The sequence below is a fragment of the Trichosurus vulpecula genome, chromosome 8 (assembly GCF_011100635.1).
Source record: "Trichosurus vulpecula isolate mTriVul1 chromosome 8, mTriVul1.pri, whole genome shotgun sequence".
NCBI lineage: Eukaryota > Metazoa > Chordata > Mammalia > Diprotodontia > Phalangeridae > Trichosurus > Trichosurus vulpecula.
The window spans coordinates 251,171,092-251,459,449 of record NC_050580.1 but is presented as its reverse complement, the minus strand read 5'-3'; the positions used below and the strand labels follow the sequence as shown (position 1 = coordinate 251,459,449).

Genomic DNA, 288,358 nt, shown 5'->3' with positions numbered 1-288,358 from the left:
ATGCAAATTGCAAGTAATGGTCCTTCATCAGATCACATGTGCCATCTAAATGGTTTCCAAGCACCCTGACAGACAGCAATCAGGAGGTTATAAAGCCTATAATCATCTCTATTTTAATCAGGCATTTTAGTTCTGGATAAAAATGCAACCCAGAATGGTTAGATCAGAAAACCCCTTTAATGTCTCCCTGCCTTGGGTAATTAACCTGGCAAGGTTACTGCCCCTGTCTCCCAGGCTGGAAAGCAAGAGTGTGGAGGTGCCCAAAGAGCTCCTCTCTTCTCTCTCTCCAAGCGATGAATTTCCAAAAGTGTCCATTACACATTGGCCACTGTCCTGTGTACTCTCCTCCCCTCAAGAAAGGCTATAGGCTGACTCACAGAGCGCTGTGGTCATTTTAATTTATCTTCAGCCCCAATGAGTAGGCATTTGGGTCAATCAGGAAAGAGATAGCTTGGGGAAGAACAAATACGCATTTATTAAATGCCTTCTGTTTTCAAGGCCTTTTGCCTGGTGTTAAGGATAAGGATTAGGACTGGTATAGAGAATTTCCACTTGAGGAAACTCTATGCAGGTACCTTGTTCCCTAAAACTAACAGTCTTAGAAAATTGCTCGAGAAGTTAAGTGACTTGTCCAGGCTGACAATCAATATGTGTCAGAAAGAGGATCTGAATCCAGATCTTCTAGGCCTAGAAGCCAGCCCTTTATCTGCTCTGCCAAACTACTTCTCAAAGTCCATTCTTCTGGCTAAATCATGAATCCCTATCTCATAGGAGTTTTCTGAAATAACTACACCCCAAAATAATGAAGGAGCAACAAGGTGGCCTAGCTAATAGAGCACCAGGCCTGAAGTCAGGAAGATTCATCTTCCTGAATTCAAATCTGGCCTCAGACACTTACTACTTGTGTGACCCTGGGCAAGTCACCTAACTCCATTTGCCGTAGTTTCCTCACCTGTAAAATGAGCTGGAGAAGGAAATGGAAAACCACTCCAATATCTCTGCCAAGAAAACCCCAAACGGAACCATGGCTCAACAACAAAAGGGTAACTAGTCTAGGGAAGGGGGTCCTGGTGGAGCTAGCAGTCTCTAGAGGCAGGAACTAAACACAAATCTTCTTGGCTTCAAGACTGGTCCTTTATCTACGATGCCACTCTGCCTCTCTTGAAAAAACATATGGAAAAATGCTTATCAAATGCCTACTATTTGCAAGGCCTTTGGCCTGGGGCTGAGCACAGGGACTACACCTGTGATTTTATTGGCATAGAGAGCTCCCAGAGAAGGAGCTCCTTTTTCTAATGTACTAATTTACTAGGGCACCTTCCCTGAACCTTAGAGAGTTGATAGGACTTGCTCAGTGTCACACAACCAGTATGGCATCAGAGGAAGGGCTTGAGCAGAGATCTTCTTGACTTCAAGGCGCCATAGTGTTTTGAGGATATGAAGATTAAGAAGTGATGGAGTCCCTCTTCTCAAGACTCTGGCCTTCTGGGGAGATATGACATAGACACAGACAATGTGAGATAGGGAGACAAAGGAGAGATCTAGGTACCTGAGGATAATTTGAGGAGAGAGGAAATGCTTTAGGTGGAGGATACCAAAGCATGAACAAGGGAAAAAGGGATGGAGCCACCTGATTTCCAGCCCATTCAACTTTTTAGGAGATGACTGCTTCCCTCTACTAAGTTCATTCAATGATCATTTAATAAGCACCTACTGAATGCAGCATCCTATTTTAGGTACTGCGAGACAGAGCTTTAGACGTTCTTAATCTATTTTTTGTGTCGTGGACCCCTTTGGCAATCTGATAATTGATAGATTTGGCAGTCTGATAAAGCATAGACATGCATGCACACACCTATGTGCGTGCACATGCACACTCTTCTCAAAATAATGTTTTTAAATGCATAAACTAAAACAGTATTACAAAGGATATATGAATTATATTGTAATACAGTTATCAAAACATTTTTTTAAAACTCACAGCCACAGGTTAAGGACTCCTGATTTAGATTAAAAAAAGGTTCTTGCCTTCCTGTAGCTTCCAGTCTAGTGCAGGGTTTAGGCACAAACACAGACAACCATAGAAGCATAGTGGAAAGGGTACAGGCGTTGGACTCAGATTGTCATTGCTACATCATGTCCAACTTTTTCTCATCCCACTTTTGGGGCTTTTCTTGGCAAAGACACTGGAGTGCTTTGCCATTTCCTCCTTCAGTTCATTTTACAGATGAGGAAACTGAGGCAAGCAGGGTTGAGTGACATGCCCAGGGTCACACAGCTAGTAAGCATCTGAGGCAGGATTTGATCTCATGAAGATGAATTGTCCTGATTCCAAGCACAGCGATCTCTACGTTTGTACCGCTTAGCTGTTCTGTTGGATTCAGAAGCCCGGTATTAAATTCCAGCCACTGTTACTTACTATCTATGTGATGTTGGACAGGTAGTTTTCCCTTTCTGAGCTTCATTTTCTCCCCGTTCCACAGGAACATCCATCTGCCTTACAGGGATGCTAAGACTATGCCTTCCAGGAGCAGGGCACTACTCAGGTGCAATTACTTTATGAACCACCAGGGGGTGTTCCAAGATCAAGTTGATTCAGCTTTGCCTCAGGCAGGAGGATTGTACAAATTCATGGGGAGATTTCCATTCCCTTTTTGTAATTTTGATATTAAAGAGAATGACTGATATTCCTTCTCTGCCAATGGTCTCAGAGCACGTCTGTCCCTATGGAAGAAATTAAAGTGAGACCTCAGATATAGAGGGACAAGTGCCAACCACTGGGAAGGAGGGATTTTAGACCTTTCCCGTCGTGTGCAAACTTCCAAACATTTAAGGATAGACTTCCTCGAAGCCCTCCCTTCCCCCGATTCTTTTCAGTGCTTTGGCCCAGGTGCCGTATTGCGTCATTCAATATAAGATTTTTAAATGCAAAGGCTCTCACAACATTTCAAACTTCCATAATGTTTCTCTTCCCAACTTCCCAAGACCAACAATGATTACTCATTTACATTACAGATTAGGTTACCTTTAGGACCAGAATAAAAATCGAAAGAGAAAACATTGCAATTCCAGAGCAGTGCTTCACCACCTAGCTAAAGACCTGAAATCTCCCCTCCCTAGCAGTTTCAGCTGTTGCCTTTAAAAACTTCCCTTTAAAATTAAGATCACAAAGATGGAAAATAGCATCCCCATGTGGTGGTGATGGTGGTGGGGAATGATCTCTGTCTGCTGACTCCCGTAGAGATAGCCACTGGTACCTTTCCAATTAGATGCATCCTAGATTCCAATAGTCATCGTAGGGTCTCTCTAATCTCCTTAGGCTTGAAGCCCCCATGTTGTTCACACACCACATTGTTCTGTACCTTTCTATCTTAGGATTATTGCTTTTGAGCTGGAATGTACCTTGGAGGTCATCTAGTCAAATCTCATTTTATATGTAACTGGGCTCACTTTGCAATCTCATTGTCTCTGTTTTCTGAAACTCCTCTTTTGGGCTTCTTCTGGAGATTCTCTAGTTTAAGTGGTCCCACTAGCAGCTCCAACGCTGCCAGCTATGACCCATAGATGCCGAGGGTGTGTGTATGTGGTAGGACAATTCAGGAAAGTCTCTACTCAATGAGTAGAGATACAATTGGTAAGGTAGGTCAGTGTGAGATTGGGGGGAGGCTTTGAATGCCAGGATAAGGCGTTTCAATTTATTTGATAGAGATCCAAGAGCCACTGAATGGGTGTTGAACAAAGGAAAACTATGATCAGATTGACATAGCCAGACTTTGAGATGGAATGCTACCTCCACAGTTGGGGAGATAAATTCCCAAGCATGGCTCCATGAACTCCAGGGAATTGTGTTCCAAAGGGAACATTATAAGCTCCTCTCACCTGGGAAGGAATGTGAAAATTTGGAACACGGATTTGAATGGAGAGAGAGAGTGACCACTATATAATTACAGTGGACTAGAACTGATATTTAAGGAGAAAAGGGTACTCATGGTGATTAAAATTGGGGTGCTAATGCAGCTAGAACTCTTTTCCACCCTCGATTTGCTTTTGTGCCTCTTTAAACTCAATAAATAAGTGCAAGTGGTTGTAATAGACTGAAGTTGAGATCAGGGATAGGTCAGTGAAGGTTTAACTGTCCTATCCCTTCTCTTATACCTGCTATTAGCAGGCATTTACTAAACAATTTCTCTATTTCTTTAAGCTATTTCTAACTCTTGGTTTTGTTCCATGTAAAACTACAATGTTATTCAGTTGCTTTTCAATTGTGTCTGATTCTTTGTGACCCCATTTGGGGTTTTCTTGGCAAAGATCCAGGAATGGTTTGTCATTTCCTTCTCCAGCTCATTTGACAGATAAAGAAACTGAGGCAAACAGGGTTAAGTGACTTGCCCAGGGTCACATAGCTAGTAAGTGTCTAAGGTCAGATATGAACTCAGGAAGATGACTCTTCCTGACTGCAGGCCTGGCACTCTATCCACTGTGTCACCCAGCTGTCCCGAACTACCACCATTCATAGTTGTCCAGTGATTCATGCTTTTTAATTAATAAGTTACAGAGGGATTATAATGGAGGAAGCCAATGAATAGCTTGGAATACACAGAACTAAACAGAATAGAAGTTGGAACCTCATTCTAAAATAGTTAGGGTTTTATTCTGGCTTTGAGGGCTATGAGTGATAATTGTGAGAAGCTTTTATGGTTTTGGTTATTTTTTTAAATAACTCTTAGAAATTCTTAAATAGCAGGGATAGATAACATGTGACTTGAGACCATTTCCCCCTCAACTATTGAATTACGAGTAAGCAAGAAGTAAATTACGTAGAGTAGCAGATTCTTTAGTGAAGCTTTCAGCCTTCTGAGTGAGGGTCAGAGTAGAGGCATACAACAAGGGAAAGTCATATTCCCTGTGCTGCTCAGCAGGAGGGGAAAGCTATGGTTTGGGAGGAGTGGCTAAATCCCAAATTTCAAAGGTGGGTGCTGCTTCCTTACTTATACGGACAAATTTACCACTCAGTATCACCAGCTGTTTCATAATAACCGTAATAATCATAATTCATGATAAAGCTTCCCCAACCCCAACATTCTAAATTGGGCCCTACTGAACAGCAGACATGTCCTGATTTAACCACACGATCTAGCTTTAACCACACCACAGGCTCCCAGACTCAATATAGCCACTTCTCCTATCTAGCAACTGCTCCCCGCCAATATCCTAACTTCTTCATATACGTCTCACTAGAACAAGTGTGTCCGTGAACTTGTATTTCTCATAGAAACAGTAGGTGTGTCCATGGGGCACTGTCTCTAGCTAGCTCCTGCCCCCAGGCCCATTCCTCATGTTCCCCACAGAAACGTCAGGTGTGTCCAGGCACTCAACCACAACCATATCCATCTAATCTCAGACAGGACCACGATAGTTAGCCAATCAGAAAGCAGCGCCACCGGGATGCCTGAGCAGGATGTGGACCCCAAAACAACAGAAGCAGGCACCTACACAGTAATAGAAAAAGCTGTCCTTTAGGTGAACTTATGACATAGAGAAGCTTATTATAACATCATTATCATACATACATACCCCGCCAAATGGGTTTTTCTGTACGTATCGTGGGTAATCACATGCACAGTTCCACTGGAGAGTCTCCCCTATAACCTAATCCCTTAACAAACCCTTCCTGCCCCTTTAATATTCATAATTTCTGTTGTGTAACTGCATCTTTGCCCTATGAAAGTCCACCTTGCTTTCTCTGAATTTGCCGGTTCCTCTTGGAACTTAGCCCATTTCATGAGAGGCGTCAATCTCAATAAGTGCCTATACTTGCATTACAGGTGGTCTGATTCTGAATACTTTGAGACAATTCTGCCACAACACATCATGAAACTGCTATCGTATGAAGGGTGGATTGGAGGATCAACCAGCAAGTGTTTATTAAGCAGCTGCTACATGCCAGGCTCTCTAGGTGCTAGGGATACACGTACAATGAACTGAATAATCCCAGTGTGCAAGTAGCTTTTATTTTAGTGGGGGAGACGTGTTTACATACACACATACATATAGAAATATATATGTATGGATATACATGCACTCAGATGTACATATACATGCACATACATATGTATGTATATACGTAAGGAAAATAAATACGGTTGGTTGTTGTCCTTCGTTCTCGAAGAGGACCAAAATGACATCACTATGCTAGTGTCTGGTTTCAGTGTATCTGATTGTGGCTGATCAGACCAATATAAGCTCAGCATACTCTACTGCAGGTCAGGTACAAATAGTCTATGTGAACATTTGGGGTGGATACTCCAAACTTGCATATCCTGCGTTTCCTTTGAGCTGTTTCAATTCTGCTTTGTTCATACAGCACAGTACCTTCTCTGATGAAGGCACACCATGCTGAGTGGTCCTGTGCCAATGTCTCCCATGTCACACAATCAATTCCAAAGTTCTCGAGAGAGACCTTGAGAGTGTCCTTGTATCGCTTCTTCTTCTTCTTCTTCTTCTTCTTCTTCTTCTTCTTCTTCTTCTTCTTCTTCTTCTTCTTCTTCTTCTTCTTCTTCTTCTTCTTCTTCTTCTTCCTCTTCCTCTTCCTCTTCTTCCTCTTCTTCTCCTCCTTCTCCTTCTCCTTCTCCTTTTTCTTCAGATGCTTAGGCAGCTTTTTTCCCTTTTTCTTTTTTAATTTTTTAATTAAGATTTTTTATTTTTAGTTTACAACACTCAGTTCCACATGCTTTTGAGCTCCAGATTTTCTCCACCCCCCCCCCCCCAAAACGGCATGGAATGCAATATATCTTCTACGTATAACTTCGCATTGAGCTTATTTACACAATAGTCAAGTTGTAAAGAAGAATTATGACCAATTGTATCGCTTCTTCTGACCCTCATGTGAACGCTTGCCCCATATGAGTTCTCCATACAATAGTCTTTTCTGGCAAGCATAGGTTTTTCATTTGAACAATGTGGCCAGCCCATCATTGTGCTCTCTGAAGCAGAGTTTGAATGCTTGGCAAGTTGTTAACTACAAAGTAGTTTAGGAGGGAAGATATGATCGTTTGGTGTGGTCAGAAGAAATCAGAAAAAGTGTCATGTAGAAGGTAGTGCTTAAATTGTGTCTTGAAGAAAGAGGGGGAGTTTGTGAGGTAGAGGTGGAGAGGGACGGCATTCCAGGAATAGTGCAAAAGTATGGAGATAGGAAAAAAGAGAAGATCAGTCTGGGAGGATCTCAAAGTGTGGGATTAGGAGTAAGGTACAATGAGGCAAGCAAGACAGGTCAGGGCAAGGTTGTAAAAGGCTCATTTTATAAGTAGTTTATATTTTATCCTGAGGCAATAGGAAGCCATGGAATTTATTGAGTAGGGAGCAATATGGTCAAATTTATACTTAAGGAAAATCCCTTTGGCAGGAGTGTAGATGGTGGACTGAACTAGGAAGAGATTGGAGGGAGGGAGAGCAAGGGTATTACAATAATCTAGGTGAGAGGTGATGGAGGCCTGATGGGAGGGGTTACTTGTAGGCATAAAAAGAAATGGCCCCTTTGGAGAGATGTTGCGGAGGTAGAAATGGGAAGTTTAGAAGAGGGAGGGATTGGGGAAAGATAACGAGTTGTGTTTTGGATATATCGACTTTAAGGTATCTCTGGGACATCTAGTCTGAAATGTACAATAGGCAAGTGGTCGTGCGTCACTGAAGCTGAATATATACACGCGTGCAGATGTGCATGTATCTGTGTGTTTATTTTAAGGACTATTTTATAGAGAATTCACACAAGGAAGGTGCTCATATGGTGGTCAGACGAAGTCATACAAGGACACTCTCAAGGTCTCTCTGAAGAACTTAGAAGCTGATTGTGTGACATGGGAGACACTGGCACAGCAAGCCCTGGAAGGCACAGGGAGGATCACCAGGCATGGCACGCCCGTATCAAAGAAGGGGCTGTGCTCTATGTGCAAAGCACAACTGCGGTAGCTCGAAAGAAACACGAGGTGTGCACATTTAGAGACATCTCCACTTCAAATGTTCATACAGGCTATTTGTCCCAAACCTGCCATGGAGCCTTCTGAGCTCATATTGGTCTGATCAGCCACAGTTGGACACACTGTACCAAATACTAAAATAGTGATGTCATGTGGTCCTCTTTAAGAATGAAGGATAACAACCAATGTGTATACACACACACACACACATCTCTAGCACCTATTTATATGTATATGCATATATACACATGTGTATCTATCTATGTGGCAGATAGGAGGCCCAGTGAATAGAGCACTGGACTTGGAATCAGGGAGACTCATCTTCATGAGTTCAATACTGGCCTTAGGCATTTACTAGCTGTGAGACCCTGGGCAAGTCACTTATTCTTGTTTGCTTCAATTCCTAATCTGTAACATGAGCTGGAGAAGGAAATGGCAAACCAATCCAGTATCTTTATCAAGAAAACTTCAGGGGCAGCTAGGGATCTCAGTGAGTAGAGCACCCTGGAGTCAGGAGGATCTGAGTTCAAATCCAACCTCAGACACTTGACACACTTACTAGCTGTGTGACCTTGGGCAAGTCACTTAACCCCAATTGCCCTGCCTTCCCCCCTGCAAAAACAAAGAAAGAAAACTTCAAATGGGCTATTGAAGAGTCAGACATGACTAAAATAACTCAACAACAACAAATATCTATGTCTCTCTGTGTCTCTCTGTCATCTTTGAGTGATTAGATCATTGAATCCATGGAAGCTGATAAGGTCTCCGAGAGAGTATAGTAGTAGAAGAGAAGGCCCAGGACAGTGGGGTACACTCACAGAGGGTATGATATGGATGATGAACTAGCAAAACAGGTCGAAAAAGCACAGTTACTCAGGTTGGACAAAAACTGGGAGCGTGCTCAAGGGAGTATCATGAGAATCCATAGAAGAGCAAGTATCCAGGAAGAGAGGGCAGTCCACAATGTTAAATGTAGAGGGTAGGTTGAGAAAGATGAGGACTGAAAAATATACCATCAGGTTTGGCATTTAAGGGATCATTGGTCACTACGTGGAGGATAAGGAAGAGTGATGAAAACTATTAGAAATTAAAGTAGAATGGCATCAGAAAGTGAAACGTTTCTCCCATCTCTTGCTGGAGAGGCCATAGGATCCCATGCTCATAGATCTTGTTGGAAATACTTGATTATAAATGTGGTCAACATGTTGCTTTGTTTTGCTTAACTATTTTATTGAAAGAGAGAGTTCTATTTTGGAGGTGGGCTGAGTCATTGGAAAGTGACAGCAACGTGAAAAAAATAAGAATATCCATAACACATTTAAAAATAATAAAAGAAAACCTGTTAGAAACAGTCCAGGCCCAATGAGAGGCAGTGTTGGGGTGGAGACAGTACGACCAGAGAACAGGGAAGAGAAATGAGCGATTTCACTAAGGTAGAATAGGCAGGTCTTGGAAATGACTTGAATATGAGGGAAATGTCAGTAGTTAACAGCTAGGTGAGGAACATCAGAGGATGGGGGGAGACAGAGGAGGAACAAACTTGTGGGGAAAGGTAGAGAGCTTGGTTTTACACGTGCTGAGTTCGAGACACTGTGGTTGTAGCAGAAAAGGTACTAGGGGGACTGAGGTTCAAATCCTATCTCTGACACGAATAATGTGACCACAGGCCAATTACTTAACATTTCTGAGCCACAGTGTCCTTATCTAAAAGCCAGGGATGATAGTTGTACCACCTAACTAACAGGATTCTTACAGGGGAAGTCATTGTAAACATTAACGTGTCCCCATATCAGTTTATTATTGTAGATAGAAATGTCCTGAAGCCAGTTGGAGGTGAGGGTCTGGAGTTTGGGAGAAGGGTCAGATCTAGAGGTTTAGATTAAGGAGTCCTTTGCATAGAGCTGACAGCTGAAACCACAGGAGAGAGTGGAATTGTGAAGGGAGAAAAAAATGAAGAGGCTGAGGACAGAACCTGGGAGGGATGCCCACCTTCATGGTTTGGGAAGAACTTAGAGAGGTAGAAGATAAACTCTGAGAATGTGGTGTCTTCTAATCCAAAGGAAGAACCAGTATACAGGCCAAGAGGTAATCAAAAGAAGGGAACAAGGGGCAGATAGGTGGCACGGTGAGTAGAGCACCGGCCCTGGAGTCAGGAGGACCTGAGTTCAAATGCAGCCTCAGATACTTGACACACTTACTAGCTATGTGACCAATTGCCTTGGCTTCCCCCCTTCAAAAACAAAACAAAAAAGCAAAAGAAGGGAACAAGCATTTATTAAGTACCTACTCTGTGCCAGACACGGTAGTAAGCACTTTACAAATATTATCTCATGCTATCCTTACCACAACACTGTGAGGTGGGTATTATCATTATCCCCGAGGGGAAAGAAAGGCTAGGTGACTTACCCAGAGTCATACAACTAAGAATTGACTGAGGTTGGATTTGAACTCAGCTCTTTCTGACTCAAAGCCCGGAAATTTAACCAATGGACCACCTAGCTACCTGTGTCAACAGTGTCAAATCAACCATTTCAAATGCTCCAGGTAGGTTAAGGAGGATGAGAAACAAGAAAAGATCATTATATTTGGTGACCAATGAGAGTGTAGATTCAGTAGGATTGTGGAAGCAGAAGCTAGATGTCATCCTTGGGTATTTATGTTGTGGATCTGAAAACTGCCTGTTTATATCCTTTGACCATTTATCAATTGGGGAATGTAAGTCATATATACCTTGATAAGATTTACTTGCATGTGGTCTTTGTTTGCCTTTTGGTTTCAAATACTGAAATTCTTTTGTTTCTGTGACTTAATGCAAAGAGCACACGGGCATCTTTCAACAAGAACATCCGTAGAGAAATGCAAATCAAAACAACTCTGAGATATCACATCACACATATCAGATTGGCTAACATGACAAAACAGGAAAATGATAAATGTTGGAGAAGATGTAGGAAAATTGGAACACTAATGCATTGTTGGTGGAGTTGTGAACTGATGTAACCATTCTGGAGAGTAATTTGGAACTATGCTCAAAGGGCTATAAAAATGTGCATACCTTTTGACCCAGCAATATCACTTCTAAGGCTATATCCTAAAGAGATCACACAAGTGGGAAAAGGACCCATATGTACAGAAATATTTATAGCAGCTTTTTTGTGGTGGCAAGGAATTGGAAACTGAGGGGATTCCCATCATTTGGGAAATGGATGAACAAGCTGTGGTATATGAATGTAATGGAATACTATTGTGTTATAAGAAGTGATGAACAGGCAGACTTCAGAAAAACCTGGAAAGACTTATATGAACTGATGCTGAGTGAAGTGAGCAGAACTAGGAGAACACTGTACGCAGTAACAGCCACGTTGTGCGATGACTAACTTTAATAGATTTATCTCTTCTTAGCAATGCAAAGATCTAAGACAACTCCAAAAGACACATGATGGAAAATGTTGTCCACATCCAGAAAAAGAAGTATGGAGTCTGAATGCAGATCAAAGCATATTGTTTGCGCTCTCTCTCTCTCTCTCTCTCTGTGCTTCTGCTTTCTGGTGGTTTCTCCTATTGGTTCTAATTCTTCTTTACAACATGACTAATGTGAAAATAGGTTTAATATGAATGTATACATAGAGCCTATTTCAAATTACATGCCATCTTGGGGTGGGGGGAGGGGAAAGAGGGGGAGAAAATTTGGAACTTAAAACCTTATGGAAGTGAATGTTGAAAACTAAAAATAAATTTAATAAAAAAAGATATATATGTCTTAGGTGGCCTAAGGAGATATCATAGATATATATTTTTTTACATTGAGAATGCAGTTAGGTTTGATCAATAGCCTCAGTGCAAAAATACAGAGCCCAAGATAAACATTTTCCTCGAGTTGCTTGTTTGCATCAATACATACCCCACTAAAACCCATTAAATCAAAGATAGCCAGTAGTAAATATGAATGTCTATGAGTCAATCACTTTTATTTACTGTGATAGAGTGAGGAAAAAAGGGGAGAAAGGAGCTAAAAATCTATGCAAATCGTTTTCAGAACATTTAGATTAGAATCTCTTCCTTGACAAATATGTCATTGTGCTGATTATGCCATCATAAGAATATTGTACGGCCTCCTGTAATGAGTTTTATGATCACCCAAAGCAGTGTGGCCTAACATTCCATATAGATTCGTTGGAGTATTTGTGTATGGTCAATAGTTGGGAAGCAAGAGCAAAGTTACTAGATCCTGGCAATTTTCAAGGGTTGTAGGTTAGTAGGTCACAATTTCAGGATGATCTTGGGGAGAAATTCTCTAAGACAGTGGTTATTAAATTCCCAAAGTAAAGCTCATGAAGTCAAAGCTGAGTGTAGAGGCAAGTAAAGGGGTGAGGCAAATAGAACAAGATGACAGGGAAAGGCCAAGAGGCCATGGGAATGGCAAAAATTGATTTAGTACTTTTCAACTTTTTTATTATATTGTTATGCAAATTTACTCCATAAATTAAAAATAAATTTTAAAATAGATTTAGTATAAGTGAGAGGTTGGAAGGCTAGGATAGGATCAGAGTAGAACATTGAAACTTAGGTTCTTAGAGGTGGTGTATTTTCGTGAGATAGTGGTCATTCCGGTGTGGTGTTGAAGTGGGTGGTCAAAAAAGTCATTGACATTGAGAAATCCTATGTTTAGGATGTTAGATCTAACTAGAGTGTCTGGGGATAACTGGAGAAGATGAGGAATCATGTGATAAGATAATTGAAAAAGCTGGAAAAGTGACGTGTTGTGTGGTAGATAGGACAAGGATGGGGAGAGAGTTGGTTTAAATGCATCCTATATCCTGGTTATTAACGTGAGTCATTTTAGAATCAGCATTCTATGACCAGCCACATCATTGACTCCTTAATGCAAAGGACAAAATCAATACAACATTAGAAGAAAGGATAGTGATGAGATGAAGACATTGTGTGTGATTACAGCACCACCAACTTGACCTATGCAAATAAACTTCTGAGTTTGAAAAATGAGAAATTGAATACAGTAAAAATATTGACTCTATTACCATTTATTGGAAGATGTTAACTAATGCAAAACAGTCATTACACCGAGGACAACAAAAGTACCCAGAAGCTGCTGTCAGCCGGCAAAACACTGGATTTTTTTCCTCCTGCCGAGCAGGGCAACACGGCAGCCAGAGGTAACAACAATTCAGAGTACAGGTTTATTTCCAAAACATTACAGAGAAGGAGAGAACATTACAGGCAGTAGACTTCTAATAAAGGCATCGACATGAAGGGTTTCAGTTAAACAAAGCTCACGTTCATGCAATCTGAAGAACATAAGAAATTGCTATATTTTTTAAAAATCGAGAAATGAAAGAGAGGAATGAAGGAGTAATTCTCGACAAAACAACAGAAAACTTCACAATTGGCCTAGATCCTCTTAGGCACTTCTTCCCAGCTGGTGCTGAGGAGGAAAATAGATGGCCCCTGCCTCTTGGCTCATAGCAGTCCATATTCTGAGTCAGGGCCAAGAGGAAAGGGTAGAATTCATGATTTCCTTGTTTACTATTCATTCTGGCACGCATTTCTCATTAGGATTGTATAGAGGGGAAAATCCCAAGAAGATGTTTCCAGCTGGATTTGCCAGCCACCCTACTCCAGGCCAAAGCTCTGAATGTCTGTTAAAAGCCCTCCTTCAAGGGAGAGCGGTAGAGCCGAGTGAAGTTCAGGAGAAACTGTATGTGAAGGAAAAGGGGAGCTTCCCCTGACATCTTTAGTAGAGAGACTGAAGAAGTAAGTGAATATAAGGAAACCCCTAATGCCAAGAAGAGTTACTAAAGGTTTGTAATACAAGGAAAATTAGGAACCCCTGAGTAACCCCTAGCTACTGACGAGCCCCCTAGAATCCAGTGACTCCTTCCTGGAATGTCAATAGATAGGACCATCCCACTGAGAGATAACCTGGCAGATCCTGTCTAGCAGATATCCCTGAGACTCCTTGGTTCCTTCCTGGAATGTCAATAGATAGGACCATCCCACTGAGAGATAACCTGGCAGATCCTGTCTAGCAGATATCCCTGAGACTCCTTGGTTCCTTCCTGGAATGTCAATAGATAGGACCATCCCACTGAGAGATAACTTGACAGACCCTGGGAGATATCCCTGGGACTCTGTGACTCCACCAAGGAATGTAAATGAGATTATCCCACTAGTACAATAACCTGACTGAATCTTTTGATCAGCCAGGACCTTTGTTCCTCTTCCCCCCCACTCTGTACCCCCATATCCTATATAAGCCAAGCCATCACCCCAACACATTTGCCATTGATTTGTGGTGCCGTACCCCGATGGCCGCCGGCTAATAAATTCTCCACTTAAAACTTATACTCTGTGGTGTGTCTCGCTCGCTTCTGGTACAACATTTTGGAGCCCCAGCGAGATGAGGCGGTGTTTCGTGTTACCGCCCTGGAGACACACACAGAATTCCGGACCTCAACAGGGAGTCTCTTCCCCCGATCCACCTTCTCTCACTTCAGAGGGCCGGCTCCTGGGGATTTCTTTTCCTAGGACTCTGATGTGGAGTGATGGTCTCGGAGAATGGGCTCTTTGCTGACCTGTCCCTTTTTGGCCTACGGAGAATTCTGGTTTGTAGACCTCTAGAGGTAAGGTTTTTCTGGTTTGGGGCTAGCCATTTGGATCTGATACCATGCTAAACCCTGACGAGGCTGTGGTACAGAGCTAGGAAGCTGGGATGCCACCCTTCCTATTGGGGTGTGGGAAGATTGGGGGTCGTATCCTTGAGGAGGAAATCTTTCCCCTGAGAGAACTTGTTTAGCCTTCAATCAGCTCATGCCATTTGGTTTTCTGTTTTGTGTTTTGGGTTGTGGGGAGGTTGGAGGTCATTATCCCTCCTCCAAGGGAATTTGTTTAGCCTTCTATCAACCCATGCTGTTTGTCTCTGTTTTGTGTTGAAGTGTGAGAGAGATTGGGGGTCGTATCCTTGAGGAGGAAATCTTTCCTCTGAGAGGACTTGTTTAGCCTTCGATTTCACCCACCCTGTGTGGTTCTCTGTTTTGTGTTGAGGTGTGAGAAAGATTGGGGGTCGTATCTTTGAGGAGGAAATCTTTCCTCTGAGGGGACCTGTTTAGCCTTCAATTCGATCCACACCATGAATTTGTTGTGTTTTGAGTTCGTCTCTGTTCGCGTGTCTGTGTCAATTGTGAAATGTCTATGTTTTGTTAAAAAATCTGAAACATAGGCAGCCAGAGATATCAGGCTGCCACTAGGGAAACAGACTCCCTTCCTTGTGGCTCCTGTTTGGCCAGCGTGGAACTACGGGGAATGGGTTAAAATTTGGCAAATTCTGGGTTTTAAATTGTTAAAAAGTTTGGAAATTGGTTAGTTGAATTTTGGGAAGAAAGAACTCCTGAAATTGTAAATCCATTCCAGGAGCTCACTCTTGCTGAAAACATCTCCTCCCAATGAATGCCTTCTGGCTAAAACCTCCGTTAAAGTCTTCAGTGGGACTGATGAGGGTTTGGGGTGAGAGGTGCTCGACCCCCCAAAGTACCCACACGCCGGGTCCTGCCGAAAGAATTCGACTCAAGCTTTCTCAGCCAAGGGAAGGGATAAAGTTTATTAAGAGTTAGCCAAATAAGCCTGCCCCGAGAGATCCCACCCCTTGCGACGCCTGTAAGGAAAAAGGGCCAGACCCATCTGAGCTAGATTGGTTCTGACCCACCTCATGGAGGCAAGATGGAGATTATATACACAAAGGTTGTGGGAGGGATTGAGGGGCGGTCTGGGGTGACCAGAAGAGGGGTCTAGGGAGGGACTTAAGGACGAGGTCAGACTCCAGGGTGGGGGAAATAGCTGAAGGCTATATGGAAATGACAGACCATGAAGGGCTAGGGTAACAGAGCTAGGGTATAGATATTTTGATCAGGATTAAGGATGGGAAACAGGATTAAGGGTGGGAAACAGCTGGACAATTGAGGACTGGGCAAGGTAGGCATTTGGGCTTAATGGTTATAGCCTCAGGCCAAGGCCAGGTCAAGTGGCAAGATTCAAGGAGAGTTCAAGGGTTCAAGGAGTTCCCAGAGACTGTGCCCTCATCAGGACTCTTGAATTTGTCTCAGTCCCTGATTCCCTTAGATTCAAGTACAAAAGAGGTTTTTGGGAGTGAGCAAGGGGTGAAGTTTACCTGAATTACAATCATTGAGATCCTTTCACTAGGGCTGCAGTAAAGGTTAGAGCAGTTAAATCAAACTCCTCTCCTCCCAGATCGGATTAGAAGAGAATGCAGGAGAACTGTAGGGAAAACTTAAATTGCCCTCCCCACCGGGCAAAAGGAGGAGAGGGACAGAAATTCACAGACTGACAGTCAGTCCTGTGCCCCTGGGTACCTTTGTAGCCCATCCTTGTGGTAAAGTTTAAAGGTAAAATTTGTGAAAGAGAGAGAGAGAAAACCTGTATAAGGAATTTAGGAGGGTTGTAGAATAGCAGCTTGAGATTACCTGTCTAGTCAGGAGTCCATGTGCTCCTCTTGGCTGCCATGTGCTGCTCCTGGTCTCACCCTTCCCCCACCCTCCACATTGAAAGGTTATCAGAGCTGAAGCTAAAAGGAAACTTGTAAAGAAATAGGGTTGGTCAGTTAGTGCTTGGAAGGGTAGGCTCCTTGCCCTCAAGGGGCTGCCAGGCCCCACCTAGGGAGGAGCCCTTTAGAAAACTAAAAGGGATTTTTTCCTGCTCTTATCTTCCTTGGGAGTCCGAAAAAATCCTTTTTAGGCATTTTTGTATAAGATGAAGCTTGGAAAAAGTGGGTGCAAAATTAAGTTTCTCTTTCTTTCATAAGTTCATTCATGGCCAGGCAAAAGTTCCTATACCTGGGCCAGAGGTAGTGGTGCTGAAGAATATACAGCTAAGTAAAGTGTATTTGAGATGTTAATGTATTAATATATGTGATACATGTATTTATATATTAATACATTAATATATAATACCGGAAGTAATAAGACCAACAGTTCCTATATTGTATCTGGAGATGCAATAGATGTCATCTGAAATTTATTGTTTCTGTATTTCTAAACTTGCATTGTGTTCCCAAAAATTCTCTTAGATTGTGAAATTTGAGAAGACCATTGTGTGGTAAGAAATGATATTATAGCAATTTTAATCTGATTTTGATATATGTGAATTGGGTTTTTTTTAAAGGGATGTGATAAAATTTGGAACTGTTATATGCGGTTATAACAAGTAAATAATTAGTAATACTGATATTTAACCATAAGAACAGACTTTCTGTGAAAAAATGTTTTCGATTATGAGAATATATCTGGTGATTTAAAGTTATAGTTTCAAATAATGATATGAAAGATTCTCTGTGCAAGGAGATTTGGAAATGTGTTCACCTAAATTGATAAAAGGGTTGTTTCAAGTTTTAAAATGCATAATTATGTTTAGGGCACTGGTACATTTCTAAATTGTGTAATTTGACAAACAGATGTATCAGCAATATTGAAAAATGTGGTAATCTTTTACAATGCAGAGAGTATTGGGCCTTAGAAATTAAAATGTTACCACTAGTGGTTATGAATCAGATTTGATTTGCTTATCCAACTCAGTTATGATCACTAGATTGGTAATTAATTGGAATCTGTTTCAAGTTTTAAGTACATGATAATTGCTTGTGGTGTACTTATTTCTAAATTTGTTATTATATACAAATTGGTTAACATCGCATTACCTGTGCTGTTAGAGAATAATTTCTCTTATAATCTGGATGTTGTTAGATTGAGAATCGTAGTTAATTAAGAAATTGAGGTTATTAACTGAAACAAGAACTTTTGAAACCATCTAGTCATGAATTCTTATCAATCTTGTGTGGTTTTCTGTGTAGAGGAATTCTTATGGAAAAAAGCTTTTTTAAGTCCGGTAAACCTTATTATTGTGATAAGGCTAATTAATTGAGTATGTAATTTATAGAAATTAAGTGTCCTCCCATTATAACACTTTTTGATTAAGGAACTTTGTAATGTCTAGGAATTCTGTGCAATATTTGAGAATGAGGACATTTGGCACCAACTTAGTTAATGAATTCCAGCATTTAAAGGTTATTTTGCTTTAAGAAGGGAAAATACTTTTGGAAAATATTTTTGTACCTGTAAGCCAATTTGGTTGCAGTTCAAACCTATTGTGAGTTCTCGGAGTTTCTGGGTGAGAACCTTATTAGAATTATTAGAATTAATGCTTATCTATGGAAGCCTTGAGAGGGAGGTTGAAGGCCCATTTGATGTCTTATTCAAGTTTTTTTTGAGTAAGGAGGTTCCAAACGACAGTCTGAATTCCTTACTCCTCCCCGCCCTTAGTTTAGATAAGAAGAAAAGAATTTCACCTTAGCCCACCTGTCGGAAGGGAAGGAAAGGGGAGGGGCAGCAATAAGAGGACGGTAGGGGCCTAGAAGCCTCCAACCTGCCTTCTTTTTTTTAAAAAACTGATAAGATTAGACTAAGACTTGAGATGGGTTTGGCCTGGTAGTTTAATTAGTGAAGTCTGCCATCTGATGGAGAAGAACCCACCCTCAGGGGCAGATGAGATGGCAGATCTTTTTAATAAGTGTTCCCTTCTTTTAGAATGAGTTATCATGAAAAACAAATCCCCTTTTTTTGTGTCTTTGTGGTTTAAGAAGCTGGAATGGGATTCCAGTATACACAGTTATGACAATGAAAGTACTAACTTATGAGTTGTTTTGTCTTATGGTTGAAATGTAAAGAAGACTTAGTACTAGGTTTGAAAGATTTGGAAAGGTGAATTAAGATTGAGGGAAAATAGGAAAGGCAGATAAGAAAGTTTGGGGACAAATGGGAGTTAGCTAAGCCTCTCTTGTCCCGAGAATGATAGTTTCAGATGGTCAGAGTAAGTTGGAGATGAGTGTGAGGAAGTATTTAGAAGATGGAAAAGTTATGTAGCTTGATTTGATAATTATTAGCTCAGTAAAATTTGGGCAGTCTTATCTGAAGGATATTTATTTGCTATTTAAGATTTTTTGGGACTACAATTTAATATTGTCTTAAGCTCTGATTGCAGGACTAGGTCACATGAAGCCAGTAATGGCACGCCAGGCATTACAAGCTGAGAATTTTTTAGGTGGGTCTGCCTGGGAGTAGTCGTGAAGACGACCTTGGACACACCCTAGGTAGGATCTTCCTGACTTTATTTCCCAACTCTGCTATTTCCTTTCTGAAAAGGAAAGTCCCCACCTGGTTACACCTAAGTCCTGCTTTCAGCACCTGGTGACTATAAGATTGGCCATCAGATATGACTCATGCCTGGAATCAAACAGAGCTAAGGAAGTTCTTTCCTTCTGTTAAGTTATATGACATAGTCCCTCATTTCTTTCATAGCAAATTTAAATTATCAAGAAGTTTTGTAAGCACTATCCTAAATCTGTTAGGTAATAGATAGATGAATACTGAAATATCTCTGAGTTATTATAATAGGATACAGGTATGAATAGCTTACAATTTTAACTTAGGTTCATGACCAATAAGACACTGAAATAATATAGGGATAACATCCTCCGAAAGGGGAAAATGATTAGGCAAAGCAAATAAGGCAAAGATGTAATGTGATAAATGTCTAATAAAAGGAAGGGATAGTGAATTTTGAAAAAAAGGCAATTGATTGATTCCCCTAAGAATTATGTACAGATGTGTATGATTGGCTCTAAAAATTTATCAATTCTGGAAATTTGAGCTGTTAAGTGTGTTTTGGTAATAAGATCTTAAATTTGGATGCTAATACAAGAAAATTGTATAAGATAATGGCACAAGTGAAAATATATCCCCTTTGTAAAGTATCTGTAAGTTATAGTAAGTTAAAATTGTCTGAGAATTTCTAGATCTGAACCAGAGAGGCAGAACTTAGCCCTGCGTGGCTGGGACCTTAATCATCAAATTACATGTGTTCTGGGAACCCCATGTGAGGAGTGGACATCTGGGACTATAGGAGCCTCGCCCTGCGGTTCCAAGAGCCTGAGAGGGACAGCACCGGACGCGGACGGCTTTCTCAAGGGATCCGGAACCAGAACCTGAGCAAAGACCTGTTTTTTTCCCCTTCTGCGTCTTGTGTTCCCAAGACTGTTTTCCTGAATTTTTATTATGTTCCCTCTGCTTATTTACAATTAGTTTACAATTTCTGCCCATCCCTGGGGATGTCCAAATACAGAAAAGGGAAAACCTGACTCCACCTAGATAGGGATTTTAAAACTTTACCCTGTGGAAAATAGAGTTGTTTTTTTTTTTTCCATACCCTTTTTGGTCTTTAGGCGAAACTTTCAGTTTGCCTTTGACCAAAAAGGGGGAAATGTGGGATGTTGTATACCATTTTTTTTAAATTTCTGGAGTGCAGTACCTGGAGTGCAGTACCTGAGGAGGCTCCTTGGACTCTCCTTGAGTCTTCCAACTAGGTCTGGCCTTCCCCTGGGGCCAACGACCTAGCTTTCCTTTTATTGTCACCCCTGCTTAGCGTTTTGGTTGGCCTCCTAATTTTATTGCTATGCCCCATCAGGTCGTTCCTTTTTCAAGGATTTGAAACCCCCCATGAAGAAAAAAAGTGGGGAATGTAATACAGGGAAAATTAGGAACCTCTGAGTAACCCCTAGCTACTGACGAGCCCCCTAGGATCCGGTGACTCCTTCCTGGAATGTCAATAGATAGGACCATCCCACTGAGAGATAACCTGGCAGATCCTGTCTAGCAGATATCCCTGAGACTCCTTGGTTCCTTCCTGGAATGTCAATAGATAGGACCATCCCACTGAGAGATAACCTGGCAGATCCTGTCTAGCAGATATCCCTGAGACTCCTTGGTTCCTTCCTGGAATGTCAATAGATAGGACCATCCCACTGAGAGATAACCTGGCAGATCCTGTCTAGCAGATATCCCTGAGACTCCTTGGTTCCTTCCTGGAATGTCAATAGATAGGACCATCCCACTGAGAGATAACCTGGAAGATCCTGTCTAGCAGATATCCCTGAGACTCCTTGGTTCCTTCCTGGAATGTCAATAGATAGGACCATCCCACTGAGAGATAACCTGGCAGATCCTGTCTAGCAGATATCCCTGAGACTCCTTGGTTCCTTCCTGGAATGTCAATAGATAGGACCATCCCACTGAGAGATAACTTGACAGACCCTGGGAGATATCCCTGGGACTCTGTGACTCCACCAAGGAATGTAAATGAGATTATCCCACTAGTACAATAACCTGACTGAATCTTTTGATCAGCCAGGACCTTTGTTCCTCTTCCCCCCCACTCTGTACCCCCATATCCTATATAAGCCAAGCCATCACCCCAACACATTTGCCATTGATTTGTGGTGCCGTACCCCGATGGCCGCTGGCTAATAAATTCTCCACTTAAAACTTATACTCTGTGGTGTGTCTTGCTTGCTTCTGGTACAACAGGTTAAAAGAACTGAAGGCCAAAACTCCAAAAGAAAATAATTTGGCAATGAATAATTACATATAGAAGAACAGAAAAGTTGGTTGACCACAAGGACTCGAAAGATTAATGGAAGGCTACTAAAAGAAATGAAAGAAGACATTTAGGAAGAGATAAGTCAAATTAGAGTTCCTGAGGAAAAATTAAGAAGGGAACCCGGAAAATCTTGTGAGAATAGTAGACAGGCCGAAAAGTAGAATGGAAGTAAAAATTGCAAACTTCAACAATACAAGGCATACACCAACAAAAATGGCAATACAAATAACTAACGTTTATGTAGTGCCTTAGGACAAAGTCAAAACTAGGAAAACAATTGAAAAACATTGGAGATAGCTTCTCTCAAAAATAACTGGCATGGAAAATATTTTAAGATGTATTAGCTTCCCCAAAAAGCTTGGCAAAAGAAAAAATAAAACCTAAACATGATCTTCCAAAAAAGAAATTATAGAAGAAAATTACCCCAGACTATTGGAACCAGAAGACAAATTGAAGATAGAAAGTATATGAAAGTAACTCTAAATTTAATATGCCCAGAAATGTGCCTGCCAAACCCCAGATATTCTATAACAAAGAAAAATCTTACCAAGGAAAGTAATTCAGAATTTCAAAGAGTTATGAAGCAAATATAAGAAAGGAAAGAAAAGGGGTAGCTAGGTGGTGCAGTGAGTAAAGCACCAGCCCTGGAGTCAGGAAGACCTGAGTTCAAATGCAGCCTCAGACACTTGACACACTTACTAGCTGTGTGACCTTGGGCAAGTCACTTAACCCCAACTGCCTTGCCTTCCCCCCCAAAATAAACTATAAGATAAAAAAAAGAAAGGAAAGAAAAGAGCGGAGCATAATATAACAGAAGGCAAATAAAAAAGGACTACACCCAAGAATAAGTTATCCTATAAAGCTGAATTTAATCCTATAGGGGAAAAAAGCCCTTTAATAGAATCTATGACTGGAAGTAGATGGAGATATTTTAAAAGGACATTCCTTTCCTTTTCTCAATCTAAGACCAAATTAAAATATTTCCTTCGGTTTATATAGTCTCTTTCATGAGAAAAACTTCAAAGGCTCCACTTTCTTTGAGTCCTATACTGGAAAAGTACAGAAGCCAACTTGGCAAAGGACCTGGGCAGATTAAAGCTCACACATTGAACTGAGAGCAGCCAATGCAAAATTATTGGCCAAGATACCAAGATACGGATCTTTGAATAGACCTGCTATTGATGCTGGCCTGATTGTCCCACTTCAAGTGTCTTTGTCTAGGGCACAGCTGCCTCCATTGAGTAGGTGGGGCAGTGAGTGGGAGCCATTCACATCTGTTGGAGCATCCATTCGTTAAGCAAACATTTATTAACACTAGGGATTTGTTTAAAAAGCTGCCGAGTTGCTTAGTTCATTTGTAGTCATTATTCTTGTCCAGTCGTTCAGTCGTGTTTGACTCTCCATGACCCCATGGACCATAGCACCCCAGGCCTTTCTCTCCTGCACCATTTCCCAAAATCTGTCCAAGTTCATGTTCATTTCTTCCACGATGCTCTCTAGCCACCTCATCCTCCACCATCTCCTTCTCCTTTAGTCTTCAATCTTTCCCAACGTCAAAGTCTTTTCCAATGAATCCTGTCTTCTCATTTTGTGTACAAAGCATTTAAGCTTCAGCATTTGACCTTCCAATGAATAGTCTGAATTAATTTCTCTAAGTACTGACTGATTTAATCTCCTTGCTGTCGAAGGGACTCTCAAGTCTTCTCTAGGACCACAATTCAAAAGTGTTGATTCTGTAGCCCTCGACTTTCCTTAGTCCAACTCTCACAGCCATGCAGTGCTCCTGGAAAAGCTATACCTTTGCCTATACAGACCTTTGTGAACAATGTCTCTGCTTTTTAGTTTGCTCTCCAGATTTGCCATAGCTTTCCCTGCAAGGAGTAAGCATCTTTTAATTTCAAGGCTGTAATTGCCATCTACAATGATATTGGAGCCCAAGAATATAAAATCGAACACTGCTTCCATTTCTTCTCCCTCTATTTGCCAGGAAATATTGGGATCAGTTACCATGATCTTAGTTTTCTTAATGTTAAGCTTCAAGCCAGCTTTTACACCCTTATCTTTCATCTTCATCTTGAGGCTTCTTAATTCTTCACTTTCTGCCGTTTGAGGGATATCATCTGCATATCTGAAAGTGCCGATATTTCTCCTGGCAGCTTTAATATTGGACTTTGAATCATCCAGCCTTGCATTTCACATGATGTACTCTGCATATAAGTTAAATAAACACGGTGACAATAAATAGCCTTGTCATACTCCTTTCCCAATCTTAAACCAATCAGTTCCACGTTCTGTTTCTACTGTTGTTTCTTGGCTCACATATAGGTTCCTCAGGAGATAATGAGATGATCTGCTACGGCCATGTCTTTGAAAATGTGCCTCATTTTGTTGTGATGCACACAGTAGAGGGCTTTAGGGTCGTCAATGAAAGAGAAGTAGATGTTTTCCTGGTACTCCTTTGCTTTTTCCATAATCCAGCAAATGTTGGCGATTTGGTCTCTAGCTCCTCTGTGTTTTCAAAAGCCAGCCTTCATTTCTGGTAATTTTCAGTTCTTATATTGCTGAAGGCTAGCTTGCAGTGTGTATCTTAAGCACAATCTGCTGGTATGTGAAATAAACACAATTGTTCAATAATTTGAACATTCTTTGGAATTGCCCTTCTTTAGGATTAGGATTTAAACTAATTTTTTCCGATCCAATGGCCACCATTGAGTTTCCCAAACTTTCTGGCATGTTGAGTGCAGCACTTTAACAGCATCATCTTTTAAGATTTTAAATAGATCAACTGGAATTCCATCACCTCCTCTAGATGGTTTTCTTGGGCTGGAAATTCGTTTTACTCTGTCATTTTGTGGGTTCTGCTGCTCTAGAATTTGTTTAGAGTCATTTTTACAGGTATTTGGAGGGGTTTGAGGGAAAGCTTCAGCAAGTCCCGCTTTTACTCTGCCATCTTGGCTCCACCCATTGTATGCTTCTTCTGTATATATTTGTCCCCCTCTTCTTAATATCTTCTTCTTCTGTTTAGTCTCTACCATTTTTGTGTGAAATATTCTCTTGATATCTCTAATTTTCTTGAAGACATCTCATCTTTCCCATTCCATAGTTTTCTTCTATTTCTTTGTATTGCTTATTTAGGAAAACCTTATTTCTCTTTACTATTCTCTGGAATTCTTCATTCAGTTAGGGGGAATATCTTTCCCTTTGCCCTTTACTTTTGTCTTTTCTACTTTTCTCAGATATTTGTAAAGCCCCATCAGTCATTTTACTTTCTTGCTCTTCCTTTTCTTTGGGAAATTTTTTGTTGCCGCCTCCCATACAATATTGCAAACCTCTGGCTGTAGTTCTTCAGCTATTCAGCCTACCAGATCTAAGCCCTTAAATCTATATATCATATCCACTTTATATTCATAAGGGAAGTTATTTAGGTCATACCTATATGGTTTATTTAATATTTTTTTAGGTTTCAGCATTGATTTCGACAAGATTTTGAGTTAAAAATTTTCTCCCCATTTCTACCCTCCCCCCCCCACTCCAAGATGGCATATATTCTGATTGCCCTGTTCCCCAGTCAGCCCTCCCTTCTGTCACCTCCCTCCCCCTCCCTCCCATCCCTTTTTCTCTTACTTTCTTGTAGGGCAAGACAGATTTCTATGCTCCATTGCCTCCATATATTATTTCTCAGTTGCATGCAAAACAACTTTTTTTAAGCATCTGCTTTTAAAACTTTGAGTTCCAAATTCTCTCCCCTCTTCCCTTCCCACCCACCCACCCTCCCTAAGAAGGCAAGGAATTCAACATAGGCCACACATGTATCATTATGCAAAACACTCCCATAAATAGTCATGTTGTGAAAGACTATATTTCCCTCCATCCTATCCTGTCTCCCTTTATTCAATTTTCTCCCTTGACCCTATCCCTTTTCAAAAGTATATGCTTTTGATTACTCCTTCCCCCATCCACCCTCCCTTCTATCATCTCCCCTTTTTTATCCCTTTCCCCCTACTTTCATGTGGGGTAAGATATCCAATTGAGCGTGCATGTTATTCCCTCCTCAAGTCAAATCTGATGAGAGCAAGATTCACTCGTTCCCCCTCACCTGCCCCCTCTTCCCCTCCAGTGAACTGCTTTTTCTTGCCACTTTTATGTGAGATAATTTACCCCATTCTATCTCTCCCTTTTTCCCTCTCTCAATATATTCCTCTCTTATGCCTTAATTTAATTTTTTTTTTTTTTACATATTATCCCTTCATATTCAATTCACCCTGTGCCCTCTGTCTATATATATGTATATTCCCTTCCACTACCCTAATACTGAGAAAGGTCTCATGAATTACACACATCATCTTTCCATGTAGGAATGTAAACAAAACAGTTCAACTTTAGTAAGTCCCTTATGATTTCTCTTTCTTGTTTACCTTTTCATGCTTCTCTTGATTCTTGTATTTGAAAGTCAAATTTTCTATTCAGCTCTGGTCTTTTCACTGAGAAAGCTTGAAAGTCCTCTATTTTATTGAAAATCCATATTTTGCCTTGGAACATGATACTCAGTTTTGCTGGGTAGGTGAGTCTTGTTTTTAATCCTAGCTCCTTTGACCTCCAGAATATCATATTCCAAGCCCTTCAATCCCTTAATGTGGAAGCTGCTAGATCTTGTGTTATCCTGATTGTGTTTCCACAATACTCAAATTATTTCTTTCTGGCTGCTTGAAGTATTTTCTCCTTGACCTGGAAACTCTGGAATTTGGCGACAATATTCCTAGGAGTTTTCTTTTGGGGATGTTTTTCAAGAAGCAATTGGTGGTTTCTTTTGATTTCTATTTTACCCTCTGGTTGTAGAATATCAGGGCAGTTTCCCTTGATAATTTCTTGAAAGATGATTTCTAGGCTGTTTTTTTGATCATGGCTTTCAGGTAGTCCAATAATTTTTAAATTATCTCTCATGGATCTATTCTCCAGGTCAGTGGTTTTTCCAGTGAGATATTCCACATTGTCTTCCATTTTTCATTCCTTTGTTTCTGTTTTATAATATCTTGATTTCTCATAAAGTCACTAGCTTCCATTAGCTCCATTCTAATTTTTAAGGTGGTATTTTCTTTAGTGGTCTTTTGGACCTCCTTTTCCATTGGGCTAATTCTACCCATTCTTCTCATTGGCTTTTTGGAGCTCTTTTGCCATTTGGGTTAGTCTATTCTTTAAGGTGTTATTTTCTTCAGTATCTTTTTGGGTCTCCTTTAGCAAGTCATTGACTTGTTTTTCATGGTTTTCTTGTATCACTCTCATTTCTCTTCCCAATTTTTCCTCTACTTCAATAACGTGCTTTTCCAAATCCTTTTTGAGCTCTTCCATGGCTTGAGACCAGTTCATGTTTTTTTGGAGGCTTTTGATGTAGGCTCTTTGACTTTGTTGACTTCTTCTGGCTGTATGTTTTGATCTTCTTTGTCACCAAAACAGGATTCCAAAGTCTGATTCTGAATCTGAGTGCATTTTTGCTGCCTGTTCATGTTCCCAGCCAACTACCTGACCCTTGAGTTTTTTGTCAGGGCATGACTACTTGTAGAGTAGAGAGTACTTTGTCCCAAGCTTTAGGGGCTGTGCTGCTGTTTTCAGAGCTACTTCTACACAGCAAGCTCTGCCACATCAGTGCTCCTCCTCCCCCAAGAACTGCCAATCAGGTCTGCGACCCAGATCCAAGCAGGCTCTGCACTCCTGCTGTGATCCGCCGCTTAATTCCTCCCACCTGGTGGGCCTGGGGCCGGAAGGAACCACAGCTAGAGCTCCAGAGCTGCACCACTTCTGCACCCCCAGGACGGGGGTCAACCATGCACTCCTTTCACTCCGATCCCGCAGTTTTTCCACTAACCTTCTCTGTTGTCTTTGGCGTTTGTGGGTTGAGAAGTCTAGCAACTGCCACAGCTCAATGATTCAGGGCCCTACTGCCTGTTCCCCCTGGCTTCTGGTCTGGTTGGTCTGGGCGTGGCCCACACTGGACTGTGCTCTGCTCCGCTCCCAGCTCCATGTGATAGACCCTTCCCAGCGACCATCTAGGCTTTCCTGGGTGGGAGCCCTGCTTCCCTCTGCTATTTTGTGGGTTCTGAAGCTCTAGGATTTGTTCAGAGCCATTTTTTACAGGTGTTTGGAGGGACCTGGGGGAGAGCTTAAGCAAGTCCCTGCTTTCCAGCCACCATCTTGGCTCCATCCCCCAGCACTGCTTTTCTTACTGACTTTTATTGACTATAAGGGCTCTTCTAAGGAATTCTTGCCAACAGTAGTGTATGTATTGATCACCTAAATTAAATTTACCAATTCCCATCCATTTAAGTTCACTGACACCCAAGAAGTCAATGTTTAAACCTTCCATCTCAGTTTACCTTGGTTTATAGATCTTACATCCCCAGGTTGCTACACAATATTGATCTTCACAGCATAGGACTTTCCCTTCTTCACCAGACATACCAACAGGTAGGCTTCCTTTTGGCATTGGCACAGCTGCTTTGTTCTGTTCTCTGCTCTTCCCCTGTAACATGTTGGACACTTTCTGATCTGAGGGACTCATATTCCAATGTCATATCTTTTATCATTTTCATAGAGTCTGCGGAATTTTCTTAGCAAAGACACTTGAGTGATTTACAGTTTCCTTCTCTCGTGGATCACTTTTTATCTGATCTCTTCACTATGACCTGTCCATCTTGGGTAACCCCGAAAAGCATAGCTCATAGTTTCATTGGGCTACACAGGCCCCTCTGCCATGATAAAGCAGTAGTCTAAGAGGGATTTTCTAATTTATTGATTTATTTTTAACATTCTTTGTTTTTAAAATTTTGAGCCAAATTTTCTCCCTCCCTTTAGCCCTTCCCTCACCCACTGAGAAGACAGGGAATATGATATAAATTATACACATGAAATCATGCAACACATAAATTTCTATATTAGCCATGTCACAAAAAAGCAAGAAAAATAAAGAAAGTGAGGAGTTGTATTTCAATTTGCACTCAGAGTTCACCAGTTCTCTCTTTGGAGATAGACAATATTTTTCATCATGAGTCCTTTGGGATTGTTCCATAACTTTTCAAAGGCTACTTACCTCACTCCCAGCGCCCCCCCCCCCACTTTTATAATGTTGTTTTCCCTTACCTCTGCCTCTTGGAACCCCTAACTCCCTATAGAGCTCAGATCAAGTGCCAACTCGCGCCAGAAAACTTTTCTGATCCCCTGGGTTGTCAGTGTCACCCTCCAATTACATTGAATTCATTTTTTATACATCAAATATCTATTTATTTGTGTACCTGTTCAATCCCTCCACCCCAATAGACCATCAGCTGTTTGAGAGTAGGGGCCATTTCATCTTTGTCTTCGAATCTCTCAGCACATCATAAATACTTGCTGATTTGAATTGAATTGCCTAGGAAGTAAGTGGTTAGGGTAGGATTTGAACTCAATTTTTTCTGAATCCAAATGTGATGCCCTTTCCCCTCTATACAAATGACATCATCACTTATATTTTTGAAGACATTCTCTTCTTACAAGTCTTCTCAATCAATCAACAAATGTTTATTAAGCATCTACTATGTGCCCATCACCATACCAGGAATAAAAAGGCAAAAATAAAAGTCACTGCCTTGGGGAGCTTACATTCTATTGGAGTAAACAGCTTAATCATATATAGTATGAGGGCACACAAAACCTATACAGTAAAGGTTCAGGGATCAGGAGAGACCTTTCATAGGAGGTGGCCCTTGAACTGAGCTCAAGGTTAGGGGTTCTAAGAGGCAGGGACAGCAAACTAAAAAAGCAGAGACATCAATTTGCTGACGGAGGTCTCTATAGGCAAAGTTATGGTTTTTCCAGTTGCCATATGAGAGTTGGATTGTAACGGAAGCTGATCACCGCAGAATTGACACTTTTGAATCATGGTGCTGGAGAAGACCTTTGAGTTCCTTGGACAGCAAGGAGATCAAATCAGTCAATACTCAAAGAAATTAATTCAGACTATTCGTTGCAATGTCAAATACTGAAGCCGAAGCTTAAATACTTGTCCATATAACAAGGAAGGGATTCATTGGAAAAGACCCTGATGTTGGGAAAGGTCAAAGGCGAAAGGACAAGGGGATGGCAGAGGATGAGATGACTAGAGAACATCATGGAAATGATGAATCTGAACTTGGACAGACTCTGAGAGATAGTGGAGGATAGAAGGACCTGGGTGCTATGGGGTCACAAAGAGTGAAACATGAGTGCACAGCAATAAAAAATTGCATAGGAAAGCCATGGAAGAAGGAAATAGAATATTGTGTACCAGGAACAGGAAACAGGCTAATTTGGCTGTAAATGCAGGAGATGAGTAAATATGCAGATGAACAAATGCAAAGTATATACAAAGCATTTTTTTCCCAATAAGGAGAACACTAAAAAACAAAGAGATCCAGAAAGGCCTCAGGTAGGAAGTGGCCCCTGAACTGAGCCTTGAAGAAAGCTAGGGATCCTAAGAAGTGGCAATAAGGAAGGAGGGCATGTCAAGCATAGGGGCTTCTCTGCCCAGAGACAGAGGTGGGAGTGAGCTCTTTAAGGGCAGGGATTCTCTTTGGCCTCTTTTTGTATCCTCAGCCCGTAGCATAGTGCCTAGTACATAGATAGTGCCAATGAATGAATGAATGGACAACAACTGAATAAATATCATTGAATAATGAATGACTGAGATGGGACATCATATACATGATACAGAGAGTGGGTCAGCTTATTTGCATCTTGGAGTGCATAAGAGGGAGAAATGTGAAATAAATCTGTAAAAGCAGGCTGAAGCCAGACTTCGAAGGGCATTAATTCAATTCAACCTAATTCAATAAACATTTATCAAGCACCTACTATGTGCCAGGCACTGTGCGAAGCACTGGGGATACAAATAAGAAGGAGAAAGACAGTCCCTGCTGTCGAGGAGCTTACAGTCTAATGAGGAAGACAATGTGTAAAAGGAAACTGGAAAGAGGGAGTTGGGGAGCCGAGAGTACCTGGCTTGGTATCTGGAAGTCCAACTTCTGTTTTCTATAAAGGAAGGCCTTGGGAGGCGTAACACTTTACAAACCAGACAGAGGAATTTATATTTCATCTTCGAGGCCATAGGGTACCAATGAAGTTCCTTGAGCAGGAGAATGCCTATGCTCTAAGAATACCATTTTAACAGCTGTTTGGAAGCTGGTTTAGAGTAAGAAGAGACTAGAAGAAGCAAGACTCATCAGGAAACTATTACAAAGTGGTCTAGGCTGCATGGATAGCAATGCATCAATAAGGGTGGTGGGCATGTGAGTGAAAAGTAGAGGTGAGAAAGATATTGTGGAAATAGGATGAACAAAACTTCATAACCTATTGGTTACTGGGGTATCCATCTGAATTAGATTGTCTCTCTCCTTGGTGTCTCTGTCTCTTTTTTCCCCCTCCTTCTCTGTTTCAGTCTCTATCTCTCTGACCTTTATTTGTCTGTCTGTCACTCAAACTCAGGAGAGAGATAAGGGCTGGATCACACGCATAAAGAAAATAATCAGATTCATCTGAGCTTATGAGACCGCCAAGATATTTCATAAAGAAAAGCAAAGAGTGCTCAGGAAAGAGTCCTTGGGTACATATATATTTAGGAGGTAGGACGTTTATGACGATCCCACAAAGGAGAATGAGGAACAGCCAGAGAGGTAGAAGTATCAGGAAAGAGCAGTGTCACAAAATCAGAGGAAGAAGAGAATATCCAGGAGGAGGAAATGGCCAACAGTCTGAAAAGCTCTCAAGAAATCAATCATTTTTGTTTATTTGTTTTTTCAAATAATTGGAGGGCTTCTAGTGGCCCAAACTGTGTCAGGGTCCCAAGGTCTCTGACTGCAAGGGTCCTACAACCTTTGACACAGGCACAACTGAGAGACTGGTTGACACGGTCAGAAGATGTTTAAAGTATACTACCATGGAAAACTGAGTGTGCTGAGTTGTGTTGCAAGCTGCCTGAAGTCTTTTTGCACAGAGAACACTAGAGGGCTGGGTGAGTATGACTTTGTCACAAGACTTGCCTAGGAATGCACCTAGGAAGGAAGGAAATAAGCATTTATTAAGCACCTTCTGTACCAGGCACCATTCTAAGTGCTTTACAAATATTATGTCCTTCATTCCTCACAACAATCCTAGGAGGTAGGCACTATCATCCCTGTTTTACAGATGAAGAAACTGAGACAAACAGGTGTTAAGTGACATATCTGGGGTCACACAACTAATAAACATCTGAGGCCAAATTTGAACTCAGGTCTTACTGACTCTAGGCCCAGTACTCTATCCACTGTACCACCAGCTATCTCACATACAGCATTGGGGAACACAGGCAGAAAGGGAAATTGATTTAAAAAACCAACCTTCTGGATCCACATTTCTCAGATATAAGTGGGTCTCATCTGGTTCTTTATTTTCTTTCCTGCCAGTCCTCATAGATCTCTATTGCTATAGAATGATGGGCCTGGCTAAAACCAGCCTAGAGGGTCAGACTGTCCTTACTTTCATATGCTGCCTACGTGTATCCTCAGCTTGGGAGAGATTGTTGCTCTCATTAGAGAAGTAGGCAACAGATGAGACCTTCCTGCCCAGCAACTACTGGCTTCGCTGTCTGTGTGAACATGACCTAATGCAGACATATAAGAACAACTCCAGAAGATGTGGGTTGGTATCCTTACTTTGCCTGTGATGTGAATAGATTTTATTATTTTGTTGTGTTAAAGATTGTGGTTACAGGGTACGGATAAAAATTGTTGCAATATATAATCTTATATGTATTGTTCATCATCTATTCTGTTTTTTTCTTTTAATCGCCTACTTTAGTCTTGAGAAAGTTGTGAGATTGGTGGAAAGAACCCAAAGATGCTTTCAGTGAGCTTAAAAAAAGAAGAGAAGACAGAGCAATACTTTTATTCAATTATAAAAAGCAGTTATTTTATTCACCTGTGTCATAGGGATATGCTGATAAATGTTTAACAACTGGCTCTCTGGAAAAATGTATGTACAACACAATTTTAAGTTTAATCTGTTAATAATATTTCTCCATCACTTTATATTTAGACTAGACAGCCAACAGAATAGTAAATTAAGCCCTTATCTGTGGCATTTGCCTCTTTCTGAGGTTTAAATGCTCATGTTGAAAATTTAACAATTGGCTTTCACATATTTCTCACGTGAGCTGGCTCTAACATGCCCCTTTGTCCACAGAACATTAAAGACAAAAGAATAAACAGCAAGATAGTGATTTCTCCCATTTCCATCTGAACTCCATAAAAAGATGATGAGAATCAGTTGAATGATTTAGAAAATAATAAAATTAAGTCAATGTAGATGGATGACATCAAGTTATATGATCTCACCCAAAGCACATTAAATAGTTTCTTCATCTTATGAAATCTTTCTGTAAGGATATGATTTGGCAAGTATAAAATTCTAATGTATGCCAAGGAAAGATAAAGACTGGGGGCTTCAAGTTTGAATTCAGTTATCAAATTAAAACATTGGATGAAGGAGAAGGGGAAGGGAATAAACATTTATATAGCACCTACCAGGTGCTGCTGTGTAGTATGCTTTACAAATATTATCTCATTTAATCCTCACAACAATCCTGCAAGGTGAGTGCTGGTTTTAATCCCCATTTTACAGTTGAGGAAACTGAGGCAAATAGATGGTAAGTGTCTTGCTCAGGTCACACAGCTAATAAGTGTATGAAGCTGAATTTGAATTTGGGTCTTCCTTATTTGAATTGTTTCTTTCTGGCCACTTGTATTTTTTCCTCGACCTGATAGTTCTGAAATTGGGTGTAATGTTCCTTGGAATTTTTATTTTGGGATCTCTTTCCTGAGATGATTGGTGGATTCTCTCAATGCCTATTTTGCCCTCTGGTTCCAGGACATCAGGGCAGGTTTCCCCGATAATTCTTGAAAGATGCTGTCCAGGTCCTCCCTTTGATTATGGCTTTCAGGTAGTCCAATGATTCTGATATTGTCTCTCCTGGATCTATTTTCCCATGTTTTTCCCATGAGGTATTTTACATTTTCTTCCATTTTTTTTCATTCCTTTGAACCTGTTTGACTGATTCTTGATGTTTCATAGAGTCATTAGCTTCCATTTGCCCAATTCTAGCTTCTAAGGAGTTGTTTTCCGCAATTAGTTTTTGTATTTTATTTTCCATTTGACCAATTGTACTCTCTGAGGAGTTGTTTTCTTCAGTGGATTTTTATATCTCCTTTTCCATTTGGCCAATTCTACTTTTTAAGCAGTTGTTTTCTTTTTCCAAGCTGTTGACTCTTTTTTCAAAATTTTCTTGCAAAATTTTCTCATTTCTTTTCCCAGTTTTTCTTCTTCCTCTCTTATATGATTTTTAAGTTCCTTTCTGGGCTCTTCCATGTGTTCTTTCTAGACTTGAGACTACTTCCCATTTTTCTTTGGGGTTTTCCCCATAGGTTTTATGAGAAAGGGGACACAGGAGCCGTTGGAGGAGAGGGAGCAAGGGCTTTTCTAGCAGGTTCTAGCAGGTTCACTCTTGATCCTGGCAGATGGGAAGACAGGAATGCAGACATGATAAGGGGTTAAATAAGCTTACTTTATTCCATTCTTCTCAGTGAGGTTGCTGATAATGGGAGCACCAACTCCTACAGCATCCCCTAATTCCTCTGCTCACAGGGGCAGGTGAGAATATGGTAGGAGCTGCAACTCCTACAGGTCCCCTAAGTCTTGATGGGGCCAGTTGAGACATATTAACAAATCCCCCCAAGCCTTGGTGGGGGCTGGTTAAGGTGCACACAAGCACCTTCCCCTTGTGCATTCCTATTCCCTACTTACTGACAAGTGCCCACTTGATTTATAGGGTAACAGAGAAAGAAGGCAGTTTGCCAGGAATAGCCTCACAAGTTTACATTAACTTTAGCAATATCATGGTAACTTAGCACAGCGCAAGCGCAGTAGATGTTTACCAGCTCAACTGAAATGTTTACATGATCTTAAGATTATAATATGATGTGCGAGTGTGGTAGAGATGTTTACAACCTAGGAACTTGAGGTTGTAATGGCTAAGGCTCCTGGGAACTAGTATCTTAAAAAAGAATAACAAAAATCCACCTCATACACCCTAAAATCTACCTTACAAACACTAAAATGCACCTTATATACAGGCGTTCTGACGTTTTTGTCCTCTTCTGAGTTTGTGTCTTAATCTCCCCTGTCACCATAGTAACTTTCTATGGTCAGATTCTTTTTTGTTGTTTTTTGCTCATCTGTTTTGGCCTTTTTCCTTTCTTTTAAATTTGAGTTCTGCTCCTCAGGAGGAAGGGATGTTGTCTCAGGCTTCTTGTGCCGGGGGCTACAGGCACTTGCTGTTTACCTGGTGCTATACTGATGTCGCCCTGAGGCCCACAGGGGGCCCTTGTGTGTGGTGCTTCACTAAGGGGGTGTGGTGGGGGACGCTGGAGGCGGTAGGGGCCTGGAAGCTTACCTAGTGCTGAGCTGTGGTCCTAAAGGTGGTGCTGAGGCCGGTGGGGTGATTCTGCGTTTCCTTAGGGCTATGCTGAAACACATAGAGGTCTGGCTGTTGGTGGTTTCCTGTTTGTCCAGGGCTATGCTGAAGCACTGCAGGGCCCCCAACTGGCTGGCTGCTTTTTTGCTTGGGCACCAGTAGGATTTGCCTGTTTGCCTGGGGCTATCCTGAGGCAAGTGATGGTTCTCAGTGCTGGACTCTGTCATTCCCTTGGCTGTGCTGAGGCTTGTGGGGGTCCTGGTTTTGCCTGCTCCACTTCCCTGGGGCTCAGGATCTACCGCTGGTTTTCTGAGGTGGGATTTGCTGCTGGATTGCTAGGATGCTTCCTGTCCTGGAATGTGCTCTCCTTTTGCTTGAGTGAGACAGATCTTTTCTGCTGATCTTCCAAGTTTCTTGGGCACAAAGATTATTTCACCCCATCTTTTTGCTGGTTCTGCTGTTCCAGGATTTGTTTTGGGGTGCTATTTTATGGTTGTTTGGAGGTAAATGTGGGAGAGTAATAGCAATTTACTGCCTCCCCCGCTATCTTGGCTCCCAGAAATCTGGTGAATATCTACATTTATTTCTATTTGTTTCACCCAGTGTTCAAGTACTTCAAGACTTTTTTGTATTGTTTTTTGGAAGAGGGGAGGCAGGGCAACTGGGATTAAGTGACTTGCCCAAGGTCACACAGCTAGTAAGTGTGCCAAGACTTTTTTGAATGCTGACGTTATAATCCAGTGTGCTATTTGCCTTGTGCCATGTGTAATTTGGATAATCATGCCATCTATTGTCTTTATCCAAGTTATTGGTGAAAATGTTAAATTGTACAAGGGTGAGCGTTTATCCTTGGCTTCCCATCCCATCAGTCATCCACTCCAGACATATTCTTGACACTTGACCCCTTTCTGAAACCCATTAGACCTTGAGAGATGATGTACTGAGGGATTTAATTCTTTCAACTTTGAAATTCCTGCGTTGGGGTTCTAAGCTGTCCTAGTATATTCAAGTTTGCTTTCTTGCATTATAACCTCCACATCAGATTGTTACTTATGCTTTATTCATTTAAGCAGGGATGTCTAAGACAATGGGTCTAGCTTCTTTTTTGGATTTTGTCTCTTTTGAATGTAACACACCACCCTTTAGGCTCACTCCCCCAATTTACATTGGTACTGGCAGTAGTCTTCAGAGGGGCAGCTGCTATTACTTTCAGGATTATAGGGCGTAACCTGCATACTAAAAATAGTAGTTACAAAGCATTTTCCTCCAAACTAAGGACACACTTTCCAACAAATGTACACAGAGATCATGATGGTGGAGAGAGGGGAGGGGGAGAAGAGCGGGCATAAGCTTAAAATACATGGTAATGAGGCATACATTTAGGGAACACATATGGCCAAAGCAACTCTTAACTCTAATAATGGAGGGCCTCAATGTTCTTTCTCTCTCTCTGGAGGGCATCCTCAAAGGGATGTGTTGTTGGACATGGATGAAATGCTCTGGTGAGCAATTAGACTTCTCAAACAGGTCACTTGACTGGTCAAAACAGGTCAAACTGACTCCTCATTGGATTTGTCTGCAGCTGGGATGGAGTGAGAATGTTACTTGACCATTGGATTTCTGCTGGACTGAGATTGGCACCCTGCCCCTGGTGGGTTAGGTTATGTTGTTCACTGAGGTGGTGGGCTCTTATCAAGGACCCTATCTTTGCTGGATGGGTTATTCTGCTAGTCTCCCTGGGCTTTCTCATATGTGTGTGTATGTATGTATACATACATGTATATATGTACACACATACATACATACATTATGGAGGGAATTTTGATTTTTATAATAATCAATATTATATGTGTAACAAATATACTAATAGATTAGATTTTGCAGAATTGCCTTTCCCAGCTTGAGTCAGACTAACTATGCAGCTTGAATTGATCGATCAAACCTTGACAAGGCTCACAATCGCCGTCATTCTTCTGCCTGCATACCTGAAGTGAAGTGAATGAAACATATAGAACCTGTTCCCGTCACAGAACTCTGGTTCTGTACTTTAGGGGAGGTGGTCACAACCCCCAAAGTCTTGACTCCAGAATTGTTGTATTGTGAGACTTCTGGGTTTCTCGTGGGAAAGCACTAAATGACTGTTTATAATCCACCTTCCCCCCTCCTTCCCTAGTTGTGATTTAAGTATCTAGCCTGTGCTTTTACTTCAGCTAAGAGAACATTCCTCACTCTGAAACTGATTAATTAAACTACTTGGTTACTGGCACTCCCATCTCTAGATCTGCTTTGTGTGGCTCCCGGCATTCTCAGGTTAGAGGCTGACTCTAAAATCCTGTTAGTATTAACACACACACACACACACACACACACACACACACACACACACACACACACACATCTCTGTAGCTATTCACCATTTTAAGCTATTGGCCTGGCTTGGTGGCAGTGCATTTTCTTCAGTTGGAGGTGTTATAGTGCTCCTTTCAGATGGAATATTACTTTGCTTTCAGTAAATGGAACAACTCTGCTTAGGATTGACAGGAGCCTTCTTTGATTCCCTCAGATCATCCACTCTATTTGTCAGCTCTAGGCAGGATATGGGAGAAGTCTAAATTCTTCCTTCTGATAACCTCTCCTGCTTCCAGGACAGATTTCTCAAGCCATTTCTCTTTGATTTATGGTGATCATTCCCAATTCAGCCAGTTACACTTTCCTGAATGCTGCCAGGGCCTTATGAAGATGAGTGACTATGGTTAAAGGTGTGACTGTAGCCTGTACCCTGGAGGAAAGTCCATTGGCTTTGCTGACCTCTTCGTATGCAGTTAATACAGTTAAACTATTCAAGCCTTTAACCTTTTCTAAGTTAAGGAATGTTTATCTTACATTGGACAGCTTCCCCCCTTTACTTTTTATTCTGACCTTTCAGCACCAGGGCATACAATTACATGAACCACTGCTTGTCTTTTTTTTTCCTGAATTGTGGTTACACCCTAAGACATCTAACTTGATGGATAGACACAGGCAGTACATTTCTCTTTCCACCTTTTGTTTTACCATAAAGCCCTTTTGATTGAGTTTTCAAGGCTCCAGGGAGATGCTTTCTCACCATTAGGTGCATTCTGTCCTTGGATAGGAGCATATCATTCCTATGTTTTAAGTAATAGTTCCAAAGTCCAAATGCCATTCTAAAATACCACCTTCTCAGCCAACTGTTCACTTCCCAAATCTGACTTTCTTTTCAGAGTCTCTTACTGTCAATGGCCAGTAGTGATGAAAACACTACCCATTCTCCTAATGTGTTCCAGTTCCTTTTCCAAGACTTCATCCTCTTCAGCAATATTCTCTATGGTTTTTCCGCCTCCATCATTTGTGCCCACATGAATTCCTAGAGGCGAGTCCTAGTCAATCTATTTGACAAGTCTTAGAAGGTTCTCCGTCATGCCCCAGGAAAACCAAACACCTTTCTGTTGTGGCTATTGAGGTGACAAAGTTACCTCAGTAGCCCTTGTCAGTGAATCACCAACCACCACTATTTGCCTCTTTTTCCTCAGACCCTTTGGGGATGATTTCTCAATTTACAGCTTCTATGGGTCCACCTCATGGTTCTTTTAGTTTCTGCTTCAAGGTGTCTAGCTCTCTCTTCTTCAAGAAGATACACACACATCCATATACACACACCCATACATATCTATACGCACATATGTATATGTGTATGAGTGTGCGCGAGTATATACACATATCTGCAAATCTTGGAGACTCAGTTTCTTCATTTTAAAATGGAAGGGACATTAGAGGCCATCCCACAATTTATATAAGAGGAAAATGGGGCAGTGGCTAAGGCCTAGGGTCATACAGCTGATAACCAACCATCTCTGAGGCAGGGTTCAAATTTGGGTTCTCCTGACTCCCGGTTCATATCCCTTTCTTATCCACTGCCATACCTAATCATACCTCCCTCACGAGGGTGGGGCGAGAGCACTATAAAGATGCGAGGTAGAATTATGTTTTATTATGTTATAGATCATCTGCTGAATGCAAGATATTGAACAATAAAAATATAAATCTAGACCTAAAGAGGCCTATCATCGTTGAAATCTTCCAAGACTAGATTGCAGCGGATTTGGGCCTTGAAGATTGTAGAGTGGTGTGGTCTTTCAGAAATCCTTTAAGATAAATTAGAAAGTCCTATTTCCTCTTCCTCATTAAATGTGCCTTTCTCTTTAACGGCTCACCCGAAGCACAATTTCTGTTGGTTATTTTGGGTCTGTATGATTCAGTTTGATCAGGAATGGCCCTGACAAGCATAATAGCACCTTTTTTCTACAAGCAGCCTTGATGTTTCTGGGCAGAAATGTGACTGTTACTATTACTGAATGACATTGGCATGGCCTGGCATCACAGGAAGTGCCTCCTACCTTACTGGTACTCAGACAAGTAGCCGTATGGCCCCATGACAGAAATATGCTGGTGGAGTCCTGATGACTTATTGCCCTCTGTGAAGACTGGGGCATGCCAGGGAGCTTGTCCAGTTGGAGTCTAATCCTGCTCATGAAAAGGGGACAATAGACATCCAGTTCCTTCTCTGAATTTCTTTCTCTTAAAATTTAAATCTCTTTTTCTCTGACAATTTCAATCCCTTCTGGATTATGGTGGTTGGTGGCAGGTAACAGAAGACAACCTGGGTCTGAGGTTTGAAGGGTGCAGACAGTAAGTTCATGGAAGGAGACCCCATTTCAGGCTGGGGTAATTAGGGAAGGGTTTTCCAGAGACAAGGCAGTCTAGAGGGGTGCTGAGGCGTGCACACCTAGAGGTGGTCCAGATCAAGAGTCAGACTGCAGATTCAATTCAACATATTGTTTATTAATTTTCAGGCTATACCCTGGGTGTACAAAGACAAAAACAAAATGGTCCCTACCCTCAAGGTAGAGAGGAGCAGGGTAGGGGGCTGACAGACATTATTCATTCAACCAACACTTTTAGGTGCTTGCTATGTGAGGAAGGGTGGGGGGCAGGAAAAACAAAGATTAAATCAGAGTCCCTGCCCACAGAGAGCTTACAACCTAGGAGGGTTTTACATGAGACACAGACAAACTGCTATAACTGTAGTACAAACCTATACCTTGTAAATGTATAAGAGGTAAAGTGCTGTGTGAGGTCTGGGGCAGGGAAAGGACCATTACCAACCCTGGGGGTGGGAGGCAGGGGCCTGGGAAGGCTTCAGAGAGGAATTGGCATTTGAATTAGGCTCAAAGGATAGGTGGATGGTTAGGATTTCAGAAGGCCAGGGCAAGGTCAGGAAAGGCATTCTGGGCATTCCTGAATTTCCTGGCTATCTGATACACTGTTATAAATGATGCATGAAGTCATGGTTTTTGACACTTAGTCCTTGGAAGTCGAAATGCCTCTGTTTTGGGATGAGTCTGGGTGCAATAATGAGGCTCCAACGGCAGCCCCTCCAATTCTGACCCAATTTTGGGGACTGTGACCAGGCCCAGACCATCGGGTCCCAGCCGAGGTTCAGTGATGCTCACCGATTCATGACATCCCTGAGTTGTTAGAATTATGGAGACCATTTCTGAAATGAGACTAGAAGGTTGACTTGGATTTTGAAGAAACCAATATTTGAACCTCTCCTTCAGTACTTGCTAACTATATGACCACGGCTATGTCGCATAACTTCTCTGGGCCTCAGTTTCCTCATATATAAAACTGAAATACTCAAACAGACTCATGATCTCATAGATAGGGGCCTTCCTTCCTGTGATGCACATTGTAGTTCATTCGTGTCTATAAACTTTATGTGGCTATTTTTGATATTCTCCCATAAGTTAACTATAAGGGGTCCACCCAACATGCTGGGGGGGCAGTGCTTCTTGCTTCTTCTTCAAAGTGGAAGAACATCAGGAGAGCACACAAGCAGCTCTGTGCAAACCATTCATAAAATGGGAATCACAATACTTCTAGTACCTGCTTCATGGGGCTTGTTCTAAGGATTAAATGAGATAATTTACATAAAACACTATATACATATTAGCTATTATTATTATCTATATATAGAAGGACAATGAAGTAGCATTATATATTAAGAAGATATACTAGTGCGAGAAAATCCAGAAACAAGAGGGATAAGGATGACTGAAAGTAGAAAAAGAATTAATACTCTTCTGGGACATTCTATAGACCACCTGGACAGAGGGAGGAAATAGATAAGGAATTTAAGTAAATAGTTCATAAATACAACACAAAGCTGTGGAAGACTTCAACCATCTGTACATCTGCCAAAGCAGAGGAACTGACGAACTCTTGACTTGGCTCAGTGATAAATCCATTCTGTAAAAGGTGGAGAAATTGATGAGGGGAGCACCTGTTCTGGTTCTGATTCTGACAAATAAGGAAGAGTTGATTGCTGATGGGAACCTTAGGAGGAAGTGACCACTTCAGCTTTGAACTTGTGATAGAGGAGAAGAAATCCAGGCATAATCTGACATATGCTCTAGCTCTGGGGACAATAGATTTCAGAGACCAGAAGAAATACAGGTTGGCTCCCATGTCCTAAAGTTCTCCAGGAAAAACTGGCCTAAGGGATGTGGGAATCTCTGAAGAGTGCGATTCCAACTACACAAACACAGATGACTGAAGAAGAAAAAGGGGGAGAGGTCTCAAGAGAAACAATGTGGATATACCATGAGATCATCCCGTTAACTTAGATTTTTAAAAGGCATATGGATGATGGAAGCAGGTAATTAAGATTATGGAAATGGGGCACAATCCTGTAAGAATAGCATCGATAGTGCCACATGGTGAGTTGAGATTTAAATTATATGGAGGACAAATGGAAGACCAAAAAAAGGATCGAGCCACGTCTCAGAGTGGATGGGATGATAACAGTGGCCAAGAAAATGAAGTGCCACTTAACTGTTCTGCGATTCTGACATACTGTGGTTTTATGGTCCTTCCAGCTCTAACATTTTATGATCTATGATTAGATAAAAAGGCACCTATTGTGGAATGTTTGGCTGAATCCCAAACATCTCGTCCTTGGGAGAGGTAGGGATTGCTATGTGTTTTGTCATTTTATACCCAGGGCCTAACACAATGTCTAGTTTAATAAATGCTTTTTTGGGGAGGGGAATTGAGGAATGCAAAAATTTCACTATGAATAACGCTACTTAATAAACTACATGCTATAATATTATGAACAAGTGGCAAATCTCCCACTTGCTTAATTATTAAAAAAAGTATTTGTAACACACATTCTTCTAAAAAAATATGCCCCACTCAGGAATGTTTATGCCATGTTTCCAACAGATGGCTATACTTCCTGTTCAATTATCTATGACACTCAAAGAAGATACGAAAGACCATAGTTCTACACCAAGATTTAAGTCAAGTATGAGGCTTATTGCCTTGGTGTCAGTTCTTCCAGGGGATGTTGTTCACAGTAGCCCCCAAATCACTGCTGTCTCTGGACTGTCTGTCTTTTGTCAAACTATTAGTTGTGTCGCTTATCAAACGTGATTTTGGAAAGGGAAGATGGACGTCAGCAGTTCAAAGGGGAGGTAGTCAAGTAGGCAATTAAATGACAGCATTATGAGAGAAGTGACAACTAATTTAAAAAATGACTTGACTTTTCTAGAGTGCTCTGAGGTTTGCAAAGTTGGTCTTTACAACAACCCTTGTGAGGAAGCACTATATATATGCCATTTTGCAGATGAAGAAACTGAGGCTCAGAGAGATGAAGAGACTTTTCTGTAGACAAAGAAATAGTATCAGAGATTTGAATGCTGCTTTTCCAGAATTTGACTTCAGTACTTTTTTTCCCCCACTACCACAAGCTGATTAGGTGGCACTGAACCCTGGGGATAAGTAGAGAAAAGCCTGGATGATTTGATCTAGGTCAGGGGTGGGGAACCTGTGGCCTCAAGGCCACATGTGGCTCTCTAGGTCCTCAAGGGCAGCCCTTTGATTCAATCCAAACTTCACAGAACAAATCTCCTTAATAAAAGGATTTGTTCTGTAAAACTTGGACTCAGTCAAAAGGCTGCACCCGAGGACCTAGAAGGCCACATGGTTCTTCACCCACGGTCTAGGTGGTTATAGGACTGACCAAAGCATAAGCACTGCCTTGCAAATGTTTCTTCCAATTTTGTTCTATCCTCCAAACAGGTGCAAAAGTCATTTTCCCAAAGTACAAGCCTAGTCATGTGACTCCCCTAATCAATAAATGCCAATGGCTCTCTATTACCAAACGTAAACTCTGTTTGGTTTTTAAAGTCCTTCAAAATCTGCTCCAAGTGACCTTTCCAGGTTTATTATATTTTACTTCCCACCCCACACTCCAGAGTCTAACCTTTTTACTGTTCCCTACACTAGACTCTCCGTCTCTCATCTCAGGACCTTTATACTGGCTGAGCCCCATGCCAAGGATGCATGCCCACTCATCTCTGCCTGTCTATTTATTTGGCATACACTCATATCTATAGATATTGCCTTGTCTGATAGAAGGCAAATTTCTTGAGGGTAGAGTTTGATTCATTTTTGGATTCTACTTCCCCAGAGTACCTGGCATATAAAAGGTGTTTAGTGGATTTCTAATCATTAGTTAATTGATTGCAGAAACCTTCACTAGAGTCACTATGAAAGACGCACACTTTAGGCAGAATTCTTTTAAATAATGCCCTAGGAACAAATGTAAGATTTCTGTTCTGAGAATATCAGTTTGATCCAATTCTCTTCGACAAACATTAGTCTCCCCTTTTGTGTTTTTGGTATCTGTAACTCATTCCTAGGGCAGGTGCCCCATCGGTGCCCAGCTATCACCTTAAGAGAGACACATCAGAGGCTGGAATAATAGTTTAATCCCCTTGTTCTTTGATTGTTTCGCATGTAGTCGCCTTGTCTGCCCAAAGAAGCTGTAAGCTATTGAGGACAAAGATCGTATCTTGTAATGCATTTAAAAAATAAATCACCTTCTATCCGATTTAATTTGTCTTACTCCCCACCCTCGAACGATATGCAGACATACGTGCCAAGTATGGATTAGACACCCAATGAATACTTGCTGACTGATGAATTGAGAAATATCTGTGCTTCTGTTGAGAGGCACCGACTTGGTGAGGAGGGAGAAGTAGGCACAAGACTTCTTTCCTGCTATAAGGAAATGGAGGCTTCCTTTAAGGCAAGGGTGAAAGAGACAGCCTAGGACATAGTCGGGCACTTTGAAGAGGAAGGTAGGAGCCCAGGCAGGCTGCTGGCTGAAAATAGCAGAACAAGGCCCTGAGCCAGCCTGGTGGAGTGGAGACAGACTTGCCCTGGGAAAGTGGTGTTAAAGCGGCCTTCAGCTAAGCTGTGTGACCTTGGACAGGTCATTCCTCTCTGGGTCAGTGAAGTGGATATGGAACCTTTAAGGCTTCTTCTAGTGCTGGTATTCTGGGTTCAAATGCGCTCCCGCTTGTCTAGCTGATTGTAGAAACCTTCATTAGAATCACAGTAAATGACGCACACTTTAGAACTTTAAGCAGAATTCTCTTTAAACAATGCCCTGGGAACCTAAGCGAGGCTTCTGTTCTAAGAATATCAGCTTCATTCATTTCTCGTCAACAAATGTTGGTCTCCCCTTCTGTGTTTTTGGTATCTATATAAGCTGCCCCCCAGGGCAGTTGTCCTACTGTGACAATCTGGTGATTGTTCAGTTATTTCAGTTGCGTCCAACTCTGTGACCCCATTTGGGGTTTTCTTGGCAAATGTACTGGAGTGACTTGTCATTTCCTTCCTCAGTTCATCCTACAGATGAGGAAACTGAAGCAAACAATAAAGTATTCATTTTTAAAAACAAGTGACTTGCCCAGGGTCACACAGCTGGTAAGTATCTGAAGCCAGATTTGCACTCACATCTTCTTGATCCCCAGCCTGGTGTTCTATTCACTGGGCCACCTAGCTGCCTTGTGACAACCTGTCTTTACATATTTTTTAAAAAAAGATTTTATTTTCCATGAAAGTTTTCTCTTTTGTCTTCTTTTCCACATTTCCCTTTTGTGCTTCCATTTTGGTGGGTACGCAAGGCAGTGCACCGACTGACCTTATGTGTTGAAAAGGGAGGTTGTCAAGAGCCAACGTGGCTTTGGTGGATAAGGTGATGGCCGCGGAGTCAGGAAGACCTGAGTTCAAGTCCTTGTCTCTGACGCTGGCTGCATGACCTTTGGCATGTCCATTAAGCTTGGCGCCCCAAGGCTAGTAATTGTAGAGCTGGCTCACTGGGAGCTCTCTAGTTCATACCAATGAAATGATAGATCTGGTCCAAAGAACAAATATCCAAAAAAAGGAAAATGAAGGTTGTCCCTGACTTTAGTTACTTGTTCTTGCCTCCATGGAAAAGGTTCACACCCTATGATGATGCATAGAGATTTGTTGTGGGAGCAGGTGTGCCTTAACCTGTTCTTTCACAGTTGATTGGGTTGGACATGCACACATTCATTCATACCCTCCACTAATGACCAATGAAATGTATTTGTGAAAGCTGCTTGATCTAGGGGCAACTAGGTGGCACAGTAGATAGACCACCAGCCCTGGATTCAGTAGGATCTGGGTTCAAATCCAGCCTCAGACACTTATTAGCTGTATGACCCTGGGCAAGTCACTTAATCCCAATTGCCTCCAAAAGAAAAAAAAGAGAAATGAAAAGAAAGTGGCTTGGTCTGCATTAGGAACATAGACTGAGGTCAAAGAACCAAAGAAAAGCTATGTGATTCAGATCACTGGGTAAACTTCCCCATGACCAGGCGCTGGCAAATGACCACTAAAAGGCAGGTTGGGAGAGAGGCAGCATGGCAAAATGACGATGCTGGCCCCAGAGTCACGAAGACCTGGGTTTGAGTCCTGCTTCCAACACATACTGGCTGTGCCACACTGGGCAAGTCTCTCATCTGTCAGTGCCTCCAGTAAATCTTGAAGCCTAGGAAGTTGCTGAGAAGATACTGACCTGCATTAGTAGAGAGTGTCGTCATTTGGTGCTTTCTTTACCAATGGAATCATGGGTCTGTCCTCCCTTCCCCCCCCAAAAACATTTTATTTTTAAAAGAAGCAGTGTGAGCATTTCTAAGTGTGGCTTGGTGGTTCTATTAAGAAAATGGCATTGTGTGATTTCTCTCTTTCAGAGCCAGGGCTAATAACAGATCTTCCTATGAGAGATCCTAATGGTCCAGGTGTTTCTCATCCAAGCAGCTGTGAAAGGGACACACCTAAATTACTACAAACCAACCTTCCTTCTTTCTCTTTCATTCCTCCCTTCCCTTTCTTTTTCTTTCCTCCTTTCCTCCCTCCCTCTTTCTTCATTTTCTCTTTCCTTCCTTCCTTCCCTTTGTTTTCTTTTTCTTTTCTTCCACCCATTTTCCTTCCCTCCCTCCCTCCCTGTGTTCTTTCCTTCCTTCCTTCCTTCCTCCCTTCTTTTCTTCCCTTTCTTTATGTCTTCTTTTTGTTTTCTTCCATTTTCCTTCCCTCTCTTTCTCCCTTCCTTTCTTCTTTCCTCCTTTCCTCCCTTCCTTCCCTTTCTTCTTCCTTTCTCCTTTTTTCCTTCCCTTTCTTTTTTCTTTCCTTCCTTGCTTCCTCCCTTCCTTTTTTTCTTTCTCCTTCCTTCCTCTCCTTTAGTTAGCCTTGCAAACCCTATTGGGAAATGAGGTGCTTTTAATAGTAAAAAAAGGAAAAATTGAAGAAAGAAGTTGCTTGGAATTTCTTCTCATTGCTGGCAAGGCTGAGAAACAGCTCAGAGATGATGCATAGAAACTAGAGCATGAAAAGGACAAAAAATGCCCTGGCCTCATTTCCTTATCCACCCTAGAGGGGTCCTTCTGCAATTACCTAGACATAATGTTGGTTGGCTTTTAAAGGCATCAGGCGAATTTCACCTCAATTTGTTTATCTGCCTACAATGAATCTCCTCTCTGGCTCTCTGTCTTTCTCTCTCTCTGTCACGCTCCACGCTCTTCTTAATGCAGATCTTCTCTCTGGGTCCCTGACAAGTTCTCAGCTAATTTTATTGAATGAAATGGATTTATTCAGCATGAATTCTAATCAAGACTCAAACTTTGTAATAGAAGGAAAGGAGCTGTGTGAGAATCACGAAGGAGCCAGTCAAGCAAAGGCAGAGGAGTGTTTTTCTCATTTCAAGTCAAAAGCCTGAAATGGAATCTGACTGCTCGGTCAATTCTCACTCAGTCGGCTCCAACCCTAAAGGAGAAAACACCACTAAAAACACCAAAACCCATGTATACAAAATAAATCCTTTTTTCTTGGACTTAGAAATGCTGCTCTGTCAGCTTCTAGCTCTAAGAGGCAACAACTACTTTTAAAAAAGAGCATGAGTGATATAGTTCAGAGAAGACTGGGGAGGGAGGGAAGAAGAGATGGAGATTAACCAGTGATCTAATAAAGAAAGGTGTAGAATGAGGGGATAATTTGACATTTGTTAACAGGTCAGCAACTCTTAAGTTGCAAAGCAAGAATCAAGATGCTTCTTCCATTTGAAGGATACCAAACAGCAAGAAATTGAGCCTTAAAACATACAACCTTCCCTTCGGCCTCCTCTTCCCCAGCTGAACCAGACCATTCTGTATGACATTTAACACCCCGCAGGGGAGCTGACCTGGAGTCAGACTGGTAATCTTATTTCTCTTGCTTATTACTACTGTCTAAGCTTGGCCTCTCTGAGCTAGTGTTTCCTTACCTATTTTTTTTAAAGTGGGGACAATAATCCTCATCCTGCACATTTCCAAGGCCTACCCATTTATGAGAATCAAATGGGGTACTATGAATGGAAACTCACTTTGCAAAGTGTAAAGCATGATACAAATAATAAGGCAATTTTAAGGCATTAGTTGACCCAGAAGAAGAGAGTTTAATCTTCTCTGTGATGTTTCTGTGATTAGTTTTTAGAGCTGGTCTCAGATTTAAAGAATATACATATGTATATATGTATATATATGCATATACATATGTATATATACATATATATGGAGGAGGAAGGACAACAGAAATATAACGTTATTTCATTCAACACAGGTCCCTTGGAAGGCAGCTGTTTGGGGGAACAAAGTTCTGCCAAGGGCCAAGTCCATAGATGATGCCAAACTACAACCAATGTTACAGAGCTGTTCCCAAGGCCTCTAAGGGCAGACAGTCCTGCTCTGTTTGTTTGGTCTCTTTGATGAGAACTCCTTCTGTCCTTTGCTCTCTACCCGGCTTCCAGTGTTCAGAACTTTTCTCTATCTGTCCCCACTTGTTTCTGCCAGCCTGTTGTTCATAATTGCCAGAGCGCCCACCCCTCCTGAAAATCCCTTGTGTCTGGTTGACACGTTGGCCTGTCGAGGACACCCATTGGCTGTCTCCGACAGCTGCTTCTGTAGTATGGCTAATGAGACCTTGTTGGAGGCTAAGAAGTCTTTCATGGAGATCATCTCTCCAGAGAGGCGACGCCCATCTGTTTCACTCTCGATCACGCCATCCGTCTCGATGGAGATTTCTTGCCCACTCCGCACATTGCTGGGAGTCACCACATTTCTCCGTAAGAGTAAGGCTTTTCTTTGGCATTGGCAATAGTGGCATTCCATTTTCTTCAAAATCCAGTTGACTGACTGCTTGATGAGGATGGAGATCACATTGAACAAGGAATAAATGCAGCAGACACCCATGAGGATGAAGACAAAGTTGCCAAAGCGGTAGAGCTCTTGACTCTCATATTGGGCGTTTTGGCTACTGACAAGGTCACCAAAGCCAATGGTGCTGAAGGCCACGAAGCAGAAATAAAGAGAATCAAAGTAGCTCCAGCCTTCAATGGGCGTGTACATGGCAGAGGCACAGCAGGAGATGATGAGGGAGGCCATGCACAGGATCAGCATGACATAATACACCGAGGGCTTCCATCCTGCCATGTTGTCTGCCTCTGAGGTCCCAGAGCCTTTTTGGTTATCAGATTGCAGTGCCCCCTTCTTTCTGAGCTGCCTCTCATGACATGACTTCATGATGCAGGCGATGACTGTAATCAGACGTTCTAAGAAGAGGTTGAAAAACAAGATGGTGCCTGCACATCCGATGAGACCGTAAAATATCAGAAAAACTTTGCCTCCCACAGTTGCTGGTGTTGTCATGCCAAAACCTGGAGGAGACAAAAATGAGAGGAATAAATGCAAGAAGGCCTTGACATTTATGGGATCAAGGTCTTAGTTTTGATGGACTGACAAAAGAGCAGAAGGAAAAGTACTTTAAAAAATGACTCCAGTTCTTTCGACAGAGAAATTCCCATTGTCTTACTAAATGAGGCAAAATAATATGACAGAAATAACAACTGATATTGGCCCCCTCAGATTTGCAAAGTATCTTGCAGATATTATCTCATCTAGTCTTCACAACAGCTCTGTGAGATGTGTCATCACTAATTATTATAGTATCCCCAATTTACAGATGAGGAAAGTGAGGCTCGGAGGGGTTAAATAATGTATCTGTAATTATACACGAAGTGTCACACCCTCCAAGACTTGAGGACTCACTTAGTGAAGGCATCTTGTCAACTTCTGACTCTAACTTGAGCCTGTTCTCTACTATATATAACACTATCTCTAATGTGTAGTGGAAAGAACATGAAACCTGGAACCAGGAAAACTGGGTTCTAGGTCTGGTGTCACCTACTTGTATGAGCTTGAGCAATTTACTTCCCATTAGAATGTAAGCTCCATGAAAGGAGGGATTGTTTCATTCTTTTCTTCCACTCCCCCTGCCCTTCTATCTCCTACCCCCCTTCCTAGCACAGTGTCAGGAATAAAGAAGGCAATTAGTAAATCATTGATTGATCGAGTCTTGGTTTCCTCAATCTGTGATCTCCAGGGTTGGACAAGATAATATCTTATGTACCTTCTGGCTGTAATATTAATGGGAGTCCACAAGACAATAAGGTTGTTTCTAGATAGCAAGTCTGCTGCTTTTTTCTTAATACTCATATAACTTCCCTCCTCCATCCCCAGGTCAAGTCCAAGACCATCAGTGCTTGGGTGATGCTGGGGAAAACCCATCCATATTATCATCTCTACAGTTAGCATACCACACTTGCCCAAACCAATGCCTTAATCCAAAGGTACCAGATGTCAGCTTCTGTCTTTGGGTCCCCTGATCAACAAGGAAACCAAACGCCAGTGACACAGGTGATTCTGCAATCTGAACAAGTGGGTTGCTCCAGGAGGAGCCGAAGAACTACCTTCAGTAGACACCTGGACAAGTATAATGAATTATTAATCAATTTTCTAACTCAATTAAGTTCTCTTTCCCTAGGAATACAAACAGCACTCTACAGAATAATACAGACACACACACACACATGCACACGCATACACACACACACACACAAACATACACTTACTCATAGCTGCATTTGGTAAAGGAAATGAATAGGATGTAATTAAGAGGTGGAAGTAGATGGCTTAACCAAATTGAACAGTTCGGGAATGTCCAGGCAAGACCACCACATTGAGTGATTGGATGTGACGAGGAGAGTGGAAAGAGGATGCAGGGAAGAACTGGGAAAGAACACATGTTTATTTTGCAGCCACAACCTCCAAAAGGCGGGTGTATTATCATGGCCATTTTTTCTTAGCCCAGTGACCTTCACTGTTGATTATTCACAGATATAATGCTTACCGTTGTCCCTTAAATTCTCCTACCATAGGTCAGGTTGGACTGAGATACACAAAGTGGAAGAGACGAGAATGAATGCATGAATGGACAGATGGATGGATGGATGAAAATACACTTATTAAGTGCTTATTGTATGCCAATCACTATGCTAAGGGCTTGGAATATAAATGGAAAAACAAGACAGTCCTTGCTCCCATGGAGTTCACATTCTAGTGGTAGGAGACAACATCCATGGGAGAGTTTGGTAGCAGGATGGATGGAAGGGCTTGTCCTAAGGGCATAGCTCCAGAATGGACGGCAAGGTCCAGAAATCCTTAAGGGCACACTGAGAAGCGCCAAAGTGATTTTGGTCAATGGAATGGAGGCAAACTATCTTCCCACTGGAAGAACTCAGAAGTTATGAGATGGTCATTCACCTCCATGTGATAGTCACCTCCTTGAGTAAGCTCAACGGGGGAAAGACATCCTTAATGTGTTGTCATGGATTGTCATTGCCTATGTGTGTTTCTGTATTATTCTTTCACTACATTGTAAACTCCACAAGGGCAGGGAATATTTTTGTTGTCACGTAGTCATTTCAGGTGTGATCCCATTTGGGATTTTCTTAGCAAAGATACTGGGATGGCTTGCCATTGCCTTCTCCAGTGTGTCCCCATTTCACAGATGAGGAAACTGGGTCACACAGCTAGTAAATTCCTGAGGCTGGATTTGAACTCAGGTCTTCCTGAGTCCAGGCCTGGCACTCTCTTCACCATGCCACCTAGCAGGGAACATGGCTTACTCTTATTATTGAACAATTATCATGTGTGAGGCATTGTGAGGGGTTCAAATAGGAGCTTCTCATCTGATAGGGGAGATTTAGCATTATTAATTAAAATTATTATTATAAACTAATAGTAAAATTAATTTGGAGACAGAATTTCAAATGACCTTTGAATGCAATCTCCTCCAGGAAATCATTCTGATTTTTCCCTAGACACTAGTCAGAAATTTCCTCATGAATTTTATGGAGCATTTTGTACCTTTCATGCAAGTATCTTGTATTATTTCATATTCATATTTTTGTATACATATTATATGTATGCTACATATATATCACTACGTGGAAAGGTCCATAATGGCAGGGAATGTACCTTATCTAAAATTTTATCTCTCCCCACACTAAACATAGTGCTTTGTGCACAGTGAGTATTTAATGAATGCCTTTCAAACGAAGAAAATTTTGACAGCTGTTTTATTCATTCATAGATTGGTGATAGATGGAAGAAAGTTAAAAACCACCTAATCTGATGTCTTCATCTTACAGATGATAAAACTGAAGCCTGAAGATTTGTCCAATGTCTTACTCATTAAGATATGCTCAAATTAGAACCCAGGTCTCCTGACTCCTTCCAATCCGGAGCTCTTTCCACTACACTGTAAATCAGCAAAAATTAAATAAGCACCTACTATGTTCCAGGTACAGGATGCTGTGGATTCAGATTTGAAAGTACATTATCCTTGCCCTCACAGAGCTTCTGCTAAAGAGATACAACATATTCAAAGATAAGTTAAATGCAGAATATATACAAACTAAAAATACACCAATGGTGAGTGGGTGGGGAGCAAACCTCGTGCCAGAGTGATTTCATTCTATCCCATCTTCTCCAGCCAATGCTCCCTCTCTTATCCTCGCCCTACTTATCTTCAATCCCTCCCTGTCTATTGACCGCTTCCCAATTGCCCACAAATATACCCATATCTCCCCCACCCTCAAACAGCCATTACTTGATTTGTCTATCTTGTCTAGATATCATCCTCTATCTTTTTTCCCTTTTGTGGCTACCTTCCTTGGGAAGGCTGTCCACAATAGATGCCTCTACTTCCTTTTCTCTCATTCTTTTTCTAATTCTCTGCTCTCTGGTTTCCAACCTCACCATTCAACTGAAACTGCTCTCTCCAAAATTTCAAATGATCTCTTAATTGCCAATATATCGCCAATCTTGGCCTTTTCTCAATCATCACCATTTTTGACCTCTCCGCATCCTCTGACAATGTCAACCATTTTCTTCCTGATACTCTCTTATCTTGGGTTTTTTGGACAATGCTTGCATCTGATTCTCCTCCTACCTATACGACTGCTCCTTCTCTGTCTCCTTTGCTAGATCTTCATCCACATTACACCTACTAACCAGGGGTGTCCCCCAAGGCTTTGTCCTGGGTCCTCTTTTATTTTTCATTTACAATATTTCACACGTTGATCTCATCACCTTTCATGGTTTCAATGATCATCTCTATGCAGATGATCCTCAGATCTACTTATCCAATCCTAGCCTCTCTCCTGAACCTTAGTCTAGCATCTCCAACTGCATTTTTCTAATTTAAAACTGGATATCCTGAAGACATTTTCAACTCAACAGGTCCACAACTGAACTCATAAAACCTACCCCCAGCTCTTTCCTCTTCCAAACTTTCCAACTACTGTTGAGGGTACCACCATCCACCCAGTCCCTCCAATCTTGAAACCTAGGTGTCATCCTTGACTCTTCACTCTCTCCCTCCATATCAATCACTTGTTAAATCCTGTTGTTTCTTACCTTTGTAACATCTCTCCTAAGTACCTTCCCCTTCCCTCTTCTGATATTGCCACCACCCCAAGGCTGGCCTTTATCACGTTATGCTCAGACTACTGCAAGAGCCTCCTGGTTGGTCTCCCTGCCCCAAGTCTCTCTTCACTCCAGTCCTTCTTCCACTCAACTGTCAAAATGATTTTCAGAAAGCATTAAGTCTGACCATGTCATATACACTCTCATTTAATAAACTCCAATGACTCCTAATTACTCTAGGATCAAATATAAAATCCTTTGTTTGGCTTAAAAGCCCTTCATAACCCAGCCCCTTCCTACTTTACCCAGTTTTCTTACAAATTATTCCCCTTCATATACTCTGCGATCTGGTGACACTGGCCTTCTTGCTCTTCCTTATATAAGATACTCCATCTCCCAACTTTAAGCATTTTCATTGACTGTCCCCCGGGCCTGGAGCACTCTCTTTTCTCATCTCTACCTCCTACTTCTCTGGCTTCATTTAAGTCTTAATTAAAGTTCCCTATTCTGTAAGACGCCTTTCACGGTTCTTCTTAATCTTTGTCCCCTCCTTCTGAAACTACCCCCAATTTATCCTGAATATACTTGCCTGCTGTTTGGCTTGGCACCCTGGTGGACAGTTTTGGTTTTTCTGAGTAAGTTATTATTCTAAACATTTGATAAAAATTACACAACTTACCACAGCAACCCTGAAGAGCCATGGTACAGATGGTTGTGTTGTGGGAGAAAATGTTACTTAGAAAACAAAATAGAAAAGGGAGTTTTAATTACTTTGGGGAAAAGTCCCCTTAAGTATGGCACAATGGTAAAAGCACTGAATTTGGAACCAGAGGACATTGATGCAAATTCCAGCTCTGCCATTTGTGCCCTAGGTGACCTTAGCCAAGTCACCTAACTTCTCTGGGCCTCAGCTGCACCTGCAAAATGAGAGGTTATACCAGAGGATCTCTAAGCTCCCTTCTGGCTCTAAATCTATGATCCTACGAGCGAGTTCAGAGGACACACATGACTGGGGTGCTCTGCTTGTGCTCAGGGAGGAGGAGAAGGTGGGGTGGAGGAGAAACTATGGCTTTGGTCAAGTTAGGAACATCAGATAAGCTTTTCCCAAACTATTCTTGGGGAGCTCTGATATTTTCCATGTGGGAAATGGGGTACTACATAGGGGTGCATGTGTGTGTGTGTATGTGTGTGTGTCTGTGTGTGTGCTTGTAAATATTTCACAACTGGCTCTCCAAAAAATATATATATGTAGGACACACTTCTGCATTAGTAACATTTTCTCCATTGCTTTTTTAATTCTAGATAAACAACAAAACAACAAATCAAACCCTGATTTTTAGCATTCGCTGATTTCCGAGGTGGAAATGCTCACCCTAAAAATGTAACAATTGATTCTCTTGAGCAGGCGTGAGCTGGCTCCAGCACACCCTTGTTCTTCAGCAAGGGAAAGAGTCAATGACTTGCAAGACAGGAGGCCTAGGTTCTGGTCCTAGCTCGTCTGCTAACTAGCTGGGTAAACTAAGGCAAGTCCCCTAACTTCCAAGTTTCCCTATCTACAAAATGGGGAGGGGCCTGGACAAGATCATCTCCCAGCTCAACAATTCTATGAGAGAAATAAGAAGGGTCTACTGCCACTTTTCCAAAAGAGCAGAGGCAGAGGGGAGTTTGGGTTTCAGGTCTAATAATAAGAGGAAGAGACATCTCAGTTTTAGAAGTCATGTCTTTTTTTTCCTGTTCTCTATGCTTCTTTAGGTTTGATCATACAATCTCTCATTTCAAACAAAGTTAACTTCCCCCATTCTAACGCTTCAAAGATCATAGGAAGCTCATGAGTATCATCATTTCTCTTAGTTCTAAATGCCTTCTGTGAATGAAGGAGTTGAAGAACCCATTAGCTTCTTGTGAATTCATCTTGCCTCTTCTTGCCTGGGTCCTGTTTCCTGTCATCTTATCCTTTGTCCTGCTCCATCCTCTTACCTCCATTTCCACTTGGAGAAATCCTACCATCCCTCAAGGGATGGTCAAATGCCACTTTTTCCATGAAGCATTCCATCAAGCACCCCTCCCCTAATCAACTTTCCTCTTAGATTATGGAGTATTATGTTTCTTGTGTATCTAATTAATTAGCTATGTACGTTTCATTTCCCCATGCTAGCCTACGAGTACCTAAAGCCAGGAAATATTTACTTAGAATTTCAGAATAAGTTGGAAGATACCTCAGAGCTTGTCTAATCCAACCCAGTCTTGGCCAAGGATCCTCTGCAACAATCTAAAGACATCCAGACTCTGCTTGGAGACTTCCAGTGAAGGGACAATTCATTAACTTTCAAGGCTGTCCATTCCACTTTTGGATGGCTTTAATTCTTAAGGAGGAACAGTTAGGTCGCACAGTGGATAAAGTGCCAAGCCTGGGGTCGGGAAGACCTGAGTTCAAATCTGGCCTCAGACACTTACTAGCTCTGAGACCCTGGCCAAGTCACTTCATCCTGTTTGCCTCAATTTCCTTATCTGTAAAATGAGCTAGAGAAGGAAATCGCAAACCACTCTAGTATCTTTGCTAAGAAAACTCCAAATGGGGTCATGGAGAGTCAGACGTGACTGAAATGACTGAACAGCAACAAATTCTCAGGGAAGGTTTTCTTTACATCGGTCCTAAATCCATCTATTCTAATTATGTCCTCTGGAGCAAAGCAGAACAAATTGAATCTCTTTTCTACATTATAATTCTTGAAATACTTGGTGCTAGGTATACATACTGTATTCCCACTTTCTCCTTTTTTCCTCCCTCTGCTTCTAGGCATGCCCATTTGCTTCAACTGATTCTTGTACAGCATGATCTTTGGTCTTCTTACCATTCTGGACACACTGTTCGGGATGTGATCTGGCTATTCTATGTCTTTGTTAAAATAAGGCACTCAGAACTGAACACATTTCTCCAGCTGTGGAATGATTAGGACAGAGTATAGTAGAATAATTATCTTCCTTGCTGTAGACACTGTGCTTCACTGGGATGGCACTAACGTTCTAGGCTTCCATCATACTGTTGACTCACATAGAGCTCGTAGTCCACTAAAACCCCTAGACCTTTTCCACAGGAACTGATATCCAGTCATACATCTCCCAACCTATATTTGGGAAGTTGCTTTCTTGAAATCAATAGTTGAGTTTTACTCCTTTATCCTTGTTAAGTTTCATTTCATTTCGTTTGACCCACTGTTCTAGCTTTTTGACAACATTTTGTATTTTGACTCTGCTGTCCCATATGTTAGTTATTCCACCCAGCTTTGTGTCATGTAAAAATTTGACAATCCTGCCTTTTATGACATCGTATGAGCCACTGCTAAAAATATTGAATGCAACAGAGACAATGACAGATTCCTGGAGCACTCCACAAGAGAATTTCAAAGCTGGTGCCAAGCCATTAATGATTACCCTTTGGTCATTCAATCAAGTCTCAATCTATTTAACAACACTATCATCTAGCCCAAATCTCTTCACCTTGTTGAGAAGGCTTTCATGAAAGACTCTGTTAAATACTTTGTAGAAGTGTAACACTCTATCTCCAAGATTCTCCTAATATACCAGTTTAGTAACCCTGTCCAAATAGGAAATAGAGAAGCTTGGAGACAGAGTATTGCACTTCTACAAAGATTTAACATGACTTGTTCTTGATGAAGTCTTAGCTCCTTTCTTCCTTTTATAAGTGTTTACCCAACATCCCTTTAATAACTTGTTCTATAATTCTGCCAAGGATTAAAGCCAAACTCAGCTCATGGTTCATAGAATCAGCCTTATCTTTTTGTAAAGTCTAGACAACATTGGCCTTTTTCGAGTCCAGTAGCATCTCTATTATTCTCCATTATTATCTCTCCATTGATTTCCAATAGTAGCTCAGCAATTGTAACTATTATTTCTTTGAGGACCCAAGGGTCTCATTCTTTGGGCCTGGGCCTTGGATTTCTTGGAAGGCAGCTAGATGCTGTCTCCAGTTTCTCCTCCCTGCTAAACATCCTGCCCCACCCCTGCCCCATCATCAGACCAAAGATAATTCTCTTTGGAAGAATAAACAGAAACAAAACAAAAGATGAAAATTTCAAACCTTCTCACCATCATTCAATATTATCCCCTCTACTCCAAGCAGGAGTCTTGTCCGTTCTTTGATTCTCCTCTTTTTCCCTGCACGACTAAAGAAATCCCTTTTTGTTGTACCTAGCATTCATTACTGACTACAATTCATTCTTATCTTTAGTGCTCTTATGTGACCAAACTACTTTTTTGTGTTTACCTTCAGATACATGTCTTTGCTTCTATCTTCTAAATATGTGTTTTAAAAATATGAGTTGGTATTGCTCCATAAGAATGATGAGCAGATTTCAGAAAAACCTGGAAAGACTTACATGAACTGATGGTGAGTGAAATGAGCAGAACCAGGAGAATGTTGTACACAGTGACAGCAACATTGTGTGATGATCAACTATGATAGAATTAGCTCTTCTCAGCAATCCAAGATAATCCCAAAAGACTCATGATGGAAAATGCTACCCACATCCAGAGAAAGAACTATGGAGTCTGAATGCAGATCGAAGTGTAGTATTTTCACTTTTTTTGATTTCTGTGGCTTTTCCCTTTTGTTCTGTTTCTTCTTTCATGACAGAACTAACAAGGAAATATGTTTAACATAATTGCACATATATAACTTATATCAGATTGCTTGCTGTCTTGGGGAGAGGGAGAAAAATTTGGAACTCAAAATCTCATAAAAAATGAATGTTGAAAACTATCTCTATATGTAATTAGAAAAAATAAAATACAATTTACAAAAAAATAAAAATATGAATTGGTGATGGTGATGGGGTGATGGGACCTGGACCCCTAAAAGGAAAAGACCACCTCTTTGAAAGCAGCCCAGTCCCTGAATTTTCCCACCCAAGGCAACTGGCCCACCCCAGCCCACCTAGATCACTTAATTAGCTTACTTGACATCCTTTTACTAAGCCCACCCCAGGTTACTTGCATATACTGATCACTCCTTAATCCCATCTAGATCATCTAATTATCCCACTTGACAGTAATTTTACTGTTGTACCTGGCTCATCCCAGACTATTTACCACTCCTTAATCCTATCCAGATCCTTTCATGGTCCCTTTTTGTATACAAGCATCAGTCTTACCTCCATTAAGTTGCAGGTTCACTAGGAACTCTGCTCACTTCTACTGGTGTTACAATAAACTTTGTCATTTGACTGGCAGAAGGTTTGAGTAGTGAATTCACTTCAGGCAGATACCACCCTGTACCCTGACATTTCGGGGTTCCTAGCGACCCCAAACCATATCACTGGTAGGTACTTTTGGTGTAGCTTTGATTTGGTCCAACCATTTTGTAAAACAGTCTGGAAGTTTGTGAGAAAAGCAATTAAATGGTTCATATATTTTGATCCAGAGATTCTACTTCTGGCATATACTCCAAGGAAGTTAAAGACAGAAAAAAGGCCTCACATATAGGAAAATATTTACAGCAGTACTTTTTCTTTGTGGTAAGAAAGAACTGGAATCAAAGAGGTGCTCATTGTTTGGAAAATGGCTTAACCAATTGTCATCCATGAATGTAATAAAGTATTATTGGGCCATAAGAAAAGATGTCTATGAGGGATTCAGAAAAATATGGGAAGGTTTGTATAAATTGTCATACAGTGAAATAAAAACCATGAAAAATAGACACAACATAAACCAAAGAGAAAATAAAACAAAGTCGCATGCTGCATTACAATGACCAATCTTGATCACAATTAAATGGGGAAATATTCCAATTTTCTTCTGCTGGAGAGGGAAGTGACTATGGGTGTGGACTAATGCATGTACTGTCAGAAATTGTCCCTGTTTCATCTAGTTTTGCCTAATTGCTTTTCCTTGTTATAAGAGAAGGTTCCCTGATTTCAGGATGAGTTCCCTGCATACCCACATTGACTTCTTTGGGCAGTTCCCCCTTTCCTTCCTCATCCAAGTTACTTCTTCTTGTGTCTTAACAGTTTCATGTGTGAGACCTTCTTATCCGTCTTGAGTAGACTCCCTCTATAAAGTACTAGACCATTTAATCAGTCAATTGATCAACCAGTATTTATTGTCTCCTTTGTGGGTAAGAGCACTGGGCCTGTGGTCAGAAAGACCTGAGTTCAAATCCAGCCTCAGACACTTACTAGCTATGTAACCTTGGACAAGTCACTCAACCTCTGATTCCCTCAGTTTCCTCAACTGTAAAATGGGGATAATAACAGGGTTCACAGGGTTTTTGTGAGGAGCAAATGAGATAATATTTGTAAAGTACTTAACACAGGGCCTGGGACATAGTAGATGCTATATGAATGCTTGTTTCCTTCCTCTTCCTTTTCCCAAGCACCATAAAAGGGTGCTGTAACAACAATGCTGCTTGCCGCTACTGTGGCTGCTGTAAGGCCAATAACACCAGCACGTAGGAGGACTGCTGGCACAGGTTCTTTGATCTGCTTTCCTAAGGAAAGCAATGTTAAGAGATTAACAATCTTACTTTAATTAAACATACATCTATCATTCACTTAGTTCAGGGGAAAAAGTCAGCACCTTGAACTTCAGAGCAAATGCAAACAGAAATTACAAACAGAGACAATATGAACAGATCAACAGACAGGTTTCTGTCTGACCATAGCATACATAGTCACCAGAGAGAGAAGCACCAACATCTGGGTTTTCAAAGCCAGGGGTGGGGGGGCTTTTAATGGCTACCCAGAGTCTCATCTGGCCAAACGCCAAGACTACTCTTCCAATGACTGAAACTCCCAAAACAAAATGCCAACCTCAGATCATATATACACTTCTCAGGGCCCTTAGCAAAAGGGTATGAGACCTGGGGCTTTCTTGTTTCTTAAGCAGGTCATCAAAGACTCAAAGGCACTTGATTACCTCAGTGCTGAGAAGCATTCCAGAGCAAAAGACGACAAAAAGTCCCACTTTATTTGCCATTACATTTGAAAGGCAAAACTCATCAAAGGCACTTGATTGCCTTAGTACTGAGAAGCACTCTCAAAGAAAAAACAAAGGCAAAAAGCCCCACTTTACCTGCCTGATTCAAACAAAAGCAAGACTCATTAAAGGCACTTGATTGCCTTAGCATTCCAAAAGAAAAAACAGTGAAAAAGTCCCAACCTGCTTAATATTACAGGAGCTAGGTATACAAAGGGGAAAAAATAGTTCCTGCCTTCAGGAGTTTACATTCAATGAAGGGGAAACAACTTGTACAAATATAAGTAAATATAAGATAGAAGGGGCCAGCACTAGCGATTGGCGGATTATGAACCTAAGGAAATACAGGTCATGAGTGAGTCAAACCCAAGTTCAGGAGTTTTAAAAATTGAGTGCCCTTTCCATTGCAACAATTGTTACAATTTGCCACCAAAGGAGGGCACTGGTAGAGAGATCACAATGCTGAGGCAGACAACTGGTCAAAACTACTCGAGCTCTAAGCTTCAGCCCCTGGGATGTGCAGACCAGTACTAAAATTTTGTGGCTTGATTCCAGAAGATTCATGCACTCTACTCCAAAGAGCCACTTTGGGGCTGGGGGAATGACTCTCTTACTAACAGTGGGAACAGAGGTGGCCTAGATCAGGCCCCTTCCTTTTGCTTCTCCTCTGACTCATTGGAGCCCTTTTCCCCACCATCCTACTTTCTCCTTTCCACACCACCCAGCAAGACTTTACTCCTATATGAAATTTGTACTCCCCAAATTTAGTTTATATATCAGACTGTGTCTGTCTTTCCTCTCTTCTATCAAGAATGTAATGATCACTTGCCCCCAGAATTCCTTTGCCTTAATGATAACTTGAACCTTCAAGAGTTCAAGAAGAAAATGAATGAGAATGGAAAAGGGGCAAAGATAATGGGAGTAGATAGCTACAAAGCAAGAAGAAAAGGACTATCTTAGGGGGCAATATGTGACATATTAGGAAATCTTTTCAAATGTTGATAATTTAATCTCATCTCCTACCCTTCCTTCCTCCACATTTTAATGATTTTGCTCCAGAAAGTATAGAAAGAGGAATTTAGATTTTGGACACCTGAATTTGAAATCTAGATCTAACTCTTATTAGCTGTTTAACATTGTCAATCAAGTCACTCTAGTCTTTTGAGCCTCAAGTTCCTCATCTGCGAAATGGGATATTAATACTTGTTCTACCTACCCCACTGTATTATGAGTTAGGGTGACTACAGCTAATTAGTACTTCTCCATAATAGTGGCAAAGAAGTAGAGATTGAAGGTCTGGAATGGAATTTTAAGATCATCTAGTTTAACCCCTTCCTTTACTACTCTGAGTTGTGCTCCTCCTCTTGCTCCCCTCTTCCCCCACAGCCAGACTTATTTATAGACTTCTCCTTTTGGGTTGGGCATCAGATGCCATGTGTACTATAGGGAGCAGCCCTTTCTTCAGAGAACCAAACTGATCATGACTTCCTCCTGCCTTGTTCTTGTTCAGTTGTTCAGTAGTGTCTGACTCTTGGTGACCCCATAACACACCAATAATGTCCATGGGGTTTTCTTAGCTAATATACTGGAGTGGTTTGCCATTTGCTTCTCTAGTGGATTGAGGCAAACAGAGGTGAAGTGCCTTGCCCAGGGTCACAAAGCTAGTAAATGTCTGAGGTTGGAATTGAACTCAGGATTTCCTGGATCCCAGCACTCTATCCCTTGAGCAATCTAGCTGCCTTCCTGGCTATTCCATGACTAATTATAGAACACAATGTTCAAGTCTGAAATAGTTTTCAGATCAATTCTGTCTACAATAGAATTCCATGTGACAAAAAGAATGGTTAAAGAGTGGGGAGAACTAATTCAATTTCTAAAACTTAATAGTTTAGATGGAATGATTTTCCATAAATCTATTCTTAAGAATCAGAGTTGAATTTTGTTTTGGGGATTTTGTAATAATTCCCAAGACAGGCAACACCGTATGTTGCAAAACAAAGGGTGGGAATGTTTGATGTACAGAAATAAAAGGGAAGAACCAGAGAAAAGAGAAGTGCTATGGAAGTTCAGAGGAAAAACAAAGGACCAAACTGCTGACAGAAAAAGAGAAGAGAGGAAAAACACAAGACATTCAGTTGTCAAGATCCTCACAATGTCTTCTGAATCCATCCTTTCTTTTTTATTCACACCATCACGGCTGTAACAAGGTATGTGATAACTGTGAGTTTGCGTGTGACCGTCTCTAGGAGTCAGGACCATGGACAGGGGCGACTGTCAAACAACCGGCACCCCCACCCTACACTGCTCAGTCACACTTTTTCCTTTACCTCCAACATACACACAAGCGCATACACACAGAGAGCTGTAGCTGTGGTCAGTTAGGGCCACTAAAATCCACCACTCTAGCACAAACATGTCCTTGGCTTTCATTAGAAAGGGTTAATGCTTAAAGGGGCATCTAATTGGTACAGTGAGCCTGAAGTCAGGAAGACGCCTCTTCCTGAGTTCAAATCTAGCCTCAAATATTTATTAGTTGTGTGACCCTGAACAAGGCACTTAAACCTGTTTGCCTCAGTTTCTCATCTGTAAAATGAGGTAGGGAAAGAAATGGCAAACCACTCCAGGATCTCTGCCAAGAAAACCCCAAATGGAGTCAAAAAGAGTCAGACGCTACTGAAAAACAACCGACCGACGACGGTGTTTAAAGGCTCCTAAGATTAGAACGGCGTACGAGTTCAAGGGCAGGGAACCCTTTGTGCCTGTATTGTTTAAGACGGTAGTTCCCCCGTTTCTTCCCCCGCACTTTTCAAACTCCACGCAAATCTTGTTTCTGAAAACACCCGCATCTATCCTCATTACCAGCCTGACCCCTCCTGCCGCTGTGCAAACTGCTAAAGAGGAAGCTGTGTGACGATGTCAGAGTACTAGACTTTTGTGGCGCGCCTTCCGGTGGAAAGTTTGACCGCAGCGAGGGCGGGGGGGCGGGGGGGGGGGGCGATTTTCAGATTGCCGGTCGGGAGTCAAGCCGCAGATAGACTCTAACGTGAGTGAAAGGAGCCTTCTGGACTCCGAGCTGCCGCGCCTGTTTTTAAGATGAGGCTGTTTCCTTCTGTCCCATGCTGCGGCCGGGAGCCGACATGTTTATAACCACGTGTTCACTTCCTAGATTTCAGTGATCCAGCCTCCCTCAGCCGTAGTCAGGGAGAAACCGTGACTGACCTTACGGGGATTTTTCTGGACTCAGTCGGGTTGGACCCGGGTCGTGAGTAGAACGTGCGGTTTATGCTAGATGTGACTAATAATGCATTTAGTAATACAATTGTGCATTTATATTCTGAGTGAATGCGAGCGGAGCAAAAGGAGAACGTGACCCAGTAGGAAAAGGCACGAGCCACGGATCGTACGAGTCATACTCCTAGGTGAAATAAGGAGGTGAGAAGAATAGGGATAGGATCATGCTGGGGCCAAATGCCGGCCGATGACGATTCTTGTTCATGATTCTGACTGCGCAGGCGCGCTGCTGCACTCCTTATGACGTTACTCTAATCTTTTCTTGGATGACGTAATAGCCTTTTAACCGGTCTCCTTGCCTACAGCCTCGCCAGAAAAAGTCTCTAGTCCATCCTTGTTGCAGGTCCGACACGGCCGCATAACTCCTCAAATATTTTCAGTAGTTCCTTTTTTTCTTTCTTTTTTATTTTTTGAGGGGGGGGGGCAAGGCAGGGCAATCGGGGTTAAGGGACTCGCCCAAGGTTACACAGCTAGTACGTGTGTCAAGCGTCCGAGGCTGGATTTGAACGCAGGTCCTCCTGATTCCAGGGCCGGTGCTCTACTCGCTGCACCACCCAGCTGCCCCTCAGTAGTTCCAAAGCGCTTTTAGGGCAAAATGAACGCTCCTTAGCCCGGCACCCAAAGCCCCCAACAGTCTAGCTACAAATTACCTTCCCAGATTTACTTAACACTACTCCTCTTTGTACGGTTTGCGTTTTAGACTTTGTTCCGCTCCCCTCTTTATGCTATCGTGTTCAGACTGAAGCACGCTGGGTCATGGACTGCTATTTCTTGATCTTTCTAGCCTTCGCACGCTTCATAGGTCACCTCCAGTACCTGAAACGGCCTTCTTCCACGCTTCCGCTCGGTGAAATCCTCTTTTTCCTTCAAGACCCGGCACGAGGGCCGCCTCTTCAACGAAACCCTTCCCTGATCCCCCCCGGCTAAAACTTACTCTCCGACCTCTCCTACAAACCTACCGCATTCTCAGTCACGTGGTAGTTCTGTGCATCCATCCTACTACGCTCCTTGAGGGTAAGAGGTTAGGCCAGTTTTCATTTCTGTTTTGCCAACACTGAGACAGCGCCAGGAATAAACCAAGCGACCAACAGTAATTTATTAAATACGCACTACGTGTAAGGCACTGTGCTAAGGGCCAGGGATACAAAGAAACGGTCTTTGCCCTCAAGGAGTTTACATTCTAATAAAGGAGGCAACGGATCTAAATCAGAACATTCAAGATAAATATTGAGCGGGAGGAATGTAAACTTAGAGAGGACGGCGTCAAATCTGGAAGAACCATAAAAGGCCTGAGGAAGAAGATGGTTCCCGAGCTGAGTCTTAAAGGAAGCCGGGGCACATTAGGTACTTAATACACTTGTTGAACAGCGCAGACGGCGTAAACAATGAAGCTAGTTCTTTCCACATGAAAAATTTATGCATAAAAATCAGTGTTCACACAAAAAGAAATATCTTCCAAGCTCAAAGGAAGCCTAAAGGGTAAAAAAAAGCAGCCAATTCGTGGACTTTTGCGGAACATGGGAAGATTAGAACCCCATTTATTACTGGGACATTTTCTACTCTTATGAAAAGAGAAATGCTCTTTGTATATTAAGATGACAGTATTATCCTCCCATTAGTGGATACAATGCCCACAGCTGATTTTCCAGGAGCGGCGGTGGGCTACATTAGCGCATTCTTGGGTAGTGTGATGAAAAGAGCAGTAATTTAGGTCTCTTGTCCCAGCCCTGAGGCTAAATTGACCCTACGAGGAATCTGACCTGTGACTCTGACCTTGACCATTATTTCCAGCCTGGACACTGATAGGGACAATACACACAGAGTGAGTAAGGAGTTGAATTATGTGACCTAAAGGTGTTATGAAGGAAAAAAAAAAGCTCTGCAGGAGGCCAAGATCATTTACTTTGGAAGTCTCTCAGAAGGATCAATTCATCACCCCTCTGGATCCAGCAGCCACAGACTGGATGGCAAGGGGAGGTCGAAAAGGCAGGATTTCCATGGCAACAACCATTTCTACCTCCAAGATCACAGGAATGTAGTTGGTATCATGGCAAAGTAAGAAGAGTGCTGAATTTGGAGTCATGAAGCCTGAATTCAAACCCCAGCTCTTCCACTTACTACCTGTGTGACCCTGCTCAAGTCTACTGATCTCTGTACTTCAGTTTCCACGTTTGTAAAATCAGAGACTTGAACTAGATTACCTCTAAAGTTCCCTTTCAGCTCTAAATCTACGCTCCTACGGGAGGCAGCATGACGTATCACCAGATGTGAAATGAAGAGAATCTGGAATAATTTCTACAATAAAGATAACATCACTCTGGCCGTTGCAATGAGGACTAATGATGAGGCATGCTACCCACCTCCTGACAGAGAGGTGATGAAATTCAAGATAGAGAATGAGACGTGTATGTTTGGACATGGCCAGTGCAGGAATTGGTTTTTCTTTACTATGCATATTTGTTACATAAGTTTTCTTTTTCTTTTCTTTTTTTCCAATTTGGACTGGAGTGGAAGGGGGCTGAGACGGGAAGAAAATAAATGTTTGTTATTTTAAAACATATTTTTTTAAAGGTAAAAGGTTGCATGTACCAAAAGATGAGAACCTGGGTTCAAATCCTGCTTTTGATACTATGGGCACACACGTTACATAAGCTCTGTAAACCTCAGTTTCTTTATCTGTAAAATGGGGATAACAACGCCAGTACTCTCTACCTCATAGAGGCGTTGTGAGGATCCAATGAAATAATGTAGGTATAGTCCTCTACAAGTCCATATAACTGTGAACTTATATAAATATTATTAGTTACAGACTCTCTAGCCTTCTAAGTTTGCTGAGGCTATGGTTCTGAGTAAAAACAGTTTATTTGTGGAGTATGCAGCTAGACAGCTTTAAGAACATGTACCAGAAAGAGCCAATATACCCCTGTCTTTTCACCAAGTTTAATTTTGCCTGGAAGCTCCTGGACCAGCACACAAGCGTTCTTCGGGCCATGGTCCAGAGAATGAATATTAGAGGAGAAAGAGACCTTAGTGGGGACCATCCAGTCCAATCCTTTCATTTTGCAGATGAGGAGCCTGAGTCAGAAAGAATATCTGACTTGTCCAAGATCACAAAGCTCGTGAATGGCCTGAGTGGCAGAGTTGGGACCTGAACCCAGGACTTCCGATTCCAAGCGCTCCTGCTACTTGAACATGCTGCCTCTGTTGTAGTCAGATACTTCAGGCTGACTTCACGTAGTGAAATGACTCCTTCAGTAAAATGCTTGCTCACACGCTGTGGGATGGGAGGGTGCAGAAGAAGGAAGAAGGGAGGTAGAAGATGGAGGGGAACGTATGCTTTACCCTAAACAAGTCAATGGTAAACAATGAGGGAAAATAACTCCTACAAGTCTCTCAGGAAGAAGAGAGGCTAAAGGAGAATGTGTGGGAGGACAAAGGGAAAGACTGAAATAGGCAGAAATAAACGGGCAAATGTCATTTCACCGGTGGGAGGGTATCCTTTGGGGAAAACCACTTCTATGCAGAGAGAGATGTATTCTGTGATGGGAAATGAGGAATCTTACAGTTGGCAGAATCTGTAGGGATTTAGTGCTTAGAGAGATCGCTGCCCCTGAAAGAGGATTGTGCCTCCATGGACAACATCATGTCTCAGAAGAAGGGGGAGGAAATGGTATCCACAAGAGCAGGAGAACACGGACCCACAAAAGAGATTTTCTGACAATGTGAAAGAGAATGAACATGGGAAGGGAAAGGGGAAGAAATAGAATGTTTGATTAGGGACTCTGAGAAATTTCTGCCATTGGATAGTATTGCCATTCTCACTACTTTCCACAACAATTGAGATTTACAAGGCAATAACAGAAATGGTTCAGAAGAGGAAATTAAAACTGGTATTTTAGAAGCTTTAAGTACATGAGGAACACAAAGAGACTCAAGAAGGAATGAATAAGTATAAAAACCATGAATCAAAGAATAAAAGTTTAGAACAGTCAGAAACGGAAGAGGACTGATCGAGACAATGATGTAATGAAATTCTTTTTAGAACAAGGCACAGAATTTTTTTAAAGAACCTGAAACAAATAAAAGAAGCTGAAGGAAAAGAAAGGAAAGGGGAATGGTTTAACTGAGAGAAAAAAGGAGAAGAATTAAATTACTAAATAAAAGGAACAAAGAAAAGGAATAAGTAAGTCAAATAAAACCCAAAAACTAGGGGAAGGGGCAATAAGAAGAGGTTAGGGGGAGAAGGTTGAAAGTTTGGGGAAGACAGCCTAAGGGAATATAGTTGTCTTAAGGTAGATTTGTTATTACGCAATCATATCTGATTCTTTCTGACCCCATTTAAGGTCTTCTTGGCAGAGATACTGGAATGGATTGCCATGTCCTTCTCCAGCTCAGGAACTAAGGCAAACAGGGTAAAGTAACTTTCCCAGGGTCACAAGTTAGCATCTGAGGCTGCCTTTGAACTCAGAAAGAGGAGTCTTCTGGACACCAGGCCCGGAGAGCTATCCACTGCACCATCTAGCTGCCCTAAGGTAGACTAAACAGAAATAAATGAAGGGACAGAATATTGTCTTAAAAGAGGAAGAGAGAAAAAAGTCCTAATTCAGGAAAAAAAATAGAGACAAATGAAAAAAATGTAAACCTAACTCATAACTTCACATGTGAATGGATTAAACAGGCCAAAAAAGTGAAAAAGAATGGCAGATTGAATAAAAATATAAAACTGTTGCAATCTGTTATTTACAAGAAACACACTTAAAGAGCAAAGGCATGCAGAGAATAAAAATGAGAGGCTGGAACAAAATTTGTTATGCATCAAGTGAATCCAAAAAAGAAAGAGTTGCAATCATGCTATCAGACAAAGCAAAAAAAAAAAATCACAATATAAATAGAGCTAAACAAAGAAATTATATTACACTGAAAGGAGTGATAGAAGATAACTTGATATCAATATTAAACTTATAATCACCAAAGCCATAATATTTAAATTCATGAAGGAAAAATTAACTGAATTACAAGAAGATATAATAACAAAATAAGAGTAGAGAACTTTAATGTCCCTCTCTCCGATTTGCACGTATCTTACATAAAAATAAAATAAAAGAGATAACATAGAATTGAAACAAATGCTCAAGAACCTTGAGCTAAAAGCTTTATGATGTCTTTTAAATGGGACCACCAAAAATATACATAATTCTCAGCACCACTTGGATCTTTTACAATAATTGACCATATATTAGGAACAGAGGTATTGCAGGTAAGTGTAAAAAGACAGAAATAGTAAGTGCATCTTTTGTAGACTATACTCCAATAAAAATAGAAACCAGTCCACAGAGTAGAAATAAAAAATGCAGATCCAAAGAGAAACTTAATAATGAGATTCTAAATAATAAGTGGGTCAAAGAACAAATCATAGAAACTATTAATAATTATGTGAAAGATAATGATAATAACAAAACAACATACCAAAATTTTTGGAATTCAGAAATTAAATCTCCCAAACAGTCCTCAGGGGGAAAATGATAGTTTTAAAAAATACATTAATAGAAAAGTAAAAGAGAGGATTATTACACATTTACAAAATTGAGAAAGACATTAAATAAAAAGACCCAAAATTAGTATAAAAGAGAAGATTTTGAAAATTAGAAGAGAAAAAGATAAATTAGAGATTAAAAGACCTATGGAAATGTTAAACAAAACCCAAAGCTGCTAACTTGAAAAGACTAATAAAATTGATAAACTGTCAGTCAATCTGATTAAAAAGAAGAGAGCAGAAATTGACAAAGTAGCAAGTGAATTAGGTAACATAAAAAAAGAAGAAATAAAAAGGATTATCAGAATCTCCTATGCACAGTTATATGATAACAAAATTGAGAATACAAAATAGATTACTTTCAAAAATATGAAATACCCAAACTAACAGAGGACCAATTAATTATTTCAGTCTCAGAAAAAGAAATAGAACTAATTATAAAGAAACAATCAAAGGTGAGGGGGAAGGGTCATAGCCTGTATGGATTCACAAGAGGATCTTTCAAGTTTCTAGTTTTTGGCTTTTTTTTGGTAAATAGTAATTTTTTCCCCAATTACATGTAAAGATATTTTTTATATATATTTTTAATATATTTTATATATTATTTATTTTTTATAAGCCTTTGATTACAAATTTTTTTATCCCTTCTCCCCTCCGATCCCCCCTCCCTAATATGGCAAGCAATTTGATATAGGTTATACATGTGCAATCACATAAACATATTTCCACATTAGTTATATTGTGAAAGAAGAAACAGAACAAAAGGGAAAAGCCACAAAAAATAAAAAAAGGAAAAATACTATGCTTTGATCTGCACAGTACTTTCTTGAGTCTTTTGGAATTATCTTGGATCATTGTATTGTTGAGAAGAGCCAAGTCTTTCACAGCTGATCATTGCAAAATGTTGCTGTTAACTGTGTACAATGTTCTCCTGGTTTTGTTCACTTCACTCAGCATCAGTTCATGTAATTCTTTCCAGATTTTTATGAAATCTGCCTACTCATCATTTCTTATACCACAACAATATTCCATTATATTCATATACCACAACTTATTCAGTCATTCCCTAATGGGCATTCCCTTAATTTCCAGTTTTTGCCACCACAATGAGAGCTGCTACAAATATTTTTGTACATGTAGGTCCTTTTCCCTTTTTATGATCTCTTTGTGGTACAGACCTAGTAGTGGTATTGCTGGATCAAAGGGTATGCACAGTTTGATTGCCCTTTGGGCATAGTTCCAAATTGCAATCCAGAATGGTTGGATTAGCTCACAACTCCACCAACAACTCATTAATGCCCCAATTTTTCCACATCTTCTCCAAATTTATTGTTTTCCTTTTCTGTCATATTAGCCAATCTGATAGGTGTGAGGTGGCACCTCAGCGTTGTTTTAATTTGTATTTCTCTAATCAATAGTGATTTAGAGCATTTTTATATGACTATAGATAACTTTAACTTCTTCATCTGAAAACTGCTTGTTCATATTCTTTGATCATTTATCAAATGGAGAATGACTTGGATTCTTATAAATTTGACTCAGTTCTCTATACATTTGAGAAATGAGGCCTTTATCAGAAACCCCTGCTGTAAAAATTGTTTCCCAGCTTTCTTCTTTCCTTCTAATCTTGCTTGCATTGCATAAAACCTTTTTAATTTAATTATCCATTTTGCATTTCATAATGTCCCCTGTCTCTTGTTTGGTCATAACTTCTTCCCTTCTGTATAGATCTGACAGGTATACTGTTCCTTGCTCTCCTACTTTGCTTATGATATCACCCTTCATGTCTAAATCATGTGCCCATTTTGACCTTATCTTGTTATATGGTGTGAGATGTTGTTCTATGCCTACTTTCTGCCATACTATTTTGCAGTTTTTGTTAAATAGTAAGTTCTTATCCCAAAAGCTAGAGTCTTTGGGTTTATCAAATAGGAGTTTACTATAATCATTTACTACTGTGTCTTATGTAGCTAATCTATTCCACTGATCCATCACTCTATTTCTTAGCCAGTATCAAACAGTGGTGATGATTGCTGCTTTATAATATTGGATCTTTCAAGCTTTTAAAGAGCAATTCATAACTATAATATTATGTAAATTATTATAAAAATTAAGAAAGAAGTCACACTATCAGACTCTTTTATAAAGACAATTATAGTCCAAATACTTAAATCAGAGAAAGATAAACCAAAACCAAACAAAATCAATACCACCATATAATATCGATTCAAATGATAGCAATCCAATATTATGACCAAGTTGGATTGATACAAGGGATTTGAGTATGGTTAAATATCTGAGAAAAAATACAACATAACTAATCATGTTAAAAACAAAGCATCCAAAACTAAATGAACATCTCAATAAATGCAAAAAAGGCCATTGACAAATACAAACCTTATTTATGCTAATAACAAAAACAAAAGGCTCCCCCCCCAATGCAGAGATATACAGGGACCTTTTTTAATATCATGAAAAGTGTCTCTCTAAAACCAAAAGCAAAAATCATATGTAGTAATAGTCACTTTCTTAGCAAATACAAGAGTAAAACAAAAAATACCACCTCTTCTACCATTTTTTGATATAGTTCTATAAATACTAGCCATTTCAGTAAGAAAAGAGAAAGAAATTAAAGGTGTAAAGACAGGCAAAGAGGAGAGAAAATTATCCCTACTTGCTGATTATATGATGGTTCATTTAGAAAATCCTAGAGAATTAACAATGATATTAATCTAGACAATAGCTTCAGCATAACTTCATGCTACAAAACAAATTCAGAAAAATTAAAACACATTTCTGCTTAATAATAACAAAATCCAAGAGGAAATCATAGAAAAGGAAATTCCATTAAAAATTACTATAAAATGCATAAAATATTTGGGACTTAATCTACTGAAACATACAATATACTTTTATAGATTCAATTATAAATTCTTCCTTAAAGAAATAAAAAATAACTTACATAGGTGGAGGAATGTTCAGTGCTCATGGCTAGGCCATGCCAATATAATAAAAATGACCAAACTACTAAAGTTAATTTACAGCTTTAATGCTATGTCCATCAAACTATCAAAGCAATTCTTTAAAAAAAACTTAATAAAATACAAAATTCACTTGGAGAAATAAAAAATCCAGTAATGGATGGAAAATAGCAATTAAAGACCTCAAATTATTTTATAAAATAGTATGATGACGAAAGTCACCAAAACCCTTCGATATTGGTTAAAACAGAGATGATATCAATGGAACAGACTACACAAAGGAAAATCAGAAATAATGGAATTTAATAGCTCGGTGTTTGATAAATCTAAATACATAAATTAGTTAGAAAAGTATTCCTTATTTTATAAGGACTGCTGGAAAAACTAGAAAGATATATAGCAGAAATCAGGCTTAGAGCAAAATCTTACCCATCTTATTCCACAACAAATTCTAAATAGACATATGACCTGAATATTAAAGATCACACCATAAAAAATTGGAAGAGAAATAGATCATATACCTCTCAAAGCCATGGGTGGATGTATTCTTAACGAAACAAGGGCTAGAGGAAATTGCAAAAGATAGTGTAAATCATTTTGTTTACATAAAACTGAAAGGCTTCTGCCCAAACAAAAATTGGGTGTTCTCCCCACCTCCCCATTTCCCACCAAGTCAAAAACTGAGGTCCTCTGTTCTTTTTTTAGGTGGTTTCATCAGATGGACATAGCATTAAAGTTGTAAACACCTTCTCTGTGGAGACAATGCCTGGATTTATATATCCAGCACTAGACTTCCTCCTGAGCTATGGTGACAGAACTTGTTTCTGAAGAAGAGATGAGAAAATTCACCTCCATCTCTTTGTTACAGAAGTTGGGGATAAGGAGAGGGTGCCCTGTCATAATCATTTAATATCAATTTAGTAACTTCAATAAGGGCCCGAGCCTGAACTGATCAACCAGAAGAAGAGCCTGGACCTAACAGCCTCTTTGTTCTCTGAGTTTACTCAGAGGTAAATACCTCTTCTTATGTCAACAAGCCCAGCTGAGGCTGACTTAAGAACATTCTTTCCTCCATCTATGGCCATTAAGGATGAGATCCTTAACCCGAGACACTATCTTGAATGATGTGACTTTTTCTAATCTTTTTTTTTTAGTTGCAATCAATTTATTAAAAGAGATGATTGGTTAGGCATCTGCAATGGTGACTTCAACTTCTACACCTGGTTCAATGCTGATAGATGTGATCTGTTTAACAATTTCAGAACGACTGTGCAAATCAATAAGGCGTTTGTGGATTCTCATCTGGAACCGATCCCAAGTCTTTGAACCTTCACCACAAGGAGTTTTTCTAGTTGTGATCCGAAGTGTCTTGGTGGGCATTCGAACAGGTCCCTTCATTTTCAAGTTCTTTTCTTTGGCTCCTCTAATTAGGTCAGCACACACTTTCTCGAGTGATTTCACATTGCGGCTGGTGAGGGTGATACGGATCCGGTGAATGGCCACTTCGGGCTCCACAAGGGTCTTGCCGGTGTCTTTGAATGCCATGACAGTGGAGCGGCTTCCTGACTGACTTATTCCTCGGTGAGAGCGAACAGCAGTGAGTCAGGAGGAGGAGAGGCAGGGACTGCTGACTCCACGCGGCTGCAGCCTGCGATACCTTCACCAAATAGCTTCTAGTCTTAATATTTTATGGACATATATTATGTTATGGCATGTTAATGGTAAATTAAACACAGAGATGCTGGGTTGTAATTTCAGTCGACACTTTGTCAATTCTCTTATCTTATTGTATTTACAACCTATTCAGTCAAGAAAAATTCTTTTGTTGTAATATGGTTAAACATACATGGAGATCATAAATTCAAGTAACACCAACATGCTGAGTTGGGACTGTTCTAAAGTGTAATTAAGCCTTCTCACTCTTTTGTTCAGATAGTCAGAACTTATGCTCTGACTCCTTGTATGTACAAGTCCTCTAGCTTCACTAGCTTTAAGGGAATAAACAATATGAATTTGCATATCACCATTTGCTTCCTTTAACCAAACTTTGAGGTCTACACCTGTCATCACAGAGTATACAATCATACTGATATTCTGTTAGAGGCAAGTTATATGTTAATTTTCTGAACTGCTTTTTTAAATCTCTTTATTTTGTAATCTTTGTCCTTAGAGATAATTCTCTGGGCAAGGAAAAGAGGGAGTGATGTATTTGGAAAGAAAGGTGTTATAAAAACAAAATATATAAATTAAAATGTTTAAGAGCCAACTGTTGCATTAGTGATTTTGATTTTTAATTTACACTTCTGTCAAGATCCACTTTGTATTTAAAAAAATGAAGTAGCCAAGTAGCCAAGTGAATAGAGTGCTAGACCTGTAAACAGGAAGACTTCAAATCTGGCCTCAGTCACTTAGTAGCTGGGTTACCCTGGGCAAGTAACTTAACCCTGTTTGTCTCAGTTTCCTTTTGTAAAAATGAGCTGGAGAAGGAAATAACAAACCACTCCACCACCTTTGCCAAGAAAACTCCAAATGGAGTCAAGAAGAGTATGACAAGACTGAAACCACTGAATACATATTACTCTGATGATACAATCACTGCTCCCATGTACATTTTTGTAGAGAGTGGCAGCCATTCTGCTTATATCCACCAAGATTCTCTCCGTTACTCCTTGGAAGTGCCTTAACTTCAATTCCATAGAGGTTTTGGTATTCTATGACATACAGCAAATCAATATCCCCCAAAGAATAGTGAAGTTTTTAAACATGGACCTTTGTTTCAGGGAGGTTTTAAGTCACTAAACAAGTTGTACAGTGTCGAAAAGGCAATCCAGCCCAGTCTACCGCCTGTTCAACTCTGGGTCAAGTTCGTTATCTATCTTCAGTATTTGTTCAAGAATAGGTACTGTAGGGTGTTTTATTCTTTGTTCATCCAACTACACATCGTAAACTGGACAATAGGTCTTCTCCATCTGCTTGTTTTCACGTCTGTGGATAATTAGTTGAATTCTTTTGGGTGACTATGGATCTTGTTGGTGAGGGTCTGTGATTGTTCAGAGACTTAATGGAATCAGCACTCTACAGGCTGGGCTTCTTAAACTCTCCCTACTTGGACCCCTTTGCACAGTTCTGGCCCTGTTTGTTGGTGTTGTATGACCTGAGGGCAGGCGCAGTGCACAGTGTGCACGTTTTGTGTTCAGAACCAAGGCTGTAGCGAAGTTGCCTGATGCAACATGGGCAAGCACTGCCAGAAATACCTCAGATTCATTATGCATTTGATTTTGGTTATTGCATGTTCAAAAACCTTTTGCTGTTGCCAAATTTTTCACGACTCCATCTGGAGTCATGACCTACAGTTTAGGAAGTGCTGCTCTAGGGAACACCTCTTTGATCTGGACCTGATTTGAACATCCTCCACAACCATGGCCAGGACATCTAGCCAGCACACATCTTCTTCCTTTATATTTGATATCAGGAAGTCTTTGCACATCTGTACCATCTGTTGATACATCTTCCAAGGATTCTTGTGTGACTGTGACATGTATAGTAGTCACCTTTGTGAACATGGGCTCTGGAGTGCCTGTACTAACTCATTAAATATGCTAGAGCTTCCTTTTTCCACAGGGAACCAGACAGTGGTGCAGTACTACAACGAGACAGACAATCAGGAGGACTTCTGAAGCTCGGAGCTGTTTGATGTACCGGTGACCTTTTGCCAGTAAACTTGAATAAACTTTACCTGAATTCAGAGATGTCTGCCACTACTCGGAGAGAGCAGCAAACGTCCTGCTTTCTGATTTAGCCAAAGAGCTGCAGACAATTTGGCTCTGGGCATGGCAACCTGCCTGGTGAAAAGGCAATCTTTGCTTAAGGGATTTTCCCAAGCCCTAGGTGCACCCCAGCCATAGAGAAGCCCTAAGGTTCAGGGAAATTCAAATACGGCTAATATAGGGAAGTTTGGGTTTATGAGCTAAATTCTGAACTGAGGTAGAAATCATGGAGGGCAAATCCCATGTTCACCCAATAAAGACGGCATACCTTGGTGACTCTGTCAGAGATAAAATTAGGCTAGGTGGACTAATCTAATCCCACATGACAAATCTTACATTCTTACATATGCCTATTAACAACTTACATTTACACAGCTTGCTCCCCGATAGTTTGCAAAGTGCCCTCTTCTCAATAACTCAATTGGGTTACCCAGTAAACATGTGGAGAGCACAACTACCCACTTTAGAGGAAGAAATAGTCTATGAGATAGGCCTGTGCTCAGTGGCCAGCCATAGGCGTTTAAGGTAAGATCCAAAACCAATTCTCCTGACTGCAAGTCTATAAACTACACTTCACTCCCTTGTGAGTTTTTGTGTGTGTGTTTAAGGAAAAAAATAATTCTCCTAATGAAGCCCTCTTCAGCTTTCTCCTATGTGTTGTCTTTCCCCCTTAGAATGTAAGCTTCTTGAGGACAGGGACTGCCTTTCTCTCTGCTTGTATTTATATTCTCAGCCCTTGGTGCAGTGCCTGTTCGGTACACAGTCAGTCCTTAATTAATGCTTGCTGGTTTGTATTTGAAAGAGCAAAGGCTATCGATTAACACAATTAGCAGTTTGTACAGAAAAACCCAGACACAAAATACGATCAAGGGAAAGAACATTAAGAAGACAGAGCCGAGTTAACTCCCCTTAATCATTTCCAGCCGGACTCATCAGCAAGGCTGTTAGAACAAAGAAGCCTCTCATCCTTAAAGCAATATCTCAAATCCCCATATTCACTTGTTTCCTCCTCAAGGTAAAGCTAGCACTGCTAAGTTGAGAACAAGAGATTTTTCTGTCTTTGCCAATTTCATGAGAATGGACATATTGAGGGGATTGGAAGTTCTTGTTGTTCAGTCATTTCAGTCATGTCCAACCTTTCATGACCTTATTTGTTTTTTTTGTGGGTTTTTTTTGGGGGGGCAAAGATACTAGAGTGGTTTGCGGTTTCCTTCTTTAGATCATTTTATAGATGAGGAACTGAGACAGAGTTAAGTGACTTGCCCAAGGTCACACAGCTAGTAAATGTCTGAGGCCAGATTTGAACTTAGGAAGATGAGTCTTTCTGACTCCAGGTCCTCTGAATTTGAAGTTTTACACCCCCACCCCCATCCCCAGTGACATTTAAGCAAGGAACCAAAAACTCATTCCCTAGTCCCCCAAATAGGGAGCTAAACTGAACTGGTTTAGCTTATTTCCATTTTGGGAACCTTTGGTCGGTCAATTGTTCCATCAACAGGAAGTTTTTAGGGCCTTGGTGTCCTGTAAATGCATGTGAGTGCTAATGGGGGAGGAGTAGTTTAATTAGTTATAACCAGAATTCTTAATTTTCAATTTTAGTGTCCCCCCACCCCCATCATCCACCCACACAGGCCCCAAAAAAATCAATTTCCAAATCTCCAATTAATTTACTTTTTTTCCAGCTTGGGGGGTTGGAAACAGTCCATAAATGAAGACAAAGAAGAGTTCAGAGTTTAGGCTACCACTGTTGCCCATTCGCCATGCCTGTGTGTACCAAAAGCAAATGTCTTCATAGCATTTTGCCATTCCCTGACCTAGTTCAGTACATGCTTTCTTGTCTTCTGCAGGAAGGCCTCACTGCCCGCTGATAAACCCCTGGGTCACACACGGGCCCAACTCCAGGACTAGTCATCTTCCGATCAGCCCAGGCTGGGAACCACACTGAGCAAACCTTTCCCCCAACATTGTGTTAAGTGTTTGGATTCCCTGCTCCCAGAGTCATAGACTCTCAGATGGAGGAAACCTCAGAGGTATGTCAGTGTAACACTGATCTGAAGCATGAATTCCCATTGCCACCTTCTCTTGGAAAATCCTGAGTGAGAAAGAACCCCCTACCTGCTGAGCTTCTCCTCCCCCCTCTGGCCCCTGTTCCTTTTCTGAATGGCTCTTCTTGGTAGGAAATCCCAGTTGAAATCTGCTTCCCTGTAATTTCTGTCTGTGTTCTGACATGTGGCCCGAGTTCTGCCCTCTGTAGTCATGGAGACTACATCTATTCCCTGTTTTACCTGACAAGCTTTTAGGTATTTGAAGAGAGGCAGAGAGCCACATTTCCCCCAGAGTACATATCCTCAGCCCCTTCAGTGGATGTTCTGATTTCTAGTCTGCTCACCAACCTGCTTTTCCTCCTCAAGAAGCATTACAGCTTGCTATTGCCTCTCCCAAAATATGACATTTAGAATTAAGCACAATATTGCACACGTGGTCTGAATGGAGTAGAATCCAGAAGAATGATCATATCCCCAAGCCCTTCCATCTAGATCCTAGACTTATGTTTACGCAGTGCAACATTGGCTTACCCTGAGCTTATAGTCCCCTAAAACCTCCAGATCTTTTTCATAAGAACCATTCTTGTGATATATCCAGGTTAGTTTTGGTCCTGGAATTTCAGGTCCTGTTTGTTTCGGACTTTCCAGTATCCTGGGGTAGATCCCACCCTGAAACTTATATTGACCATTGGACTGTCATCTCCTAAGGGTGGGTTCAACAGCAACTGTGAATCTAACTCACAGTCAAAATAAATCTCTTAACTTGGAATGGTGGGGTCCCTGGCCACTGTCTTCCTCCTGCTATCACCTTCAGGGACAACAGCTTCCCATAAATCAAGAGGACGTCAATAGAGCAAATGCCTGACCTAGGGCTCGAGAGGTGGGGTACAATCAGAGAGCAGCCAGGCAAGTGCTGGATTTGGAATCGAGAATCTGGGTTCTAGTTCTAGCTCTTCTTTACTATCTGACCTCAGGTAAGATACTTACCCTCTGTAGGCCAGTTTTCTTACCAATGTATCAGGGCAGGGCTAGACTAAATATCCTCCGAGGGCCCATCTACTTCTTAATCTATGATCCCTTGTTAGGGTAGAACTCTAAGCAATGTTTGCCTTGGGTGCCAGAACCTAAGTTTTGTGGAGGGGAATTCATTCTGTTGGTAATAGAGGAAATAGGCAAGGAGAAGGAAGACAAAGGGAGGGGTTTTCCAAACCTCTTCTGTCTCCAGACTCTTAGTCAACCTTGTAGTCCTAAGGAAAGGATGGAGATGAGAATACGGATATAGAAAGGCAGGGGTCCAGAAAATGAGCCATAGAGGCAGAAGAGGAGCGACATAGTAAGCGCTGGGGTACCTTTAGGGGCACTGAATCTCCTCCAGGACCACGCAGAAGGCATAGTCTGTGTGGTGTGCTTGTGGCCATAAGTAATATTAGGGGATGAGGGTGGGATAGAGAGAAGGGGTGGATCCTAAAATTTAATGCCAAGAGTTACCATCAAAGCCGACATTCAAGGCCCGCAATGATGCCTTTCAGAGAGTACAAATGATGGGAGAGGGGAAGAGTTTGGGGAAATGAGGTTTAGAGCTCCCATTCCCTTGTTAGGCATTGCCCTAAAGCTGAAGGATGTGCAAAAGCAGCGGATGTCGGGAAGTTGGAGCCTTTGAGGTAAATATTGAAACCTCTGAGGTAGATGGCACGGTAGGGGAGGGCAAATCTCATGTTCCTTGTCCCCTGGTAACCCTATCAGGGACATAGTTAGAGTGAGAGGACCTTTGGTATGCATAACCTAGGAAAACTATTCTCATGTTCTGACATCTATACAGTAATAATAATTTACACATTTCTATTTACACAGCACCGTTTCTTAGAGTTTGCAAAGCAATTTCCTCATAACAACCCTGTCATGTAAGGAACGCAATTCATATAATCCCTATTTTACAGAGGAGAAAACAGGCTCTGGAAGGGTAAGTGACCCATGACCACACAGCCAGTGAGACTCTGAGATAAGATTCAAACCCAGGGCTCCTGTTTTGAAAGTCTAAGTCCATCTTCTACATTTGCTGGTGTGCGTGTGTGTGTGTGTGTGTGTGTGTGTGTGTGTGTGCATGTGTATATGTGTGTATGTGTATATGTGTGCATATGTGTGTATGTATATGTAAGTATGTGTGTGTATGTGTGTGCATGTGTATATGTGTGTATGTGTATATGTGTGCATATGTGTATGTGTATGTAAGTATGTGTGTGTGTGTGTGTGTGCGCGAGCGCGTGTACTAGAGTGATTATATGAGGCTTCCAAATGCCTCTTAGTGGCATTTAAAGCCCTTTACAACCAGGCTCCAAACTACCTTTCCAGACTTACTACTCATAACTTCCTTTAAACTCTCTATAATCCAGAGAACTTTGTCTTCTCACTGTTCATCACACATGACCCTCCATCTCCCAGATCTACAGGCTGTCCTGATAATTAGAACACTCTTCCTCTTCACCACTGAGTCTTGGAATCTCTGATTTCCTTCGAGACTTGCTAAACATCACATTCTGCACGAAGCCTTTCCTCGTAGCGCTTCCCCTCCCAAAATCCCCTTGTATTGATTTTGTACATACATATGTAGATATGTATGCATATATGGAGGTAGGCACATGTGCATGTATGTATGTGTACATATTGTCTCCCTCAGTAGAACATAACCTCCCTCAGGGCAGGAATATTTCACTTTTTCTTTATTTTCTAGGCGCTCAATAAATGCTTGTTGATTGTTTTGCTAATGTATCTGTCCTCTCTAGGCAGACGGTGAATGGCAGCATGGGACACTGAGTGTATTGGCCCATTGTTCCACATCTAGCACTAATTTATTAGCTGTGTAATTATTCTGAGCAAGCCACTTAGCCTCTCTGACTAAGTAAGGCTCCTCGTTTACGAAATCAAGAGGTTAGATTCAGGGAACTCTCCGTATTTCTAGTTTCAAACCTCTTGAGTTAGGATGAAGCCACCAAGACTCACAGACACCTTAAGTAAATCACCTTGTCAGACCACTTTCCTTCTGTGTGTCTGAGAAAGACCCAAGCCTCTGAGCAGGAACAGAGAGAAGCAATGGCAATCCTGTCCAGGCATAGACTCAGCCTCCTCATTCAGGGAAGGGATCTAGGCCTTGGCTTAGGGCCAAAATGCAAGGCAAGACCATGAAAGAGAGTGGGGTGCTGCAGAGAGGCTGGGACTTACCTTGAATATCTTCTGATCCTTCTCCTACCACATTCTCTACTATCTCTTATCTCCAGGGAGTGAGGGGGAAGGGAAGAAAGAACTATGGATGGTGTATATCAATTAATGGTTTTTTTTTAATTAAAAACAATCAGAAAGTCACCAAATAAGAAAACAGACTGGAAAAAGAGGGCTGTGTATAAGCTATGAATTTTTTATAATGAGGAACTTACTTTTTGAAAAAGCTTATAATCTATTCCATGTTATTTTCAAGGCTGTCTACTGTATCTTGCCTAATTATTCTCAAGTCTAGAGAAGACCCTTATCTTCACATTACATTACTCCTGAGACATATTTCTTCTCATGTACTCCCTGTGGAGAAAGAGCTCTGGAGAAGCTAGTCAAGGAAGTATAGATAATAATAGCTAACATTTTTATAATGATTTAATTCATGTATTAAAGAATTTATAGCTGAACTCAGACCTCCTCACCTCAAGAAACACTGTCTTCAAAACCATGGGCAGTAAATCATCCCACTTATTATCATATATGTTTTAAAGATGATGAAAGGTGTAAATCTGAGGGGTCAAGTGCCTCTTTTCCCACAATGCCCTCTGGTTCTCTCTTCTTTCTTTAAGCCTCCTTTCTTCTAGATGGAGACCAGGCTGTTCTTCCAGTACAAGCTGAGACCGAATGGCCCCCCAGAACAGCAACAGGGAATACACCATGGAACTACTGGGCTGGGAGATGGGACGGGGGCAGGGGGGCTGGGGACACAGTCTTAGTAAAGTCCCAGATTCTGAAGGGGCCTTAGAGAGAATCCACTTTAACTTTCCATCCAATGCAGGAATACCCTCTACCCTATGCTAAAGAAACTGTCATCTAGCCTCTGCTCGAATACCTTCGGTGAAGAGGAGCTCATTATTTCACCGGTCATTCTAGTCCATTTTAAGGCAAATCTTAAGTTAGCTCTTTTTTATATTGAGTTGAAAACTGCCTCTCTATAATTTCAACCCACTGATTCAGCTTCAAAAACTAAGTCCTCCCGAGTGACACAGAACAAATGCGGTCCCTCTTTAAATACTTAAAGACAGCGATCACGTCCCCTCACATCAAACACACATCTATTCCTTTTCTGCTCCAGGTTAAACACGTCCAGTTCCTCCAACTGGTCTCCATAGGACAAAGTTTTGAGTGTGACCCCGGATAAGTAATTTAACCTCTCTCACCTTTTTCCTCGTCTATAAAATGGGGATAATGAGATTATTATGAGGATCAAATGGGATATCACATGGAAAGTGCTCTGCCACTGTAAAAATGCGAGGTATCATTCTCTCTAGGACACAGTTTCCTTAACAATTAAATAGGGATGGGGCAGCTGCTGGCACAGTGAGTAGAGCACCGGCCCTGCAGACAGGAGGACCTGAGTTCAAATCCGGCCTCAGACGCTTGACACACTTACTAGCTGTGTGACCTTGTTGCTCTGCCTTCCCCCCTCCAAAAAAATGAAAAGAAAAAATAGGGATGGAGGATAGATTAGATGGCCTCTACTGTCTCTTCTGGCTCTCAATCCTGTACAGACAGAGACCTTGCCTTGGGTCCTTAAGCCTGCCTGGTAAGGGAACTCATTCTGATGGAAAACGGCAGAAAAAAGACCCTTTCCCCCTCAAAGCCACCATGGCATCCCCAAGATAGAAGAACAAAGGTTAGAGTCCATTTGGGTTTGAGGCCACGGCTCCTCCTCCACACACACACACACACACACACACACACACACACACACGCACACACGCACACACACACACCCTATTGTTTCAGAGGAACTACCCTCAGAAGAGGACAGAATAGAGGCAGATGTGATGAAGGTCAGGCCACCTTCAGGAGGCACCAGACCTCCTCCTGGGCTATGTAGAAGGCACAGTCTACGCAGTGTGGCTGAGGTCATAAGCCATAGTAGGGGACCAGAAGTGGTATTTGGATAACGCGACAAAGTGAGGGCCACAAGGTTTAACTTCATGAGTCATTCAGCATTGCTAGTAATCGAGGGCCACAGCGTCACCTCTCAGACAGTACAAGGCTTTGATATGGGTGGGGAGGAGTTTGGGGGAGTGAGTGAGGCACTACCCTAAAGTTCAGGGATGTGAAAAGCAGCTGTTGTAGGGAAGTTGGGGGCTAGGAGGTGAAAGCTGAATCCTGTGAGGTTGGCATCATGGAGGACAAATCCCATGTCCCTTTGTGGCCCCGTGAGAGACAGAATCAGGGTAAGAGGACCCTTGTTCTAACCCAAAAGAGCGTATCTTAGCTTCTCACCATTGTGCACTAATAAAAGCATATTTCAACAGCGCAGTTTCTTATGGTTTGCCAAACAGTTTCATCACAGCACCTCTATCAAATATGGTCAGTTCTGCTACGTTGGGACATACACATTTCCCCTAAAGCATTGAGCTATGCAAAATCAGGTAATAAAAACCACAGGGCTTATGGGGAAGGTGGGGTTAGGGGCAAAGTACTCAAAAACTTTCTCAGTGACACATAAAAAATAGATAAAAACATACAACTTACTAAAAATGGTAGCACAATTTTACATATGTTAAAGGATTAAGAAGTACATAAATATGAGAATATATAGTGGCAGTATCTACGGCCCCTGGCTGCTGCTTGGTCTGTGCCCCAGGGCTGGCAAGGTCTTCAGCAAGTTGGGCAACCTAGAGTTGGAGGCCCTGTCCGAAGGTGAGTGTGGGGGTTCAGACCAAATTTCCACAGCTCACAGCTCCTGGTGCACCAACAGATATACAAGAAATGTGGCCCTTTATTTGAAAAAAAGCCCTGACGTTTGCTTGCGGATGTGGTCATTGGAAGGGGTGCTGCTTGTGAATTGTGAAATGGTACTGCTTTCTTCATCTTCTCTGATTCTCAATGAAGAAATCGGGCACAAGCAAACCCAAATTCACCTTACTCTCAAAATGTTTCCTAATAATGTTAGGTGCATTGGAACAAATTAGCAATTTCAAAGCAAATATTATAGCAGAACTGAATGTAGGCAGCAATTTATATAATCCCCATAAACTCCCATTCCCAGCTGAGGAAACTAGGTTTTAGGAGGATGAGTAGCCTGCCTATGCATGACCACACGGCTCGTGTCTGAGGGAAGGTTCAAACACAGGGCTCCTGAAGGTCCATCCTCTATATCTTGTGTGTGGAGTGTGTGTGTGTGTGTGTGAGTGTGTGTGTGTGTGTGTGTGTGTGAGTGTGCATGTTTGTGTGCGTGTGTCTCAGTGGTTATGTGAAGCTTCTAAAAGTAATAGTCAAAAAGCATTTATTAAACACTTACTATGAGCTAGGCGCTGTGCCTTTAGCACTGGAGATACAAATATGAAAAAAGAGAGTCCCTGCCTTTGAGAAGCTTACAACTGAATGGGGGAAAACAACACCCAGAAGGAAATAGGATAGGGGTGCGGTTGAAGGTACCCAACAGAGGGGTAGAATTTGGAGGAGAAGATGGTGGAAAAGTCAGAGACGTCCCAGACTGGAGCAGCCAGTGAGAAATGTCTGAATTCAGTTCCCTCTTTTAATAGAGACTTTAAGGTTCATGGCTATAGTCTCCAGAGGGGAAGACTGGAGTAGTGGAGAGATGGAGTACCAAGGCTGATGACATCTTGCAGGATGGTGATGGGACCTTACAGGATAATTTCCCAATAATTCCAAATGCTTCTTTGTGGCATTTAACCTTTACCACCTGACTCCAAACTACCTTTATAGATTCATTTTTTGGTTTTGTTTTCATGTTTTAGAGGCAATTGGGGTTAAATGATTTGCCCAGGGTTACACAGCTAGTAAGTCTAGATTTGAAGTCAGATGCTACTGACTGCAGACTAAATGCTCTATCCACCACACCACCAAGCTGCCCCTCCTCCCAGATTTATTACTCAAAACTCCCCTTTAAACTCTGTACTCCAGAGGAACTGGCCTTCATGCTATTCACCACACATGACTCTCCATCTCCCACCTCCATGCCTTTGCCTGAGCTGTCCCCATAACTAGAATGCTCTTCTTCCTCATCACTTATTTTTAGAATCCCTGATTTCCTTCAAGACTCATTAAGGTCCACATTTGACAGGAAGCCTTTCCTCACAGTGCTTTCTGTCCCAAAATTACCTTGTGTCTATTTTGTATATATATATATATATATATGCATGTATGTATGCGTACATATCATCCCCCTCAATAGAACAAAACCTCCTTGAAGGCAGGGATTATCTCGCTTTTGTCTCTGTTTCCTCCAATCCTGGCACATAGTAGGCTTTCAATAAATGCTTCTTGATAGATTTGCTAATGTAGCTATACTTTCTAGGCAGACAGTGAGTCACAGCCTGAACACTAAACTTGGGTTCATGAAGACCCATGTTTGCATCCTACATCAGGAACTTATTTATTAGCTGTGTAATTATTCTGAATGTTACTTAACCTTTCTGACTCAGGCTCTTGATCTATAAAATGAGCCTGGACTCTGGGAGCTATCCCTCTGATTATTTGGAAATGCCAGCCTTATACAGTAAGAGCAATATTGTTTGAAGAACAAATGTGAATGACTTAAGTTATTCTGAGTATTAGGAAAACTCAAATTAACTAGAAAGGCCCCATGAAGGAAGAGGCTGTCCACCTCTGAGTATTAGAAATACTCAAATTAACTAGAAAGGTCCCATGAAGGATGAGGCTGTTCACATCTGAGTATTAGAAATACTCAGATCAACTAGAAAGGCCCCATGAGGGATGAGGCTGTCCACCTCTGAGTATAATAAGTACTTAAATTAACTACAAAGGACTCATGAAGGAACATGTTATCCATCTCCAAATAGAAGAATGCGTAGGATTGTTATACATATGTATGTGTTTCTATATATACACACGTGTATGTATATGTATATCTAATATACATGCATGTATACACATATATGTTAAATGGTGGCCTTCTCCAGTGTAGGGTTGGGAGGGAGGTAGCCAGACAATTTGGAACTTAAAATTTAAGCAAAAAATACAACGAATTGAATTTTTAAAATTCCAGCCACCTGAAGTAGGAACAAGGAAAGGAAGAGTTATAGATGGTGGATGGGAACTAAAGGATCATTTTAAACATTCTTTAAAAATTAGAAAGTAACCAAATAAGATGAGCATGTCCAAATGGGAAAGCTGGCAGGAGAGGTCTGTGACACTGGGGATGGGGCTGGTGTAAAGCGTGCCAGCGGCACAAGCTGTGGGCCTTGGAGGCTATCATGATTTCAGAAGTGACAGTGGCTTCAGGAGTTCTCAACCCAGAGACTCCAGTCAATTGATCAGAGAGAGGTTACAGGGGACTCTTTGCTGGGCCTGGGTCGGCAATTCTGTTGGCCATAAGCCGTTCTGGGTCACCGTTTCAGTTTGGAGAGGAGCGTCTGTGGTCTCAGTTCCAAGGCAAAGAGGAACACTGGCATTTGTGGCTGCAGGGAAGCAGGGGGCCTTTCCTGGGTAAATTAGAGTGTAGATCAAGAAAGCTATGACCATATGTCTCCCCAAGTCATACCAGCCGGGGAAGCACTGAAAACTTGCAGACCCCCAGAGGTAGCTCTGAAAACAGCAACATGAAAAAGCCTGAAACTCCATTTTAATAAACAGTACCACAGACAATGAAGTATTATAAAACATTTTTACAGCAAGTTTCTCTGATAAAGTCCCCATTTCTCAAATACATAGGAAACTGAGTCAAAATTTAAAAAAATAAAAGCCATTCCCTAATTGATAAATGGTCAAAGGATATGAAGAGTCAGTTGTCAAAAGAAGAAATCAAAGCTATCTATAGTCATATGAAAAACGCTCCAAATCACTATTGATTAGAAAATACACAATGAAACAATTCTGAGACAATACCTCACACCTAGCAGAAATGACAAACGCTGGAAGGGATTGGGGAAGATAGGTACACTAATGCAGTGCTGGTAGAGCTGTGAACTGGTCCATCCATTCTGGAGAACAATTTGGAACTATGCCCAAAGGGTTATAAAACTATACCCTGTAACCAAGCAAAACCATTAGTAGGTCTGTACCCCACCCCAAAAAAATCAAAGAAAAAGGAAAAGGACCGCTATGTGTGAGAATATTTATAGCAGCTCTTTTTTGTGATGGCCAAGAACTGGAAATTGAGGGGATGCCCACCAGTTGGGGAATGGCTGAATAAACTGCAGCATATGATCATGATAGAGTACTATCATTCTATAAGAAATAAGGAGATGGGGGGGGGGGGGCTTCAGTCAAAACATGGCAAGGTCTATATGAACTGGTGTAAAGAAGAAATGGGAGATTATCATGCACAGTAACAGCAAGGTTCTAATGATGTCAACTGTGAAAGACGTGGTTACTCCGATCAATACAGTGATTCCAGGCAATTCCAAAACTGCTCTCCACCTCCAGATTATGAATTGGAGTGCAAGCTGAAGTGTAATTTTCGCATTTTCTCTCTTTTTTGCCTTTTTTGTGATACAGCTAACATGAAAATGGTTTACATAATTTCATATGCATAAATGATATCGCTTTGCTTGTCTTCTGAATGGGTGGGGGAACCTGGGAGGTAGGGAGAGAATTTGGAACTTAATTTAAAAAGAAAAGATTGTTAAAAATAAATGATAAATTACAAAATAAAACTCTAAGATTTAGGAAATTCTTTGTATTGAGTTGAAAGCATCCTCCTTATAACTTCAAGCCATTGATCCTACTTCAAAAACTAAGTCCTCCAGAGTGACCCAGAACAAATCTAGTCCCTTGTCCACTTGGCAGCCCTTCCATTACTCAAAGATAGCTATCATGTCCCTTGTATAAAAACATACACCTATTCCTTCCCTTCTCCAGGTTAAATATCCCCAGTTCTTTCAGTTAGTTTGTACATGACAAAATATTGAATCTCCTCGCCATCTTGGACATCCTCTTCTGGTCTCTTCCTTTTGTTCTGTTCCCCCCACTTAGGATTTGAGCTCCTTGAGTGATGGAACTACCTTATTTGTCTATTTGCACACTCAGCCCTTGGTATAGCACTTCACAAACAGTAAGTGCTTAATAAAAGCATTTTCTTCATTAATTAAGTGGCTAATTATTGCTTCATTTATTGTCTGTTTCTGTCCTCGTGACATACTCCAAATATTAGAAGGGAAGAATACCATGGGAAGAGAACCAAGTGATCTTAAGCTTAGAGACAAAGCTACTGGGTGAAGGACAGGCAGACAGGAGAAGGTGTTCCCATTGGGTAGCTATTGGTTACAGTAGCAAAACCTCCATGTCAGCATTCCATTCCTGACCCATGTCTTTGTCATCTACCCCGGTAAGCAGTCTCCTTTTGGGAGTGGGGTGAGGAGGAGGGGTTAGCACTAAAATATTTAACCCCAGCTCTGTGCCTTTTCTCAGGTTGGGATTCTCTGGTACATGAGGACTTGGGTCTGTCACAGCCCAGGCCAAAGCAAAGCAGCCTTGGTTCACAAATATGCCTACCTCAATGGCCAACCTGTTCACCCATATGGGGGCAAGAGCCAGAAGGCAGAAGTTGAGAGAATGGCACACTGGGACATAGAGAGGCTGCTTCAGAAGAGAAGGGGGAGATTTTCAGTAGCGCATGCACGAAGTCATGAAGTACTATCATGAGGGTGATGGTAAGTGGATGGGGTAAGGGCAGGAGTACAGGAGCCCAGGGAAGTTGGGGCCCTCTGACTAGGAAAGGGTTCAGGGGCCATGTGTGGGTTCTTGCCCAAGGGAGGCAGTCCCTAACAGAGAGATAAGAGAAGGGAAGAAAAGAGGACACATAGCGAGACGCTTAAAAGGAGAAAGGAGAAAGGCAATGACCAGCCACTGCCCTCAAAGGGGTGAGAACAAATCCAGGGAGGGGCAGAGCCATAGCTAACTCATAGACCCACCTCCTTCCTCTACCAGACTCCTTCCTATTTCCTCTTTTCTGCTATCCCACCCAGCACAATGCTCCCAATGAAATAAGAAGTCCATTTATCAGCTAAGGTAAGTCTCCTCCATTCCCCACCATAAAATTGAGCTTCTTATATGAGGCATTGTGGCCTGGTATACTCCTGATCTTAGGACCTTAGAGACCATCTAACCCAGCAACAGGAAGGAAGTGACTTGTTTGAAATCATGGTATAGCGGGAAGAGCAGACCTCAGGCATGTTGAATAACCACTTTGGGCATCTGTCTCCTCACCTGTACAATGAAAGGACTGAACCAGATGTTCTCTAATAGCACTTCTAGCTCTAAATCTTTGGTCTAATGATCTCATATGGCTCAATTAGTGGCCAGTCCAGGCCTGGAGCCAAGGTCTGTGGACACCCAGTCCCGGGCTCTCTCCACTATGCCACACTCTCAACATCAGACGGCATGGGTCAGGCTGGCTCTCATGATAGAAGCCACAAAGTGAGGGAACTTGTTGGAATGCAGAGTTCTGGATCTGGTTCCTAGGGCCTAGGATAGAATGTGGCCTCCACTACTCACTAGCTTAAGAAGTTCAGGAGAATTGGTTTTTTCATGTGTAAATGAGCAAGTTGGGATAAATAATGCAAAGGTCATTTCCTACTCTAACTTCAACAATTCTTCCACTCCCTTGCTCTTTGCCATCTACTCCTACATGGATGGCATGAGATTCAGACTGACATGAGGAAATAACCGCAGCAGAACTAACTACTCTCTCTTTGAAAGTTGCTTCCTGAATGGTTCATTTTGCCTTAATCGCCTAAAGGAAAAGATTGGGAGTTTTGTTTTAGGGAACAACTCTTATCTCTAACTGGGGCACCTGGATGTATCCCAGAACTAAGAATAAATAGCTACAGTCATCAAATCAATTAGTTTTAGTGTGTTTTGCTCTATACCAGAAAGCTCTTCATACTGGGTTGGGGGGTGGGAGGGTATTCCAGGGCCCCATAACTTTTGTGGACATTTTGACTGTGAACTTTGCTCGGATGGTGTGACCAAGGGATTCTGGAGTTATGGATATAATGATTAAGTACCAGTCTGGATCCGCCTGGATCCTGCAGGTGACCTGATCAAGCAAAGGTGGAAGACAGACCCAGGTGCTGTGGGTAGGGCCAAGGCTCATCTCAAGGAAGCTGGGCAGATACCTGAAGTTCTGCAATGTTTACAAGGATGTATTTTATCTCCTTGAGCACCATGGCTGGATCGAGGAATGGATTCCATCTTAGGAACTGGGGACACACAGAAACTCATCTAGTAGAGGAGCCAAAGAAGGCTCATGTTTTCAAGTCTCCATTGGCCTCAGGGTATTTCCTCTCCATCCCATTGCCAAAATGACTCAAAGATGTGAACTCAGATTGCTTATGAGTCCTCCTTAGTTCTATTTGAAGTGATTTCAAACCCTCCCAGTCCTTGAGGCGGGGTCTGTAACAACAATGTTGCTAGCAGTTGCTGTAGGAGTGTAAGCCCAACAACCCCAGCACACAGAAGGGCTGCCAGCACAGGTTCTTTGATCTGCTTTTCTAAGGAAAGCAACTGTAAGGGGTTAACCATCTCACTTTAATCACGCAGACATATATCATTCACTTAGTTCAGGAGGAAAAGACAGCACCCTGAACTTCGGAGCAAGTACAAACAAATTACAAACAAACATTATATAAACAGAGCAAATAAACAAGAATCAACAGGCAGGCCTTTTATCTGTCTTACCAAACCACATTAGTTACTAGAGCAGGACTAATGGGTCTGGGTTAGCAAAGCCGGGGGGCAGTTAAAATGGCTTGCCTAGAGTCTCAACATTCCTGTGAGTGAGCCCCAAAGGCAAAACACCAGCCTCTGAGTTTATAAACCCTGTTCAGAGTCAAAGGTCATCATAACATGTGACTCAAACCCACATGACCTAAAAACTTCTGGTGTCACAAACATGGCACTCAAGCCCATGTAAACTAGGCTTTCCCTTGAGGTGAGCAGGTCATCAAAGACTCCTGATTCAATCAAAGAAACAAAGGCAGGACTCATCAAGGACACTTGATTAAATGAATGCTCCAAAAGAGAAAACAGTAAAAAAGTCCCACCTTAATTACTGATACAGGGTCACTCTCAGTTAGGCATTGTGAGAGATAAGGGAAAGGTGGTGGCCCAGAGAGACAGGACGAGGTAGTGAACAGAGAACAAAATTTCCATAAAAAGGCTCAATTCTCCCTATCTAACTATATATAGTTTTCTTCATCAAATCTCAGCTTTTCAACAGAAACCTATTTACCTCATTCCTGACCACGAGGTATCTCTAGCTTCTCATGGCAACACACTTATTCCCATGCAGGCAATCAGTTTCCTCATTGTCCTATACCCTGAAACAGTCATTCCTATCTCTGCTCCTAAAGGCAAACAGGTAACCCAGTGGAGAGAGCACTGGCCCTGGGGTCAGGAAGACCCTTGTTTAAATGTGGTCTCACACAGCAATTAGCTGTTGTAGTAGAAGAAATAACTTATCATCTGTTTGCTTCATTTTTTGTTCAGCTCAAAAATGCGGATAATAATAGCACGAACTCCCAGAGCCGGTGTAAAGATAAAATTTTATAATACTTGTAAAGCTTTTAATACATAGTAGATTCTTAACAAATATTTGTTTCTTTACCTCTTTGATTAGTGTTTTTCTCACTCTGAACTTCTACTTGCCTACAGTCTTCTCATCTTTCACAACCTGTTTCAAATCTCACCTTAACTCTTTTCTGAAGTCTCCTTTCACTTTCGTGGTCAGGACCGCCTGACTTAGAAATACATTCTTCTGAATGTTTCCCAAGGATGAGGATAGGGATTAGATCTGTAACTTCCTCTGCACTGTCCAGAACATGTCTAAGAGTGTTTGTTCCAGTAGGGGCTCAATAAATGCTGCAGATGAATTGATAGTAACATTTAGAAGTGGGGGGGGGAGGTGTCTTGGTGAAGAGAAGGGAAAGTTGGGGAATCATCTCATTAGAGAGATCTAATTTAATAGGGAACTATACAGGTCTTAGGATGAAATGAAAAAGGAGAATTGTGAGATGAAATAGTATTAAGAAAGAAGGAGGAAGGGAGAAGTTGGTAGTAAATGGATGGGACGTTGGAGCTGAACTTGAGGAGGTGAGACCTGCTATGGAGAACAGTGAAGAGTCACTGGAAATAGAAAAAGGAAAACAGAAGAATCTTTGAATAGATGAATCACTTGGGTGAGAAGCCAGGAGAGTTCCATGTTTCAATAGATGACAGAGATTGAGAGAGACTTAGGGGTGTAGCTCCATGACACCCCTGGCCAGGATGAGAATTTTTATTTATATATTTATTTTAAAAATTTTTTAATTTAGTATATTTGGTTTCAGCGTTGATTTTCACAAGAGTTTGAATTACAAATTTTCTCCCCATTTCTACCCTCCCCCCCACTCCAAGATGGCATATATTCTGGTTGCCCAGTTCCCCAGTCAACTCTCCCTTCTGTCACCCTACTCCCCTCCCATCTGCTTTTCCCTTCCTTTCTTGTAGGGCAAGATAAATTTTTACGCCCCATTGCCTGTGTATCTTATTTTCTAGTTGCATGCAAAAACTTTTTTTTTGTTTTTGAACATCTGTTTTTAAAGCTTTGAGTTCCAAATTCTCTCCCCTCTTCCCTTCCCACCCACCCTCCCTAAGAAGTCAAGCAATTCAACATAGGCCACATGCATATCATTATGTATAACCCTTCCACAATACTCACGTTGTGAAAGACTAACTATATTTTGCTCCTTCTCAACCTATCCCCCTTTACCCAATTTTCTCCCATGACCCTGTCCCTTTTCGAAAGTGTTTGTTTTTGATTACTTCTACCCCCATCTGCCCTCCCCTCAATCATCCCCCCTTTTTTTATCTTCTTCCTCCTTCTTTCCTGTGGGGTAAGATACCCAAATGAGTATGTATGTTATTCCCTCCTCAGGTAAACTCTGATGACAGCAAGATTCACTCATTCCCCCTTCACCTGCCTTCTCTTCTCTTCCTACAGAACTGCTTTTTCTTGCCACTTTTATGCAAGATAATCCACCCCATTCTATCTCTCCCTTTCTCCCTCTCTCAATATATTCCTCTCTCATCCCTTAATTTGATTTTATTTCTTTTAGATATCTTCCCTTCATCTTCAACTCACCCTGTGTCCACTCTCTCTCCCTCTCTCTCTCTCTCTCTCTCTCTCTGTGTATATATATATATATATATATATATATATATATATACACACACACACACACATCTACACACACATACATATATACATACATATACACACACATATACACACATATACATAAACATATATATACGTATATATATGTATATATATATATGCATATTCCCTTCAGCTACCCTAATACTGAGGTCTCATGAATCATACACATCATCTTTCCATGTAGGAATGTAAACAAAACAGTTCACCTTTAGTAAGTCCCTTGCAATTTCTTTTTCTTCTTCTTTTTCTTGATTACCTTTTCATGTTTCTCTTGATTCTTGTGTTTGAAAGTCAAATTTTCTATTCAGCTCTGGTCTTTTCACTGAGAAAGCTTGAAAGTCCTCTATTTTGAATTAGGGGGGCGGAGCCAAGATGGCGTCTGGAAAGCAGGGAATAGTGTGAGCTCCCTGCTGAGTCCCTCCAAAAACCTATAAAAAATAGCTCTGAACCAATTCTAGAACTGCAGAACCCACAAAACAGCAGAGGGAAGCAGGGCTCCAGCCCAGGACAGCCTGGATGGTCTCTGGGTGTGGTGTATCCCAAATAGCTGGGAGCTGGGAGCTGAGAGCTGGGAGCGGAGCCCAGCATGAGCAGCTCAGACCAACTAGACCAGGAGCCGGTCGGAGCGGGCCCTAGCACCCTGAATCAGTGAGCTGCAGCAGTTACCAGACTTCTCAACCCACAAACACCAAAGACAACAGAGAAGGTTAGTGGGAAAAGCTGCTGGAGTGGAAGGAGTTCAAGGTTCAGCCACCGCCCCGAGGGCAGTGGAGGTGGGGCAGCTGCAGCTACTGTTGCTTCCAGCCCCAGGCCCACGTGGTGGGAGGAATTAAGTGGCGGATCAGAGCAGGAGTGCACAGCCTGCTGAAGATCTAAGCCCAGTCCTGGTTGGGGGTTCTTGGGGAAGGAGGAGTGCTGGTGTGGCAGAGCTGGCACATCCCCTCCAAACGTGGAACATACTACTCTTTAGTCTACAAGCAGTCATACCCCGCTGAAAAACTCAAGGGCCAAGTAAGTTGGTTGGGAATATGGCCAGGCAGCAAAAACATACCCAGATTCAGTCTCAGACTTTGGATTCTTTCTTTGGTGACAAAGAAGACCAAAACATACAGCCTAAGGAAGTCAACAAAGTGCAAGAGCCTACACCAAAAGCCTCCAAGAAAAACATGAACTGGTCCCAGGCCATGGAAGAGCTCAAAAAGGATTTGGAAAAGCAAGTTAGAGAAGTAGAGGAAAAATTGGGAAGAGAAATGAGAAGGATGCAAGAAAACCATGAAAAACAAGTCAATGACTTGCTAAAGGAGACCCAAAAAAATACTGAAAAATTGAAGAAAACAACACCTTAAAAAATAGACTAACTCAAATGGCAAAAGAGCTCCAAAAAGCCAATGAGGAGAAGAATGCCTTGAAAGGCAGAATTAGCCAAATGGAAAAAGAGGTCCAATGGACCACTGAAGAAAATACTACCTTAAAAACTAGACTGGAAGCTAGTGACTTGATGAGAAATCAAGATATTATAAAACAGAACCAAAGGAATGAAAAAATGGAAGACAATGTGAAATATCTCATTGGAAAAACCACTGACCTGGAAAATAGATCCAGGAGAGATAATTTAAAAATTATTGGACTACCTGAAAGCCATGATCAAAAAAGAGCCTAGATATCATCTTTCAAGAAATTATCAAGGAGAATTGCCCTGATATTCTAGAGCCAGAGGGCAAAATAGAAATTGAAAGAATCCACAGATCGCCTCCTCAAATAGATCCCAAAAAGAAATCTCCTAGGAATATTGTCACCAAATTCCTGAGCTCCCAGATCAAGGAGAAAATACTGCAAGCAGCCAGAAAGAAACAATTTGAGTATTGTGGAAACATAATCAGAATAACTCAAGATCTGGCAGCTTCTACATTAAGAGATCAAAGGGCTTGGAATACAATATTCTGGAGGTCAATGGAGCTAGGATTAAAACCTAGAATCACCTAATCAGCAAAACTGAGTATCATGCTCCAAGGCAAAATATGGATTTTCAATAAAATAGAGGACTTTCAAGCTTTCTCAGTGAAAAGACCAGAGCTGAATAGAAAATTTGACTTTCAAACGCAAGAATCAAGAGAAGCATGAAAAGGTAAACAAGAAAGAGAAATCATAAGGGACTTACTAAAATTGAACTGTTTTGTTTACATTCCTACATGCAAAGATGATGTGTGTGATTCATGAGACCTCAATATCATAGTAGCTGAAAGGAATATGCATATATATGTTTATGTGTATATATATATATGCGTATATATATATATGCATATATATATATATAAGTGAATGTGCATGTATGTATATATGTATGGAGAGAGAGAGAGAGAGAGAGAGAGAGAGAGAGAGAGAGAGAGAGAGAGGACACAGGGTGGGTTGAAGATGAAGGGAAGATGTCTAAAAGAAATAAAATCAAATTAAGGGATGAGAGAGGAATATATTGAGAGAGGGAAATAGGGAGAGATGGAATGGGGTGGATTATCTCGCATAGAGGTGGCAGGAGGAAGCAGTTCTGTGGGAGGAGGGGAGAGGGCAGGTGAGGGAAGAATGAGTGAATCTTGCTCTCATCAAATTTGGCCTGAGGGGGGAATACCATACATACTCAGTTGGGTGTCTTGCCCCACGGGAAGGAGGAGGGAAGAAGATAGAAAAAGGGGAGGGATGATGGAGGGGACGGCAGATGGGGGTGGAGGTAATCAAATACAAGCACTTTGGAAGGGGGACAGGGTCAAGGGAGAAGATTCAATGAAGGGGGATGGGTTGGGAAGGAGCAAAGTGTAGTTGGTCTTTCACAGCATGAGTATTGTGGAAGGGTTACACATAATGATACACATGTGGCCTGTGTTGAATTGCTTGACTTCTTGGGGAGGATGGGTGGGAAGGGAGGAGGGGAGAGAATTTGGAGCTCGGGGTTTTGGAGGCAGATGTTCAAAAACAAAAAAAAAGTTTTTGCATGCAACTAGAAAATAAGATACACAGGCAATGGGGCGTGGAAATTTGTCTTGCCCTGCAGGAAAGGAAGGGAAAAGGGGATGGCAGGGGAGTGGGGTGACAGAGGGGAGGGCTGAGTGGGGAACGGGGCAACCAGAATGTGCGTCATCTTGGAGTGGGGGGGAGGGTAGAGATGGGGAGAAAATTTGTGGTTCAAACTCTTGTGAAAATCAATGCTGAAAACTAAATGTGTTAAATAAATTTTTAAAAAGTCCTCTATTTTATTGAAAATCCATATTTTGCCTTGGAGCATGATACTCAGTTTTGCTGGTTAGGTGATTCTAGGTTTTAATCCTAGCTCCATTGACCTCCAGAATATTGTATTCCAAGCCCTTCGATCTCTTAATGTAGAAGCTGCCAGATCTTGGGTTATTCTGATTATGTTTCCACAATACTCAAATTGTTTCTTTCTGGCTGCTTGCAGTATTTTCTCCTTGATCTGGGAGCTCAGGAACTTGGTGACAATATTCCTAGGAGATTTCTTTCTGGGATCTATTTGAGGAGGCGATCTGTGGATTCTTTCAATTTCTATTTTGCCCTCTGGCTCTAGAATATCAGGGCAATTCTCCTTGATAATTTCTTGAAAGATGATATCTAGGCTCTTTTTTGATCATGGCTTTCAGGTAGTCCAATAATTTTTAAATTATCTCTCCTGGATCTATTTTCCAGGTCAGTGGTTTTTCCAATGAGATATTTCACATTGTCTTCCATTTTTTCATTCCTTTGGTTCTGTTTTATAATATCTTGATTTCTCATCAAGTCACTAGCTTCCAGTCTAGTTTTTAAGGTAGTATTTTCTTCAGTGGTCCATTGGACCTCTTTTTCCATTTGGCTAATTCTGCCTTTCAAGGCATTCTTCTCCTCATTGGCTTTTTGGAGCTCTTTTGCCATTTGAGTTAGTCTATTTTTTAAGGTGTTGTTTTCTTCAATTTTTCAGTATTTTTTTGGGTCTCCTTTAGCAAGTCATTGACTTGTTTTTCATGGTTTTCTTGCATCCTTCTCATTTCTCTTCCCAATTTTTCCTCTACTTCTCTAACTTGCTTTTCCAAATCCTTTTTGAGCTCTTCCATGGCCTGGGACCAGTTCATGTTTTTCTTGGAGGCTTTTGGTGTAGGCTCTTGCACTTTGTTGACTTCCTTAGGCTGTATGTTTTGGTCTTCTTTGTCACCAAAGAAAGAATCCAAGTCTGAGACTGAATCTGGGTATGTTTTTGCTGCCTGGCCATATTCCCAACCAACTTACTTGGCCCTTGAGTTTTTCAGCGGGGTATGACTGCTTGTAGACTAAAGAGTAGTATGTTCCACGTTTGGAGGGGATGTGCCAGCTCTGCCACACCAGCACTCCTCCTTCCCCAAGAACCCCCAACCAGGACTGGGCTTAGATCTTCAGCAGGCTGTGCACTCCTGCTCTGATCCGCCACTTAATTCCTCCCACCACGTGGGCCTGGGGCTGGAAGCAACTGTAGCTGTAGTTCTGTAGCTGCCCCACCTCCGCTGCCCTCGGGGCAGTGGCCAAACTGCAAACTCTTTCTTTCACTCTGTCCTCTGCCTCTTTTCCCACTAACCTTCTCTGTTGTCTTTGGTGTTTGTGGGTTGAGAAGTCTGGTAACTGCTGCAGCTCACTGATTCAGGGCGCTAGGGCACGCTCCGCCGAGCTCCTGGTCTGGTTGGTACGTGCTGTCCATGCTGGGCTCTGCTCTGCTCCACTCCGCTCCCAGCTCCCAGCTCCGTTTGGGATAGACCTGACCCAGAGACCATCCAGGCTGTCCTGGGCTAGAGCCTTGCTTCCCTCCACTATTTAGTGGGTTCTGCAGTTCTTCTCTGTTGTCTTTGGTGTTTGTGCGTTGAGAAGTCTGGCAACTGCCACAGCTCACTGATTCAAGGCGCTAGGGCCTGCTCTGCTCGGCTCCTGGTCTGGTTGATCTGCGCAGCCCACGTTGGGCTCTGCTCTGCTCTGCTCTGCTCCACTCCCAGCTCCGTGCATGAAAGACCTCACCCAGCAACCATCCAGGCTGTCCTGGGCTGGATCCCTGCTTCCCTCTGCTATTTTGTGGGTTCTGAAGTTCTAGAATTGGTTAAGAGCCATTTTTATAGGTTTTTGGAGGGACTTGGTGGGGAGCTCACACTGGTCCCTGCTTTCCAGCTGCCATCTTGGCTCTGCCCCCAAGAATTTTTTTTTTTTATTATAAATCTTTTTTTAATTAGATTTTTTAGTTTTAGTTTACAACACTCAATTCTACATGTTCTTGAGTTTCAAATTTTCTTCCCTTCCCTCCCATCCCCCCTTCCCCCAGACAGTACCCAGTCTGATATAGATTCTATGTATACCTTTGCATTAAACTTATTTACACAATAGTCAAGTTGTAAAGAAGAACCATGACCAGTGGAATGAATCACGAGAGAGAAGAAACAAAACCAAAAAAGAAAAGAAAAAAAAAGAGAGTAAATAGTGTGCCTCAGTCTGCATTCAGACTCCATAGTTCTTTCTCTGGATGTAGCTAGCTTTTTCCATCATGAGTCCTTTGGAGCTGTCTTTGAGCCTTGTATTGCTGAGGAGAGCTAAGTCTATCAAGTTAGTCATCACAGAATCAGTATGTCTGTGGTTGTGTACAATGTTTTCCTGCTTCTGCTCCTCTCACTCAGCATCATATCATGTAGGTCTTTCCAGGTTATTATGAAGTCCTTATCTTCCCCATTTCTTATAGCACAATAGTATTCCATGACAGTCATATACCACAACTTGTTCAGCCATTCCCCAATTGATGGGTGCCCCCTTGATTTCCAATTCTTTCCCACCACAAAAAGAGCTGCTATAAATATTTTTGTACATATGGGTCCCTTTCCCACTTGTGTGATCTCTTTGGGATATAGCCCTAGGAGTGGTATTGCTAGATCAAAGGGTATGCACATTTTTATAGCCCTTTGGGCGTAGTTTCAAATTGCTCTCCAAAATGGCTGGATCTGTTCACAACTCTACCAACAATGTATTAATGCTCCAATTTTCCCACATCCTCTCCAGCATTTATCATTTTCCCGTTTTGTCATGTTAGCCAATCTGACAGGAGAGATGTGGTACCTAAGAGTTGTTTTGATTTGCATTTCTCTAATAAATAGTGACTTAGAGCATTTTTTCACATGCCTATAGATATCTTTAATTTCTTCCTTTGAAAACTGCCTGTTCATATCCTTTGGCCATTTCTCAATTGGGGAATGGTTTTTATTCCTATAAATTGGGCTCAGTTCCCTGTATATTTTAGAGATGAGGTCTTTATCGGAGACACTGGTTTTAAAGATTTTCTCCCCATTTTCTGCTTCCCTCCTAATCCTTGTTGCATTGGCTTTGTTTATACAAAAACTTTTCAATTTGACATAATCAAAATTATCCATTTTGCATTTTGTAACGCTCTCTGTCTCTTGTTGGGTCATGAATTCTTTTCTTTTCCATAAATCTGATAGGTAAACTATTCCTTGCTCTCCCAAATTGCTTATAATATCAGCCTTTATTCCTAAATCATGAACCCATTTTAACTTTATTTTGGTATATAGCGTAAGATATTGGTCTATGCCCAGTTTATGTCCTACCATTTTCCAATTTTCCCAGCAGTTTTTGTGGAATAGTGAATGCTTAGCCCAGAAACTAGACTCTTTGGGTTTATCAAAGAGTAGGTTGCTATAGTCATTGACTACTGCATCTTGTGTACCTAACCTATTCCACTGATCAACCACTCTGTTTCTTAGCCAAGTAGTTTTGATGACTGCTGCTTTATAGTACAGTTTAATATCTGGTATGGCTAGGCCTCCTTCCCTAGCATTTCTTTTCATTAATTTCCTTGATATTCTGGATCTTTTGTTCTTCCAGATGAATTTTGTTATTATTTTATCCAGCTCTGTAAAATAATTTTTTCGTAGTTCTATGGGTATGGTGCTGAATAAAGAAATTAATTTAGGTAAAATTGTCATTTTTGTTATATTAGCTCAGCCTAAGCAAGAGCAAACAGTTATGGAACACTTTCCTGAATTTGCGCGTCGTTCTTGCGCAGCGGCCGTGCCGATCTTCTTTGTAGCGTTCCAACTTTAACACATGTGCTGCTGAAGGAAGCATCAGGGTGAGAATCTGAGAAGCTGTGAAGATCTTTGTCACTATCACCACAATTACCATACTGTTAACTGTCAGTCAGTGCCCAACAAAGGGGATTACATAATCCTAGATTCTACTCTGTCAGAGTTTACCAGAGAGACAAACAACATTAAGCTGATTAAGGAAATGTCAATATAAAATAAAGGTCATAGAGCATTTGGGGGGTGGTGGTGTGCAGATTTCATTGTTTAGCGTAGTTCCAACAGGAAATTCCTGGTAGCAATACAATTGATCTTGTACCTTCTGGTATCCTAGACTTGTCTGGGTATTAAGTGTTAAATGACTTGCCTAAGGCGTGTTGCAGAAGGATGTTACCCTGTCTTCCTAATTCTAATTTCAAATTTCTGTCCATTGAGTCCCACAGATACTCAGAGAACACATACCTAAAAAATAAACATGTTGGTGCTAACCAAAGAGTGGGACAAAGATTTAGGTATCAGTAGAGGTTAGCATCAGACAGCTGAGGGCCATCTAGGAAATTCCTAGTGGAGACACAGTAGGGCTGGGCAGTTCATTCATTCTGATCAAAGGGTGAGAATAATTCAAGAGCATTAGAGATGAGAAGACAGAGGGAAGAGGTAATTTAGGTACTTGGGAACCTAGGAAGGCAGCTACATGGGAGGGGAAGATAGGATGCTGGGGACTTTGAGCGACATACCCAAGTACTGCAGAAGGTGTACAGTAGGGCACTGACAGTGACAGGGAATACTTAACTCCTGCTCTGTCCCAACCCAAGAGCAGATGGATGGGGCTGAGGTAGAGGAAAAGGCAAGTAGAGGGTCCACACTCCACACACCTGCCTCCAGCTCTCCTGAAATTCTCTCTCTTATTGGAGGTTTATGTGAAGGTACTCAATTCCTCAATATTTCTCCCACTGACAATTTTCCCAATTCCTCAGTTAGCTTTCATTTGGGGGCAGCAAAGTGGTGCAGTGTATAAAGTATAGGATTTGAGACAAGAAAAACTTTGGTTAGAAAAATTTCAGGAAGTTGAATCTTCCTGATTCCAAGCCCAGTGCTTGGGCCACCTAGCTGCCCTGTTCTGCCCTAGGTTGTCAAATTCAGGACTAGGGGCATGCAAAACAGGCTACTTACTGTCTAAGGCTCAAGAGGCCAGGAAACACAGTGAAGGGACATTTGCTATGTGGTTTTATAGAGAGGTAGGTACAAATTTTTATGCCAAAAAATTCCATCCTCCATGGCATGAACGTCTTTATTGTGTGATATGTCCCATTGCATGTGTTGCTGTGAGAGTTCAGTCTTCCTTTGTATTGAAAACCATTTTTTGAGTGAATAAATGTCCAAGCACACTAGGAGAAGCTTTCTGATGTTATTTCCTCTTGTTCCTTCTCTTACCCACATACTGGCTGCTATTCAGTTACCTTTACTGGGTCATCATCTATGTCCTACCCTTAATCCATGGATATCGTCCCTCCTGAAGCTCAGTCTTGGATCTTTTTCTCTTTTCTCTCTAGGTAAGTGCCTCTTAACCTGGAGTCTGTGGACCCCCAAGGAATTTGGGGTAGATTTCAGGAATTGCATGAACTTGGGTGGGAAAAAATTACATTTTAATTTTCATTAACCTCTAACTGAAATTTATCATTTTCTTCAATTAGGAAGGTAAGCAACACACCTTATTATAAAGAGGGGAGTCATAGACTTCACCAGACATGGACCCTTGATACAACAGATGGTGAATTTCTGCTCAAGGGCATCTCACCTCCCAAGGTTGTAACTTCCATATCTATGCAGATGACTCTCCCATTTGCTACTGAGCTCCAGTCTCACACCACCAATTGCCTGTTTGACATTTCCAATTTGAAGTTCTATAGGATGCCCTTCCAGGCAGCCAAACCACTAGTTGGCATGTGATTCAAGGAGGGCAAGGCCAAAAGGAAAGACTCTGAGTGCACAAAAATATTTGTAGCGATTTTTGCCTGAGCAATGAACTGCAAACTCAAAAACTAGAGAACAGAATGGAAGAAATTAGATTTGAACCAACACCATATACCTTTCATATACAAAGATAAGCTCCAAATGGATATGTGACCTAGATGGAAAAGGTCACATCATATGCAAAATAGGGAAAAATGGAAAATTTACCTATTAGATCTATGGATAGGAGAGAAGTCTGTGACCAAAAAAGGAATTGAAAAGATTGCAGAAGATAAAATGGCCATTTTAATTACATAAAATAGAAAAGGTTTAGTACAAACAAGTTTAACCGAGGTAATCTCAGAAAAGAAACAACTTGGGAAAAAACTTTGCAGAAAATTTCTCTGACAAAGGTCTCATTTCCAAGATATATAAGGAAGTGGTTCATATTTAAAAGCAAAGAAGGCCATTTCCCAAATGATAAATGACCTAAGGATATGGACAGACAACTCTCAAGGGAAGAAACTGAGCTATCTATAGTCATGTGAAAAAAGTGCTGCAAATCACCATTAGGGAAATTCAAAGTAAAGCTCAAACTCACTGGAGTGACAAAGATGGGGACAAGAGAAAACAATAAATGTTGGAGGGGCCATGAGAAAAGAAGCACATTGATGCATTGTTGGTGAACATGTGAATGGGTACGACAATTCTGGAAAGCAATTTGGTATTTTACACCAAAAATTAACAAATAGTACATAACCTCTGACCCAAATATTTGAGTATCTGACTGCCAGGCCTATGACCAAAAGAGATCAAAGAAAGAGGAAAGTGTCCTATATGTAAAAAAAAGTGTGTGTATATATATATGTATGTGTGTATACATAATTATATAATATGTAATACTATATTATGTACACACACATACATACAACCATATATGTAGGTGTGTATATACATATGTGTATATATACATATATATACATATACACACATATATTTACATATGTGTGTATATATGTACACACACACATATATATACATACTCTCTCTCTTTCTCTTTCTCTCTCTCTCCAAAATCTCAGCTCTTTTTGTGGTGGCCAAAAACTAGAAACTAAAAGGATGTCCCTTAATTGAGGAATGGCTGAATAAATTGTGGTAGGTAAATCTGATTAAGTTCTGTTGTCCTGTAAGAAATGAGGAAACAGATATTTTGAAAAGATATGGAAAAATTTATATGAACTGACATAGAGTGAAGTAAGCAGAGCCAAAAGAACAATGAATATATCATTATAATTGAAATGATAAAAATTATACAATGACGACAGACTATAAAAACAAACAATGTTAAAAGCTCTAAAGACTATGATTCACATCATCATCATTATCATTCCAGAGGACTGGTGATTAAAGATACTGTCCATGACACAGTGGTGATGAATTTAGTGTACAGAATTTATCTATCTACACACACATATGTATGTATATGTGCATGTATATGTATATCCCATCTTGTACCCTATACAGTATCCATAAATATGGATATCTAGATATAGAGTATATGCAATCATGCTTTTAGCTATGAGCCTTTTCTCAATCCATTTGCATCACCTAGAGGGCACTGGCTTTGCCTTGGACACAAGGAAGAAGTGTTTCCTATTGTTTAAACACCCATTTCAGGCCATGGTCCCTGTTTCTTTGGTAAGGCAGGACATCTTGCTTGCAAAGGTGTAACTGCTAAAGGCCCTAATCCCAGCCTAGGTCAGTATTCATGGATCTAAAGGGGAAGAAAGAGTTCCCTATTGCAGAGGCATGGGGTTGATACCCTTAGATCTTGCCTTAGAGTTCTGAATCAGAGCCCATCAGGATATTGGGGAAGTTGCCATGAGTCCTAATCCCAGCTCTGGTTAGCAATTTATGGATCAAGTAGGACAGAACGGACCTTCCCATTGAACCACGAAGCTCCCCAAGAAGGCCAAAGACAGAAGGAAGGGTCTGAGATATACAGAAATATTCAAAGCAACACTTTATGTAGTAGCAAAGATCTGTAAACAAGGTACATGCCTATTAGATTGCTAATAAAATTATAGTACGTGAATATTATGGAAATAAATAATTCAGATCTAGATTTCCCGAACTACAAGTCTATTCCCTACATACCACTGAATCGTGTGTGGGAATGCAAGTGTGTGTGTGTGTGTGTGTGTGTGTGTGTGTGTGTGTGTATGCACGCGCGCGCGTGTGTGTGCGTGTGCGGGTGCATGTGCGCGTGCGTGCGTGTATAAAATCATCATGTGACAATTTGAAGGAGCATCTGAGTGTGAATTTTACCCTACTGTGTCACCCAAGCAAAGTACCGCAGTTTGATTCCCCAGTCCTCCAAACAAGGAGCCATACGGTTTAGCTTTTATCCAGTTTGGACACTTTTAGTCAGACAGCAAATTAATTAAGAAGAAGAATTTTTAGGACCTTGGACTCTTGTGAGGACCTGTGAGTTTTCATGGGATAAGAGGCATGTGGGCCTTCATGACCGGGACACTGGAATTCCAGCGTTAGCCCCCAGGGATTCAACCACACAGGCCACAAAGAATCGATTTCCAAATCTTCTAAATAGGAAGAAGCCAGTTAGTTTAGCTTCTTTCTACCTTGGGGTCAGTCGATTTTCACCAAGAAAACGTTTTTAGGCCTTGAGGCCTGATGTTATGTCCTTTGAGTCAAATACATTTGTTTGTTTTTTGAGAAGTGGTCCACCTCTCTTGATGGAAGTGCAGACCACTCATAGGCCGACCAAACTGCGGGCTGGGATGGAAGCTTCACTCTGTTCTGTTTCTAGGCCAGAGCTGTTCCCCCCTCCTTAGCCAGGCTGGTGTCCACACCATATCACCTTCAGGGGGCTCACCATATTAGCGCCAGACTTTTATCGTTGTACAGTTGTATCCAACTCTTCACGACTCTATTTAGGGTTTTCTTAGCAAAGATACTGGAGTGGTTCACCATTTCTTTCTCCAGCTCATTTTACGGATGAGGAAACTGAGGCAAACAAGGATAAGTGACTTGCCCAGGGTAACAGAGTAAGAGTCTGAGACCAGATTTGAACCCAGGAAGATGAGTCTGCCTGGTTCCTAATCTAATGCTCTATCTAGCTGCCTTAACTCTTCTTAATCATTTGCAGTCTGGGCCAAGGCTAGGCTGTTAGAACAAGGAAGCCTCTTAAGCTTAAAATAACATTCCAGCTTCTTGAAGTCACTGGTTGCTTCCTCAAGGTAAAGCTAATATTCCTCAGTTAAGAATGATGATTACCAATATTACAAAAGTGGTCATGTGAGGGGCTTGAGAGTTAGTCACTTATAACTGGACCACATGAGTTTGAGTCTTAACACCTTGTGGCATCCAAGCAAGGCACCAGGAATCACCTCCCCAGTTATCCAAATAGGGAGCCATGTGGTTTAGCCTATTCCTATTTGGGGTACCTTTGGTTAGTCAGTCCATCAAACTGAAAAGTTTTAGGGCCTTGAATGAATAGAAGTTTTCATTGGGGAGTTAAAGTTTAGTCAGTAATAATCAGAACCCTTAATTTTTATCTATCCACAAAGGCTACAAAGAATTGATTTCAAAATCTTCCAAATAGGAAAGAGCCAATTAATTTAGCTCCCTTGGGGGAGTCAGAAAGTTGATGACCAAGAGGAATTAAAGGGTTCTGGCCACTGCTGCTCCCCATTCCCTGCACCTACACTCACCAAAAATACTCAAAATACAAATTTCTATACTGCACTTACCCCTACCCTGACACAACTTAGCACATATTTTCTTGTCATTTTAGGTTGGAACACACTGATAAACTCCTAGTTTAAACCTGGGCCTAGCTCTTAAGACTAGTCATCTTCCAACCAGTACCCCGCCCTGGCTATGGCCACACCTATGCAACTGCCCCAAAACACTATAGCAAATGTGTTTGGATGCTCTGCTCCCAGAATCACAGGTTCTCAGAGATTGAGGAAACCTCAGAAGTCTTCTAGTCTATCCCAGATCTGAAGTATGAATTCACTTTATAGCCTCTTCTTGGAAGGCCTTTAATAGGAAGAGAACTCATTGTCACTGAGGCAGTTCATTCAATTTCTGCAGAGCTCTCTTTGGTAGGAAGTTCCATCTGAAATGTGCTCCCCATTATGTCTGAGTCCTCTGGTCCTGTATCTGCCTTCTGTAGCCACAGAGAACACATCTATTCTCTATTCTGTGTGAAAACACTTTAGGTATTTGAAGACAGTCAGTGTACCCTACCTGAATCTAATCTTCAGAGAAAGTATCTTCTGTTCCTTCAATTGATCTTTCTGGTTTCTAAACTGCTCACCATCCTGGTTCCCCTCCTCTAGAAGTGTTCCAGTTTGCCACTGCCCCTCTTAAAATGTGTCTTTAGAACCGAAAACAGTATTCCACTTGTGGTCTGAATAGGTCAGAATGCAGAAGAATGATCACACCCTAAGCTCCTTCCTCTAGATCCCATATTTTTGTTCATGAAGCACAATGTTACATTAGGTTTGCTTTCGTTTGATTTGGTTATTGCAACCAGCTTCATTGGCTCACCCTGAGTTTGCTGTCCACTAAAACCCCAAGGTCTTTTTCATAACTGCTCTTGACACATATCCTGTTGGTGCTATTTCTGGAACTTCAGGTTTGTTTTGTTTTGTTTCTGGTATTCAGGGGGTGGAGTCCACCTTGAAACTCTCATTGGCCATTGGACTGGGTCATCTCCTGAGGAGGGTTCTGTAGCATTTAATACAGCAGAGAAGAGAGCTGCCACAACATCCATCAGATCTCATCTGAATCAGACCAGATTTCTGAACTGAAATACACCTCTGAATTTGGAATGATGGGACCCCTGGCCACTCTCTTCTTCCTGCTGTTGTTTTCAGGGACCACAGTTCTTGGACATGGGCATCATAAACCAAGAAAACGTGAGTAGAGCAAATGGGAAAGACATGTCCGGTTTGGGAGGTGAGAGGTGGGGCGAGATCAGAGTGTAGAGAGGAAATGATTAGATTCAGAGTCAGAGAATCTTGGTTCTAATCCTAGTTCAACTAATTAGCTGTGTAACCTTGGGTAAGTGATTTAACCTCTATGGACCAATTTGGGAAAATGGCGACAGGTAGGGAGATTGGACAAGACGGTCTCTAAGATACCTTTTAGCTCGAAATCTAGGACCCTATAAGGAAAGGGATCTCAGAGGCAGAATGGGTCTCCCCTCCACATTTGCCTTGGTTACCAGTAGAAAAACTCAGTGTGCTAGGACAAACAATTTGGGAAGTAGACAAAGAGAAGGAAGATCTAGAGAGCAAGAAGAGATGGAACTGAAAGGAGAAAAGAAGTGGCGAGATTCTCAAAAGTCACCATGGCATTCCCAAAATACTGGATCATAGATCAGCATCTGTCAGGCTTAGAGGTCACTGCTACCCCACCACCCAGTAGGAAAGGGCAAATGCCACACACACACTCACTCACACACACACACACACACACACACACACACACACAGAGTCAATAGGGGCACAAGCTTCATTTTTCCTGAGGAATTGACTTCCTATCTCTAGATTCTCTATCATCCTTTTGATCTTAAGGAAGGAAATAGATGTGAGAATACAGATCTAGAAAAGGACTGACGCTTGCTGTTGAGGCAGAACGAGTGACGTGGAGATTCCTGAGGCACCTTCAGGGGGCACTGCATCTCCTCCAGGGCTATGCAGAAGGCACAGTCTGTGTGATGCGGCTGTAGCCATAAGTGATGTTGGTGGGCAGGGAGTAGAGTTGGGAAAGAGGAAAGGAGTGTGGACCCTAAGATTTAATGCCAGGAGCCACCTAGGAGTTCTAGCATTCAATGTTCCGACTCTCAGAAATTACAAAGATATGATGGGGGAGGAACGTCTAGAGTTCCGACTTCCATCTCTGTCAGGCACTGCTGTGAAGCTCAGATAATGTGGGGAACCTGGGACCTGTGAAGCAAATGATGAACCATCTGAGGTGGAAATCAGGGAGGGGAGGAAAAAGCCCATGCTCCTTGTGCCTTGGTAACCCTGTCAGAAACATAATCGGAGTATGGGGCTCAGATTCAGGAAAGCAATTCCTGTGTTCTTATCTTTGTACATTAATAACACTTTACATTTACACTACATAACTCGTTAGAGTTTGTAAGACATTTGCTCACAGCATCCTGAAGGAGGCAGCACAAATCATATAATTCTTGCTTCCCAGAGGAGGAGATTGAGGTCTGGAGAATTACCCAAGAATTGCCCAAGGTTACCCAGATATTGGTTAGCAAAGCGAGGATTCAAACCCAGGACTCTTTGTGTCATAGCATGCTATCCTCAAAACCCTGGGCAGTAAGTTATCCCAATATTACCATCTACAGCTTTACAGGTGAGGAAGCTGAAGCTTCAAGAGGTTAAGTAGCTCCTTTCTCACAATGCCCCCTACTTCTCTTTTTTTTCTTCAAGCCTCCTTTCTTCTAGATGGAGGCTAGGCTGCTCCTCTGGTAGGAGCAGAGGCGGCCCAGTCCCTCAGACCAGCAACAGGGAAGAGACATCATGGTCTGGGAGGTGGGCCAGGGCCCCTAGGGATATGAGCTTCACAGAGTCCCAGATTCTTCATGAGAAGATTGAGGGGCTTCAGAGAGGATCTAGTGAAACCTTATAGTCAGCACAGAAATGCCCTCTACCACATGCCATAAAATGGTCATTCAATCTCTGCTTGAATACTTTAGGAGCTCAATACTTTGGAGGGTGGTGCAGTCCATTTTAAGATAAATCAAAGATGTAGCATGTTTTTTATATTGAGTTAAAACTGCCTTCAATCCGCTGATCCTCCTTCAAAAACTAAGTCCTCCAGAGTGACACAGAACAAATATAGTCCTTCTTCTATCTGATGGTCCTTCCCATTCTTGAGAGCTATCATGTGTCCTCAAACCAAAACACACATCAATGCCTTCCTTTCTCCAGGTAAAACATCCCTGGTTCCTTCAACTGGTCTGCATATGACAAAGCTTTCTTGTCATCCCTGACATCTTCTGTTGAACAATCCTATTTACTGTCTATTGTCCCCACTTAGGGTGGGAGATCCCTGAGATCTGGGGCTCACTTCTTTCTCTGTTTCTATTCTCAGAGCTTAGTATAGCACTTGGTAAATATTAAATATTAAGTATTTAACAAAAGCATTTTTATTCACTAGTTCATTCATTCTTTATTAGTTTCCAGATGGAAATCCTTGGCATCCTCCAAATGTAACAAAGGAAGAATACCTTGGGACTGGGATCACTTGGTGTCAAAGCTAGTGGCTGAGAGACAGAAAGGGGTAGAGCTGGGAGAAGTATTTTCAACGGGTAGTTATTGGTCCCGGTAACCAAAGTCCACGTGTTAGTACCTCATTTCTAACCCTTTCTCTGTTACCCCCAATAAGCAGACTATGTTTGGGAGATTAGCATTAAAATGTCTCTATGCCTTTTCTCAGAGTGTGATTCTCTGGTGTACCAGGACGTAGTTCGGTCAGAACCCACGCCCTTATTCACAAACACAGCCTCCTTCAATGGAAAACTCATCTACCAATATGATAGTGACAGCGAGAGGGCAGTGCCTGAACCAGGATGGGACAATGTGGAAAACTGGACCCAGACGAGCCAGATTCAGAAACAAAGAGGAGATTTTGCAGTGGAGAACCTGCAAGAGATCATGAACGTCAAGCAAGATACCAGTGGTGAGTGGATAAGTATATAGGGCAGGGACCCAGTGGCCCAATGCTTAGGAAAGGGTTCAGAGACCCCCTTGTAATCTTCTGCCTAACAGAGGCTGTCCCTACTTGGCAGAGGGAAGAAGGAGACAAAAAAGGGAGGAGAGAGAAAGGAGGAGCAATGGCTGGCCATAGCCCTCAAGGTGGGGAGAAGGAATCCAAAGAGAGGCAGAGTTAGAACCGTCTCCCCAAACGCAACTCTGTCCTCTGCCTGCCTTCTTTCTGTTTCCCTTTTCCTGCTATTCAACCCAACCCAATGATCTCAGTGAAAGAGGAAGTGGGGATGGATCAATTCTTGCTTCTCAGTCATCAGCTTAGGTAAGTTCTCCCCTCTCCTTACTGCACTGGCCACTTGAGCCTCTTACACGAGGCACCACACTATTGCCTGAAATGTTCCCAACCTAGGACTGATAGAATGTTAAAACTGAAAAGTGCCTTAGGAATCATCTAATCCACACATTTTATAGAGAGGGAAGTGATCACGATCTTGGTACATTGGGAAGAATGATGAGTCAGGAGCCTAGATGATGTTTGATAATCCATGTGTCTCTAAACCTTTGATCCACTCATCTCACACAGATTGATCAGTGGCAAAGCCAGGCCTGGCCTCATGATGTCCAGTCACCCAGGCTAGTGCTCCTTCCACTCAAGCACACTCACTGTTATTCCCCATTGTCTATAGCAGGCAAGCACACACCAAGCCAAGTTAGCTCTTATAACGGTTAGTCACAGGTTGTAGCAACTTGTTGGAGTGGAAAGAGCTCTGGATTTGAGCCTGAGAACTGAGGGTAGAATCTTGGCTCTGTTATTTGCTGTCCTAAAAAGCTCAGGAAAATCACTATACCCCTCTGGGCCTCAGTTTCCTCATCTGCAAATGAGCAGGGTGGGATAGGTAATGGTAAGGTCATAACTCCAACAATTCGCCACTCAACTGTTCTTTTCTCTTTACTTCTATAACAGGGACATGGATGGAATGAGATTTAAAACGATGCAAGGAATTAGCCTAAAAAGAACTTTCTTTGTAAACTTGCTTCCTCTCTCGTTCTTCATGCTTAGCTGCCTTGAGGAAAGGAATGGGGTGTTTGTTTTAAGAAAACACCCTTTTCATTGACTAGGATGTCTGGATATATCTCAGGACTATTATTATTTAGAAACACATTTTGCCATACTCCAGGTAGCTCACCATACTTGGGGCTTGGGTATTTCAGGTTCACATGTCTTGAGTGGAAGCTACGGCTGTAGACTTTGCCAGAATGATGACACTGAGGGATTCTGGAGTTACGATTATGATGGTAAACCATTCATTGAGTTCGACAAAGAAAAACCAGCCTGGATACCAAAGGATCCTGAAGCTGTCATTATCAAACAGAAATGGGAGGAAGACCCAGGTGCTGTGTATCGAGCCAAGAGCTATCTGGAAGAGACCTGTATTGAGGAACTCAAAAAATATCGGGATTATAAGAAGGCTAATTAGGATAAGCCAGGTAATCTGTCTATAACTTGTTGTCATACTCATTATGGCTAGGTCAATTTAGGGACTGGGGACACTTAGAAACATTACCATTAGAAAGTCTTAAGATATTTGCCTGTATTGCCCCCAGAATATTTCCTCTCCCTCCCATTTTCACTAAGCAGGGGACAGTGGGACTTGAAAATATGAATTCAGAAATCTCTTTAGCTCTATTGGAATTGAAGTTAAAGCCCTAGCCACTGAGGTGAGGCCCCTATCTACTGAGCATTGTGAAAGATACAGGGAAAGATGGGGACTCAGACAGGATGGTGTGGGAAACAGAAAACAAGCCTTCCATAATAAGACACAACCCTCCCTATATCTCTCCATTCATCAAATCTCAGCTTGTCCACAAGAACCTCTCAACCATGCTCCTGAGCATCATACTCTGCTCTGGGCAATCAAGTTTCTTCAATGACGCTGTCACCAAAACAAAGTTATTCCTGTCTCTTTGCCCAGAAGTGGTCAACTCAAAAGAGTTCTGGGCTTGGAGTCAGGAAAACTTGAGACTGAATCAAGTCTCATTCGGGCAGCTAGGTGGCACAGTGGATAGAGTACCGGGCGTGGAGTCAGGATGTCCTGAGTTCAAATGTGGTCTCATATACTTACTAGCTCTGTGACCTTGGGCGAGGCACTTAACCCTATTTATCTCAGTTATCTCATCTGTAAAAAATGAGCTGGTTTTCTTTGCCAAGAAAGCCCCAAATGGGGTCACAAAGAGTCCAACACAGTTGAAATAACTGAATAACAACTTGTTGAAAACAATCAGACAGGCTACCATACAAGTCCTGATTTGGGATGAAATAAGAAAAGAGAAATGATAAATGAGATGGAAGAATATTGGGAAAGAAGGAGTCTGGAGGAAGTTAGTGGTAGGTGGGACATTGTAGCTGAAGCTGAGAAGCTCTGACCTGCTAGGAGAGCAATGACGAGTCATTGTTGGCTTCTCAGATGAAGGGGGAAAGGAAGAGAAAGAATAGAAGAATAACATAGGTAAATGAATCACTTGGGTAAATAGCATGTTTCAACAGGTGGCCAAGATTGAGGGGGACTCAGGAATGGAGCTCCGTCTTATTCCCAACCAAGAAGAGAATGAGAAGCTGTGAAGGTCTTCATCACCATCACCATCACCATCACCACTACCACTATACTTAACAGTGACCTGTCATTGGGTTTCCAGCAAAGAGAATTCTCTGTAAGAGCTTACTATGCGAGAAAAACAACATTAAGCTGAACAACTAAACGTCTCATAAATAAAAGTTACACAGCATTTATCCCTCTCTCTCTCTCTCCCTCCCTCTGTGTGTGTGTGTGTGTGTGTGTGTGCGCGCGCGCACGCGTGTGTGCACGCACGTGCAGATCTCTGGTTTCAATGGTATAAAGTAGTCTGGCAATGGAATTTGTTGTAACAATGCAACTGGTTCTGCCATTTCTGACATTCTAGCCCTGGTATCAAGTGTTAAGTAACTTGCCCAGGGTCACACAACCCATTCCCAGCTCTAGGCCTAGCCATCCTCAGTCAACACTCAGCTCATGGAAAGGTCCACACTGACCCTACCTTCCCAACAGCACTGTAACAAGAATATCAGGATGTCTTTCCCCACCGAGTCACAAATTCACAGACATGAAGGACGCCTCAGAGAACGTTTAGCCTAACCTCCACCTGAAGCAGCCTTGTTTCGGAAGGCCTTTAGTAGAGAAAGAACTCATTGTCTGCTGAGCCCCTCACCCTCACCCCCCCAACCAGTACATTTCTGGATGTCCCTCCTTGCCTGATGTGGGATGCAAACATAGGCTTTTCTGAATCCAAGTTCAGTGTTCAAGTTGCGACTCACCGTCTGCCTACAGACGACAGCTACATTAGCAAATCTATCAACAAGCATTTGCTGAAAGCCCACTATGTGCCGTGATTGGAAGAAACAAACAGAGACAAAAGTGAGATACCCTTGCCCTAAAGGAGGTTTTGTTCTATTGAGGGTGAAAATATTTACACATACATACATGCATACATATATACAAAACAGATACAAGGTAATTTTGGGAGGGAAAGCACTATGAGGGAAGGCTTTGTGTAGAATCTAGGGCTTGATGAGTCTTGAAGGAAACCAGGGATTCTAAGAAGCAATGATGAGGAGAGAGAGCATTCTGGTTATGGGCACAGCTCAGGCAAAGGCATGGAGGTGGTAGATGGAGAGTCATGCGTGATGAATGGTAAGAAGGCCAGTTTCTCTGGAAAGTAGAGTTTAAGGGGAGTTTTGAGTAATAAAGCTGGGAAGAAGGGCAGGTAGGTGGTGCGGTGGATAGAGCACCAGCCCTGGAGTCAGGAGGACCTGAGTTCAAATCCAGACTCAGATACTTATTGGCTATGTAACCCTGGGCAAGTCACTGAACCCCAATTGCCTCCAAAAACAATTTACAACAACAACAAAACCAACCGCCAAAATCAAGCCAAACAAAAAAAATAAATCTAGAAATGTAGTTTGGAGCCAGGTGGTAAAGGTTAAATGCCACAAAGAAGCATTTCGAATTATTGGGAAATTACCCTGCAAGATCCCATTATCATCCTGCAAGATGTCATCAGCCTGGGGTGCTCCATCTCTCCACTACTGCAGTCTGCCCCTCTAACTGGAGAGTGAAGCCATGAACCTCAAAGCCTCCATTAAAGGAGGGAGGTGAGTTCAGACATTTTTCACCTGGCCACTCCAGTCTGGGATGTCTCTGACTTCTCCTCCAAATTCTATCCCTCTGGTGGGTACTTCCAACCCCACCCCTTTTCTGTTTCCTTTTGGGTGTTGTTTTCTCCCATTCAATTGGAAGCTTATTGACGGCGGGGACTCTTTTTTCATATTTGTATGCCCAGTGTCTGGTTTATAGTAAGTGTTTAATAAATGTTTATTGACTATTATTTACTATTTAGAAGCCTCACATAACCACTGACATACTCACACACACACACACACACACACACACACACACACACACAGCAATAAAGAAATATGCATTTTGAGTGTGTAATTGTGAAATGGTAGTTTTCTGCATTTTCACTGGTTCTTAATGAAGAAATCAGGTATAAGCCAACCAACTGATGGGCACCCCTTTGATTTCCAATTTGTAGCCACCACCCAGAGAGCTATTAAAAATATTGTTGTCCTTGTGGGTACGTTCCCCTTTTCATGATCTCTTTGGCATACGCACTTTGGCATATGCACAATTTCAAGCCCTTTGGGCATAGTTCCAAATTGCTCTCCAGAATGGTTGAATCAGTTCACAACTCCAGGAACAGTGCATTGGGGTCACAGTTTTCCCATATCCCCTCCAACATCCAACATTTTCCTTTTTAATCATATTAGCTACTCTGATAGGTGTGAGGTGGTACCTCAGAGTTGTTTTAACTTGCATTTCTCTGATCAATAGTGATTTAGAACATTTTTTCATGTGACTACAGATAGCTTTGATTTCTTCGTCTGAAAGTTGCCTGTTCATATCCTTTGACCATTTATCAATTGGGGAATGACCTGTATTTTTATAAGTTTGACTCAGTCTCCATATATTTGATAGATACTTTTTGCAAAATTTCCTCCCAGTTTTCTGCTTTCCTCATAATTTTGGTTGCATTGGTTTTGTTTGTGCAAAACTTTTTAATTTTATATAATCAAAATTATTTAACCTTTTGTAATGGTCTCTATATCTTCTTTGGTCCTAAATTCTTCCCTTATCCATAGATCTGACAAATAAACTATTCCATGCTTTCCTAATTTGCTTATGGCATTACCATTGATATGTAAGTAATGTACCCATTTTTGACCTTATCTTGGTATATAGTGTGAGATGTTGGTCTATACCTAATTTTTAATATATTTTTATTTATATATATTTATATTTATTTATACAAATTTTACATTTATATATATTTTAAATATACCTAATTTTCCAGTTTTTCCAGCAGTTTTTGTTAAATACTGAGTTTTTGTTCCAAAAGCTTAGATCTTTGTGTTTTTCATATACTAGATTACTATGGTCATTTACTATAATGTAGTTCGTACCTCATCTATCCCACTGATCCACCACTCTTCTTCCTAGCCAGTACCAGATTTTTAAATTACCCCTTTATAAATATAGTCTGGGATCTGGTATGGCTAGACCACCCTCTTTCATATTTTTTTCATTGATTTCCTTGATATTCTTGAGCTTTTGTTCTTCCAGATGAATTTTATTATCATTTTTTCTAGCTCAATAAAATAATTTTTTGATAGTTTGATTGGTGTGGCACTGAATAAATAGATTAATTTAGGTGGATTTGTCATTTTTATTACATTGGCTGAACCTATCCGTGAGCAATTAATATTTTCCCAGTTGTTTAGATCTGACTTTATTTGCATGGAAAGTGTTTTATAATTGTGTTCATATAGTTCCTGGGTTCATTTTGGCATGTAGACTCCCAAGTAGTCTATGTTGTCTGCAGTTATTTTAAATGGAATTTTTCTTTCTATCTCTTGCTGCTGCACTTTATTAGTAATATATTGAAATGATGATGATTTATGTGGGCTTATTTTATATACTTTTTTGCTAAGTTGTTTTGCTAAACTTTGCTAAAGTTGTTAATAATTTCAATTAGTTTTTTAGTTGATTCTCTAGGATTTTCTAAATATAAGGTCATATCATCTGCATACAGTGATAGGTTTGTTTTCTCATTGTCTATTGTAATTAATTTAATTTCTTTTTTTCTCTTATTGCTATAGCTAACATTTCTAGTACAATATGAAATAATAGAGATGATAAAGGGAATCCTTGCTTCACCCCTGATTATGTTGGGAAGGTTTCTAGCTTATTCCCATTACAGATAATGTTTCCTGATGGTTTTAGATAAATGTTGCTTATCATTTTAAGATAAGTTCCATTTATTACTATGCTCCCTAGTATTTTTTAAAATCAGAATGGATGCTGTATTTTGTCAAAAGCTTTTTATGCATCTATTGAGATAATCTTATGATTTCTGTTGGTTTTGTTATTGATATATTTAGATGCCATACCATTTGGTGTATATATATTTAGTATTGATATGACTTCATTGTCTATGATACCTTTCTGAAGCAAGATATAGTTTCCTTCTTCATCTCTTTTAATTTTGCTTTTGCTTTGTCTGATTGCTATCCCTGCTTTCTTTGCTTCAGATGAAGCATACTAGATTCTGCTCCAGCCCTTTACCTTTACCCTGGGCCTATCTCTCTGCTTCAGATTTGTTTCTTGTAAACAGCATATTGTGGGATTCTGGTTATTAATCAATTCTGCTATCCACTTCCATTTTATGGGTGAGTTCATCTTATTCACATTTATAGTTATGATAACTGACTGTGTATTTCTATTTTTCACATGTGTATCTTCCCCTTACCCCACCCCTTTCCCTCTTCACAAGTGTTTTACTTCTGATAACCTCCTTTCACAATATACCCTCCTTTCATTGGTCCCCATTCCCCCTTCTTTTATCCCTATCCCTTTTTACTTAATTATAGGGTAAGACAGACTTCTATATCCAACTGAGTGTATATGTTATTCCCTCTTTGAGCCAATTTTGATGACAGTAAAATTTAAGCTTTGCCCACCCCACCCCCATCTTCCCCTCCATTATAATAGTTCTTTCATACCTCTTTTATGAGGGATAATTCATCCCATTCAATCCCCCTCTTCTTCCAGTGAAATTTTCTTTCTCATCCTTTTATTTTGTTTTTTGGGGGGTGTCATCCAATCAAAGTTACCTTATATCTACACCCTCTGTCTACATATACTCCTTCTAACTGCTCTTATAGTGATAAAGTTTTTAAGAGTTACAAATGTTATCTTGCCATATACAGTTAAACCTTACTGAATTTTTTATGTTCTCTCTTTCTTTCTCTCTACCTTTTTATGTTTCCCTTGAGTCTTGTATTTGGAGGTCAGATTTTTTATTCAACTCTGGTCTTTTAATTAGAAATGCTTGAAAGTTCTCTATTTTGTTAAATGTCAATTTCCCCCCTAAAAGATTATATTCAATTTTACTGGGTAGGTGATTTTTGGTTGTAATCCTAACTCCTTTGCCTTTCAGTATATCATATTCTAAGTCCTCCAGTTCTTTAATGTGGAAGCTGCCAAATCCTGTGTAATCCTGACTATAGTTCCATGATATTTGAATCGTTTCTTTTTGGCTATTTGCCATACTTTCTCCTTGATCCATGAGCTCTGGAGTTTGGCTATGATATTCTTGGGAGTTTACATTTTGGGATCCCTTTCAGGTGGTGATTGGTGAATTCTTTTAATTTCTATTTTGCCCTCTGTTCTAATATATCATGACAGTTTTCTTTTATAATTTCTTGAAAGATGTTGTCCAGGCCTTTTTTATCATGGCTTTCAGGTAGTCCAATAATTCTTATATTATCTCTCCAGAATCTATTTTCTAGGTCAGTTGTTTTTCCAATGAGAGATTTCATATCTTCTGAGATTTTTTTTTTACTTTTTAAATTTTACCATATCTTGGTTTCTCATAGTGTCATTAATTTCCACTTGTTCAATTCTAATTTTTAAGGAATTATTTCCTTCGGTGAATTTTTGTACTTCCTTTTCTATTTGGCCAATTCTATTTTTAGGGAGTTATTTTGCTTGGTAAATTTTTATATATCTTTTCCCATGCTATTGACTCTTTTTCCATGATTCCTTTGCATTACTCTCATTTCTTTTCCCAATTTTTCTTCTACTTCTCTAATTTCCTTTTTAAAATCCTTTTTAAGCTCTTCCAGTAATTTTTTTTGGGCCTGAAACCAAATTATATTTTTTTGGATGTTTCACATTACATCAGTAAGGCAAGATTCATGACCTGGAGGATGACCATGAAAATGCCTGTATGGTTCAGAATCACAAAATATGAAAAACTGTCTAGGTAGAAGGCAGAGGAAGTATAATATTTATTTAGGTACCAAAGAATCAAATCCCAGAACCAGTAATTCCAATTCGATATAGCAGTAATTGCATTCCAGAAATAGTAAGCCCTCATCAATCTAGCAACAAGTAGATTAAAACACAGTATTACAGCAAAGAGCCAAGTCATCCTGTAACCTTCCTCCCCCACCCACTCATGAATCCTAACTGTTTGCTTGCCTGTGTCCTCTCCCCGCTCAGTCCTCTGGTCTGCAGCTCTCTGGTCTCCACTGCCCCCTCAGCACTCTCTTCTGCAGCTCTGTGGACTCAGAGTTCTTACTCCTTCTCCTTGGGCTGAATTCTGAAGTCTGGCTTCTCTTCTGACTTCTGAATTCTCATTCTCAATAGCTACTTTTGGGTATATATGTTCTTTTTAGGGCCCAGGGCTTCATGCCCAATAGGCAAAAGGGTGTGGGAAAGATCGTTAATCACTGATTGGCATCATAAAGGTATGGGCCTGCCTCTCTTAACTGGCCCCACCTGAGGCCTATTGAATGGGTGGGAAAGATCTCCAATCACATTATCACCACACATGTAGCCATTTTGACACCATTGTCCTCTTCTGAGTTTATGCTTTGATCTTCCCTATCGCTTTGTAGCTTTATGTAGTCAAACTTTGGTTATTTTTTGCTATTTTTTTCTGCCTTTTTTGTGACTTGGTATTTTTATGTGAGAGTTGGGCTCTGGTCCTGCGCCGTCCCAGTCTTTTTGTGCTGGGGTTCTGGTCTTACTATTGGCTTTCACTGGGCTTCAGGGCTTAGCTGCTTGCTTTTTCTGGAAGGTAGGTTTCCCTACGCTTGTACTAAGTGGGGTGGGAACTTCCCACTGGCCTTTTCTGGGTGTGCTTTTCAGCTGCTGGCCTGCTCCAGAGGTGGGGCCTTGCCGCTGGATTGCTATGGAAACAGGGCCTCTGTGCTGGTAGGCCCCAGGGTTGGGGTCTTGCTGTTGACCAGTCCCAGTGTGGAGTTTTACAACTGGTCAGCAGTGGGGTCAAGTCCTTGCTGGTGGTTGCTGGGATGAAGCCTTGCTGCACCACACAGACTGCTTACTTGTCTAGGGGCCTGTTGGTTTACAGGAGGGCAGGTCCTTGATGGTGGATTGCCCCAGGCTTGGAAGCTTGCTGCAGGCCCTCTGCTCTGAGGCTGGCTGCTGCTGCTGCCTCTCTTGGGCTTTTCTCCCTTTCCACCACAGTGAGACTGACCTTTCCTGCCATGCTGGTAGGCTGATTCCTTGCTCCTAGATCAATTCTGAGGCGTTTTCTAGTTGCTTGGGATGGAATTTTGGAGGGCTTCAGAGGGTTCTTTCCTCACTCTACTGTCTTGGCACGGGAAGTCCAAAGAGCAATTCCCAAATTGATCCAAGTATATCAACAGGCCAGAAACCTGTGCTACCTAAAGCCACGTGCCTAATCACTACTAATCAGAAAAATGCAAATTAAAGCAATTCTGAGATTCTACCTCATACTCATCAGTGGCAAAGATGACAAAAAAATTGCCAAAGACTTTGGCAAAGATGACAAAAAAAGAAATGATAAATTTTGGAGGGGTTATGAGAAAAAAATTCATATTGATGCACTGCTGGTGAACAAGTGAGTGGATAGAACTGTTCTGGAAGGCAATTTGGAATCATAAACATAAAATTAATAAACAATGTGTTTGTCTCAGCTGTGCCACTGATAAATCCATGCCCAAAAGAGATCAAAGAAAGAGGAAAATGTCCTACACATACAAAAATCTTATAGCATCTCTTTTTGTGGCAGTAACCTCAAAGCCTGCAAAGTAAGGGGATGTCCATTAATTGAGGAATGGCCAAATAAGTTGTGGCATATAAATGTGACAGGATACTATTGTGATATCAAAATTAGGAAATTGAAATTTCTAAAAAAATAGCTATTTCAAAAAGAAAGACTTGTATGAATTGATGCGATGTGAAGTAAGCCAGACCAGAAGACCAAAGAATACTATGACATTGATATTATAAAAATGAATAGTAAATCCTTATTTTAAAGGCTAATGCAGTCAGCTATTGATTATTTATGGGGAAGATACTGAAGACCATAGTACTCAACCCTTTTTATCCCTGAGATGAGAACTAGTTAGTGACCCATTAGATTTGCATCAGGGATGGAAGGGTTACTTTGAGATGAATGTGGCCAGAGAACATAATGACAGCGACTGTGGCGACTTTATATTGCAATAGCGTAAGTACCTGGCCCTGTCTCAGCCCTTCAGCTTCACACAGCAAGACGTGCCCGAACTTCACTGGCAGATCTACAAAGGACTGTATCGCTGCAGTTCACTGTGTGAGACTTGGACCCTACGTGAAGCCTAGAGAACATCTTTCCCGTCTCTGACTTGCAAAAATCTGTTCCTTTTTCTCCCGGGATCCTGTGACTTCCTCATTTACCTGTTTGTTTTTCATATTTAAATGTTTTCCTTGGCTTCTGTTTACTGGCAGAGACTCACCCATGCCAAGAATGTCAAAGACAGAAAGAAAGATCTAATATACATAGCATTATTCAAACTTCCCATAGTTCCCATCACTTTAAGTCATAGTAAAAACCTCCAAATGAAGTAGGTACTCATCAAATTGGTGATAATTACTTGGTGCTATGACGATTATGCGCCGAGTCAACGTGATGTAAACAATTTAGATGCAAATCTCTTGAGTACAAGTCTATCCGAGAAATATCATTGTCATCTCTGTGTGGGCATGTGAGTGAGCATGCGTGTGTGTGTGTGTGTGTGTGCGTGTGTGTGTGCGCGCGTGTGTGTGTGTGTCTGTGTGTGTGCGTGTGTGTGCGCGCGCGCGCGCATGCATGTGTGAAAGTGGCTATGTATCCCTCATCTCACTCACTTTGAAACATGCTTTCTTATGACCTGTGTGGTGCCCGTGGGCCTGGATCTAGGACTGGCAGAAAGTCCTTTATTACGGCCGCTCTGTCCATGCCTTCTCCGCAGCACTGCAGCAAATGCACTTAGATGTTTTTCCTGCAGAGTCACAGGCGCTCTCAGAGGACACCCCAGATATCTTCTAGTCTATCCGAAGCATGAATTCTTTCCATAACTTCCTTTTTTGTTATTGTTTAATTGTTTCAGTGGTGTCTGGCATTTCATGACTCCATTTGGGTTTTTTTGGGCAAAGATACTGGAGTGGTTCGTCATTTCCTTCTCCGGCTCATTTTACAGATGAGGAAACTGAGGCAAACAGGGTTAAGTGACTCGTCCAAGGTCACACAGTTAATATGTGTCTGAGGCCAGATTTGAACTCAGAAGATGAGTCTTCCTGACTTCAGGCCTAGCACCCTATCTACTGCTCTTCCTAGCTGCCTGTAGCTTCCTCTTAGAAGGCCTTTCTAGAGAGAGTGCTCTCTGCTTACAGCTCTCCTTGGTAGGATGCCCCATTTGAAATATCTCCCTATTATTTCTCCTTGACTTCTAACCTCTAGGCCTATTTCTGCCCTCTGTAACCACAGAGAATAAGTCTATTCCCTCTTTCGTATGACAACCTTTAAGGTATTAGAATAGAATCACTACGTCCTTCCTGTATCTTATCCTCCAAAGGAAATATGCTCTGTGCCTTCAGCTGATGTTCCTGGTTTCTGGTCTGCCCACCCTCCTCATTCCAGCTCATCAATGCCCCTTCTAAAATGTGGTATTTAGAACTGGACACAATATCCCCCATGGTCCCTATGGCAGAATCTTCTCCTTCTGTCTAGACATTCTATCTAGGGTGACACAGCCTAATTAGGTTTTTTGAGGACAACTGCATTTGCTCACACAGAGCATGTAGTCCACTGAAATCCCCAGTTCTTTTTGGTATGAACTACTCTTGGGATGCAGCCTGTTTTTTGTTTGTCGGTCTATTTTCAGTATCTATTTGTTTCATTTCCAATACCCAGGGGGTGAATTCCATCCTGAAACTCTCAGTGACTGTTGAACTGTCTTTTCCTGAACTGAGTCCAACAGCCTAGAATACAACACAAGAGAAAACCTGAATCAAATCTGTGCTGGATCCGACCCTGACTCTGTAAGTAATATCTGCCTTCTATGCCTTCGTTGAGCGGGTGGTTTTGGGGAGGTCACCTTGTTCTGCCCTGGGACATCAGAGAGGAAATATATAAGGAGCAGGAAATCTAGGGAGCAAGAGGTGATGGAAGTGAAAGAAGAAAGGAAAAGAAGGACCTGTTTCCCATAAGCCACTTCGGCCTCCTCAAGATACCATGCCACAGGTCTGAGTCTCTTAGGGCCTCAGGTCTTTCCTCCTTCATCCCCTGGAGAAAGTACAAATAGCAGGTGGTGGCTGCTGTTCACCCTTCAGAGAGAACAATGACACCATGGGGTGATGACTTGCTTGTGCTTGGATCATTTATTTTTCCTAAAAATTATTTTTATTTTGTGTGAATTGGATTCCTTATTTTAAAATATTTATTTACACATTTATTTTTAATGCATGAACTGGATTTAAGTGAGGCACAAACAACAGGTTACTTAGTCAGCCAGAGAGACCAACAGACAGACAAAGATACACACTCACATAAGGCCAAAGGGATGCCTGCTCCATCGTTCCTGAAGAATCACCTTCCAGGAGCACCAAGGAAGAGTTCAAAGATAAGAATTAAGCGGTAGACAAGTACTGTTACTCGGGACCAGAGACACTAGAGGTAGGCTAGGAATGACCCAATGAGGACTGGAGGACCTTCGGTGGTCACTGGGTCTCCTCCAGGGCTCTGTAAAAGGCACAGTGTATGCAGGGGGACTAGCCATATGCTACCTTGAGACCAGAGAGTTTGGGAGAGAGGAAAGGTGTGGGCCTTAGTATCTAATGTCAAGAGTCACCTTGTTGTTTCAGCTTTTTATGTCCAGAGTACCTCTTCTGCAACAGTAAAGAGCTGTGATGGAGTGGATGTCTGGGGCTCATCTCCACTCACCCCCGGGGGAAAAACCCCCAAACAGTCTCTGCCTTCAAAGAGTTTTCAGACTAGGCTCCACTAATAACATTGACTCAACACCCTCTCAGACTAGCAACAGGGAAAATACCTTGGAGCTATTAGCCTGAGAGGCAGGACAGGCAACCATAGGCACACAAATTTAATAGAAGCCCGGAGGTGAAAGCAGCTTCAGAGAGAATCTAGTCCAGGGGTGGAGAACCTGCAGCCTCGAGGCCACATGTGGCCCTCTAGGTCCTCAAACACAGCAATACCCTCTGCTGCAAGACAAACAGTCATCCACACTCTGCTTGTCCAATAAAGGAGCATTCACTTTCTCAGGAGGCATCCCAGCACATTTCCAAAGAACTCAAGAGTTAGGGAACTCTTCTTTCTTTTCCATGTGAAAGCTGCTTTCCCATAACCTCACCCACTAGTTGTACTTCAGGAAGGACGTAGAGCAAATCTGGTCACTCTTTCACAGGACAGCCTTTTGAATATTTAAAAATAGCTATCATATCCCTATTCCCCTCCCCTCCCCACTCCACCCTCATTCCTTCTCTTCTCAAGGTTTCCTTCAAATCATCTTCATGTCACAAAGCTCTGAGTATCCTAATATCCTGGTTAACCTCCTCTGGAACCAATCCAGCTTGTCATTGACCTTCCTAAAATCCCCAACATACTCCAAATGTGATTAGGGGAGAAAAGAATGGGAATGAGGTCACCAGAGGGGCCAAAGCTGGTGGATGAAGGACAGACTAGACCAGAGGTGGGGAACCTGCACCCTCAAGGCCACATGTGGTCCTCTAGGTCCTCAAGTGCGGCCCTTTGACTCCAAACTTCACAGAAAAAATCTCCTTAATGAAAGGATTTGTTGTGTAAAACTTGGACTCAGTCAAAAGGCCGCACCCAAGGATCTAGAAGGTTACATGTGGCCTCAAGGCCACAGGTTCCCCACTCCTGGAATAGACAAGTTAGAAGCTGAAGAAAGGATGCCATGGGTCCTGGTGACCAAAGCCCAGATTTCAGTCAGTCCCTCATTCCTGACCCCACCCCTTCCATCCCTCAGTGAACAAGTTCCCTATTTGGAGTATTAGCGGTAATCTGTCTCACTCCAGTTCTCTCAATATTTCTTGGGAGGGCTTGGAAAGGCTTATCTGTACTAGCTAAGTACCTATCTGTATTGCATGTTCCTACTCACCATATGGTGAGTTATACAGCCTATAGATTTTAGATCAAGGGAGGGATGCCACCTCAGAGGCTGGGAACATTTGAAAACATTTCCGGTAGAATAGCTACGGAGGCTATCAAAATGAAACTCTAGTCATATTTTCAAGCCTCCACTAGCCACCAGCTATTTCCTCCCTGCTCCATTTCCAATATCCAGGGAACCAAGGTGCTTGAAAACAGGATATGGATCACTTCTGAGCTCTCCTTAGCTCTGTTGGAAGTAACTGAAAAATCTCAGCCCATAAAATGGGAAGCTAGAGGAAGGGTTAAGTGCCAGGGCTGGGGATTTAATTATTGGGGCTTATTGGTGATGTGGAAACAGCAAACAGTACCCTAGCAGTTAAAAAGAATATTAAGGGTTGCTTTTACAATTCTTTGTGAGGCTCCTTCTTGGGGGGGAGAAGGGGGGGCCCCGTCCATAGCTCATCCTGTAACTTGAGAGAGTCCTAATATCCTTTTCCCCTTATCTTAAAATACCATAAAGCTTCTCCTTAACTTGTACCAAAAGAATTGGTTTTGTCTCCTTTATCCTGTGTCCCCCCCTGTCCTCCTTATCTCGTCCTGAAAACCCTAAAACCCTAAAAATCTTATCCTGGACCATAAAGAATTCCTTTCATGTCTTTCATCTCGTGTCATAAAATTTTTTCTATCCTTCCCTTAATCTTTAACCACCACAAAAATCCTAAAATCTATACGCTTTATAGCTCCCTGTCAGGATTTTGCTACATGAGCCTAGTTCCCCTAAATATTAGGCCCTCAATTAGATTTTTGCTAAAAGATCCACGTGCTTTTCATGTTAATAAAGCTCTCTATGGCTAGAGAGAACGTCTGAGTGAATTCTTTCACCTGAACTCTGCTCTCTCGACCTCTGCATTAGGAGTATAATGAAAGCTCATATATCTGGCTGTTGCCTGTCTAGGTTTCCTGCTTATCCATGCTGTCCTTGGATGGGCAAAATATGCCCAAGGGAGCCTCTCCAAGCTTTGGTTCCTGTCAACACAAAGGAACTAATCACTTAGGGATTGTCTACCTGCTGGAGAGGACACAGCCAGATGTTCCCCTACTGCAGGGAATTTCTCTGGTTTCTCTCTCACACAGAATTACCCAGATGGTTATGGTATATAGTTAGAGCACAGTTGTTCTGGAATGATCCAACTAAGATATCGCGATTAGAACCAGAGAACCATTTGATATGAAAACTGGAAAGGATGGTAGAAATTATCTATTCCAACCATCTTGTTTTACAAATAAGAAAGCTGAAGGGTGGTGAGGTTATCCATTTCAGGGAGTCTAGGCAGCTAATTCTCCTACCAGTCTTACATCTGAACCCTTGGAGGCAGAAGCCTCAGCTCAGAGAGGTAGAGCAAGGGAGAGTCATTTCAGGGAGAGTTCCTGGTCCCTTCAGCAATAAAGTTATGTCAAGTAATCAAACAAGCTTTTATTACATTTCTGCTATGCATCAGTCTCTGTACTAGACCTAGGAGACATCAAGACAAAAACCAAACAATCCCTTGCACAAATGAGCTTACATTCTAAGAGGGGGATATAAAATGTACACACAGAGGTATACTTATATGTACAGAAAATATACATATAAAGTAGTTAGATACAAGGTAACCTTGGAGCATAAGACATTTTGCAGCTGGGGGGACCAGGAAGGGCATCATGTAGAAGGTGATACCTGGGGGACACCTTGAAATAAACCAGGGATTCCTAGAGATACTGATGAGGAGGGAGGGCATTCCAGGCATGAAGGACAGCCTACACAAGGCAAAAAGACAAAAGATGGGATGTGTGTTGTTGTCGTTCGTCCTTGGTTCTCGAAAAGGACCAATGACATCAGCATGATGTCATGAGGAACAGCAAAAAGGTCAATATGACTGGACTACAAAGTACATAGAGGAGAGTAATTTGCATAAGGCTGGAAAGGAAGGAAGGAGCCAGGTAGTGAAGAGCTTATGGAGGCATTTATATTTAATCTGAAGGGGAACAGGGAGCCAAAAGGGTTTTATGATTTTTGAGATTGCTTCCCACTGAACAGTAATTACATCTTTACTCTCAGGATTGGTGGATCTCTTCCTCTAGGAATCTGTGTGCCTGGTGTCGTTGTAGAAAATCAAGGTAGATCAAGGGAACGTCCCAGAAAAGTCCCTGGGTTTTGTCTCTGTTTGCAATTTAACTTGTGGGAGTGGATCAACACCACAGCCAGAGGACTCTTTCCTGGAAGACTCCTATTGCACACTGGGTGAGATACAAGAAAAACATGTGTCATCATGTGATTAGAGAATAGAGTACAAGCTTCAAAGTCAGGAAGATGGAAGTTCAGGTTCCACCCTGACTGACTGGCTGTGTCACTCTGGGAAAGTCCCGGAATGCTTCAGTGCCTTAGGCAAATCTCTAAAACTATAATTTGCAAAAGAGTTGCTCATCTATATCTAAAAAAGGTGTTTCCACACTGCGGATTTCCTATGCTAATGAAATCACTGGTTTGGACCGAAAATAAAAGAACCACTTAACCATTTGAATTAACTGGATTCCATTAGTTTATTATCATCCCTCTCTTTCATCCTCTCTACAGGATGGGTTACCATGTTCTGTTGCTTTTCTTCCAAATTGATATCTTGGGTACACAGCTTCTTCTCTGTACTAACCATTCAAGATCCAAGAGCAATGGATATCTGAAAGTTACAGGGAGGCAGAATTTTGGTTCAATGTAAGGAAAAATCATCCTAAAACAGTCGAGTCATTTTTCAGTCATGTCTGACTGATCTCATTTAGGGTTTTCTTGGCAAAGATACTGAGTGGTTTGGCATTTCCTTCTCCAGCTCATTTTATAAATTAGGAAACTGAGGCAAACAGGGTTAAATGACTTGCTCGGGATAGCACAGCTAGTGTCTGAGGCCAGTTTTGAACTTAGGAAGTTGAGTCTTGACTTCAGGCTAGACACTTTATCAGCTGTGCCACCTAGCTGGCCCATCCTAACAATTAGAGATGTTCAAAAATGCAGCTGGTTGCCTCAAGATATAGAGAGCTCTTCATCACTGCAATAGAGGCTACAGGATAACATGTCAGTGATGAGAGAGAAGGTACTAGTTTAAGGTACTAGTTGGACCACATCATCTCTTAAGTCTTTCTAACCTTAAGGGTCTAGGTTGGCATGGCTACACACCTAAAGTATTATACAATTGTCCCTTCCACATCTTGGGGGCTAAAAGCATGGCCCCCCTGCAATCTGGAAAATCCACATGAATTTTTGGCCCTCCCTCTGTACCAGAGAAGAAGTCTGAATTATTATGATATTAAAAGATAAACTATGTTGACAATATACAACACTCTACATATGTTTTATGCATTTCTGAGTTTCTAAATTTTTTCTGTGTCATCTGCTGGCCTTTGAATGGCATCTGTGGCTTGCACAAAACTCCCATTTAATTGCTCATGCTGACCCATGATATATTGAAACCTCAATGGGAAAAGTCGTGATGTGGAAGACATAACTGTAATTGCCTTCCAGAAAAGCTTCATTCTCTCTTCCTTCCAGATTTATCCTGCACGTCATTACCAAAATCATGGTATTAGAACACCACTTTCGCCATACTTGTTCAAGAACTTACAAAGAGCCTTTCATCATCTTCAATTCCGACTCCTCTGCTTGGCCTTGAAGACTTTCTGCAATATGACTCAATTCTCCCTATCAACTGCTTTTCTCTCCATTCGTAAAATCTTATTCCTGATGACTAATCCTCAAACTCTACACTCACTCGTCAGAAAGGTATCTTCAAGGTCCCATCTTCACAACATAGTCACTCCTGCTCTACGTCTTTGTCTATGTTGTTTCTCTCAGCTGGAATGACTTCTCTCCGTTCTTTGACTTTTCTAAAAAGCCTCCCTCTCTTTCAGGACCCATTTCAAATCCCAGCTGATCTAGGAATACAACTAGTCACATTGAACTCTCCCTTTTCTGAGGTTCTTTTTCATTTTTAAGGTCAGCACCACATAATTTAGCAATAGAGTCTTCTGATTGCTTCCCGATTGTGAGTGAGCACATCTTTCACTTCTCCTGCATTCATTGTAACACCCAGAAGAGTGCTGGCCCTAGTGGGAGAATCAATAAATACTTGCAGATTCATTGATAATAAACTTTAGAAGGACAGAAGAAAGGTGGCGTGGTACAGGAAAGAAGGTACAGATGGAGAATAATCTCTGTTGGGTTGTCTTCAGTGAAACAATGAATCAATTTGGCTATTGTAGAGGCTAGTGTAGAAAAGAGAAAGAATTTTGAGATGGGGCAACACTGGGAGGCAGTTAGTTGGCTGTGGTACGTTGATGGGGAAGCTGAGAAACTAGAATCTCATATGGTGATCAGGGAAGAAGTGCTGGTAGATGTCATGGATGGAATGGTAGACCTGAGGAGAGAGAGCAGTAGAACTTTAGAAGTAAAGGAATCACTAGAGTGGGCAGCCTTGAGAGTTCCATGTTTTCTCAGGCAATGCTCTTTTCTCTGACATAATGATCTCTTTCCTCTGCTCCTTACCTACCTTTAAATATCAATCCTCTTAATTCCAGTGCTTTCCCTCTTTTAATTATTTCTTATTTATCCTATATTAGTTTACTTTATATATATATACATATTGTCTCTCCCATTAGGTCATAAGCTCCCTGAGGGTGGCGACTATCTTTTACTCCTCATTGTATCCCCAGTGTTTAGCATAGTGCCTGCTACGTAGTAGCTGTTTAATGGGTAGAGCTGAGATTTTAGAAGATACAAGATAATTCTTTCAACGGGTCTAGAAAGAAATTTGGGACAGATGGATAAGAGGGAAAGGTAGATCTCAGTTCTATGCTACCTACTCCATTCTTTTATATTTCCCTCCAAGGTGAATCTTAGCCGTTATCTATCCTTTGGGGGAAACTTGATTTTGAAGTATCAGGCCAATGTTTTCTGTCCATGAGAAATTGAACTGCATTGGTTTCAGAATGGAAAGATCCAAGAGAAAAAGTTGAAGAAACCCAGACCATTGGAGACGGCACTTATTAGGTCTGGAAAACTGTTGAAGTTCCTTTTCTAGAGAAATACAAGTTACTCCTGTCATGTGGCTCATAAAAGCTTACCTGAGCGCCTTATTGTGGCCTGGTATGAGTAATAAAAAAGTCAGAGATTGACAGGCCCTTACAGATTCAGCTCCATCATTCTATCAAAGAAGATGGGAAAGAGAATATGGGAAAGACCTTCATCACCACCACTCCCATCATCGCCAAGTCTTCATTCAACAATTGCCTATGTTTAGGTGTCTTGCAAAGAAAATTAAATACACCCTGGCCCTCCCTGTCAAAGCTTACAATGTGAGACAAACAACGTTAAGGTGAAGAAATAATGTATAACAAAGTAAAATTGTGTAAATCAATTTTGAGGGGAAGCCCTGGATTGTGGTTTCGTGTGGTTTCATTTTCTCTTGGTGAGGAAACTCTCCCCAACAATACAGCTGTCTGCAATTTAAATACTTAGATGACTGTGTGGGGCACCAAGGAGTTAAGTGACAGGTGGCAAAGTCCCAGGATCAGTTTATGATGCAGGGGCAGGACCTTCGACCCAGTTCTTCCTCACTCTGAGGCCGACTCTCCATTGCCTAATGCACACTGTTTCTCAATAAATACATAACTAAAATATACACATACATATGTCTATATATACACATACATGCATACACATACACACATATTGAAATAAATGCTGTGGCTAACTGGAATGTGAGGTAAGAATATAGGCATCACTGTGGTTGATAACACTGGGCTGGGGGCAGTTTAAGAAATTCCAATTTCAGATCCACTATGGCTGGGAAAACGGCTTATTCTTTCTGATCCAACTGGCAAAATTTATTGGAAAAGGTAGGATTTCAGGAGCAGCAGGAATGACAGAGGACAAGTGGAAGAAGGGTTCCTGAAGACCAAAGGAAGAGGAGCAGGGAGAAAGTGCCTGAGGGATAAGAATGTGCCCCAGCAGGGCATGAGCAGCAGGTGAGGAACACTTGACTCTTGCCTGTCTAAACTCAAGAAAAGATTAATGGAGCTGAGGCTGAAGAAGAGGCAAGTAGAACTTGCCTCCAGAACACCCGTCTTCAGTCCTCTAAAAATTATCCCCTCATTTGAGGGTCAAGGGAAGGCTTCCCAGCTCCTTAATAACTTTGCCTCAGGTAAATAGGGACCCTGGTTTGAGTTTTATGATGTTATTCCCTCATGGTTCTTTTACCTAGATGAGGGCTGCTACTCAGACTTCATTACTGGATCATCACCCATGTCCTATCCATAAATGTTCCCTCTCCAAAGTTTAGGCTTCGGCCTTCTCCTTTCCTCTTCCTAGGTCTTCATCTTGGGTCCATGGCTCTTTCAGGATCCTGTAGCTAGATTTCAGGGGTTCTATGAACTTAGAAGGGGTATAGTATTACATCTTTATTTTCACTAACCTCTAACTGAAATTTAGTATTTCTTTCAATTATGAGAGTAAGAAACAAATGTTACTCTGCAAAGGGACCCATAGGCTTCATCAGGCTGCCAAGTGGTCCATGATACCAAAAACATAAAGAACTTTAGCTTTCAGTGGTATTCACTTCCACTGATTCAACTACCATACCTATGCTGATGACTCTCAGACTCTCTCCTGAGTTCCCATCTTACACCACCAACCATCTGTTGGATATCTCCAATTGGAAGTCCTGTGGGATGCCCTTTCACCTAGTCAAACTACTGCTAATAGGCATATGACCATAGGAAAAAGACAGAAGGAAAGGACCCTGTAGACAAAAATGTTCATAGCAGGAATGTTTGCCTTAGTACAGAACTAGAAACTAGAAAATGGATAGTAGTATGGAATAAATTAGATTCACCCCAACACTTCATTCCTTCCTTATACATAGATAAGCTCCAAATGAATGTCTGACCTAGATAGAAAAAGTAATTTCATAAACAAATTAGAGAAACATGAAATAAAATTATCTATAAGATTTCTGGCTAAGAGAAATTTTTGTGAACAAACAAGGAAAAGACAGGACTACAGGAGATGAAATAGATTATTTTTATTACATTAAATTGAAAAGGTTTTGCACAAAAAATCTAATAAAACTGTAATTGAAAGGAAAACAACTGTCCAAAAAAATAAAATCTTTGCAGCAAGTTTCTCTGAAAAAGGTCTCATTTTCAAAATATATAAGGAACTGATGCACATTTATTAGAAAAAGAGTCATTCCCCAATGGAGAAATGGTTCAGGGCTATGCACAGACAGTTCTCAAGGGAAGAAACCTAAGCTCTCTATAGCCATATGAAAAAATGTTCAAAATTACAACTTATTTGAAAAATGTGAATTACGACCATTCTGAGATTCTACCTCAGACTCATCAGAGTGACCAAGATGACAAAAGAAAATGACAAATGTGACAGGGGCTATGGGAAAGAAATAGACTGTTTGTCAGTGAACCTCTGAATGGGTACATAACCATTCTGAGAAGCAGTTTGGAATTACACATGAAAAATTAATAAATAGTGTATTCCTTTCAACCCAGAGAGGCCACTGCTAGGCCTGTCATCAAAAGGGGTCAAAGAAAGAGGAAAATGTCCTACATGTACAAAAATATGCATAGTAGTTTTTATGTGGTGGCAAAGACCTGGAAACTAAAAAAGTGTCTATTAACTGAGGAATGGTACATACATGGGGGAGAGGCTATGGATGTGAAATATAGCATGCATTTTCAGGCAAAGTCACTGCATTATTGATTCTATTCAAATGTTTTGCTCTCACAAAGTGGGAATTATCATTAAGTACCTTAATGCAAAAACAAAGCACATCACTAAAACTAAACAAACAAAAACCTCCCCAAGGAACTAGAGTCCAAATACCTGCCCATTAATTGGGGAATGACTAGCAGGGGTGAGGAACCTGGGGTGGCCTCCAGGCCACATGTGGTCCTCTAGGTCCTCAAGTGTGGTGCCAAATGGGGGCCTTTGGTTCAAAGGGCCACACTTAAGGACCTAGAGGGCCACATATGGCCTGGAGGCCAGCCCAGGTTCCCCACCCCTGGACTAAACAAATGATCTATAATCATAATGGAATTTTGCTGTGGCTTATGAAATATTGATTATATTGAATTTGGTAAAATACGGCAAGAACTGATGCAAAGTAAAATGAGCACAAATGGAGAGCAATTTACCTAATGACTGTAGTAATAATGTGAAGGGAAAGAGCTCTGAACAATCTTAAAACTTTAGCCAAAGCAGTGGCCAATTATGATTTCAAAACACTGATGATTTCACTGCTTGGAAGAGAGGTGACAGACCAGTGGTGCCTAATCAGACATACATTCTCAGACCTGGCCAATGTATTGATTTGCCTTCCTTGATTACATGTATTTGTTACAAGGGAGGGACTCTACCTGGGTTTTCTGAGAGGAGGATAGTTTAATGGGTAGTAATAGGGATTAAAAGAAAGAGTATTAATAAACCAGTTTTACTCTTTCAATAAAAGAGTATTAATAAAAAATGGTTCATAGAAGAAAAGAAAGGACACAAACTTCAGAAAAACATAAATGATGTATGCATGTATAAAATTTCTTTTTAAAACAATACATAAATTCATAGTTTCTTATATAATCCTCTTTCTTGTTCCTTGTATATTAATACATTTTTTTGTTGATGATTGCCTAATTCACAATTTAAAAAAATTCTTCAGGAAAAACAATAGTGTTTCCACAGTCCTGTTTTTTGAAAAAGAGACTGATGGGTATTTCAAGCTCAACATGTTCAAAATTCAATATTCGCTATCTTTTCCCCCAAATCCTCACCTCTGTCTAACTTCCCTATTTCTGTAGATCCTCCAAGTCACCCAGGATTAAAATCCTTGTCTCTGAATCATTCTCAAATCTTTCTTTACCTCACCAGCCCTTTATATCCAATTAACAGCCAGGTCTTGTTCTATGTTTCTCCATTAATATAGACACCATCCTAGCAGAGGACTTCATTATTTCTTGCCTGGATTGTTACATCTTCTTTATTGATATCTCTGCCCCATGCCTCCCCAAGCTATGCTTCACACACCCATCAAAGTGATATTCCTAAATCAAGGTGATGATCATATATCTTCACTGCTAAAACAAAGTCTAATATATGTTAGGGAAGTATTACACAGGGAGCATGCTTAGATTTGCTCCTCCTGGCATATACATAGCATGTACAGATATTCCATCCTTGGTTTTAGTCTGCTAGGTGGAACTCTGGGGAAACCAGTTGCTGGCCATGTATGATGGAGGGGCTTGTACTATGTAATAGGGAAATATTTTCTAATTGGTTGTGGAGCTGAAAGAATTATGGAAGAGGTTACAGCGCTAGAATTGAGTGCGTGTACAATAGGGGCTGCTCACAGTCAAGTCAAGCTCTTTTTTTCTGTAGCTATGATGAGGCAGAACAAATCTGGTCCTGAGAGTCACGTGGGGAAGATTTGGCATCCTACTCTCCCACTTGGCCATGGTAGTAGCTGTCAGTATGTGGCCACTCCTATCTCTTTGTGATTGTTCTCTCTTCTTTCCTGATCTCAGACAATATAAGTATTCTAAGATGGTAGTATATGTGCAGCTTTCTGAGTCCAGGTGATCCAGAGGTCCCATTAGCAGCTGAACCTGAATGGTAGCAGTAGCAGTAGCCACTAGAACAGTAGTGGCTGATGAGGTTTTAGAAGGAGGCAGAAAGACAGCCATGAGGACACCCTTGTAGGATTCACAGAGAAAATTGCTGGATCTGAATTTTACAAGGCACTGATGCTCAGGGTCAAGGAGAGGGCATTCTAAATGGAGAAAAGGACATCTAACAACCAAAAAAATATGAGAATTTTTTTTGGATGTATGTGTTTTCTACTCATGTGCTTCCTGACTCTAGGGACAATTTTCTATTACTTATTACACATTGCTTCTCAATAAATGCATTACTAAAAAGTCACTATAAACAGGTTGTGGGCTAAATAGAATGTGAGATAAGGATGTGGGCATCATTTGGGTAGGCAGAAGAGGGCTGAAAGCAGTCTAAGGAATTCCAGGTGCAGACATAATAGGCCTGGGAAAGGAAAAAAATATCTCATTCATCTTGATCAACTGGGAAAACTTCCTGAAAATGGTGGGATTTCAGGGGCTTTAGGAATGATGAAATAAACATGGGAGAAGACTTCCAGATACCGGAAAACCAAGAACAGTGGCTGGGTGACAGGAGTAGGAACGTAGGATGATGGGAGCTCTAAGCAGATATGCCTAAGTGAAGCAGAATGTGCCCTGTTGCGGGCAGCAGCAGCAGCTGCTTTTGGAGCTCTAAACCCACAGATGGTGCAGGGATAAAATGGCTGATCAGAGCAGGAATGCAGGGATCTTTTTGCTGGCACTAAAGCAGGATTCTCTTGCTTTGCCCTGCTTGGATCTGGGTTGCAGTCTTGGGTGGTTGTCCTGGGATAAGGAGGAGTGCTGGCATAGCAGAGCTTGTGCTGGATGTGGAGAGGGAATCCTCCTCACAGTTCCAAGGCAGAAAAGAGTGCTCATGGTCACTCACAGACCAGAGAACAGACCAGGAGAGGAATAAATACCTCTCCTTTGATCATACCACCTTAGAAGAACTGAAAATTTACAGGTGCCTAGAAGTATCTTTGACAACAGCTGCACAAAACCCCTGAAACTTGGGACAGAGCACTCTCCACTCTGGAAGCAGAGTCCTACCTGCCCAACAAGGAGCTCAAAAGTCAAGTAATTGGCAGGGAAAATGAACAAACAGTGGGAAAAAAATCAGACTATAGAATCTTGCTTTGGTGATAAAGAAGACCAAAACATATAACCAGAAGAAGACAACAAAGTCAAACTCTTACATCCAAAGCCTCAAGAAAAATATGAATTGGTCACAGGCCATGGAAGAGTTAAAAAAGGAATTTGAAAATCAAGTAAGAGAAGTAGAGGAAAAATTGGGAAGAGAAATGAGAGTAGTACAAGAAAATTATAAAAAAAAGAGTTAACAGCTTGCTGAAAGAGACCCAAAAATACTGAAGAAAATAACACCTTAAAAAAATAGACTAACCCAAATGGCGAAAGAGCTCCAAAAAGCCAAGGAGGAGAAGAATGCCTTAAAAAGCAGAATTAGCCAAATGGAAAAGGAGGTCCAAAGGATCACTGAAGAATATCATTCCTAAAAAATTAGAATGGAGCAAATGGAAGCTAATGACTTTATGACAAATCAAGAAATTATGAAACAAAACCAAAAGAATGAAAAAATAGAAGACAATGTGAAATATATCATTGAAAAAAACACTGACCTGGAAAATATATCCAGGAGAGAAAATTTAAAAATTATTGGATTACCTGAAAGCCATGATCAACAAAAGAGCCTAGACATCATCTTTCAAGAAATTATCAAGGAAAACTGTCCTGATATTCTAGAACCAGAGGGTAAAATAGAAATTGAAAGAATCCACCAATTGCCTCTTTAAAAAGATCCCAAAAAGAAAACTCCTAGAAATATTGTAGCCAAATTCCAGAGTTCCCAGGTCAAGGAGAAAATATTGCAAGCAGCCAGAAAGAAACAATTTGAGTATTGTGGAAACACAACCAGGATAACATAAGATCTAGCAGCTTGTACATTAAGGGATCAAAGGGCTTGGAACATGATATTCTGGACGTCAAAGGAGCTAGGATTACAACCAAGAATCACCTACCCAGAAAAACTGAATAAAATACTTCAGGGGAAAAAATGGAAATTCAATGCAGTAGAGGACTTTCAAGCATTCTTGATGAAAAGACCAGAGCTGAACAGAAAATTTGACTTTCAAATACAAGAATCAAGAGAATGTGTTGGCAACCAAAAATGGACTCCTTAGCACTTAGTCAACAAGTGGCCTTGACTAGTTTGGCTTTTTCCCCTGAACTGAATGCTGTTTGTATGTTGGACTGGAGTAAGCTTGTCGGCCCCTTCACCTTGCTTCCCTTGCTTAAGCAGATTGAAAGAACCTGTGCTTTCCCCGGCGTACCTTACACCCCCGCAGAAGCTGGATGGTTAAAAGCAGCTCCCGTTGGAGCCAGAGGCTGCTACAGTCACAGCCACAGCCACAGCCATAGCCATAGCCATAGCCATAGCCGCAGCCACAGCCACAGCTGAAGCAGGAGCTGCCAGTAGCAGAGCTGACCTACGGGAGGAAGCTGAACAAAGACTTCAGGCCAGTGGGTAATCTTTTTACCATAGAGGGGGAAGCATGATTTTGCTTTACACAATCATGCTTCTCTGTAGCCTCCTGGTTACTCTTTCAAGGCGTACTTATTGGGCCTGGAAGCTTTTGATCAATATATCAAAATGGGGTTGCTGGTTCATGGGTTGGTTACTGTGGAGCCTAAATATATGTTTTGATTCTTCTGCCTTCTACTTTGAGAGTTTCTTATATCCGGCGGTTCCGAACCTTTCAGACATGTTTATGATCCTCTTTGAGATTATAAACTCTGCCCTCCTAATACAGAGAAGCATGAAAAAGTAAACAGGAAAGAAAAATCATAAGGGACTTATTAAAGTTGAACTGTTTACATTCCTACATGGAAAGTTGATGTGTATAATTCATGAGACCTTTCTCAGTGTTAGGGTAGTTGAAGGGAATATATGTGTGTGTGTGTGTGTGTATGTATATATGTATATATATGTATACATAGAGAGAGACAGAGGGCACAGGGTGAGTTGAATATGAAGGGATGATATCTAAAAATAAAATTAAGGGGTGAGAGAGGAATATATTGGGAGGAGAAAGAGAGGGATAGAATAGGATAAATTATCTCACATAAAAGAGGCAAGAAAAAGCTGTTACAATGGAGGGAAAGAGGGAGGAAGTGAAAGGGAAGGAGTCAACCTTACTCTCATTGGATTTGCTTAAGAAGGGAAGAAGATACACACTTAATTGGGTATCTTGCACTACAGGAAAGTAGAGGGAGAAGGGGATAAGAGGTGGGGGATGAGAGAAGAGAGGGCAGATTGGGGGAGGGGGTAGTCAGAAGCAAACACTTTTGAAAAGGGACAGGGTTAAAGAAGGAAATAGAATAAATGGGGGGTGGGATAGGATGGAGGGAAATATAGTTAATTTTTCACAATGTGACTATTATGCAAATGTTTCACATAACTACACATGCATAACCTATATTGACTTGCTTGCCTTCTCAATGAGGGTGGGTGGGAAGGGAAGAAGGGAGAGAATCTGGAGCTCAAAGTTTTAAAAACAAATGTTAAAAATTGTTTTTACATGCAACTGGGAAATAAGATATACAGGCGATGGGGTATAGAAATCTATCTTGCCCTACAAGAAAGTAAGTGGGAAAGGGATAAGGGGGTGGGATGATAGAAGGGAGGGCAGAGTGGGAGAAGGAGTAATTAGAATACAAGCCATCTTGGGGTTGGGGGTAGATGAGAGATGGGGAGAAAATTTGGAGCTCAAAATCTTGTGGAAATGAATATTGAAAACTAAAGATAAATGAATCAATCAGAAATAAAAAAAAAAGAATGTGCCTTATCAACCATGGACAATAACTGAGAATATATTTATTCTTGCCCTGTTCCAACCCTGAGATGAATAGGGTTATGGTATATGAAGGGGCAAGAGTGCTGAAATTCCTCTCCTTTCTGGCTTCATCCCCTCACCCTAGTTCTGGCCTTCATTATTTCTCATCTGGACTATTGAAGTAACCTTCTACTGTTCTCCTCGCTTCAGGTCTTTCCCTACTCCCACCCAACACACACTCAGCTGCCAAGGTGATTTTCCTAATGTGTAGGTTAATCCAACATACTCACCTTGCTAAACGTGCTGAAATGGCACCCTATTATCTCCAGAATGAAACATATAGACCTCTGCTTTACTCTTAACCTTTTCACAACCTGTCCCCTTGCTACATTTCCATTCCTTTTAATATTTGACTTCCTTCCATGTATTCTGATCCAGCTACACACTGGACTGCTTGCTGCTGTGCACACATGACCTCCCATATCCCAGCTCCTTGCTTTTTCATTGCTCATTCTCATGTCTTGAAGGCTTTCCTTCTTCCCTATCTAGTCTGGAGGAGAGAGTGAGGCTGAAGACTTTGCCCAATTATGCCTCACTTAACTCCAATTCAGGCACAAGTCGAGACATCACCTTGATAGCATTGGTCGTCTTTGAACTAAGGATGAACACCACCAGCACCTAGTTATTTACATGTTGTCTGTCTCATCATAATGTAAGCTTCTTGAGGAAAGGGACTACTTTGCTCTTGGTTATATGGCTGGCACTTGTGATGCTGCCTTTATTGTTGTTAAGCCATTTTTCTGTCCTGTCTGACTCTCTGTGGCCCCATTTGGGGTTTTCTTGGCCAAGACACTGACATGGTTTGCCATGTCCTTCACTGGCTCATTTTACAGATGAAGAAACTGAGACAAACCGGGTTAAGTGACCTGCTTAGGATCACACAGCTAAGTAAGTGTCTGATGACAGATTTGAACTCAGAAAGATGAGTCTTCCTGATTCCAGGCTTAGCACTGTATCCATTGTGCCACCTCGCTGCCTTTAGCATAGTGCCTGGCACAGAGTAAGCACTTAATAAATGATTTTTGATTGAATAATTGACAGGTTGGAGGGACTAGAAAATGCTTCCTGCAATTCCCCCACTGATGATTATTACATTTCTTTGTTATTAAGCTTTCATTCTCCTCTACAGTGTTATAGTCAGGACAAGGGACAGAAAAACTAGGCTACTGTTTCAAGGCACAGCAGACAAAGGAACACCACAAGAGACAATTTTCAATGTTTTTTTTAAAAAGATATACATATTTTTATGCCAAAATTTCCATCCTCCATGATATGAAAACTTTGTGATCGGTAAAGTTATATGCAATTCAGCGAAAGTTCAATCTTGGGCCTAAGAAATCTTATCTTAAGTGAACAAATGAGAATTTTATGACACTCTTCCCTCTTGGTTCTTTTCCCACATATATGACCCCTGATGCTCTTTCTCCTTTACTGCATTATCAGTGATCTATATCCATACCCCATCCATGGATATCCTCTAAGCAAAGATCATTCTTGGATCCTCATTTCTTCTCCTTTAAGGTGTTCTCATCAGCTTCCAAGGATTCAACCATCATCTTTATGCAGATGACTGGCAGATTTACATATCCAGACCTAGTTTTCCTCCTCAGCTCCATCAAGCCCTACACAACTGACTGCCTTTTGGACATTTCTAACTAGAAGTCCTGTATGATGTCCTTTGACCTAGCCATACTCCTCATAGGCATGTGCCCCAAGGAGGACAAATATCGAAGGAAAGGATCCCCCAAATAAATGATCAGCATTTGTCTATATTACCAACAAAGTCCAGCAGGAAGAGATAAAGAGAAATTCCATTTAAAATAACTGTTGACAACATAAAATACTTGGGAGTCCACCTGCCAAGACAAACCCAGGAGCTATAGACACAATTACAATACACTTTTCACACAAATCAAGTCAGATCTAAAGAACTGGAAAATATTAAACATTCATGGGCAGGCTAAGCCAATATAATAAAAATGACAATTCTACCTAAATGAATCTATTTATTTGGTGTCATACCAATCAAACTGCCCAAAATTATTTTATAGAACTAGGAAAAATAACGACAAAATTCATCTGGAAGAACAAAAGGTCAAGGATATCAAAGGAATTCAATTAAAAAAAATGTGAAGGGAAGTGGTCTAGCCATACCAGATCTCGAGCCATATTATAAAGTGGTAATTATCAAAATAATCTGGTATTGGCTAAGAAATAGAGTGATGGATCAGAGGAATAGACTAGGTATACATTACATCACAGTAAATGACCTTAGTAATTTTTGGTACAAAAAGTCATTATTTGACAAAAACTGCTGGAAAAACTGGAAAATGTATGGCAGAAACTGGGTACAGACCAACATCCCACACCACATTCCAAGATAAGGTCAAAATGAGTACATGATTTAGACATAAAGAGTGACACCACAAACAAATTAGAAGAGTAAGGAATAGTCTACCTGTCAGATCTATTGATAAAAGAAGAATTTAGGACCAAAGAAAATAAAAAGAGAATTACAGTAAAATAGGTAATTTTGATGATATAAAATTAAAAAGTTTTTGCACAGACAAAACCAATGCAACCATAATTAAAAGGAAAGCAGAAAACTGAGGGGGAAATTTGCAACAAGTATCTCTGATAAAGGCCTCATCACACCTATCAGATTGGCTAATATGCTAAAACCTAACAAAGCACAGGCATAAAGGAACCTTTTTTAATATTGGAAAAAGCATCTACTTAAAACCAGAAGCAAGAATCATATGCAATATAGACACACTAGAATATCTTCCAATAAGTGCAAGACAGAAGCAAGGATACCCACTCTCTCCACTACAATTTGATATAATTCAAGAAATGCAAATTAAAAGAATAAAAATAGGTAAAGAAGAGATAAAACTATCCATGTTGGCTGACGATAGGATGGTTTACTTGGAAAATCAAAGGGAATCAGCAAAGATACAAGTTGAGATAATAGCTTCAGCAAAGGTGCAGGCTATAAAATAAATCCTTCAAAAATCCACAGCATTTCTACATACTAATAAGGAAACACAAGAAGCAATAATAAAAAGGGAAATTCCATTCCAAATAACTACAAAATGCATAAAATATCTGGGGATCAATGTCCCAAAGCACACAAAAGACTTGTATAGATTCAATTATGAAGTGATCCTTAAAGAAATAAAGAATAACAAAGACTAATGGAGGAATATTTAGTGTTCAAGGCCAGGTCATGATCATATAATAAAATGGCAATACTAACAAAATTAATTTATAACTTTAATGCTATATCAATCCAATTATGAAGGAGATACTTTATAAAACTTGATAAAATAATAATAAAATTCATTTGGAAAAACAAAATATCTAGAATATTAAGGAAAATGATAAAAAGAAGTAAGGACAAAGGGTAAACAACACTTCCAGACCTCAAACTATTTCATAAAGCAGCAGTCATCAAAACCATCTGGTATTGGTCAAAGACCAGAGAGACAGATTGATGGAACAAATTAGACAAGGGAGGTTCAGAAAAAGTAAAACTCAATAATCTAGTGTTTGATGAAGTAGAAAATATAAATTACTTTGGAAGAAACTCTATTTGACAAAAACTTTTGGATAAAATAGAAAGCTGTCTGGCAGATATTAGGCTTAGACAAATATCTTACACCAAATTCTATAATACATTCTAAGTATATGCACAATTTTAATGTTCAAGATTACAGTATGAAAAAAAAATTAGAAAAAAAATCAGATACTTCACCCAGCTATAGGTAGGAGATATGCTCTTAACCAGACAAAAGATAGAGGCAATTACAAAAAGATAAAAGAGATAATTTTGATAACTTGAAATTAAAAAGCTTCTGCGCAGAAAAAAATTAATGCACCTAGGATAAGGGGGGAAGTGGTCAAATGGAAAAAAAAATATTTGTATTAAATTTCTCTGATGAGGGATTGGTGTCCAAGATATATAAACAACACACACACACACATATATGCATATATGTGTCTATGTATAACTAATAGCAATTCTTCAATAAGTAAATAGTCAAAGAATGTGAACAAACAGTTCTCAGAAGAATTTCAAAGTGTTCACAACCACATAAAAGTGCTTCAAATTATAAATAAATAGAGAAATTAAATTCAACTCCCAAGTTTTCACCTCACAACCTGAAAATTGGCAAAAAATCATAAAAAATTGGCAATGTTCAATGTTGGAGAAGTTGTAAAAGAATAGGTACAGTAACACATTGTTGTGGAGCTGTGAAATTGTACAACACCATATACTACACGGAAGCCATCAATAAGAAGGAAATCCCCGTAATCTCCAACATTTATGGCTGCACTTTTTGTGATAACTAAGAATTGGAAACTAGGTAGATATGCCCATTAATTATGAACTACTACTGTGCTGTAAGAAATGATGTTTAATGAATATGGAAAATCATGGAGTGATCTATGTGAACTGACAGAGTGAAATAAGCAGAGCCAAGGAAAAAAATATAGATGGTGACTACAACAAAATAAGTAGAAAGAACAACTACACACCAAAAAAATAAAAAAATAAAAAGTAAATGTAACCAATTTTTTTTAAAATCAATGTGAGACTCAAATGCAGAGATATGAGAAGACATCTACAACCTGTCCCTTGGTAGATGTGGGAGATTTGCAAATATTAAACATTATACATGTTTTTGGATTTTTTTCAATGTGTCAATCAATTGTGATGATTTTCCCCCTTTCTAAGAAATACTATTTGCCACATGGGATGACTTTTTGGGAGAAAGAGGGGAGGGAATACTTGGTATAACTATGGTAAGTAAGAAAAGTATTTTGCAGGTACAGGTTTGGGTTTTGGTTTTTTTTTTTTAATTAATTATTAAATATTTACCAATACACCACTGATGAGTGGGTAGTGATAGATTAGAAAAGAAAGAACATCATTAAAACATTTTTAAAAATAAACAGAATAAAAAGAAGTACAGAAGGGAATAGAACAGTTTTGTTACTACTTTGTTAAATATCATTGTGTGTGTGTGTGTGTGTGTGTGTGTGTGTGTAAAGAGAGGGTGAGCAAGGATCAAAACCCATACCAAATTAGATGAAAGAAATGAGGCAACATGATATGCAATTGAGGCAACTCCAATCTGACCTATTTAAACAAGTTGTTGAGGTTGAAAAATTAGAAATGGATAAAAGAACAGACTTCAAAACAGACTATCATCATTCCTAAGAATGTTTAATTTGTGGAAATCAATTGACACAAGGAAGAAACCAAAAGAACACAAAAACTTTCTTTTGGCAGAAAGAATTGACCTTTTTGCCAATCAGAAAGACATAGAAATGATGACATAATATAAGTTTGATTGTAAAATCTTGTGGAGGAAAACAGACATGATTCAATGAAAGGGAAAATAAGTTTACAGAAAACCTAGCAAGATAACACTTAAGCCACGTCATCCTGAAGATTTTTAAGGATGAAATTTGGAGGACAATAAACAGATAAAAAGAAATGCATAAGATCTGTAAAGAAATTTTTTTTTCTTCTCTATTAGTGATAATGAACCCATCATATCTGGATTGTAACCTCACAATCCACAATAAAAATATAGAAATGGCACAAATAAAAAACAAAAACATGAGAAGGTCAAGTGACTTGACCAAATGTATGCAGAATTGATGATGATGGTGGCAAAATGATCTTTAGAATGTTGAGGGGATGATTCTCAAACACATCAAAAAGAGAGGGGGATACCAGAATCTTAAAAAAATCTTGGGCCATATTAACAACAAAAAAGGCAACTGAAATATTAATCGCTAACCCGCATGCCTACTTTTTTATTTCTACAAAATATTTAATATAATAATCTTCACATATATTGAAAACATCATTGATGAAGGCAAGACAAAGGAAGAGGTAGGCTTTCACAAATGATATTCTATAGCATATTAAATCTTTACAGTCACAAAATTAACTGAAAGGCTAAGAGAATACAAGATCCAATGTTCACTATCATTAGTCTTCCAAGAGTAATTAGCATTATAAGCCAACCAGAGGCTTTCCACTTAAAAACAACAAAAACACAACTTTATTGATAGTGGTATCAGTTCAAGAAGTCTCATGCAGACATCTAATTTTCCTTGTTTCATAAATGGCACTGGAAAATCATTAAGCTAAAACCCAAAAGACTTCCCTTGTCTTTATGAATTTCTTTCACAGTCTACAAAAATGTCCTGTGGGCTTGATATCCAATAAATTGGTGTGCTCAGCACACTCGTTGTAGGAAACAGACAACAGTCAGGATAAGACTAACCAGGTACTCCGACTTCATCAATATACTAAGGGCTTGGTTCAGAATCTGGGTTCAGTTGTTTTCCTACCTTAGTTTGTTTGCAAAACGTTTGGAGGAAACAGTAAGACTACAGTGGGCTGGCATCTACTAGGTGCTTATATCTGCAAAGGCCTTCTTCAGTTGCTCTAACCAAACCTGTGGAAGACACTAACCCTTCCATCTAGAAACAGTAACAAGAGAGGCAGTGTGCTATTGCAGAAAGAACAATAAAGTGGAGCTTTTTATTCTAAGACTTGCTCTGATACTGAGTATATGACCTTGCATCAGTCACGTTCCCTCCATGAAGCTTGGTTTCCTCATATGTAAAATGTCAAATTTGGACCAGGAATAGGACTAGGCTTGTGATTTCATTGGGATAGGACACTCCTTCTGCTAAAGCAGATCCTCACTTCTCTAAAACATAGAATCTTGGACAATTCCTTGGAGGCACCAAGAAGTTTTGTACTTAGCTCAGTGTCATACAACCAGTATGTCTCATAGGAGAAATAATTGTTCTGTCTACATTAACCATCTAGTTAATTGGGAATTGCCAACATCACAAAATATTAGACAAGGATGGGATCTTAGAAACCATCTAAGAATATTTATATAGTGCTTTTTTTGTGGAAGGGGGAAGGCAGGGCAATTGAGGTTAAGTGACTTGTCCAAGGTCACACAACTAGTAAGTGTGTCAGGTGTCTGAGGCCAGATTTGAACTCAGGTCCTCCTGACTCTGTGGGCTGCTGCTCTACTCACTGCACCACCTAGCTGCCCCTATGCAGTGCTTTAAGGTTTACAAAACACTTCACAAATATTGTCTCATTTGATACTCACAACAGTCCTGGATGGTAGGTGCCATTATTATAGCCATGGGGAAATTTGACCTGATTTAACCCCAGGTTTTCCTGACTGAGAGACTGGCATTTGGACTAGATAACTTTGAAAAACTCTTTCAGTATTTTGTTGTTGTTGAGTCATTTTCAGTTGTGTCTAACTCTTTGTGACCCCATTTGGAGTTTTCTCAGCAAAGATACTGGAACAGTTTGCCATTTCCTTCTCTGGCTCATTTTACAGTTGAGGAAACTGAGGCAAAGAGGGTTAAGTGACTTGGCCAGGGTCACACAGATAGTAAGTGTCTGAGGCCAGATTTGAACTCAGGCAGATGAATCTTCCTAATTCCAGCCCTGGTGCTCTATCCACTGTGCCACCCACAGTTTATAATTCTAGGCTGTTTCCTAAAGTGCTTTAAAAAAAAGATAAACTTTTATTTTTTTTAATAGGCACTCTGCTTCCAATCTATCCCTTTTCCAGCCAATCCTTTACACTATTTGCTGGATAATCTGCCTAATGCATTACTCTAATTACATCATTCCTCTGTAGATCCCTATTGCCTACCAAAATTAAATGAAGGATAAAATTGCTTTTCTTAGTGGGCAAGCCTCTCCACAATCTGACTTCCAAACTTCTTGCCCACCTTAAATAAAATTCTTTTCCTTTAAATACTCTATGTTCTAAACTACTTTGTGTCCATGTTCTACTGCCTGAGCTAGTAAGGCATTGACAGGTGCAAACATTGCAACAGCACCCTCTACTTCTGATGCTTGTCAAAAAAAAAAAAAAAAGGTGACAACTCAGTCTGGCCTTGAAGGCCTTTCCCGACTTGGCTCCCACCTTCCTTTCCAATAGGATTTCCCAATCCTCTCCTTTGTTGATGCTACCTTCTCGCCAACTGTCTCCCAATCTTGCCCTGCCCTCTTCTGCCTGGATGCATTATTGCAGGTCAGTTCCCATACCTGGAAGACATTACCTCCATGCCCCTACCACTTGAAAGTATTTTTCTTCAAGACCTAGCTCAGGTGTTCAAGTGAATTAACTCTGCTGACTTTTAAGGTGTTTACCTTCCGTTGGCTGGGGGGACAAATCTTAATACGATAAACTAGTAACTCAGAATGCTGGGAGAAATAATAATTCTGCCTACATTAATCATCTGGTTAATTGGAAATTACCAAGATCATAGAATATTAGGTGAGGATGGTATCTTAGAAAGCATCTAAGAACTTTGTATAGCATTTAAAGATTAACAAAGCACTTTACCAATATTATCTTATTTTATTCTAACAACCTTGGTGGTATTACTATCACTATTTCATAGATAAGGAAACTGAGGCAGACAGAGGTTAAGTGGCTTTCCCAGGGTAGTGCAGCTAGTCAGTGTCCAAGATTGGATTTCAACTCATCTTCCTTAATCCCATTCCAGCACTCTATCAGCTGCACTACTTAGCTCCCTCTAAGCTTAATGCTTTCATTTTACAGGCAGGGAAACAGAGGCAGATAGATTTGAAGTGGCTTGCCCAAGGTCACGCAGCAAGAAAGTGGCAAGGGCAGGCAGGGCTCAAACCCAAGTCTCCCGACTCTAAATCTGGCGGTTCTTTCCATTACGTCACTTTTTTTTTTCCTCCTCAATAGATAACAAGCAAAATGACAAATTAGCAGACAATCAGAAGACGATAAAATAAATGAACCCTAAAATGATACTTAGCTTGAGTGTTTCTTTGATGATTTAAAAGTCCCTTCAGAATCTTACATTACCTCAGGGTCTTTGTTATAAACAGCAATAATTTCAATGAACTCAAGGGGAAAAACCTTGGTTGTTTGAGATTTCCAGCTGTGATGGGTCAAGATAAATGACCACTAAATGTGTGTGTGTGTGTGTGTGTGTTAAAATTCTGCTGATCTAAAATATAAAAGCATGCATTTATTTGATATTAAACACAGGCAAACAGCTAGGAGTGTGTGCAGATAAGATATGTAGGGATTATTAGGAAAGATGAAGAGTAGGGTGTCAGTGCTCACATACATGAGAAGACATGACAGATAACTATAAAATCTTAGAGTGAGAAGGGGCCGCAGAGGTCTTTAGTTCACAGGAAAGGGACAACAACTGGACCTATAATTTTATTGGTTTGGGGAATTACTGGATGAGGAAACTCTCTCTGCTCAGGTACGTTAGCACTTTCTCTGAAACCTAGAGTCCTGGAGAGGTGACAGGGACACTGAGAAGCTATGTGACTTACCCCAGACAAGTATGGGTCCATGGCTGGATTTGAACCTAGATCATCCTGGCTGTGGAGTCAGCACTCTCTCCACTACGCTACACTCTCTCTCTAGTCCACCTAATCTACAGTTATCCCTCCCACATCGCAGAGCTCAAGGGCATGGCATCCCACGCTCCCAATCTGGAAAATTTGCATGAAATTTTTTGGCCCTTCCTTCATACCAGACAAGAAGTCGGAATTTCTTCCTTTTCTTTTGTGGGGTGGTTACAGTACCTGATTGTAAAATTTGAGCTGGTGTTATAACTATATCATATAATATGTAATATAATTATATAAGTAATATAATATAATTATGATATATTACATTATATAGACATATAATACATAATATATTTTATGCAATTCTGAATTTCTAAACTTTTTCTGTGTAGTCTGCTGGCCTCTGTGTGTCATTTGAGACTCCTGCAAAACTCCCCCCAAATTCCCATTTAATTTCTTATGCCAACCCACAACATATCGAAACTGTGATGGGGAAAGTTATGATGTAGAAAGGATAACTGTAGTCAGTCGGTGTATGTTTATTAAACACCTACTGTGTACCAGGCACTATGCTAAGTGCCAGGTATACAAAGAAAGGCAAAGGATAGTCCTTGCCCTTGAGGAACCAACAATCTAATGAGGGAGACAATATGAAAACACCTATGTACGAACAAGCTATATACAGGAAAAATAGGAAATAATCAACAGAGAGATGGCACTAGAATTAAGTGTAACTGAGAAAGGCTGCCCTTAGAAAGTGAGGCTTTAGGAGAGAATTGAAGGAAGCCAGGACACTAAGGTGGCAGAGACGAGGAAGAAGAGCATCTCAGGCATGGGGATAAGACAGTGAAAATGCCAAGCTGAGAAGTGAGGGGTGAGCAAATTCCATCCCCAAAATAAATGCAGCCAAGAATAACTGGTCTGGAAAAAGTTTCAGTCAAGGCCCTTGACGATCTTCAAAGATTCTTTTGGCAAAAAGAAGGATAGAAAGGAAGATTTAGGGTTGAAGCGCAGTTGTAAGGCCTTTTAAACTGTAACTGCTACCGTTCACTTCATGTTGTCAAGGTTGTGCTTTCTATGATCCTGCTTATTATGTGTATAAGGATACGTGCACTTCTTAGAATCTTGTAACTCCAAGTGTCATTCTTCCTCACTGGGGAATGCAAATAGGATCATAGATGGAGAGCTGAAAGGATCTTAGAGGAGCCCAAGCCTGGATTCAGGAAGACTCATCTTCCTGAATTGAAATCTGGCCTCTTACACTTAATAGCTGAGCAAGTCACTTAAACCCATTTGCCTCAGTTTCCTCATCTGTAAAATAAGCTAGAGAAGGAAATGGCAAACCACTCCAGTATCTTTGCCAAGAAAACCCCAAATGGGGTCGCGAAGAGTCAGACATGACTGAAAAAAAAAAACAACATGAACAGCTTAACAGATGAGGAAACAGCCCTAAGAAAGGCAAGTGCTTACTAGGAACAAAAGCAAAACTTGACTTCTGACCTCTGACATCTATCTACCTATATCTGACCATTTATAGATAGATAGATAGATAGATAGATAGATAGATAGATAGATAGATAGATAGAGGTACATAGAGATAGAGGTAGAGATAGACAAATACTGGGCCCCAGTTTCCTTATCTGTAGAATGAAGGGGTTGGACCAGATGTCTTCTGAAGTTCTACATACCTACATCTGATATATATAGATATTAGAGCTCAGAAGTTGGTTTTTTCTTTTCCCTAGCAAGCACTATATAGTTATGTGTAGGTAGGTATGTATGCATGCATGTGAACAAACATTTATACACAGCCTTGTTTTCATCCTGGCTCCCACAGCCATTACTGAAAGGAACAACCTTTGTGGTCAGGAACCCACCATCCTTACCATTAGCAACATCAACAAACCCCTGATGAACAGGTAAGCCCAAGAGCCCGCAGAAGGACAGCACCACCCACACCCATGGTCCTACTTCCCATCCAGCCCCTGAAGCTGTCTTTCAGGAAACGAACCCTTGTGGAAATATAACCTGCAAATGCTTCTGTGGGGGGACAAAGACCCAGTCTTCTCAGCAACCACAGCTACTAAACACCTAGAAGGCAGGGTTCCACTTCCATAGTCCTCAGTATTGTCAAATGACAACATTAGAAATGGATATTTTTTTAAATCAGTGAAGGTGACATTACAGGAAATGCATTACCATCTGCACCGTACCGCACTTCAAGACCATGGGACCTTTCCGTTAGAAACCTGATTTATGCCTTGTCTTTCCCATTACATTGTGAACTCCTTCACAGCAAGGACTATGATTTCACTGGTATGGGGAACTCCCAGGGGAAACTCCCTCCACCAGTGCAGGTCAACACCTTCTCTACAATCTATAGTCGAAAAGAAATTTCTAGGGGGACTGAGAAGTTAGGTGACTTGCTCAGGGTCACACAGCTGGATCAGAGGCAGGATTTGAACCCAAGGCTTCCTGACTTGGAGGGAAGTTCTCTATCTACTACACCGCACCGCCTCTCTAGTTTATCTAGTCCACCCTCTGTCCAAATCACAAATCTGTCTCCTGGAGGGATTTGATGAAATAATTCCAAACATGAGTAACTAGTCCAGAAAGGTGTCCTACTGGAACTTGGTAGACCTGGTTTTGCATTTCTGTTTTTATCCCCAGGATTTAGCACACTGATTTGCACCTAATAATCACTTAATAAATGCTTTTTCATTAGTAGGAATAATGATGGCCTTGCCCCCATAGTTAAGGTCTTTATGCATTGGAAGTTTATTCCCCCTCTCCTAGAGAATCTGCATTAACATTCCTAAGTTGAATCCCAAGGGAAAATGGTAAGAATCTCCTTTGAGTCACACTAGAGAGAACCCAAGGCCATTCTCCTATGACTAACAAGCAATTTAAGAGATGAGGAAACTGAGTCAAACAGAGGTGAAGTGACTTGACCGGCATCACACAACTAGTAAGTTTATAAGGGCAGGATTTGACTGTAAGTGTGCCTGACTCCTGCCTCTCACTTGGTATAGTACCTGTTCGGGCCAACTCTCCCTAACCATGTGTATGTAAGGTGGATTTTAGTGTGAGTAAGGTGGATTTTGTTATTCTTTTTTATTTTTTGAATGTAAAACATTTAATTTAAAAACATTGAAACTACAAAATATAAAATAGCTATTATAAATGCACATAGTCTATTCTGTAGCTGCCAGGTTTATGGTTTTTTTTAGGAAAATGTAGGTTACACTGTGGTTAAGACTTGTATATTATCACCCTCTGAAAAGCCCACATTCTATCACAGTGATGCATGGTCAGACTTAACAGCCTCAATTGTTAAATACTTGGATCAAGTCATAACCAGTTTTATTGCAAAAGGACCCTGTAGACATGTACATCAATTCTAGTACCTTATGATTTTGGCTACCCAACAAGTCATCAACATACAGAAACACGCATCATGAGAAGCAAGAAACATCACCTATCCCTTCTGCATGTTAGCAACTTGTCACTCCTGAGCAACAACACTCACTCACATCACTGAGGTCTGTAAAGTCACTTTTCTCATTCATCCTGCGTGAAAGATGGAATGATGTAAGTACAAATGCAACAACATATTATAAACAATTTCTTACAAAAAGGTCGCAAATTAAAACCAAATTATTTTACAGAATTTACTATCAACACCATAAAATTGCCTTCACTTGAGCTTTCTCCTCGTATCCTGTGAGCCAGCTGGATGTCTTTAGGCATGATAGCAACTCTCTTAGCATGGGTGGCACACAGGTTAGTATCTTCAAAGAGACCCACCAAATACGCTTCACTAGCCTCCTGAAGGGCACCAGTAGCTGCACTCTGCAACCCCAAGTCTGTTTTGAAGTCCTGAGCAATCTCCCTCACCAACTGCTGGAAGGGAAGTTTCCTGATCAAAAGCTCTGTTGACTTCTGGTAATGGTGAATGTCATGGAAAGGCCACAGTAACAGGCTAGTGACAGTGAGGCTTCTTGATCCCACCAGTAGAGGGGGCGTTTTTCCTGGCAGCCTTTGTGGCCAGCTGCTTGCATGGAGCTTTCCCACCAGTGGACTTACAAGCAGTCTGCTTTGTACAGGCCATCTTGTCTTACTGAACTAACAGTCGATGTTTCCTCTGCTGGATTCGCTGCTGATGCCGCTGCTTCTGTCTGCTCAGCCACGCCATTAACTCTGCCTCGCTCTGAGTAACTAAAGTCCAGGAATACTCCTGCTCTGATCGACAGCCAAACTGCTCTGTGCTCGACCTTGTTATTCTTTTTTAGATAATAGTTCCCAGGATCATAGATACTACTTCCCAGGATCCACGGCCGTAACAATCTCTAGTTTCCAGGATTTCACATCATAAACAATTTCTACTGTGACTATGCAGTGAGATATAACCTTAGGGTAATGTAAACATTTGAGTTAACCTGGTAAACACCCACTGTACATGTGCTATGCTAGGTTATCATGATATTGCTAAAATTAATGTGAATTTGTGAGGCTACTGCTGGCAAATTGCCTTCTTCATCTTACCCTATAAATCAAGCGAGCACTGGTCAGTAGGTGGGGAATGTGTATGTGTGTGTGCCTCAACTGGTGGCCCCCACTGAGGGTTAGGGGATGCTAGGAGTTGGAACTCCCACTCTCTCCCACCCCTGTGAGAAGAGCAGTTAGGGCATGCTGTAGGAGTAGGTGCTCCCATCATCTATGTTGAGAAGACTAGAATAAAGTAAGCTTATTTAACTCCTCATTATGTCTCTGTTCCCATCTTCCCTTCTGCCCGGATCAAGAATGAAGCTGCTAGTGCTAGAAAAGCTCCAGATTCTCCCACCTGACACCGCAGTTTGCCATTCTGTTTCATACGGACAAGGCTACTGTCAACACTAGTGATTGTGGGTAGGCAGGGCACCCCCAGAAGGCCCCAGGCTAGGAGTTGGGGTAGGATAAAGTGACTTACAAGTAGGCAAGGTAGGCACTCACCTACAGCACAACATGTGGAGAGTGAGGCACCAAAGAACGGATATTTTTTAATATTACATTTTATTAAATGCGCAGATTTGCAAAAGAAAATGCCCTGTTACATGGAGATTTTTTAAGATGTCATATGATCTTAAAGAGTGTCATAGATTTAAAGGTAAAAGGGGCCTTAGAGGCCATTAAGTGCAACTGCCTCATTTTACAGATGAGGAAACTGAGACACATAGAAGGCAGGTGACTTGCCCAAGATCACACAGATATTAAGTGGCAGTTTCAGGTTCAAACCAGGGTTCAAGGCCCTCTGATTCTACACTTTTCCCACTGACCCACACTGTTGTCCCATAACCGATTCTCATGTAAAGAATAAACTCTCGTCTTACAGAAAATGCTCCAAGTTCCCAGTGATGAGTAATGTACAAGATGTATACTTTTCAAACACTGTGAGCAGGTAGGGAAGGGTGAGGAATATAAGTTTCTTGAAGGTAGGACAGTTTTCTCCAGTACCCAGCACAACTCCTAATACATAGAAGGTACCTTAATAAATACTTATTGAATTAGACATCAACTTTCACAAGCGGTTAAAGATTACATGAATGTCTCATCCCGGGTCTATGTATAAATATCATGAAAACAAGTGGTAGTACCAAGGCAAGACTATAGGTTGTCAACTTAAAAGGAGGAAACAGACAAGGTGGGGTACCTGAACAAGTAAGGCAGCCTGGGATAGTGGGAAAGGGATCGTAGGATCAAAGGGCAGCCCTGTGTTGGAGGTAGGAAATGCTAGAAAGTATAGTTTTGTTTTGTTTTTTGGTTTTCCATCTGCAAGCAGCTGCCACAGGTCAGGGAAGCCTGGGAATTCTGCAGAGAAAGGCATGAGGTGTAGATGTGTGCCAGGCAGACTGATCATGACAGTCAACAGCTGGATCCTTTTCTGTCTCACGGATCTGCTTAATGAGTGATCTATCTAGACATAACATTGTTTGTCTAAATGCGTCTTCCTTGAAGCAATGCTAGGATGTGGTGAATTTATCCACTCTCCGCTTCCTTCCCACTGCCCTCCCGCTACTCCCCCCTTCCCCTATCACTGCCTGGTGAATCAGCATGGCTTACCCTTTTTGAATTTCCTGCTTATTTGCTATTAGTATTTTTATTATAGGTTTTGTCTCCAGGTAAAGATAAGCCAACTTTTATTGCTTTTGGGTCTGTGTTTGCTATAGAGGGCTGAGTAAGCAGGGAAATAATCACTAGCAGAGAAACCAGTCTCTGTTTAGTGGCTAAGAAAGTGAAGATATTTCTTCCAGTTTGGGAGCTCTGAACTTGCTGAATTCCCTGAAATAACAGTGGGGAAAGGCAAAAGGAGGACCCTAGAAGACCAATATCTGTGTACCTTAAAGAGAGAAAAACCACAAACGTATAAATCTTTTTGGTGACACAAAAGGGGCTTCAATGGAATCATTCATTTAGAGCTGGAAAAGACCTTAGAGACCATCTACTCCAACACCCTCACCCCCATTTTACAGATAAGGAAACTGAGAGGTTAAACGATTTGCCTTAGGTCAAGTACCTATACATACTAATTGGCAGAACTAGGACTTAGACCCCGTTCTTCCCCTTCTAAATTCAGCATATTTCCTCCTGCACCACTGCGTCAGTGATGGAGACAGGAAACCCAAGTTTGAGTCTCAGCCTCAGACTCTTATTAGTTATGCTGATTTGGGTAGATCACTTAACTTCTTTGAAAATAGCTTTCTCAGCAATAAAATGAGAGTGATAGGATTTCCCAAGATGGTGGCTGGAAAGCAGGTATTTTCTTATGCTCCCCCCAGGTCCCTCCAAACACCTATAAACATGGCTCTGAACAAATTCTAGAGCTGCAGAACCTACTAATAGCAGAGGGAAGCAGGGCTCCAGACCAGGACAGCCTGGATGGTCGCTGGGAAGGGTCTATCACATGGAGCTGGGAACAGAGCGGAGCCCAGCGTGAGCCGCACCAGAATCAACCAGACTGGGAGCCGTGAGGAACAGGCCGTAGGGCCCTGAATCATTGAGCTGTGGCAGTTACCAGACTTCTTAACCCACAAACACCAAAGACAACAGAGAAGGTTAGTGGGAAAAGCTGCTGGGACAGAGTGAAAGGAGTTTGCAGTAGGCCACTGCCCTGGGGGTGGCAGAAGTGGTGCAACTCTGAGGCTGCTTCCAGAGCTACAGCTGCAGTTGCCTCTGGTCCCAGGCCCACCTGCTGGGAAGAATTAATTTGCAGATTAGAGCAGGAGTACAAAGGCTGCTTTGTCCTGCCTGGATCTGGGCCATAACCCTGGTTGGCGGTTTTTGGGGGAGAAGGATCACTGGTGTGGCAGAGCTTGCTGTGTAGGAGTAGCTCTGAAAATAGCAGCACAGCCCCTCAAGCTTGGGACAAAGTATTCTTTACTCTACAAGCTGTCATACCCCAACAAAAGGCTCAAGGGTCAAGTAAGTTGGCTGGGAACATGAACAGGCAGCAAAAACGGTCTCAGATTCAGTCTCAGACTTTGGAATCTTTCCATGGTGACAAAGAAGACCAAAATATACAGCCAGAAGAAGTCAACAAAGTCACAGAGCCTACATCAAAAGCCTCCAAGAAAAATATGAATTTGTCTCAGGCCATGGAAGAGCTCAAAAAGGATTTGGAAAAGCAAGGAAGAGAAATAGAGGAAAAATTGGGAAGAGAAATGAGAGAGATGTGAGAAAACCATGAAAAACAAGTCAATGACTTGCTAAAGGAGACCCAAAAAATACTGAAGACAATAACACCTTAAAAATAGACTAACTCAAATGGTAAAAGAGCTCCAAAAAGCCAATGAGGAGAAGAACGTCTTGAAAGGCAGTATTAGCCAAATGGAAAAGGAGGTCCAAAAGACCACTAAAGAAAATACCATCTTAAAATTAGATTGGAGTAAGTGGAAGCTAGTGACTTTCTGAGAAATCAAGATATTATAAAACAGAACCAAAGGAATGAAAAAATGGAAGACAATGTGAAATATCTCATTGGAAAAACCACTGACCTGGAAAATAGATCCGGGGGAGATAATTTAAAAATTATTGGACTACCTGAAAGCCATGATCAAAAAAAGAGCCTAGATATCATCTTTCAAGAAATTATCAAGGAGAACTGCCCTGATATTCTAGAGCCACAGGGCAAAATAGAAATTGAAAGAATCCACCGATTGCCTCCTCAAATAGATCCCAAAAAGAAATCTCCTAGGAATATTGTCGCCAAATTCCAGAGCTCCCAGATCAAGGAGAAAATACTGCAAGCAGCCAGAAAGAAACAATTTGAGTATTGTGGAAACACAATCAGAATAACACAAGATCTAGCAGCTTCTACATTAAGGGATTGAAGGGCTTGGAATATGACATTCCGGAAGTCAAAGGAGCTAGGATTACAACCAAGCATCACCTACCCAGCAAAACTGAGTATCGTGCTTCAAGGCAAAATATGGATTTTCAATAAAGTAGAGGACTTTAAAGCTTTCTCAGTGAAAAGACCAGAGCTGAATAGAAAATTTAACTTTCAAATACAAGAATCAAGAGAAGCATGAAAAGGTAAACAAGAAAGAGAAATCATAAGGGACTTACTAAAGTTGCACTGTTTTGTTTACATTCCTACACGGAAAGATGATGTCTGTAATTCATGAGACCTTTCCCAGTATAAGAGTGGTTGAAGTAAATATACATATATATATAGACAGAGGGCACAGGGTGAGTTGAATATGAAGGGATGATATCTAGAAAAATAAAATCAAATTAAGGCATGAGAGAGGAATATATTGAGAGAGGGAAAAAGGGAAAGATAGAATGGGGTAAATTATCTCACATCAAAGTGAAAGGAAAAGCTGTTATAATGGAAGGGAAGAGAGGGCAGGTGATGGGGAATGAGTGAATCTTGCTCTCATCGGATTTGACTTGAGGAGGGAATAACATACACACTCAACTGGGTATGTTACCCCACAGGAAAGTAGGGGGAAGGGGATAAAAGTGGGGGGGATGATGGAAGGGAGGGCAGATAGGGGGAGGATGTAATCAAAGGCAAACACAATTGAAAAGGGACAGGGTCAAAGGTGAAAACTGAATAAAGGGAGACAGGATAGGATGGAGGCAAATATAGTTAGTCTTTCACAACAGGATTATTGTGGAAGTGTTTTGCATAATGCTACATGTGTGGCCTATGTTGAATTGCTTGCCTTCTTAGGGAGGGTGGGTGGGTGGGAAGGGAAGAGGGGAGAGAATATGGAACTCAAAGTTTTAAAGGCAGGTGCTCAAAAAAAAGTAGTTTTTGCATGCAACTGGGAAATAAGTTATATAGGGAATGGGGCATAGAAATCTATCTTGCCCTACAAGAAAATAAGGGGAAAGGGGATGGGGGGAGAGTGGGGTGACAGAAGGGAGGGCTGACTGGGGAATGGGGCAATCAGAATATATGCCATCTTGGAGTGGGAAGGAAGATAGAAATGGGGAGAAAATTTGTAAGTCAAAATCTTGTGGAAATCAACGTTGAAAACTAAAATATTAAAAATAATAAAATATAAAAAACAAAAAAAAATAAAGTTATTATGTAAATTTATTTTTTCCTTTTTATCTTCCCTCCTTCCCCCACTCTACAGATGGCTACCATTAGACCAAAAATAGGTATATATGTATATGCGTGTGTGTGTGTGTGTGTGTGTGTGTGTGTGTGTGTGTAACAACAACGTTGTTAGCAGCTGCTGTGAGGTGTAAGACCAATGACACCAGCACATAGGCGGGCTGCTAGCATGGGTTCTTTGATCTGCTTTTCTAAGGAAAGCAACTTTAAGGGGTTAACAATCTCACTTTAATTAAACATACATATACCATTCACTTAGTTCAGGGGGAAAAGCCAGCACTCTGAACCTCAGAACAAATACAAACAGAAATTACAGACAGAGACAATATAAACAGATCAACATTTCTGTCTAACCAAATCACAATACCTAGTTACCAGAGAGAATCACCAACCCCTGGGTTTTCAAAGCCGGGAGGCTCTGAAACAGCTACCCAGAGTCTCCACACCAATACTCTTCCAATGATTGAGCCCCGCAAAGGCAAAATGCCGCACCCCAAGTTTATATACCCTTTTCAGGGTCAGAAGGCATCACAGCCATGGGACTGAAACCTATGTGAACTAGGCTTTCTTGTTTCTTAAGCAGGTCAAAGACTCTTGATTCAATCAAAGAAACAAAAGACAAGAAAAAGTCCACTTTGCTTGCCATTACATTTGAAAGGCAAGACTCATCAAAGGTACTTGATTACTTTAGCATTCTAAAAGAGAAAAAGTTCCCACCCTAATTACCATAACAGTGTGTAAATGTATTGCATATGTATACACACACACACACACATGTGCATAAAATTATTCTATACATACTTCTATTTATCAATTCTCTGGTTGCAGATAGTATCTTTCTTCATATGTCCTTTGTAGTTAGTTTGGATATTTATAATAGTTAAAATGACTATTTGCTCAAAGTTCTTCTTAAAACAATATTGCTGCTACTGTATACAATGTTCTCTTGGTTCTACTCATTTCACTCTTCGTTAGTTTGTGCAAGTCTTTCCATGTTTTTCTAAGATCATTGAGCTCTTCATTTCTTATCGTGTAGTAGTATTCCATCACAATATAGAATGGACTGCAATTATACATTGATACTACTGGTTCTGCCCTTCAGGGCCAAGCAGAACAGGCAATCACTCAGTCAACCAACTAACGAGCCTGCATGACAGCTGGTCAAATGGCTGAAGGTAGCTTCTGTGTCCCCCATAATGATAAATAAATACATTTCTATATAACAAAAAAGAATCGCACATATTCCCAAAGCAGATCAAACACAGAGAGACCCTGTATGTGCTGAAATAGTCATAGCAACATTTTTTATGGTACCAAGAACTAAGGGAAAAAATTGAGTCATCATCAACTGGAGGATGCGTGAACAGAGAAATTGTGGAGTATGAGCAGAGTAGAATACTGCACTGTAAGAAATGACGAATGAGAGTATTTCAAAGGAACACAGGAAGACTCATATGAAACAATGGTGAGCGAAGCAAGTAGTGCCAGGAGAATGATATATACGATGATTATGACGTTGGACACAAAAAAACCCTATGATGATGATAAACAATGATAATCTGTAATTTATTATATTATATTGATGATGGAAATTATAATCTGTAAGTATGATAGTCTAATTATAATGTATTATAACACATGATTATATATTATAACTATTATAACTATATATTATAATATATAATAATATACAAATAATGGTAATTATAACCTATAATTTTTATAATGTCTGTGACAACAGATAAGAAAATACATCTCTCTCCTGTGGGTAGAGAAGTGAAGGATTATGGGTGTGGCATGCTGCATACATTTTTAGATTGAGTGACTATGTTGGTTGGGTTTAATTTTTTCCTTTGTTTCATCAGGTGGTAGAGGTATATCCAGAAATTTCCGTGATGTAACAACAAAAAATATTTTTAAGATGGCATCACACACCAAATGCCTGAAAAACACTGGGAAGGATTTTCTCAGCTGTCCCCACAAATCGCATTCCCTGGATATTTACAGTCGCTGTTCAATTTTCCATGTTAACAAGGACCGGAGAACCAAAATCTTCAGAATCCCTAAACCCCTTTGTTGCCAATAATTAAATTTCCCTCAGCCCTAAACAATGTTCATCCTCCACCTGCTCCCTGCCACCATCAAAGTTACTTCTCAGGAGACAGATTAATTAGCTGGAGTTGCAGCTTCTTTTATCTGTCCTCTGGTGGGGATGCTAATGAATAACAAAATGTCCAGAAGTGAGTCAGTGAGGAAGAGAGTAGCAAAAGACCTAAATAATCAGAGCCCCTGAATAATCAGTGGTTCAGTGCATTATTATTACTGCTGCCTGATCCCCAGATTATGGTGACCCAGTGGTAACAGAAGTTATCCTGTCTCACTGCCAAAAGCGAAACAGCTTGGGGTGGGAAAAGGGAAATTAATCTCTAATGATAAAAAGCTCGAGGGCTTGAAAAGGCACAACTGTGTACACGAGTAGTAGGTTATCACTGTATCAAAGCAGCAAGTGGGAAAATGAATTCTGACATTTGCAGTCTTATTGTGCTAAACACACAGCTGGGAGTCAATTCTATGGTTCACATTTTTACAATTCATTTACCACCTCCATTTTCGGAATAACTTTACAAATTAATAGTTCCTCTCAACTTCATTTCTTTCTCCAATGCAGCCTCTAAACATACATGCAAAGAGCTGGAAGGTAGTACCCTGTAGATATTGTCCCAAGGTCAGAAAACATGGGGTGGGGGTGGGGGTAAGGATCATGATACTGCAGGCATACCTCATTTTATTGTGCTTCATTTCATTGTTTCTTGACAGATTGTGTGTGTCTCTGTGTGTGCTTTAACAAATTGAAGGTTTGTGGCAACCCTGTGTTAGGCAAGTCTATTGGCGCCGTTTTTCCAACGGCATGTGCTCACATCACATCCATGTCACATTTTGATAATTCTCACAATATTTCAAACTTTTTCATTATATCTGTCATGGTGACCTGTGATGCTACTATTGTAACTGTTCTGGGTGCCATGATCCGTGCCCGTATAAGACGGCAAGCTTAATCAATAAATGTTGTGTATGTACTGACTATTCCAGCGACTGGCCATTCCCCATCTCTCTCCCTCTCCGCCGGCTTCCCTATTCTGAGACACAACAATATTGAAATTAAGCCAGCCAATCATAACCCTATGATGGCCTCTAAGTGAATGGACGGAAGAATCCATCAATGCCACAGCCAACCCCACTTTTGGCAGCCACCATCCTGATCAGTCAGAAGCCATCAACATCGAGGTAAGACCCTCCACCAGCAAAAAAACTAGAATTTGCTGAAGGATCAGATGATGGTTAACATTTTTAGCAATAAAGTATTTTTAATTAAGGTATGTACATTGGTTTTTTAGACATAACGCTATTGCACATTTAATAGATTACAGTGTAGTGTAAACATAACTTTTATATGTATTGGGAAAGCAAAAAATTCATGTGACTCACCTTATTGCAATATTCACCTTAGGATGGCAGTCTGGAACTGAACTTGCAATCTCTCTGAGGTGTGCTTGGCTTGTATGTAATTGTAGAATACCCATTGTTACTGACTATTGCCGGAGAAGTTTGTAGTTAGGTGGGGAAGTGGACAGATTGGGCCTAGAGTCAGGAGTAGTTTGCCATTTCCTACTCCAATTAATTTTATAGCTGAGGAGATTGAGGCAAAAAGGAAAGATCTGAGTTCAAATTTGAGCTCAGACACTTATTAGCTGTGTCACCCTGGGCAAGTCACTTCACCCTGTTTGCCTCAGTTCTTCATCTGTCAAATGGAATGGAGCAGGAAACGGCAAACCGTTCCAGTATCTTTGCCAAGAAAACCCCAAATGAAATCATGAAGAGTTAGACATGACTGAAAAATGACAACAACCTCCCCTAAAACCTCCACAGGAGGCCCGACCAATGTGTTGGAAGCCTTCTTCCAATTAACATTATGTAGGCATCAGTGCATTCATTCTCTGATCTGTACATCTGCTTCCCTTCATTTCTGCTACATGACTGGCTCGCCTGCTTTTATGGCCATATAGCTCTTGGATTTTTAAACGTTTATTGTATGCCACTTACCACTGGTACTAGGCTATGACCCATTTATACTCATTGTCTGTTGCCTTTTGGGGGAACCACACTTTTGAATACTTGGGGTTGTGGTGTGCCATCATTTGTATCCATATAGCATCCTCAGACTGTTGGCCTTAAAGAGAGAGGATTGGAGAACCTTAGGCTCATGGAAAACACTTTAATCTCCCAAATACAATCTGGTTGCTCCTTTTCTCTTACTTAATTCTTAGACCAGCTCATTGTTCATCTTCTGTGTCTGCCCAAGATGTACATGCTGAATTGTAATCTCGATAAACCATCCTTTCAACTGCATTTCATAGTCTGGAAAACAGGCAGTCTACATCCACTTGGTTTGTCAATTGTTAGATTTTGAATGGGAATGGGTCTCATTTAGGAGTCTCTGCAATGCTGTAATATTATAGGGCTTGATCCATTAATATAATGTCATCCCCAGACAGAAGCATTTGAAGGACCTCATCACCTATGGGGAATCCTCCTTCTGTTTTTATTTATTTACTTTGTTTTTATGGAATAAAATGAGCATTTCCATAACATAGCATAATGATAATAAAGATGATTTTACTCAATGTTGGACATCCTGTAAAGAGGGCCAAACACCTTTCATAAGAATGGATATTACATAAGTATCAAAGACAATCTCAATGAAACTATGAGAAGGGAATAGTGAGGATTTTGCAAATGACTTTCTAAAGGAAACCACATTTTCACGGTCACAAATTTAAAATGATTCAGAAATGCCCCTGTATTTATTGTTTCCTGGCTATTAAAAAAACCCACACATTTGATCTCATAGAGCAAAATGCAGCCCTAAAGGTTCCCATACAACAAGATTTCATTCAAGCGTAAATTAAAACAAGTTTCCTTGATACAACAAAATGACAATTCTACTTAAATTAACTTGCTTTTTCAGTGCCATACCAATGAAACTACCAAAACGTTATTTGATAGAGTTAGAAAAAAATAACAAAATTCATCTGGAAAAACAAAAGGTCAAGAATATCAAGGGAATTAATGAAAAAAATACAAAGGAAGGTGGCCTAGCAATACCAGATCTCAAACTGTATTATAAAATAACCATCAAAACTACCTGGTACTGGATAAGAAGTAGAGTGGTGGATCAGTGGAGTAGATTAGGTACACAAGACACAGTAGTCAATGACCATAGTAACCTACTGTTTGACAAGCCCAAAGACTCCAGCCTTTGGGATAAGATCTCATTATTTGACAAAAACTGCTGAGAAAACTGGAAAAAAGGGCACAAACTAGGTATAAACTAACATCTCACACCATATTCTAAGATAAAGTCAAAATGTGTAAATGATTTAGACATAAAGGGTGACACCATAAGCAAATTAGGAGAACAAGGAATAGTCCCCCTGTCATAAATATAGGGAAGGGAAGAATTCATGACCAAACAAGAGACAGAGAGTATTACAAAATGTAAAACAGACAATTTTGATTATAGTAGATAAAAAAGCTTTTGCACAAACAAAACCAGTACAATTAAGATTAGGAGGAAAGCAGAAAGCTAGGAAACAATCTTTACAGCAAGGATCTCTGAAAAAGTCCTCATTTCTCAAATATATGGAGAACTCAGTAAAATTTATAAGAATACAAGTCATTCCCCATTTGATAAATAGTCAAAGGATATGAACAGGCAGTTTTCAGATGAAAGAATTAAACTATCTATAGCCATATGAAAAAATGCTCTAAATCACTATTGATTAGAGAAAGGCAAATTAAAACAAGTCTGAGGTACCACTCCACACCTATCAGATTGGCTAATATGATAAAAAAGGAAAATGATGGAGAGGATGTGGGAAAATTAGGACACTAATGTATTGTTGGTAGAGTTGTAAACTGATCCAACCATTCTGGAGAGCAATTTGGAACTATACCCAAATGGCAACCAAACTGTGCATATCCTTTGATCTAGCGATACCATTAGCAGGGCCGTAGCCCAAAGAGATCATCAAAAAGGGGAAAGGACCTACACATACAAAATGTTTATAGCAGCCCTTTTCATCGTTGCAAAATGTTAGAAATTAAGGAGATGTCCATCAATTGAGAACAATTGTGGTATATGAGTGTAATGGAAGATTATAGTTCAATAAAAAATTATGAACAGGCAGATTTCAGAAAAACCTGGAAAGACTTGTACGAACTGATACAAAGTGAAATGAGCAGAACCAGAAAAATAGTATCAGCAACATTGTGGTGATTAACTATGAATGACTCAGCTCTTCTCAGTAACACAATGATACAAGATAAGTACAAAGGACTCACAAAGGAAAATGCTATCCACATCCAGATTAAAAAAAAAACAAACAAACTGATAGACGCTGAATGCAAATTGAAGCATGCTTTTTTCATTTACTTTGTTCTTTTTCGTGTGTTTTTTCCATTTGATCTGTTTCTTCTTTCACAACTGTGACTAATACGGACATGAGCTATACTAAATTGCCTACCATTTTAGGAAGAGAGGAAGGGAGGAAGAAAAATTTGGAACTCAAAATCTTATAAAAATGAATGTTAAAAATTGTCTTGACATGTATTTTGGGGAAAAAATAAAATATTATTAAAAACAAAAAAATTAAATTAAAATATACTGTAACAATGTAAATGGAAAAGAACAAAGAGGAAGGAACCTAAGGTTTTCAAACAAAGGAAAAACAAAGAAAGAGAGAGAAAAGAGGGAGGAAAGGAAAGGAAGGTAGGATGGGGAGGTGGAACAGGAAGAAAGGAATGAATGAAAAAAGGAAGGAAAAAAGAAGGGAAGGGAGGAAAGAAGGAAGAAAAGGAGGAAGAAAGGAAGGAAGGAAGGAAGGAAGGAAGGAAGGAAGGAAGGAAGGAAGGAAGGAAGGAAAGAAGAAAGGAAGGAAAAGAAAACAGGAAAGGACAGACGGAAGAAAAGAAAGAAGAAAGAAAGGAAATGAATGTTGTGTAATTCTAAGCACTACCTTATTCCTGAATAAAGGATGAGAAAATGTAGCTTCCTCTTTTCATTGCTGAGCTGAGGGACTCTGGGTATGAAAGACTACATGTTGTTAAATATGGTTTAATAGGTTGGTGAGTTTTGCTGAGCTGCTTTTCCCCCTCCTTTTTCTTTTCAAATCTTTATTAAAAAGCATAACTTGCTGAGTAGAAAAGGAGAGAGGGAAATATCTAGAAATGAATATGGTATAAAAACAAACCATTAATAAAAATAAGGTATTTTTCAAAAAAGTTTTTCTGGGTTCCTAGATCAAGGGCTAAGTGGCGCAGCTTATAGAGTCCTGGCCCTGGAGTCATAAGGACCTACGTTCAAATACGACCTCAGACACTTACTGGCTGTGTGACCTGGGCCAGTCACTTCACTCTCTTTGCCTCAGCTTCCTCATTTATAAATGAGCTGGAGAAGAAAGCGACAAACCACTCCAGTATCTTTGACAAGAAAATCTCAAATGGGGCCATGAACGGTAGGACATAACTAATCAACAACACAACAGTAACAAAAACTCCAAACCTAATTAAGCACGGATTCAGCCGTTAGCTCCATTTGGAGGGCAGTACCGCACTCTTCCAAATGCATCTAACATTTACTTTAAAGACACGTCATGTCCAGGGGAGGCCACGAGGGACAAGAATCATAAACAATAAAAAAAAAGTTGATAAAAAAGCTCCCTCTTTTTTAAGATGCTACCCGCACGATTAGACAAACAGAAACACCACTAGAACTTTCCCACAGGACCACAGAGTATCTAGGGCATGAAGCAGATGTTACTTTGAACACCCAAAGTGGTTGGAGTCATCTTCTCTTCAGTGTCTCTTTAAAGCCTGTAGGATAAAAAGACAAACTTCCCGTCCTGACGTTCGAGGCTTTCCATGGCCTAGCTCCAATTCACCTTTTTTTCCAGCCTTTGCCACCTGTTCTTCTTCTTACACATTTCAGCCTAATTGAATTAACAGTCATCCTTTGACGGCATCCTGTCCTCTCCTACTTCTGTGCACTTGTCCAAGCTAACCTCCATGCCTGCCACTCGCTCACTCATCACTGATGCATCCGGAAAGAAACCCTTCTTTTCTTTCAAGGCCCATCTCAGGTACTACCTCTTGCCGTGAAGCCCTCCCTGATCCCAGCGGCTGAAAGCCACCTTTCCCTCCTCAAATTCCCTAGAGCACTTGGTCAGGACCTCTTTTTCTGCCTCTAATAATATAATTCATCATACTTCTCTTTATAATGGTGTAACAACAATGCTGCTTGTCGCTGCTGTGGAGGTGTAAGGACGATAACACCAGCACACAGGAGGGTTGCTAGCACAAGCTCTTCGATCTGCTTTTCTAAGGAAAGCAAAGTAAAGGGGTTAACGATCTTACTTTAATCAAACATACATATATCATTCACTTAGTTCAGGGGGAAAAGCCAGCACCTGAACTTCAGAGCAAATACAAACAGAAATTACAAAGACAGACAATATAAACAGAGCAAACAGATGCAGTTATCAACAGACATGCCTCTAGCTGTCTGACCAAAGAATTACATGGTTACCAGAGAAGCAGGTGCCAACATCTGGGTTTTCAAAGCCAGGGGGCTCCATGATGGCTACCCAGAATCTCATCTGGTCAAATTACACGACACTCTTCCAGTGAGTGAGAGCCCTAAAGCAAAATGCTACCCTTCTCAGGGCCTGAAGTCTTCACACCTAATCAGCAAAAGGGTGTGGGCCTGGGGCTTTGTACTTAGCAAGCCTTAATCAAAGGCACTTGATTGTTTTAGCATTCTAAAAGAGAAAACAGTGAAAAAAAAAAGTCCCACCTTAATTACCAATATGAATAGTGATAGATTCAATTCAGACTGGAAGCCCCTTTAGGGGAAGAGATTTTTAACTTCATATCCCTGGTGCGCAGTACTTTAAACATCGGAGCATTTTAAAACTGTTATCTATTTAACATATTGAGGGTGTCTTCTCTGTAATAACAGCAAGCATTTATGTAGTTCTTGAAGGTTTGCAAAGTACTTTATGGATATTATTTTATCCTCAGAAAACCCTGGGGAGCAGGTGTTATTATTATCCCCATTTGGCTAGCCACAAAACTGAGTCACATAAAGGTTAAGTGACTTGCCCAGAGGCACACAGCTGACACTGGATTTGAATTTAGATCCTCTTGACTTGAGGTCCAATGCTTTAATCATTGTGCCACCCAGCTGCCTTTCCTTATAGTATCCTTCCATTTAGCCATAACTAATACACCACATGGATGACAAACAAAATGGTACAATAGAGATCTGGACTCAGAACCAAGAAGACCTGGGTTCAAATCAGACCTCTGATACATAGTGATGATGTGACCCTGAGCAAGTCATTTAACCTCATGCTCTATGCATACTTACAGGCTAAAAATTTCAGGAAAATGCCAGTCTTCATTGATGGAAGGAGCCTTCTCACCAGAGAGTTTCTTTTACCAGTGAATCACACACCAAGTCTCTATCCCTTATACCAAGTGGATATACAAAGGTAAGAATATCTCAGAAGACCTCATACTGGACAGTGTCCATGGCACTGAGATATTAATAATACTCTCAATATTTTCATGTTTTGGAAACACAGAAAAATTGCTTGCATAGCACATTTTATCAGCCATGAAACAATTCAAGAAACCATTGAACCTTAACCCCTGCCTTCCCTCAGTTATGTGGGAGATAGATACAGACAAAACGCCAGCCCTAGAGAATGGTCATTATTCAATTGCCTTTGGAAGAGCTTGGCTAGGCAACAGATTTCCCTCTTCTCTTTGCCAAGAAATCACAGGGCACATAAGTCATTTTCTTTCATGGAAGCCAATCTAGCCTTATCTTTGTTTTCATTTCAAATTAGCCCCTTTGCAGAATTAGTCCCATAGCTTTTGTGTTTTCATAAGAATAAACTGGGTCAGCGGATGAGAGTTGCTGTTCTCTAAAAAGAGTCATTAAATCCTTCTTGCTCAGCTCTAATGAGCTTTCAAGATGATCTTTAATGCCTGAGTCAGGTTTGCAGCTAGGATCAAAATACAAGCATTTTTTTCAGTCTGAACACTTTCACAAGTTCTAGTCACATAGTGAATAACAATAATTAAGACCATTATCATAAGAATGCTATATTACAGAATTTCTGAGGTCGAAGGGACCTTAGTAACCATCTAGCAATGCATTTCTGAAAAAGAATTCCTCTTACAACACATTCAATAAGGGGCCATCCAGTCTTTGCTTAGAGACTTCCAATAAGAGAGAATACACTGCCTCTTGAGACAATCCACTCTACTTCTAAATAGCTTTAATTGTTAAGGCATTTTCCCTACATTAAAACTCAATTTGAACCTAAATGAAACATGAATGAATTGCTCCTAATTCTGTTCTTGGGGTCAAAAAGACAACACTTCAAATACTTGATGATAGCAATCATGTACTTCCCTGTCTTCTATTCTTTTAGCTAAACATCTCTATTTTACTTCAACAAGACCTCAGATTGAATAAACTCAAGACCTGTCTCATTGCCCTGGATGCCCTCTTCTTCAGTCTTTCTAGTGTCTTTCCTAAAATTTGGATACTGTTGGTGGAGAAGGGAACCAGTCCAATTATTCTGGAAAGCAATTTGGAACTATGCCCAAAAAGCAATTCAACTGTGTATTTACCCTTTGACCCAGTGACACTGCTACTACGTCTGTACCCCAAAGAGAGCAAATAAATTCGGAAAGGATCTATATGGACAAAAATACTTAGAGTAGCTCTTTTCAGGGTAATAAAGAATTGGAACCTAGGGGGTGTCCATCAATTGGAGAATGGTTGAACAAGTTATAGTATATGAATGGGATGTAATGCTGTTGTACTATGAGAAACGATGAAGGGAAAGGTTTCAAAAAATCTGGGAAGACTTATATGAACCGATGCAAAGTGATATCAACAGAGACAGGAGAACAATTAACACAGTAACAGCAATATTATAAAGATAATTAACTGTGAAAGACATAGCAATTCCGATCAGCACAATGACCCACCACAATTCATGATGAAAAATACTATCCACCTCCAGAAAGAGAACTGATGGACTCAGAGTGTAGACCGAAGCCTCTTTTTTCCTCTTTCTTCCTTTTTCTTGCATTTTCCCCCAGAATATGGCTAACGTGCAAATTTGTTTTGCATGACTTCATATTTATAATGGGTTTTGTATTTCTTGTCTTCTCAGTGGGGCAGTACTCAGTAGACAGTATTTTTCATTTTTATTGAAATTTCACTGAATTGAAATTATTTTATTGAAATTCCCTCTTTCCCACAGCCTGATTTAATTTAATTTCTGCTGTTTCTGGGTCTATGCTAGCTTGTAAAATAGGAATTTGAGAACTGACTGTAAGTCTGATTTGTAGCTCAGAGGGACAAGTATTCATTCACACTCCTGAGAGCAATTTGGACTGTTACTGTATTTGAGCCATAAAAGGGACCTAAACCACACCCAAGACTTTTTAACAAGATATACAAAACCTATGAGAAAGAAAACTTAGAAAATGAACAGAAAGATGATGTCCTCAGTGCTTCCCAGGACTTAACAAGCTGAACTGGAAAACTGAACTGAGCAGCAGCATGAAGCAACAACTGATGGAAGAAGCCAAAAGGAAATTACAAGAAGGGTGGTGCTGAAAGAGAGAAGGGAGAAAATGAAGTGGGCCATCAGGCCTCTGCAAGCATCTTGGAACAGAGGGCTCAGAATGAAGTGACTGGCTATATTTATCTCCTCATAAACTGAGGGAAGTTATAATAAAGTCTACTCTTTCTCCAACTTACCTTCTCCATAATAACTGGCACCATAAGATACCCTGCTCACTTTTTTAACCTAAATTCTTGATGCTCTTGGCTCAGATATAGAGACCAAAGGTTAAATGGAGATAAATGAAAATTTATGTTAGAGCAGAGAACAAAACCTCTGTTGGAATGTTAGTAATTTTCCTAACTGGGGGCTCTGAGCTACTGTGATAGTACTACTTTTACATAAATTCCATAAAAGAGCAGAGAAGGGGACCATTTGGATCTAAGGGTGATTATGTTGCTCCTACTCTAAAAATTGAACTAATTTTTAACAAATAAAATTTTGTTGATTAAATCTCTAAAGGTTAGGGCAGAAAGGGTGTCAGCCAAAGAAAAATTATACCTTAAACCACCTCCCAGAAAAGAGACAGTCAAAGCCCTATCCAGAATGGATGAGGGAGCAGAAAGGATACACAACAGCATTATATTTGCATGGTTCACTTAAGTAATGGTAAAGAAAATAGTCCAGAATAAAGTTGTGCTATCATTTCTATAAAGATGTGCTCATACTAAGCCTCAGTCAGCTGGAAAGGAGCCCTGAGGTTTTTTTTTAAGGAATCAGTGATGGGTTTTCACTGTCAGTCATTTTTTTCCACATGGACTCTTTAAAAGTGACCAATTTTATAAGACAGAAGATAATACAAGAAGTATAGAACAAATGAAAGTTAAATGATGCAAATAAGACTAAAAATATAACTCTGTCCTATTAATACCAACTGAGATTACTAGTCCATCTCTAAGATTATAAAAATATCCCATACGGTTTTACATCAGTGGTCTATACACACCAACATTTTGTTTTCAAGAGTCGTACCAAACGCTGTTTCATGAAAAGAGACGATTTACCCTCCATGATGCACTTTGATTTATCAGAAATAAATTTATCTAAAACCTTCTTAACTCTATTTATATTTTCATCCTGTACTTTATCTTGGATTAAATACTCTGAGCAAAGTAATATACTCTTTTATTAATTTAATTACAGGAAATGACAAACCACTCCAGTATCTTTGCCAAGAAGACCCCAAATGGGGTCACAAAGAGTCAGACACAACTAAGACTGAACAACAACAACAACAGCAAATTCATTCTAACAGTGGTGGGATTCAAATAAATTAACAACTGGTTCTCTGCCCTAATGACCCTTTTAAGTATACAAAAAGATATACCAAAAGGTAATTTAATATTTCATGCATTTAATACTCAAATAAGAACAATAAAAGAGGTACACAAAACTAGATTATAAGAGTTTTAAATATTAGTGAAAAATATTAAATAATACCTAACAAAAACATATACTTATGGAGCAAAAGCAGCCATGTGACCACAGCAGCCAATGTTGGAACATATGCAAAACCAAAACTCATTCTACCTATTCTTACTCTTTTTTTCTTCTACTTCCATGGCTTCTGAAATGGGTGATAAGATAAACCTTGAAATCTATATTTCTATTGGTTTATTGTGTCCCAGCTCCCTATTGGTTTCACTGTTCAGGGAACACCAGCCTACTCATAATATCTCAGGGGAATTTTGGGCATAACACAAAGTGGAAACAAATGACAGCTTGGCACCCCCGAGTTGTTTGGTACTTTTTCTCTTTATGTTATATGTTTGTTCACTGAAGCAACAAAAACGAGGGAATTAAAATGTAGTATTTTATCAAAGGTATAATGAGTTTTAAGAAATAAATAAGGGGAGGAGGCAAGATGGCAGCTGGAAAGCAGGGACTTGCTTAAGCTCTCCCCCAAATTCCTCCAAACACCTGTGAAAATGGCTCTGAACAAATTCTAGGGCTGCAGAACCCACAAAATAGCAGAGTGAAGCAGGGCTCCAGCCCAGGACAGCCTGGATGGTCTCTGGGAACAGACCAGACCAGGAATTGGCACAGAGTTCTCAGTCCACAAATGCCAAAGATCACAGAGCAGGTTAGTGGGAAAACTGCTAGATCAGGTTAGAAAGCAGTCCGGCTCCAGCCCTGGGGGTGCTGGAGGTGGTGCAGTGGTGGTGTCAGCAGCAGCAGCAGGAAGCCCCTGTGGCTACTTCCAGAGCTCCAGCATCAACTGCTTCCAGAGTCCTTGGCTCACATGGTGGGAGGAATCAAGTGGCAGACCAGAGCAGGAGTGCAGGGCTTGCTTTGCCCTGCTTGGATCTGGGTCGCAATCCTGGTTGGTGGTTCTTGGGGGAGGAGGAGTGCTGCTGTGGCAGAGCTTGCAGTGACAGTGGAGTAGAAGTAGCTCTGAAAATAGCAGCACAGTCTCTAAAGCTTGGGACAAAGCACTCTGTACTCTACAAGCAGTCATACCCCGACAAAAAGCTCAAGGGTTAAGTAGTTGGCTGGGAACATGAACAGGCAGAAAAAAAGGATGCAGACTCAGACTCAGACTCTAGAATCTTTTTTTGGTGACAAAGATGATCAAAACATAGAACCAGAAGAAGTCAACAAAGTCAAAGAGCCTACATCAAAAGCCTCCAAGAAAAATATGAATTGGTCTCAGACCATGGAAGAGCTCAAAAAGGATTTGGGAAAGCAAGTAACAGAAGTAGAGGAAAAAAAGGGAAGAGAAATGAGAGAGATGCAAGAAAACCATGAAAAGCAAGTCAACCACTTGCTAAAGGAGACCCAAAAAATACTGAAGAAAATAACACCTTAAAAAATAGACTAACCCAAATGGCAAAAGAGCTCCAAAAAGCCAATGAGGAGAAGAATGTCTTGAATGTCAGAATTAGCCAAATGGAAAAGCAGGTCCAAAAGACCACTGAAGAAAAATCAGATTGGAGCAAGTGGAAGCTAGTGACTTTATGAGAAATCAAGAAATTATAAAACAGAACCAAAGGAATGAAAAAATGAAAGACAATGTGAAATATCTCCTTGGAAAAACCACTGACCTGGAAAATAGATCCAGGAGAGATAATTTAAAAATTATTGGACTACCTGAAAGCCATGATAAACAAAAGAGCCTAGACATCATCTTTCAAGAAATTATCAAGGAAATCTGCCCTGATATTCTAGAACCAGAGGGTAAAATAGAAATTGAATGAATCTACCAATCACCTCTTGAAAAAGATCACAAAAAGAAAACTCCTAGGAAGATTGTTCTCAAATTCCAGTGTTCCCCGGTCAAGGAGAAAATATTGCAATGAACATTACTATAAGCACCTAGAAAACGCTGCTGTGCAGATGAACGTTAAAATAGAGTAAGGAATGTAAATTTGTGATTTCCATATTGGGCAGCTGCCCAGGTGCCCACCTTAGAGAGACCCCTGATTACAAGTGTCATTTTAACAACTGGTTCACCAAACTCAACATAAAATTAGATATCGGAGAACCAGTGCAAACCGACTGAGTCCCACCACTGAATTCTAAAGATTTTCTCTCTCTATCTGGCCACAGACACTTACTAGCTATGTGACCTGGACAAGTAACTTAACTTCTGTCTGCCTCAATTTCTTGAACTATAAAGTGAGAGTCATAATATCTCACAGGACTGTGAAGAGCAAATGAGATAAGTTATATAAAGTGCTTAGATCAGTGTCTGGCATACACAAGTACTTAATAAATGCTTATTCCTTCCCTTTTTCCGTATTTTAATAATGACTCCACATTTGCTTTCATAATGCCCCTCATTATTGAGTAAGCTTAGATCTTAGGCCTTCTCCATTTTCATTTTTCTTTTTAGTCAATCATATGTCATTTCATCATTCAATGATCTTAATTCTCTTGCTCTGGATGTTTCCTATTCTGAGTATGCCTCCTTGGGGTGAGCTTACTACAGTGACTCAGAGCTATATCTCTCTCTCTGTCTGTATATGTGTGTATGGTGTGTGTGTGTGTGTGTGTGTGTGTGTGCGCGCGCGCGTGTGTATGTATATATAAACATATGTGTTTATGACTCAGAGCTTTATCTCTCTCTCTCTCTCTATATATATATATATAATGTATATATGTATATACATATATCTATATATAGAGATATATCTCCTTAAAACGTTGGTAAGAGGAAAGTGCTTTCCAAATCTTAAAGCATTATCTAAATATGAGCTCTTATCACCATCACTGTCAACTCGTTCTCACTTTTTTGTTGAGATTCAAATAGAAACAGAGTGTAGACAAGTCACTATAATATCCTTCATCGTTCTTTTATATTTAATGTTCCGTGGACTATGTCAAAGTTGGATAAAATGATTGCTTTTTATAATTGAATAAAAGTATCAGGTTGTAAGTCCATCTTCTATAGACGCACTGAAAGTTTATGCTCAGTACACTTCCAATCATTGACAAGATGGCAGAAATGACAGATATCCAGCCATTTTATTTCTTCTGTTAATTCTCTCTGTATTAGAGGTAGCATAGGTGGAGTAGACAGAACAGTGGGCCTGGAGTCAGGAAGACCTGAGTTTAAATCTGCCTTCACATACTTACTAATTGTGTGATCCTGGGGAATTCACTTAACCTCTGCTTCGGTTTCCTCAGCTGTAAAACAGAGATAATAATACCACATACTTTCCCAAGGTCGTTGTGAAGACCAGCTGAGGCAGTATTTGTAAAGTGCTTAGCATGGTGCCTGGCATGTAGTAGGCGCTCAATAAATGCTTGTTTCCTTCCTTCTTATTTTGAAAGCTTTTCATTCCACATAGTTTGGAGATTATGAGTATTCAGTAAAGTTACATCTATTTAGAATACTTCTTAAATTTTTATAGATCGACATCTTGTCCAGGTGGTAGCCGGCAATGCTGTCTATAATGATGCACTAGTACCAGTAGGGTTTATTTGCTGAAGTATTGAAGATGTCATGGGATTTGTAGTTGTCACAGCAGGATTTATCTGTTAGTTTATTAGATGTTAGTTTATCAGAACTTGTGTTGTTTAATTTCAGCTACCTGATTCCTAGGTATTTGGCATGTGCTGTGTGTGTGTGTGTGTGTGTGTGTGTGTGCGCGCGCGTGTCTGTGTGTGCTGGTGGGGGGGATCAACCTTCAGTAATCACTTGCTCCATCTGCATCTAATCAATACATTTGGGCTCCTTAAAGACAGCCTTTCTCTAAGTTCTGTAAGTCATGTGATACCAAATCCCTATCATACAACCCCTTTGTTTCTATTAACAAATCTTCAAGGCTCAGTCATTCGTTTGATGATTCTTTGTGGAGAGCTTTTTGGTTTGTTTATGTGTTATCTCTCCCATCAGATTGTGAGATCCTCATGAGCAGGGGCTATCTTTTATCTTTCTTTGTTTCACCAGCCCCTTGTACGTGATTGGTACTCAATAGATGCTTATTGACTTAACTGATTTCACTCTTAGATCTTAGCTCTTTCACAGACTCTAATTAAAACACTTTGAGTTGCACTGAACAAATGCAGTAGTATAAATCTTTTGTCAGTCTCTACTGTAGCCCATTCATTCCAAAAGTATTTCTGAAAACTTTTAACCTGGTTATCATTGGTTCTGAGGATATTTATTAAACCTTCTTCTTTCTGAGCAAAGAAGTATTAGTACTTGCATAGCTGCCTTGGGGTGATGAGATCTATATTTCACTAACATTCCATGGATTTTTGTTTGGACATCTACATCCATTTTGTTCGTTTTGCCAGTGCCAGAACACTACATTTAGATGGATTTTGCCTAGATATGGTGTTAAATATTTTTTAATAATATTCCTCCTGATACCTTTTGACTTTAGGATGCCGCTTAGTCTCTTAACATAACACAGCCTTAGCTTTCTCCTTATAGACTTTTGTGCAATTTGTCTTACCTGAGGAATGACAATATACCAATAGGTACACCTTCATCCAGTGGTTCCATTTGATATCTGGTTTCAAGCTCAAAGCCTTCATTCCATGTTGTTCCTTAGGGCACATTAAGAATTTTAGACTTGCAGAGAGCCTCTATGAGACGAGATAGCTATTGAATATGCTTTTGAGTGGAGAAATATACCTTGATATAAACTATATACATTAAGTAATTAATGGTTTTTTGGCATGACTCCTTTTTAAAAAGTTGATAGCCAGTCAGCTTAAACAGGAATAATGATAATAGCAGCTAGATGGCACAGTGGATAGAGTGCTGGCCTTGGAGTCAGGAAGACTCGTCTTCCTGAGTTCAGATCTGGCCTTAGATACTTGCTAGCTCTGTGACCCTGGGCAAGTCACTTAACCCTGTTTGTGTCATTTCCTTATCTGTAAAATGAGCTGGAGAAGGGAATGGCAAACCGCTCATGAATCTCTGCTAAGAAAATGCCAAATGGAATCATGAAGAGTCAGATATAACTGAAATGACTAAACAAAATACCACAAAAAAATCCCACAAAAAACCCACAACATGGTAAACCAACTGCCTAGAAGATGTCATTTTCATATTACGTTCTTGATAATTATAGAGATGCCGTGTTGTAAAGAACATTTTCTACATGTTCATCCAACAGTCTAGAATCTCAACTGTCCTTGGATCTAATTTCTATATTTGTAGTACTTAACTAAGCAACAAGTACAGAATAGAATCAAGGGCTTCGAAATGATCAATCAAGGTGCTGTAAATGTTAAGACACTTTCAGGCAACTGCTCAACCAATATTATTTTTTATAATATAAGTGTGCAAAGAGCAGCAGTGGAAAAAGAGCTGGCCTCAAAGCCAGAAAGACCTGAGTTCAAGTTCAAGTCCTTCCTCTGACCCCCCCCCCCCCCAGCTATATGAACCTACTTAACTTCTCAGGGCTCTAAGATAACTCTCTAAGGCTATATGTCGCAGAACAGGTGCAGAACAGGTGTCCTCACCCAAGAGTTCACTATACTAATGAAATATTTGCCTTTCTGTGTATCTGTCTATCTGTGTCAATCTGTCTCTCTATACATCTGTCTGTCTGTCTGTCTATCTGCGTCTGTCTGTCTAGCTGTCTATCTGCCTTTCTGTGTATCTATCTGTCCTTTCTATCTGTCTGTGTCACTCTATCTATCTATTTCAGTCTATCTCCAATGTTTTTAGAAATAAAAGCTGTAAAACTTTTGTATAAAGCATACGTATACTCAACCTATATTTGAAGGTGTATGTAATTCCTTCGATTGAGAAAGATGGAGTCAGGTTTGCATCAGAAAGAAAGCTGGTTTTGCACTACTGTGAAATGTTTGAACCAATAAATATAAATCTTGTCTAAACCCAGCATTTTTCATTTCTGCAGAGATGCTGGAGACTAGAAATTGCAGCCCCTTGCTTGACACACCTGTACTGTTTTTCATGATGACACCACTGGTACAATGAACTTTCTCTTTCGTGTTTGATTCAGTTTTTTCATTGTTTTTCACTTAGTTCAACCATATAGGTGAGCAGAAATTTTCTACATCTTCCCCTGGAGATTTTCTCTTTCCTCTATTTTTCCTCTCAAGTCTTTACAGTTTAATATTTAGTTGATGGTGAATTGTTCATTTTGGGGTTTTTGCGCTCCTTTGATTCTCAGTATGACCTAGATTTTTTGGCTGTCACTTTTAACTGTGGGTTAAGGGTATCAAAAATTTCTGATATACTGTTATTTTCTATTCCATTTCTTTTCATTACCTTTAATAAGGCAATATGATATTTAGGTTTTTACAGTATGTATCAGCTAGATGATGATAGAATTTTACAATGTCTTTTCATAGATTTTCAATAGTTTTCTCAAGTTACTTCTAATATAGCAGTGTAATGCTCTCTCTGAGCTATTTCCCCAGAGGATGGATACTACTTTGAGGTTCTAGTGTATACATCATGCTAAAAGTACAACTTACGAGCCCCCACCAGTGTACTTCCTATTAACAGTCAATAGAAAGTTTTTAGCAAAAGCATTTACTAAGATGGCATGGTTAGAAAAGTAGCTACAAAAGTATACATAGAAAATATTCTCCCACAAATACACACAGCAGTGAAGAGTGGTTACATAGAGTGAGGCACACATGGCTAAGATTGCTTATAACACCAGAAATACAAGGCTTTGGTATCTTTGCTTTCCCACAGAGTTCTCACACTGCTCCTCACGAGGAGTAGGATGAGTCCTTGCTGGATGTATTATTTATCTTAGTCCCCAGTATATGCTCCTCTCTGGAGAGTGATGCTCAATGTCAAGTCTAACTCCCTCTTCTGGCTCTTTTTTCTGTTACCAGAGGGTACAGTCCTTGAGACTGCTTCTGACTTCAGATAACTGCTTCTTTGTATCAGTGTTTGTCTGGAATATATGACTTTTCTCCCTTGAAAGTGTCTCACAATCTCTCGACCTGACTCTCTAATTTACCGAATAAGGTATCCCACTCTGAGTACACCTGCTACGTGGCCAGTGGAGGGCAGTCTCTTCTCCCATACCCCAGAGTGATTCCCTCTCAAGGCAAAAGATTCTTCCTCAACTGTTGGCTCCTTCCAGACAGTCTGTAGCTCCCAAAAATAATTATCTAAATGTCTTTGGGGTTTAGTTATTAACAGCCTCCTGGGATGTGGCCAAGTTACACTCTTTCTAATGGTCAGACTCCCTTTAATTTCATCAAAGAAAGATGTTCACGCTTCATAAGAGAATATATTAACATCTTGTCAACATATTAACATCTACTCATTTGTAATTATATCCTGACTACACCATTTGGCAGGGGTAGGAAAGACCAAATTTCTTCTCTTTACGATGATATTTAACACCTCTCCTTTACAGTATTCCTAGACAACTCTAACTTTACTCCTAGTCTTTACTATATCAACAGCCATGGTTCGTATTATTGTGTGTACTTTTATTTTTGTTGTTCAATGGCATCTGACTCTTTGTGACCGCGTTTGGGGTTTTCTTGACAAAGATACTAGAGTGATTTGCATTTCCTTCAGTCCATTTTACAGTTGAGGAAACTGAGGCAAACAGGGCTAAATGATTTCCCCAGGGCCACATAGGTAGTAAGTGTCTGAAGATGAATTTGAACTCAGGTCTTCCTGGCGCTATATCCACTGAATCGCAGCTGCCTGTGTTTTTATACTGTGTGTCAAATACGGTGGGAAAACATGCTGATTCATAACGATCATGGGAAAAAACAGCTTTTTAAATACTCTGTCTGGTAGAGCTGTTCATATTCAAAAAGAGTTTTTCAGAATTTCATTCTAAGCGCTCTATTTCCTTTTCAAAATCACTTAAGACAACAATGTTACTTTTACCATCTGTTTCGTGACCAGCCAGCGCTCCTGGGTTCGTTGTTTGGGCTCATTGTGTCAAGAACCAGAAGGGATATTAGAGGTCATCTGGTCCAACATCCTCAGAAAAGTTAAATTATTTGCCCAAGGTTACACAGGTAGCAACTGGCACGGATAGGATTCTAAATGAGTTAATTACTCTTCTCACTGCACCACACTGTCTCCTGCTTAAAAGACAAGGAAAATAAAATCTTCCATATGAAAGAACAAAGAATAAATATTACGCCAATTTTAAAAGGGCCTCTATGAGGTTCTAAAAGTGTTCCATTAAGGAATCCATTATCTCCCCCAAAATTGCATCCTGGGTCATCTTCAGTCATCCTGATGAATATCTGGTCGCTGAACCCAGATGGCTCTGGAGGACAAAGTGAGGCTGGTGACCTTGCACAGCTCTCCCTCGCTCAAATCAAAGTCAACTGAAAGTCAGGGCATCATCACCCTGATGCCACGGTCCTCTTCGAAAATGAAGGACAAACACGACAACAACAAAGTAAACTTAAATGTGAAAAATGAAAAACACATGCCTTCATTCTTAAAAAATACTAAGTCTGGTTGTTCAGTCATTTCAGTCATGCCTGACTCTTTATGACCCAATTTGGGATTATCTTGGCAGAGATACTGGAGGGGTTTACCATTGCCTTCTCCAGCTTGTTTTACAGATAAGGAAGCTGAGGCCAACAGGGTCAAGTGACTTGCCCAGGGTCACACAGTTAGTACGCAGCTGAGATCATATTTGAACTCAGGTCTTCCTGACCCCAGGCCCAGCACTCTATCCACTTCACCACCTTGCTGCCCACCAAGGCTTGTTAACATCGCTTAAATGAGATCATTTAATTCATTAGGGAAAATTGTCATCACAGTTTCTTTTCAATACAATGGACAAACATTTCATCTTCCTTACATTGAAAAGGTGCCTAAAGGCAGTTCTCCAATAGGAGTCATTGGAATGGAAAGAACTACCTATTCCAGGGTTCTGCTGTTAGACACAACTGGATCTACCCTATTCTAAATAGGTGGTTTTCTCTATTACCGCCAGTGATGTCATTTAAGGAATTGCCATGACCACCGCTTTGATTATCTGTTCCAGCCAAACTAATTTCAGTCTCAAAATTCTCCCATAAGTCTAACATAAATCTTTTGCCACAGTGAAAACAGTTTACCTTTGTGAAAATGGAAGCAGCCAACCAACAACTTCCTTTCAGCTGAAAGATGGGATAGAGAAACAAATAAGATGATGGTTTGTTAACATTCATAAAAGGTGACAATGGGGGTATATACAAGGGTCAGTGAATAAGAGCTATTAGATTGCAGCAAGTGTAGATTTTCAACGCCTTCATCTTTTGCAAATTTAAATAATTTCTTGATTTCTGTTTGGATTTTAATGCATCCAGGCTTTAAAGTGCACCCTTGCCTAGCCCTCCTTATATTTCCCACTCCTAAGTGGGTCAGGTTTTGAAGGAATTATTGTTATCTCTTTCTTCTCATCTTCTCAACAGAGTTCACATAGAAACTGTTTTGGAACAAGTCACTAGCTGCCTATTTTTATTTTATATTTAATGTTCTCCTGACTACTGAATAGGTATATAGAATAAATGCTTTTTATAGCACAATAAAAGCATTAGGATGCAAAGTTGTCTTCTGAAAGCTCACCAAAGGCATCCTCAGGTCAACTCCCACAGAAGACAGGGCGATGGGGATGATAAGGACCTCATCATGTCCCCAAATGTTTTTGTTTCTTCTGTTGGGTCTTCATGTATTGGAAGATTAAATTCAACATGGCTTTGTGGTCATGAGCATTTAGTATCACAACAAATACAAAAAACCATCATTCTTAAGTTTTTATGAATCAATGTTGCATCTGAGAAATTGTTCAGTCTTAGAAAATGTTCCAGTTACAGTACAATTTATTAGTTGAGCTTTCAAGTATATTTTGGAGATCTATATTTGCAGTACAGAAGGGAAAGAAGAAATTAAACAGCATTTTTAGTACCTTAACTATGCACCAGGCAATGCTTCCCAACCCGTAAGCACTTTACAAATTTTATGTCATTTGGTCCTCATAACAACCCTGGGAGGTTGCAGCTATTAATATTCCCATTTACATGTGAGGAAGCTGAGGCAAACGGAGGTAAAATGACTTACCTAGGGTCACACAGCTAGTAAGTATCTGAGGCTGGATTGGAACTCAGGTCTTCCTGACTCCAGGTCTAACACTCTATCTGTTGTGTCACCTAGCAGCCACTGTCAGTCCATGAAAGAGAATAACCTTCTAATGTAGAAATCTGACCACTAGATCATGTCTTAATAGGTTTTCATTAGGTGCTACATTTTTGCAGCCTTTAGTTTTGTGTTCTACTGCTCTACCATTTCCTTGCATAATCAGAACGGACGATGAAGGCCTGCCTCCATAAAAATAGCTCTTCTATGATCTCTATATGTCTCATATGACTCAGCCTTTTACATATTTCTTTTGTTACTCTATTCTTGACTGGGATGATAGGATCATAGATGTCGAGTTGGGAGGGACCTTAGAGAAGTCTCATCTATTCATTTAAAAATGAGAAAACTTAGCCCCCCCCACCCTCGCCCCACAAAGTTAAGTGACTTGTCCAAGATCACACAGGTAGTAAGAAAGAGAGTTAGAATTTGAACCCACATCCTCTGACTCCAAATCTAGACCTCTTTTCATTGTAATCACAATCATCTTCTCAAATCATCGTTTTCTACAACTGTGTGAGACCTTGGGAAAGTGATGTCATCTTCATTAGCATCACCACCAACGACATTCATACAGCCCTTAAAGCTTCCCAAAGCACTTTATAAAAATGATCTCATTTGATTTTCACAACAAACCTGTGAGGTAAGAACTGTGGGCGTGATCATCCCTATTTTACTGAGGACAAAAGTGAGGCTCAGATAGTTGGAGCGACTTTCCCATGGTCACACAAATAGCTATCGGGGGTAGGGGCTCAACTCTCCTGCCTGCAAAGGGAACTCTCTGCTGACACTTCTTCCCATTCTAAATATCACACTGCCTCAAACTTAACGTCTCTAGGCTTCAGCCGCTTCATGCATAAATTGTGGAGGCTGAACTAAATAGACTCCAAGAATCACTGGGATAAACACTACAAGTGGACCACACGCATTGGCAGTCTGGAAAACCTCTTTTCAAAGTGTGATCGGTTTGTGCGCGTCCACCACCATTAGGGGTGGGGTTAGTGTGGAGGTCTGGGATTTCCTAAATTTTGTTTTTTACCTTTAGCATCAAATTCTTTTTGAACCCAGCTCCTTGTCAGATAGACAAAGTAAATGCACACCTCTTTTATTTCTTCTACCCATTGTTTGATAGAGGTTTTAGTGGTCAATGAATAGTTAAAAAAATGCATGAGGTCAAAGGCAACACAGTGGAACAAGAGAAAGAACACCGGACTTGGAGTCAGGAAGACCTGAATTCAAGTCTAGCCTCAGATACATACTAGCTGTGTGACCCTAGAAAACCTCTGTATGCCTTGGTTTCCTTATCTGTAAAATGAGGATAAGAACAGTACCTACCTTCCAGCCTTATTGTAAGATAAAGTGAGATAATATTTGAAAAGTGCTTTGTCATCCGGTTCTTTCAGCCATCCTTTCCTAAATCATCATCTTAGAGGCAGCTAGGTGGTGTGATGGATAGAACATAAGTTGTTCAGTCATTTTCAGTCATGTCTTCTTCATGACTTACATATTTTACGCAAATATTCTTGGCAAAGATACTAGAGCGTTTTACCATTTCTTTCTGCAGCTTATTTTACGGAAAAGGAAACTGACCTGCCAAGAGTCACATAGTAAGTGTCTGAGGCTGGATTTGAACTCATAAAGACGAGTCTTCCTGATGCCAAGCCCAGAGCTCTATCCACTGCTTCACCTAGCTGCTAAATTAAATCTTGAGATCAAAAGTTTGGTCAGAAACCTGGAATAAATAGGAAGGACGGGGTTAAGCATGATGTGGAGAGCCAAAGGCCAGCCCAGACCAAGAACTCCTAGAGAAAAAGTTTGGGTGCAAGACTGCTAAGTCATCCAAAGAAGGGCAGCCGAGCATCCTTCCCTTGAGGGGTTGGCACATGCTTTCTGAATCTTAAAGAGGCAAAGCTGTCAGAAGCCAGATTTCAGACAATTCCCTAGAAAAGTCTTCTATCTTTGGATAAAGAACTGGGAATCTAAGCATTGTTTGAAGATACCATGTTGAGCAAAACACTTTAGGGTTTGTGCAGCTGTTCAAAGAATACAGAATATTCTGTTCCCTTTTCTCTGCTTTTCCATATTACTTCGTGTTACTTCCTTTCGTGCACTCTATCTTCCAGCCAAATTGTATCATTTTCTGCTCTCTGAACACATTCTTTACTTTCCTGCATTGATGCCTTTGCTCAACCTGTTCTGTCTGCCTAGAAATTTCTTCTCCTACCCTTATCTACTGAATTCCTACCCAATCCTTTAAAGCCTATATCGACTGCTAACTGCTTCGTTGAGACTTTTTCTGGAAAATAGCCGTCCTTTCCTAAGTCACCTTCTTGGAAGTAGCTAGGTAATGTGGTGGATAGAACAGAAGCTGTTAAGTCGTTTTCAGTCACATCTGATTCTTCATGACCTTATTTTAGGGTTTTCTTGGCAAAGAGGGGTTTGCCATTTCCTTCTCCGGCTCATTTTATAGATGAGGAAACTGAGGCAAACAGGGTTAAGTGACTTTCCCAGGATCACACAGCTAGGAAGTGTCTGAGGCCAGATTTGAACTCAGGAAGATGAATCTTCTTGACTCCAGATCCAGCATTCTACCTACTGAGCCACATGGCTGCATCACTTAGCGTAGAACCTGGCACATAGTAAGTACTTTGTAAATAGTAAAGTGCTTTACAAACCTTAATATAAATACTAGCTACTTTTATTTTCTCCTTAGATCCTGTGGATCCCAAGGTCCTTCACCATCCTGGTCACCTTCCTTGGGCTGCTCTCTTGCTGGTCCATGTCCTTCCTGAAACATGCTCCCAGTTACACATTGTAGGACATGCCTGTGATCCCTCCTACTGCAGAGTCTGAGGCTGGTAGTTCTTTTGAGCTAGGAGTTCTGAGTGTGATCTGGCTAAAGTTAACTGGGTATTCACACTAAGTCTGGCACTAATGTGGAGCAGGGGTCCACCAGTCAGCCTAGATTAAGAAACCAAGCAGGTCAGAGCTTCCGTGGCAATCAGAAGTGGGATCGAGTCATGAGGGGCTGCTATATTTCTAATGGGGGCAAGATGGGCAAATCTAGTCTCAACACAAAAATGGCTGCCTGGAATTGAAGTCCAGTTCAGTATTCAGGATGGAATACAATGGGCCTATCACCTCTCCACACTCTGACTCCATTTGCTGTTTTTTGGGTTGCTATAGCACACCATCGATTCATAAAGGTTTTCAGTCCACTTTACCTCCAGCTTTTTTTTCAGATGAATTACTGTCTAGTCTCATCTCCCATACCCCGTACTTGTTAACATTGATATTTTAAAAATCTAAACTGAAGGCCTGAGATTTAATAGGAATAAATATGATCTTATTAACTTATCTCTTTTGGGATCTTATCATCCAATGTGCTTTTTGTCATCTCTGTATTTGGTAGGCAGGGCATGCTATGCTTGGCATAGCCTGCTCACGTACTCTAAAATCCAGTAATATTGGCCTCAGGCAGCTGGGTGGCTCAGTGGGCAGAGAGCAGGCCCTAGAGTCAGGAGGACCTGAGTCCAAACCCCATCTCAAACACTTACTAGCTGTACGACCGTGTTTGCCTTGGTTCCTCATCTGTAAAAGGAGCTAGAAAAGGAAACGGACAACCACTCCAGTATTTTTGCCAAGAAAACCCCAAATGGGGTCAGAGGAGTCAGACACAACTGAAACAACTCAGTAACAACAAACAACAATATAGACGTAAGGACACAGTAAGTGTCCATCACACAAGATGGCCCATCCCCCGGTTCGAAGCATTTTCATTGGCTGTCCTCCTTGACTAGAATTCTCTTCCTCTTCATCTCTGCTTCCTGCCCTTCCTGAATTCCTTCAAGTCCCAGCTAAAATCCCACCTTGTACAAAAAGCCCGCCCTGCCCCCTGTGCTAGTGCCTTTCCTGTGTTGATTATCTACGATTACCCCGTATGTATGTTGTTCGAACAGACTCGTTTGTCATGTGTTTTCTTCATTAGACTCAACTCCCTGAGAGCAAGTTTATCTGTTTTCTTTTTTGGTATCCCCAATACTTAGCACAGTGCCTAGAACAGAGTTGGAGCTTAATAAGTCTTTTTTTGACTGACTGATGCTATGCCTTTTAATTAAAGCTCACGTTGGGATGGCTTCAAGGTTTCTATATCATTTCACATGTGTTATCTTACTTGGTCCTCACAACAATTCTGTGAAATACCAAACTTGTCACTTAACATTATGTTCGTATGTCAGCCTTCTACCAGACTATAATATTCACAAAGTCAAGGAATGTGGCTTATCTAAATTAGACTATTCCCCAAAATTTACTTAGCAACGTTTTACACACAGTAGGTGCTTAAGTGTCTTTTTGTTTTATTTTAATTTTTTAAATAGAATATGGAGCTGAAAGGACCATAGAGGTCACATGGTCTTTGCTGTGGTTGTTCAGTTGTGTCGGACTCTTCATGACCCCTTTTGGATAAGGTGAGATAATATTTGTAAAGTGCTTTGCAAATTGTAAACCGTTAGATTTTGTTGTGGTTGTTCAGTTCTTTCAGTTGTGTCTGACTCTCCATGACCCCATTTGGGGTTTTCTTCACAAAGAAACTGGAGTGTTTTGCCATTTCTTTCTCTAGCTCATTTTTACAGACGAGAAAACCGAGGCAAACAAGGTTAAGTGACTTGCCTACGGTCACACAGCTAGTGAGGATCTGAGGCCTGATTTGAACTCATGCCTTCCTGACTCTGGCTCTGACACTCTATACACCACGCCGCCTAGCTACATGCTCTAACCCTGTTATTTTATAGATGTTGAGTAAATGAAAGATAGCATAGAATGCAGAAATTTAATTCTATCTGCCGTGTGAATTCATCGAGCATCACTACCACCACTATCAGTGCACAGAGAGTAATTAGAAAATGCCTTTTTAATAAATGGAGCTAAAGAGCTCTTGTAGGTTTCTGGTTAGATTTGGAGGTGACTTAGCTACAAATCTGCTTCAACTTGACAACTATATTAGATCTTGGTCCAGTGGGGTTTTTTTCAGAATGGGCACCAATTATATGGTATTAAAAGAAATATGTTCTGCTAAAAAAGCAGTGTGATACCAGGGGAAAACGCAGTGGCTCTGGAGTGAGAGGCCCTGGGTTCACATCCAACCTCTGACACACATTATGTGTGCAACCTTGGACACAAGGGGCAGCTAGGTGGCACAGTGGATGGAGCATTGGGCCTAAAGTCAGGAAGACCTAAGCTCAAATTTGGCCTCAGACACTTCTGACCTGTGTGACCCTGGGCAAGTCACTCCACCCTGTTTGTCTCAATTTCCTCATCTGTCAAATGAACTGGCGAAGAAATGGCCAAACCATTCCAGTATCTTTGACACAAAAGCCCCTAAAAGGGCCATGAAGAGTTTGACGCACCTGAAAACGACTGAACAACAAAGCCTTGGACAAATCGCTGAGACTTTCTGGGTCTTAGCTTTCTCATCTATAAAATGAGGTCGTTAGACTCTGAGGTCTCTGGACCAAATAGGTCAGAAACACTTGGATGAATCAGTGGTATGTGAAACATTATCAACATAAACGACTTAACCTAAAGATTTTAAACACTAGCATTTTAAAAAAAAACCACAAAAGCAGCAGGGCCAGGGGAATGCCTACTGGGACTACCTTAACCATCAGCATAAAAAAATAATACTGCTGTGTTTAGATCTAAAGTAACCCAGAACATGTTGAGATTCTGGTGTCCCTTACTTTATAGAATTCATTGTTCTTCAGCAAAGTTAGCTGAAAAGGGAATTATTTTAAAGCGATTCTCATTTTTCCATCTACCCTCTTTTATTCTAAAATGAAATATGTTCTAGAGGGAGCAGTGATAAGGAGTGTTGTTGTAGCTGTTTGATGGTGTCTGACCCCATTTGGGGTTTTCTTGGCAAAGATACTGGAGGGGTTTGCCATTTCCTTCCCCAGCTCATTTTGCAGATGAGGAAACTGAGGCAAACAGAGTTAAGTGACTTACCCAGGATTGCACAGCTAGTAAGTGTCTGAGGCCACATTTGAACTCAGAGAGATGAGTCTTTCTGACTCCAGGGTTGGCTCTCTCTCCACTGCGCCACCTAGCTGCCCTGTAGATATCCTTTAAAAACTCAGTTGAAACTTTTGGAGCGGAAAAGATTAAACTTTTTTGGTGATTGACCCCCTCGCATCCTGAGCATCACGATGCACCGGTAGTGTCAAGAGCGATTCCTCCACACGCAGAGTTTCCTGATCTTTCTTTCTGCCTGGATTTTTACAATGCCAAAGAAAGCTGGATTCATTTCCCAGAAGGCACTGCCAGTTACCACATGAGGTATCCAGTAGGGTCATTCCTCGGGTTCCAGTCTTCAGCTATTATAAAATGAGTTTCGATTGTTACTTCATCATCGCCTTAGGCTGAAATTCTCCATTCTGGCTAGGCTTGGAATGAGAGCCGCCATTTTCTTTGTTCTCGTATTTTGATGACTATTAGGGATAGTCTATACATAAAGCCGATTGCTTAAAAGTGAAGGCGGTTTAGGAAATAGAGGAGTCTTGGATCACTCTCTCATGCCCATACTTTGTGAATGGGGTATTTTCACCCATGTGCTTCAAGTCTACTCAGCAGATTTTCTCTTAAAGAGCTCAAGGGACCTGGGTTTAAGTGTTGACTCTAGCACTACTTAGCTGTGCGGCTTTGGGCAAGCCCCTTTCCTTCTCTGGGACTCAATTTATTATAGGATTACAGATTATTATAGGATCATAGATCATTATGGGATCATAGCTCTACTACTGGAAGGCATGACAGAGATCAATTAATTCATACACTCTCATTTTACAGATGAGAAAACTGAGGCCTAATGAGGCCAAATCCCCTGCCCAAGGTAATATCAGTAGTAAGTATCGATGGCTAGATTTGAACAGGTCCTCAGACTCCAGGGCCAGTTTTACCACTCTATATGATATTTCTTCAGCTATGAGATAAGGAAGTCAGACTACAAAATTGCTAGGGTCCCTTGGGGCCATAAGGTTCTATTATTGTAAGCCAACAGTCACTGTTTCAGTTTTTCTAACATATCACAGCATCACAGAATTTCAATGATTGGAGAGATGCTTTCGATGTGTTCCAGCCTTCATCTTTACTATATTAATCAGGCTTGCTGGTCTGGGTTCTGAGGCCTGGATATTTTTTAAAGGCTCGGGAGATGCATTTTGCCCAGGAAATATGCTCATTCCATTGCAATCCATGTACACATTCACCATGCCCTGACATAAGCACATTGGAGCATAATGGGGTCACTCCCAAAATGTGGAGGTGGAGGTGGATTTCCTGGTGACGGTGGAAAACATATCCTAAGGAAGTCTCCATTTCATTCAAGGAAGACAAAATGAACAGGGTAGCCAGGGATAATCTCAGCACTTTCTTTTCCTCCTCCCCCACAACCTTTTTTAATAAGTAGTTTTCAATTAATTTCACAGAAACCTTCTTCATAAAGAAAGTAATTACAAAAATCACGAGGCTTACTTCTTTCTCTATGGTTTTGGTAAAATACATACATTGCATAATACTTGTCCTCTCTCCTCCTCTTCACCAATTTAGTTCTTAGACTTCTTCTAAATCCCAACTTGAATACAATCTCTTCCATGAAGTCTTCCCAATTGATAACAAGCTCCCCCAAACCCCCCAACCCACACACATACCTGCCTAGCACTTAGACCTTCTGCATTCCATCTCTAGAATGGACAAATTGTCTATTACACTTATAGGTGTTTGTGTCTCACCCCCCTTACTACACTATAAGCTCAGAGGGCAAGGAACATCTTATTTAAACTTCCCATCTCCCCTACCTTCCAGGACCTAGAACCAGTAGGTGTTTAATAATGTTTGTCGATTGAATGAATGAATGACTGGATGGATAATTAGCACCAGAGTTTGGGCTAATTCACAAATAATTGGGCTAATTCACAAAAAAAACATTGTAAATTCATTGTTTAGGATGTGGAATAGATTTCCCCACAGAAACAATGTTAAGACAAATGTGAAAGATGTGGCAGTGAATGGAGACATTGAAAATATACTGAGTTCTTCGGTGTGTTAAGGCACTACAGGGTCTACAAAACGAAAAAGGTAACCTCCTGGACTGCAGATTTAGAGCAGAAAGGGACCTAAGATATCATCTAATTCAACACCGTCCTCTTACAGAAGAGGAGACTGAGATCCAGAAAGGTCGAGTAAATTGCCTGAGGTTACCCAGGTGATCAGTGACTTCCCTCCAGGTGCTTACAAGCCAGACTAGGTAGAAAAACCTCTATAGTTCAAGTGTGGTTAGACTCCCTTTATCCACAAAAAGATGATTTAACTTTCTTAATTTTTTCTTTAAAGTTATGAGAAAGAGATATCATGGAGTGATGGATGGGTTAGGGCATCTAGATGGCACAGTGAACAGAGCACTGGACTCAGAAACTGGAAGACTCCCCTTCCTGAGTTCAAATCTGGCCTCCAACACTTATTAGCTGTGTGACCCTGGTCAAGTCACTTAACCTGGTTTGCCTCAGTTTCCTCCTCTGTAAAATGAGCTGGAGAAGAAAATGGCAAACCATTCCGGGACCTTCTCCAAGAAAACCCCCCAAAGGGGGTCATAAAGGGTCAGACATGACTCAACCACAAAAAAAAGGATGGGCTATTATTGGTCAAGCTCGGATTCCATTCCACCTGTTCTCAAGCCCTACATCTGATGCATATTGGCTATGATGTATATTTTGCTACACATTTGATAAGTCACTTAATCTCTCTTAGACACAATTTCCTCATCTGTAAAGTGGGGGTAATGATGGCACCTAAAATGGGTAGTTGGGAGCTCACAGGATAACATGCAGAACGCTTCTCTACATACCCATAGATCTCTATCTAAATATGTACACACATACGCACTTATGTTTACATGCTGGCTATTATCATTACTCACAAAATACTTCATTCACAGCTAACCTGTGTGGTAGGCAGGACAAAAATCATCATTCCCTTTCAATAGATAAGGAAACTGGTTCTCAGAGAAGCTGAATGACTTACCAGAGTCACAAGGGTCGTGGCCAGATCTTTCGAATCCAAGACCAGTAAATACTGTCTTTTCTACACCATGCTGCCTCAAAAGGAGGATTTTTAGACCGCATGATTTTCTGATTGGCAGAATTTCGGGACATTTCAAAAAATAAGCGAAATCTTACGTGGCAGAGGGGTAAAGGGTGGGATTCAGGTAGAATAGAAAAGAGGAGAAAAGAGTTGAAAGCCACGGTATCGATCTTTCAATCAAGAAGCTTTTATTAAGAGCCTAAAATACGCTGTGGTGGGTGGACTGTGCGTGGATGACGTAGTCAAGGACCAGTGAGCCTGGCCAGGGCAGAGGATTTGTAAAAAGGAGAAATGGATATATAGCAGTTCTCTTTGTGGTGGCAAAGAATTGTAGATTGCAGGGATGCCCATGGATTGGGGAATGGCTGAACAAGTTGTGGTATATGAGCGAGATAGAATACTACTGTGCAACAAGAAATGATGATCTTAGAAAAACATGGCTAGACATGCACAAAATAATGAAGAGTGAAATGAACATAACCAAAAGAGCATTGTAGACAGTAACAGCAATATTGTTTTAAGAACAAATTTGAGCGACAAAGTCATTTTGATTATCATAAATATCCAAATTAACCATAAAGGACCCATGAAGGAAGATGCTATCTGCATTCAGAGAAAGAACTGTTGAATAGAAGTACGTATAGAATGGTTTTACATACATATACACATTTGTGTCTAATGGTAGCCATCTCTAGGGTAGAGGGAAGAGGGAAGAAAAAAAGGAAAAAAAAGAAAATTACATAACTTTATGATATATTTAAAAGGAATTGCAAATTGCACATAACAGATTTACAGTTTTATTAAGTACAATCATTTTTTCTATTCTACTATGTTATAGAAATATTTGTCTTATTTCTAAAGTTCAGGATAAAATAAATAAAATTTTAAAAAGATAAAAAAATTAAAAAACTGAATGTTGTGAATCATAATGACCAAACTTGACCTTGGAAAAGAACTGAGGAACCATATCTCCTAGCTTGGGGGTAGGATGGGAGGCAGGAACTATGGATGTGGAATATTGAATATACTATCAGATGTGCTCAGTGGTTTGATTCATTTTACTGAGTTGCTTTTCTCTTTCTTTTTAATCTATGTTTAAAGGATGGCTGCCTGGATAGAGGAGAAGGAAGGATGGATTTGGAAACTAATAATATAACAACAAAAGGCATCAATATACCTTTTAAAAAAGAAAAGGTGGAGGGTGGAGCCAAGATGGCAGCTGGTAAGCACGGACTAGAGTGAGCTCCGTACCCAAGTCCCTCCAAAAACCTATAAAAATGGCTCTGAACCAATTCTAGAACGGCAGAACCCACAGAACAGCAGAGGGAAGCAGGGCTCCAGCCCAAGACAGCCTGGATGGTCTCTGGGTGAGCTCTATTCCACACGGAGCTGGGAGCTGGGAGCTGGGAGCTGGGAACGGAGTGGAGCAGAGCCCAGCCTGAGCGGCGTGGACGATCCAGACCAGAAGCTGGGCGGAGGGGGCCCTAGCACCCTGAATATGTGAGCTGCGGCAGTTACCAGACCCCTCGACCCACAAACACCAAAGACTGCGGAGAAGGTTAGTGGGAAAAGCTGCGGGAGTGGAAGGAGTTCGTGGTTCGGCTTCCAGCCCCGGGGGCAGCGGAGGTGGGGCAGCTACAGCTGTTGTTACTTCCGGCTCCAGGCCCACCTGGTGGGAGGAATTAAGTGGCGGATCACAGCAGGGGTGCATAGCCTGCCGAAGATCTGAGCCCAGTCTGGACTGGGGGTCCTTGGGGAAGGAGGAGTGCGGCTCTGACAGAGCTGGCACCTCCCCCCCAAACGTAGAACATAGAACTCTGCAATCTACAAGCAGTCATACCCCACTGAAAAACTCAAGGGTCAAGTTAGTTGGTTGGGAATATGGCCAGGCAGCGAAAACGCGCCTAGATTCAGTCTCAGACTTTGGATTCTTTCTTTGGTGACAAAGAAGACCAAAACATACAGCCAGAAGAAGACAACAAAGTCATAGAGCCTACAACCAAAGCCTCCAAGAAAAACATGAACTGGCCCCAGACCATAGAAGATCTCAAAAAGGATTTGGAAAAGCAAGTTAGAGAAGTAGAGGAAAAATTGGGAAGAGAAATAAGAAGGATGCGAGAAAACCATGAAAAACAAGTCAATGACTTGCTAAAGGAGACCCAAAAAAATACTGAAAAATACACTGAAGAAAACAACACCTTAAAAAATAGACTAACTCAAATGGCAAAAGAGCTCCAAAAAGCCAATGAGGAGAAGAATTCCTTGAAAGGCAGAATTAGCCAAATGGAAAAGGAGGTCCAAAAGACCACTGAAGAAAATACTACTTTAAAAATTAGATTGGAGCAAGTGGAAGCTAGTGACTTGATGAGAAATCAGGATATTATAAAACAGAACCAGAGGAATGAAAAAATGGAAGACAATGTGAAATATCTCCTTGGAAAAACCACTGACCTGGAAAATAGATCCAGGAGAGATAATTTAAAAATTATTGGACTACCTGAAAGCCATGATCAAAAAAAGAGCCTAGATACCATCTTTCAGGAAATTATCAAGGAGAACTGCCCTGATATTCTAGAGCCACAGGGCAAAATAGAAATTGAAAGAATCCATCGATCGCCTCCGCAAATAGATCCCCAAAAGAAATCTCCTAGGAATATTGTTGCCAAATTCCAGAGCTCCCAGATCAAGGAGAAAATACTGCAAGCAGCCAGAAAGAAACAATTTGAGTATTGTGGAAACCCAATCAGAATAACCCAAGATCTGGCAGCTTCTACATTAAGAGATCGAAGGGCTTGGAATGCGATATTCCGGAGGTCAATGGAGCTAGGATTAAAACCTAGAATCACCTACCCAGCAAAACTGAGTATCATGTTCCAAGGCAAAATATGGACTTTCAATAAAATAGAGGACTTTCAAGTTTTCTCAGTGAAAAGACCAGAACTGAATAGAAAATTTGACTTTCAAACACAAGAATCAAGAGAAGCATGAAAAGGTAATCAAGAAACGGAAATTGCAAGGGACTTACTAAAGTTGAACTGTTTTGTTTACATTCCTACATGGAAAGATGATGAGTATGATTCATGAGACCTCAGTATTAGGGTAGTTGAAGGGAATATGCATATATATATATATGCATATATATATATGCATATATATATGTTTAAGTATATATATAAGTGAATGTGTATGTATGTATGTATCTATGTGTATATGTATGTATGTGTATGTATGTGTATATATATATATGTAAAAGAGAGAGAGCAGACACAGGGTGAGTTGAGGATGAAGGGAAGATATCTAAAAGAAATAAAATGAAATTAAGGGATGAGAGAGTAACATACTGAGAGAGGGAGATAGGGAGAGATAGAATGGGGTGGATTATCTCGCATAAAGGTGGCAAGAGGAAGCAGTTCTATGGGAGGAGGGGAGAGGGCAGGTGAGGGGGGAATGAGTGAACCTTGCTCTCATCAGATTTGCCCTGAGGGGGAATACCATACATACTCAGTTGGGTATCTTACCCCACAGGAAAGAAGAGGGAGGAAGATAAAAAAAAAAAAATAAAAGGCGGGGGGATGATGGAGTGGAGGGCAGATGGGGGTGGAGGTAATCAAAACAAACACTTTGGAAAGGGGACAGGGTCAAGGGAGAAAATTCAATAAAGCGGGATGGGTTGGGAAGGAGCAAAATGTAGTTAGCCTTTCACAACATGAGTATTGTGGAAGGGTTATACATAATAATACATGTGTGGCCTAGGTTGAATTGCTCAACTTCTTAGGGAGGGTGGGTGGGAAGGGAAGAGGGAAGGGAATTTGGAACTCAAAGTTTTAAAATCAGATGTTAAAAAACAAAAAAACTTTTTGTATGCAACTAAAAAATAAGATACACTGGCAATGGGGCGTAGAAATTTATCTTGCCCTACAAGAAAGGAAGGTAAAAGGGGATGTGTGGGGAGGGGGGTGATAGAGGGGAGGGCTGACTGGGGAACAGGGCACCAGAATATATGCCATCTTGGAGTGGGGGGGGAGGGCAGAAATGGGGAGAAAATTTGTAATTCAAACTGTTGTGAAAATCAATGCTGAAAACCAAATATGTTAAATAAATAAATTGCATTTAAAAAAAAAATAAAATAAAAAAGAAAAGGTTCAGCTACCAGATTCATTGGGTTTTTTTTTTTTCGAAATGAAATTTTCTCTTTTCTAAGACGAAAATAAAAGGAGAAATGAGAAATAAGGTTGAAAAGACTGAATACAGACTATGGAGGGCCTTGAATTTTAGGCTGAGGACAGACTTTTCTCTCTCTTCCTCTCCCCTTCCCCCTCCCCTCCTCTTTCTCTCCCTTTCTCTCCCTCTCACCCTCCTCCTCCCCTCCCCCTCTCTCTGCCTCTCCCTCTTCCCCCCTCTCCCACCCTCTCTCCCTCCCTCTCTCTCTCTCCCTTCCTCTTCCCCCCTTTCTCTCTCCCTCTCCCCTTCCCACTCCCCTCTCCCTCCCCCCTCTCCCATCCCCTCTCCCTCTCTGTCTCTCCCCCGCTCTCTCCCTCTCTCTCTCCATCTCTCCCTGTCTCTCTCCCTCTCCCCCTCACCCTTTCCCTCCCCCCAATGATGATGGACTTGGTTTTATAGTAGATATGTGGAGTTCGAGGTTACAGTGGATTAACCAAGTAGAAATATCTGGCAGGCAGTTGGAAAAATGAAGTTTAAGCACAATAATATTGTAAGTCATTTGAGCGGATGAGATCACAGAGGGAAATGTAAGAGCAGAGGGCAAAGGACTAATCTTCAGAGGACACACAGTTAACACCACAAAAGTCAAGTGAAGCGACAGAAAGAGAAGGAGGTAAGTAATAGTGTCAGATGCTATTGAGAAATTAAGAATGATGAGGACTTAGGAAAAAAGTCATCTCATGCAGCAATTAACTGGTCACTAGGGACATTTGAAAAAACAGTTTTGGTGCAGGGATGAGGACAGAAAATCAGATTGTGGGAGATAAAGAAGGGAATGGGTGCTGAGTCAACAGAGGTAGCAAGCGGAGGACTACAAATAGGACCCTGGCATGGGTGGGTTGGAGAGTCAAGTCAATTTTTGCTATAAATATTCGAAGGTTGAAAGGAAGGATCCAATGGAGAAAAAGAGATTTAAGATGCTAATACTAGAGGAAATAATTATGGAAATACAGCTCCCTAGGAGGTGGGAAGAAAGAGTGAAGAGAGCCAAGTTGGCTTAGCCTTAGGAACATAGAGAAATACGTCTTGGGATCTCTGGCTACCTTCAAGTATCAATTCAGATAACTGCCTTCTGTGGAGACCTTTTCTGGTCCCCTTTCACCCTAGCTGACCTCTATGGTCACCTTCTATCCACTCCAAAATATATACCCATTTATTTACATGTTTATCTCCCCCACTGTCCTCAAGGATGGGATACTTTCCTTGTTTTCCCAATACTTAGCACAGTGCCTGGTTAATAAGAAATGCTTGCTGGCTAAGACAGGGAATAAAGATAAGAAGGGGTAAGTAAGTTCAGTGAAGAGAAGATGGCTATGGCCTCAATTTTCTCAGTCAATTCGATTCGGTTCAATAAATAGTAAAGGAGGAGGCAAGGTCATCTGTACTGAAAAGGAGCTGTTGAGATGGAGAGTTTAAAGAGAACGGGGATCTGGCATAGATACCGTGGGGACTGTGCAAGGAAATGACAGGAACAAGAAGATCTCGAGGAGAGCTTAGTGGAAGTAGATTAGCCTACCATTCATTTGCCTACGTTTCAGCATTTCTACAGCATTCAATACACAGCATAGTCACTGCTATGGCTAACCCAACGACATCTTGATTTGTGTATGACTTATCAGAAGAGCTCTGCCCTAATTTCCCTTGACCCTGACCCTATGACTTGTAATACTTTGTCTGAAACACACTCTTGCAAACAGGATTTTCTTGGGCTCATGGATGGAAAGGATGTTTCAAAAGAGCTACTGTCTGATGGGAGGAGTCATTTTCATCTATCCACACCAAAAAAAAAATCAGTGATGCTAAATGTCTTGACTCTTTCCATCTACCAGCTTGGATATTCCTTTCCTCTAATCTGAATGAGTTATTGAGAAAGAGCTCATTATTCCCTCCCTCCACTCCTGACCAACTGCCCCTTCTTCTGAACTTTTCCATCATTGTTGAGGGGACCACCAACCCCCCAATCACTCAGGCTCAGAACCTAGGTATCATCCTCAACTCCTCACTCTCACTCATCCCCACCCCCCATATGCTATCTGTCGCCTCGTCCTCAGCAGCATCTCTCATATACATATCCTTCTCTCCTCTGATGTATACTCATGCTATTAACCAGGCACTGTGCTTGGTGCTAGCCCTCATCACTTCATGCCTGGACAATTGAAATAACCTGCTAGTTGGTCTCCCATACTTCCATACCCATTCCAGTCCATCCCAGCCACCATGGTGATCTTCCTAAAGCACCCCTCTGACCATGTCACCTCCCTATTCAATAAATTCCAGTGGTTCCTCATTATCCCCAGAATCAAATATAAAACCATCTGTTTGGCTTTTAAAGCTCTTCATAACCTGGCCCCTTTCTCTGTTTCCAGTCTTCTTTCACTTTATTCCCATATCTATACTCCCATATCTATACTCTATGATCCAGTGACACTGGCCATGCTGTTCATCACAGGGGACATTCCCTCTTCCAACTCTGTGCCTTTTCACCTCCATACCTGGAATACTTTCCCTCTTCATTTCTGGCTCTTGACTTCTCCTGCTTCAAGTCTCATCTTCTATAAGAAGTCCTTCCTAGTCCCCCTAAATACTAGTGCTTTCCTTCTGAGATTACTTCCTATCTGGTCAGTGCATATTTTATATGTGTACAGTTTGTTTGTATGCTGTCTGTTATAATGCGAGCTTTTTGAGAGCAAGGACGGTTTTGGTCTTTATATCTCTAGTACTTAGCAAAATGCCTGACATAGTAAATACTCAATAAATGTTGGGTGATATGACTTGACTTTAGGGTACCAAGGTCATGTAAGCCCCAATGCCAATATGTTCTACCTAGCTGTTGGGGAAGATCTCAGAGACAAGATACTTCAATGTACAGTGCCTGGAATGTGGGATGTGCTGGATAAATGCTAGTTAATTGGTTGATTAACTAGTGCACAAAGCTAAGTTCTGGCCTACTGTCGCTACAGGGTTACAAATGGATGGCTTTGTTGTATTCACTGTTAATCCTCAACCTCACCGATATAGAATTATAGTTTTTACCTAGTCCTTTAAAGCTTGCACAGTATCTCATATTTATAGCATTTATGTATGTATGCATGTACGTATATATCCCCAATCTAAAGTACAATAGATTTCCTTGTGATTACTGTGCATGCGCGCACACACACACACACACACAAACACACACACACGTATACACACATAGAAAGTGCAATTATTAAAACAAGAATTGGATTTCTCAAGGACTGAATCTTCCATGTAACTATATATGTGTTAGGTAAGTATGGGCATACAACTCTGTATGTGGTCACCAGGTGATATATGTGATGGTGGTAAGAGAGGCTGGGAATCAACTTATTAAATGGATTTTATAATAAGTATAATTGCTTTAAGCAATGAATACTTAACTACTGATTAAATGCTAAATCTTTAATTATAACATACTTCAGAGCCACTAATAAAGTAGAATATTCAATCTGATACATATAGATATCCTCTTAAATCTTTCCACTCCTTTAAAACCCATATACAACACTGAGGGAAAGCCTCCCCTTATCTTTAAACTTCCCTAAGCTTATCTGAGGGAAGTTTATCTATTTTTTTCTCCCCCTCCCACAAGAAGCTTCCTTTTTCTTTGGTTTATGGCTTCCTTTTTCACTCTCCAATATAGTAGGAAGCCATTTTTGATTTGGGGCATTTTTAACCTCTGTCTCCCACAAGCGGGAGGTCACATGCTTGCCTTTAAGGCTTTAATCCAGGAGGGTCCTGATGGACTCTTTAACGTCCTCCAACTCTCTTACTAGGTCATGGTCATTTACCCATGACCCACGATGATTACAAGCAATAACCTCCTTCTGGTTACAAAATTAACACCCACCCAAAGTGTGAAGGTACACTCCTGAAGTGAGGGGTGGAGTGGCCCCATTCTTTTTAGGAGTTCCTGCTAAGGCTCAGAAGGAAGAGAACAGCAGCCTATGGCCCAAATCTCCAGGTGGGAGACCCAGTGGGTGGCACAGAAAAGAATAAATGAATGTCTTCTCCTTTTCCTGGGCATCTTTGCCCAGAAACGCAGAATCGCAGATGTAGAATGTAGATGTGTCTTTAAAGGTCGTCTGTTTCATTTAACAGACGAGGGTCTGAGGTCTGGAGAGGTGACATTTTCAAGGTCACAAAGACAGTAAAAGGTAGGGTTTGAATCCAAATTTTCTCATTCCAAATCCAACACTTTCCACTATTCGACACGAAGAAATCCTTGCTTTTGCAGGAATTTCCTCCCAGTTTTAACCCACAGCTTCTCTTTAAAACTCCAGATTGTTTTCCTATTTGCGGGTACTGAGGTGACACATATTTCCCGGGTCTCAATCTCTTCACCAGACCAACAACGGCCTATCTATGAGGCTATTCATCTTTTAATTCTCTGGCTCCTGGAAAATAATATGGAGGTTCCTGTAATGTCTATCTTGAGGATTTGTGTGTTTTTGTAACAAGGAGAGGGGAAAAGGGAACGGAGAATGTTGGTGCTGGTGCTTATAGAAATCAGATTGCTTTCCCTCTCCTCCAATGCAGTCCCTTAACTGCTTATTTTTAGAACCTGCCTACTGAAGCAAGGTCTTTAACCCACACATATTCGTCTCCTGATGAAGTCGCAATCACACGTGCCTGTTCAATTTGATTTCTGCATTTCATGAAGACAGCAGGCACACCTCTAATGCTTGGCTTAGCTATCCTTTCATAGCACCTCATCAAAAGGAGAGCAGTTTTCCCCATTAATGTGAATGGGCTTTCTTCTTTCCCCGTGGGTGGTAATGATGACCAGCAGGGGCTTTTATCTAGCAAAATATACAACATAAAAGTTCTGAAACCCCAAAGATTGCTGAATTTAGAGTCTAAGGGTCTGGTTGTTTTTTTTTTTTTCAAATTCCAGCTCTGATGTTTGCTGCCTATGCAGTCTTGGGTAGGCCTCAGATCCATCATCTGTAACCTCACAGGAGCTGGTTCAGATGATCTCTAGGGTTTCCTTCCAATTCTAAATCCTATAATCCTTGGCTTAGCTAGAGAAGCCTTGGAAATGGTCACTCATCTACTTATCCACGGCAAGGAATAAATTATGCCATGATGTGAACAGCAAAAAATGATGTTTCGTTCTCTTTCCTACAGGCAGAATCTCCATGACAAAGGGGGTGACTTGGCCAGGGTTGTGTGTTTAGCAGAAAGAACACTGAACTAGCAGTTAGGACACCAGGGGAATCTTCTCCCTGTCCAGGTGTTCTGAAATTCCTGCCCCCCCCCTCCAATTACTCAGGTGTCCACGGACAAGTCACATAATCGTAATATAAATAATAACGGTAATAAGCAACAGGGTGACATAGTAGATAGAGAGTCAGACTCTGAGCCAGGAAACCCTGGGTTCAGGTCTTTCTTCTGACACGTCCTGGCTGTACGGCCCTCGGTAAGTCACTTCATCTCCTCGCTCTCTGGGCAATTCTCTAAGGCTATACATTGCAGAGAGGATGCAACCCCTATTGGTAGAGGTCGCTTTCTTCGCTGGCAATGCCCAATACCAATGAACTCACACCCAGTCCTTCTCCTCTTCTCCCTCTCCCTCCTCCTTTCCATTCACACGGTTTTCAAAGCACTTTACATGCTCAACTGAGACTCACAACATCTCTGAAGAAGAAGGTACTGTACTTATTATCATCCCTTTTCCATTCAGCGCTTGGCACAGCAGCTAGCACATAGTAGGTGCTTAACAAATTTTTATTAATTCATCGATTGATTATTGATCCCTATTTTATTGGCAAGGAAACCGAAGCACAGAGGATACAAGTGTCTTAACATAGTCCACACAGCTAATAAGTATCATGGCTGAGATTTCAATGCATCTCTTCCTGATTCCAAGTCCAACACTTTGTCAGCTCTCCGGGCCTCAGGGTCCTCATTCTAATGGGAGGGTTGGACTAGAGAGAAGGTATCAAACTTGGCCTCTGCAGCTCACAAAACTCTAAGCAGGGAAACCAGATGAAAATGTAATTGAGAAATGTTTAAATAATAAATAAAATCATTAAAACATAAATACTATTGATATGTGGGTTTCTAAGTCAGGATGTATCCTCTAAGAATGTGTTGCTATTTGATTTTGACATTGGTGGAGTAGATGATCTCTAGGGACCTTACTAGGACTAATATTCTTTTTTAAAAATTTTTTTCCACTTAATAGTATTTTTTTCCAGTTACATGTAAAGATAGTTTTCTGGTACTAACATTCTATGATTCCAATGTGGATACATAGGGGATTCATGAATTAATTCAAATTTTTTAAAGGAAATGTACAGAAATGTCGAACAATCTTGTAAAAATAGTGTTGGGAGGGGCAGCTAGGTGGCACAGTGAGAAGAGTACTGGCCCTGGAGTCAGGAGGACTTGAGCTCAAATTTACCCTCAGACACTTGGCACACTTACTAGCTGTGTGACCTTGGGCAAGTCACTTAACCCCAATTGCCTTGCTGTCTCCTCTCTGAAAAAAAAAGTGTTAGGAATGCTAAAGCTTAAAATGAGCTGAGGCTGATGCGGAAAACTAAGGACAAAAAAAGGCTGTGGGAGAACAAGGAGGATCAGAGAAGGGATGGGACCTTAGCTTGGGGTGGATGGAACAGTGGTAACTGACAACAGAGAGAAGCGTAGAGCTTATCGAGTATTAATTCTTTCTGTTTTCTATGTGAAGAAGAAAGATCTTCGCAATGATAAGGACAGAACAAAAATGATTTAGAGGGAACTGATACCTAAGGTAAATAAGGAATATGAAAAACCCAGCAAATCTCTTTCTATGATACAAATATGATCTTTTAATACTTAAACTATGAAAAAACAAAGCAAAGAACTAAAACTACAGACCAATAATCCCAACGAACACTGATGCAAAATTTTTAAATAAAACATTAGCAAACAGGCTACAACAATACATTAGAGAGATTACACAATCCTGGTTGAATCTACATTAGGAATGCAGGGCTGATTCAATATATAGAAGTCTATAAACAGAAAAATCAGATTTATATCATGAATAATAAAAAGTCACACGACAACATCAGTAGCTGACGATTTTTTTTAAAAATCCAGTGCCTATTTCTGTTGAAAACACCATAAAGTGTAGGAAATTTTTCTTAATATAATAGTACCTATTTCAAACCAAGAGCAAACATTATATTTAATGGATAAAGGCTAGAAGCCTTGATCAATCAAAAACAAAGGCAAAGTAAGTATGTGCATTATTATCAATACTGTATATAAAAGTACTAGATATAGCATTAAGGCAAGAAAGAAAAACTGAGTGAATCAGCATTGTCAGAGAGGAAACAAAACTATCACTTTTGTGGATAATAAGGTGATTTACTTATAGCACCCTACAAAATCAGTTAAAAATTAATTTAAACAATAAATTCATCAAAGTTTAAAATAAAATGAATCCACACAAATCACCAACATTCCTGCGGGAAGATATAAAAAGAGAAATTTCACTCAGAATTAATTACAAAACGTATAAAATATTTGGAAGGCTATGTGTCAAGATGTTTGTTGTTGTTCAGTCATTTCAGTCTTGTCCAACGCTTCGTCAAAATGATTTGGTATTTGTTTAAAAAACAGAAGGGCAGATCAGTGGAAGAGAGAAACAAACAAATATTGTTAGCATTCGGTAAATCTAAGAACCCCAGTTATGGGGGTAGAGACTCACTATTTGAAAAAGTTGTTGGGAAAAGTGGAAAACAATCTGACCGAAATTAAGTATTGTGCAACATTTGCCACTGTATTACAAGATAAACTCCTAATGGATACATCATTTAAATAGAAGCAGTGAAATATAAATTTAAATATAAGAGGTAAATTAGATACTAAACTGATATAAAGACAGGCACTTCAAACACTGCACTGATACCCATGAAATGTTAAAAAGAATTAGGGGAAGGAAGACCTCATGGAAATGGGTTAACTCTTCTGTGGGAGCTCTTTGGGAGAATGGGTAAGTTACCCAGGCTGAGAAAACATGGATGAGAGGTGATCTGCATTGAAGGAGTGAATATCCACATTCATATGGGATCCACTTAAGCAAATATTAAGCACAGATCTTCTTCCATAAAGTTTCTTCCATATGTTCTCAGTTCTGCCCTAAGGAGCCCTGCCAACCACCTAAATTAGTAGTGTCAAACTCAAATAGAAACTGCACCACTAAACTGACCTGCTGGCCCATATTGACATTGAAAAACACACATTAACTTCATGTTCTATTGTATTTTTTATTTGTTTTGTTAAATATTTCCCAATTACATTTTTGGTTTGGGTGCAACCTGTTTGACACTTCTGATCTAAATGATGTATTCCTTCCAGCCTCCTCCAGGTCCCTGCTCTCATGGCCTTCATCTCTTTCATATTCATTTTCAGTTTCTTCCTGCACAATAACTCCTTCTCATCTGCTTATAAATAAATCCAGGTCTCCCCACTTAGAAAAAGAATAGAAAAAGTCATCCCTATGTCTTCTAGCCATCCAGCTACATCCCAGCTCTCTCCTTTCCTCTGATAACCAACCTCTTGTCAACGCCTCTATTTCTTCACTACCTATTCTCCTCAACTCCAAGGAATCTGACTTCTGCACTTGCCACCAAACTGAAAATGCTCTCTGGAAGGTCACAACGACTGCCTGCCTGCCAAGTCCAGCCGCTTGTTTAAAGTCCTAATCCTTCTTGATCTCTTGGTTTTGACGATGTTGATCTAACTCCTACTGCATACTGTCTCTTTTCACGGTTTCAGAAATATCACATGCTCATGAGTCTCTTCTATCTCTGATTCTCTTTCTCATCCATTTGCCCCTGAATTCACTTTCTTCCCAAAGCTCAATGTGCATGTTTCCTAAGAATCTGGCCTTGGACCTTTGCTCATTAGCAACCTCAATCATTCAAACGTCTTTTAATTACTATATCTACACAGATGGCTCCCAAATCTCTCTCTATTCTTGATCTGTCCTCTGAGTCCTGGCCCTACATGGATAAATCAACAAGCATTTCTTAAGTGCTTTCTATGTTATATGCCAGACAATATGTTTGTTGCAGATACAAAGAAAAATCAAAGCAAATTGTTCCCTCAAGGCACTTACATTCTAATGAGTGAGACAAGTATATTATTAGGGATATATATAATACAAACAAAATAGACACAAGGCAGCCTTAAAAAGGAAGGCGCTAGTATTTGTGGGGCCTTCCCACAAAACTTCCTACAGTAAGTGTCATTTGAGTCTTAAATGAAGCCAGGGATTCTAAAAGGTAGGGAAAGAGAAGATTTCAGACTTGGTGAACAACCAGTGCAAAAGTACAGTGATGGCAGGGCAGCTAGGTGGCACAGTGAGTGGAGCACCGGCCCTGGAGTCAGGAGGTCCCGAGTTCAAATCCAGCCTCAGACACTTGACACATGTACTAGCTGTGTGACCTTGGGCAAGTCACTTAACCCTAACTGCCCTGCCCAAAAAACAAACAAACAAAAGTACAGTGATGGAAGAAGGGTCATGCATGAAGAATAGTACGGTTGGACCGTAAAAGGTATTTATCCCATAGAAGGGATAGAAAGGAGTAATAGTGTCTGAGACTAGAAAAAAAAAAGTTCTGATAAACTCTAAATGACAGAGTAGTTTATATGTGATCCAAAAGGCAATAGGAAACCTAATGAGTCTATTATGGTTTATTAGGGGCAGCTAGGTGGCAAGTGGATAGAGTGCCCAACCTGGAGTCAGGATGACTCATCTTCCTGAGTTCAAATCTGGCCTCAGGCGCTTACTAGCTGTGTGACCCTGCGCAAGTCACTTCACCTTGTTTGCCTCAGTTTCCTCACCTGTAAAAGGAGCTGGAGAAGGAAATGGCGAGTCATTCCAGTGTCTTTGCCAAGAAAACCCCAAATGCGGCCACAAAGAGACAGACTCGACCGAAAACAAATAAACCACAAGGAGTTTATTGAATCAGGAGCTGACACGTAACTGACATCTATATAGTGTTCCCAAGTTTGCAAAACCAAATTTATCTGAGCCTCATCATCCTGTGAGGCAGATTGTATGATTATCATCATCCCTGTTTTACAGATGAGAAAACTAATGCTCTAAGAGGTTAAGTGAGCTCCCTGCAGCCCCACGACTAGTATCTTAAGAGATGGAATTTGAACCCAGAACCTCCTGACTCCAATTCCTGAATGCTATCCACTACTCTTAATTGCTCTGCATCTCCAACTGTCTACAGAGCATCTCTATCATCTGCATGTTGCACTGATGCTTCAAACGACATATCTAAAACTGAGCTCATTATCTTTCTCCCTAAACCCTATTTCTTCTTCCGACTTCAGTTTCTGTCTGTGGTCTTGTATGTTCCTAATCTTAAGGTCATCTGTCACTCTTTGTTTGCCCTTATCTCTCATATCAAATCAATGAGCAAATGCTGCTGAATCTATTTGTACATCTTTCAATACACTCTCCTCTCTATTCTCACTCCTTGTTACCTCTTGCCTGGATCATAATCATAGCTTAATTTTAGTTCTTACTTATACTATCTTCACATGTCTCAATCCAGCCTTTATACCACTACCAGAATAATATTTTTATTCATTGGAAAGGGAAGAGAACATTTATTTATTAAGATCCCACTTATGTGCCAGTCACTTTGCTAAGTGCCTTATAAATATTAAATCATTTTGATACATAGATTTCATACGTCACACTCCTGCTCAAAAATCTTCAATGGCTCCCTATTACCTTCCAAATAAAGTTCAAACTCTTCTTCCAAGCATTCAAAAGCCTACACAATTTGATGCCACTCTACCTTTCAAGCCTTATTTCTTATTATTCCAGTGAGAAATTCAAATTTTTTGTAATTGGCCCTATGCTGCACTGATTTCATATTATAATTGATTATTATCTAAGTTACCTCTCTACGTCCTTTAGCTAAACTTTACCCTCTGAGACAACCTGTCCATAAGTCACTGTAAATAAAGGGAAAAGATTTGTCATCTACCATATCTTTAGCTTCTGGGAAAATTCTAGGATATCTGTTTGTTATCCTTAAAGGCCTACAAGATGACCTGATATATTTCCACAAGATGTATTGTCTATCCATGCCTGTCCTTGTACATTTAAGGAGGGTCTTATCTCCCTAATAAATCCTCTTAGGAGCCAGGAGTTTGCTAACTTAGGACAACTAACAAGGTTTGCAACATGCGGATGGATTTCATAAATTAATCAATTATTCCTTCATGACGGGGTGGGGGGTTGCTAGCCTCACTCAGGTGATAGCCTGCTTTCCTTGAGGTAACCAATCATGTTGTCTCCTCCCCCATGATGCTAGTTAACCAATCGCACTGTCTTTGCTACCCACCCAACCTTGTTCTGTGCTTCCCTAAAAACTATATAAAGTGATGTTCATCCCATAACTGGGTCTTAGCTTTGCTGGGGATGCTAACAACCTATTTATGATAAATTTGCACTTTATCAATACGTTGAATATGTTTAGAACTTTGTGCTTCAGTTTACCTCAAATTTCAAAAGCAACATCATTCTATATACACTGAGTTCCAAACAAATCGGTCTACTTCCCCTACACCCCAAACATATGATGGGCTTGCGTCTCTGCAGCTCTTCTTACACTGCTTCCTGTACCCGGGTTAGACTTCAAACTCTTTAGGCACAGGAACTGTGTCCAATGCTCTTCTTGTATCCAGGAGACCATAAAATGTTGGAGCAGAAAAGGGATGCTTATAATCATGAAATCCACTCCTCCTATTTCACAGATGGAGAAACTGAGGCCAAAAAAATAAAGAAATTTGCCCAGTTCTTTAGTGGCAAATCTGGGACTAAGCCCCAGATCACTATCTACAGTCCAGTACTCTTCTTTCTTCTAGATCAGAAGTTCTTAGCCTGTGGTCCACCAACCTCCGGGGGACCCATTAACAGATTTCAGGAGGGGTGTGAACTTGGATTGGAAGAAATTACACCTTTATTTTTATTAACCTCTGACTGAGATTTAGTATCTCTTTCAATTATGGATGTAGGCAACACAACATTATTCAGAGAAGGGATCCATAGACTTCACCGGACTGCCAAAGGGGTGTATGACACAAAAAGTTATAAACCTTTGAACCATGTAGATAGTTCCCCAGCACCTAGCATTAGTATTAGACACATGATAAGCTCTCAGCAACTATTCTTGAATTTGAAAAAAATAGGTTACCTTTTATAAATGTATTTTCAGGGATAAAATAGGGACTTTCTGTTTGTAGGAACGGACAGAAATTTCCAACCTGGTACAAATCACCTTTAATTAAGTAAGTATAATACGATAATATACTACAGGCTGTAAAGGACTCAGAATGAGCCTCGGTTTCTGCCCAAAGAACCTCTAATGGCAAAATTTACAGCTAGATGCTCATGTTGATGAATTGGGATTATAGAAAAAAGTATCTTCCTTTTCTTTCTCTCTCTCTCTCTTCTCTCTCTCTCTCTCTCTCTCTCTCTCTCTCTCTCTCTCTCTCTCTCTCTCTCTCTCCCTATTTTTGCCAGATTTTGCCTCAGAGCACACATAAGATCTTGAGGTTTGCAAATTTTCTGTGTGGAGTGCAAAACCCAAGTTCACGTTCTATACGCACAGGAAGCCAATCAGATGGCTGGGCTCAAAGATAAGGCTCCAGTGAAAGGAAATCACCAGGCATGCTGGTCCCTTGATAATGAAGTCTCTTAACCCTGCCAAGCCCACTTAGGAAGGCACATCACAATATGGTCAATCGGTCAAGAAATGTTTTTGAGCATCTATTATTTTTCCTCTTTGTTGATTCCCCCAGTTTTTGTTGTTCCATACTTTGCAAACCCCAAAGAGAGAGGGAGAGTGAGAATGAGAGGGAGAGGGAGAGGGAGAGGGAAAGGGGGGGAGAGAGAGAGAGAGAGAGAGAGAGAGAGAGAGAGAGAGAGAGAGAGAGAGAGAGAGAGAGAGAGAGATTCCACCTATTGTGAGCTCCTTAAGAACAGGGATTTGGGGTTGGTTTTTTTTAACTTTCTTTGTATCCTGAATGCTTAGCACAGTGCCTGGCACCTAGTAGGCTTTTTAAATATATACTTGTGGGGGAAGGGGAGGGAGGAAAGGAGGAAGGAGGAGAGAAGAAAAGAAGGGTGAGGGGGGAAGTAGGGGGAGGAGGAGAATGGAGGGAGGGAAATAGGAAAGGGGAGAGAAAGGGAGAGAGGGGAGGGAGGGGAGAGGGGAAGGGAGGGAGGGAAAGAGGGAGGGATAGAGAGAGGGAGAGAGTGGGGAGTGGGGAGAGAGGTGGTAGGGAGGGCAGAAGGGAGAAAGAGAGGGAGGGAAGGGGAGAGAAAGGGAGAGAGGGTAAGGGGAGGGGGGAGAGAGAAAGAGAGAGAGAGAGAGAGAGAGAGAGCCCAAGAGCACCCACCAGTAAGACTGTGAACTCTTTGAGAACAGGGACTGTTTTTTGCCTTTGTGTTTCCAGCATTTAGTACAATGTTCAGTATATAGTAAGCACTTACTAAATGCTTGCTGACTTGTATGTGCACGTGTATGTGTGTGTTTAAAGAAAAGGAGTAAAAGATGTTAAGAAGAGAAAGTTGGCTGGTTACATGTCAACAGTCAGGATGAACAGCCAGAAGGCTACATAGGTGCCCTCAGATGGAGAAGAAGTCTTCAAAAACATTGAGCTAAGCCTTTGTGGTGAATTTATGAAAAACCATAGATAAGAGTCATGCAGAATAGGCTAGCAAGATGGGTTGAGATCTGTATGACTGAACGGAACTTTTGAACTGAAAAGATCACAGATAGTTTTGAGTATCTTCCGGTTCGTTTCCCTCATCACTATTGACCTATTTTAGGTTCTCATTGCATCTCACCAAGATTACTGCAATAGCTTTCTAAACTGGCCTTCCTGCCTCCAACATCTGTCTCTCCAAATTATCCTCCACAAGACGGCCTAGCCATACCAGATGTTAAACTGTACTGTAAAGCAGCAATCATCAAAACTACATGGTACTGGCTAAGAAAGAGAGTGGCGGATCAGGGGAATAGGTTAGGTACACTAGACATAATAGTCAATGACTATAGTAACCTATTGTTTCATAAACCCAAAGACTCCAGCTTCTGGGATAAGACTCACTATTTGACAAAAACTTCTGGGAAAACTGGAAAACGGTATGGCAGAAACTGGGCATAGACCAATATCTTACACCATACACCAAAATAAAATCAAAACAGGTTCATGACTTAGATATAAAGTCTGATACTATAAAATATCTGGGAGAGCAAGGAATAATCTACCTGTCAGATTTATGGAGAAGGGAAGAATTTACGTCCAAACAAGAGATAGAGAACATTATAAAATGCAAAATGGATAATTTTGATTACATTAAATCGAAAAGTTTTTGTACAAACAAATTCAATGCAACCAAGATTAGGAGGGAAGCAGAAAACTGGGAAAGAATTTTTACAACCAGTGTCTCTGATAAATGCCTCAATTCTAAAATATATAGAGAACTGAGTCAATTTGTAAGAATATAAGTCATTCTCCAATTGATAAATGGTCAAAAGATATGAACAGGCAGTTTTCAGAGGAAGAAATTAAAGATATCTATAGCCATACAAAAAAAATGTTCTAAATCACTATTGATTAGAGAAACACAAATCAAAACAACTCTTAAGTACCACGTCACACCTGTCAGATTGGCTAACATGACAAAATAGGAAAATGACAAATGCTGGAGAAGGTGTGAGAAAATTAGAACACTAATGCGATGTTGGTGAAGTTGTAAACTGATCCAATCATTTTGGAGAGCAATTTGGAACTATGCCCAAAGGGCTGTAAAGATGTGCATACCCTCTGACCCAGCAATATCATTTCTAGGGATGTATCCCAAAGAGATTATACAAATGGGAAAAGGACCCACATGTACAAAAATATCCATAGCAGTCCTTTTTGTGGTGGCAAAGAATTGGAAATTGAGGGGATGCCCATCAATTGGGGAATGGCTGAACAAGCTGAGATATATGAATGTAATGGAATACTACTGTGCTATAAGAAATGATGAGCAAGCAGACTTCAGAAAAACTTGGAAAGATTCATATGAACTGATGCAGAGTGAAATGAGCAGAACCAGGAGAGCATTGTACACAGTTACAGCTACATTGTATGATGACTACCTTTGATAGACTTCGTTCTTCTCAACAACATAAGGTTCTAAGACAACTCCAAAAGACTAATGCCGCAAAATGCTGTCCACATCCAGAGAAAGAACTATGGAGTCTGAATGCCGATCAAAGAATACTATTTGCTCTCTCTTTTTTTGTTTTGTTTCTTCTTTCCCATACTTCATGCCATTGATTCTAATTCTTTGTAACATGACTAATGTGAAAATATGTTTAATATGAATGTGTATATATATGGAGTCTATATCAGATTGCCTGCTGTCTTGGGGCAGAGAAAATTTTTAACTCAAAATCTTGTGGAACTGAATGTTGTAAACTAAAAGTAACTAAATTAATTAAAAACCCAAATTATCCTTCACACAACTAGATAGTTAAGATTTCTAATACAATCAGGAGTGATAGGAAGTAAGAGATGCACACAAACAGAAAAACAAAGATCAGGAGAAGAATTTCTCAGGGAACGTATATGTCTATATATGTGTGTATGTATATGTATATATAAGTGTATGTATATATCTATATATAAATACATCCGTGCTTAATTGTAGCATGGCAGGGGGAGATGGGGGGGGAAGAACAAAATAAAAAGTGCCCAGCAGAGAACAAAAGAAAACTTACAAGGAAGCAAAAAAATGATGGACAGTTTTTAACACAATACATAGCATTTATTATATAGGCTTTCTTGAAATGGAATTTATTGCTGCATACTTTGAATCCTCTCTTACGTTCTGCTGTGCACATGACAGTGCTATTTCCCCCTTTTCTTTTTGTATTTGTCTCAATATTTAAGTTTGTAGCATGTTTCTTTTTCTTTTCTTTATTGTATATTTAAGTTTTTATATTTAAATCTAAAATAAAAAAATGAAAAAGATTTCTAATATATACTTCTGGTTATCACCTCATCACCATTAGCAACAACTGCAGACCACCTGCCACCAACAGGCAGAGAGGCATGGGAACCCTGAGATTCCTTACTCCCAGACTGCCGTTCTGGCTTCTAGCTCAGCCCTTATAGATATCATCCGGGGGAGCACTGCCTATGGGGAAGGACCAGTCATCCCCACCAAGTGCCACAAATAAGGCAGACAAGTCAGCCTAGCTTGAAGTAGCAAGACACCTGATGGAAAGAAAGGAGGCAGCCTGTGCTGGGTAACTTGTATGACCAGCACCAGCACCACCTTGACCACCATCTCCCTTCAGACCTCAATTGGGGCATGGCCCAGGACCTTGAATCCAAGAGCCCAGGGAATAGTGATATTAATAGTGAATTAAATAATGATATTGAAGAAGAGATATTAACATCTGCTTTGCCACTGCATCCTAAGGACCTTGGAACTTTTTTTTTCAAAGTACAATGCTTTATACATAGTGAGTAATTAATAAATGCTTTATTCATTATGCTGCTCCCACAATCAACCATCTTCAAGGGCCTCTCAATATCTATCAAATAAAATTTAAATTTCTTTACTATTCAAGGTCCTTTACAATTTGACCCCAACCTACCTTTCTCCAACTTTTCTCTCTCACTACATGCTTTTACATATCTTAAGTTTTAACTAAACCAGTATACTTACCATTCCCCAAACATTCCTTGTGCTTTCCTGCCTCTGTGCCTACCTTTTCTGTACGCTCTGCCAGTTAAAATTCCATTTATGAATCCCTAGTTTAAATATCATTTATTTTCTCATGATTCCACCCTTCCCCTTAATTGGGACTACAGTTATCCCTTCCACATTGCAACTTTCCCCTTTGTGGTTTCGATATATCATGGGTCGGCATAAGAAATTAAATGGGAATTTTGGGGGAGTTTTGCAAAAGCCACAGACAACACACAGAGGCCAGAAAACAACACAGAAAAAGTTTAGAAACTCAGAAATGCATTAACTATATATACAGTATTGAATAATATCCACATATTTGTTAATACCATGATAGTTCTGACTTTTCTGGTACAAAGGAAAGGTCAAAAACTTTTGCAAGGATTTTCTAGCTCACAGGGGCACTGAGCCCCTAATCCCCAAGATGTGGAAGGGATAACTGAGCTCTCATAAGATCATAGCAGGCACTTATTACAGTATGTCTTGTATTACTGTTCATGGAGTTAGAGCTGGAAGGGACCCCAAAGGGCGAGTCCAACCAATCCTCTCATGTTACAGAGGAAGCTACTGAGTCCAAGAGAGGTAAAGTAACTTGCCCAGGACTACTCAGATGGTAACTGTCTGAAGCAGGATTCAAACCCAGATCTTCCTGCTATCAAGTCCAGTGCCCTACCCACACCACCATATCATTCCCATGTTCTGGATATATTTCTTTTATCTCCTATTATATTAGAAGCTTCTTAAAGGCAGGAGTCATCTTCCAGTAAGGCTTTCCACATAGTTAGACACTCCATAAATATCTTTGAAATGAATGAACTACTGGGGATGAACTACTGAGGAAGAGGGGTGTTGTGGAGACTGCCTGGGAACCCAGCAGAAATCTCTGGAAGATTTTTTTTCCTTTCCCTTCTTTGAGGCAACAAGATCAGGGACACGGAGCTGGAAGAGACTTCAGAGATCATCTAATACCTTACTCTAGAAGTAATAGAAAAGGAAGTCCAGAGGGGCCAAATGTCAAAATCCAGTGCTTAGAATCTTCAAAATGCTCCTTGAGCTTCTCAAAATTCACCTTGATTTTCTTTGGTTCATCCATAGCCACTGAGCTGTGTCATAACCTCCAGCTCCAATCTGCAAGGTGGACTATTCTGTCTGCCATCTTGGAAGAGTTCATAAAGTCAGACAAACTCAATCTCGTCACACACATACATACACACACACATACGTACACGCACACACATACAGGCATGCAGAGAAGCTTCTTTTCTACAAAAGGCTTCACTCAGGTTCTGCTTCTTTCAACGTGTAGACTTTGTCCAATAACTCTACTTAAGGCAAGTAAAAACTAGGATGAGGCAAGCAGGGCCATTCACCCCCACCGGTTGTAGTCTTCTAGCTACTGGCGCCATGTGCCACAACCATCTCTATCCCCCTCCCCCACCTCTTCCCTTTGCTCCTCTGTCACTACCACTACTCCCAAGGCTCCCATTGCATTGGCATCCTGTCCCTTGGGTACCCCTTGCCCCATCACCTTCTCCATATTTGCTGTAACCTCACTATCTTCTTCCTGGTGTCTGGGAGGTATAGAGTTGTTAGACATGCCTTGGGAGCTTGGACAGGACTTTTTGAGAACTAGGCTGCTCCCTCCTCTACTGATTCAGCTGCATCATCTGGGGGTGGGCTGGATGTCCCATTCTATGCCTTCAGTGGAATGTGCCCTTTATGTCAGAACTTAGTTATGGCTTTAACTACAGGAAAAGAGAAAGAGTAATCATGCAAGGCTTTCTCATATAAAACCTTCAGCAGATGCTCATTTTTTAACAAGGATCTTTTCCTTCAGCAGGTACTCAGTCATCCATCCCACCTAAGTCATTACTTATTCTGTGTAATTATTATCCCATTCATTAGCTCTTTAAAAAAAACCAAACATCCAAGAGAACAATGAATCTGGTCCACAGACACAGGTCCTTTTGAACCTTCCCACCAACTTAATGGGGGTAATTAAAAACCTGAGCCGCTTAATACTGAACAACATATTCAACTAAGGGTATGTGGGGATGAATTTGGTACTTAATTGGCACATCTGCCCCCAGGGGATTTCAGCAAATTAATCAGGAGCAAATTGAGGTGTAGAGAGTAACAGGATCGCTGCTGCTTTATTGTTTGCAACAGAAGTAATACCAAAGGAAATGTGAGTTTATAAAGCATCTGCATTCTAGCTAGGCAAAAGGAAAGCTGGTCTCTAATAGCTCGGCTTTGTAGGTAGCTGCCTAATAATGCTGTGGATAAATGACAGATGTAATAGTAGATTTGAAATAGTGTTACCGGAAAATATGTGTGTGTATATATGTATGTATGTATGTATGTATGTATGTGTGTGGGGGGGTATATATACATGTGTACACATGTATATTACTACTGCAAGGGCAGGAAAGGGCTTAGAGAGGAAATCCACTATTTATTTTGTCAATGCCTGACATCTAGTAGGAGCATAATAAATAAGCCAACAAACATGAAAGGAGGAGGCCTTTGATTTGAAGTAACCTCCTGAAACAACAGGCAGTACAGAAGAGGACATTTATAGAAGAAGAAAAATCCAACCACGGGCAAAAAAGAGTAACAACTGGAGAGAAAGGGAAAAAGAGACAAGGAAGGACTACTCATCATTTGGAGCTATAAGATAAGAGGCTTTTGAAAGAGGGAAACTGTTTCTGATCCAATCGATTTGAACAAATATTAATTAAATGCCTTCTATGGGCAAAGCACTAGGCTGGTTCTTGGGAAAAGGAAGAGAAGATGGAAAACTATCTTGCCCTCAAGGAGTTTACTAAAGTTTATTAAATTGAGTAAATTATTTAATTCAAAATTATTTTTGCTAAAGTTTATTAAAGGGCAACAACAGACAAATGGATGAGCATATGCATGACGATTTAAGTAGGAGGAAGTGATCACTAGCAAGGCAGGGAGGCAGGAAAGGCTTTCAGAAAGAAAGAGAAAGAAAGAAAGAAAGAAAGAAAGAAAGAAAGAAAGAAAGAAGGAAAGAAGGAAGGAAGGAAGGAAAGAAAAAGAAAGAAAGAAAGAGAAAGAAAGAAGGAAGGAAAGAAGGAAAGAAAGAAAGGAAAGAAAGAAAGAAAGAAAGAAAGAAAGAAAGAAAGAAAGAAGGAAAGAAGGAAGGAAGGAAAGAAGGAAAGAAGAAGGAAAGAAAGAAAGAAAGAAAGAGAAAGAACAAAAAGAAAAGAAAAAGGAAGAAAGAAAGAAAGAAAAAAGGAAGGAAGGAGGGAAAGAAGAAAAGAAAAAGAAAGGCAATGTTCCTCTAGGCTACACTTTAGTATGACACCACCAGAAGGATGCTGTTGAAGTGAATATTATATTTTTCCATTAGCATACAGGCACAGATTAATTTATCAGATGAGTCTGGAAAGTAGAAACTGGGCCCTGAGAGAAGGAGACACAAAATCCAGGGGTGGGAAACCTGCAGCCCATAAGCCACACGTGTCCCTCTAGGTCTTCAAGTGCGGCTCTCTGACTTAATTCAAACTTCACAGAACAAGTCCCCTGAATAAAAGGATTTGTTCTGTAAAACTTGGATTCAGTCAAAAGGCTGCACCTGAGGGCTTAGAGGGTCGTGTGTGGCCTCAAGGCTACGGGATCCCCACCCCTGGTAGATGTTTCAAGGCAGCAGACAGATCATGAAAACAGCCGTCGGGAGAGGTGAATTTTAGTTCTAGTTCACTGTGTAACCTGAACAAGTCACTTCATGAACATCACCGGGTCTCAGTTTCCTCATTTGTAAAATGAGGGAATTGGACCAGATGATTCTATATATGATTCTACGGCTATGGGAGACAAGAGGGGTAAATAGTCATGACTAAGGCGCAGCCTTCAAAGGTGGATGTTGAGGACAAAATCCTGGGCAGACGGGGGTGATATGAAAGTACTCGGAGCCTGGGAATAGGGTTTCTGGAAAATAAAAAAAAATTTGAACCAGACCTAAGACCTTACTGGCATAGGAAATTCCCCATACCAATGTGGATCAGCACTTTCCCTGCAATTTCTAGTCTTTCTAGAAGTATCTGAAGCCCTGAAAAGCTAAGTGACTTGCCCAACCCAAGGCTTTCTGACTTAAGGGTGGCTCTCTAACTACTAAGTCACCTAGTTGCCTCTCAAGGATGTATAACAACTATTTAAATTTTTCAGGGACCAACTCTGCAGAGCAGTCTTAGATGAACTTGAGGTAATCTGAAGAGAGAAAAGAGCCCAGCTGGGGTGGATAGGTAATACTATTAATATATCAGGAAGAAGGAAATTAGAAATGGCGGTAAAAAAGGGGAGCACTAGGCCACTGAGGACTAAGGCAACTTTGGGAAGAAGTAGCAGCAATGGACAGAATTCAAGTTAATCTAAAAATGAGAAGAGGAATCATAGGAAGAAATATTTTTTTCAATTCTTAAAAAAAAACACCCAGTAATTTCATTGGTGCTGCTACTCGCTCTCACAGACCCTCTGAGCTTCACTAGGTGGTCTTTGCGAGTTGTTGTGGCCAAAGAATTCCTCACTGGTCTCCATTCTTCTGGTGATGGGCCTCTATGACCTTCATTCATCTGGTTCTCATCAGATATACAGCCCAATGCCATGTCAATAACTGAAGCCTTGTCAGCTTTGATAATAAAGGCCCAAGCTCACATTCCACTGGTATAGCATCTGGGAACCCAACATCACTACCATGCCATGATGAGGCATCAGGAAAAGGCTTCAATGATGGAACAAAAATCAAGTTTCCTAAGAATATAGCTGGAGTATGTCAAGTGGTTCTCCATGTCTGATGTGGAGAAATCATTGATGATTAGAGGAAGGCCCAGGTGGAATGTGTGAGAGGAGATGAGGCAGATAGGGAAAGAAGCATTCAGGCAGTAGGGTTGGAGGAGCAGAAATCAGTCAATTAACCAACGTGCATTTATGAAGCGCTTATTATGTACCAGGCACAATAAGATAAAGAAAAGCAAAAACACAGCTCCTGGCCTCAAGGAGCGTACAGGAGAGACAACATGCAAACAATTATGTCTGCATTATACAAGACACATATGAGGTATTTTATATTATATATATGGAGAAAGGGAGAGTGCATGAGAGACAGAGAGAGAACAAGAGAGAGGAAAAGAAAGAGAGAAATAGACCTGTATATAAAATAGTATGCAAGATATATACAGTTACTCTGTGCAAATTTTTTTTTTGGCGAGAGAGAAAATAAATGCTTGTTAATTGAAAGATAAGAGATTAAATTTTTAAAAAGTTATCATGTTTGTCAACTATATATGTACACATATACAGACAGGGAGAGAGAGGAGGGGAGAGAGAAAGGGAGGAAGAGAGAGAGAGAGAGAGAGAGAGAGAGAGAGAGAGAGAGAGAGAGAGAGAGAGAGAGAGAATGGAAGGTCAGAGAGAAGACATCAGAAGTGGTAGGGAGGAAAGACAGAGGGTGATGTAGAGATCATGATCTGACACTCACCAGTTCTGAAAATTCCACTATCTTATTCATTTCCTTTCTGTTCTGTAACCTGAGAATGATGAACAAGAGGCTTAGGGAACTGGATGAGAAAGAAGCAAAGAGAGGCAGAAGGGAAGAATGGAAAACTATTGTCACAGAATCACAGAAGCTGAGAGCTGGAAGGTACCTCAGAGCCCATTAGTCTAATCCATACCCCAAAGAATCCCTGGTTTGCACACCTGACAAGTGGCCATCCAGCCTACGCTTGAGGACCTCCAAGGAGAGGGAATAAACTACATCTTGAGCCAGTCCTTTCCACTTTTGGACATCTCTGATGGTTAGGAAGTTTTTCCTGACATCAAGCCTAGCCTAAATGTGCTCTTTGGAGCCTCCGCCCATTGCTCCTAGTTCAGTGTGACCCGGGACTCCACTGGCAGTCAGGAGACCTGGATCTGAGTCCCAGCTCCATTATTCACCAGCCGTGTCTCCACGGGCAAGTCACTTTACTCTTCTCGGCCCGAGTTTCCTCTTCTACAAAATAAGAAAGTTGGCTTAAATGCCCCAAGGTCCCTTCTGATCTCAAGTTCTGTGACTCAGCCCCCTAAATTGGAAAGAGTGTGCAGTCATTTGGCTGAGTCAGATGTACAAGGGTAATAGCTCTCTGGCATATTTTTCAAAACCATTTCCCTATTTCACATAGTGGGTACCATCGTCTCTCTTCCCGACCTCCTCCTCCCTCCCACTCCCAACTCCTGGGCAAATAAAAGCAATATAAATGGCTGAGCATTAATTTGATTCAATTGACCATTTTTCTTTTCTCTGCCCAAGTATTACCAGATTGGGGTCTGCCTAATACCCTAGGGATTCATTAGGCTTTTGCTTTCAATTAGGAAGGTGATTTTCCCTCCAGGAAAGGTCTAGGGGAACTTAGGTCATCAGTTCCAGCCAGAAAAGTACCCTATTAGTTTAATCACATTATGCAGAATCAAGTTAGAGTTAGTTCAGAAAGTTGCATGAGAGTCAGGATACCACTCAGTGCTGAGTCAATGGCTTAAAATCAGGCTACAAAATGGTGGCCGTAGTATCTGATTTAGGGGGCTCCAAGAATGTGTACTACTAAGTTGTGCACAATACATTCTTTATATACCATGGTGCTTGTAGAAGCCTTTCTCTATGTCAAACCAATCCCTTAGTTACCTGGGTACACATCAGCCATGACAGAGGGACACAAGATGGTAGGAAAACTGATTTAGCAATCAGGTGACCTTGGTTCCCATACTGGTTCTCTCTTTTCTGTCAGTAGCATCTTTCCTCTGAGCCTCAGTTTCCTTATCTATAAATTTTTTCTCTAGTGAAACATACACAGGTGGTATATCACATGGAATTCCTGACTTGGGAGTCAAAAGACCTGAGTTCAAATCCTGGCTCTATAACTTACTAGCTATATGAACTTGGGCAAATATCTTAATTTCTCTGAGCCTCGGTTTATTTACCTCTCAGAAAGGGATAATTATATTGCATTCTCTTCTTCATAGGGTTATTATAAGGAACATTCTATATCATGTCCACTGACTGTGGAGCTAGCCTGAGGCTCTCTTCTCTTTTCCTTCTATTCTTCTCTGGTTTCCTTTAAGAAACCACTCAAGCAGACATTAATGCATTGTTGATAGAGTTGTGAACTGATTCAACCATTATGTAGAGCAATTTGGGACTGTGCCTAAAGGCCTATAAAACCATGCACACTCTTTGATCTAGCAATACCACTACTAGGTCTGTATCCCAAAAGAAATAAAAAACAAAAAGGAAAATGTCCTATGTGTACAAAAATATTTATAGCAGCTCTTTTCTCTTGGCAAAGAATTGGAAATTGAGGGGATACAGATTGATTGGGGAATGGCTGAACAAATTGCAGTGTACGATTGTGATGGAATATTATTGCGCTATAAGAAATCATGAGCTAGATGATCTCAGAAAAACCTGGAGAGGCTTCTATGAACTGATGCAAAGTGAAACGAGCAGAACCACGAGAACATTGTACACAGTAACAGCAATATTCCAAGATGATCACGTGTGAATGCCTTAGCTATTCTCAGCAATACAATGATCTAAGACAACTCTGACTGACTGATGACGAAAAATGCTATCCATCCCCAGAGGAAGAACTGATGGAATCTGAATGCAGATTAAAACCTACTTTTAAAAAAAGGAAAGAAAGAAGGAAAGAAAGAAAGAAGGAAAGAAAGAAAGAAGGAAAGAAAGAACGGAAGGAAGGAAGGAAGGAAGGAAGGAAGGAAGGAAGGAAGGAAGGAAGAAAGAAAGAAAGAAAGAAAGAAAGAAAGAAAGAAAGAAAGAAAGAAAAAAGAAAGAAAGAGCTCAAGTATCACCTTCTATGTATTGAGCTTTTTTTGCTTCCCAGGGCTACTCACATACTACCTCCCAAATGATACATTGTATTCACTTTGAGTGTATTATATATGTTCTTATATATGTACCTGCCTTCCTCTTTAGAATATAAGTTCCTTGAGGGTAGGGACTATTTATTTTTATTACTGTACCCCTAGCACTTACCACAGTGTTTCCCACGCAGTAGACACGTGATAGTGCATGCTTTGAAAACCAATATAAATGCAAGTTATTATTGTTAAAACTTCTTCGAGGCTATTTTATCAGAGTAGGAAATTTCCAGTGTGGAAACTCCTTCACTGGTACAAGTCAGCAACTTGTCTGTAACAGAGAGTTAACCTGTGGCACTGAGAGGTTAAGTGACTTACCTTACCATGGTCACACAGCTAGTATTGGTCAGTCAGGACTGGTGTGCAAGACTTTATATCTCCCAAGTCCGGCCACTAGCCACTATACTTCACCGACTTAGTTTCCTCTTTTGTAAAAGGAGAGGCCTGGTCTAAATAGACGGCTTCTCAGGTCCTTTCCAAGCTCTAGGAAGTGGGCCTTATTACCATCTCTAAAAATGAAACTGAAGGGGTTAATTCCAGATGACTTTAGAGACTTTTTAGATGCCCTCTAAGTCTCCAATTCTAATTTTCCATAACAATAAGTACGGTGAGTTCTGCTAAAAGTCGACCGCTTACACGCTCCCAAAAAGCACCAGGCCTATGCGAAATCTCACACACAAAGCCACAAGGCTCATGGGGACAATAGGCCTGGGGCACCATGCTCAAAGCTTCACCAGTGACACATTGAAAAAGGCAAGAACCGAACAAAGTGGTTAGATTGTCAGGGAATAGATAAAGAATGCAATAAATAGTAGTGATGTCTGCAGCCCCAGGCCTGCTCCCATGGGGCCTAACTGAAGAAACTCTCTGGGGCAAGGCGGGCAGCGACAGGCTGTCACTTTATGCCTGTGGGTGTTCCTAGACAGGAGACAGAGGTGAGTGGGAATGGAGCAGACCCACCCTCCTCCAGCCATAATTCCTATTGGAACAGAAGATACACAATAAATAGGGCACCTTACCTGAACCAAGTTTGCTCGTGACTGTGGGCGTTGGAGGGATTGCAGCTTGTGAGTTATTATGAAGTGGTCTATGTTCCCTCTCTGTTTCTCCAGGAAGAAATCTCTCACAAACCAACCTAAATGTGTGTTATGCTCAAAATGTTCTCTAATACCGTATTTCACCGCATAATCACCACAGATTTTATGCCAAAATTTTTTTTTGCAAAAAAGTAGGGTTGTGACCATTTAAAAACTGTCCCAGTATTCCTTAAGAATCATTTATTACTAAACTGTCTTTGGTGCAAGATTAGGATGCACAGAATACTTGTGAATATATGTTAAAATTGAATACTGACGACGCACACGCTCTTAGAATTCTAGGCTCATGGCCTGCAATGTGGGAGATAAATGTGTATCCATATGCCACTGGTGAATAGCTCTGTTTACCTTTTATGTGGTGAGATGTACACAGTTACACCATGTGACAATTACACGCTGAAAGGGTATAAACCAATTTTGGACCCCCCCCCAAAAAAAAACAGGGTAGAAAGATTTTGTGGTGAAATACGGTATATTAATCACATGAGAACAAATTAGAGTATTGGACACAAGAGTTATAGCAGAACTGGCTGTATGTGCATCCTAAGCTGGGTTTCTTTTAGCTCCTGGTCTCTAAGCACCTCTTCCCCACCTCCCATCTCAAAGGGTATGATCCCCTATCAGGGCTGGGGAACTTGCAGACCCCTGGGAGACTAGATGAATAATTAAATTGTGGTTAATAAAATAGAATTGGGGAGCTGAAACTTCTTGATTGTGGGAAGATGGGTTGCCATATGATGCATTTCAAAGCCAAATAGAAAAAGTCTGATGCCTGCTTCATGAGAGGCAGCATACATCCTAGTGAGAAGAAGCAGGCTTCAAGATCAACCAGACCTGGGTTCAAGTCCTGCTCCTGACATACAGTGTCTATGTGACTGTGGGCAAGTCACTTACCCTCTCAATAAAATAATAATAATAATGATAAATATTTTAAATAAAATATTAAGTAATAAATAATATAATTTAAATAAATTAAAATAATAATCATTTTTATATGATCTAGTATGTGCCAGGCACTGTGCTAAGCACTTTACAAACATTATCTTATTTGATCCTCACAGCAGCAACTCTGGGAGGAAGGTGTTGCTATTATCGCCATTTTACAGATGGGGAAACTGAGGCAGACAGCGTAACTAGGGATTATTAGTTATTTGTGACTTGGGGTAACTAGGAGTGACTTGATTTGTGACTGGGGGTTACTAGTGGCTTCCCCACAGTCACACAGCTAGTATGTGTTTGAGGCCAACTTTGAACTCAGGTCTTCCTGACTCCAGGCCCAGCTTTCTATCCGCTGGACCACACCCCAGACAACATTCTAAAATTCCAAGTTGGACAGAACATACTGCCTTGGGTTGGCAGAGAAAATTTCCTCACCTGGGACTTTGCTGAGCCAATGAAATCATAGACTCTGTTTTCCATCTTGTACCCCTGCTCTGCTCTACCAATGGGGGAAAAAAAACAAAGTTTGCTTTGTAGAAGAAAGCATTTGGAGAATTGCTGAGGTCCTTGGGACTCTCTTCCTCACGCAGTTATTCCAACACCTTCGAGTCATAATCACCAGTGAATGACCAATCATCCCCATTCTTTCTCCTTTTCCCACTACCCAGAATCCCAATCTTCAGCCCATTGGGCTTGAATCTGTCTTCGGCTCTTTTGTGCTGATCTAACAAAAGACGTTTTTTATCCAGAGCTACAAAAGTAACCTAAAAGCCATTAGTCCAGTAGAATGTTGTACGTAGTAACGGCAATACTGTTCGATGAAGAACTGTGAATGACAGCTATTCTTAGCGATACAATGATCCAGGACAATCCCAAAGAACTAACGAAGCATACCATCTGCCTCCAGAGAAGGAACTGATACCGACTGAATACAGACTGAAGCAGGCTGTTTTTCACTCTTGCATTTTTATTCAAGTCTTCTTATAAAAATGACTAATATGGAAATGCTTAAAATAATTGCACATATATAACCTATATCTGATTGCTTTCTGTCTAAGGGAGGGAGGCAAGGAGGGAAGGATAGACTCTGGAACTCAAAACTTTAAATAAAAAAGTTAAAAAATTTAAAAAAAACATTGATATTTTTCCTACTTTCTCAAATGGGAAGCCTGCAGATACACGGATTAGATGCTGAGCTACAATAATCATGTAATATCACCCCCTAAATGTTACCAAGAACCAAACAGGATCCCTAGGTACCCGGAATTTCCCCCTTGCACTTGACTTTTAGAAGAAAGATGCAAAAAATAAGAAAACAGACTGATACTCGGAATTTATTTTTAAAACAAAAGTAAATCACCCACAAAACAGATGTCCTGGGGGTGTTGATAACTTACCCCCAACTCTTTGTACCTTCTCACATTTACAGTTTAGTTGAATTTGCAGTTCAAAATTGAGCTTTACAATGACGGCTTGGAGACACTGCAGGATCCAATTACGATCATCACCCAAATAATTTATGTTTAGTATAATTTTAATTTATTGTATGCTTAAAGATAACAGCACAGAGCTGTACTAGAAAAGGGTAAGGGCTAACAAGAGTGAAGGATAACAGATGGATGGTACACCATATTCCACTGATCTCCACATAACATCAAGGGATACTGGAGGAAAGCCCTTGCTGGGTTGAATGACCCTCTGGTGGATTTATGGGTAGATGCAGAGAAGAGTCATGGGATGCGAAGATAAGAAGTGCCCTGTTTGAAAGAGAACCCAGTGATCTCCCAGGTTCCTGAAAGTATCAAAATATTCCATGCTTATGAAGGTCATAAAATGGGTTTGTATTTCAGAAATATTTGCAAAAAGAGTTAAAATGGACCTCAGTTACCACCCCCCCAAGTTAATTAACAAGAATCCCACATTCCCCAAATGGGAAGCATTAGATACATCCATTCAAAAGATGCAGAAACCTAATTATACACCAAGAACATGTCATCCACTCCTACCATTCCTGTTACAAGTAATCGATCAATAAGAATTTATTTAAGCCCCTACCACAATGAGAGACTCTGAAGATACAAAGAGAAAAATGGCCTCAAGAGGCTTATGTAGTCTACAGAGAGATGGCAGGAGCATTTAATGCATCCTCAGGACTTACTGTCCTAAACCTCATCTGCCAGCCCAGAGGGTTTAGTAATGGTGGACAGGTTGGGATCCATATGGATGGATTGGCTGATTGAATGATTGACGCGATTTATTCTCACCTCATTGGGGGATCAGGCCCTCCTATCACTTAATTCAAGTAAAGTAGGATAATTTGATTGATTTACTCAATTGACCCCACTCAGATACACACACACACACACACACACACACACAGAAGTACACCCAAAATAAATATAAAGTAATTTACGGGGGAAGAGGGTAGATACTAGTAGCTGCTGGGATGAAAAAAAAGGCCTCATATAAATAGTATTATTTGATTTGAACTTTGAAGACCCCAAAAGCAGGCAAGAAAATCAGCACTGGAACTTGTTTCATTTGATTCCAAATGACTCCAAAACCTGGCCTTTTTTGTACTATATCTCACTTATCTGAATTTATTGTGTCTCTCCCAAGGTCATAGGATCACAGACGTGGAGCTAGAAGACACTTTAGAGGTCATCTAGTACAACCCCTTCATTTTATACATGAAGAAACTGAGGCCTACAAATAAGTGGTAGGGGCAGAATCTGAACCCGGGTCCTCTGAATTCCAAAGCCATCCCTTTCCATAGTACTATACTATGTCTCTGATGTTCATAATGACAAGCTTGAGAATTCTAAAAAAAATTTAAAAACATATTCCCTAGGAAGGTAGGGGAGCATATAATTTCTTATAGATAGTCTTCTACCTAGAAGGCCTACATTTTCTAGATCTAGTGATCTATACCTCTATGTCTCTATATCTTGAGTTACCAGACAATAAATGAGATCTTACTGCATTCATATTGACATTCTGATTCTTCCTGCAACTTGGAACAATTCATTTCCTTCTTTGGGTCTGCCTAAGCAGGATTTATCTGGTTAGGCAGAAGAAAGTTAAGTGGAGGACACTTGTTTCCTATCGGAGGAAGTAAAAAAAGTCCATGTCAGTCGAAACTAGATAATACATTTAGATGATATTAAGATAGCAAATACCCATTGGTGGATCATACAAGATCAAGTTTAACCAGGAATTTAGGCTTGTTGGATTTCTGATAATTGGGTTGTATAATAGCTAGTTCTGTGTTATATAATCGTTAGTAGAAGGAACTACTGTAATAGGAGGTTGAATTTAAGGAACCCCTTACACTAGGTTGCAACAAATGATGACCAGTGTAGAATAGAAGAATCACAAGATCAGCCATTTGGTACATTTGGACTTGAAATAAGGAAGACCTAAGTTTGAATCCAGCATCAGACATTTACTAGCTATGTACGACCTTGGCCAAGTCATTTAACCCCTCTCAGACTCAGTTTCTTCATCAGTAATGGGCATTGGTTGATTGGTTGTTATCCTTCATTCCCGAAGACGAGCAAAATGACGTCACTATGCTAGAGTCAAGTTACAGCGCGTTCAAGTGGATGATCAAACTAACACGAGCTTGGAAGGCTCTACCACAGGCTGGGAGCAAATAGTCCATGTGACCATTTGTAGTAGCAATTTAGATTTGAAGATCTTTTCCACCCACTAATAGGCCATGTGACCTGCTTATGTCACAGGAAGCCTAAGTCACATGTGGTGGGAGGAGCTTCCTGACAGGAAAAGGAAGTGATGTCACAGGAAATGCAGAGAGAGAGAAAGAGAGAGAGAGAGAGAGAGAGAGAGAGAGAGAGAGAGAGAGAGCAGTTATGGCTGCTAATGGCCGCCCTTTCGATGGTTGGAACTGAATAGGCTGACTTAGCTGTGCTGCGAGTTTGTTTTAGGGAAGACCCCAGCAGGGGGTCAGAGAGGTTTTGGGATGGCAAGGCTCCAGGCTGTGATATGGTGTTTTAAGTTCCTTGCTGTTATGATGAAATGGACTGACTGGCTGTGGGAGCCGAGCATTTGTTTATGGGATATGGTTCTCCGGTGTCTGCATAAATGGTTTACTTCTACTACCTTCTATGTGGAGAGTCTCATATACTTTGTGATACAGAACTACATGGGCATTTGGACAATTTGCATGTCACGTTTCTTTTGAGCTACTTCAATTCTGCTTTGCTTACAGAGCACAGCACCTTCTCTGATGGGGGCACACCATGCCGGGCTGTCCTGTGCCAGCGTCTCCTACCTCACGTAATCAATTCCAGAGTTCTTAAGAGAGACCTGGAGAGTGTCCTTGCATCGCTTTTTCTGACCACATGTGAGCACTTGCCCAGTGTGAGTCCCTCAGAAAACGGTCTTTTTGGCAAGCGTATGTTTGGCATTAGAACAATGTGGCCGGCCTATCCTTTGTGCTCTCTGCAGTAGAGTTTGAATGCTTGGCAGTTTAGTTTGAGAAAAGACCTCAGTGTCTGGTATCTCATCGTGCCAGGTGATGTTCAGACTAATAGGCATAGTAATAGTCCCTACCTCGCAGTGTAGTTGTGAGGATCAAATGGGATAGAATGTTAAAAATGCTTTGTAAACCTTTAAGTGCTACATACTTGTTAGCTACCATCATCATCATCATCGTCACACCCAAGGGAGGTTCTATCCATGCAAACAGAAGAACTTTGGAAGAGGTTCAACATGGTGAGCTAAAATAGAAATTAGAAATAAAGAAGGAAGAAGGGTCAAATCCTATTACATAATGTCTGGTGGTTAAAAGTTTAACAAGTGACTCTGGGAGGGAGGATGTATATACAACATATTCAAGTTTAGTCTACATAATTAACATTTTTCCATCACTTTCTCACAACCAAACAATCAATAAAACAATAAAGCAAGCCCTGCCTTTTAGCATTTGCTGATTTCCAAGGTGTAAATACTCACACTGAAAATTTAACAATCGGCTTTGACAAACTGGTATGAGACAGCTCCAGCACACTCCTAAGTATATCTCACTTCAAGAAAAAGAATTTTATAATAAAAAGTAACTCCCAGATAATTGATAAATAGCATCCCAGAGTAGGAAGAGACCTTAGAGATATAGAGGTATAGATCAATTAGTCCAATCTACACTTGCATAGGAAACCTCTCTACAACGTCCCTGACAAATGGCCATCCAACCTCTTCGTGAACATCTCCACTGATAGCGAGTTCCCTACTTGTTGAGGCGGCCCATTCCACTTTTGAACAACAACAACAATTAGGAAGTTTTTACTTATATTGAGCCAAAATATGTGTCTGCAATTGCCACCACTTTCCCCCTCTAGTTTTGTTCTCTAGGGCCTCTCGAATATGACAGCCCTTTAAATATTTGAAGACAGTCATTCAGTCCTCCCTGAAATGTGCTCTCCCTCAGGCCAAACATTCCCAGTTCCATCAGCTGTTCCTCAAGTCACTTGCCAGCGAATCTCCTCATTGTCGTAGCTGCGCTCCTCTGGACACACTCCAGCTTGGCGGAGTTCTTAAAACATGGCAGTCAAAATTGAATGTAGGCATTGCACGCGACGAGGGATGTAGCAACATTCTAGTGAAAAGAAAGCATTGGGAGGATTTTCGGAATTCCCCAGGAAGGAAGGCAATAAGCATTAAGCTTCTATATGGTACCATGTGCCAGGTGCTTGACAAATATAATTCGATGCTCACAACAACCCTAGGATGTAGGTTCTCTTATAACTCCCATTTTACAATTGAGGAAACTGAGGCAGACAGAAATTAAGTGACTTGCCCAGGGTCACTAGATAGAGAGTGCCTGAGACTGGATTGGAACTCAGGTCTTCCTGACGTCAAGCCTGGTACTCCATCCACTGCTACGTGCCATCTACCTACTCTTATAATGGGTCTTGGCATGTGTCTCTCTACAGGGTGATCCCTTCAGTCTGGATTCGGGGAGAGGAAAGATAAGGGAAGAGTTTCTGCATGGAAGACTGTGACAACAAGTGAGATTCTAAGTAAACTGAGGAGCAGAGGGTTAGGAGCCCCTAAAAGAAAAAACTTTCTTGATCAAGAAAGAAGAAAACAGAAGCAGTAGAACCATATACAAAATTACTATAATAATATAAATGAAAACCATCACTGAAAGACATCAGAACTCAGATTAAGCACAAGTTCTAGAGGACTTAGCAAGACCCCTTTGGGGACAGCATGATATAATGGAGAGAATATATGACCTGACATAATACAACGTAGAATCTTGAGTCAGCTATAAGCTGAGGTCTCTTTGTTCTTTGTTTTCAATCACCTGTGGACTGGGGGAATAATCTGGAAGTGACTTGTAAAAACAGTGCTTCAGTAAACTATTTAAAGAGGGAAGAGGATGCTTTTCTGTCTCTGTCTCTATCTCTCTGTCTCTCTATCTATCTCTATCTGTCTCTCTCCTAAGGGAAGTTCTAATACTTAACCTGCAGGGATTTTAAGCCCTTCCTCTTCCGCTCTCCAATAAGCATTCCTTTGTAGTATGTCATGTCAAGCAACAGCTTTGAGCGTCTACTACAACACAGGTCACGAGAGGGTCCTTAAATTACCTAGGGTCTTTTTGATGGGCTTTCAGACTTGAAGCAACAGAGATTACACGGCCAAAGCAACAAGAACAGCAAAACCCAATGGGCTTCTCTTCTTAGATTCAACAAAACTTGGAGGGGAAAGAAAAAAAATCAGGAGGTGTAGTTACAAATTCAGTTCCCATCTGCAATCCATATTTTAAATACGTTACTCCTTCAGTGTCTGGATAATGAGCCCGAGTTCTCACAATTAGTCCACGTTTACAGAGAGCTTTATGCATCCATCAAGGGGGGAAATTTAAAATGATTTCTAAGGTCTCTTCCAGCTCTAACACTCTATGCTCTAAAGTTCCTCTGAATTACAACATCTTTAGGTTCAAGGGCCATAGCTGAAGGGCTGGAAGCAGCCTTAGAGGTGATCTAGACCAATCCCCTCATGTTACAGATGAGGAAACTAAGGCCCAGAAAAGTGAGGTAACATACGCAAAGTCACACAGGTAGTTACATAGCAGATTCAGGATTTGAACCTATGTCCTCTGATTCCCAAGTCCAGTACTCTCTCTAGGTCCTTTTAGGCTTTAACATTCTTCATTATAACATTCTATTTCCTAAGTTCTCTCCCAGCCTTAACATTTTATTTTTTCTAATGTTGCATATTCTAAGCTCTTTCTATTCTGTTCTAACATTCTATGTCTTAAGGTTCCTTATAATTTTCACATTCTATTTTGTTTTAGGCTCCCTCCTAACTCTAACTTTCTACTCTTTTGTAACATTCTGTGCTTCAAAGTTGCTTCCAGCTCTGATATCCAACAGTTGAGTACGATGCTCACTAATTAATCATTCGCCATTTCAGTCTGGTGCTGCATTAAGCACAATGCACTTCCAAACAAACAGGAAAAGCAAAATCCAACAAGGTTTTTTCCCCTATAATTCTTTGAGACTCCACCATCTCCTTGATAGCAGGTTGGTTTTCTCTGATCCTTCAAAATAACTCTGATGGCAAACCTTAGCATTTGTATGTTTTGAGCTGTGGCTTTATCCAATTCACTTGCCAGTCATGGCATCACCTTCCTGAGGTCATGGTTCTGTTCGAGAACAAAGGACAAGCAACAACCTTTGGGTAGTCTAAGCTGCTCCACTGGGGACCCAATTGGCCAGTTCCAGTTGAACAATGTAGCTCCTTCCTTCCTTCCTTCCTTCTTTCCTTCCTTCCTTCCTTCCTTCCTTCCTTCCTTCCTTCCTTCCTTCCTTCCTTCCTTCTTTCCTTTCTTCCTTCCTTCTTTCCTTCCTTCCTTCCTTCTTTCCTTTCTTCCTTCCTTCCTTCCTTCCTTCCTTCCTTCCTTCCTTCATTCCTCCCTTCCTTCCTCCCCTCCTTTCTCCCTCCCTCCCTTCCCCCCTCCCCTCCTTCCCCTCCCCTTCTTCTCCTCCCCTGCCTTGCCCTCCCTTACCCTTCCCCTCCCCTCCCCTCCCCTCTGCTTCCTTTCCCTTCCCTTCCCTTCCCTTCCCTTTCTCTCCCTCTGTCCACATAGAGTTATCATACCCTGACTTGTGAATGCTCTGCCCAAAGGAATGTAAACTTTAAGCCTGAAACTCAGTAAGATATCTTGAGGTTTACTGGCTATATTTCTTTCTTAAAGACTATGTCTTAAACCCAATTCATTCTGGCTCTCACTGATTGGCCAACAATAGGTTCCAGCCCAAGCCCCACTTAGTAGTCACTATTTGGGTCCTGATGGCTCAGAGTGAATCTAACTTAATTGTTTCTGTTTTGGCCAGAAACACTGAGGGTCTTCCCCTCCCAGAGTGATTTTTTTTGATTAGGTAAAAGGGGCCATTCCTTGGCTCACTTCTTACCTAGCCTTAATCACTGAATGGTGTTGCCTCGGTCAAAGTGAGAACTCAGAAAGACCTTAGCTTAAGAATGGCCAAGGTCTCCCACTGCATCCTGGGCCATCTCCAGTCATCCTGATCTCTATCTTGCCACTGGACCCAGACAGCTCCCACGGAGAAAGCGAGGCTGCTTACTTTGCACAGCCCTCCCTCACTTAAATCCAATTCACTTGCAAGTCATGGCATCACCTTCCTGATGTCATGGTCTTCTTCAAGAACAAAGGACAACCAACAATAATATATCTATCTAGAAAATGGAATATCTTAATTAAAAGTCTCTTCACTCTTCCTTGAATGTAAAGTACTACATTACTTGCAGGGGAAAAAAACCTAGCTAGATTTATCTAGTTAAGCCTAATGTTTTCATTTGCTCAGGCAAAACAAAACAAAGAAAGATCAGTTAGGAGAGGAGAGAGGAGAGGAAGCTCTTGGAAAAGTCCCAGAAAACATTTGATCAGGTCAAGGTTTCCACAAAACGCTTCTCTAAATTGACTCCTCCAAAGAAGATAAGAAATGTGTTTTATAAATTGAAGTCACATTCCTCCTCCACAACAGCTAGTGTCCTTGCCTTTTATTCTGTTGCCACAGTCGCCTTATCCCTTCTCAATATCCCCTTCCCAAATTTCATATCCCTAAATCACCAAAAAGAACAGTTTATAACTAAAAGAAGGTCTTCTCTAACCCATGATGGCCCACAAAGAGTGTAGGCATGTTCAGGAACACTGATCAAACACTGCACCCTTAACAGCCGCCTTTTCTTTCCTGCCTATTCCAGGATATTCTAACATGAAAGTAATCTACCAACACCTCTGAGACCCTGCTACTTCTTTTCTTGCCCAATGTTTCATCTTCCTACTGTACAATATGTGATATGCTTTTAATCAATCATCATTTTCCTTCTTAACTCCTTACTTTTCACTAGTTTTAGTCACTGGATCTCATTCAATTATTCATGGGAAAGCCTAACACATACACACTAGCTTAGCAAAATGTTCACAATTTTTCTGTACAATTATAATTATTAATTATTATAATTTTATTTATTATTATTATTTAACCCAAGTGAACTAGAGAGGAAGCATGATGTTACTGGTGGAGAGCTGGTTAAGTCTCTTCTGTGACATGTATCATCAGTGTGACCCTGGGAAACTCATTTAAACTCTCAGTGCTTTAGGCCAGAGGTGTCAAACATGCACCCAGAGAAGAACATTCCTGAGTGCACCAAACCAAATAAATTATAATTGAGGAATATTTAACAAAATAAATAAAAATATGACAAAACATAGAAATATTAATATGTTATTGTCTAAGGAAATATGTGGCCCACAGGGATACTTAAGTATGGTTTAGTGGCCCTCATTTCTATTTGAGTCTGATACTGCTGCTCTAGGCAACTCTCAGACTACAAGTAGTAAGAAGGTGCCTGCCTTCACTGGTAGAGGGAGTCTCCTGCCCACCAGAACCTTGGAGTCCCAGGGTCTAATTGGTGAGCTGTTGCCTTATCTTGCTGGGACCCAGACCTCCATGCCACTTCCTGGTTATACATGCCACCAAGCATGTGTCTTCCCTTCCCCCTGACTTTCACCTTCGCTTTATGTGTTATGTTCAACTATTAGAATGTAAGATCCTTCACGTAAGGAACTATCTTGCTTATTTGTATTTGTGTCTTAGCATACACAGTACCTGACACATAGTAAGCACTTAATAAATGCTCTCTCTGTGTCTGTCTCTCCACATGTATATACACACACATAAATTTGTGTATATATACATTATATATATATGTATTATATATATAAAATACATACATATATATATGTATGGAGAGACCATATATCTCTCTACATAGATATATCTACAGAGACAGAGAGAAACAGAGAGAGAGAGAGAGAGAGAGAGAGAGAGAGAGAGAGAGAGAGAGAGAGAGAGAGAGAGGAGAGAAAAGGGCCTTTTTATCTACTGAGTTGGGTAGCAGGAAAATCAATGAGAACAGAATATAAGTTTCCTATCTGAGACCAGGAGAATTTTGACTGCCCTATTGATCCAAGCACAGGCTCACAGAATTATGGCTGAAAGAGAGCTCTGAGGCCATACTGTACAACCCCTTCATTTTACAAATGAAAAAACTTCGGTTCAGATGGGTAAAGTGGCGTGGAAAGATACACTAGGCTAGAACAATGAGCTACATCTAATAAGATATACATTTAATGGAATTAAATACAAAGTCCTATGTCTGGATTAAAAAAATAAGACCTGAATAAATACAGAATATGGCTAGTAAATGGTTCATGTGGGAAAAAAAGCTTCAGTAGATTGAAAACTCTCTGAGCCAACAGTGTGACATCAGCCAAAAAGCTGATTAGTCGGTCAACAAGCAATTATTAAGTATTTACTATGTTCTGGGCACTGCGCTAAGTGCTAGGGATGCGAAGAAAGGCAAAAATAGTCTTTGCCTCAAAGACCTTATTTTCTAATGAGGGAGACAGCATGTAGGTACATACAATACACAACAATTAGGTACATACAAGCTTCAAGTAAAGTAGATGGAGGGTAATCTGAGACAAGAAGGTACAGAAGGTGGCTGGGGAAAAGGAAACGCCTCCTGAGGAAGGTCGGAGTTGAAGTGAGTCTTGAAAAGATTCAGGGAAACTAAAGGGCAGATGTGAAGAGCGTAAACATTCCACCATGGAGGGGGTGGCAGTCAGTACAAGGGAGTAGAAATGGGAGGGTCACGTTTTTGGAATACAGCAAGTTGGTAAGGGTAGCTGGATGGAAGGTAGGGAAACATAGACAGGAAAAGTAGGAAGAAGTCGAGTTGTGAAGAGATTTAAATAGCCAACAGAGGAATTATATTTGATCCTGGAGATAACATGGAGCCATTGGAGTTTATTGAAGAGGGCTGTGACATGGTGAAATTTACACTTAGGAAAATCACTCAAGTGGAGGGCAGGTTAGCTTGAGGAGAGACTAGAGATAATGAGACTAATTAGAGAGCTATTTTGATGGTCCAGGTGGGAGACCATGGGAGTAGTGGCTGTATGGGTGGAGAGAAGGTAACACATTTGATGTTGTCATGGTAGACATGACAACAGTCGGCAACAAATTATGAATCAAACAAACCCCAAACAATGAACAATCCAGTTTGGTGACTGACTAGAATTTATGAAGGGGAATACTATGGAATCAGGTGTGGAGTAGTTTAGAAAAACATGTCACCAGGATAAATGGAAGGAACTGAAGACATATAGCTTAGAAAAGAAAAGACAGGAGATGAGATGAACTGCTACAAATAACCACTGGGATACTACATGGAAGAGGGCTTTGGCTTTTTCTGCTAGGCCCCAGAAGATAGAACAAGAAGTACAAACTAGAAGTTAGACAGAAGATGATTCCTCAAAATTAAGAAAAACTTTCTCACAATTAAGAGTTGTCCAAAATTAAAACACCTGGAAGGTGTCCTGGAAGGTAGTTGAGTCTCCCATCATCAGAATTCTTTGGGTGGAGGTAGATAAAACTTTAGTGCAGATGGGATTCATGATTTGTGTAGGAATTATATGACTTTTGAGGACCCATATAAAATAATAGTCTTGCTTCTGACAAGTAATAACCATGTAACCATGGGCGGATCACCTAATCTTTCATCACAGATGAGCGGCTGATCTACAGTCTAAAAGTGAGTTTCCATGTTGGAAGTGCCTTACATCCATGAAATATCAGGTCTGGACTATCCATACCCATGCATTCACACGCACACACACACACATACACACGCACACATAAAATAGCTTTGAAATTATGTCCTACCCTATGTTGGCAAGTCCTAGACAAACAGCTGTGTTGATGGAATCAGCTGATTCCTTTAGCTAATAACAGTAAGGTGGAAGGGAAAGGGAACAGCCATCTATTAAGTACCTACTATGTGCCAGGCACTGTGATAAGCATTTTATTTCTTGATTTCATACTACTTCAATTAAACTATCTAAGGGAGTTCTTTCTAGTACTAGAAAAAAATAGCAACTTACATGTGCAGGAACAAAAGGACTAGGATCTCAAGGGAGATAATTAGGGGAAAGGAGATTGAAAGGGTAGTAACACTCCCAGATCTCAAATTGTGTTGTAAAGCATTATAAATCATTAAAACTATTGTATTGGTTGAAAAATAGGAAAATCATTCATGAAAAAGATTAGATAATGAAGAATTAAGAAGTAATTGAACTCAATAACATGGTGATTGATAAACCGGCAGCATGAACTATTTGGAAAAAAAAACTCCCTTTTTGACAAGAAGTGCTGAAAAACTGAAAAGCAATTGGGTGGAAATTAGGTTTAGACCATCATGCTTGTATTGTATGTTAAGATAAGTTCAAATGGATACATTACTTGGCTATACAAGATCGTACCATTAAAATAATTAGAAGAGAATTAAATCAAATCAAGTACCTTTCATAGCTATGGCTAGGGGGGAGAAATTTTAACCAAAGGGTGGATAGAAGAGATCCCAAAAGATCAAGAGATCATTTCAGTTACATTAAATTGAAAGGCTTTTGTATATGTCAAATAGATACAGCCAGAATTAAAAGGCAAACTGTCTAATGGGAAAAATCTTTCTATCAGCGATCTTTGATAAGATATAGATGGAACTTACATATACAGATAAGGTTAAGTCCCATTTCTCAATTGATAAGGGACTTAACGGTTTTCAAAAGAATTGCGAATAAGAGAAATGCAACTCAAAATAATTCCAAGGTTTTATCTCATACCCCAAAAATTAACAAAGATGACACAAGATTGGAATAATTAGTGTTGGAGTGGCTGGGAGAAAACTGGCACACTAATATACTGTTGGTAGAACTATGAATTGATCCAATTAGTCTAGAAAGTGTTCTGGAATAATGCCCCGCCCTGCCCCCCAAAGCATCCCTCATAATGCTCTGAAATGTCCATCCTACATCTCTTTGAAGTACAAGGCTAACAAAGATTGACAAAGACAGAAAGGTCCCAGATGTGCTGAAACATTCATTGTAGAATTTTTTGTGGTAACAAAGAATTAGAAACAAAATAGATGCCCATTGTTTGGGAGTAGCTAAATGAGTCATGGTATATGAATACAATGGGATATTACTATCCTGTAAGAAATGATAAATATAAAGAGCTCAGAGAAACAGGGGAAGACATAAACTGTTGCAGAGTAAGTGAGCAAAACCATTTAAACCATATATGCGATGACTGAAATGATGGCATTGCATAGAAGAACAGCCAAACAAAACCGAGTGCTGTAATTAGGCCCAAGCTTGGTTCATAAAACACACCTCCCTCTCTTTGTGGCAGAGGTAGGGGATTATGGGTGTGGAATACTGCATTCAGTTGATGGGCTCAGTTGTTTGTCGAATTGCTCCTTTTCCTCTTTTAAAAATTTTTGTTACAATAGGTGGGGGAATATATTTGGAAATGAATGTGATATAACAATAAAAGTATTGATGAAAATATTAATCCTTTTAAAAGCAACGGTGGTGATGATCCAGAAGGAACTGCAAAGTCCTGAAGAGCCTTCTGAATCATCCAATGAATCTGAAATGATTCTCAGGGTTTTAGCATCAAGTGTACCTTACCCTATGCCAGTTTTCAAAGAAATGCAGGGACTAACGCCCTTGCTTGACCACATTGGAGAGCAGAGAGCTCACTGTATATTGGTTACTATGGTTTCAGTTTATTCTTTTCCCTTTCATTCCAAATCATTCTGGTCCTATTTTAATTTTCTGGTTGTCCGGCCTTCTGTGGAGCCAAGTGTCAGACTTAATGTCCTTGCAGGTGATGATGAGAAGAAGAGAACGGAAAATGAGCAGCTGGTGCAAAGGGTGGCTATCTCACACTTTTTCCTTCTTGCACACCCAAGCTGGAAGGGGAACATTTTATAAGCTACCAGCCTCTAAAGACACAAACTGTACCAACCAATGTCACTGTAAAAATGTATTGGATATAGGGGGAGTTAGAGGCATTTTTCTTTCAATTGTTTTAAAAAAGTTTTACCTCTTCCACAGGTTTTTTTTTTCAGGTTCTGATCACAGCTACAGGGCCTTATTCCTCAACCAGCAAGGCTGGCATGTTTTGGTTGAGGCAAGAAAATATTTCATCAGAAAGCACCTAGTCCCTTTCCTTAACAAACCTTGTAAAGAATGCAAGCTCTGTTAACCTTAAAAAGAAAATCAGATATATTCAAATTTTGGCTTAAAATTATAAAGCAAAATTTGAAAAAAAAACCCCACCTGATTATTAAAGCATTCATGTGGCCTCTGAAATTCCTTTCAACTTGGAGATTCTATGAAATATGTGTAATATCAGAAGCCCTGAGGGAAACAGAGGCTAAGTAAGCAGCAGAGCTGAGGCTAGGAGTGAGCATGGTAACTAGTTGCTTAGGGAACAGCATGCAGCTGAGGCACAATGCGGGGCAATGCCTTTAGATTTTTTTAAAAATCAAACATATATAACAAGACGCCCGGTGCATAGAAGGGCAGCCTAGCTCCCAGTCCTGCTTCTGACAAGTAATAACCATGTAACCATGGGCGGATCACCTAATCTTTCATCACAGATGAGCGGCTGATCTACAGTCTAAAAGTGAGTTTCCATGTTGGAAGTGCCTTACATCCATGAAATGTCAGGTCTGGACTATCCATACCCATGCATTCACACACACACAAACACACGCACACATACACACACACATACACAAGCACACACACATACACACACATGCATTCACACACACACAAGCACACATACACACACATACACATGCATTCACACGCACACACACACATACACACACACATATACCCATGCATTCACGCACACACACACACATGCACACACACATACACACACACATACACACACACACACACATATAAACAAAGATATACAGATACTAGAAAACGCCCGTGGGATGCGCATATTGGCCATTAAGTTCCAACGCTCTCGTTTTACAGACGAGGAAATTGAGGGATATAGAAGTTACATGACTTGGTCAAGGCCACACAGCTAGAAACTGTTTGGGGGCAGGATTAGAACTCAGAATTTCCTGGATCCAAATGCATCTCTCTATCCACTGTGCCCCCTAGATGCCTTCTCAAGTCACAAGCTTTGCAGGGAGGTCCGTAGCTGCCAACAGACAGTTAAATGCACATGGCCTGCAGTCTTCTAACCTTGCCTGAGATACACAAACACTTTATCCCGGGTTTATAAAAGGCCAATGGCAACACAGCTGTGCAGACGATACGCCGTGTAACGATATTTATACTTGCTCAAGTATGCGTGTTTTGGTAGTTATGCTAGCTCAAGCAGTGGGTAATGCAAGGACCACAGCTCTGCGTCAGGTTCAAAAATACTTGAGTGAATTGACCCCCTTCTCATTCCAGAACAAAGGAAAGCAGTATACCTCAAAGCCTTCAAACTCCATAAATACTTATGATTATTCACATATCCTAGTGTGAAGACAGAGTGCATCAAACATAGCAGATATTCAGGAGTCTGTTGAATGAGTGAATGAGAGCAGGCCAACACTATGCAAAATGTAAACCACTGTTTTATGACTAGAGCCTTGCGAAGTAGATAGATTTAATAATAAGGGACTTTAGAAAACTTAGTGGATCATAAAAGTATCCAGTATTAAAGCTGGGAAGGGACCTTAGAGGTCATCTACTTCAACTCTCTCATTTTACAGAAAAGGAAACTGAGGCCCATCGAGGCCATGGGGCTTGCCCAACATCACAAAGCTAGTCAGAGGAAGTGGAATCAAAGCCAGGTCTTCTGATTCCCAGTCTAGTGTTTTCTCCACTAATCTGCATCGCCTCTAGTTTTAGGCACTACTTAGCTTAATTCTCTCTGTCATGTGGTAGGTAGGAAAGTTGTTTGGGTTTACACAGGTGCAGATGGAAAACTTCCTTTCACTACTCCAACGGCCTTACAAACAAGGACAAAGGCGGCTCTATGAAGTGGCCTTGGAGGATGTCTTGCATAACCACTCTTTAAAAGACTATGACAAAATTACTCTAAACCTCCGTGGGTTTGAACGACCTCCTTGGGGTGAATAAACTTCTGGTGAGTTGAATCCACAAGCCAAAATGTGTGAAGTCATAATTTTCCAATCATCTTAAAATCCCATTAATTTATTATATTAATTAATATTAATAAAATAAATAAAATGTGATGTCGCTCTTGGCCTCGCCTCCTTTTTGCCATCTACACCATCATCCAAGTCATGTTATCCATTCTTCCTTTCCTGTATCTTTTCTGTCCATCTCCCCTTTTCATTTCCACCACACTGAAACCTGAGCCCTCATTCCATCTCTTCTGGACTGTCACATATCTGGGACAAGTAGAATAACGTGTTGCCCTCAGACCACCTTTCAAAAACAACTTCAGATCAATGGTGGGACATTCCAGGACATTGTCTCACTATGGAGGAAACAGAGCCCTCAGGGAAGAGCCAAGGTTGGCAGTCATCTAAGGTGCAGCCACCAGGGAGAGATGATTTCCTATTTTAGTTATCTTTTCTAGCTGGCATCCAGGTGGAACAGTACAGCACAAACTTAGAATAAGGAATACTCGTCTTCGTGAGTTCAAATCTGTCCTCAGACTCTTACTAGCTGTGTGACCCTGGGCAAGTCATTTAACCTTGTTTGCCTCAGTTTCCTCATCTGTAAAATGAGCTGGAGAAAGAATGGCAAACCACTTCTAACTGACTTCTTTACCTCTCCTAAGCAAGAAACCTAGGAAGGCAGTACAGAGTAGTGGAAAGAATTCTGGTTAGACTCAAAAGACCTGGGTTCAAATCTTGGCTCATAATTTTTTATTTGTGTGACCTTTAACCTCCATGAACCTTGGTTTCCTCACCTGTAAAATGGAAGTAATAGGATTTGTACTACCTCCACCACAGGGTTACATTAAGGCTCAAATGAAACCATGTATTTAAAATGTTTTGTAACCATAAAATACTGTCATATTTTATATTTGGGGGTTTTATGGAAGCTGTAATTCCAGCCTAGTTCCTACTTCTCTCTGTGCTATTATAGTAACCTCTCCTTGACCAGGCCTTCATTATCATTATTTTAAAGGTCACTTATTGAGTTCCTACTGTATACAGGACATCACTGTCAAACTGCCTTGGCCCAACTCGATCTTCGTTCACCACCTCATGACATAAGCCAGCCCCAATGCAAGCACTTAGCCACTTGATAAATGTCTCAATAATACCTGCCTACAGAATTGCTCTATGTCTGATTACAGATGGCCCCTGAATGGAAGAGACCACATTTAGCTCGTCTTGTTCTCTGCATAAGCAGGGGCATTAAAATGCTGTTTCGAGCTGGATGGTAATGTTGGATGGAAGGAAAAAATCTGTTCTCCTGCCCTACTACTAGAGTCGCAGCTAGACCACGGAAATTAGGTCTGGATGGAATTTAGAAGGTGCTAACGATATTTATCTTCTTCAATCTCTAGAAACAAAATTAACTTGGTGTCTGCTTGGTAAGGGTTTTGTTGCTTTTGTTATTCAGTCATGTTCAACTTTTCGTGGCCCCATTCAGGGTTTTCTTGGCAAAGACACTGAAGTGGTTTGCCATTCTTTCTCTAGTTCATTTTACATATGAGGAAACTGAGGCAGAGTTAAATGACTTGCCCAGGGTCACACAGCTAATAAGAGTCTGAGAACAAATTTGAACTCATGAAGATGAGTATTCCTTACTCTAAGCTTAGTACTCTACTGTTCCACCTAGCTGCCATCTAGAAAGGATAATTAACTAAAACAGGAAATTATCTCTCCCTGGTGGATGCACCTTAGACAACTGCCAACCTAGCCCTCCTGGCTCTTCCCTGAATATGGCTTTGCACTCCACTCTGCACATCTCTCAGGGGCACATCCTCAAGAAATTGACTCCTTGGTGGAAACACCAAAATGCCAACAGACAAATCCCATTAACTCTGCCAAGCATAAGCACGCAGACGGGGGGTCCAGCCGAACTCAGAACCAGTGATTGTTATGGAGAGAAGTACGATAATTCTTTTCCTAAGAGGGCTGAGTTACTGTTTAAATTTCTCTTGATTCTACCCAGAGTTTCTGAGCCTATAACACTGTGGGGTTTTCCAGTAAGAAGTTACTGTTCTTTCCCTGAGTGAGTAGGCTCACAGGCATCAGAGGGAGGCACATGTCAGTTGATACAGCACAGTACTTGTATTCAGGAAGACCCGGGTTCAAAACCTGCCTCTGACATTTAGGTGGTTTGACCATACCCAGCTCACTTAACCTTTCTATGCCTCAGTTTCTTCAGGTGTAATGATGAGTACATATGTGTGCGTGTGTGTGTGCGTGTGCGTGTGTGTGTGTGTGCATGCGTGTGCGTGTGTGTGTGTGTGTGTGTGTGTGTACAGGCATATATATGATGTTCAAATTAGATAATATATACAAAGTGAATTGTAAACTTTAACTCACTACATAAATGTCATCTATTATCCTTATTATCGTTGTGGTAGTTATATCCTTGTTTGTACAGTGGTGAGTATCCCTGCCTGTCATGTGGGGGACCTGGTTTTGTCTCCCTGATGGGAAGCCAGGGGCAACTAGGTGGCGCAGTAGACAGAGTACGAGGCTTGGAATAAGGAAGACTAATCTTCACGAGTTCAAATCTGACTTACTAGCTGTGTGACCCTGGGCAAGTCACTTAACCCTATTTGCCTCGGTGTCCTCATTTGTAAAATGAGCTGGAGAAGGAAATGGCAAACCACTCCAGTATCTTTGCTGAGAAAGCCCCAGATGGGGTCATGAAGGGTTGGGCACAATTGAAATGACTGAACAATAAAAATTGTTATTACTATTAAAATGGCACCCAGGGTGAAGGAGATGATGGTCCCCACTGTACTCCGCACAGGTCAGACCAGACCTGGACTATTACGTTCATCATAAGATTTATGAGCTGGTAGAGAACATAGTATTCAAGGTCACATTTTAGAAAGGTTGAGAGGCAGACTGGCTGGTGCAATAGATTGTGAACATGAGCCAGTCAGGAAGATCCAGGTTCAAGTGTTACCTCTGAAACATGACGAATATGGGACCCTGGGCAAGGGGTTCCCTTGTCTTCTCAGGGACCCCAGGGAATTCTCTTAGACCAGAAGTTATACAGATTTTCACATGCTTCCTCACAGGGAGCTCCTTACCAATGAAATCACAGGTCCACTGGTCAAGTGGAAGAGTCCAGAGAGGGGCCACCAGAACAGAAAATGACCTGGAAACAATGCCACGTGAGGTTTGGTCAAATGAACTGGTGATGAGAATAACAAAGACAGTGCACGCTTATTTAGTATGTTAAGGTTTACAAAGCAATTTGTGAACAAGAAGCACCTCAGAGAAGTTCAACGATTTGCCCAAGGTCCTGCTAAGTACAACTATGCCTTTTGACACTCAGTCCAGTGCACTTTCTACTATATCACACTATGGAAGGAAAGATTTGGGGGAGGACACTACTCCTGTCTTCAAATATTTGAAAGGGCCATGGTGTAGACATGGAGTTAGACTTGTTTTACTTGGTTCCAGAGCATAAAACCAGGATGCACAAAGACAGATTTCAGCTCAGAATAAGGAAATTTTGTCTGACAATTTTTGCTGTGGTTCAGTCGTGTCTAGCTCAAGATCCCATTTGGGATTTTCTTGACAAAGATACTGGAGTGGTTTGCCATTTCCTTTTCTTCAACTCATTTTACAGATGAGGAAACTGAGGCAAACAGGGTTAAGTGACTCACCCAGGGTCACACAGCTAGTAAGCATCTGAAGCTGCATTTGAACTCAGGTCTTTCTGACTTTAGGCCCACTGAACCACCTGTCTGCCCTATCCCCATTTTATAGATGAACAAATTGAGACTGAAAGATTAAGTGGCTTGTCCACACCCACACAATTAGTAAGTCAGGTCCAGCCTGAGCATCACCTATTCTGTTCTATAATCCTTGATATTAAGCCTCTTGAATAACAGCCTCTTCCGGTCTGTGTTATTCACCCCACATTACTGCCTCTAGGGCTTAGCTAATGGAAGTGTCCCTGCTGAGCCCTCTACTGGAAGTGATGAGGTAGTACAATTCACAAGCCACTTTCCAACCCTAGACCCCTTCATTTGCTCCTGTCATTGTCCCACTCCTACTTTGAGAGAGGGCAGTGTTAGCAACAGTCCCCAACTCCTCTTCTATATACTTCTCCCTTCCACCATAATGGGACAAGGACACATAAGCAAACTGGATCTCGGGATCACAGCCCCATAAAGTAAGCTAAGGTTCACAAAGGGCTTTCCTTATAATTATCCAGGAGTGTAGGGATTATTGTTGCTTATTTTAGTGGTGAAGAAATTGAGGCTCAGAGAATTTAACATGCCCAGGATAAGGTAGTAATTGTTAAAGCCAAGACTCAAACCCAGGTCTTCTGGATCCACAAACAAAACTCTTTTCATTGTATCTTACTGTCTCGATCCACAGTCCTGTAAGCTGGCTACACAAAACAAACTCAACAAGCCTTTAAAAAAAACCATATTTGTGATTTCGTCCATACAGAGAACTTCCAACGAGGACACTTCCTCTACTAATGTGCCTGGTCCATTTCATAGTCTTAAAGAATTGTATGGGACACTGAGAAGTTAAGGGACTTGAGGTTAAGGGTCACACAGCCAGTATATGCCAGAGATGGGACTTGAATCAGGTCTTGCTGACTCTGAGACCAGTCCTTTTACCATAATATCACAGTTACCTCTCAGGCAGAGGACACTATGAGGGGTTCTGCAGGTATACAAACATAAGCAAGATACAATTCTGATAATCAAAATTATAGGAGGCTGCCTTCAGGGGGGAAATGAGGAGTAACGGGACAGGATATGTGTTTAAAGAGAGTTAAAATATCTCTGTGATAGGATAAATGGTTACAGGAAAGGGTATCACAAAGTAAGCATTGAATGGAAACAACTCACTCGATTACTACAAGGCTAGTCCTCTATGGAATAAAAGAGTACAGTAAAGTGCATGAATTAACATTTGTAAGCTTCAGGGAGTATACAGATGCTTCAAGGAAAATCTATTGATTATATAAGGTAGAAAATACAAGGAGCGTTCAGCTGATGATGTTGATCGATGGTGATGGTAACTGACATCTACAGAGCACTTTGTGGTTTGCAAAGCGTCCTACATTTTCAAGGAAGAAATATTTGGCATGAAACCTTTAAAGCTGTCACTTAGAAAAACTCACAAGGGAGGAGATAGAGTTAGGAGGTGAGAAGGATATTGACCAAATGCAAAACATTCCCTTCCCAGCTGGCCAAGCTGAAAAGGAGGTTACAGGGCAGCCCTGGCTCTGCAAAAACAGCTTCTGGGTTGGAAGTTTGGATCTCATTCCATGAAAGCTGGAGCAGCTTCCTAGCCCAAATGCTAAATCATGGAGCAGGGGAGGGTGATGCCAAACCTGAGGTTAAGGTAAGGGAGAACAGGGATGACAGCAAAACATTTTCATGCCCAAATGATGAAACTGTGTTGTAAAAATATCAGGGAGTTAGGATCAAGGCACAATTTGGTCTCCATTAAATTAATATTCATTGAATTGGGTATCAATGGATGACAATGTCACAGTTTCCACAAATTATGCTACATCTCCTCCTGGAAGTCTTCCAAGATGGACAACATGCAGGGCAGACAACATTCAAATGGCACCGTGAATGCCCTCGAAACTCTTTCCTCTCTGCCCCCTCTCCTCAATTAATTTGTGTACTCAACCATGTTCTCCAGCCTTCAGACCATGTACTGCTGACATGAATATGATGTCTATTACTTCAAAGAATTAATGTTTCATTGTTTATTTTAATACTACAAACCAGTTATTCCTACTGTTTTTGGAGTTGGACATTAGTAAGGTCTGTACAGCTTCACTTTTCTCTTTGCCCCCCCGCCAAAATCAGTGATCTAAAACGCATATTGTAGAGCCCCAATCTACTCAAGATGCATTCAAGTCCACTAAAACAGAGAATACCAGAAATGGGGGACTTAGAAAAGGGACCTTAGGAGTTATTTAGCCCAATCTCAAACTAAGCAAGAAACTCCTCTATAATGTCTATCCCCAACAAGTGATCCTCCATTCTCTACTTGAAGACTTTCCACAACAGAGCAATGAAGCTGAAGTCAAGAAGATCTGAGTTCAAATCCGCCTTCAGACACATACTAGCTGTGTGACCCTGGGCAAGTCACTTAAGCTCTGTCTGCCTCATTTTCCTCATCTGGAAAATGGGGATGATAATAATAAAATAGCACCTTCCTTCCAAGACCGTCATAAGGATTAAATGAGACAGTAAAGCCCTTTGCTTCCCTTGGAACACCACAAATGCTAGCTTTCGTTATCTCCTAAGGCACCTTAATTTAGTTTGGTGGACAGCTCCAATTGTTAAGAAGGTATGGACCTCTCTTTATATCTGCCCATTGCTTCTAGCCTACCCTCTGGGGTTAAGGGACAAGCTTGACCCCTCTTCTCTGTGATAGCCTTTGGTCATTCAAAGTTTTCCTTTCCTCACCACCAATTTTTCTCTTCTGCAGGCTAAATTCTCAGTTCCTTCGGCCAGTTTTCTATGGCATGGCTGCCAACCCCCTCACCAACCTGTCTGCCTTCTGCTACATGTGCTCCAACTGGTCAACATACCTTGCAGCCACAGTGCCTCATTCTACTACAAAAGCCTGCTATAACACCCAGTGTATAACATAGATACTAATCCTGTCCCTACATTCCAGCAGCATAAAGGATTTCCACTGTATTTTTAAAATAAAAAAAAAACATTCTTGAGAATGGTATCACATTCCTCAAGGAACACACAACCAAGCCAGGGACAAGAAGGGCTTTTGTAAATCCCAGGAACAGGAGGCAAGCCTGAATGATTCTCTTATTAATACGAACAATAATTACAACACACATTCATACAGCCTTTAAAAGCTACAAATCACTTCATATACATTATATCATTTGATTTCACAACTTAGCCCTGTTCGGATGGTGAATGATATTACCCCGCCCCCATTTTAAAGAAGAAAAAACCGAGGCTCAGAGAAGCGAATTGACTAAGGTCCCACAGCATGTAAATGGTAACACTGGACTCATACCTGGGTGTTCTGGCTCCTAGTCCAGGGCTCTTTTCATTATACCAGAGTGCTACCATATTTGTCTACCTTCTAGGACTGTTGCGATGGTCCAAAGAGATAATATATCTTGTAAGTCATCTATCTTCTTGCAGACTCCCCCTGAAAATAATTGTATTCTTCTTCTCTGAACCTCTAGAGCCTAGCATAGTTCTGGACAGTGAGTGCTGAATACATGCCTACCAGTTAATGAATGAATGAATGAATGAATGAACACAATAAGGTAAATAGCAGGTTTCCCCACCAGTCTGGCCTGTCCGCAGGCTGTCTGGTCTCCTCCACCTCCTCCATAGCTGCACCATTCCCTACCCACTCCCCTCAAGAATTCACTTACCTATGGTGGACACCACAGTGCCTACAAAATAGAAAGCACCAGTAAAGTCCCACCGCGGTCGGCTGTCACTAATTCGGATTCCAGCAGCCGTGGCCTCCTCATAATCCCGGAGAAAACCTCGAAGCTCATCGAGGCTCAGATTGTGAGTCAGGCTAAAGTTTAGTAACTTCTCCCCCCACTGCTCCTTTGCCCTGCACTCCTGAGCTCTCTCAATTGCTGAGAAGACAGCTGCCCCACATAACATGTAGAGAACAATCAAGACAGCCAGTAGCAAGAATCTGGCATTGTCTTGGTTCAGGTGCCCAGCGCTCCAACAGCAGCAGCAGCCCTGACATGCCATGGCTGGCTAGGTCCCTAAGGAAATTATGCCCAATTTGGTCCTCTCCAACCCACCGTGGTGACAGCAAGGGAGTGGGGAGGGGGATAACTGTGACAGAAAGGGTGGGCAGTTCAATGATGAAAAAGGATTTGTTTTTACACTGTGAGGGTACGGTAGGATGCCTGACATCGATGTCTGTCAGAACTGGGATTCCCGGCGCTGCCCATGGTAGTCACTTTCCAAGAAATGTGATTGTTTGTTTTTCTTTTCAGACCCGTGCCATGCTAAAGCCTTATCCCAACAGTTTTAGGGTGCCTTTGTCCCTTAGGAGGAAAGTCAGTAGTCCCCTCCAGGGTTCTTCTTTCCTCACCAGATGTCTTCCAAAGACCGATATGCTGCAGTTCTTGGCTATCGCCTCTTCCCCAAGCCAGTTTGTTCCTTGCTGCCCAGTTTCAGATCCTCCTTCTCTCTCCTCCCCGGTTCCAGTGTTCTCAATATTTTTGGCTCTTAGTGACAAGGGGTAGGGAGGAGGTTCTCGTTTCCGCGTGGCTAAAGGAAAACCTCAACCTTCTTGAATCTCCCAAAGTCTCATCTTCTACAGGCTTAAGTTTAGCCTCTTTCTTTCCTCCCAGACTTGAAATTCCTACCCAGCATATTTTCTGTGAAATAACTGGTTGGAGTGGGTTCTAAAGTCCTTTCCAGATTTAAGGGCTTATGAACCCAGGTTTTGGTGTCCCTTGCACAGAATTCTGCACTGGGATTCGCCAATTCTTTCAGCACCACACAATCCCAGTTGACGTTTTCCTTGCTCAGGTCTCAGATTCTTCTATTTTTGGGGTCTCTTGTCCAGTAGAAATACTTTAGTACCCTAGAGCTACCCAGTCTCTCTTCCATGGAACACAAACTTTCGAGGGTCTGCTGCTGAGGTCACCGAAGGTAGAGAGCAGGGGAGAAAAAAAATAAATCCGACTTTAGTGCTTGGTGATCCGCCACTGCTAGCGAAAGGCAGAAAGACTGGGAATTTTAGAGGAGCTCTGGAACTAGAAAATATTTTCATCTCTCGACCCGCTGAGAGACATCACCCATACCCAGAAGCCAAATGAGCTGGCAGGGAAGTGGGGTGGGGGGGTGGGAGGGCCGCTGGAGGGAGAAGAGAAAAGAAAAAAGGAAAGCGGAGAGGAAGGGCGCTTATGAAAAAGCCTGCGGGAGACAAGCTCATATACTGCGTTCTCCCCCATTCCAGGGGCCCACTCAGAAGGTCCCGACCCCCATCCTCTTACCTCCTCCCACTCCCCGGGAGCCCTCTAACGGGATTGGGAACAAGTCCCCAGGGGCCGATTGACAGCTCAACCCCCGGGGGAGGGGAGGTTCCTGAGGGAGAACCTGGGCGAACCCTGGACCCTCCTCTCTTTTATGGTGGGCTGCTCTGGCTTTAAGTTTTTCTGCAGTATTGCTTTATCCCCTTTTTCCTCCCCCAGGGAAGAAGACTAGGGAAGGATCTTGGACAGGGCCTGCCCCCTTCCACCCCTTCCATGAGAGTGCAGTGCCCCTGGTTCGTTCTCACCTACCCGGGTGCTCGGTCTTTCTTTCCCTGGTCCCTGGCTGCACTCCAAGCAGCCGAAAGCAGTAGCTGAGGCGCGGATCTTCCTCCAGTCTGAGGCCGCCCCGTCGGGGACTTTCCCCCAGCCTGCTTCCACTCCCCACCTCCAGGTTCTTGCCAAGCGCCCCCCTTGCTCAGTTACGGAGCGGCCGGTACCACCTTCCCCCGTCTGCAACTCCGCCTCTGCCGGCGCGCACTGAAATGCAACAGGTGGAGACCCGCGGGCTGCAAGTCCCCCAGTCCCTCTGTAGGAGGAGGCTGCCGAGACCCCGCCCCGTCCAGCTGATCCTCTCCCCCAGCTCACCTCCAACGCCTCTTCCCCACCTCTGCTCGCCAGATCTCTTGTCTCCAGGCTGCACCAGTATGGAGGTGAGCTCCGCTAAAGCGACAGCCTGCAGCTCAGCCCCGGACAACTGTGAGTCTGGTAGGCTCACCCAGCGGCGGGCTTTGTTAGGTTGGCAGGAGCTGGGGACCTGGCCAGCTCTTCCCGCAGACGGGGAAGGTGGTGGTGGGTGGGGTGGGAATAACTCGTCTGGATATGACTCTAAAAGGCCGGGAGAGGGCGCCCAGTCCCCTACGGACCTGCCTTTTCTGTCTCCCCATTTCCCCCCACCCCAACCCCCACCCCTCTGGAAGGAACCTGAGAAATAGACTCAACGGATGAAGAAACTGAAGGCCAAAGAGATGAAAATGACTCATCCAAAGTCATGCAATTAGTTTAAGTGTCTTCATTTTAAGAGCCTAAAGGAAGCTTGGTAGTGCATCGGATAGAGCTCTGGACCCGAATTCAGGAAGACCTGCCTTAAAGTATGACCTCAAACACTCACTGTGTGCCCCACGAAGGTCACGTAACCTCTGGCTGCCTCAGTTACTGTGAAATGGGGATAATAATAGAGCCTATCTCCCAGGGTTGTGGTGAGGCTCAAATGAGGTAATAATTGTAAAGCGCTTAGAGCACAGTAGCAGACACATAGTAACTGCTTATAAATGTTAGTCGTCATCATCATCATCATCATCATCTTCTTCTTCTTCTTCTTCTTCTTCTTCTTCTTCTTCTTCTTCTTCTTCTTCTTCTTCTTCTCCTTCTTCTTCTTCATTATTATTATAACAGTGGGCCTAGAATCAGGAAAACCTGAGTTCAAATTTTGCCACAAACGTCTATGTGCTGACTGACCCTGTACCAGTACCTTAGAAAAATCTGGCTGCCTCATTTTCCTTAATGACAAAATAGAGATCATAATATTACCTACCTCACAGGGTTGTTTTGAGGTTCAAATGAGATAATATTTGTAAAATCCCTACAAATGCAGTCCACTCTTTCAATTAGAGTACAGTTTCTCTGGCATATTGACATGAGTGGAGATTTAGGATGGTGAAAATCCAGGTTTGGCAATATAGTGAACAGAAAATTTACTTGGCCCCGCAGGAGAGATCTATGGCTGGGGTGGCATTTTCTTGCCTGGGAGTGGGAAGGCTCACTGTGTTTTACCCCATCCTTGGTTATTCTCTGATCTGGCCCAGCAACTTCTAAAGGCTTCCTTGGAGGGGCGGGGAGAAGAGAGGGGAAAGATAAGCAGGTCATATAGACACTTGGGCTTGGAGTCAGGAGATGAACATACTAGTCTCAGGTCTGCTAAAGTGTGGCCATATGCAAGACACTGGTTCTGCATACTCTGCTCGTTGGTTCTATCTTTGTTCATAAATGGGGATAGCATTTGCATTACTACCTCAGAGAGCTGTTGTGGTAAACACACATTTATTTCTAATATGCAATAATATATTCTCTTTTCACCTTTAGTGCACTCTTTAAGTCTAAAATTGGGTAATAGTTAATTCAGTGCAATAAGTTTTTATTAAGCACCTACTACATATGCATTTAGCTCAGTGCTGGGCATACAAAGGCAAAAATGCAAAATAGTCTTTCTCTTAAGGAGCTTTTATATTACTTATGGTTCAGTTGTTTCAGTTGTGTCTAACACTTTGGGACCCCATTTGGGGTTTTCTTGGCAAAGATACTAAAGTGGCTTACCATTCCCTTCTCCAACTCATTTTATAGATGAGGAAACTGAGGCAGACAGGGCTAAGTGACTTGCCCAGGGTCACACAGCTAATAATGTCTGGCAGATTTGAACTCAAAAAGATGACTCTTCCTTCCTGACTCCAGTCCCAGCACTCTATCCACCGCTCCCCCCAGCTGCCCCTCTCCCCCAATTTGTCAATTTAACAATTATAATTGTTGCTGTTCAGTTGTGTCCAACTCTTCATGACTCCATTTGGGGTTTTCTTGACAAAAATACTGAAATGGTTTGCCATTTCCTTCTCTAGCTCATTTTACAGGTGAGGAAACTGAGGGAAACAGGATTAAGGACTTTCCCAGGGTAAGTCACACAGCTAGTAAGGGTCTGAAGCTGGATTTATACTCAGATCTTCCTGCCTCCTGGTTTAGTGCTCTATCTTCTGTGCCACCTAGTTCACATGCACACACACACACACACACACACACACACACTCACATGTGTTACTAGATCCAAAGAAATAAATACAAAATCGTTTTAGGAAAGAGAAAACACACCTAGCAATAGGAATGACTTTATATAGACTTGGCACCTAAGTTCAGCCTTGAAGGATTCCGAGGTATGAAAAGAAGGAGCAAATACATTTCAGACACAAAAGACAGTGAATACAAAGGTGCAGAAAAAGGAAAATGGAATGCTGAGTTTGGCCATTTTAGCTGGAACAAGTATAAAGGGGAGTAGTTTGAAATAACTCTGGAAACGAAGCCTGGAACTATATTCAAAGGGTTTAAAATGCCAAGCTAAGTATCTTATCTTAGAGGCAATAGAGAGGAACTAAAGGTTCTTGAGCAAAGAAATTACAGGGTCAACCTTGTACTTTATGAAGATTATTTTGGCAGCAGTTTGGAGAATTAAATGAAGGAAAGGAAAAATGGGAAGTGAGGCAGTTTACAATAGTCCACATGAGAAGTAACAGGGTGCTTAACTATGAAGGTGATCAGAGAAGTAGAGGTGAGAGAACAGATGTTAAGAGATGTTAGGAACAGAGAATCAACAAGACTTAGCAACTGGTTTAATATAGTATATGAAGGAGAGGAAAGGATGGAAGATGATTCTGAAATTGTGAGCCTGGGTGACTAGAAAGATGACTGACCACAGTGTCATAGATCCAAAGTAAGAAGTGATCAAACTCCTCATTTTACATATGAGGAAAAATAAGTCCAGGAAAGTTAAAGCAACTTGCCCAAGGAAACACAGGTAGTAAGCACCAAATGTAAGATTTAAACTCGGGTCCTCTGACTCTGGGACAGCTATGTGGTTCAGTGAATAGACCACTGTGCCTGGAGTCAGGAAGTCTCATCTTCATGAGCTCAAATCTAGCCTCACTTACACATTTACTAGTTGTGTAATCCTAGGCAAGTCACTTAACCCTGTTTGCCTCAATTCCTCATCTGTAAAAGGAGCAGGAGAAGGAAATGGAAAACCGCTCCAGTATCTTTGCCAAGAAAACCTCTTGGACTGTATTGGCATACTGTGGTCCACAGGGTCACAAAGAGTGGGACATGGCTTAATGATTGGATAACAACAGCAACCTTTGACTCTCAAGCTAGTGATCTTTCCACTGTATAATGGTCCCCTTTTCAGAAATACAGAAGTGTAGAGGATGAGCAGGTTGAGGAAGGAAGATAATGACTTCTGTTTTGGACACATTTAGAATGAGAAGAGAGAAGTGTCATGGAACCCAAAGGAGAGATTATCCAAGAGGAAGAGTTGGTCAGAAGTATCAACAGCTACACAGAACAAGTAGATGAGGGTGGTTTGAGTTAAATGGTGGGTCTGGAAGCTAGATTACATAAGATTGAGAATTGAGTGGCAGGTGAGAAAATGGAAGAGTTAACAGCCAGGGCCCCTTGGAATAAAAAGAAAGTGTTTTAAGTTCATCTACAGTAAGACTGGTGTCTCAAGGTCAAAGACAGCTCCAAAAGACTCATGATGGAAAAAGCTATACACATCCAGAGAAAGAATTATGGAGTCTGAATGAAGACTGAGGCAAACTATCTGCTCTCTTTTTTTCTTTCTTTTTTGGTTTTGTTTCTTCTTTCTCATGATTCATTCCATTGGTTACAATTCTTCTTTACAACTGGACTATTATGTAAACAAATTTGATATGAAGGTAAATGTAGAACCTACATTGGATTACATACCATCTTGTGGGAGAGGGGGAAGGAGATGGAGGGATGGAAAATTTGGAACCCAAAAACTATGGAACTGAATGTTGTAAACTAAAAATTAAAAAATAAATTTAAAAAAGACTGGTGTGTCATAAATGAAGAGGAACAAAATCCATTCTAGTCATGCATGATCATGGATCAAAGATTTAGAGCTGGGAGGGACCCTAGAATCTCTCAAGGCCAAGACCCTCCTTTTACAGAGCAGGAAACTGAGGTTCATAAAGGTGAAGTCATTTGTCCAAGTGATTGTCTAGCTAGTAAGTGGCTGATGTGGGATTTGAACCCATGTTTTTCTGACTCCAAGTCTAGTGCCCTATTTACTATACCATGTTAAATCAGTCTGCTCCCTAATATGGTAACGTCCCATACCTATTATATGTAGAAAGTGTGAATGGATGAAATTAATAGAGAATGGAATTTAAGATTAAGGTGACAAGATGTTATTCACTGACAAATGTTCAATAGAGCGTTTGAGAAAAAAAAAAAACCATGACATGCACTTTGGTTCTCATTTTGAAGAAGGGCCCAGAATAGCCTTCTTTAACCCTCTGGACTTTGCTACCATGATTCAGCTGCCTTGTCCTTCTGTTCCTATGGTCTTCTCCTCTTATTGGTAAATTCATTCTGAATCCTCTGCCTTGAGGAAGGTGCCAGACTAGTCGTCCTTCATTCTCCAGATTTCACTACCATGCAACCAGGACAGCACCTCCCCTCCCCCTTTTCAGCTCCCTTTTATGTGTGGTCTTAAGCTCCTTGAGGGCAGGGGCTATATTTCTTTGGTTTGTATCTGTCCCCCCAGGTTTGAACACAGTAAACACTTAATAAATGCTTGCGGCCTTGACAGTATCTTACAAGTGAGACTGCTTGGGGTGGCAGTTATCTGACAGGCTTATTACTAACAATAAAATAATAATACCGATTTGCATTTCTATAGCACTTTAAGCTTTATAGAAGACAAAGTGTTTTTCTGAACCCAAAACAATTGTAGCAGACTTTTTCCATGGCTGAGTGGATTAGATGCTTTTATCAATTTCTGAACTTTTCTCTAAGAAACCCTGACTCTTCTTTTTTCTAGGCTCTGTTCCCTTTCCATTTTTAATAAAAGTGTAACCCTGCAAAAATTTCATGCAGAAAAAGGTCAACAAGGTTACTGTGGAACAATATGGTTAGAACTGATATAACGCACTTAATAATTTTGTTCACTCATTCAATAAACATTTGTTGAGCAGAGTACTGTGAGGCACACAAAGACAAATAAGGCTGAGGTCCCTGCCCTCAAGAGATATGGCAGGGAAAGCAAAACATGGACACAGATAACTATAAAGCAGGGAATTTTACAGAGTAGGCATTTGTTGGATGGATGACTGAAAGAAAGGAGTGAATGAATACAATAAAACAGAAAAGATTTGTGTAGCAAGTGCAGCCTGGACTATGTTTTATAAAAAATGAAAGATTTCAAAAGCAAAGGAGAGTAGGGAAAGCATTCCAGGGATGGGGACAGCATATGCAAAGGCAGGAGATAGGAGATGGAGTGCTACATATGAGGAAGAGCAAGTTGGAACCAGATTGTGAAGGGCCTTAAAAATCAAAACGAGGAGTTTGTATTTTATCCTAGCATCAACAGGGAACCAGTGAAGCTTCTTGAGCAGAGGAGTGACAGAGTCAAGTGTACACTTTAAGAATATCCCATTGGTATTCATGTGCACAACAGATTGAAGAGGATAGATACCTGAGTCAGAGAATCCAAAGACAAGGCTACTATAGTAGCCCAAATGGAAGACGACAGTAAGGACTGAGGACTAAGTTGGTGGCTGTATAAATAAATAGATAGAAAGACACAGATCTGAGGCATGTTGCAGTTATACAACCAGCAGGACCAATTGGATATGGTAGATCAAGGGACAGTGAAGTGTTGAAGATGACTCTTGGATTCTGAACCCGGGTGACTGTAGTAGGACCTGTGATAGAAATAGGGAACTTTTGAAGACGGATGTGTTTTGGGGGGAAACCACAGGATCATAGATTTTAGAGCTGGAAGGGACTCAGAGGTCAGCAAGTCCAAAGCTTTCATTTTACAGATGAGGAAACTGAGGCCAAGAGGTTAAGTGACCTGCCTAAAATTAGACACATAGTAAGTGGTAGAGCTAGGATCTGAACAAACCCAGAATATAGGTCCTTTCGCCATCAATCCATTGCTTCTTCCATTGTGCCATGCTAGGAAGACCTGAATGTGCTGAGTTTCTGATGATGACTGCCATATAGTAAGAGATGGCCAAACAGCTAGTTTGTTGTTGTTCAGGTTTTCTTGGCAAAGATATTGGAGTGGTTTGCCATTTTCTTCTCTAGCTTTATAATTGAGTAAACTGAGGCAAACAGGGTGAAGCAACTTGCCCAGGGTCACACAGCTGGTAAGTGTCTGAGGCCAGATTTGAGTCTTCCTGATTCAAGGCCTGACATTCTATCCACTGTGCCACCTAGCTGCCCAACAGCTAGTTGGTGATAGGAAATTAGAACTCAGGAGATAGATAAGGGCCAGATATGTAGTTCTGGGAGTCATATGCATAGATGGTAATTGAATCCATAAGAGCTGACATAGTTCTGATAAAGAGAAAGTACAGAGAGAGAAAGTGGCCCAGGACCAAGCCTTGAGCTATACCCAGACCTGGTGGAGTGTTAGAGGGATGGAAAAATGAGAGAAAGCAATGTTAGGGAAGCCTGGGGAGGAAGGAGAAATGATTAACAATGTCAAAAGCTGCAGAGAGGTCAAGAAGGATGAGGACTGAGAAAAAGTCAATGGGTTCAGCAGTTAGATTATAGGTAATCTTAGAGAGGGCTAGTTCATATGAGTAATGAAGTCCCTTGGACAGCAAGATCAAATCAATCAGTACTTAAGGAAATTAATTCAGGCCATTCACTGCAAGGTCAAATACTGAAGCTGAAGCTTAAATACTTTGGCCATCTCATGAGAAGACAAGACTCATTGGAAAAGTCCATGATTTTGGGAAAGATTGGAGGCAAAAGGAAAAGTGGGCTGCAGAGGGTAAGATGGATAGAAAGTATCATGGAAACAACACACATGAACTTGGACATACTTCTAAAGATAGTGGAGGAGTGCTATGGTCCATGGGGTCATGAAGAGTTGGACAGGACAGAACAAAAATGAAGTCAGAAGGCAGATTGCAAGGGATTGAGAAGTGAGTGGGAGGTGAATAAAGGTAATGTGTGTAGACAGGAATTTGGAAGTAGAGACAGATGTTAGCTTAAGGATATGCAAGATGAAGGGTTTTTAGAGAATGGGGGAGATCTAGGGATATTTATAGATAGAAGACAGAGTAGTTGGAGTATACTATCACTAAGGTCCCATAAAGCTGTAGCATTCTACATCCTAAGGTCCTTTCCTAGTCTAACTCTCTATGAGTATGACTACTACTATGAAGACTGAATTCTTTGGGCTCCAACATCCTTACCTCTAAAAAGAGATGATCAAGTTATAAGAATTTTCAGAGCCCTTCCAGTCCTTGTATCCTGTAACTACGAGGAGGCTAAATTCTATGGACTTCTAGTTTTCTATTTGGAAAATGAATCAGTTTGACTTAATGCTTTTGGACTTCCCAAAAACATTTTATAAAGAGAGTGAAAGAAATTAGACCAAGAGCATACCTATAAATACCTGGAAGATTGCTATTTTAGTGGAAACTTATGGATCTGATGGTGATAATAAATTCTGTAATTTACAATCATTCAATTGGATTATTTTTAGACACAGAAATTAGTTGGAACTCAGTAAAAAGAAATCTAATATGAATCGATCTCTATATTTAAAAATACAATTTCTATCAAGAACCTATCGGTAATTTGGTCTCAGTAACTGCTCACACTCATTACAACTGATTAGTTTTCTTAGAGGCAGCATGGTGTGATAGAAAGTGCATTGGATTTGCCATGTAGAAACCTACGTGCCAGTCTCAGCTTTAGTACTTACCTTCTACATGACCTTGGGTAACTCACTTCTCCGGGCCTCAATTTCCTCATTAGTTAAGTGGAAGTGATAACACAAGATTGGTGTGAGGATCAAATAATGCACATGAAAGCACTTTGAATTGGTAACATGCTATGTAAATATTTAGTATTATTACTATTGCTAATTCCCAGCTGTCTTCATGCCTGCACTGCCATGAAACTTCCTAATTCCATTCATTTCTCCACCCAATCCAGAGGACTCCTTCCCAAGGGCTGGACAATTCTTTTCTGTTGTTTGTTACTCCTTCCCTCCAAGTTTTTGTTTGATTCAGTGCAACTGGGACGTTCAAACAGAGAACAAAAACAGAGTTAATTGGGCAAGTCACTTAACCCCAATTGCCCTGCCTTCCCCCCCTCCAAAAAAAATCAGAGTTAAAATGTCATAAGCAAAAAAAAAAAAAAAAACCAGAATACTGAGCTAGGAAAAAGTACTAAGAGAAAACAGCTCCAATATTATTCAGCAAGCTAAGAGTGAAGAGAGTTAAGGGTTGTTGTTCTTGGCTTGTTCCCTAAAGAATTGTACGACTACGGACAATTCACTTGTGTCTAGGCTCCAGTTTCCTCCAATGCAAAATGATGGCTAATGGCAGCTGACACTTACAGAGCACTTTAAGGTTTACAAAACGTTCTACATTTGGTCCTCACAACAACCCTGGGAGGCAGGTATTATTGTCCCCGTTTGACAGAGGAGGAAACTGAGGCTCAAAGAGGTTAAATGATGGACCTAGGGTCTCATGGAAAATGCCTGAACATTTGAACCCTCCTTTTTTTCTGATTCCAAGTCCAATGCTTTATTTATCCAGTTGGCAATGCTGCCTCCTTATAGTTTCTTATATCCCCAATACTCTATGATTCTACGTTTTTCTCCAATAATTTCATAGCTCAGTTCTGAATGCTAAAGTGACATTTAATAGCTAATTTCATACTGCTGTTTTTATTCAGACACATGCAACACAAACTTTTAAAGAAATTCGTACCTTCATTGAGAAAAAGTTAAAAATAAATAAAAAGTAAAGCTCTTAATGCGCAGCAGCACAATCCAGGAAAACAAATTCTCATAATGGCGGCTGCGTCTGAAAATGAATGTCCTTTTCTACATTTTAAGGTCATTTCCTCTCTGTCAGGAGATGGTGGCACATTTCATCTTCATTCTTCTGAACTTATAGTTTACCGCTGCATTTACCACATCCTAAAGTCTTCAAAAGTGATTCTTTTCTAAAATTTTGTTGTTCGATAAAATTGTTCTCCTGCTTCTGCTCTTTACTCTGCATCATTTCACAAACATCTTCCCAGTTTCTTCTTAAAATTGTCCGTTTTGTCATTTCTTATGACGCAACAATATTCTATTATATTCATGTGCCGTGATTAGTTCAGTCATTCCCCAGCTGGAGGATACCACCTTAGTTTCCAAGGATGGGCTACTACTACAAAAAGAGTTGCTATAAATATTTTTGCACATGTGGTTCTTTTTCTTGTTTCCTTGATCTATTGGTGGTTATAAGCTGAGTCGTGGTGTCACTGGGTCATAAGATATGCACGATTTACCGATGTAGGGGCATAGTTCAAAATTCCTTTCCAGAATGGCTGGATTGATTCTCAGCTCCAGCAATATTGCATTAGTGTACCCATTTTCCTAAAACCACTTTGACTTTTGTCGTTTCCCTCTTGTTGTCTTTGGCACCCTGTTAAGTGTGACACAGAACCTCAAATATGTTTTAATTTGCATTTCTTTAATACCAGTTATTTAGATCATTTTTTCATATGATTGTTGATAGCTTGGATTTCACCTTTTGAAACCTGTTCATATCCTTTGAGCATTTATCTACTGGGGAACAATTCTTAATCTTATAATTTTGCATCGGTTCCTTATATATCTTAGATATGAGACTTTTATTAGAGAAACTTGAAGGGAAGATTCCCCCCCACCCTCCCCCCAGTTACCAAACAGATAACTTCCACTTTTTACTACACTAGATTTGTTTGTGCAGAAACTGTCCATTTTATTTTCTGTGATCTCTCTATGGTTGATTTAGCCATGAACTTTTCCCCTATCCACAGATCTCAAAGGTAATTTCTAGCTTGTTCATCAACCACAATCTAATGAATCATGGAAGATAAGAGTCAGAAGAGACCTCAGAGTTTTTCTTCTGGAAACAGACCTGACCCCAAACAGAAATCTCCTCTATGACATTTCTGACAAACAATCATCCTGCCTTGGCTTGAAGACCTCAAAGGAGGGGAAACCCACCACCTCCAAAGGCAATGACTCTTGTAATAAGTAAGTGTAGTCAAGTAAAAAAAAAGTTGTGTTAATTACATCTGAAAATGCACATTTCATTGTTACCTACCGTCCACGATCATTCCATCAAAAGACTGGAGATATGCATCATCATTAATTTTCTGGTGTAATTATTGGTCACTGTATTGATCGGAGTTGAAAGATAGTATCCTTCGTTCTATTGGTGATATATAAAATATTCTCTTGGTTCTGCCCCCTTCACTCTGCATCAGTTCGCACAAAACTTTTCAGATTTCTCTGACTCCATTCCTTTCTTCATTTCTTATGGCACAACAATATTCCATTATAATAATATACCACAATTTGCTCAGCCCTTCCCTGATTGACAGGCCCCTACTTTGTTTCCAGTTCTCTGATACAATAAAACATGTTGTTGTAAAGATCTTGCATATATGGGCCCTTTCCCTTTGTCTTTGATCTCTCTGGAGTATAACTTAAATAGTGGTGTTGATCGGTCAAAGAGTACACACAATTTAGTGACTTTTGGAGCATTATCCAAATCTCTTTTCCAGAATAGCTGGATGGCTTCCCAACCCTTCCCACATTGGATTCTTCCCAAAGTCCCTCAATACTATTTTCCCTTTTTTTCCATCTTTGGCAATTTGGTGAGTGTGAGATAAAAATTCAGATTGTTTTAATTTGCGTTTCTCGTATTATAAGTGTTTTGGAGCATTTTTCATATGATTGTTGATACTTCTTTTGAGAATTTCCAGTTTCTATCTTTTTACCATTTATCTCTTGGGTAATGATACTTGTTCTTATATATTCATATTAATTTCCTAGATATCTCGCATATCAAACTTTTATCACAGACATTTAATAAAATATTTTTCCCAGCTAATTCTTTATCTTCTAATTTTAACTGCATTGAACATTCATATGCAAAAGTTTTACAATTTTACACTTAAAATGTCCATTCTATCTATCACCATCTTTTCTATCCCTTCATTGATCCAGATCTCTTCCTCTATCTATACTTTTGAAAGGCACTTCTTTTACTACTCTTATAAAATATTTATGATATGAAACTATATACCTAAGTCTTATATTCCTTTGGAGCTTATTGTGGTATATGGAATGAGATGACAGTCTAAGCCTAATTTCCAGCCTTCCAGTTTTCCCAGAATTTTTTATTGACTAATGAATCCTTACCCCGGTAGTTAGTGGCCTTGGGTTTATCAACCACTGTTATTATGTCCAATTTCATCCATAAGTTGTTTACCTAATCTATTCCATTACTCATCTTTTCCTATTTTTTTATTTTTAATTTCTTTTTTTAAATTTATTTATTTAACATATTTAGTTTTCAGCATTGATTTTCACAAGAGTTTGAATTACAAATTTTCTCCCCATTTCTACCCTCCCCCCCACTCCAAGATGGCGCATATTCTGGTTGCCCTGTTCCCCAGTCAGCCCTCCCTTCTGTCACCCCACTCCCCTCACATCCCCTTTTCCCTTCCTTTCTTGTAGGGCAAGATAAATTTCTACGCCCCATTGCCTATGTATCTTATTTTCTAGTTGCATGCAAGAACTTTTTTTTTGAACATCTGTTTTTAAAACTTTGAGTTCCAAATTCTCTCCCCTCTTCCCTTCCCTCCCACCCTCCCGAAGAAGTCAAGCAATTCAACCTAGGCCACATGCGTATCATTATGTATAACCCTTCCACAATACTCATGTTGTAAAAGACTAACTATATTTTGCTCCTTCCCAACCCATCCCGCTTTATTGAATTTTCTCCCTTGACCCTGTCCCCTTTCAAAAGTGTTTGTTTTTGACTTTTCCTATTTTTAAAATCATAGTATAGAGATACAGTACTGTCAGGCACTGTATTTTCTTTTCATTTTTTCTCTCAAAATTCTTGGCCTTTTATTTTTCTAGATAAATTTTGTTCTATAAATCTAGATATATCTAGTTCTATAAAAGGATCCTTTGATGCCATACTTAGTATGTAAATTAAATAGCATTATAATTTTTATTATATTAGCATAGTCCAACCATGAACAGTTAATATCTTGGCAATTATTCAGGTCTTCCTTTATTTCTATGAAGTGTTTTATAGTGGTATTCATACAATTCATGTCTTGGTAGGTGGACTCCTAAGTATTTTCAATCAATAAATAAAATTTATTGAGTGCTTACTCTATGCTAAGCACCAGGGATACAAAAAAAGGCAAAAGACAGTCCGTGCCCTCAAGGAGCTTGCAATCTAATGGGGAGACAACATGCAAACAAACATATACAAAACAAGCCATATACAGGACAGAAAGGAAATAATTAACGGAGGGAAGGCACTAGCAAAAAGAGAGGGTAGGGAAGGCCTCCCGTAGAAGGTGGGATTTTAGTTGGATTTTAAAGGAAGCCAGGGCGGTCAGTAGTCAGAATGAAGGAGGGAGAGCATTCCAGGCATTGAGGATAGTCAGAAAGAATGCCTAAAAGTGAGAGATGGAGTGTCCTGTTTGTGGAGCAGCCAGGAGGCCGGTGTCATTGAATGGAAGAGTACCTGTCAAGGAGTAAGATGTGAGAAGACTGGAAAGACAGGAGGGGCTAGGTTAGGAAAGGTTTTGGATGCCAAACAGAATTCTACATTTGCTCCTGGAGGCTCCTAGAGCTACCCGGGGTTTATCGGGTAAGGGGGGTTGGGTGGGGTGGGGACGGGACGTAACATGATTGGACCTGTGTTTTATGAAAATCACTTTAGTGGCTGAATAGAGGATGCACTGGAGCGGAAGAGACTTGAGGCAGGCAGACCCACCAGAAGCCTGTTGTAATAATCCAGGCCTGAGGTGATGAGGGCCTGCACTAGAGTGGTAACAGTGTCGGAGAAGAGTGTATTCAAAACATGTTGTAAAGGTGAGATTTGGCATGCCTTGGGAATAGCATGGATATGGGTGAGGTGAGAGATAGCGAGGAATCTAGGATGATTCCTATGGTTATGTAAATTGTAGTTATTTTGAATGGAATTTCTTTAAAACAAAAACCTTTCTTCCTATTGGCTTTTGCTGGTAATAAACAGAAAAGCTGGTGATTTTTGTGGTTTCATTTTATATCCTGCTAGTTTATAGAGTTGTGAATTATTTCTATAAAATTTTAGTTAAATATCTGGAGTTTTCAAAGTAAACCATCACATATACAAAAAATTTTTTTTGTTTTCTTTTTCTCTGAGCTTATTCCTTTAATTTCTTTTTATTGTCTGATTACTTTAACTAGTATTTATGCATCTATATAAAATAGTGGTGACAATAAACATCCATCCTTTGTCCATCTTCTTCTGTAGCATGTCTCCATTACAGATGGTGCTTGGTTTCAGGTAGATAACTATTTGCCATATTAAGGAAAACTCCATTTAGGCTTATGTTTTCTATTGTTTTATAACATAAAAAAAAATATATTTTGTCAAAAGTTTTTTCTGCATCCATGGATGTAATCTTTTATTTATTTATCACTTTTATTATTTAATTAATACATTCTACTATGCTATAGTTATCCTTAAATTAAACCAGCCCTGAATTAGTACTATAAATTCAAGTTGGTCATAGTGTAAATTATTTTAAATGTTATTGTAGAGTCTTTACTGATATTTTATTAAATATTTTTGCATTGATAGTCATTGAGCAGCCTATGGTTTTCTTTCTCTGACCTATCTCTTCTCATTTTGGGCATGAGCAATGTATTTGTCTCATAGAAGAAGTCTGGTAGGATGCTTTCTTTCACTATTCTTGCAATCAATTTATGTATGGGTGTAGCTGATTTTTAAAAATGCTTCATAGAATTTACTTGTAAATCCATCTAATCATGGAGTTATTTTCTTTGGAAATTAATTTATGTCTTATTTATTTCTTTTTCTGAGATTGGTTTACTCAAGTAACCTGTTTTTCATTGCTTATCTAGGCATTTATCTTTTTGCAATTATCCATATCATTTATTAGTTATGTTGGAATATAATTGGCCAAAATAGTTTCTATTAATAATTCTTTTATTCTTCATTTGTTGTAAATTCTCTTTTCATTTTTGATTTTGGCGATTTGGTTTTCCTCTCTTTTTGAAAATATTGAATTAGCTAACCATTTCTCTATTTTGTCAATTTTTTAAAAGCTCCAAATTTTATCAATTTAATTTTCAAGCTTCCAGCTTTATCCCTTTGGTTTTCTGAAATGTATTTTTGTATTATTTGGCATTTTTATTTGCACTTTTCTAGTTTTGTAAAAAGTTAGATACTCAATTCATTTATGTGTTATTTCTGTTTTTCTTTTTTCCAGGGAGGAAGGCAGGGCAATTGGGGTTAAGTGACTTGCCCAAGGTCACACAGCTAATAAGTACATCAAGTGTCTGAGGTCAGATTTGAACTCAGGTCCTCCTGACTCCAGGGCCGGTGCTCTACTCACTGCACCACCTAGCTTCCTCCTTCTGTTTTTCTTGATGACAGTCTTTAGGGATATATACCTTTTCCTCTAAGGACTTTTTTAGCTATATATCTAAAGTTTTAATATGTTGTTTTATGGTTGTCATTTTCTTTAATCAAATCATCCATTGTTACTATGATTTATTCTTTGACTCATAAGTTACTTAGGATTAAATTATTTAGTCTCTTCAAATTTGGGTCTATTTTTTCAAGTAAAATAAACTTTATTTTCTAAAAACCACCAACCACGGAAACCCCATGCAGTGAAGCAAGGAGGGAGGGCAGAATGGGAGGAGCTTGCGGAGTCAAGGAAACTGTCCTCATACTTCCAGTTCTGGGTTAGGAAGAGAAAAGTAGGTTAAAAAGGATAGAATAGCTGGCAGGGAGGTTACCTCCTGCCTTCCTGGAGATTAGGGAATGATAATAGCTTATTGATCCGAAAAAGAGTTAGTGAAATCTTGTTGCTCCTGTTTTCCTGGGAGATGGGACTGGAGTGGGCATTGTACACTGGAGGACTTCACACTTGACACTGAGGAAGGTTAGGGTTGAAGTTCAGTCCCGCAAATAAATATGGAATTAAGTCTATCATAGCCAGAGAAATTTCAGTGATATTTTCTAGGGAAAGATGCTGGAGCTCCTGAGTAGTATCTCTGTAACTGTTCTCCTAGGGAAATGTCTGGAAGACTTCATTTGCATTGGTAACAGCAGGGGGTGTGGAGTTATTCTTGGCTAAACAATCTACGGTGTTAGAAAAAAGAAAACTGAAAATCTTAGGACATCTTGAGATCACCAGTGGGATGATCTTCTGAAAAGAAAGGGGAAGAAGGTCTTCCCTCACTCCATGGGGTCACCTCTATCCCCACTTCCTTCTATATTCATACATAATTCTTAGGCACTCAGACAGACCTTGAAGACCACTGGAAAAGGAACAGAAGCAGAGAGGCCTGTGCCCTCTGAGTTGTATGAGAAACAAGCGCAGCACAGCACATTCCCAGAGAAAATGAAGCATCTGCTCGGTTCAGGTACCAGGAGGGGTTCAACTTTTATTTCTGAGCCTCAGCCACCAATGTGTGGTAGGGCAGTCCAACAAACAGGATTAGGATCAGAACTGCTGAGATGAGAAAGGTGACCTCCAAAGTGTCAGAATAAGTCAAGCTTTTGTTTCTTCTTTCTTCACACATGGTATACTTCACCCTAGGAAAGTAGGCCAGTAGGTCTAGCAGAGCCACAAGCAAAATGAGGAGGGTCTGAGTTACTTGCAGGTCCTACAGCAGGCCCAGGAGGGAATAATAAACTTAAATTGCATGTCAATGCAATAAATTATAAATTGCAGGCTAGTTCTCTGAACCATATAGGACATCCACAACACTTCTGGGCCAATGATGCTGTTCCTAATGAAGGCTGTGACCTTCTCCATGAACAGAGCACAGAACACCAGTGTTTCCACTAGTCAAGTATCGCTAGGTTCAAGCCCAGGATATAGAGCCCAGCAGAAGCTATAAGATAAGGCTTGGAGAAGACCCATATTAGGATAGAATGGGGATGGTCAGAGAGGAAAAGTAGACCAGATTTTTCCTTTAAAGGCCTTTTATTAAGTATAATTTTCATTGTGTTGTGGTCAGTGGAGGATGCTTAATATTTCTTATTTTCTGCAGCACTAGAGATTCATCACATCTACCTTTTCTAAAATTCTATTCCAGTCCTTTACTTTTTTATCATTTAACTTTTTGTTAGACTTTTGTACGCCTGTATGGAGCACATACAGGTCACCAAGTATTCTAATTTTATTATATATTTTCCCAGTACTTTAATTAACTTTTCCTTCAAGGACTTAGATGCTCTACCATCCAGTGCATAAATATTATACATTAATATTATTTCATTATCTATGGTACATTTAATCATGATTCAGTTTTCTACTTTATCTCTTTTAACTATGTGTATTTTTACCATTGCCTCGTCTGAGATGCTGACTGATATCCCTGATCTTTTAATTCCCTTGAGGTATAGTAAATTCTGCACCAACTCACATCTACTCTTTGTGCTCTGTTTCAAGAACATTTCTTATAAACAACATATTGTTAGATTTTGCTTTCTAATCCAGTCTGCTGCCCTCTTCCATTTTGTGGGTGAATTCATCTCATTCCAATTCATGGCTGTGAGTGATAATATTTTTCCATCCATCATATACTCTTATACCATGCCACCCATGGCATAACTTCCTACCTCCCTCTTTACAACAAAGAAAGTGGAGAAAGAAAAAAAATGTCATCAGCACTAGTAATCTGTGAAAAAACAAACTTGGTTTGATCTTAGTCCCTGCATTGCTCCTCTTTTCACGTAGCCTGATTTCTGATCACTGGTTTTTATACTTTCACCTTTATCATCCACTCTCCAAAGTTAAAGTTTGTTTTATTTGTGACTATTTTCTTCCTGACTTTACCCTCCTTCTTATGTTTACTATATACTTTCCTCCTACCCACTCCTCCATGTTTGTAAACTCTTCTTCTTGTATACCCTAATTATAAGACATAGTAAATTTCTCTTTTCTTCCCCACACATCACCTTCTATTGCTTTTCTTTTCTCTCTATCATACCAATGATATGGAACTATGCTGTGTTTGTCTTTTTTCACTCCAGTGGAGTTCAGAAGGGCCACTTAATCTTCTTCCCCATTAGAATCCAATCACTTTAGTATCATTTAGCCCTTCATGTTGCTTAACTTGTCTAGTTTTCTCTTGTCTCTTGTGTTTGCATTTCTGCTCTTTCTGGTCTTTTCATTAGGAATGTTTGAAGGGTTAGGGGCCCATTTTAAAAAAAATTCTTTTGGTGTTTTTCAGAGTAAGTTATTCTTGGTTGTAAGCCTTTATCTTTTGCCCTTTGGAATATCATATTCAAAGGTTCTCTCTACTTTATACTAATTGCAACATTGTCTTTTGATCTTAATATGGTTTCTTGTTAGCTGGACTCCTTTCTGTTTGATTGTGGTATTCTTCCTTTAACCTGTAAACTTTGGATTTTAATTATGAAATCCTTGGGCATTTTTAATTTGAGTTCTCTTTTAAGAAATAATCAATGATTTCTATTTTCATTTTGTCCTCTGTTTCTAGTAGATATGGGTAGTTTTATTGAATGATTTCTTAAAATGAGATATTCATGTTTCTATTTTGGCATTATTTTTAGGGATCCCAATATTCTTAAATTATGTCTCCTCAAATTTCTTGACTTTGTCCCTTTCTTGAGGCCCTGACATATCCCAACTGGATGCTATCAATTGTGTTGGTTGCAGGTCTCCTGCTAGTCCCTAGGGCTACCCAGGTGCGTCACTAGCCTTGACTCCTCCTAAAGCTCTAGGTGGGATGGCCCCTCAGTGCTGTGGCTTTTTATCTCCCTTGACTGGTCTCCACAAATTCCGGGCAAATTTTTGTGAAGTCCTGAACAGGGTGGAGGAGCTTTTAGCTATTTTTTAAATTTTTGTTTTCTTTACCATTATTCCTTCTGGTTCATTTTTAGGATTTTGCTGGAATTTCTGAAGGAGACCCGGATTCCTCTAGGATTTTTCACATTGCTATTTTAATCAGAAGTTCCCTATAGTTCTGATGAGGACTATGATCATCAGCCCATACCATCAGCTAGCTTAGATATAAAGCAGATAGGTCAGCCGATGACAAGAAAACTGTCTATTCAACCAGTGACCAGACTAGCAGGATGTTTCAGCGGACAACGGAGAAATGATTACATATGTAGCCGGATGACAATACTAGCGACTACCTATTCGCTGTGTATCTTACATATACTTTCATACGCCCACTGCCACACATCAGTTGTTATGTTTTGAGTATGCTTGCGGTTTTAAAAAAAATCTGCTTAGACACTAGTCATGAATGTGCTGTAGATACACTTATCCGTTAGCTATGCTGTTTTGCTGTATGTTTATTTGAATATACGTTGATAAATGTCTATGTTTATTATTACTGAGGTCTACTGATGTTACTGTTTGGCTTTGTGTCATTTTGCTCTTATGCTTATTTGCCTGCATTCTGTGGACAGTCACCGGCTGTTATTACATGTGCATGTGGTAAGTCCTGCATTTGACTTTGACCGATAGACATCAAAGCAGGCTGTCAATAGTGCATTTTATCTATTCCATGTATTATTGATATATGTATACGTATATGTGTGTATATATATATATTACATATAACGTGTACATAGTGAATGGCACCTAGAACGTTGGGTTAATCATCCTCATTCTGTTAAGAGTAAATGTTTGTTTTGATGCTTGTGATCCATATTTGCAGATTTCAAAGATGCTATAGATGGTTTTGCAAGGGACTGAAAAAATTTCTGACCCTGGGAAGGAAAGTAATTGGTCTTTGGCCACATTCCTAGGAGATTATGATTCAAGAGACTTTGGATAGTGGTCTGAGCTGGACTACCAACGTCACCCCTCCCTTTTCCGGACTTGCAGGACAAAGAAGCAATTAGGATGGCAAGAGTCAGGGAAAGGAGACCATAGGAGCTATTGTTAACCAGAGCGGGTGCAAGGCTCCTGAGCAAAGCAGGGTAGGTGGAGCATGCATAAATCATGCCTGGGGTGGGAACTGCACCGCAAAAATCTGCTAAGACATTGATTCCTCTTCTCCTTTCTTCTCTCTTCTGAGAGTGTGAGAATACTTACTCTAAATAAAGTTATTCTGAACTTAACCACCACAGAAACGGTATTTCCATACTCATAGCAGAATGCCAAAAGAGGATGCTCTGTGAAACCGTGAATCTCTACTTCCTGCCTCTTGCTTTAAAAAAAAAAAAGCATACAATAAATTCCACACATTACTCTCAAAACTGTGCTTTCTTCTGTTCTCTTCAGTACATTAAAAAAATTTCAATGGCAGCCTTATTTTTGACATTACTATTGTTAAGCTGCCCCTTCTCGCCTGCGTCCTCTGACAGTAAACTGAGAGGAAAGAAAAAGGCCTTGTAAAAATAAGCACAGTCAGAATCCATACAGTGACTTGTCCCAAAAGACGTATCTCCTTCTGTACCTTGTGTCCACCACTTCTGTCAGAAGGTAATATGCTTCCTCATAGGTCCTCTGGACATATGGTTGGTCGTTGTATAGGTCAATGTTCTTAAATCTTTCAAAGCTGTTTGTATTTACAACCTTGCTGTCTTTGTATAAATCATCTATCTGGTTCTGCTCACTTAACTGCTTCGGTTGGGATTCTCTGAAATCGGTTCTTTTGTCATTTTTTATTACGCAATGATAATTCATTCATACCACAATTTGTTGAGCCATTCTCCAACTAAGAGGTAATCTGAGGTAGTTTTTGCTTTTCTGTTTTCTCTCCTTTTTTCTCCCCTATCCCCCGCCGCCCCAAGATGAGGAAGCTTGATTTGCCATGGCTATTCATTCTCTGGTATTAAACCCTCTTGACCCATCTTCCTAAGTCTATTCTTTTCAAAGCTGAGTTTGATATATTCTACACTAAACTCTTCATGTGTCTGTGTTCAACCCTCTTTTGTTCACTGAGGAAAGAAGAGATCTGGAATCTGTGGGGAATGGGATAGAGAATCAGTTAGGAAGAAATGTTGTAGCAAGGACCCGTTTGAGACTGAAAATAAATCTGTAGTGGCCCCAGTCAGCTCTGTTATATGAATTCCTCTAGCTAAGGGGTTCTTAATCTGAGGTCCACTGACTCCAAAGGGAGTGAGTGAACTGGCATGGTAAAAATGAAGTCTTTATTTCGGTATAATTGGTTTCCTTTGTTATCATGTGTATTTTATTTTATGCATTAAAAACATTATTCTGAGGAGTCCATAGGCTTCACTATATTGCCAAAGGTGTCAATGACACACAAAAAATTAAAAAGCCCCAAGTCCAGCTCCATTCAGCATAGAGGCAGATAATGGAAGCAACCCAAGCTCATGTATGGACGTAGAAAGGCACATGGTCAAGGAATTAAAAAACAAAGGACAGTGTAGACAGCGTACAGTTGAGCTACTTAACTTTAGGGTTGAGAATGAGAAGAGAGTGAAGGTAGAGCTTGGTTGATAATGTAGACATGTAAGGGATGGAAAGATTGGAGGTCACTTTGAAGATGAAAAACAGGTTTATGAGGCTCATCACATAGAGAAATAAGAGATCATAGATAAGGGATCATAGGGAGTATATGATAAATTTCAAATGGAAGTACAGCACTTGTGAGTGATGGTGAAAGGAGCAACCCTGGCTGAGGGAGAAGAGGGATGAGTAGCCCATGGGAGTTGAAGAGACTGAGGAATTAGGAACTTAGGATGTTTAAGGAGACATTATGTTGCTATTAACTAGTATAAAGACAGGAAAAGGAGTGGAGAGGAAGACTGGCAGCTGCTAAAAGGAAGGAGAAAGTCCTGAAGGCCAGTAGAGATCATTGTCACTAGGCTCTAGGGTGGGAGCTTATATTGAGAGTAAAATTGTTGAGGAACCGTGTTCCTTACATAAAAGCCTTGATTTGCCTCATTGCAACATCTACACATTGCTTCTGGTTTTATCCTCTGGGGCCAGACAGACTTTGCCAGGTGTCAGTCCTTCAGATGGTAAAAATGGAAGTCCTGCACATTATATTAGATGTCTTCTCTCCACTCACCACTACCATCACCTTGGTCTGTGACACGGTCACTTGTCATCCAAACAGTTTTAAGCCTCCTACTTTGTCTCCCTCCTTCTAGTATCTCTTCTCTCCAAAGTTATCTGGATAGTTGCCAAAATCATTTTCCTAAGGCACAAACCTGACCGGGTCACTCCCTCACAAAAGTCTTCTGCTGTTCGTCATGTAGGATACAAGAAACACCCAAGCCTGGCACTGCCCTCCACAATCCGGTTCCAACTCCTTTCCAGTCTTAATTTGTTATATTCTTCTTCACATACTTTTATGGTTCACTTCAACTGGCCTTTTAGCTAATTCCTTGAACTCTACATTCCATCTCGGTGCATTTGTAGAAACTATTCCCCATCCCTGGAGTACATTCCCTCCTCGTCTCCACATCTCAGAATCCTTGCCCTCCTTTCAAGGCTTAGCTTCTGTGGGAAAGCATACTTGATTTCTGCCTCCTCAATTTTCTCGGCACTATGCTTGTGTATAGTAGTGGGGTGGGATGAAGATAGCTGGCCTGGAAGCCAGGAAGTAGGGTCTAATCTTATGCCAATGAGATCACAGGTCTAGTCCCTGCCCCTACCCTATGCTTATATACATAATGCAGGTTCAGCTGAAGGCAGGGACTCTTCTGTTTGTGTCTTTGTACGACAAAAAACCAAAAACAAACAAAAAATCCTCGGTGCCTTACTCGCAGTAGGCATTTAATAAATGTTTGTTGAATGGAACTTAAGCTAAATTTCACAGAATTGCTACAAGAAGAGGTGCTTTATTACTTAAGCGCCACACTCAAACACAAAGAAAACAATCAGTTCAGGTCCATGGCATAAAACTAAGTGGATAATTTCAGGCAGGCTGACCTTCGATTAAATGATGGAATATCCTGTGTCAGGGAAGATTCAAATGGCACTAGAAGTCATATATGAGATAGTAGACATAGGTGACAGTTCTGGATTGTAGAGAAGAGCTGGTTGTTGTTGCTGGTCAGTTGTTTCGGTCATATCCGACTCTTCGTGACCCCATTGGGGCTCTTCTTAGCAAAGATATTGGAGCGGTTTGCCATTGCCTTCTCCAGCTCATCTTACAGATGAGGAAACTGAGGCAAACGGGGTTAGGTGACTTGCCCAGGGTCACACAGCTAGGAAGTGTCCGAGGCAAGATTCACACTTGGAAAAATGAGTCTTCCCGACTCCAGGCCTGGTGCTATATCCGCTGCGCCACCTACCTGCCCCGAAGAGAGCTGGTGCCGTGCTCAATTCAGTGCTATCTCCAAGACTCCAGCCACATGTGACCAGTAGCTTGGCATCCCATATATCTGTTTTTGGGGCCTCTGTGATCAGCAGAGTCAGCTCACTCTGACCTCTGCCCTGTTTTCTGCCTCTTGTATTTCAGACTGTCCATTTGCTTCTTCCTCTACTTGGCCCCATGGTTGAATGGAAATTTTACAAGATGGCACTAAGACTTGAAAATCCCAATAAAATGTAAGTTCTATGAGGGCATTTTTGTCTTTTTTCTCCTCAGCACCCAGCACAGTGCCTGGTACTCAGTAGCTGCTTAATCAATGCTTTTTAACTGAGTGATTCATACAATTTAGCATTAGAAAAAATATCTGTAGTATTAGTCAAAAGAGCACTGGTCAAAAAAATCCGGGTTCTAGTCCATGTTCTACCACTAATTAGAACTTAGAGTTGTTTGTTTCTATGTGGGCCTTTATTTCATCGAGGGGGTTTAAATGATTCTAAAGTCCCTTCCGCTTACTTTTATAAATGAGGTAAGGGGAGTCAAGAGAAGTTCAAGAGACTTGTTCTACACCTTTGGTGTCAAAACTCAAATAGAAACAAGGCCACTAAATCCTAAGGATTTCTATAATAATAATAAGGATAATAAGGATTCCTGAGAACCACAGATTGGCCTAGAAAACCACATATTAACATTATCTATGTTCTGTTATATTTTTTATTTTGTTAAATATTTTTCAATTACATTTTAATCTGGTTTCTGAGACACTCAGGAGTGTTGCTACATGTTTGATACCTCTGCTCTACATCACAAAGAAATTAGTGGGAGGACCCATCATCATTTTTTTTTTTTTGAGGTGAGCCACTGAGTTTAAGCTGGATGGTACTCTAAGTCTAACATATATAGGGCAGTGGTAAACTAAGAAACAAGTTTCTATTTCCTCCCATTCTAGTGAGCTTTAATGAATCAATAAACATTTATTAAGCACCTACTATATGGTAAGCACTGATCATTCAAAAAGAGTCAGAAAACAATTCCTGTCCTCAAAGAGCTTACCACCCAACAGGGGAGACAACATGCCAACAGATATGTACGAGGCAAACTATATACAGGATAAATAGGAAAATATTAACAGAGAGAAGACATTGGAATTAATAGGAGTTGGAAAGGGATTTTAGGTGGGACTTCACTGAACAATAATGTAGCTATCACTTGTCATATAAAATATATGTAACTAAATCATTTACGTTATATCGTTACAAACAGGTCATAAACAAGAGTAACAGTTTTATTATAGTAAATACAGGCCATCTGTTCAAACTGTAGTTGTTTGAATCTCGTTGCTATTGAGGGATTTATCATTCACAGACAAATATAATAAAATAGATATGCCTATAGTTACCTAGTTATAAGAAGTTACAAATCACTAAATTGTGATGAATTTTGATGAGTTCTTCATAGACATCAGTTATCTAGATTGTCGGTCCTTTGTAGTTTGGTTTGAAATGAAAACGTGCTATGATGGGGTCAAGTGCAGAATTTTTATTCTTTTGTCTGTGATTAACTGTATTTAGACACAAAAGTGTATGCGATAACTATCTCTGGAACTGCCTTGCTGAGATTCATCAATTCTATCTGTAGTGAGAAGGCCAAGAAACATATTTTTAAATTTTTTAAATGATTTCAATGGTGATTAAAAAAATCTTACTGGTAGAGAAACAATTCTTGATCCCATGGGAGAGCTCGTCTAAGATGGGCTACTTTTTCTGTGTTAACCTTAGTCTCTTGTAGTTGTTACGTACTATGGATTGTAAGTGAACGAGATTATTATTTTGATTAAAATGTATATTACTTTTGTCTATATGAATACAAAAGACCTACCTAATCTCCTGTGTTGGTGTATTAAGAGGAAGAAGAAAAAAGTGGTTCATTTCATTTCACGCAGCCATTACACTAAAAAGGGTATGGTATACCTACATGGACAAGTCTTTCACCATGACATCCTCCTATTGCCCGCCCTGGCTTTCTTGAAGTCCCAACTAAAATCCAGCCTCCTATGGGAAGCCGTCCCCCAACCCCTCTCTGTTTCAGTGCTTTCCCTCTGTTATTTATTTCCTATTTGTCCCGTATATAGCTTGCTTTGGGTGTATCTGTTTGCATGTTCTTTCCCATTCTACCGTAAGTTCCTGAAGGGCAGGGCCTGTCATTACTTCTTGTTGTATCCCCAGTGCTAGGCACATTGTAGGTGCTAAAGAAATGTTTATTGATTGACAGCATCTGAAGAGGAGAGGGGCGCACCGCAGAGATGCAGGCACCGTTAGGATTTTTTGAAGGTAGGAAGAAACTGAAATCAAAATTCTAACAGTAGTAACAGTTAACATTTATACAGCACTTTAAATTACGTGCTGGGCACTCTCTTAAATGCTTTATGATTGTCATCTCATTTGATCCTAACAACCCTGCTATGATCATCCCCTTTTTGGAGATGAAGAAACTGGGAACTGGGCCTACGAGGGACTGCATGACTTGCCCAGGGTCACAAAGCTAGTAAATGTCTGAAGCTGGATTTGAACTCAGGTTTTCCTGACTCCAGGCCTAGCGCTCTATTCACCGGACCACCCAGCTGCCTCCCTCTCTGCCAAACACCTAGAGCTCAATACTGGACATATTATGTGCCCTGAAATTTTAAAATTCCTTTCATAGGGAGTTCATGGATCCTTAATAGCTGGAAAGCCCTTAGGTATAATCTAGCCTGGATTGCCCTATAGAGATAATCGAATGTTAGACCTTAGCAGCCATCTAGCCTAACCTATACCAGATCAGAGTTCCATCTTCAAAAAGGGGGGTGGGGCAGCTAGGTGGCACAGTGAATACAGCACTGGCCCTGGAGTCAGAAGGACCTGAGCTCAAATCTGGACTCAGACACTTGATACACTTACTAGCTGTGTGACCTTGGGCAAGTCACTTAACCCTAATTGCCCTGCCTCCCCCCTCCAAATAAAAAAGGGAGAGGGCCCATTGACTGACCATTCTGTTTTTTCTCCTTTGGTGGCTTTTCAGTTTGTTAATGGCCTTCCAAAAATCTGGTGCCTAGAACAACTCTTACTTCATGGGTCTCCTGACTAATAAGCTCTATACATTCTACTGTACTAATTCCACTAACTCTTTGTAGGCCTTCCTGGAATTCAGCTGGTCTTTTCAGGAAGGTAGAACAAGACACACATAATTCGGCATTTTTAATTTATTATTTATTAATTTGGTATTTCCTGGGGTGCACCCTCAACTATCCTTGTGTATATTATTAAATTTTCTTAATACATGCTTTGCACAGAGAACTCCCTAGACCATTCCCGGGAAGCACAAATCAAAAGCTATAGAGAATGTTTGAGAATCACGGAAGAAAAGTAAATGCATTTAAAAAGTTGGTAAAGACCTCTGAGGAAAGAATCATCCTGGAGAAAAGAGAAGGCAGGCGAACAGTTTGTAAGATCATAGAGGCCCATTACAAAGAGATGGCAACGAATGGTCTACCAGCTTCCTTGAGAGTGGGACACACATAGGAGATATGATTACAACACTTTCCTGCTAACAAAGTGGGCAGTAGGGGTAAGGGAATTATATCTGGAGCCAGAGAATGTGGGTTCAAATCCCGGCTCTGCATCTTACCAGCCATGGGGGCCTCAGAAACGTCATTTCTCTTCTCAAGGCTTTAATTTCCTCATCTATAAAATGAAGGGGTTGGTAGGAAAATAATATACGCAGTGGCAACATAGTCATGAAAGAACAAAAAGATTTAACTAAATGCTACATAATTACAATGACCCAAAAAGATTTAAAAAACCCCGACGACGTACCTTTCTCCATTTCTATACCATGAGTATGGAAAATGCTCATACTGTCAAACCTGACTCATGTGTTGGTTGGTTTATTGCTCAAGTGCGTTTTGTTTTGTTTTCTGTGGCTCTTGTACAAGGGATGGGCCACTGGGTGGGGGTAGAATTTTATTTAGAAATGAAGAGGACATAAAACCAAAAGATATAAGTAAAAATGTGTGTCTATGCCTACATATAGGCATTTGAATATATGCATGTATATACATTTATGTGTACACACAGGCCTATCTAGATCTATTCTACTTACCTATCTATGAAGTACCTGGCCTACATATCCACAAAGGTACCTTTGTACCTCTAAACTGCACAATCATAGTTTAATGAATGACCCTCTCTAGAGATCTTTTGGAAAATAAGGAATGCCAATCTGGAGGTCTCTACAGAACCAACACAGTCTGTTCCCACATGGGAATCTAATAACTTAGGCAGACAGTGGATTGCTAGAGCCTCAGTGAGAGCCAACCTAGGGAACAAAAAAGCATCAAGGATTCCAGTTGCATGAGGGGAATGGGTGATGACCAGCTACTGTGAGTGAGTTAAGCAAGCACACTGGTTTTGATAAAAATAACAAATAACAAAGCCACACTATGAGGCAATGGATTCCACCAATATTTGCAGCAACATTTGAGTCAATCCCTGGAGAATCTAGGATGATAAAATGTGTTTGACAGAAACAGTTTAACTAAATTATCATTTATTTACTCTTTAGGAGTTTCAGTTGTACAAATAGCATCTTTCACAGTGGACAGTGGGAACATAATAAAGAGACATGAACAGCTTGGGCTTCAAACCTGTTGAGACAAGTTGGAATCTAGACAACACTGAAGCTCTTTTAAGATGTAATTTCTTTTAAGCATTTTTTAACTTTAATAGTCTCAATGTATGTATAAGAAAGTGAATTCAAATAAAATATGTGGTTTTGGTAATAATACATACAGGAAAGACCATCACCTTTAGTTCCTTGGACAGATTTTCTGTCTTGTTCAATACTTTTTCCATACGGTTATTTTTTTTTAAAAGGACATTCTCTGTGTAATTCTATACCCAAGAATAAGAAAGAATCCAGTCTCTGGGCTCTGTGTCTGTCTGATTTCCCTGCTTCAGGCGGCTTTAAACTTTTCATGATGGAACCCACATATTTCCATGAGTGTCTGGTGCCTTAACATAGGGGATATTCCAAATCCATGGACGATCTGAAACGTAAAGAAGATGAACGAAATTCCATGAAATTCAACAATCCAAGGGAAAGGTCACTTCAGTGTTACTGTTGTACAAGACATGATAAGCTTTGCCCCAAACAACCCCAAATGTGAAACTGAGAAGAAATGTCCTAATCACACACAGAACTTTGGGTGGAGATCTTGAGCAAGATTTATGGGAGGACATCATCAAAAGAGTCACAGAATAGGCACTGGTCTGCAACGCTGGAGGGAGCTGGGGCATTCAATGGTGCTATAGATGCATCACAATAATCATTCTTTCTCATATAAGACTCCTTTGGAATGTTTGTACTACAATTTAGACCCGTTGTTGACTTTTATCCTAGAACATTCTTTTTCTAAGCATTAAGTGATTTGGGCCATATGAAAAAAAAAACAAAAAGGATGACACATGGAATTCATTGTGTACAATTTAGTACCAGAGTAGCAGATAGTAAAATAATGACGATTGCTCAGATTTCTACAGAACTTTACGCTAACTAGCTGTATCCTCACAGTGACTCTATGCCATAAGGTAGCCCAAGGATCACCTCATTTTACAGCTGAGGAAAGAGACTCAGAGGGATGAAATAGTTTGCTCATCATCACAAAGTGATTAAGCAGAAGGGCCAGGCCTAGAACCTAGGCCTTCTCTTTCAAGGTCATTTGCTATAGTAGATATCACTAGACTAGGAGTCAAGAGACCTTGGGTCTTAGTCTCATATCAAACACTGACCCAACTGTGGGAAGTTCAATTCACTTTCCTGGTCTCAGTTTCTTCTTATGTGATATCTAAGCTTCCCTCCAGCCCAGAATCCTATGACTCCCTCTCTTTTTTCAATTCAACTTTTTTTATTAACACATCTTTTTTTCTTCTCTTCCTCCTATCCTCCCCACATTGTGGGGGAAGGAGGGGAATCTGGGAGGGAAGAACGGAAAGGAAAAAGAAAACCTCTGTAACAAATATGTAGTCAAGTAAAACAAATTCTTGTACTAGCCACGTCAAAAACATATACCTCTGAATTCTATGATTCTGATCATCAAAGCTGGTTCCTTTGAGAGATGTCTGCTGTTAAGTAAAATCCAGAGGAACAGAGAGAAGAGCCATGAGATGCTAATTTAAATAACTGGGAAGCCTGGGCTTGGACCACGTATCCTTCCCCTAGTTAGTACCTTGCATATGCATTTTCCATTTCCCACTCTTTCCACTTGGTCCTCCCCTCCATTAATACTCAATAATTTCTCCACCATGGTGCATACTCGGATTTGCTTTCCAATAAATAATGGCCTGAAATGATCAAACTCAAAAAATATGTCACTTGACTAATGTTTCCATTAAATATAGCTGGACCAAAATGTGATTTTTTTTTAATGAGGTCAATACAATTTTTCAATCACTAAAAGAATTGTGGCATTTAATAGTTTAAATAGGGAAAAAAAAACCCAAAGCAACTGTATCAATCTTTTTTATTAGAAACAGCCTCTGCCATTTCCCCTCAAGTTTTTTTCAGATTGTCTGTTTTTCGTTATGAATCCTCACTGAATATTTAAACACACACACACATTTATATATTCTGATGGTCTCCCTTTAAAAGAACAGATGCCGATTTATTTCTGCAAAGCCAACACTTTTGACTTTGGGTATTACTCTCCGGCATTTAGATTTGCAAGGGAGTCCAAATTTTCTATCCTTATTAACGAGTCTCTAAAAACGTCTTGCTCAGATGCCTCAGTGTGACATGAAGGTGACTGGGATTTTAAATGCTACGCCAATGGACCACAAACTCTGGCAGGTTGTGCGCTAAGCTGGAAAGGCCTTGAGAATGAGTCTGGCTGCAGAGTGTACAGTATGTCTGGCATCCAAAGACTAGGCTCGCTAAATCTGGAGAGGCTCGTCACCAGTTTGACTGGAGAGTCATGAGATTTTTTCCGCCATAGCAACTGATATTGACTGTTTACTAAGACAGAAGAATTGTGACCTGAATCAAGGGAGAGACGATCCACACCAACAGAATTATGGAACCTTAAATGTATTGGAGTTGTTGTTGTTGGGTCTTTTTCAGTTGTGTCCAACTCTTTGTGACCTCACTTGGGGTTTTCTTGGCAGAGATACTAGAGTGTTTGCCATTTCCTTCTCCAGCTCATTTTAAAGATGAGGAAACTGAGGCAAACAGGGTGAAGTGACTTGCCCAAGGTCACAGAGCTAGTGAGTGTCTGTGGCCATATCTGAACTCAGGAAGATGAGTATGGCCTGGCGCTCTATCCACTGATTACCAAAATATCAAATGAAAAAAAAACAATCAAAGCCTGTTGTAATGGCAAGCAAAGTGGGACTTTTCACTGTTTTTTCTTTTGGAGCGCTTCTCAGCACTAAGGCAAACAACTGCCTTTGATTGAATCAAGAGTCTTTGATGACCTGCTTAAGTCCCAAGAAAGCCCAAGTCCAATGAGCTTGAGTCACATGGTTGTGACATCCTCTGACCCCAAAGAAGTGTATATATACTTGGAGGCTAGCAATTTGCTTTGGGGGCTCACTCATGGGAAGAGTGTTCATGTGATTTAGCCAGACGGGACTGGGTAGCTGTTAAGGAGCCCCCTGGCTTGTGAAAACCCAGATGTTGGTGCTTCTCTCTGGTAACTATGTATGCATTGCTATGGACACAGTTGGAAGCCCTGTCTGCTGATTTGTGTTACTGCTCTGTTTTATAAAATTTCTGCTTGTAATTTCTGTTTGTGTTTTCTCTGAAGTTCAGGGTGCTTTTCCCCCTGAACTAAGTGAATGATATATGTATGTTTGATTAAAGTGAGACTGTAAACCCCTTAAAGTTGCTTTCCTTAGAAAAGCAGGTCAAAGGACCTGTGCTAGTAGCTCTCCTGTGTGCTTACACCTCCACAGCAGCTGCAAGCAGCACTGTTGTTACACCTGTCTGAGACTCGAATGGTGAATTATCTCCAAGCTATTCATCCGGTCACCTTGAGTCACTTCAATATGAGGTTGCAGGCTCCTGAATAGGTCTTTGCCAAGAAAACCCCAAATGGGGTTACAAAGCATCAGTCACAACTTGAAAAGTGTTAAGCCATCCCCTCCTTCCACCTTGAGCTTATGCCATTGACTTTTCAATATAAGTACAGGATTTGAGTGTATCTTTCAGGCCTTACTGAATCCTGATGCTTTCATTCAACCAGCTATTCTTCTCAACTTTGTTACTCACAAAATCTGGTAAGTGTTTTCCATGTCTTTATTCAAGTCAGTGATTTAAAAAAGTTAAACAGAACGAGTCTTGATATAAAACCCTATGGTGTATCACTAGAGGCTGCCATCTAGGTTGACATTAATCTATTATCGATCAACACTTTGCATCTGACTTAGATGTGCAAAAGCCAGATTTCTTAGGCCTGATCTATCTGATCATAGATATCACATACCTGATAGATAACTCATCTATCGACACAGCCAAGAAGACAACACTAAATATTTCTGTGAGCACCTTTTGCCATTGTGAGAAGACAGCTTTTTATACTTTTTTGGTAGTTGTTGGGCAAGTGGAAAATATAAAATTCACAAAGCTTTAAGCTGTAAACCACTATTACTAGTCAACTCTTTCATTACTAGCTCTTTTCTTCCTCTCCAAATGGTGCTTGAATGAACATGATAATGCCTTGAGAGGCAATGGAGTATGGTGCAAAGGACATCAGACTAGGCCTCAAAAGATCTGTGTTCAGATTCCTACGCAACTATTTATTATTTATGTGACCTTGGGCAAAGCGCTTAAACTCCTGAACTTCAGCTGCTTCTTACACAAACCTGACCCGTGGGGTTGTCTCCAGGAAAGTACTTTGCAAAATGTACAGGACACACGCAGCATCATGGGTGACTGACGAATGGTGCGAAGTAACTACAACATAGTCTTTCAACAGATGGATTTTCAAAGACTCAGCACTATTGTTTTCGTAGGCTCCGGCCAGGTTATTTCTCATTCTGATGGCTCGGCAAAGCTTCCTTTCTCCACTTCTGGAGAAATGAAAGCACAACCAACACAGCGACCTTGCAAGACTGTTTGACTGATTTGAAGGGCAGGCTGTCAATAGAATCTTGTACCCAGTGACGGCGAAGACTGGATCACCTCCAGAAAGGTCTTCAATTCTTTTCTGGCACTATATTTCTGGTAATTTTCTAAACTGAACACATTTCTGGATTGCAGCTGGGCGTCCCGTATTGTCCATTATCTGCATGTCTTACGTTTGTCTCTGATATGTGAAGATGTTCCTGATTCGCAGACTCTAATTTAATCACCTATTTGAAGGAGACCACAGTGTGCTCAGGGAGTACACAGGAATCTTCCTAAGAACATTATTCCTTGGAGAGAAGAACTCCCTATTGAGTGAAATACTCGAAGAACTTCATCGCAAGGCGGCTTCACCTTTAAGGTAGCCCTGATACTCAGACACTCTCCTATTCTCCAATCCCCCGCCCGAACAATGTTATCTGGGATTCCTTCTGATACAAGCCTCACAGAGTCCCCGGCTTTCTTCTAGGTTTAGTTCCTAGGAGAAGCCTCTCCTGATCCCCTTTCCCCACCAAGGGATCAAATAATATTTGTAAAGCATTTAGCAGAGTGCCTCGCACATAGTAGGTGCTTAATAAATGCTTATTCTATTTCATTACATTGGTTAATGCTCCTTCCTACCTGTAACTATTTTGTGTACTCCCCCATCCCCAAGTAAAATGCAAGGTCCTTGAGGGTGGAGACGGTGTTTTTTTGTTTGTTTGTTTTTTTGGTGAAGTACCCTGCACAAAGCAGAACTTTGTATTTGTTGAAATGAACTGTATCTATCATTTTTTATTATAAGAGGTGGGAGTCAGGAAACCTGAGTTCTAACTCCAGAGCGAACACTGACCATATAACCACGGGCAAGTAACTTCCCCTCTGTGCCTCAGTCTGTTCAACTACAATATAGCTAATATTTAATAATATTTATATAGTGCTTCAAAGTTCAAAAAGTGCCCTGAACACAGACTATCTTCTTATTCCTCACAACCCCCCCCCCCCCCTTTCTTTTTTGAAGACAGAAGACAAGTGAGGCCAAGAGAAAGGGAAGTGATTTGGCCAGGGTCAAAGATCCACCAAGTGCCTGGGGCAAGATCTGAGCTTAGGTCTTCCTGAATCCAAGTCTGGTGCTTTAGCCAATAGACCGCTTAGCCCCATTTGATGGGGCTAGATCAGGAATTCTTCACTTGAGCTCTTAGGAAAAAAAATTAGTCATTATATTTCAATATAATTATCTTTGTAATACTATGTGTTTTATGGATTTAAACATGTTCTTCATATAGGCTTTACCAGACTCCCAAAGGGGTCTACGAGACAAAAAAGCTTAAGACTCCCTGGGCTATATCATCTCTGAGGGTCTTTCCAGAGCCACAGTTATATGATTCATATTCAACTGAGGCTTTTACCCATTCTTCAGAAAATGGCAGAGAAAGTCCTCTGCTTCCCTTTTAGGGCAGAATCTGTCACTATTAAATTTGAAATTTCCAGAATAAAAAAAGTCCTTATATGTAAGGTAACCAAAACAAACCACAACCCGGCTAATAACAAGAGTTATTGCTATGGGAAATTTTAATACAATGAGGGGAGCACAGTAATTAACCTTGCTGAAACTACACTGACTGGTCATTGGACTACGCACCCCGTCACTGGGTCTGAAGCCCTTCTAGCTTGACAGGACCCCAGATCTTGTGCTCTGCTGACATGGCTCTCAAGAACCCAGGTTTACTTCTACACCAGGAGAAGTCATCTGAGTGAGAAATTAGTGAAGACACAACTCATGTTCTTACAACACTCTGAGAGTTCCGAGATGCCTTCTCTTCATGACAACCTTGTGATGTAAAAACCCAAGGATCATCATTCCCACTGCACAGATGAAGTGTTCTCTTTGCACTCCAATACATTGTGGGAGAACAGCGGGAGGAAGAGGCCAGCAAATAGATCTCCTACTGTAAGTGAATGGCATTTCTGACTGCTAGAAATAAGAGGCATACAACTCATCTGAATGAAGGGTTAGTGTGTTCTTTGTTTTAAAAACTCACTAATGGAGAGAAATTACAGCCTCTATGTAAATTATTAAATATCATGCAAAGAAAATGAGAATCCTGGTGACTTCCCCCTTCTCTCTACCTTGCATTTAATTTCTCCTGTGGTTTCCATTTATTTTTATTTGTTCTGTGTGGTTATCGTCCTTCCTAAGAGGTTTTTGAAAAAAAAATATTTAGAATTTTTGCCTTTGTACCCCTAGTGTCCAGAACATCCTGGGCTCCCAGTAAATACTTGGTGATTGATATCATTTAGGTTAACCAGATGATCTCAGCATCTCATTTATCTTTGGTTACGACAATGGTACCCTTACAGTCATCTCTGGTTATTTGTGCTAGCTTCCATCTTTACTCTTGAACATTCAAATGGATAGATGAACTTACTGATTTAGAAGTTCTATCGATGGTATGGGTTGCAACTCATCCACAGTGCCACTCTTCCCCATGCCCTTTCATACAAACGCCACAGGAGTTTCACCCTACATTTTAGAAGTCTTTGTTTCCTTCTCCTGACACGTGAGGACATGCTCTGGCTCTTTGTCATCCCTTGTCCTTGTGATATAGTCAGCCCACTTTCGCTTCCTATTATAATTTCCTCAATGATTATCTTTTATTCCTGTTCTTCTTTGAAGTTCTACACTGGCATTGTTTCAGGAGCTCATAACTATCATGCACCTGTCCAACGACCTCTGTAAGATTTTTAATTCTTTTTAATTCTTGGAAGACTATTGTATTCTATATTAGCATTCTTGGTAGAAAGAATATTGGTATCAAAAAGATGGGCCTTCATTTCCATTTTTAAGCTTATAGTCAACAGAGCTTTGCAATTTCCTGAATCCAGACAGTTCTCCTTTTCAACTCCCATGCTCAAAGCACCCACTTATAGTCTCTATCCCAGGTATACACGGCGATAGGCAATCTCTGTAGGTCGTCCATCCAAATGCACTTTATAGTCGCAGGAATATCTAGGCAAAAGACATTCTTCATCCACTTTTTCCACCTTCTTATGTGGATGTTCAGGCAAATCTCTTGATTGGTTATCCATCTTTTCTTTTTTAAAGCAGGTTCTCTCTGCAACGTTCCAGGGCTTGATGAGACCTATACAATGGCACCTACAACCGGAGCATATGCAGGACGTCACAATCTACAGAGAATTTCTCTCCACTTAGTCTGTGCTGGATCTCTCTCCTCCATCACATTTTTGGTGAATAAATATCTCCCTGTTTTGAGCGCTGTTTGTTATCTATGATAAGAGAATGATCGAATGATTCTTTTTTTGTATCTTTCAAGGAATTTTGAATGATTTTTGATGCTTACATCAAAAACTAGTAAGAGCCTTTAAGAGCACTATTTTACTCTACTGAAACAAATGCTAAAAGAAAATAACGAACATATCATAATTATAGTGGAATTTTATATTCTCTACAGCTTTCAGTCAAATGGTAAATGGTAAAGATGCGATCTACTGCTGAATGTAGCTTTGGAAAATCCATTTGTTCCTTACTAATACTCTAAGTGAGGATGCCGTTGATTCATGTATTGAGGACTTTCATGAAGATTTTGTACAAATGAAAGACTTTTTATGTAAGGGGGCAGTTGTTGGTGACTTCTCAGTTGCCTTTTTGAAGTAGTAATGAGGTCCAAGATTTTCCTTCCCTGACTTTACTAACTTCCATCCACCAGGTACTTTGCATACTGATCCCGCAATACCCTTACAATTGTGTTCCTATATACATTTGGTCAATTTGGCTGCTTCTCCCATTTTTTATTTCCTTTAGTGCCAATTCTATCTCTCCTATAAGTATATCTGAGACTGTGATATTAAGAGTACAAGTGTGGTGGCTGCACTGTCCTTAATAGTGAAAACATTTGTTAAAGTAATCTTTGCAGATGTTTTCTCATTTTTTTTTCTATTTCTTGTCCTTAAATGTCTTTGGGATGACTTCACCTAAGTGAATCTCTTGCTAAGCTTTCTTTCTTTAAGCTGTCGTTCACTTTCTGTTGCTTCTTTCTACTTTATGAGACAATATTGCCAATAATCATCCATTATCGTTTTTCAGAAGATTTTATAAATGAATTTATATTTTAAATGGGTGTTACCTTTGTCCACCATCTCCCACTGCTTGGCAAGTAAGTCAAAGGTTTGCTAAGGTGATTTGCTAAGGCTTTTTTGGTCTTTTTAACGGCAGCAACAGATTTATACCAAGTACACTTCTGTGTGTGGGTGCCATTTTACTGTACATTTCCCATTTTCACTGTCAAATACTTAAAACATTTTTTTTCTACTGAAATTAACAAATCTCAAATAAAATAAGCACTTCCATATGTAAGATGGCACAGGATTTATATAGTTCAGTCTTCTGGGGTATATCATAAATTCAATGCATAACTTTTAAAGCTGTTCATCTTGTCTTTGTTCCTTCTGGCCTTCCTTCTGTTTTCTTCAGTGCATTTTAAAAAATGTTCAAATGTGGCTCCCTTCTCTTGCCTACCTTTCCTCTTACCCCCAAATTAAAAGGGAAGTAAAATTCTTTTTAACAAATATATAGTGTAGGAAAATATTCTCATATTTTGACTCCATCACCTCTCTGTCAGGATTGGTATGTTCCTACATCACTCCTCTGGAAGCTGGTTTGGTAACTGTGTTGAATACAGCTTACGTGTTTCAAGGTTATTTTTACTTACAATGTGGTTGTTACTGCATAAATTGGTCTCTGTGTTTTGCTCATGTAACACTTAATTCATTTTTACAAGACGGCCCAGTTTCCTCTGAAGCCATCCCTTTAGTCTCTGCTAACAGAGAAAATATATTCCAATATATTCATATACAGCCTGTAAAGGCATTCCCCAACTGATGTGATACTTCTGTACTTTTCAGTTCTTTGCTATAACAAAGAGCTATTATAATAGACACTTTTTGTATACCTGAGTTCATTTCCTTCCTCCAAGCTGTCCTTGGAGAAATGAGTAAGCATATTTCATTGACATTTTTGGTACAGGTGCAAACTGTCTTCCTGATGATTAGACCAATTTACAGCTCTACCAACCAGAAATGGCAGAATGGGTTTTCCCAGTGCCTCCAACTAAAGACATTTTAGCTTTCCTGTCATCTTTTCACATGGATGGGTGTGAAGGAGAACTTCAGAGTGATTTTGATTTGCATTTCTCTAGTTACAGTGATCTGGACAATGAATTTGACATAAATGATGAAAGTCTGTCTTTCTTCCTTCAAAAACTTCTATTTCATAACCTTTTCTAATCTATCTACAAGGAAATAGCTGATTCTTATTGATTTTAATCAGTTCCATAGAGATGTCTGATACCAGACTATTGTCAGACACATTCGCTGCGAAGACTTTTTTTTTTTCTGACAACTGTCTCCCTGCTCATTTTACTGCTGCAAAAACTTGTAAATTTTCGTCAGAATTGTCCATTTTATCTTCTGTGATCTTCTATCACTTTTTGGTCATTAATTCTTCTATCATTTATAGCTGTGAAAGGTATTTTCCAACCTTGCTCTTCTAATTTTTCTATGATGCATGTGACTTTTATATCTAAGCCACGTATCCACTTAAGAGTGTGTGCATTAGTATATGGTATGACATGTAGGTCCATACACAATTTCTGCCAGACTTATTTTTAATGTTCTCAGTTTTTGTTGAATCGAATTTGAGGTCTTCGGCTTTGTCAAACACCATATCACTATGCCTACATATTTATGTTGCACATAAACTCTGTTCCACTGACTGACTTTTCTGTTTTTTTTTTTAAACTAGTATCAAAAAATTGTGATGGTTATTGCTTTACAGTATTGCTTGAGATATGCTAAGACCCCTTCATTCCCTAGTATTTTTTTTATTATTCCCCTTGAGATTTTGAATCTTTTTTTCTAGATAAATTATTCTTTTTTCTAGCTCTAAAAATAATCTTTTCATTGTTTGATTAGTGTGGCATTGAATGCAAAATTGGTTTAGGTAGCTTTGTTATTCTTATTATATTGGTACAGCCTAAACATAAGCAATCAATATTTCTCAAATTATTTAGTTGTTACTTACATGAAATATTTTGTAGTTGTATTCATTTAGTTCCTGTGTGTGCCTTAGTTGTTGGACCACTAAATATTCTGAAGATTTCTATAATTATTTTGAATGGATTTTTCTATCTCCTTTTACTGGATTTTGCTAATAATTTAGGAAAGGTAGATGTTTGTGTGGGTTCATCATATATATTGTTACTTTGCTGGTTTGTTTCATTTTTTTTGTTGTTGAACCTTTAAGGTTTTCTAAGTAAATCATCATATCACTGCAAAGAAGTGGTTTTGTTTCCTATTTACCTACTCCTGATCTTGCTGGAAATTTCTCTGATTTATCTTCATTATGTATCTGGGTCATGGTTTTAGAACATATTAAGAAAAGGCCTGTTTGTTCCAATGCTTTTTAGTGATTTTAACAGGAATTGGTGTTGTGCTTTGTCAAAAGCCTTTTCTGCATCTACATAATCGTGTGATTTTTACTTTTTCTTATTAATTTTAATTTGTTTATATTTTTCCTAATATTGAACCAACTTTGCAATCTTTGTATAACAGAAACTCAGTAATACTGTATAATTTTCTTGGCATGTTGCTGTGACCGCTTTGATAATTTTAAAATTTATGTTAATATTAATTAGAGACAGTGGCTTATATATCCTTTCTCCCTGTTTTTATCATAAAATGTATTTGGTGGCATCTCTTCCTTTTCTATTTTTATAGTTCATGTATGATTGAAATCATCCATCTCCTCAATTCTTACAGCACAACAGAATTCCAACACATTCATATATCATAATTTGTTTGTCAATTTCTCAATTGATGGGTATTCTCCCAGTTTTTTGCCACCACAAAATATTTTTGTACATATAGGACCTTTTCCTCTTTACTTGATCTCTTTGGGGCACATATATGGCTGTAGTATAGATAGGACAAAGAGCATACACACTATTTAGTATGCATAACTCCAAATTGATTTTGAAAATGGTTGTACTCATTCATAGGTCCACCAACAGTGAATCAATATACTTGTTCTCCTACAGACCCTCCAACATTTTCCATTTTCATTCCCCTCTACCTTTGCCAATCAAATGCGTATAAAGTAGAACCTCAGGATAGCTTTAATTTGCATCTCTCTAGTTATTGGTGATTTGGAGGAATTTTTAAAATATCCCTCCAGATAGCCTATACTTCTTCCTGGCTTTAATGAGTACCTGAAGCATAAAAGTATTTGTTCCTGTCCCTTACTTTTACTCTATATGAATATTGCTCTTTCAAATGACTTTCTTGTAAATAACATAACGTCGGCTTTGGCTTTTTAGCCTATTTCCCTATTGTCTTCTCTTTTATTGTTGAGTTTATCCCATATATGTTCATGGTTCTGACTGCTAACTGTCTAGTCTCCTCCAATCTCACTCCTCATTTTTATCCTTCACACATACACATCTCCTCCTTTACAAGGAATGTATTCAATTCCAGTAGTGCCTATTTAATGTAATCTGCTTCTGTTCTACTTCTTCTCTTTTTCTCTCCTCACTCAGTTCCTAGGCCTCCCCACCGCCCCCTCTCCCCCCATCCAAAGCCTTGCTGACTTTCTGTGATACCATTCCTTTTGTAGCTGTTCATAAACCATTACTCTGATGATACTTCTTTAGACTTTTGCCAGAAAACAGTCAAGTTCAATGACTTTTAGTTTACAGACTTTTGAAAATTGGGACCTTTCAATTCTTTAGGCCGGGAGGAACCATTTCGGGTTTTCATGTTCATTCAAAAATCACTGACATCGACTCAGCATTTACATCCACCAATGCCTTCAGGACCCTGGGATCTACTTGGCAGAGGCCTGATGACCTGAACTCATGAAGGAAAACTGAGCACTTCCACCATCTCCTTCCTTATCTTACATATCAACTTCTCATTAGCTATTTTTGTTCTATTCATTCCAATCAAAAGATCATTCCCCTTTGTAGAGAAAACAGAAGGAAAATAAGAGCTGAGTCATTCGACTTTCTCTTGGTCACTGATAATTACTGTCTGATTTAACCTCTGTAATAGTAATACCAATGTACGCTACCATGTATAGAGCATTTAAAAGTTTTCAAAGTACTTTACAAATATGATCTCACGTTATCTGCACAGTAACCCTGGGAGCATAGGTGCTGTGATTACCCTCACTTTACAGATAAGGAAATTGGGGCACACGGAAGTTAAGTGCCTTGGGGAAAGGCTGTTAGCCAGAAAACTCACCTTATTAAACATGAGAAGCATCATACTACACAGAAGCCATGTGAATGGGATGACTAAGGGCATGTTATCCTCTACAGCCAATACCACTTTAATGAGCATCAGGTAAGATAAACCTTTGAAATGCAATAATTTTGCTTCTCCTTTAAAAGTACTGACATGTTATTTTAACCACACTTTCTCTTGTTTTTAAATGTTCTCCTTTTAATATGCAATTCACTAAAAATAGATCTTTCAACATAGGAAGGAAAAAAAAAACAGTTAAGTGTCTGAGGCCGGATTTGAACTGTCTTTGGCCAAAAGGGGGGCCCAACCCTTATTATTAGTTCTCAATGCAGCTAAAAAAAATCTTTTTAACTGTTAGCTTTACCTTTCTTGTCAGCCTCAGCTTATGAGTTTTACCACTTTTCATTTTTTTTACAGTGTCACAATTATGTATTCAACCTATTACCTATGCTTCTCTTCCATCCTGTGCACATCTTTTAAAAACCTAAGTTTGCTGATGTCTTTCCTGTGTACACACATTGCTTTCTACAGACAACTTCCACTTTCCTTTTTCATCAGAATAGTTTCTCTTTGTGTCTTCAGAATTTCATTCTTGAGAGCTTCCCACTTGTCCTAAACTTACTTCCCCTGTAGAAGTTTAGACTGTGGGCTCTCAATTTTTCTCTGCACCCTTTGAAACCTGTTCCCTAAAATCTCAGACATACGGCAGGCCTGCCTCGCTAATCTGTCAGTCTCTCTCATCCTAAGACAAAGTATTAGTTTTCCTCCAAGGTTTCCACTGTTTTGGAGTCAGAAAGTTCAAATCCTACCTCTGACAGTAGAGAATTAAGTTAGACTCTTGGCAAAGAGAGGAGACAACAAGTAGTTTTCAAGTACTAACAATGGGAAAGGGCAGCAACTTAACTCTGAGCCTTAATTTCTTTATCTGTAAAATGAGGGAGTTGAGCTGGATTGGCCTCTAAGGTCACTGCCAGTTCTAAATTAATGATCCTATGAGCCACTTCCTCCATTTGGATAATTGAGCCCAGAATAGCAGTTCCTATGGCTGCTCCCTCCATCTTTTTAATCCCATATCCTTTGCCTCCCAAAATATATTCCAACCCCTCCATTCCTTAAATGTTGTGTCAGCTAAATCTTGTGTGAGTCTGACTGTGACTTCCATGGGTTTTTAATTCTTTTTACCTGCTTGCAGCATTTTCTCCTTGACTTGGAAGTTCTGGAATTTGGCTGCAATATTCCTGGGAGTGTTCATTTTAGGGTTACTTTCAGGAGAGGACTAGTGGATTCTTTCCATTTTTACTGTGCCCTCCAGTTCAAAGATATCTGGATAGTTTTCCTTTCCATTTAGCTAATTC

At 40.6% G+C, this 288,358-nt stretch overlaps 4 protein-coding genes, 1 non-coding gene and 1 pseudogene across 7 annotated transcripts in view; 1 reads left to right on the top strand and 5 right to left on the bottom strand.

Moving 5' to 3' along the window:
- Positions 1–48,257: 48,257 nt before the first annotated feature.
- Positions 48,258–245,126, bottom strand: KCNK13 (potassium two pore domain channel subfamily K member 13). Its single transcript, XM_036734888.1, has 2 exons — positions 244,787–245,126; positions 48,258–49,147 (listed from the first exon to the last, which is right to left on the bottom strand). The coding sequence occupies exons 1-2, from the start codon at positions 245,124–245,126 to the stop codon at positions 48,258–48,260; spliced, it is 1,230 nt and encodes a 409-aa protein (XP_036590783.1).
- On the bottom strand, positions 73,243–73,621 carry LOC118828324 (40S ribosomal protein S20-like). Its single transcript, XM_036734890.1, has one exon. The coding sequence runs from the start codon at positions 73,602–73,604 to the stop codon at positions 73,245–73,247; it is 360 nt and encodes a 119-aa protein (XP_036590785.1). The 5' UTR covers positions 73,605–73,621; the 3' UTR covers positions 73,243–73,244.
- LOC118830362 lies at positions 100,298–100,405 on the bottom strand. Its single transcript, XR_005009012.1, has one exon. It is a non-coding gene; the product is annotated as a U6 spliceosomal RNA (small nuclear RNA).
- On the top strand, positions 107,091–112,866 carry LOC118828323 (zinc-alpha-2-glycoprotein-like). Its single transcript, XM_036734889.1, has 4 exons — positions 107,091–107,264; positions 109,807–110,049; positions 111,291–111,566; positions 112,624–112,866. The coding sequence occupies exons 1-3, from the start codon at positions 107,177–107,179 to the stop codon at positions 111,554–111,556; spliced, it is 597 nt and encodes a 198-aa protein (XP_036590784.1). The 5' UTR covers positions 107,091–107,176; the 3' UTR covers positions 111,557–111,566; positions 112,624–112,866.
- On the bottom strand, positions 151,371–151,845 carry LOC118828387 (annotated as a pseudogene).
- A 28,984-nt stretch (positions 245,127–274,110) lies between the features above and the next one.
- Positions 274,111–288,358, bottom strand: part of TDP1 (tyrosyl-DNA phosphodiesterase 1) — a 184,195-nt gene continuing 169,947 nt past the window's right edge. The window contains exon 17 of one of the 3 annotated variants that reach the window (XM_036769574.1): positions 274,111–274,629. In XM_036769574.1, coding sequence (XP_036625469.1) covers positions 274,556–274,629 — 74 coding nt within the window. In that variant the 3' untranslated portion in view covers positions 274,111–274,555. The remainder of the gene's footprint in view (positions 274,630–288,358) is intronic. The other 2 variants (XM_036769575.1, XM_036769576.1) reach the window with 2 other exon arrangements.

Excerpts from the sequence above, each read along its gene's own strand:
- LOC118828324 (XM_036734890.1), bottom strand. The coding sequence starts at position 73,604 with ATGGCATTCAAAGACACCGGCAAGACCCTTGTGGAGCCCGAAGTGGCC.
- LOC118828323 (XM_036734889.1), top strand. The coding sequence starts at position 107,177 with ATGATGGGACCCCTGGCCACTCTCTTCTTCCTGCTGTTGTTTTCAGGG. Across the intron at positions 107,265-109,806 it reads GCATCATAAACCAAGAAAAC|AGTGTGATTCTCTGGTGTAC; the intron begins GTGAGTAGAGCA and ends GCCTTTTCTCAG. Across the intron at positions 110,050-111,290 it reads CGTCAAGCAAGATACCAGTG|GTTCACATGTCTTGAGTGGA; the intron begins GTGAGTGGATAA and ends TGGGTATTTCAG.
- KCNK13 (XM_036734888.1), bottom strand. The coding sequence starts at position 245,126 with ATGGCATGTCAGGGCTGCTGCTGCTGTTGGAGCGCTGGGCACCTGAAC. Across the intron at positions 49,148-244,786 it reads CACTGTGGTGTCCACCATAG|GTTTTGGCATGACAACACCA; the intron begins GTAAGTGAATTC and ends TGTCTCCTCCAG.